This window comes from Psittacula echo, assembly GCF_963264785.1.
Source record: "Psittacula echo genome assembly, chromosome: 5".
In the NCBI taxonomy this organism is placed as follows: domain Eukaryota; kingdom Metazoa; phylum Chordata; class Aves; order Psittaciformes; family Psittacidae; genus Psittacula; species Psittacula echo.
In genome coordinates, this window is record NC_137739.1 from 70,129,484 (window position 1) to 70,417,841 (window position 288,358).

Genomic DNA, 288,358 nt, shown 5'->3' on the forward strand with positions numbered 1-288,358 from the left:
GCCCCACATGCTGGGTGAAGCCACTTAGCCTACCTAAGGCTGACACAGAGACCCTCTCTCCATCAGATCACATCCCTCAAGGTGCCTGGGAGACAGAAGACAGATCACCAGGTCTGCACCCAAATCTCATTCTGATTCTCCCTGTACAACCTCCTCTGGAAAACACAGAAGACTTGGCATAGGTAAATGTTTCCCAGAAAAAAGGCTAAGGAGCTCAGGATGTGTCCCAGGGATGTCAGAAACCTGTGGCACCTACAGATGGGCAGATCCGGTTCTCTGCCTTAAGCCATATCTGCAGTTGTGCAGCTTTAGTAGAATTGTTTCCAGCTCCTTCTTCTCAAGGAATACACTGATACCAAGAGGTGAATTCGCCTCTTGTTAATAATGTCATTCACTGGAGGAATGTCTCAATGTTTCAGATATCTCCCCCAGAAAATTAAGAAGAAAACAGCACACTTGCTCTCCCCATTTTCTTCTTAATTCCAATCAGTCGCATGCTTTTCTGAGGTCACTCAGCTGTGCAGCTGCATGGGTAAGAGAAGCTCTTATAAAGGGACGAAAAGATGCTTGATGAATACTGAGAACTGCAGGCAGCTTCCACATTGCTAAGCGCAGCTGAAAAACTTTGGGGCAGCAGTTATGAGGACCACAGGTTTATGCCTCTAGCAAGCTGTAGCAGTTCTACCCCAGGGGCCTTGGAGATGCTGAGGCTGAGCCAATATAAAATCTGCCCAAGACGAACGTATCTCAGAGCTATGAGCTCCACAGGGGCAAGCAGGGCAGTGATCAAGTCCAAAATTTCCAACAGGATCTCTCCAAATGCTCTGCTGGAACTGCCAGGCAGCGTAATGGCCAGAACCCGAGCACAAGTGATCTCTGGTGAGCTGCTATGTGTCTGTTACTGGTATGACCCCCTGTAGGGAGACCTCACAGTATTTATCTCTGCCCAGAAGGTGCTTGTGTACTGGCAAGATCAAGACTTGAGCTAGCAGGGGCACAGATCATCTAGCAAAATTATGACTGTAGCAAGAAAGATCAAATGTGAGGGTGCTCGACACTGTACGTGTACATATTTAATATAAAATTCTGAATATAGAGGTTGTAAAATTTTACACAAGACTTTAAATATATAGAATACAAAAATCTGCACCACAGTGCCCATTAGATTGCTGAACTGTGTCAGCTCCACTGCGTTTCTGACATACTCAAATGTGAGCTCTGGCAGGAATGTTTCCCTCCTACTCAGCAGCATAGCCTATCCTCCTGGAAGAGTTCAGAGAGAGGTATCCCTCACTGCAGGAAAAACAGTGGCGCATTTTAAACCCTCCTCTAAATAACCCTGACAGTCTCTCTGAAAAAAGGATTTGGTTTCCTCCAGCAGCAGCTTCTGCTGCACACCCAGATTTTTTCTGTGCCAATGCCAGCAGGCTCAGCCCAGCCCAAAACCTGTCAGGGTCTCTGACAGAAGCAAACCCCAAAGAATAGCCTTTTGCTTCTCCCCAGGATGCACAGATAAATCCCTTCCTCTCCACAACGCAAATTCCAGCTCTCTCTACACCTTTCACATGCCCTCCTCTCTGCTACCACCCCTGAGCTTAGCTGCCACAAATTTGACTGATGAAAGGTGACAGCTCTATTATATTAATTCCCCCCAGAAAATGGAAAAAAGTCTCGCATGCTTTTCATATCAAACACATAACACATTTCAGAGTTTCTCTGCATGCTCTGGCGTCTCTTCTGCAGGCAATGTGGCTGTCGAGAGGAGCGCTTCCCAGACGGGAGGATACTCTTGTCAAACAAATGGCAGATTTTCACTTTATTCCTATTTTCATACTATACACACATGCAAGATTAAGTATGCTTGTGCTATCTGACTGACCCAGTATGATATCTGCCTGCAGCTGCCTGCAGTTTAATGGACTCAAACCCTGTCCATATGGCCTGAAAGGTGTGTTTGTAGAAGATAGCACTTAGTCTATAGTGTTCCAGTACATGAAATCACACCAGAGACCCTGTCATATCAGAAAATTAACAAAAGCAAAAGGCCCAAATTTTCCCAAAGTAGGAAACTTTTCTCTCCAAATTATCAAATTAAAACACCTCCTATTCATTTTAATGACAGCCTGTTTCCATCCTAGCAATCCTCTGCCCATCGCACTATCACAGATGATTTTTACAGCTTAAAAACCATCTTGATATCAGCTAATTGCACCAATCTGTGCAAAGTTTCTCCACATGACAGTAATTCCCAACAAACACTGTAATTTGATCTCATGTGTCTCAAGTCTTTTTCTTTAGTTGCCTTTTACAAAGCCTGTGCTATGGTTTGTCCCAGTGCTGCACCCTGTGTGTTGGCAAAACTCCCTCTTCACCACAAGATTAACCACAAAAAAGGGCCTGGACCAAAGAACCCGTCTTGCCTGATAGAAAGGTTGTTTGGTGACAACCTTCACAATTTATTCAAACGGGAGTGCACTGGGGGAGACAGTTGTATCGAGTCCCTTCAAGAGTTAGTGGTTTCCCTGCACTGAATTTGCTTTCTGAGCAAGGCAGCTCCCACATTCCCTGAGTGGGGCTGGGTCTTTCTTGAAGGGCACCCTCAAGCTCACAGCCATCTTTTCAGCATCTTCCCCAAGTTTCCAACCAGGCCCCTCTGTCTCCAGAATAAGCTCAGCCCCAGCAGAAGCAAAGCAAATGTCCCCCAGACACCCAACCCATGTCAGGAAACTGGCCCAGGCAGCCAGCTCTGTAATAACCACACATCAATCAGAAAAACTGAAAACACTTGACCGTTGTCTTCTCTACCCATGTACAAAGGAAGGAGCAAAGCTCCCAGACTCCAGTCGCAGCCCGAGGACTCTGGAACACAGCAGGTCCCAGCTGAGCTCCAACGAACAGAAGGCAGCAGGATACGGAAACTTCCCTTGGCAGCCAGACATGCCTTTTACAAAAGCAGAGGAACAAATTGCATTTTGCCACTCCTCGGTTTTGGGCCAGTTCCCAAAGACTCTTTGTGACACGCTGGATGGAGGAAGTCGACCACCCGGAGGAACAAAGGGCTAGGGACAGCCCAGGCTTGGGGCTGCTGCTGCTCGCCTTGGCGGCAGACTGCTCCATGAAAATCCCTCCACTTTGTCCAAAATCCTCCCCAGTTCAGGACTGCAAACTATTCAGTGGCCTTGGAGCCGGACCCTTCTTTTAGATTGCCCTTCTTACCACAGCAGTGGGGAATTGCTGTATGGCAGTTCCTGGGAAAAATCAAAGGAAAAGCAACAGGCAGTCAGACATGCATCACCTCCTTAACGCAGTTTTCTGCCACACAGTCCAGTCAGTGCTGCTAGTTGTAGGAGCTGGACTCCGACAGATGAGGATTATTTTAAAATCTAACAATGAAAGATTGTTCTTCCCATTACAAAGTGAAAACGAGAGTGAGAGAAGGGAAGTCCTCTCTGCAGTAGTTTGTCGGGCACAAGAGAGTATGTGAACAGATTTTGCAGGAGCAAAAAGGCGAATTGGGGGCAGCCCTTTCCTCTCTTACAATACTTTGCTAGGAAGGCAAGGAGATGTACATTTAAAAAGTGAATAAAGTGATGCACATGCAGACAAGCATATTTACTCAGCACTGCTTCTTGGGATGCTGCAGCCGGAAGTCCCACAGAGGAATGTCTCCCCCCCACAACATGCCCCCTATCCCCACATGGGCTAGTCTAGGGAGCTTCATGGACACCAATCATACAGAAAAACAGGGCTCACCAAAATGAGTGGTCTCTTTCCATGTCAGACCACACTTCCTGCTTCACCTCCCAGTATATTAACACCTCCCCACCCAACCCAAGTAGTCCCTTGAGTATGTCAATAAGACCAAAAACCTAGCAAATGACAAAGGGAACTCATTAAATTGTTTTTACAGCAAGGAGAGACCCTCCCGTGTAACTTCACGTGGCCATCTGTGTCTGCTGACCTCAGGAGTAAGAGAATCTCAAAGCTTTTGTATAACAAACTGGAACATAACTGGAACATCTGCATCTGTCAGAGTTGGGCACAGGAAGCAGTGCAGGGTGAGCAGAGGACACGGAGGCACTTGGGGACAACTGCTTTCTGCCATGGCTCCAGCACTGATATACCAAACAACTCATGTTAAGTCCCTGCTATCTCCAGCCTCCTCCAGCCCATCTTGCTGTAGCAGAGCTGTGTGTGTACATAGAGTGCATTATGGAGGCTGGACTCAACCTCAGTTGGGGCCTTCAGACCTCACTGGAGCAAAAAACAATTGTGCCACCTTCAATGACGGGTGTTCACATGAATTTACTAGTTCAGGTAATTCATCTGCTAGTGGGTTTAGTGAGGAGGAGGAAGGTATCACACAACCATGTCATTCAACCCCACTATGCAGCCCACCTCTCTGCCAAAACACTGTAGTACCTGTCCTCCAAAAGCCAAATCTGAAAACCATGAAAATGAGTTTCTTGACTGCCAAAAAAGAAAGAGGCTCATAAACTCACGCACTATGGCCTGTGCACCTTGCGTCTGGGCTGCTGGGGAGATAAAGCTCAGCTGGGGATGCCCTCTGGTCCCAGGCCACAGAGCCACACCAGGCAGCGCTAATGGAGAGGTGATATTTTCAAGACCTCCCCTTTCAGCCTCCCTCGGAAACCTGGATCTGATATATAGTGTGTCCTCTCTGTTTTCCATGTTAGGTTCATGGCATTAGTCTGTATTAGGAGCAGCGGTTCAGCCACTAACTTGAACAAAGAAGTGGGGAAGACCAGGAGGGTGGTTTCTTCCATAGCTGAGAGATCCCGCATGCCTGAGAAATTTCCCTCTCTTGCTCTATTAGTAGCAGTAGTAGTGAGTGATGGGGGCAAAACTGTTATCGTATTACAGTCTGAAATGTCTGTGCTCCTGGTCCCTGCTTTCCCACTGGATGCAAAGTGTAAACACCTCTCCCTCACACGCCAGCACATGGAGACCAGCAGCTCCATTGGAGGTGGCCAAGGAGAGGGCATGCAGCACGGTTTGGGTTTCTTGCCAAGGGAGCACAGAGACAATCGAGCATGGTGTAAAATCATCAGAAGGGCTGCACTTTGAACTCCCCCTGCTCTGTCTCCATCAGCTCATTCCTCATCCAGCTGCTACAGAAAACCTGCTGGAGCACTCAGAGGTTATGTGCTATGATTTGACTCTTTGCCAATTCGGTGAGATTTCTTTTTTTAAAAAAGGATTAAGGCCTTAAAACTCCTGTTAGAACTGGGTCCTACAACACAAACCTTCATTGCTATGGCTTAGTTGTCAAAACATTGCATCAGCCAGCACAATAGCCAGGGACCAACTACAGAAATACTGCATCTTCTCCTTGCGCTCAGCTCAGATCATAGATGTCAAAGTCATCAATGTCTGGAGCTGCTTGGAGATCCCAGGATGAGACAAAAGTTTTTTTCAAAACATTCAAGTCTCCTGGAACAGGAATTGTTTTATTCAAAGCCTCTCAAGCCTGATAAACATTTATCTCGGTGCAAGGTAGAGATTTCCAGTGGGTCAGCAACAAGAACTGGGACCAGTACAAAGGCAGGTGATGAATGCAGGCAAGACTTCAGGGCCTCAAACAGCTGTTTAATGTCATTGCAATGTTGGCCACCATCCTTATAACAAAGTTGCTTTCACTGAGCAGCTGCATGGTCTAGGGACATCCACTTTGCCAGAAAACTGGAAATATTTTACTTATGTTCATAGTGAGATCAAAAGCAGATATACAGAAACCAAAGTTTCTGGCCAAAGAGACCGCCTGGTTTCCAGACAACTGTCTTCACAATCTCAGATCCAGCTTTCTACCTCCAGCCTCCTTGCATTCCCCACATCTTCACTCAGGCATGTCACCTTTCTGAGGTTTTATTTCCTTTTGGCTTCCATGATACTCTTCTATGCTGTTTCACGTACCTCCCTCACAATCTCTCCGAAGATCCTCCTCGCCTACCTTGTCCCCCAGTGAGAGGGCCCTGAATGGGTTCTGCTTTCAGTGCTGCCTTCTCCCACTGCCTCCAAGACCACTCCCATCTCAAACACAAGCTCAGCCATCCTTTCCATGTGGGTGGCTTTTGGGTCAATCCTGACTCCAGAACTGCTCAAAGACTTGCACTGTCCCTCAATGTGACCATAGACCAAGTCCCTGAGACAAACCAGGATCAGCACCTCCAAGCTAAACCTTCCAGGTTCAGTCCAAATACCACCACTCAGACATGGCCTTTTCTGTCATTCTGCATGAAAAAAGTCTGGCCAAATTCTCAGCTTCTCAGTTACTGCAGCATCATCTTTTCTGCTTCTCACAGATACAATCCTCAGCCCTTCAGAGCCACTCTGAATGCTGCTGCAGAATACCCACCCTTCACAATTCACACCCATATGTCCCCCAGAAGTTCCCCCACAGAGCACTGACTCCAACACAGGCCACTTCCTTTTCTTTTCCACCCCTCTCCGTACCACCTGTTACCCCTGGGCCAAGAGGCCACCTCTAAAAGCTCAGCCTGCAATGCAGTTTTCCACAGCCACACTTTCAGACAGGCACCCTGATGTTTTCCACATCTTGCTCCATGAGCTGAGCTAATCCTTCAGATTCCCCTCTGCTGCAACACCTCCAAAAACGTGGATCCTTCATAAGCTTCTGCTAAGGTGCCACCACATCTTACTCTACCGGCTGGCAGCACAGCACTGCTTCCTTGTGCTGCCCCATCTGTCTGTACCTGCCTGATGCTGCTAATCCTATATTTAGGGTTGGTAAACTTGGTAGGGCAGGGCCTAGGTTTTGTTCTTTGTTAGTAAAGCACCTGGCACCTCTGAGTCCTGACTGTGTTAAGAGAAACAACTGGTAACACTAATAATACATCTATCCAGACTAGTGGACTTAATTCAGTTTTCAAAAAAGCTTTAAGAAGTCTTTTATTTTATCAGGTCCATTCACTCCCTAAAGTAATTCAGCCTGAGCATACCACTGTTCCCCACTGCTCCTGTCCCAGTGCAGCTTCCCCAACTCCACCAGCACCAGCATTGGTACCCACAGCAGAAACTGTGGTCAGACACACATGCATTTAGCTCAAAGTACTGACAGGAAAAGACCCTGTATCCTATTAGCACTTTTTAAGTATCCAAGACAGTTTCTATATGGGAATCCAGCAGCTGCCTTGAGCTGCTTGAGAAAGGTATTATTGCCCTATAGCTAAAGTAACATTTTATGGGCTTTGATGGTGTGCCACAGGTGGGATTTTATGAGTCACTTCACTCACCATGCTTGCAGCATCACCATTCCTGAGCAGGAAGTCATTCAGCAGCTACTTGAGGCTGTGTCCAAAACAGCACTACTAATATTTATGATGCACAGAGTGTTAGTACCATAATGTCAGGCACGTTTCAATACACACAGAATTCTGCAGAGACCAAGCTTTTAACTGATCTTGTTTAGTGCTGGCACTAGATCTGATTTTGACTTTGTTAAGCTGTTCAAGGCCATGGTTGGCCAGTGGCTGTCTCTTATTTTGGACCCAGGAAGATCAGAGGTAGGTGCTCATTCTGTTTTATGTAGTCAGTCAGCCCAGCTGGTTCCTGCTGCATATACTCATCATCAAACATTGTCATTTTGGTCTCTGTAGAACGCGCAACAGTAAGAGGTGGTCTGGAGAATCAGTGAAAGTGGGTGTTAAGACTGCACTGTGCAGTAGAGCAGAGCCCCATGAAGAGCTCCTTGCTCCTCATGGGAACAAACTAGGAGGTGCAGTAGTGCAGAGCTGCACTAGGCAGAACATTTCCTCTGTTGACTGGGTCCAGGCCTTCAGTGTGACCCAGCTATTCTCTTTTCCAGGACCAGGCTAGTGTCATTGTAGAGTCCTGTTTGGAGCAGCCACACCATCCTGCTCAGAGTCACCTGGTGAGCTCCATTCATCTGATGCAGACATGCCCTTGGCCAGCTACACCTACAGTCCTACCTGGAAAGGCTTTAAATGGCATCAGCCAGCCAAGCAGATTTGAATTTGAGTCACCTCAAGGTTTTTTGGGTTTTTTTCTCCCATCTGAAATTCCCTTCTTCCCTCCCTTTCTCAGTCCCAAGGACTGTCCCTCTCCCTCTGCCCATGATGCGTAGCTCACCATGTAGCACACCCTTAGACACTCCAGAGCTCTCCTATGTGTCCCAGCCTGACATGTCCAAGATGTCTGGCTACACTGTAGGTTACTTACTCTCTTGTTAGTCTTTCCCTTGGTATCCTTGCCTAGGACAGAGACTGTTTCAGCTCACATCTGTTTGCACACTGCTGGAACATCAACTTAAACTGCAGCATTTCTAGGTTGGTCAATACTAAACTAGTCCAAGTTTACAGATCTGGGTCCTTTCACATTGTCATTCTTCACAAGGCACATGAAACATGATGGCCACAATCAGCCTGGAGAGACACTAAGTATAGAAATCATTGTTATGTTTGAGCAGGACATAGTGTTGGAGCTGCCAGACTGGATACATACCTTGGCCACATCCTGACCTTTATTTGGAATGAAACTTATTTATCCAACTTCCTACAATACCCATGTTTCCACCAGAAAACCATCCAGGCATGGAAAATAGATTTACAAGTGCAAAATCTAAGTTCGTGTTTCCTGTGCAGGGTTTGCCATAGCCCAACAGAAGATAAAGGAAAAAGAGTTAAGAGAGTTCCAAGCCAAGCAGCCAGCTATAATATAGAGAATCATAGAATCATAGAATAGTTAGGGTTGGAAAGGACCTTAAGATCATCTAGTTCCAACCCCCCTGCCATGGGCAGGGACACCTCACACTAAACCATGTCACCCATGGCTCTGTCCAACCTGGCCTTGAACACCGCCAGGGATGGAGCATTCACATCTTCCTTGGGCAACCCATTCCAGTGCCTCACCACCCTTACAGTAAAGAATTTCTTCCTTAGATCCAATCTAAACTTCCCCTCCTTAATTTTTAACCTGTTACCCCTTGTCCTATTACAACAGTCCCTAATGAAGAGTCCCTCCCCAGCATCCTTATAGGCCCTCTTCAGAGACTAGCTAGAGACTGCTGTGCTTAGATGGATATGTCTGCATCTGTTCATCAAATAATCTGTGAAGAAATAGCGAAAAGTAAAAATATAGCAAAAAAAATAGAAAAAAAAAAAAAAAGCAGCCCAGCTTGCGGTAGGAACCACACAGCACACAAATTAGATACAACTGGGGACAAAATGGAGATAGAGCTGTTAATAACTGCACAGCAGCAGGCAAAGCCCACAAGCATGACAACAAGAGCAGGGCTTAGACCAAGAAAAACCCTCAGCTGCTCCTGACTAGATGTCAGGGCATCAAAGGAGGACCATCAAGAGACAAATTCACTCAGCAGAGGCAGACAGACACCAAGAGCAGATCTACTGCCAATAACAATTACGTAAAGATAAGGTCAAAGGTGCCTGCTAGACCACAACAGAATGACAGTAAAAGCTGCGACCTTTAGGGTGGCCAGCATACTGGCAACCACTGGCTCCAGCAAATCAACAAACACTTGTAACATAAATAAATAAACGTTATCAAAAGGCACAGCCTGCCTGTAACTGGGAGAGGGGTATCCAAGTTGCAGAAGTGAAAAGATATCATGAAAAGTATAAGTAGTAAATTAGGGCAGTATGAATGCCATCTCCAGGTACATTTTTGAAATAATTCTCCTAATAAGGAGCCTCTGTCATTGTACAAGAGGAGAATCTTTGTCATGTTATTCCTAAGCATCTGATGCACAGAACAGCAAAGGGCCTCCTATATAAGCACCAACTCTGCCCAGATCATTTTTAGCTCATGAAGTTGTTGATACTCCTGAGCCTGTACTTCAAAACAGCTAGGACAAACAAAGTGTTCTCAGATGTATGTGAAGAGAAGGTAAACTGCCTGGCAAGCAAAAAAAAAAATTAAGTCCTAGGGAAAGTGGAAATAATTTATGAGTTTTCTTGTAAAAGAAACTTGCATTGATGGAAAAAACAATCTGGTATTGAGTGGAAAGGAAGCACCAGAAAAATTAAAGACTCCCATGACAGCATCACCCGAAGAGAAACTGGACTGCAGAAAACAGATAAATCACTTCAGAGAAGTAAGACAAGGTGCAAATGAATAGCTGGTGTCACTGAAAGGGGACTGGCATTTGAGTGTAAAAGAAAAAGGGTCCTGTGATCCTTGGATTTCCAGCCAGGAGAAGAGTGTGCAGCCAGCTCAGAAGCTGAGGAGACAGCCATGGTCAGACTCTGGGCCACTACCAGCAAGGCAAGCAACAGCATTTAACAGCATACATGCAGCACACACATAGGTATTTCTATATCTGAGGAAAACACACTGCTATATTAGATGGAACCCAAAAATCCAACAATGAGAACTTGGTGAGCATGCAAAGAGAGGGCCCAGAGCATCACTTTGGCTTCACAGTAAACAGGAAACACACAATGGAAACATTGCACAAAAGTCTTCAGAGCCTCCAGCTACTGCTCAGAAACTATCCGCAGCTGGCAACACAGCTTCTCCACCAGAAAGGACTGAGATGACCCTTTTCTAAATGTTATTGACATGCATCAACAACCGCTGAGCTACAGTGAGGCCTTCTGCAAGGTAGAGCCTCATGCAAGATAGAGCTCTAATCTCCCATCTGCACACCAAAACTCCATCCAAACCTCTTCCTTTCTGCCACATCCAGATAATATCCCCCCTCTACCAGGTTTTGCCTCCTTTTCTCCTTTATTCTGGAAGGGAGAAGTCCAGCCTGTTCCCAGTACTCCAAAGTTTCTTTTCAGAAATACAATAGCTCAGTCTTGAATTTCCTCGATGTATTACATCAATTCATCTCCACTGCTGTAAACCATGTGAATAAACCTAGGTATGCAGGGGGACAGAAGGAACAGTTCTCAAGCTATGAAAGGAAAAGGGTTGGAAAGCTCCCAAAAAAGGCCTCACATAGGTCAATACAGGCAGCTCAGCTCCGTACCAATGTGGGAGGAAGCAGCTTCATGTTATTGGTAGGTGAAGTGTTTGAGAGTATAATAAAATGCTTCAGCCATGGGACACTTTAGGTTACACTTGGCCATTTCATGTCGCACCTAAATTAGTACATCAGAAATGACATTCGCGATGGCAGTAATGCCATTGAACTACTGCAACAAAAGCACAGGGTTTTATTACACAGGGGTTTATGACACGCTCACTTACAGAGGCCCCTTTACGCCTGTCTGGCACTGCAGAATAGCCTTACAGAGGGCACAAACAATGCTCATCTTTGTGCCCTTCACTTTGGCAGAGGGCTACAAAGGGGCCCCGTAGCATAAACAAAAACTTGGTTCAATCTATTGTCTTAAGGGACTATATAGCCTACATCACCTCAGTAATTATTTTCCTCCACAAGAGACTAGCTTCAGAGGGCAGTTTCACAAGAAATGCAGTTTTAATATGCATAAGCTACAAGATGCCAGGTAATTTTCTCATAGAGTCATCACGTAAATTTCCATCCCTTTATGCAGCTTTGCTTTATTGGTATTTTTTTAACATTGTTGATGAATCCATACAGCACTTTCTAGGCACACAGCTGGATTTTCAGCTCAGGTGCATTGGCATAGCTGGCCTCTTCCTTTCCGTTGGAATTCGGTTTTCTCCAAAGCCAGGAAAAAGCAAACAAAGAAAACCAACACAGTGCACTGGTCTTCCCTGAGCCTAGGGCATCTCAGATCTAGATTACTGCTGAAAAATTAGTCATATTCATTCACAGCCAATTTCTGCTTTCCCAGAAACTTTAGTGGAGGCCCAGACTTTCACCACCAACACCAAAATGTCATTCCTTCCAGGCAGCACGTTCTGTTCATGGGTAATGAATATTGTCATAAGCAGAGAAAATGTTTTACGTGAAGCCACACCTCCCTCCAAGTACTCGTGCACCCCCGGCAATCCCGCTGCCAGATTCTGCCTCCAGATACATGAGGATACCAGGAACAGGATGGGGCGCCGAGCGTCTGGCTTGCAGACAGTGCCCTAAATGCTGCAGGTTTGCACGAACGCCTGACAGTGTGTGGTCGGGAATTAGGTTAGCATTGATTTGGGCGAGCTGGCGGGAGCATCCTTTGCTTTACCCATAGACAGGCTGGTCACATGAGGAACAGCTGGAGTGCAAACAGAGCCTTCTTTAATTAAAGTGCTACTCGCCATTTCTTCTGGCAGGGCTCCCAGAAAAGCAATAAAATGGCAGCAGCGAAAACAAATACTACATAACACACTTCCACTCTCCTTTCTGTTCCCCAAGTCCTCCTTCTCCTTCAAGCATGATCTTCCTACTTTCTTTTTATATTTTTTTTTCTTTTTTATTTCTGTTAATAATCATTCTTCATTTGTGACAGGCTAGGAAAAGAAAAGGTCAAGATGGAAGAAAAAAGGGTCAGGAGAATTGAAGCAGCCATTCACTGCCGTTCATGATTAAACATGTGGAACAATGTACCTGCTTATTAGGACATCTCCCACTCCAAGAAAACATCTGTGGAGCATGCACACCTTTTTAGGAGATGCGTGTGCCGTGAGCACATGCCGGCACCTCACAGGCACGTTAACAGCGTTCACGTGTCAGTCGTTATGGAAACATTTTCTTTTCCTCTCCTTTCTCCCCCTGGATGTACTGCTTAAACAAGCTTAGGATTGTCAAAACACCAATAGCTGCTGCCATTTCCCAAATTAGCCAAACTCCATTGGGTGTTGCTTTGTATTCCTCCAACCTCTACCTCCCATCGGGGGAGCCCAAGAAGGCAGAAGTGCCCTATCCTGCAGCACATGGCCCATTTCACAGACTGATTGGTTCCCAGCAAGAAACTTGTCTGATGCTAATAATAAACGCGATGCTATTTTTGTTGTTGCTGTTATATTATTAGGCACAGGGCATGGAAGGAAAGACACAGGGACACACAGAACAGAAACGTGAAATAAAAGACAGGTACACATTGCTCCCATTACAGAGGAGATGTGTAATCATCTGAGAGGGGGCAAGGTTATTGGGAACATACCTGCTGAAACAAAAAGGGCGTTTCACTCTGGGAAAGCACCTTGGAGTTGAGAGAAATCACAATCTAATTCAGTACACACAGTATAACAGGAGCTCTGTGGAATAGAGTCCAAGAGCCAACCCTCTCCAAATGTGAAGAAAGAAGCCGAACTTAAATGAGAAACTAGTTCCTGATCCTCAAACCTGAAGCCCTCAATGGAGCTCATCTGAAATAGAGAACATCAGAAAACTGGATTTGAGTTTTTCAGCTTGAGCCCATCTCTGTGTCTGAGATTTACAGTATGACATGTTTATATTGAAACAAGATGTCTATAAATATAGTGTATTTCTCTCCCAGTAGAGTCTAAGGAGAGGAATGTTTAAAAGCACTCAGCAGGGGACTAGCACAGCTCCCAGTGAATTTAACTATAAACTCTCCCTGCTTTTAGTCCAAGTAGTTTAGGCTGGGAGTAGTTAGACTGCTTTTGAAAGTCCCACTTTATTTGTGTATAGCTACAAATCATCTATATTTATATAGCTGGATATGCATCATAAGAACATAGACAAGAACATATTTTTATTAGCATGGCTCAGGAATTTTCCATGCAGGACTTTTTTAATTTAAGAAGAGGATACAAGATGAATTCACCGCATAAGAAAAAGCAAGTGACAAAACAAATTGACAATGTGAATATCCAAATAAATTACTTCACTTTAGCTCAGCTGGGCCTGAAACATCACCTCTCTGAACTGTTGCCATGCCCACAAATGCTGTGGGTGGATAGATGGATCTATTCTCCTCCACAGTCAGGGCGCTTTCACTGGAAAACATGCCCCATTGTGCATAAGTCTCATTACTGCTTTAAAAGCAGGCTGGTGTCATTCTGAATAAAAGCAACAGTGCTATTAACTTACTGGGCAACACTGGCCTACTTAGGAGTTTTATCGTATCTGTCTGATGATCCATGGCAGGGACAAGAACCTGTTGCAAAATTTTAGCTGTGGCCATGTAACCCTACGTGATTATTTTTCCCATTATCTGAGCAGAATTATTTTGTCTCATAAGGCAAATGGCCTTTTGCTCTGCACAGAATGAACCAATTTTTTAAATGAAAAAAGGTTGAAGGCACAAAAGCTATTGTGCCTATACAGGCCTCTTAATTATAACACTTTACCTTTGGAGAAAACTATTTTTCATTAACTGAACGGGTCATAGTACGTGATGGTGATTAAGTCTAATGGGGCTGAGACCAAGGTGGGGAAGATAAAGTTACAACTGAGAATCCACTTTAAGTGCAAAACCAGCTTCTGTTTGGAGAGGCATTTGATGGAAAACAGCACTGCTTCTAACTAAATGAGGCTTAAATAGATGTAATTTTGTATGTATTAAAATTAAGATTCCTTTAGGTATAAGCCATACAAGTTTCCATGCAATTACCACTCTTGAGAAGCAGCAGAGAGCATACACCATAAAGAATATGGCACTTCTAATTTTATAAATGAGACCAAACATATGCTTTTCCAATGAGGGAAGGAAATAGAGCCATCAATGAGCTAAGCTTGGCCAAAATAACTGAACAGAATCCAAAACCATTCACTCCAGTGGATTTTGTCTGTTCCATCCTAATGGAAATGTTTTTCTTCCTCACTCCGGTTTTCCTGATTTGGGCTATATCACATCACTATGCTGCGTCCATCTCTTCAGCCTCTCAGTGTGCCTCCTCTGGACTCTGCACTCCAGCCCCTCATCCTGGGCTCTAGCCTTGAGGCTGTGTATTAACACGTTCTCTTTTGTATCTTTCACCTACCTCTGCTCCCTTCATTTAACCCAGAGGTTTATCCCAGGAAGGAAGTGGCAAATCTTCCCAGCGGGAATTTCTCTACCACACACTAATTTGGAGTCAGCCCCCATGAGCTATGCAATGACCTGTCCCCATCCGTCAATCACCATGAAATACAGAAAAGGCTATAACTTCTTCATTAACCCTTGTCAGCAGACAGAGTAGAATAATAGAGTAAAAAGATGGGAAGATAATAAACAGACACCATCTCACAAAAATGTCTTGATGAGACAAATATCAGGCATCGAACAAAATGCGTCCCCTCTTAAGTGGCATTTCTATATTTAACACCATCTAAAATGTGATAATTTACACTGTCACAACATATCTCTTAGAAACAGTCCCATTTTATTTGCAGTCAGCTAAAGTCTGGAACTCAAATTCCAACCTCTTTTCTAGTAGGAGAAAAAAAAAGGGGGGGTGAGGGGAAGGGAGGAAAGCTAACATCTGGCAGAGCTGGGTATTTATTAGACTTTATAAAACTCCACGCTTCTGTTATACATAAGACAGGCACAAAAGGGGCCCCCAAAGTGTTATTTCCCCATCAGTGTGAAACAAGTGGCTTATTCAGTAAGTTTTCAAAGAACAGAGGCAAATGGATTATCTCAAGGAGAAGTTAAACACAGAGAAACGCACTGTAGCTTACTGTTAGGTTTAGCTGCCTGGTGGATGTGGAGGGGAAAAATCTATAAAATCTATCATCATGGTGTCCAGCTGAGACTTCACACTTCTCAGGGAAATCTGAACTGTGAACCACCAACAGCTGCTTTTCTCCCAACTTGTGAAATCACCCACAGAAGGAAAATGTTTTCTTAAGAAATTCTCAAAACACAGCAAGGAAGAACCTGCTAAATCCTCCGGCTCCTGACGCTGGGTCAAGATGACAAGCTTTTTCCAGCCTAGCTGCAACTGTCGGGTGCTATGAGGTGTGATTTGTGACTAACATAGCTGGGATGGTGAAAGCTCCAGGCTAGGGAGAATTACATGGGCTTTTGCTAGTTTTCCCTCAACATCACCAAAACACAGGTTACCCACTCTACGCCAGGTCCTCCTCAAGGGTGCTTGACTGGTTCCCCACTCCCAGCTTTCCAAACATGGATTTGGACTTAGCCCTGACACACAGGCAGGTCCAAGGTAGGATAGAGAGTCCCCTTCACATTCTACCCTGGCGTAGTGCTCCTGGGATCTGCTTCAGTCACTGTGCCCAACACCTGGATCACACACAAAATAGTGTTTTCTTAGGTGCATGAGGTAAAAAAAGCACCAGTGTTAGGTAGCAAATTTCAGCCAAAGAAAGTCAGGAACAGAGACGGAACTGTAACAGCAGGGATAATTTTTCTACCTAGTTTAAAAGCAGCAAAACTGCTCTAAAGTTGGATTTTGAGGTTGTTACCATTAGTCTTGGTCACAAGACACCCTTTTCTGCTCATTCTGCCTTCAGTAAGGCCTTTCACCAAGTTGAATGCGGAGAGGTTTGCACTCCTGCACCTGGATGCATCCTTTCATCTCATACTTTGCTTCTGTTGCAATGGAGCACAGGCAGCAGTTCATGTGCATAGCAGTGAACTGCAGGGTTCAAACATACCCTCTGGAAAATAGCAGGTGCTTTTAAGGTAGTAAGTTTTGAATCTGAGATGTTCCTGGTCTTTTTGGGATGAAAGATACAAGGAAGGCTGATGATGAAGGATAAAAGTGAAAGATAAAAGTGGGCTGGTGAGCAGCCCCATGGGATGATCAACACAGTATTTGGTCCTGGGTCTGTTTGTAAAACACAGAGTTAAGGGACTAGTACCAGAGCAAGGCAGAGTTGCTGGACAGTGGGGGACAAAGTCCAGGCTGACCTTTGGCTCTGACCACAACAGAAATTCTCCATAGACTCTGGACAGCACAGGGAGCTGAAGGTGAGCCGTTTCCTGGCAGGACCCAGCAGCATGGTACATTGGCTGAGTGCCGGTGAAAAATTAATTACTATAGTATTCCTTCTCCACACCAAAGAAATTATGGCTACACAGAGATACCATCAACCAGTAACTCCAGTTTACAAACAGGCTGCATTTCTGCTTGGCATCACGGTGCAACAGGCTGGAGGAGGCAGCTCTGATACAGGGAAGAGCAATTTTCATAAAGCATACAGTGAAGCTGCTAAAGGATCCTGTTTCAGCCAATCTGAAACAGTTTGGGTTGCACTCACTGAGTACTCTTACATGCATAAATAGTTTCAGGGCATTTGGCAACTTTCACAGATTGAGAGGCACAGCTGATGTCTTCTGTTGCTGCATCTCAGGCATTAATCTCAGTTCAAATCCCATCCCAGTTGAATTCAAGGTCTTTCTCCTCCAAAATAGCCTAACCATCCAGCTATATGGCATATCCGGGGCCAGCACAGCGGAGTATCCCCACGTACTATGATCTGCATTTCCCTCCTGAGCTTGGCCTCACCAGACTGAGAAGAGAGACACTCCACCTCTTCTCCCCTTTGTGAGTTCATGTTCCACATAAACAGCAGGAGAAATGGAAAGCAGCCCGTATCCAATGCACCCTCTTGGAAGGTCAATGATTGAGAACCTGAGCCCTTATCCAAGGAAATGTTCTTATAACAGACAGTAGAGGGTCATGGCAGGTATTTGTACCTGTTCTGTAGGTTCAAACTTTCTCTTTTATTTATAGGACTCATTTTGGTCAAATAACGGGCTCATTTAACCCTTAATCATCTTTTGTCTTTCACTTTGCAAATCAAAACCGGCCAATTCTAGGCCAGTCTAAGTAATTGCAACAATTGCGTTAAGGTGGAGCTATTCATTCAACCTAGGGAATGTATTCATTCAGTCTATCCCTATCACCCCAGAGTCTATGTTTTATACCACCCAGCCTAGGGTGTCTACAGTGTCTCACCACCTCAAAGGATGGTTCCCCCTGGCAGGAACACAGCAGCCTTGCTCTGTGTCAGGTGCTTTCAAAGTATCCAAAGAAAAACTCAAAAGCAGCATCCTCAGATCCTGCTTTATTCTGTCTGCAGCAGAGATGTGCTAGTTACCTAATGGCATCAAATTAACAAATGAACAGGTCTGGCAGACCAATTAACAGAGTGCAAGCAATTTTCAAACAGGCTGCAATTGTCAGCAAATGACTTTGGAAGGAGTTTTTTGGGGTCATTAGACCCCAAAGAGGGTCTAGGGTCATTAGACCCTCAGAAAAGTCCATATTAAAAGAGCTGATAGCAGCTGGGTGTCACTGAGTGTCACTTACTGGGCTTTCATGTCATGGAAGTGCACTGGGGAGGGTGTGGAGAAAAAGAGAAGGCAGCAAAACCGGGAGGCCAAGTTGGTGTAATTCAAGCAGCACCCCACTGCTTTACCAGTCATTTAAGAGCACATCCACTTTGCTCAGCAGACATATCAGCTTCTCTCCAGACCCATCAGCTTCTTAACACCAAGCAGTGCACTACACACGTGCTGTAGCGACCACAGGATGGATGTCCTGCAAGCTCTCACGCATGTCCTTATAAGCCCAGCCCATCTCAGATGCACCATGCTCTTTCCAGGCTTAACTAGGGCTTTTGTTAGCAAAAGACAGCGGGCGCCTTACACTGCTCCAGGAACAGCCCAGGACTGTGAGTCTGCTCAAGAGGCTTTCCCTGCTGCTCCTCCCATTTTAAAACAAAACCAAACCACTGTGTGATCCACAGGCAATTGTCCATCTCCATCCAGGAGTGAATAACCCGCATGTGCCAAGGGTTAGCTGTACTTCAGTGTCTCACAGGAAAGAATGTTGCCGAAAGTAAGGTGGGACAAGAAAGATATTTGCAAACCAGAGCATCTCATTTGGGACCTTGGCTCCTTGTAGTTGAGGTGTGTGTATGTCATGTTTTCTCACTTCACCAGCTGGCCCCTTCACAGGAGCTACAATCAGTCCTGGATGAGCAAATGAATTAACAGCCAGTATCCGAGCTGAAGATGGAGGGCCTCCTCACCCAGAGCAAGCTGGCATGGCTCTATTGAAGCCAGCAAAGTCCAAGTGACTTGCATCATGGAAGAGACATGACATCACTGGGAAGGAAAATCGTGAGTGCCTGGAGCATTCAGTTTTTGATCCTCATCCACATCCCTCAAATGTAGCAAAGGCTCAGTAAGATAGCAAGCAGCTTCAAGCAGATTTCTGAGTTTTTTTCACATTCCCAAACCCCTTCCTCAGACAACTGGATTAAATGATTCCAACGAGGTTTCCAGGAGAGTTTAGAGAGGGAACAAAGTAGTGCAAGAGAGCAGAACTACTGCTGGTTAGTTTTCTCATGTGCCCTGGATTTTGGTATACAATAGAATCATAGAATAGTTAGGGTTGGAAAGGACCTTAAGATCATCTAGTTCCAACCCCCCTGCCATGGGCAGGGACACCCCACACTAAACCATGTCACCCAAGGCTCTGTCCAACCTGGCCTTGAACACCACCAGGGATGGAGTATTCACAGCTTCCCTGGGCAACCCATTCCAGTGCCTTACAGTAAAGAACTTCTTCCTTATATCCAATCTAAACTTCCCCTGTTTAAATTTGAACACGTTACCCCTTGTCCTATCATTACAGTCCCTGATGAATAGTCCCTCCCCAGCATCCTTATCAGCCCCCTTCAGATACTGGAAGGCTGCTATGAGGTCTCCACGCAGTCTTCTCTTCTCCAGGCTGAACAGCCCCAACTTTCTCAGCCTATCTTCATACGGGAGGTGCTCCAGCCCCCTGATCATCCTCGTGGCCCTCCTCTGGACTTGTTCCAACAGTTCCATGTCCTTTTTATGTTGAGGACACCAGAACTGCACACAATACTCCAAGTGAGGTCTCACGAGAGCAGAGTAGAGGGGCAGGATCACCTCCTTCGACCTGCTGGTCACGCTCCTTTTGATGCAGCCCAGGATACGGTTGGCTTTCTGGGCTGCGAGCACACACTGAAGCCGGCTCATGTTCATTTTCTCATCGACCAACACCCCTAAGTCCTTCTCTGCAGGGCTGCTCTGAATCTCTTCTCTGCCCAACCTGTAGCTATGCTTGGGATTGCTCTTACCCAGGTGTAGGACCTTGCACTTGGCATGGTTAAACTTCATCAGGTTGGCATCTGCCCACCTCACAAGCGTGTCGAGGTGTCTCTGGATGGCATCCCTTCCCTCCGGCGTATCAACCGAACCACACAGCTTGGTGTCATCGGCAAACTTGCTGAGGGCGCACTCAATCCCACTGTCCATGTCATTGACAAAGATGTTGAACAAGACCAGTCCCAACACCGATCCCTGAGGGACACCACTCGTTACCGGTCTCCAGCCGGACACCGAGCCATTGACCACAACTCTTTGTGTGCGGCCATCCAGCCAGTTCTTTATCCACTGAGTGGTCCACCCATCAAATGGATGTCTCTCCAATTTAGAGACAAGGATGTCGTGTGGGACAGCATCGAACGCTTTGCAGAAGTCCAGGTAGATGACATCAACTGCTCTACTCCTGTCCATCAGTTCTGTAGCCCCATCATAGAAGGCCACCAAATTGGTCAGGCAGGATTTCCCCTTAGTGAAGCCATGCTGGTTGTCACCAACCACCTCCTTGCTGTTTTTCATGTGCCTTAGCATGCCTTCCAGGAGAATCTGCTCCAAGATTTTGCCAGGCACAGAGGTGAGACTGACTGGTCTGTAATTCCCTGGGTCATCTATTTTTCCCTTCTTGAAAATGGGGGTTATATTTCCCTTTTTCCAGTCGTCAGGAACTTCACCTGACTGCCGTGATTTTTCAAATATGATGAACAGTGGCTTAGCAACTGCATTCGCCAGCTCCTTCCATGACATGAAATGTGGATGGATTTCATCAGGTCCCATGGACTTGTGTACGTTTAGGTTTTTAAGATGGTCTCGAACCAGATCCTCTCCTACAGTGGGCCTAAGGTTTTCATTCTCACAGTCCCTGTGTTCGCCTTCCAAGACTTGAGTGGTGCAGTCAGATCCTTTGCCAGTGAAGACCGAGGCAAAGAAGTCATTAAGAACCTCAGCCTTCTCCAAATCCTGGGTAGCCAGTTCTCCCGATAGCTTCCAGAGGGGGCCTACATTGTCCTTAGTTTGTCTTTTATTCGCTACGTACCTATAGAATCCCTTCCTGCTATCTTTCACATCCCTAGCCAAGTTTAATTCTATCTGGGCCTTAGCTTTCCTCACCTGGTCCCTGGCTTCCCAGACAACATCCCTGTATTCTTCCCAGGCTGCCTGTCCCTGCTGCCACCTTTTATAAGCCTCTCTTTTCTCTTTGAATTTTCCTGAGCAGCTCCTTATCCATCCAAGGAGGTCTCCTGGCCCTCCTGCTGCACTTCCTTCTAGTTGGTATGCAACACTCCTGAGCTTGTAGCAGGTGATCCTTGAGTAACAACCAAGAGTCTTTGGCCCCCCTGCCCTCTAGGGCTGTATCCCATGGAACCTCACTAAGCAGGTTCCTGAAGAGGCCAAAGTCTGCTCTCTTGAAGTCCAGGGCAGTGAGCTTGCTGCACGCTCTTCTCACTGTCCCGAGGATCTCGAATTTGACCATCTCGTGGTCACTGCATCCAAGGCTGCCCTGGAGCGTCACATTTCCAACCAGCCCTTCCCTGTTGGTGAGCACAAGGTCAAGCATGGCACCTCTCCTTGTCGGCTCCTCTGTTACTTGCAGAAGGAAGTTGTCTTCCACACAATCGAGGAACCTTCTGGATTGTTTGTGTCGGGCCGTACCGTCCCTCCAACAGATGTCAGGGTGGTTGAAGTCCCCCATGAGAACGAGGGCCTGTGAGTGTGAGGCTGTTCCTATCTGTCTGTAGAGTGCTTCATCCACAGATTCCTCTTGATCAGGCGATCTGTAACAGATCCCCACAGTAATGTCTCCCATCGCTGCTCTCCCTTTAACCCTGACCCACAAACTCTCTGTTGACTGCTCACCTGTCCCCAGACAGAGTTCCACACTCTCCAGCCTATCCCTAACATAAATAGCAACTCCTCCTCCCTGCCTGCCAGGCCTGTCTTTTCTGAAAAGCCTGTAACCTTCCAACCCTCCAGTCATAGGAGCCATCCCATCGTATACTTCTTTACCCCCTATACCCCATCCACATCCACACCCAGAATACTTCGGGTGCTCCCCTATCTACCAGCCAACTCTTCCCACACCCAGGAAGGTCATGCTGCTGTCTCTGGTGGTGGTCTCCCCAAGGCTTCCTCCTGCTGCCAGTTTTGCAACACTCGAAAGAACAGAGTATCTTTGAGATCTCTCCCTCTGACAACTGCACTTGTAATCAAGCAGGGGGCTCATCCTCATTAAAGGTCAAGGGTGGATAGCTCCTACAATTGTATATGCTTCATTCCTTTAGGAAGGCAGGTTAAAGATGGGGAGAAGGGATTAAATTACCTGAAAATGCTTCAGAACAGCTTTTTAAAGCGATATACTGAACATCCACAACTCCTCATTGGAAAGAACAAGATGAAAAGATTTTAATGGTGATTTGTTTAGGAGGAACAAATTATTAATTACGTCTGGCTTGGATGCTCCCAAGCAAGGGTTCAGGCCAAAATGAACCTGAGAAAGCCTTTGTAATTAATATCTCTTTACTATGAGGTAGTGATAGCATCATCTGTCCTAAAGCACCAGGGTCACAGATAATCATGTAGATCAACGAAGCTGAATAAGCTATTCTGTATGCTGCTTATTTGGTACCACACTGACTCAGAAAACTTAATTCTAATTCTGTTACTGGACCTGACCCAAAACCTCGGCAAGCTCTCGTGCCTCAGTTTCCCCACCACAAAATAGGGATATTAGCGTCAACTTCAGAAAGGGCTTCAAAACAGAAACTGATATTAAAAAGTTACTGTGAGATACATAAATTGTGCTCTCCCACGGTCTTCAGTGTTAGCACTTTCTTGACTTGCTACTGCAATAAAGTAACACTTTAGTACACCTCCTTGTACAGGTGTAGACAAATTGCACTTTAGGCACCCTGGGCTCTACCAGAAGCAAGGAGAGACCAAAATAAAGAGCAAAAATGGATTGCTATCCACTCTTTAACCCTGCTGTCTTGCAGTTGCAGGTACAGAGGTGCTTGCTGCCCTGGGCTTGCTGTTATCCTGCTCCCACCTCAGGCTGGTGGGATGCATCCTGGCTAGCTCTGCTCTTCTCCTCTTGTGGAAATTCCATTACTACCCTGACAACTGCTTCGTAAGTACAACATAGACGTTGACAGTCCTTGTTTATAGCCAGGGAATCAACAATATAACTTTACAAAGACGCTCCCAGGCATGTTTTTTGTGATCTGTCTTATGCCAAGCGTTTTTGTACAAGCTCTATCCCCACATCACATCTGGGAAGCTAAACGGCAGAATCATTCATCTAAATAAGAAGCATAAGCCAAGAAGGTTCAGTAAGAGAGAAGACATTTTCTGCTGAGATGGGAAGTGAGATGATGAGCTGATAAGTAGGAGAGATTTTATGTGGCTATGAATACATTGTGTTTATATGACCTTATACCGTAAGTAGGAGTTAATAAACAAGATGTACTTATATGGCTATCTATCACATACAGCTGGTGATATACATTGAATGACATAACTATACAGCCTATATAGCCAGATATAAATGCAGTGCTTCTTTTGGCAATCCACTATACTGCTTCTAGACAAACATATTTACTTGGTATGTACTGGGCATACACTTTGTGTGTGTGTGACAACGGTTGATTTCATGCACTTTGCTTTGGGTTTATGCCTGTATTTGTACCCCTGATACAGGCTTATTCACGCCCCTTAGGTGCCTGATGCCTAAAATCTCACCTGTATGCTTCTCAAACTGTACTGAGTTCAGAGCACTGCCAGACTGGATTCATGCACAGCATGAGAGCTCACCACACCATAGAAATGAATACCCTGCTTTTAAGCCATCACTTTGAAATCACACTTAACACAAGCCAGGTTTAACTAAGACCTAACACAAAAAAAAAAGCCCAAATCATTCCAAAGTGGACCATAACATTTCAATGGCTTATAAGGACATCCATCACAGAAAGGAAATAAAAGGGCATTTCATATGGTTGCCACAAGGTCAAAACCAACAGGAAACTTCCTCCACCTTGGCAAATCAACAGTCTGGAGATACTTACCTCACCAGGATACTCATAGGATGCCCTTTCTGCATTCTCAGTTTGCATTCACAAGGAGGTGGGAGAGAATTGGGATTCGTATAGCCTATTGCTTCTCCTCCTTAAATTCAAGGCTCCCTTTAGTTTTGCGTCAAGGATACATTGATCTCCCTCCAACAGGAGGCAATTTCCCCTTTTTTCCCTCTGGGCTAGGGAGAGCTCTCCTGCCTTTGGAAATGCAAATACACAGTCGGGCGGCCAGGTGCAATTAGCTCCTGTGCTTGCAAGCCGTTAGCAAATCATTCACCTACTAAACGATAAGCTGATTTTTTCTACCTGGGCAGGTGCTATGCAGCTCTCAGCGTGAAGTGTTTCTGCATACTTTGTCATTTCAACATGCAAACTACCTGCTCAACTCCGTCTCAAAGCTTGCATGTATGCTAATGCCCACAAATGCCTCCCTACTGAGACCAGACCCAGCTGAAACCAGTCACTTTAGAATGCAAATGGCCTTTGTGAGGAGTGACCTGCCCCCATCTGAAAGAAATACTGTGTCATTCTTCTGCTCTGCTGGAGATTAATCACTTGAACACCAGTGAGAAACCTGCTGCAGGTGTGAACACCTGCAAAGGGGCCTCCACCTATAATTTCTTTGGCTAACTACCATAAACAGCATTTGTTGTTCATTTACAGTGAAACAATGGGTTTAAACTTTCAAAACCTGAAACACCACTTGGAGTGTTCAGAAATATGCAGATTATAATGTTTCCATTCCTCCCATCAGATGAAGGGGGTCAGTTTGCAAAAATGTGTTCATTTACAACTTTAATTCCTGGAAATCTCAACATTTCAGGCACATGCTCCTTAGCTCTGATTCTGAAATTAGAGCTTGGGTTTAGATTTCAATAATTAAAGTTTTATTTTGCTTTGCTTTAAGAGTATTATTCATGGGTTAAAATTACAGCCTTCAATTAAGCAAGAGCCTTCAAATTTCTTTTTTTGCAAAGAAGTATACCTAAATCATTTCTGATGATGGAATGTTCTAAGTGATGGAGGGAAACTGTGTAAACTTGGGTATGTGCATGAAAGCAGTGAGTCGCCCCAAGGACACCACTGCCAAAGCCCTTCTTTTATACTGCCTTCGGCAGGAGGAGAAAATGTTTAAACACATTAATGGATTTAAATAGGCAAAAGGAAGTTATTTCCTTTAGAATCTGTAATGATTGCAAATCAAAGAAACTTTCTGGAAAACGTAGTAGATGTGTTAAAAGACAAACAAAGAGAAACTAAACTAATTGCTATAGAAAACAAACAGAAAAAATGTTCAGACTCTGGTGTGTTAGATCCCTGGTCCCTGGGTGCAGGATTTTCCTTCAAAAAGAGAAAATAAAGAAGCAGTTGGAGCTGGTTTCTGTATGCTTCTGTTCATCCAATGTGTGCCTAAAAGATAATCAAGAGAGTCTGATCTATGCTGTCATCTGCCTTTAATATCTCAACTCGATAACGTGATGTTGAAGATGTTAGGCCAAAGAGCAGCCCTATTAGCCCACCTTTGATCTTTCATACGTGAGCTATGAAAATAAAACACTGCACATTAAAATTAGCTTGGTCTTTGAGTTTACTGTGATAAAGAGGCAGTGTTGAAGCACAGAGATGACTGAAGAGGAGAGTGGGTGCTGGGTCAGAGGATGCAGAACTTGCCTGTTGACCTTTCAAAACCATTTTACGAACCAGACCCCAGCTGAGGATCACAGACTAATTTCATTGTAGTGGTGGAGGTATACGTAACTACTTGTGCTGTCCATTCAGCCACAGCTAGCAGGACTCCTGCATGGGGTGTAGGGCTCATCTGCCAATTTACAGTCCATGATAGCCTTGAAAACTGCTGGTTGTCTTTGTTAATGCTTTTAAGTATTAAAATAATCCCTGAGAAGTGTGGCTGCTCAGGGACTACCACCCTGTTCAGCCAGCCCTACACCAGGCAGAGAAGCACTGTGGATGTTTGCTATGGGCAGAACCTGGTTTGTCTCCCTCAGCCCACCCTGCTAGATGGCTTAGTTTTGCCTGTCTTCACCTGGTTTTATCTACGCCATAAGACAAGGATCTGTGATTTAAATGTCTGAAACCATCACATCAAATCACATATTCCTGTTGAGAGCCTGAGACAGATGCCAAGGATGCCATTTGACAGTCAGCAACACCAAGGCTGACTCAGATTATAAGAGAAACCCATCCTCTGCTGAATTCAATGAGATTCCTTCAAAGTACCCTACTGTTTGGTTTGTGAAGCATGATACTCTGGGAAGTCACTTGGTATATGTATTTTTTGTTGGCATGTGTCATTACGTAGCCACTTGACATTTCTTCCACAACAGCACTCCTCACTATAATGAATGTGCATGAGGTGTGAGTCAATGCCAGGCAGCAAAGGAGAGCATTTACTGCCTTATCTGTCTGCAAGATCAGAAAGGTGCATAAAGGCTGGGAAGAGAAGAGGAATCCATTTGTTTTATCTGTGAATCACAGTGTGATCCACCCACTTCCCTCTCCCACCACTTACAACAGTCTCAGCATGGCTCAGTTCTCAGAGGTCTGTTGGTGATGAGAGCTGAACCCTCCTTGGTGCCACAGGACACGTCGGTGCTGTAAGAGGTGAGGTACTCTGACAAATCGGGTACACTGCAAGCAGGCACTCAGCCTTCTTGCAAACCTTTGCTCTTAATATCTCTTCAGCCCTCCAGTTACTTAGCTGTCATCAATGGGCACAAGGGAAACCCAAGAGAGCTTAAAGAGAGAACAATAGCTCATGCCTGGGGCTGTGCATTGAACAATAAGGAGCAAAGTGTCTCCAATAGCTGTTCAGTAAGTGAGGACCATCACTTCACTGCATTAACTGAGACAGGCTTTAGTGGAAAAAATAGACTGTGACAGGGTAAGTGAAGGTAAGATCATGGTGAATTAGGGTTGCATATGCAACCTTGAGCCTGAACTTCTCTAGCGCTGAGACCAGAACAGTGTTCTGTGAGCAGCAGTGGTATTTTTGGGGAAGCAGCATGTAACAGCCCACTGAACAGGACAATAATCACAGTGATGTGGACAAGGCAACTAAAAATACTCCAGAGTTTTCGAGGGTTTTTTGGTTTGGTTTTATTGGGGTTTTTTTTAATCTTATTTTCCTCAAAAACAGACAAAAAATTATATAAGACCTTCATAGCACCATGTTCCTACAGATGCTACACAATCCCTCCACACTAATATTGCATTACAGCAGTTCATACAGTCCTGTGTCATGGAAGATAACAGCTAAGCCATGGGGCAAGCTGGGCATCTCTGCTTCTTGGAACAAAAATTATGCATTCACTGTGATCTCATGGCTTTCTCATCTGCTTGATTTTCCTATTTGTGTTGCTGACCATGGTTTTCCAAAAAGTAAAGTTTTCTGCTTATAGGGTAGTTGGAAGTGTCATGTCCTGGTCTTTATGCCCCCTGGGGAAAAGAATTAAGAGTGAATGAAGGCTATAGAATGATGGGTTTAGACCTCACAGTATGAAACTCTAATGCTCAGGACAGCCGCCACTAATGAGAGCCCTTGGAGAGATGATCCTGATTCCTCAGGATAGACAGACACATCTGCCAGGAACGAGTTAGGCTGAGGTGACACTGCCAAGGGCCAAGAGAGCTGACAGATGAGCTCCTGCAGTTCCTTCTAGTCTGCTCCTACGATTTGTGGCCAGCATTAAGGCCTTGGGGTCAGAGAGGAATCACAGAAGTGGGGACATGTGTAGTTTCAACCTAGCTTAAAACATAACAATAAGATCATAATAATAACCTTTTGGGTTATACTATGAGTCTATCACACCTGATGTCATGTCTCCAGCCAACCAACAGCAGACATCTAGGGAAGAGTAGGAGCATAGGACAAGTGTATAGTAAAACCTTCTCAGAAAGCTTTCTTAGCTCCCAAGGTTTTCAATTTGAAAACTTTCTGAGTCAAAACTGGAGCTTTTGATGTTAAGAAACTCCAATAGACTCTATTCCAAATTTTTATTCATCCCTTTTGGAAATGCCTAGTGATGAGTTACAATGAAGCTATGAGCCCATGTGACATACTACCTCCTGTGTTTTACTTTGAACTTGCACTCATCTAGTAAAGTCCCATAGTGTTTTCTACACAATTAGAGAGAAAAGAGTGGTTGAATGATGAATTATTCTTTATTCATCTGCTCTTGATGTTTTAAGCACTCTGTTCTTGGAGAACAGCTGATGACTCTGTCGTTCAAACCCTCACCCAGGCTGAAGATCCCTTTCTAGTCAGGGGCATGTCATAGAATCATAGAATCATAGAATAGTTAGGGTTGGAAAGGACCTTAAGATCATCTAGTTCCAACCCCCCTGCCATGGGCAGGGACACCTCACACTAAACCATGCCACCCAAGGCCTCATCCAACCTGGCCTTGAACACTGCCAGGGATGGAGCATTCACAACATCCTTGGGCAACCCATTCCAGTGCCTCACCACCCTAACAGCAAAGAATTTCTTCCTTATATCCAATCTAAACTTCCCCTGTTTCAGTTGAACCCGTTACCCCTTGTCCTGTCACTACAGTCCCTGATAGATAGTCCCTCCCCAGCATCCTTGTAGGCCCCCTTCAGATACTGGAAGGCTGCTATGAGGTCTCCACGCAGCCTTCTCTTCTCCAGGCTGAACAGCCCCAACTTTCTCAGCCTATCTTCATACGGGAGGTGCTCCAGTGCCCTGATCATCCTTGTGGCCCTCCTCTGGACTTGTTCCAACAGTTCCATGTCCTTCCCCTTATCTCTGCAGCGTTTCTAGGTCTGTGTATCTTTTCTAGGTGGGTCCTATCATAGCTGCATGTGTTGATATCCCTGTAGAATGATGCTGGTGTTTTTTATTCTCATCCCTATTGGCACCAACATGGCAGGCTACTCCAGGAAACAGTGCAGGTCCATCAAAACATGCAGCCAGATTGTCAGCTTGATTTAAAACTTCTGCCACTGCATCTTTACTGTTGGCATTTCCAGTTGTAGCTAGATTGAATGGTCATAGCGAAAGCACAGAAATGCTCTCTGTGCGTTTACAGCTTCTAATACAATGGGGGTCTAACCCTGGGATGACCACACTGTAATTTAGTTCACAGCCCTTCCCAAGCACATACAGCTCATTCAGCCAGTGGGATTAAGACACACAGATGCCTGCTGGCAACAGGACTTTTTGATTCCAAGTTTTAACTCTGGACAATTATCCAGGAATAGCAAGGTCAGTTGGTCCTCAACTTTAGCTTGCCTCAAGGATTGAAGTCAACTCAGGTTTACTCTCTGAAACCCCCCCAAGAGGGTCTTCCTCTAGCATGATGCACCTGAAAAAAAGAACTTAATGAAATGACTGAGACAAACCTAAATACAATGTTCTTCTCCATATATATATTTTTAATAGCAGTCAAATAGTCTAGTTCTGCAAGTCCAAATTGTTGACCACTTCTCCCTGCTCTCCAGGCTGTTAGAGCAATGACTGTGCTAAGTTGGGTTTTACTTTGTTAACAGTATTTCTTTCTTTTTTTCCAGACCACTGCTCCTCTTCTTCTTGGGGACATTTGCCATCTGTTTTATAATTTCACCATTATCTGATGGTAAGACTCAATGACCTTTCTAGACTTTAATTAAAGTTTCTTTCTTTTTAAATCAACTTCATCAAATTCATGTTTCCAAGCCACCTCTCTTGTGAATATTTTATCATTCTGACTGCAAGGAGATACATGATGGAAATGTATTAGTTACTTTTTATTTTATCAAGCTGATGAATTAATCTATGATTGGGTATGAAAAGGGTAGAAAATGTCTCCTGAAGTCTATATAGGTGTCATGTTAGTCACTTTATGAGTCACTTTTCAATTTTTACACTATTTGAATCTTCAATTGCGAATGCAGGCCTTAGCAGTTCAAACTCAACATGTAACCACCCAGTTAAGCCTAGTTAAGCATTTACAGAATCTGTACTTCAGTACGTCATGCACAGAGCAGTGGGATCACTTTCCTCTGCAGCACGTGCTTAAGATGATAGAAAGAAGGTAATGAGGTCATTATCTATCCCAGATGGAGGAACCAGGATGGGAGCAATGGGGACATGAACTCCAGGCTTGGGCCGGGGGAAACGTCCCTGCCTCAGGAGCATGGGGCTGCCCAGGCATGGAGATGCTCTCCCAGACCCAGTCGGAGCCTCACGGATTCCCAGGTGGCCCTGTTGGCCAATATCACTCAGCTCCTCTACATGGAAGGGAGACATTTGGTGACAGTCTCCTTCCTCTACTGGTTTTGTTTGATGGCTGTGGTAAGACAGTCAGGTTGAGCTTTAGCATCTCTACTCCACTCCTCATCTATAAAACAGAGGGAGAAGAGGGGAACACACTGCTCGGTATCCCAGGGAGCTGAGGATAAACACATCAAGCTCTGTCATGCTGTCAGATGCTGTGTCTGTGCAGGGACATGCAAAATCACAAGCTTAGAAAGTCAGCCTCTGCTTTGGAGTAAACAGCAGGACAAGAGTGATTACATTTCCCCCTTTGCTAGCTTTAGAAATGGACTCCTCCAGGCTGGGGAGGGAGGGAGGAAACACCATAGCTCCATTTTCTCAGCTGAAAGAAACAGAGCCCCAGCGATGAACTACAAGTGCAGACTGGGCTGCATCTGTTTACCTGCAATTGCTGTTAGGACTGCTGCAACGGTGCATCCCAGAGCACAAGCCTGTAAGTGCAAATTTCTACAAGGCCTGAAAGATGTTATTAAAATTAGGAACCACATTTCTCATTTAACCATCTGTGGTACAATGATGTCTTTCTTGAGCTTCCAGAAGAGTATTACACATAAATATCACAAAAGACTGTTCATTTTTTCGTAATACGATGTACAAGGTTTTACAAGAGTACGTCAAGAACAGAATTAGAGAAACAAGCAACCTAACGTTCAGACTGACAAAGAAATATTACCGAAAACAACTCTGGGGAAAGCACAAGTGGGTAAATGTACAACATGGCATAAAAATTATCGTAACGGTGTTCAGAAAGAAAGAAGCGTCTTTAGTTGTCCAGCCTGATCAGGAAAACTGTCTGGCACGGAGTACAGCAGGGAGGTGCATACCTGAACCCCAAGGAGCCCCAAGAAGTTTGTGAAGGCCACTACTCCTAACAACCAAACAAAACACACTACTGTTATACCCATGGTAGACCAAAGCTTAGGTTGTCCTAAGCCCCACCACTGTGCTTCTCTGTCTCTATATTTGGAGATATCTGTCTTCTGTTCAGATGCCTGGTACAACTGTGCAAAGGATACCTCAATTGTGCATGAAATACGAATAAACTGACACTTGAATTGGGAGTTTCAGCACAGAAGGGGGACCCTGGCTTTATGAGAGGGTAAGAAAGGAAAGGGCGCAGACCATGGGTTGCCTCTTTTCAAGGGCAGTGGGCCCATCAAGGGGATTGAGAGCACCAGCAGTGCAGTGAGTACCTGGGTTATGGATGGTGGGAGCATATGTGAATGCTTTCTGTGTCATCTGGAAGCCAGACTGACACTAACTTCCAGTACAACAACCCTCAGAGACACTTCATGTCATGAAAAATGTAGAAATTAAATATACTTTTAAATTGAGGGAGCAATGAGAAACTCTTTTTTAAAGAAGGCCAGGGAGCAAGAATACCTCTGCTCTGTTCTTTGGTTTACTGTAAACTATTTGTGCTAATTGCTGACGTGTTTTGTGCCTCAGTTTCCCAATCTTAGTGATGGGGAGGATGCTGCTCTGCCCTGAGAAGTGTTCTAGGAGTACACAGACCCCTCTTTAGGGATGCAGAGTATTTTTTTAATACTCTGTCATTCTGACTGGACCATGCTGTGCCTGTCCATCTGTCCATTCATCCCTCCATCTTCAGGAAGCATTGCACTCAGCCTGCTCAGGGAGCCTCCCTGCTCTTGCATGCTATAGCTCTCCATAAACCCTGCAGCACAGCTGTGCCTCTGTTTTCCCATTGCTCTGCCTGTACTGCAGAGCAAAGTGATGCATAGGGCCTTAGGACCCTTTGGGACTTTTAGTTGCTCTGAAAACAAACCTTTCCCCTCCCACACTGGAGTCTGTTTCACATACCAGCACCTCGGGGAAATAACTCAGCTCCATTGCCTGCCTTTCAGCTCCCCAACCAATGATCCCACTGATGATTTCCTCCCACCAAGCAACTCTCTGCTGGTTTTCTGACACAATCCAAACAAGCATGTTGCGCTTGGGTTTTTTGCCCCCTCCAGGTGGAGAAGGAGGAGTAATTGCATTTGTCACCTCTGATTGTACACCCACAACCCACTGAAAGTGAGCCATTATTCTCATTTACAAACAGGTAGGTAATCTCTTCTCAAATGCCCTTAAAAATCATTGTGCTGTTGGAGCAGACGGTGCAGATTAACCGATACTGGGAGATTGTCTTCAGCAAAGCAGTAAAAGCTTTAAGTGCACTAGATTGGTTTTTGATTGACTTTTGGAGGAATAGTATATCAGAAGAATCCCAATAAGCTCTCCCTGTGGTATTTTAAGTGGATATAATGGTCAGAACTGACAGATAGTAATGAGCCTTTTAGACAGGGGCAACTGTATGTTATTTAATTTCCACTAAAGAAGATATCTCAGCAAGGAAGCTCAGGTTTAAGACAACACACAAATACTCAAAAGCCAGATTTTGTTTCTATCAGTGCTGAAGCACAGGGTGGTCCAGTTCCTTCTACAGCTTAAAATTTGGAAGCAAACATCTTAAATGTCACCAGTAAAGGAATGCAAATACAAAATGACTTTCTCTTTGGAAAGACTGAGCGAGAACATCTCTCATACACCCTGCTTCCTAGCAACTTATGGCTTCCACACAAATCACTTCAAGCTGAAAATGTGAAACTGCTGATTAGTACCTGGGGAATTTCAGCTTGGTTGTGGGAGAATCACAGAATCATAGAATAGTTGGGGTTGGAAAGGACCTTAAGATCATCTATTTCCAGCCCCCCTGCAATGGGGAAGGATGCCTCACCCTAGACCATGTTGCCCAAGACTCTGTCCAACCTGGTCTTGAACACTGCCAGGGATGGAAATGAATAAATCCCCTTTGTATCAAATGTCAGACAGCAAAACATGGACACCCTGCAGCCAGAGGTACTGTGGGTTATTTTCTTTGAAGTGTTGAGACTTGAAGGAGAGTTTCTTAGAGAGCTTGGAGTAATTACCCAACCAGGCACTCCGCACCAGGTCTTGGGAAGGTCTCCCTGACTTTGCACTCTCCCCTGATGCAGAAGGACAAGAACAGAAATTAAAAATAACCCTTTCATGGAAATTCCTCACGATCTGTAAAATATTTGCTAAAATAAACAGGGTCACTTGGATGTTTTCATCCACTCTACCAAAGATGTAAACAGGCTCTTTTCTGACTAGCGATGTCGCTGTTTTCTCATGGTTTCTGTCTATGAGATGGACATCCAGAGAACAGATTTTGGCTCTCCCAGCTGGGTCAAACAAGGCTGTAGGCAGAGCAGGCAGCTGCCAGGCCAGCAGGGAGGACGCACCACCCCCTCCATACCTTGCTGAAACCTCTCCCAGGAAAGGAGCCAGTGCCAGCTCACACTGCCTTTGCTGCCCCACTGCCCAGTCCATCACAGGCAGCTGGGTGTCCTGCTGCTCCAACTGACAATGGAGTGATCAGCAGTAATGTTTTAATCAGAAGCCAGGCCAGCAAACCTACCTCTCCTGGACTCCCTCCCAGCATCTCATCCTACTGTAAGGCAGAAGCTGTTCACTGTCCAGCTCCTTTCCTCTTACAGGGGTCCGAAGTGGTGTAAAAACATTGAAGTGCCTTTTTGCCCTTGTTTTCATACAGTTGGAAATAGTTTCAGTGGATTAAGACCTTCTCTGCAGGAGAATCATGTCCTTCAGTTTCTAAGAGCTCGCAGAGGAACCTGTGGATCCTAAAATTGGAGCTATTTTTAGTATTGTTTCCTATTTTCATCTTGATTGTCCCAGCAGTCACCCTGTTGATCTCTGCTGCTGCCTATCTGTTTACTCGCTTGCCCTCTCCTGTGGCTTTGTAATTACATGCAGCCCAAGACCTTAAGTCCCTAGAAGATCGGATAAAATGAGCCTAAGACCCGAAGCCTTTAGGGTGAGAAAATGGTTGCTACGACTCAGTCCCTCATTTACTGTTAAAGGCAGCAGTTGGTGGCGCGTGGTTCGCGTGCACCAGCCCAAGCAGCCGGCATTGTGCCCAGTAATCTGCTTTAAGTCTGCCGCTATTTGCCACTCGGATGGGGAGCAGACAGGGTGGGAGGCTCAGCAGATAAGAGGCTAAGGCAAAATCTATAGGAAAGTAGAAGGCAGTAATTCTGCTTGTTTAATGAGAGATTGAGGCACCGTGGCTTTTAAGAAAAAAGGAATTAGTCACCGCTCAATCTGTGTGCTGCTGAAGCAGAAAGACCAATACAGGGAATCGCTGCTTGCGTGCTGCAAGATATGTATCCAAAGGGTCCTGACTAACATTCATGGAGCCTCATGCATGTGAGTACCCTGACAGCCTGTGCCTGGAGCTACACACATGTACATGCTCTCTCATGGCAATCCTTAGCCCCTGCAGTAGCAGGAGTGGATGGGTGCTTTTATGGGTCCCCAAGGGAAGGGAAAATGTCATGTCAAGGAATTCCAATGGAGTTCAGAGCATGCCTCAACACAGCTCTGTAAAACTTCTTTTTAGTGCTTTGTGCTTTCAGCTCATGGGCAAGAGGAAACTAGGCTGTGGCCAGGGCTGGCCACCACTGCAGGGAATGGCTGCTTCTGCAAGGGCTGAAATCTGTGTTCAGCTACAGTTGCTCTGAGGGGCTGATGGTGACATTCCTGTGTTTCAGCTCAGCCCTATGGGTAGGAGGGGACCAGAAGGCACCCCTTTGTGCTGTGTTTCTCAAAGCCCTGTTATCAGCTCACATCCAAGTCTGATGTCTGACAGCACTGGCAGTGAATTAAAGGGTTAAAGGCTGCTTTAAAAGTGTTTCTAATCCCGCAACACCATCACAAACTTTTATTTTTCCTTCTTTAAGTGTCTTGCTTAATTTCTTAGATATTTTCAGCTTTTGCAGCATTCCGTGCCCTTCAGAGATGGTCTAAGACATGCTGCCTGAGTGTGCAGGTGCTGCAAAGGACACCCATGACACCCACTCCCCCATTTTGCCCCTGTCCTCCAACCTTCACGTAACCCCAAATCGCATTCTCTGAACTCAGTCCCAGAGGTGGTAGAGGGGCTTCTCCACTTCCCTTTTAGCAGAGGGCTGTGACAGCTGGGAGACTCGACTCAGTCTCCATGATTTAAATGGGTTTCACCAGGGTTAGACATGAGCTGGGCAGCCAGCAGAGCTCAGGAACTTACTTTGACTATATATATAAGATTAAAATAACAAAAAACACTTATGTAAAGCCCCTGGTTGTCCTGCCTCCTAATTACAGTCCAAATACACTAATACCTGCCACAGCATTCAGAAACAAAAATTCACACAGGAGCAGGAATTCAACACACTGAGCTAGCGACAAAAATCTCCTTTCTAAGCCGATCTCCTGGTGCCTCTCCTTCTCCTTCCAGCATGATAAGAGCTTTCCCCTTCCCAGAGGCATTGCAGAAAAATTCACAGTTTACAGCTTCATTTTCACCAAGATCTCCATCCCTTGGCATTGGCTCAATGGGCCTTGTCCTTAGAGGAATGTTCAGGAAAATTAACCCATACAAGAAACAGCTAAACAGGCTTTGACTTGCTTCTCACGTTGGGAGAGAAATGACAGGGGAGATGTGATAAAGGTCTGTAAACTCAGGGGTGATAAGGAGAGGGTGAGCAGGGGATGATGTCTTACTGCCTTCCACAGCACAAAAACGAGGTGGCATGAAACTAGTGGATGATGTTAAAAACAAACAAAAAAAGAGGGTTTTCCAGAAACAAAAAAACAAACCCTCTGCAAGCTTCTTGCAGCACTGCCTCAGGGATGCTGAGGGTTTATACAGCTTCAAAGGAGGCAAGAACATGTCTACAGGAAAAAAATCTTTCGGGGATGATTAAACACACAAAAACCACATCAGGCTTGTAAAGTCACTGAGCTGGACATTGGTATGGAGTGGGGGTTGTTGTGGGGAAACATTAGCTCACGATTGCTCTGCTCTTACCCTCTTCCCTTCATGGCCAGGATCCAGGTGCACCAGCAGCCTGTGGGGTCCTTGGGCCATTCCCATGCTCAGCCAAACCAAGTGACCCCATGGACTTATCATGGAGAAGACACTCCATCGCCAAGCTCGTCTGGGGATGCCTGCAACACAGACAGAGGCTCAAGGCATGAACTGAATTCATTAAAAGCATTCACATCTAAGCAGTCTAAGTCAGCTATTTCACAAATTCAATCAGATAAACTGTATAGAGCACACCCATGCAGGCACTTTCTGCTGCCCAGCTCAGCCCAGACCATGAGCAGCACAAACATACCCCACAGCACCGTCCCTGACTGGCTTCATTTTCAGCTGCAGATTCAAAGGAAAACCAGTATTGAGCGATTAGATGGTGGTTTTCATTTTCCACTGCTTTCTAATCAGCAACTAATTAATTCTCAATGCCCCAGTGAGGTAAATGTATCTGTTTCATGCATTAATACATATATATGTATTATGTTTGATCTTTCCTTAACAAGTCCCCATAGCCCTGGAAATCTACACTGAAAACAGAGCGGGGGGAGAGGGGGGAGAAACAGCACCAGCTTTGAAATCCAGAAGATCTTCATTTGTATGTCAGATTGAAAGTAAAAAGAAAATAGTTATTTGGCAGGTCTGTTCCCACTGAGGGATTAGTTTGCCTCAATTTGTATTTAATAAGTGTACCACTGAAAAGTATTTAATGCATAATGTATAATATAACTAGCACTACACTAAATAATAACCTGTGACTTTAAACATTAATGACTGTTTGTGACTATTTCTTTTGAATTTCAAACAACACAGAAAATATTTGTCAGCAATAAAAATAAGCTTGCGATAAATAAATAAAATATTGGTGCAATAAACCCAAGTCATGATGTGCCTATTTAAATGCATATATGCCTCTGTTTAATGAAGAACAGTGAACACTGGTTTTGTATAATATTCTACTAATGCGTACACTACAATATAGTAATACTCAACATCTTTTCACTTCAGCTGCAGAAAAATTGGCAATTCAGTACAACACTCGCAGCTGAAGGATATGTTTATACCTTCTCACTTTTTTAGTTTCTTGGTTTTTATGCAAAGATGAAAGAAATCCTTTCACCCACATACAGACGGGAGATTTCACACCAAAGAATATTTAGATGAGATAAATCCAATTATTGCAATTGCATTTAATGATAGTTTTTACATTTCTGGAAACTGCACTAGGCTCATTCTCTCTACCCAAGGAGGCAACAGGTTCCAGGGACCTTTTGGATAGCAATGAATTGAGCTCTGGACAGCATATAAGCATTTTCAAGGGCATGCTTATGTCCACTTTGAGTTTCAGTACATGCTTAAGGCTGGGAACACATTTAAGTGCTGTCCTAGCTAGGGCTGAGTTGAATTAACTTCATAACTGTTTTCTGAGCCAGGGTTTAAGTTCTTTTAGTTATTTATTTTAAATTGGTCTTGATGAAACACTCGGCTGGCACAATGAGATGCCCTGCTACAGCTTGGATGCCATGCAGCACACAGGCTTTCCACTGTGATGGTTATGCAGATCAGAGACTAAAAGTTTGTCTCTCACAACGTTTTTTTAGTCCTTCTATTGCTCAGAAAACTGCTGGTCTCTGGGAAGCTGCCCTGAGTTGTCTCTGGAGACCATCCTGAAGGACAGGCTGCTCTTCAAGCCAAAGTCATGCTTGACAACACATGTCAGTTCACTCAGAGGTTTCACATGGAGCACAGTGCCAGAGACAAGACTTGGGGTCATCAGATTGGGTGCTCCCTGTAGGAAAACCAGCCAGAAGTATTAAGGTGAAACATTTTACTAAAAATGAAATTTTCAAGATGGTCAGATTTTATTAGCTTGGAATGAACTTCTTGGGTATGTGCCAAATTTAAAAAAAAAAAGTGAAAGAAGAGGGAAGTGGAATTCTTGGAAATTCAGGCATGAAATACATGGCTTTGTTTCAAACTTCATAATGAAAAAATAACAAAGTTAAGTATCCAAGCAGTTAGACCTAATGATCTCAGTAAAACAAAACATTTTGCTTAATATTTCACCTTGCAAAAATACTTTTAAAAAAATCTAGTTTGAATTGATCTAACCTGAGCTCTCTTTCCACTTTGGTCAATTAACAAAAAAAGGAATCCAGCATTTGCACAGTTCCCTTGTGTTCAAATGGACATCTTATTTTATTATGACCCAAAAAAGATCTTTCACTCCTCTGATACCTGGTGAAAGGGAACAGTAGTACCTCCTGCCTTGCCCAGCTCCTCTCAGGATCACAGAACGGTTTGGGTTGGAAGTGACCTTAAAAGCTCATCCAGTTCCAATCTCCTGCCATGGGCAGGGACACCTTCCACTAGACCAGGTTGCTCCAAGACCCATCCAACCTGGCCTTGAACATTGCCAGGGATGGGGCAGCCACAGCTTCTCTGGGCAACCTGTGCCAGCGCTTCATCAATCTTAAAGAACGTCTTCCTCATGTCTGATCTAAACCTACTGAGATACAGAAGCTGGGCACAGGGAAGTGTCTCAAATGTTTTAAAAAGCCTTAGAAGTTTTGTTTCCAAATTAAAGCTACGAAGTGTGGAACAAATGCAGCTGATGCAGAGATATTTTCTTGAGTTTGCTGAGAGCCTGGAACAAAGAGCTCTAAGGTGCCTCACTTAGCTGATCAAGAGATGGCTCAAAGGGCAGCTGGACTGTTTTAAAGGACTTCAATGCAACATAGGAAAAATTAATTAAATATATAAGCTGGCAACCTACCTAAATAGCAATAGGTCAAGGACATATTCATTTTGGTACACAGAGACCTTTACAAGCCACTCAAATTACAAACGCTACAAAAGTGCTGAGTTAACATCTATGTTGGTAAATGCAATTTTAATCCATGGCATAGGCATTCTTGAAGCATGCAGTTGTCAGGGTGGGGTCACAGTCAGGAAAAGATGGTTTCTGAGGCATTCAGATCTGCGCCACTGCATTATTACTCAAGAACCACCGACAGCTCTGAAGTATGGGCCACATGCTGCTCTCTGTTATACTGGACTAAATCTGTAACCCATAGGGTGCTAAATCTGGATTTACACTTGCTTTGAAAATGCAGAGTCTGGCTTTTGTCCCTGCAATGTGTCAAAAGGCACAAACACTTGAGAGAGTCTTTGCAGCATCTCTGGATCTCACTGAATGCAGCATCCTGCATGACCCAACACCCATTTGTAACCACCCACCCAGTTTTACAGCCAGTCTATCAGAAAAAAAAACCATGACAGAACAGCGGAAGTATTCCCAAAACATAAACCACACAGTGTTTTAGTATGCTGCTCTATTGATTTTAATGAGATCACTTCAAAGAGGTACAGCGGACACTCTGTGCTTTTACAAAGAGCTGTACAACCTCCATCACCTGAACTTCAATTATCCAATTTCCCCTGTACCTGGAAAGGCAGTGCATGTTAATTACAACGAAAGTTATTTTAGTAACTCAATCATTCAAATTTTCCCAAGCTTCTTATGAATTCAGAGAAGTCAAGGTTATGCTACAGACATGGGTGTGTTCACATCAGCTTTATGTATCTAAAAAATTACAGACTTGACAGCAATTTATAAAATGAGTTGCTGGGGTTTTTTTATACATCAAACAGATCAAAGGGTTGATGCAATTTGGGGATATGCTGTACCTTACTTCAGAAGGGATCTCCTAGACAGGCATTCAGTTTGAGCAATTGTTTGCAAAGGTATAGGATCACTCTGTATCTTCCAGCCTCAGAACTAGCACAGAAAATATGCATGTGATTTACTGCAGCAGGGGAAAAAAGCCCTCCTCATTTGGAGTTGGTCTAATCTCAGAGCAAGACAGCTGAGGCAGGAAAAGCCATTTAAGTAATGTAGTGTTTAAAAGGCCTGGGCTGACCTTCATTTCTATCTGCTTTCTTGCAGCACTGCCTCTGAAGTGCTGTACAACATAAATAGCATCTGTCCTGGGATTTTTTAGCCTGAGCTTAGCAGAAATGGCTCTGGTGGCTGTGATGCACCCTTTCGCAGTGATTAGTCACTGAAGTTTTTCAGTTCTCCTGCAATTTGGGCCCTATGTTACATTTCTGTTTAGCCAGACGTGATTGGGGAGGCAGCTGATTAGGAGTGACTGAGGGCACTCTTGCTCAGCAAACCTGCGTAGAAGGTAAAAATAGAAAGCAGAAAGCACACGAAATAGGAGGACAAGAGCCAGACCAGCAGAGAAGGCAGCTTTAGGACATAAAGTTTTCCTTTAGCCTCCAAGTATGTTGGACTTAAACCTGTCACCAGAGTCAAGTGATCAGACTGGCAGGGACTGCGTGGACTTTCTTGTCCCCTCTGCAGTGTGGGAGCACACGCAGCTTTCCAGTAAAAGTAAGTTACGCAAGAAGCTGTTATTGCAGTGGCTTGGGCATTGCTGATCTTCTCAGCCTCCTCTCCACCTTTCTTGCTGCTTTGGGTCTTGGGTGCTATAGGATGCCAAGAAGCATGGAAGGATAACCTGTGGATTTCATGATTCCTCCTCAACATAAAACCTCTCATTTGTGACTGCAGCAGCTCATCTCCAGAGCTGTGGTGGTCTCCAGCATCCCATGTGCCTTGGTATGGTTTGGTGGTGTCCAAGAGCCAGTCCCAGTCCTGTGAAGTCTCATCGTTCAAGCACAAATTGCGCGCAGCTGGCTCACATGCCCTGCTCCGAGGCTGGCAGCCATCCTCATTGCACAAGTGACCACTGCTCTGGGCTCGCTGGGAACATGCATCCCCGTGCAGCCCAGCACAGGGGCCTTTCCCCCACCCAACAGCACTGTATGAGGTTCTATGAGAGTACCAAGGGCTCTTGAGGTCTGCAGATTTTGGCTTAGGCAGAGATCCTGAGAAGAGACCGCAATGCCCAGGCATGACAAGCATAATCCCAGGCAGAGACAGTGCAGGCCACACTCTGCTCTTTCTCCCCAGAAGAAAGGAAGAGGCATGGTGGGGCTGTGTCTCAGTGGGTCTTTGAACCACCACAGAAGTGGTGGAAGCCTTTTAGGTGGAAGAACTGCCATCACGATTTCACACCACTCTCAGCACAACCATGGGGCAGAAAAAGTCCTTCTGAGCACCAAGAAGGGGACAGCAGGGACGACAAGGACTGTGTACCATCTGCTGTGCATTTGCATGCAAAACACAGGGCAGTTGCCAGTTTCAGGAGGAGGCTAGAAGCAGGGTGGCAGCAAACTCCTATGCACAGCTCAACTTGCAGCTGCTGCAGTTTTCATAATGCTTCTCTTCAGTTCATCGCCTCCTGCCTGATATGGTTTGCACTATCATCCATTCTCTGGCCTCTGAATTATGTGGACACTGACTGGAGCTGGGGAACAACAGGGGTAATGCTCGCTCTTCCCAAGTGCTGCACAAAACACTCCTGCCGCAGCACCAGTGGAGGGGATCACGCTGATACCAGAGAGTGACACAGGGAGGGATGTCCAGCTGGCCAGAGGGATGTCCACATGGAGGATGGGGTCTTGGAGCAGCCACAGGAACAGGGACAACTTTGCAAGCACAACGCGAGGCTGATAAAATGTCAAAACCTAACTGAAGGCAGAGCACAAAACAAACCAAATGCCAGGCAGGCGATTGTACTTACTGGCTGTAACAATGTTATTTGCTCACTTGAAGACAAGCACACACCTATGCACTTTGCAGCTGGGGAGCCCAGAGGAGCTGGCGGGCTGCTGCATTCCTTCCTTGCACAGGACAGTGAAGCCAGAAGAGCAGCCCTTATTCCAGCAACATCTCGGGACAAATATTTTGGGACATTTCCAAGGTCTGTGTGACCCCCTTGGGACCTTACAAAGTTTCTCAGAGCGCTGCCAAGGGCAGACTATATATTAAAGGCCTTTTAAAGGAAGCCCAGCAATTCTTAACACATCCAGCAAGCTGCCAGCACCTGAAGGAGCAGTATCAACAGTCCTGACCAGAGGGTGAAATCATTCAGAAACGTTTAGCCTTAGGCACTAACTTGTAATAGCAACCTGGGCACAAAACAATTTGAGCATTTCTCCTCACCACACCTCAGATGTTACACAGGTAAAAGAAACAAACGACCAAACCACGAGACACCTTCCTAGTGAATATCTACCTTGTTGGGCTCCTAATCCAAAGCTCTGGAAAACAGGAGACGTAATTTCCCCATAGGGTTACCTGACATACCACGAGGTGGAATCCTCCCACAGCTCCACTCCTGGAAAGCTTGGGATCCCTGTTAGTTATCTGCCAGTTTGCACTTGAGGTTTCTCTTGTAGTTCCTGCCTGGACATAGCAGAGTTCCTAGATGCTTAACGCCAAGTCCATAAGCACATTGTGGGATACCACACACTGGAAACATGGATAGATGAAGGATGGGCAAGGAGAACAGCAGCATCCTCAGGTTGCAGACCAAAGTGTGTCCCCCAGACAAGGTGTGTTTTGGGCCTCCTGTGCCTGCTTTGCTGAGGAGGCAGCTCTGCTACAGCTCTGGGGGTAAAGATTCAGGAGCCCCTAGTTTTGGTGGCAAATCTAGTTTCCAAAGTTCCTCTTTCCCAGCTGACCCCAAAGCCCTGGTTGCAAACAGGATCACTGAAATCATCCCAGGATTGGTTCTGTTTTAACCTGTTATTAAAAGGGCATATAACCAAGAAGGGTATTTTTAACCTGGATCACTTCAGGGACTCAAAAAACCCTCAGCCATTGCCAGGGCAGAGAAGGACGTGGCGATCTATCCCTGATACGTCCATGTTTCTGTCACATCTAGATGTGACCCAGCAGAGCTGTTGAGCCCCCAGGGACCCCAGTTAGGCTGTTGGTCCCATGAGGTAAACAGGAAGGGGATGCAGCATAGTAGAGGCACCAAAGAGTGTGCAAGTATTTTGAGTTTCCCTATAATATCAAAGGGTGGCTGTCTGGTGGGAGTGGAGGCCTGGCTCTTCCTCCTGCCAAGGCGGAAGTTCCCATCCCTCTCTGAAAAGACTTGGAGCAGTATGTGCCCCATCCAAAGTAAATTGTCATGAATGGGAGCCTGGTATTGACTTCCAAGGCCGAAACTTCCAGTCCTTAAACAAGTAGAATATGAAAGTAATACAAACAGAAAGCGCTCACCATTTCCAGCACATTTCCAAGGAGTGGTGTTGGCTCCCCAGGATTAAGGAGAAATCCCAAGAAGGCAGGAGGAAGAAGTTAATAAAGTTTTTCCATGTGGTGTCAAGCATCAGCCAGTTTGCCCATCTGGGATATTAATAATGCAAATAGTGCTAAAGGTTGCTTTGCTCAGAATAAGCCACGGGAACTTACAGAGTTCATTAGACTCACATATTTTCTCTCCTCCCACTTAAATAAAGAGAGAGGATGCTGTGCCATTTCCTTTCACACAAAACTGTTGGGCTTTGGCAAGGTTTTTACATTGTTTAATTAGCCTGCTCGAATTTCACTGAATCGGGAGTATTCTAGTGACAATAATGTCCCTCTCCTGCTGAGTATCAGAAGGTGGAAAATAAAAAGCTCTGTCATGCAAATGCAGCCTCAGCAAAACCCCTAAGGTGGTTGGAAAAATCATTTAGTCAAATTATTCCTCCTGCATTTGCTTGTGAATTTTAGAGAATGAAAACGAGACAGATTTTCCCCCTCTCTAAAACCTGCTTCTGCCTCACCCTATGGAAAAGAACCCCACCACTCCATAGTTCAGGCTCACCCACTGTTGGTGCAGTATCCCATAAGCCCCTGCAAAAACATCTTGCAATCACCAGAAAGAAAAACAACCAACACAACACAACCCAAAATATGATAAGCAGCCAAAAGCTTGATTCAGAGCCTAATGTAAAATACCCTTCTACCATTCATTGAAGTTAGCAAGCAGACATATTACTCACTGATTGATACATTATCCTCCCCTGCCAACGCATCTGGGCACATCGCAAAGTGGAAAACAGTACATTAATCTCTGTCAGAGGGAAATCAATGGGAATCAGGCACCTAATTCCCTTAGCTGCTTTGGGAAGTCCCGCCCTTTCTCCACTTATCATAAATCAAATTTAAAAGAAAACCTTTCTGTGTCTGGGAACACGCTGTATCTGCCCAGCTGTGATCTCTTCTCCCTCAAATTCATCCCTTAGCAGCTGGTTCTGAGGTCCAAGGACCATGTGCCATTGTGGTGCTTCCTGAGGTCCACAGATGATACTACAAGAGGCTGTTATGGTTTTGTGTGGTGCTGAATAAGAGTCAGGTCCTTTGTACCCAAGCATCCCTTAGAAGATGAAAGCAAAATGAAGGTGATGCCTCAGAATAAATATGGAATCAAGAATCAAACATTAATTTTGCAGTTGGATACCCGCTGGCTGAGTTATTCTGCTCCTCAAAGCATTGTGGCTTCTGCCTGCGGTAGGAACATTTGTCAAATTCACATTTGTTATTTGGTTGGTACCAGTTCAGCATTTTAGATACATATCTATGAGCAATCACCTTCTCATTCCTGGCTTGAAATGCTCTGAGTAGGTTTTCATAGGAAAAGCTGATAAATTGCAGGCTTCTGAAGGTAACATCAGAAGGGCTGAGCAAGATGGACACCTGGTGGATTTGCCCACTGAACATTATGGAACTGGGTCCATAATGACCCAGTTGTGTTGCAAAAAGTTGTTCCTGCCAAGAAGCCTCCAAAGTTCACTCCCGGATCCATGCCTAGTGGTGAGCTGAGCAGATGCACCTCTCTGTGCATTTTTCTGAGGTGCCACAGAGAAAAGATTTATACATGGGACAAGCACCAAGAAGCTGATTCTTCCTCTTTCCTTTCAGAAAAAGAGGAAGCAGATGACCATCTACCCCCAGTTCCCCCTTACCACGCCTCTGTGGCAGCTAGCGCTCTAGAAGGCATCTCAAACCAAATGACACAAGTACAGGGCAGCCCCTCTGGGTCCAAGTGGGCCTTACACCTACCTCAGCCATGTCTGCCGAAGTCCTGTTAACCTTGTTCCTGCTCAGATACCTCCACCAACAAGGGTGTGAGTTATTTCCAGCCCTGCCATCCTTGCTGGGCTGGAAATAACATCTGGGCAAAGATGAAGCCAGCCTCCAGCATTCACTACCAAGCAGCACAACCACCGCAATGCTAAAAGCAAACACATTTTCTTTTTTGCTCCTCAGGAGGTGTTGCGTTGTTTTGTTGGGTTTTTTTTAAATCTTCAAGAGAAATTGATTCATGTTAAATTGTATAGAAATAATTTTCCTTTCACAGCACTATGAAAGTCCCTTTCTGTCACGAAGTCCCACTTCTATAAAGCTGTTGGCTCCATGCCTATTAATTTTCTCCTTTAGAAATCATCAGGAGGAAAGGCAGAAACTATCCCTGCAGAGATAGGAACACAACCAGGAACATGGAGCTCCGTAAGGCCCTGGCCCTGAAACACCAAGTGCATCAATACAGAACGGCACTTTCTTATTCTGCTCTCTGAAATTGCCACTGGACAATGAGGAGTGATGCAGACACTTTCCAGCCAAGAAAAGAAGCAGGAGAGGAGCAGGGGCAGGTGATTGTGTTGGGGGCAGAGCAAGCAGAGCAGCTTTCTCAAATGCAGTGAGGAGATCTCTTTGTTCAGCGCTAATGCAATTGAAAATGCAGATTCAGATGGACCCAAAGAGTTTACAAATCCATGTCAGGCTGGTCAAAGCAAAAAGAGCCCAAAGGATTGTCGAATGGGGGGAAGCTTGATTACAACATTATTTTATTTTACATTAACTTTTCCTTTTGAAGCAGTATTTTAAAAGTTTACATACAGCCCCTAACTATAAATGTTAGAGCAAATGTACATTAAATGTGACTTACATTTAAGTGTATGTGGAGAATAAATATTACAAAATACAGTTTATCTGAAGTGAAATAAGATATCTGGCTTTAAATCAAGCAAAATGTTTAGAGATGCATTTTTTTTCCCTTCAGTGTTTTAGCTCAGCTGGCAAACCTAAACATCCATCATTGCCCTGCTTATTCTTCCATCCTGTCTGAGCTCACAGATAATGCATCTCCACATGGGGATCAGAGGCGATGGCTTCCCATAAAGCCCACCTTCCAAACAGCACAAGTAAATCAGCCTCAACAAGCCCTACAAGAGCTGCCAAGGAACAGAAAAAAACACATGAAAATGAACTAGATCAAATCAGGGTCTGTGCATGCATTTAACAGGTTCTGTCCTATGTAGTTAAAATAAACCTACTGTACCAGAGATGTTTTCATTGTAGTGCACAAACATCAAGTGCTAAGAGCATTCAGTTTATTGCAAAGAACCTGTTTCCCAGCAGATGCTCTGAATCCAATCTCATTTTTCTCTGATCTTGCTGGTTTTACATCTATCAGAGACTTTAGTCTCCTGCTACTTCTACAGCATTTCAAACCCCAACTCTTGACAGGCTTTGGGAAGCAGCGCAGCCCTGAGAAACCCCTGGCAGAGCAGGGCCTCCCCTCATGAGCTGCTTTCCAGCAAAGCAGCTTATCATGCTATTGCCAAGGGAGGTTTTGTTCACATACCCACACCAGCACAGTTCAGCAAAGACCAGGAGAGTAAGACAGAGACCAAGGTTTCCAACTTTGCCTGTTCTGCTCCTCCCCACAGCACAGGGTCAGCACTCCTCCGTGCACCCCTATGCTCAAAAGCTGATGTGGTATCAATGGTACACCTACTGTACTGCTGTCTAGGGCTTGGGCACTGAGGAACAAGATGCTCTCACCTGCTTCTGTTGAAAACCGCACCAAAAAAAAACCCAGCTCCTTGAGCTCTGTGGGGTCATAGTGTGGGAACCTGGACCTACAGCCCCAGGGAGCACCCCAGCCCTGTTGCATTTTGCTCCTCCCACAAGGTGTTTATTTTGCATTACATACACAGCAGCATTGTCCAGCAGCTCTGTCAGCACCCTGCCTCGCTGTGCTCTCAGGTGTGTTGCAAAGCACCCCACAGCACAGCAGTATCCTGCAGTAACCCCAGCTCATTCACAGCCCTGGAGCTGCAGCTCATCCATACAGTGGAGCTGATCACACTCTCAGCCTCTTGGCCTGCCCTTTGTATGCAGTTAATAAATACAGAAGGGAAATATCAAACCTGCCACTGTTTTGCTTCCTTTAGCTTCTGTGCTGGCCTACCCTGAGACCAGCACGTCCCACTTGCTGGCAGAACAGCATCATAGCAAAATAAGAATAAAAGGCATCCCCTGGCTATCTGAGTTTCTGCTGGCTGCTTTCCTGGGGAGCGAAGGGATGAGCTCCATCAGGATGTCAGCGCTGCCTGCATAATCCTACAGCAACAGTTAACGTTCATGCTTAACAGTTTTGTGAGCACAGACAATTGGCACTGTGGGAAGATGCTACCTCAGCACATCAAGACTGGGGATGGGGGGGCTCATCCCCAAGAACCTGCAGATGTGAGTTCCTAGGAAAGGCAGACAAGCCCACTAAGGGTGGAGGCCCTTAGTGCAAGTTGGGAAACTCCTGCTTTCTTCAGGGTAGCAAACCACCTTTGCCCTCATCCCTCACAGAGCCTGCAGCAGCATGGGGCAGGAGAGCACTGGCTGGGATGTAGCTTCTGGCAGGGTTTGAGCTGAAGCTGGGGACATGTCTACAAAACCAGATGGTGCCTTGGCAAACAGAATTAACTAAATGTTACTACCTTCCCCAGCCTCCAAGTGGCTTTCACAACACATTAGCACTCTTGACTTTTATCCTTGTCCGGCCACAACATCTTATCTTGCCTTTGTTTGCCAGCTCTGCTGCCACCGCATCCGGTATGCACCATGCTAGGAATGCAGACATAGGTAGGGAAGCAAGGGAGATTTTTTTACTTTAAAAATAAACAAATCCAAAACTGGCAAAGTTCTTTTTAAGGAGACTTTTGCCCAGACCCCATCATTGGGTCTATTCACCAAGTGACTGGTGTGACCCTGCAATATGATGTGTGCTCAGAAGTGGTAGCTGGGAACAGAGCTGTCAGGGGAAAAGCCAAGAGCTATAAAGGTGCAGGGGAAAAAAAACTGAGGTGAGATTTCAGCTGTTAACACATAGCTTCATGTGTGCAAGAGGCAGTTGGCACCCATGGAACCAGGGGAGGGAGACATGCTCATTGCATTCACAGGTCACCTTGCCAGCCCTCACCCCTCCATCAGGCTGGCATCCAAGGTAAAGCTAGTGTATAACCTATGGGGTAGTTGTAGCAAGAGATCTGTGTGCTAAAAACCTTCCACTCCCAGAGGGCTGGAGCCATCTAAGGTCCCACTTGCCTGGTGTGGCAGGTCCCATGGTGGCCAGATGCTGCTGCACATGAGGGCAGCTGGCCGAGAAACCCACACCCGCCAGAGATTGAAAACCATTTTATTCAATTAAATGCCAAGAGTGATCATGCAAATCAGCACAATCCCATCCCTGTTCCCATGACATTTTCCTGTTCAGTTTAATTGACTCTTATATTGGCCTACTGCCTCTTGGTTTCTTACCAGGAGAGATTTTTCATCACCAGTCCTTGAACCTACTCAAGGCACTGCCAGGAGCCAGCCACAGACAGTCCCAGAGGAGTGATGGGAAGGAGGATGCTGCCCATTATGGGGCAGGGCAGGGCTCGGGATCATTCATAAGCACATTCATTTTACATTGCTGCCAGAAGCAATCACCAGCAGGACAGTCAGCAGTGTTGGCGTGGACCTGGTTGGTCATTACATTTCACACTCAGTCTCTGGGATGAAGGAAGCAGCCTTTATCTCCCTTTCCCAAATAAACAGAACATAAAACCAGGAGAAACTCCCCAGAATACCGACAAATCTCAGAGTTTTTAGCCTAGATTATGGTTAATGGTTAACCTAAATGGTTAATTTATTCTTGTACAACCTTGTTCTCTTTGCTTTTCCATCCACATTATAGGATTGACCAGGACATGAGATCTAGTAGCCACATGCACCATGCCAGGGACAGCTTCACACAACCAAATCCTTCCCCTTTAGGGCCATACCTCTCATGGTGACCTCTCTTGTGGGGCCAGACATTCCTTCTGTAAATGGGCGCCAAGCACCGGCTCTGCCTGTGAGGACAAGGATGTGATTTCTGTGGTGCAGTGCTTGACTGGAAGCATCCAAACCGGCATCAAGGAAAGGAAAACACACAGATACAGTGGTGCACATAGGAGCACCCAGTCCTTTCTGCCAGCTGCAACGCCTCTATCTGCTGTGTGGAAATTGATGCTGGATACCACAAAATGTCCTGCTGCTGCACAGGATTCCCATCTCTTGGGAAGCCCTGTGGGTTTGCACAAAGCTCCCAGACTCACTGCCTCTCGGTGGCTGCTCTGCTCACACCGCACCAGCACGCAGCCCTGTGGTTTTCCCCCGCACGTTTCTTCTCCTCTCTGTCAGCAGCACTTGGGGGAATTTCACGGTGATGAAGCTACACGGTGATCAGTGGTGTTCGCCTGGGAAACAGAGAGCAGCAGAAATGGTCTAAATACTTTCAGGCTTCTGGCAGTTCACAGAGCAATACCCCGGCAAAGAAAAAGATATCTTGATTAGAATAATTATAATTGTCTTTTCCTTTGCTCTTTCTACAGAAATTCCAGGCTAAATTATCATCTAATTTCAGAGAGCTCCATGACCAAGATTATCTATGAGTCATTTGTAATTACGTGCCAGATTGTATTAAAGCATGAAAATACAAAGGTTTCTCATCAAATACTAAGTGAGGGAAGAGAGAGAATCAAATTACATTGGAGGAAGGTAACTGTTCCAGCCACTTTCTGATTCATAGCATCCAGCAAATCCAAAGGGAGGGGAAGAAAAAGAAAAAAAAAAAAAAAAAAAAAAGGAAATTTCTCATTTTAATTATTGTAGAATTGTGAAAAATGATAAATCACAGGAAATTCCAGTTTAAAGCTGACATACCATCCTTTCCCAGTGCTCTGCAAAACAGTGAAAAAAGCTTTAAGACTCTCCCATTCTGATGCTGCACTAATTCCCATGGGAATTTCTACCACAGCTTCACCCCAGTCCTGAGTTTAGTATTAAGAAGTGTATAAAACCTGCCCATTCAGAAATGCAGCCCATATCTACCCAAGTTTAGCTGGGAGCAGCAGACACGCCAACTGCTATCCTGCACACCCTCATGCCCAGCAGCAGGCAGTGTTCCTGAACTCCTGCATCCCTGTCTGGCCACCTCCCCAGCCCAGCTTTCCTGGCAACCTGGGGCTCTTCTCCCATAGCAGGATATCCACAGCCCTGGATTTGCACCAGTGGTGAGCCCCATGGTCAATCCTGGCATGCTGCATATTGTATTTTAAATAGCCAGAGGGAAGCAAAGGCAAAAACATTCCCCACATGGAGATGTGGAGAGAAAAGGAAGGAGGACATGGGGTGTTGGAAGCAGTCATTGGTTGTATGCACAAAGTGCAGGGCTGCATGTCAAGGGAGACCCACATGACAGTCTTGACAAGGCTGTAACATGTGTTCACTTCATAAACAAGTGCACACATGAACTTTAAATTAAATATTAACACGTTGTACAACTTGAATGGGGCCATTCATCTGTCCTTGGAGAACAGAGTCCTGTTTTTTCCCTACAAAAATGAGCATTATTGAGCAGTCATAGACAACAGGGAAATATCTGAAACCTCAGCAGCCATGTGCAAGCAAAGCACAAGAGATGATGACAGCTCCTGTATGACTCAAAGGTCTGGGATACATCCCCACAGACTTCCATGCCTCTGGTTAACTTGGAAGCGATCACTGCAGCCACAGCCAGGGCTCCTCCAGGTGCACCCACCTACCACATCCCAGGACATCACTCCTACCTCTGCTCTCCACAGACATACAGCAGCTCAAACTACTCACCATCAGACATACAGCTTTTCCAGAGAGCTGTTTCGGGAGAAACTGAACTCCTTTCATTTGGTTTCCTTGGCTTTCCTGATAACCTCTCCCAAGCCTGCAGTGAAAGCTCTGCCCTGACTTGCATAATCTCTCCATTACCCTTGGCCCCAGCATAGAGCACTGGGAAAGCATTGCACTGGGATTTATGCCCCAGTGCCCTGTTCACAGGCTTGCCCAGCTCATGAGAGAAAATAGCAATAGGGTTACACAGGTGCCTTATATCACGCTTGGCTCACACAAGTCAGATGAAGGTAAAATGTCAATAGCACTGATTTACTCAACCCCTGTGAAACAAGCACCATCATCACAGGTGTTTGTAAAAGCCATGAGAAATGAAATAGAAAACATTTGCATCTAGCATCCCTAGGGTGGCATGGGAAACATCTCACTCACTCCCAGCCATACAGCTACCCTGTGCCTTGAGTCACCCCTGCCAGCTGAGCCCATGGCACACCTCACCCTCCACAGCTCACCTTTGAAGCCTTCCACAGGACCTGGAAAATTTTATCTTTTGGCAAGAAACTCAACCCATTCCTGCTGCCCTGGAGAGGCCCTGCTGTTTTGCTTAACTAAAACAAGGAGAGCTTGGGATGCAAGTGTCTCCTACAGCTTCCTGCATCTGCCTAGATCCATAAGGACTCTCTGCCAAAGGAAGGGCACAAATTCACCTTTCCCTTCCCCATCTCACTGGAGTGTCTGGAAACAATGAGATCCTTTAGGTGGAACTTCATTTACACATGACCTTCCCCGTGCAGCATTTCTCCAACACATGTGGTTGGCACAAACATCTAGATGAATGCTTATGTGTATCTATTGAGTGGGGGTTTGAGGGCAGCCAGCCCTGGGCCCTAATGAGCTCCTGCCTTCCCATCTCTACCCTTCAAGTCCTGATCTTCAGTGAAACATTAGGGACCAGTACTGGTGATCCCTGTGGTGGATGACAGTGCTGCAGAGCACAGGCAGATTTCAGGGACAGTAGCGGGCAGGAATTTCATCTCCAGCTCCATATTGACACTGTAACCCATGTGCTTTCCTGGGAAGAGACTTGTACTTTAGAGGGTAGAGAAAGTTCATGGTCACCATGACTCTCGATCAAAAGAGCTCCAGAAGCAGATCGAGCACTCACTTCTGGAGGGATCAGAGCACTCTGGGGTTGTTCTGATGAATCTATGCCACAGCGCATAGACACAGGCACCACAGCAGTGGGCCAAGGACACGAGGACATCCATAGCATTCAAGATGTGGCCCACATGAACTTCAGGTTTCATTGATGGAGTCCAAATTAAACATGCTCATGCACCAGGACATGACACAACTTTAGTAATAGAAGTGCAATGTGGGAAATGAGAGAAAGAAGCTAGCAGCAGCAATTAATGGGCAGGGCAAACAGGCCAGCTGCAGTTTATTCTACATGTGCTTCAGACATTCTGAATTCTCTTCATTCCACAAAGTTTTTGTGATGCCTGCCGCATGAGCATGTTTTAAATGCCAAATTTAGCTGCAATGAGCGCTGCTTAGCAGCCTCATAAATGCTCCTCCTGCCTCTTGCAAAGTGGCAAATAAACAAATTATTAATCTAAGATATTTATGGTGCAACTTAAAAAAAGCTCTTTTGTTTTGCAGCAAGTTGTGGCTGGTTAATAGCAGAAGGGAGGTACTTAAGCATCTTGCTCTTTAGAACAATCAGGACTTCAAGGCTGAAAGGTGAGAATGGGATTTCCCCACCTCACTCCTGGTGACTACAAGGCAGACACTGTCTCAACAACTCACCTTTATGTTCAGCAGAGAGAAACAGGCAGCCCAGGGTGTCACCAAGTGAAGATCATAGAATCATAGACAAAATTACAACAGATGCCCCCTATTTGCTAATTAGTATTAGTATTGCAAAGCTGAGGAGAAAATGAAGAGCTGGTACCTCCCTTGATACAGAGGTACCTTTGTTGGTGGGATCCTGAAGGGCAGCTGATCACAACCTCCTTCCTAAGCTCCTCCTGAGCAGTGTGGCAGGGAAATGCACTGCTGTTAGAAGAAGGAAACTTCTTCATGTCAACTCGTTGGGGCTCACAGAGCTTTTCCAAGCAACTGTTAGGGTTCTCAGGGCTCACAAGTAGAGAAATTCTCCTCTGCTGAGTGCGAATGGCCTAGCAAAATTCCTTATTTTCCTTCTTATACATTGGTGAGGTCATTGTTAACAAGTCCATCACTACAGGTCCCAGGTATCTTACAGCATGTTATTTCTCACTGGTGTTTAGGTGATCCTACATGTTCAATCTGGAGAGAAAGGGGAAGGCTTTTCTTAATGACCTGTATAGCACACATAGCTGCAAGGCTTTTCCAAATCTGAAGAATAGCTTCTGAGATTAGATCAGCTAGATCTAGAAAAACTAGAAGGACAAAGGTCTCCAACAGTGCAAAAACCTGACTCTGAAGTTTGGCCAGGTGTGACAGGGTCAGCAGTCCAGCCACAGGAGGAACAAAAGGTTGGACAGACTAAGAAGGTAGCCAGGCAATTACTCATTTAGTAGGCATCTTTTATTGCTTTTGTGAAGCATGATTCATCTCTTAATATGTGCAGGGACAGTCAATCCTCTGGCTGTGTAAATGAATCACCACGCACTCCCCACTCCCTGCTCCCATGAGGCCAAGACCCTGCACAGCCAAAACAAACCCTCAGAGGAAGCAGGTCTGAAAGTCAGCAACCACTCACATAAAAAAACCCCACAAACAAAAGCTCACATATTTAAAGGGATAGAAACCTTCCCTGTCATGGATTGGGTGTTCCAGATGTGAGTATACTCTTTATCAGACAGCTCACACCTCCAAAGAACGTGGCACTGGTTGCTCAAGAGAGAAATAAAGGCATAGAAGAACCATTGAGACCTGAAAAGGTTTTTTTGACAATCATGTTCGTACCTGCTTTCAACACAAGCATTTTGTACCTCAGGAGATTTAGCAAAGGTGGAAGAAGGAAGCCAAGATTCACAAGGCTGTCCCGCACTAACAAGGTCTCTCCCATCTCCTTTTTCTTATTCTCACATGCTGCTGATGCCGATATCCATAAAGGATGTCCACAAGGAGCTGGCACACTGCTGTCCTGCCTGTGAGGGGATGCCTGTAAGCTTCCCAAAAAATTTTACTACAGCAATGGAATGAGGCAAGTACACGAGAAATGCAATATTTCTCCTGAACTGCAGCAAGTTAATGACATTTCCCTCTCCCTTTGCACCTCTGTAAATCACAGCGTGACGGTGGAACTCAACGATGTTACACTGATGTAAAACCGCCCTCGAGAGGAACCAGTCGGCATAAATCATCCCCTTCTATTTCCTAGTACATAATCTGGTGCCAAGCTCCACCAAAACCAAGGAGAAAACATTCCCAAGATTTTTCCAAAGGCAATAGTCTAAGCACAAGTTTAAATGTCTGCCATTACAGTTTTCTTTATCTCATTAAAATGACTTGAAAAACCATCTGCTAGCTAATAAAGACTTTTTAAAGCTTTAATATTGTATTTTATAATGAAATATACTAAGGGGAAAACAGGACATGTATTTAAAAAGACAGAACAGCAACAATCTGCTGTTCTTTCACAGAAAGCCAGTAATGTTCACTTCCCTGACTAATTAAAGAGACTGAAGATCTCAGCCCTTTGAATGTTTCTCATACAAATACCATAATTCCTAAATGCCTTTACATCTTTCTTCAGACTGCTCTTGGACACTGCATCCTTGCTGTTATCACTGTCAGGTTTAAAAAGGCAGATTTCACTTTCATGTCTGACTCCATTCCATTTTGTTAGCTTTTCACACCTTAAATATTTGTTACAGACTGCAGGGATTCCAGCAGGTAACTCTGCTTCCTCTAGAGACATTTTCTGGGTTTGCTGGCAGATGGGGTGACCACGAGTTTGACTTCCACCCAACCATAAGGGTGACTCTGGCACCGGACTGAGTCTCACCAAGCACTGATGGCTGCACCATCCAAGGATGCAACACAAGGTTTTGATGAGCTGCGATCCAGAAGCAAAACCCACTCCTGTCCCTAAAGCTCTTCTCCAGCGCTGGTTGAGAAATAGTTGTCACTCCTGCCTCCCAGTTAGACCAGACTGTCTGTGCCATGCTCCCAGCTCAGTCCTTTCTCACATGTTGCACCCTCAGACACAAGGACTCTCTTCATTACTTCCTTCTTGCTGTTCCTGGATGCTGCTGTGGCTGGGACATTGTTGCTTTCTACACTGAACTCACAATATCTGCAACAGTGCCTGACACAAGTGAGAGCAGCACTTCCAGAAACTATTTCACAACATCCATCTTTTCCAAAAATACCAATGATTGCATGTTACAGAGAAGGGCAAACAACACAGGCAGTAAGGGTCTACGTGTAAAGGGGACTTGGCAGCCCCATGCCAGTTTGCCAAAAGTCCTTGGTGGTTCTAGATTCCCTCAGCTTCTACATTCATTTCCTTCAGCTACCCATAAGAAATTGTACAAGAGGTGAGGTCATCACAGACAGCAAAGCAGACTCAGCGCAAAGGCATGGGTGAAACCTCCGAGTACTAGAACTGCACTCTTTCCAGGAACAGGAGCTACTGTGTCCCAGTCCTTTTGCCTGCTGAGTCGTTGCTGGGCAGGATCTGGCAGTGAGCGCTCTATAGTCACTAGCTGGAGAGCAAGTCAGGCACCATGCTCATGTGAGCAGTTAAGAGTGAAGAGTAAGGGATGACATGGGGAGCCATCTGATACACTTTCACACACACACAAACACGCTCCTTCCTTTGCAGTATTAGGAAACACAGAGACTTGTCTCACAGTGAAATGAGGAGGAATTTCAGATCACAGCTTACCAGCCTAGGTCTCCTCCACTGTGTTCGCTACTTGCTTCTCTACCTCTGGTGAGGGACATCCCTGTCTCTGACATCTAGAGCAACTGATGCTTGCACGCTCCAAGTTTCACCACAATTCTCTGCCCGTGCTGCTTTCCTCCTCTTTTTGTCTCACTTAACATCTCTGCTCTTCAGTAGTGATTGCTTACTCCTGCTGAGCACTGAGCACTCTGCACTCAGTGAATTCAGGGCTCACTTCCTTGCAGAAGGAAAGCTGCAATCCCCCGCAAGGTCCTTGCAATTTATTGCAGTAGAGGGAGTAACTTAAAAGTAGACACACACATGCCAAGCCCCTCAAAAGCATTTTCTTGGATGGCAAGGTGGCCTGTGCCCCAATCAATCTAAGATCTACCCCAAGAATTTAATGATAGCTAAGCCTGGCTGGGAAAGCAGGCTTGAAATGACACTGGAAGAGCCACAGCCTTCCTTCCAAACCACATCCAAGTCCTGTAATAGCTGTGTCTTCATCCTGCCTACCTCTGACCTTGACTTGAGGTGTCACAGATGGCCTCAATTGCTTATCTCCTTCTGAGCATCATACATGCTGTAGTAGTCAAGATGGATTAATGGATGGGACTGATCCATGGGCTGAACACAGCCCTTGGGACCCCCAAACTACCTCTCTGCACAGTGGTATCAATACAATTGCTTGTCCCCACTGATGTGTGCAACAGACTGGGACAGATGTAATCTCCTAATTGATGGACTATCATCTGTCTTCTGAGATGTAGCCCCTTTCGCACTGGTATTATATCCACAAGCAGTGACAACACTTAGGGTCTAAGCTGGGCAGCTCTACAGGGGTTGATAGAGACCTTTTGCTTGCCAAGTGGCTAGGGGAGTCAACATTTGCATGAGTGCCAAGAACATTGGCCAGAAGTGTTTTAGATGGCATTTTATTAATGTAGTGCAGCCAGCTCCTCTGAAAAAGCATAAAATGTACAGGGAAGATGAGCAAGTGGAAAGATCCTTCATTTTACTGCAGGCAGCAAAATCCTCTCAGCCTCTTCCTTGTAGTGCCTGGTGGTCCAAAGAGAAAACACAATGATTCACATTGCACTGATTTGCTGTTGGAAACTTCAGAGCTTACAGTAGGCCCTACAGATTTAATGCAGCACGCAACAGTATCAAGCAGTATTTCCCAGTAGCCTGGTGCTGGAGTTTGCTTGAAAATCATGGCTAAAGTTCTGAAGCCATCTGCTTTAGCTATATTCTACCCTGTGTCAACCCATGAATCTTACTTGGATTGTACTGGTATGTGTGCGAACTCTGCCCTGGTGAGCTTCCAGTGCATGCACAGGAATCAAAGCAGATACAAAGAGCAAACACCCATGTGCATAAATAGTACATGCAGATTTTGGCCTCCAAACTGTGTTGACCAGATGCTGATAAAATAACATGATTTTAACTCAGCATACACCTTATTTATCAAGATATCACAACTTTCAGAAACAAGCACTGGAACAGTTCCACTAAACACACACACTATATATTGTTCCCACAGTTAGTTAATTATATAGCTCAGTGGAAAAGACTTGTTAATGTTATGCAGTTTACAGAAAGTATCTACATTTATCAGTGAAAAATATCTTGTAAAAAACACTTGCCTGATTAGACATTGTCGTCTTCCCTTTTACAGACGAAAGAAACCTCCGAATTATAAATTTTGGCCACTATAAACCAACCATGCAGCAATCAAAAACAAAGGTTCATAAGAATGAAGATAGAAAAATCAGAAATTAGAAGGAGAGCATTGTAAAAGATGGATTCTGCAAGGGTTTATCTTTTTATTTACAGCAAATATATTACAGTAAAAAAGCTTAACATGGCTCATATTGTGGTTGTGTAAGGACAATACATATGCTTACATCAAACAGGTTTAATTTCCTCGGCACTAACTGAACCAAATGCAAGAACGCAACATAAAATTAAGAAACAGAACATGTATTAGGCAAATTCTACATTAACTGTACACATCTGCGGCTGGAGTTTCAACGCAATCCAAAGAATACAAACAAGCCATCAGGATGGCAAGATCTTTTTCAACAAACATGTTTAATCCTCAAGACGAGGCTGTCTGGCACCATTTAAAAGTTGCTGTACCGAACACAGTGATTTTAAGGGAATGTCATAGATGATTAAGACGCTGAAAATGCACTCACCACACTGAAGAATCCCATTATTTTCCTTATTTTTGTCTTTTTTTTTGACTCCCACCATGCAAGAATGTAAAAAGACTGCATGGCAGACAAGCTGAATGCAACTGCTGGAGGGCTTTGCCTGTCAAAAACAAAGTGACTTGCAGCAAGAGACATGCTTTATGCAACAAACCCAATGATATATAGCTTGTTTGAGTTCAAATACGAAGATCTAGGAACAACAGATGTTGAAGCCTTATAAGCTCTCTTCATTATAACCAGAATCCTGAGAAAAGCAGGGTCCAAATTACTCCAAGTGAATTTAGGCTTACTTGTATGCAACAAAATTGTCCAGATACCTCAACAGTAGTAAACAGAGTTAATGCAGTGTTAATCTTTCTACATTTTAATGACTAGCTATAAAACCAGAAACTAGCGTGTTCTAATCTGTTTACATTTCCTGAGCTTAGTTAAATCAAGAAGGAATGAACATTATAAAAACCCTGGTAAGTCACCAATAAATTAAAAATGTACATAACCACTATCACTTAAGAAGCTTTACAATGCTCGGAGTGAAGTCTGCCTGTCTGATTACCATGGCTTTTCCTTTAGAACTCCTGTACAGAAACCATGCCATTAACTTCACCAGCAATACTGAGACGCTATGGAATTGTAGGTCTTTTTTTTTCTGCTCTCCAAGTGGCTTCTAGCAGACCATACGATAGCCGTTCCTAATCAAATCAGATGAAACCATTCAAAAACTGCAATCCTCTACTTCCAGTGCAAGAAACAATGTTCTCAGAAACGCAGCGTGCTACTGCAATTATAATTTCCTAGCAGCAGCTATCTGGGTGGACTCTGGGCTCCCGCACATAACATCACCACACCAGCAGCAGGGTTAGTATCCTTTAGGGGGAACAAACCAATGAAAATCTACACAGAAGACCGGAGGAAAGACCCTCAGCAATAAAAAATTTATCTTGGTGGTTTCTTTAAGAGCCAACATCTTGTATTTGAGAAAAGCACTGGACCTCCATGAGTCATACACATGTTTACTTATGCATGTTTATTTCCTGCATAGAGAATAATGTGTACCTTGGAATAAAACCCAGCTTTGAGAATATACTGAGACTATGGGTATTTGTCGTAATGCTATTGGCAGAATAATCCAAACCCAAATGCTCAAACTCAACTGTCCCAAAGACTTGCAGAGCACGAACTCTGATAAAACAAACTACTTTTAAAAATCTGCTTACAGCATGATTTTTAATTTGTGGTGTGGATAAAAGAGAGGTAGAAAGGTTTATCCCCTCAATATTATTTTTTGTGCAGTATTTATAAAGTATCAGAAAAAAATCTATAGGCTTTTGGTGAAAATACCAATTTTTCCTCTAAGAGTTATATGGAATCTCTTCTTTCCACTGAAGTGCTGTGAACTAAGCAACTGGAATCTGGTTCAGAAAAGCTCTTCTTCCCATTAGCTTCATTACATCATTTGTGTTACTGAATTCTGCTTTCAAGAAGTTATTCTGGAAATACTCCTATACAGGGCTCAAAAATACCTAGCAGATACAACCTACCTAAAAAACTACATTTAAAAGCCAAATAATATCAAGTCCGCTCCTAAAAAGAGCACTCACTCTTGCTCTACTTACATGATCCCCCTTATGCATGCTACTGAGATGGAGAAGTATGGAAGGCCTTTTGGCTGTTCCCCCCTTGTTGCTGACAACCACAGGTATGAGCAGCATCATCACTCTGGCTGATAATAGCTACAGAGCTTCCTAAGGCAGCTTCTCTTCCTCCCATGATTCACCCTCTGCAGCATTGATGATCGATGGTGCTTTAGTGATGAACACTCCTCAAAAAGGGTAGGAAAGACGAGTTGACCAGGAGAGACAGCTTAAGAGAAACCACATTGGTAAGACAAATATCTATCTTTCCCTGGTGTAAGACCAGCCTGCAGTGCTAAAGTTTTTATGACTGTCACTAGACAAGGGAAAGAGATGAAAACATTCTGGGTACCACAGCTGCAGTCATCAAGAGTGTGGTCCAGAGCGCAGTGCATTCCCCACTGAGCCAAGAGCCTCGAACCAAGCAGTGCCAGGGAAAGGCAAGTCAGAGATAACAGGGTGGGATCTGGCAATAAGGGCTCCATCCCTAATCCCCAGTCTAACTGCACTGGGAGAGCTGATGGATCTGGAAGAGAAGGACCTGCCTGTTGCCATTTTGGGGCACAAGGGCTGGAGCATTACTGCTCCATTACTACATTACTCAAGTAGCAGCGACTGTCCAAGGGTGGGATTTGAGCCATGAAAGTCAGATTGCTGCATGGTGACCTTTAATTTACCCAGAGAAAGTTAAATACATTACATTAAATTAAATTTGGCCAAAGCAGATGCTAGCTTATTTATTAAAAAGATCAGCTTTCTCTTTCCTTCAGCCAGTTTTAGAGACAGGCAGCTCCTGGGAGCAGACCGTCATTCTAACTCAGTTGGACAAGAATAGCAACAGAGAGACAGTCAGAGTGACTCTCCTGCAGCAGTAACAGCCACAAGAAGACCTGGCTGTTCCTAGGAATGCCCAGCAAAGGCATGTGAGCATAGCATTGCTGCCTGCTTGCTCTCTACACTTGCCTCATGCAGGTCTTCTCCCTCCTTCCAAATAAACCACATAGGACAGTGGAAAATGATTCTTCACTGCCAACATTGTCTCCTACTGTCATCCTTTTAAGAAATCTATTGATTGATTAGTACAAAGAAGTATTTATTTAATTTCAAAGAAACCAATAACTGCATTGCAAACATATAACTTGTGATTTTCTGATAGACTTGGGTAAGGAAGCTTGTATACAGTAACAGCGTCATGTTCACAATACACGCTGGAAACGTTTTCTTTCTTTCAGTTGTAGCATTATGAAACAACTAATGCTACTGTACTGAAATACTCAACAGGCACACTTTTCCTTTTTACCCGTTCTATCTGTCCTTCAATTTGCTCCCCTTCAACAGCATGCCTAAAAGCACAGTCACATAGAAATGTGTTGCTTTCAGCCACACATGCTTTATACAGTCTATTTTGTCTCTTTTCTTTTGTTCTCTGGAAACATTATTCCCATTAACTTCATCCTCAAACTATGATCCACCAACATAAAGAAAAATTCAAGTACAAACCAAACACTGTTGCTGGGTTATGGGTCAATGTAAACTGACCAGAGTCAATGGCAACCTAAAATTCACTTACAAAAGTAAGGACTGTTCGATTACATTTGCTGACCATAGAAAGCTTCTTTCATATAAAGAAACCTAATTAAACTCATACAGTTTGAAGACTGAAGATTTGCTGGGAACAAGACACAGTCCATGTCCTTTGGAAGTAAATGGAACTAATAGCCATCATCATCATCCCCGTCACAGCCATAATCTGAAATACACAAAGACAAAGGCATATAAAAAATACAATATTCCAGCTAGATACAACAGAAGTCTTGCTACTTTCAGGTTGTTTTTCCGCTGCGTAACTAGATGGTAAGTTTCGTCTTAAGCAAGCATTTAAAAAAAATCAGGTATTTTCTTAGGGCTAAATAAAAAGTTCGTGCATGTACCTCCCTCAATGAAATAAAGTTATTTGTAAGCATCTTTGTGTAAATATCTCTTCTGACTTGTCACTGGGACCTCATTTAGGAATACCTGACACATGAATAAATGAAATATTTGGTTTAATTTGGAGGTTAAGGTGATCAAGCCTGATTGTCACAAGTAATTTGGAACATGGAGGCTGATAAGCAGCAACATACATTTACAAGTAGGCACGGTCCTCACTAGACATAGCCACTGAGAAAAAAGCTGACTTGTTTACATTATTCATGAATTCATAGGCTGAAACTGCAAGGGTTCAGAGATAGCTCAGAGTTCCCATCAACATCAAAGGAGTCGTGCCACAAATCCTGACCAACACATCTGACTCAGATCTCCACTGTCTACTTACTCCTAGATGAGCAGCTTAAAATTTTGCCTAGACTTTTTTTATCCAGTTTTGTTTTCTTAAACAACGCTGAGTGCAGAGACTGAGTGACGTGTGTGTCAGAAGGCAAGCCTGCGTGTTTCTAATGCACCAATTTGCCTTCCGTGTGCTATGATTCTGAAGGCAGTGAATCAGATACTTTCTGTTGCGCAGTCAAACCTGTGGATAGCCATTACATATGAGCATTCATTAAAGTTAACCTTTATATTAGAAACTCAATACAGTGCAACCAACATTTTATCCAAAGAGGTAAGCAAATGCTCGGAAGCAGAATTAAATGTAATTTGCAATAATTTGAGTAGAATGGGTGAAGTTCACAGCCTGTAAATCCTGCAGTTATTCCAGGCAGACAGGTCTAAAATCTATGATGAAAACAGTTAGAAAGGAGTTATTTGTTTTGCTGATAGCTCTGCACACCTGTGTCTCAATGCTGGGAATACTCCTTTCCTTTTCTTTTCATTTTTACTGTTTTTTAACTCTGACTTTTCAGCTGTTGTCCAGACCAGACAGGGAGCAGTGGAATGTTCTCAGAATGGTTTAAAGATAGTAACATTTACAAAGAAAAAAAAAGCTCAGTGACCTTTATTCTATTTTTGTGGGGGGGGTTATTAATAAACATGGACCCACCCTCCCCCACACAGGTGCCTTTTCTTGGGAACATTATTCTAATAATAAATGCAGAAAACAAACTGTTTTTCCTACAGTTCAGCAATTATTTTCCAGTGGAGAAATCAATCTAAAAGCAACAGACGCTTTTGTGAAATGTATACATATTGTCCCTGAACACTAAATTAATAGCACTGGAAAGATTTTTGCAATAAATAACATTTCAGTAGGAAACTTACTCTCATCTTGTTTTTCACAACCCGTAATTGGCAGCTTTCACTTAAAAAAATATTTTTGTGTATTTTCAAAGCTTAAGTTTCTATAGGGAAGTTTTTAATAAAGTATAAATGTGGATGCACCCGGTTTTTACCTTTTCCTGCCACCAAAGAAACCTAAATTAAATGAGTGGCTTTTTTGGGTAACCCAAAGAAATTAGCACACATCTGTGTACCATACAGCATGTTGTATGCTATCAACGTTACTTCTGTACTTGGTGAAGAACTACTTCCTCCTAACACTTTTCCCAGAAGTGGAGTGGGACCATTCATGCTGTTTTGAGTTGGACAGCCATGTAGCCAGGGCTCAGGGACAACTGGATGTCGCTGCAGCCCTAGCTGAGGAAGGAGGCAGGCGCAGGACAGCTTCGCCTGGGAGGCAACAAGCCCCAAGCACTGCTAATGGAGAGGTCACTGATCCCGCAATTCCTCAGATCCATGCTAATAAACCTACTTCAGAAAAATGTGTATAACATCAGTTTGTTTCTAAGAAATCCTCTTAGACTAAAGCTCAAGAAGCAAAGTTTTCTCAGGAGCAGTCTCTAAGAAGGTCAGGTTTTGGACAAGGGTGACTCTAGGCTTTCTAACAGGAATGGGCAATGCTGGAAATGTGGCCGTAGCTCTGCACAGGACAAGATGCCAGAGAACAGGGACAAGCAGGGAAAACCTGTCTGTCCTCAGCCCTGAAACAACAAACCCCACAGCATCAGTAGATGGTAATTTAGGCAGCAGTTTACCGTTTCCTCCCATTAACTGCAACGCGCTCATGCAGTGATCATCATCATCTTCTATTTCTTCCTCTTCCACCTCTTCATCAGGGTTGTAAGCTACTGGGCCACTCTCCACTAGCACAGCTGCTGCTTTTTCTAAGCCAGGGGCTTCTGCTTGTGCACTTGGAAAAGTCACCTGCAAAAAAGGGAAAGGGACAGTAGAGCAGCCCTTCCTTTTGTTCAATATTTGTATAAAACTTAAGCAGCTTCCAAATGACAGGACAGGAGAGCTGGAAGCCCATGTACAGTGCTAGAGGCTTAGCTGTTCTAGGGGACATGCAACTTGCTCAAAGAAATGTTGCCCGAATGGAAGTCAGGCACAAACATCCAATTTTCACATAATTCATAGCCAGGTAACTGAAATATCCAGAGACGGTAACAGCAGAACTAGGATCCTCTTGCAAGCACAAGGTAAGGAGAAATCTGTGAGTGAAGGCTCCTCAGTAGAGCTTTGGGTAAAAACTTACAACCTTTTCCTCATTGTGCTTGACTCACATCAGGCCTATTACACAATAACAATATTATTGACATTTTAATGATAGCAAAAATGTACCCTTCAAATCACAAAAAAACCCAACATGTATTGGCTTTGACAGCTCTTGGGTTGGTTTTATTTCGAGTCTCAATGAGATATGGAACAAATTGCACTCTTTAGACAGCACCTAACATGATGGCAGAGCACTAGGTTGATAATACACACCAGCACCAGTAACATTACCTATAAAATTCATCAGAATAATGATCTCCAAAGACTAACTTGGGAATTGATCATTAACAGACCCATTCGGTATGTGTACCTCTCCAGTTAGCTGTTCCAAGGTTAGGCAGGACACAGCAGGGAGGGTGAAAAGAGGCAAGACTGCAAGGAATCAGAAGTGAATTAGGAGAAAGTAATATTGGCTCTGGTTCATTAATGACAGATCTGGGAATGGGGCAGGAACCAGCAACACAGTCTGCCCCAGTACAGCCCAGGCTCTGGTCTCTCTGAAGTTCTCACTTCCACAGTGTGCTCAATCTAGGGCTGTATCTCCCTCTCTCATCCAGGGAAGAATTACCACAGGAGCTTTGGTCCCCGCTATACAAAAAAATTGTAGACAGGAGAGGGTCCAGAGAAGGACCATAAAGATGACCAAATGACTGGGAAGCCATGTCAGGAAAGGATGAAGGAGCTGGGCTTGTGTAGCCTTGAGAAAAGAAGGCTCAAGGGAGACCTTATCACCACGTTCCAGTATTTAAAGGGTGGCTACAAAGAAGATGGAGACTCCCTTTTTACAAGGAGTCACATGGAAAAGACAAGGGGTAATGGGCACAAGACTCTCAGGAAGATTCCCGTTGAACACAAGAGGAAAATTTTTCACAATGAGAACAATCAGCCATTGCAATAATCTCCCCAGGGAAGTGGTGGATTCCCCAATGTTGGACACTTTCAAGACTCAACTGGACAGGGTGCTGGGACATTTAGCCTAGGTCATGCTTTTTCAAGAAAAGTTGGACCAGATTATCCTTGAGGTCCCTTCCAAGCTGGTATTGTATGATTCAGTGATTCTTTATCTCCACCAGCTTTGTCACAGTGTACTTTTCACCTCTGTTCTGTACTTGGACTATTTGGGGTTTCCACATTACAGCCTGTGGCCCAAAAGGACACTCCATTAATGGCAACTTGAAGAACACTGAAAATTAACCATTAACACTGTTTCATCATGTAAGTAATTTTGAGAAAAGAATACTTAACAGTACCTGCCACTACTCAGCAGTTACCAGCACTGAGAGTCATCTCCTCTACTAGGAAAGAAGGAGAAGACCAGGACTGCTTCCTTGGGAAGAACAGTGGTGAGACGCTCCTCACAATCAGTGGTCCAAAGGAGACCAGGAAAGCCCAACTCCTCTGGTCTCCACCACAAGAAAAGTCCTACAGCACTTTAGGCTTTAAATTACAGTATGGAACTGTGTACTGCTGCATCTTCTGCAGTTCCATTAGCAGTAAGTTCTGACTTGGTGTTGTTAATGTATTTTTATTTATTTATTTATAAATGTATTTACTTAGGATGCAGTAAATCCCAGAATCCCTGTAACTCCAGGCACTTCAGAGGTACACCATAACAGAAAAGCCCTGTACCAGAAAGTTGATAGTCTAATTATTCAAACATCAAAGCAGTACCTGAATGTATCATATACCATGACAGTCAATCTAAAGAATCTGCCTGAGTTTTTCAAAGTCACCTAAGGGTTTGCTCCAATAGCTCATTAATAGGGCAAAAGACACCCATTAATTTTAATAGAAAATCAAGTATTTAGATATTCAGACCACTCAAAGACAGGTTTTCATGATTTTTTAATGCTCAAATTAATCATATTATTTACAGGCACTTCCTCCAGTTTATTTTATATTTCCTATCACTGCTTTTGCCTCTAGAGTGATCAAATTGAGTCTATCTAGGTTTTCAGTACAAACATAAATAGACGCAACAGTTTCAGACGAATCAGCATCATAATATATATCAATTTATATGCTTAAAAGTATCCATCTGCTCTGAAAAAGTGGGTGAATATAAAGGAGCTACAATTGAGTCATTATTTTTTAAAATTGCACCATGCTAATTAAAATGTGACCTTCTTCTAATTATCATGTCCACTTCCAGACAGCTATACTTCTAAAAATGTGCAGAGTTTTCTAATGAGCATAGCATAAGAAGTGAAAATGTATTTCCCCAGGCAGGATATCAAACTGCTTCTGAAAATCAATGGGTTTTAGTAATTTTAAAAATAAGGCAGTCAAATAATGCCTTTAAATAGAACTTCCTGAATTCACTTCCAGACGTCCTGGACTTGAGTTTTGCACATATATTTATGGATAGATGAACAACTGGCAAAGCACATTAAACTCCTCAAGGTAACTGGTTCACTTTCAAAAGGGTGTCAGTGTCACATGTTCATGGGGAAAAAGTAGGATAAATATCTTTGTTTTATTAGGAGCAGAATTTTACAGAGTAGACAGTTATTTTACCATACACAAAATGCTTATGTCTACTCAGTACAGTGTGAAAATAATAGTGAAAGAAAGCAGTTATCACTATGACTCTGATAATAATCAAGATCTCTTCAGGAGAAAATGCAAGTGCACAAAGCCACCCATAGAGGGTTTCTGGTGGTGGCCAGTTACTAGCTCTAACTTTTCTATGGCACTATTATATTTTCAAACTAAACAAACAAACCAGCCAAGGAGTAAGCCATGCTATAAGCTGTCACTTTGTGTTTCCTCACTGGCCTCCTACAGAAGCCCAACCCTTCCCTTGGGCCGTTGCTGGCTGAACAGAAGCGATGTTTTGCATCATCCCCCTTCTCTGCGGGGACCATCTAAGTGCTGAGAAACAGGCACAAACTCTGCCCTTTCCTACTCGCCAGTTCGATGTATACCTTTTTAGATGCTTGCAGGTAGGTTTTTTGCTGTCTAACCAGGTATTATGAGGCTGTGCTAATGTTACTGACGGGTAAGAAAGGGCATATCTTGGTTAGAAAACAGGCAACCTTAGCTTTGCAGTGTTTGCAGTAACCAGCTCCCAGTCTGATCAGAGAAGCAAGACTCATTTCTTTTGCCCTTATGTAGCACATAACCAGAGCCAGGTTGTGAGAATTTCCAGACTCAAACTGCTATACTAGGAGAAGTGCTGGACTCTACATACCTCTTCAGTGGCAGCCTTTTTAGCGAGCTGTGTTGAAATCAAGGGTCTTAATCTGCAAAAAAGGAAACATACAATGGTGAACATCAGAAAAACTATACCATGCACAAAGTTTGACAGAATATTCACTCTCCAGACAGTGAAAACACTTTCTTAGTTTTATGTTGCGCAATTACTTTTTTAAAGATATAAGATAAAGAGTGGACAGCCACAGATTCCACAATAATTAATACATTCCCTTGTAAGCATCTGCCTCAGTTCCAGATAATAAGATGCCAGTCAACAAGCACGGTAGCAAAATCTCATCTCAAACTGCAGCCTGAGCCCATCCTGAAGGTCTTTGAAATAGATGTCACATGTTACAGAAGTCAAAAGACAACTGATTTTTTTGGAAGAACACAGCCATGGTAAAACCAAGCTACATTCTGAAATGCCCAGCACCACTCTGCAACTGCTTCCCTGTGTTTGATGATATTTACAGGATACCCAATAAGATTATAAATGCAGGGTATCAAAATAATCACAGGCAAAATTATACTTCCAGCTACAGAAATCACCATCAAAACCAAGGGCACTCTGCATACTTTGAATGAGAAATGACAAAACCTGAACATAAACATTTTGAAAAATGCTGCATATGAAAAAGACCTGCATATATGGGGAGGAAAGACAGATCAGTATTACTTTACAGCTAAGTGTTAAATATTGTTCTTTCTGAAAAACATTTCATAACCTGTTGTCTCCTTACTGCCATGAAGGCTGTTCTCAATCCATCATTTAGTGCTGCTTTCTGGTCTTTTCATCTAGATGTATCTAGTCATGAAGAGAACAACTTGCTTTCTACTGAAACACTGCTCAGACAGCTTCTCAAGTATGTCTTTTAACTAAGTCTAGGCAAACAACTTAATGAATACCAATTTACGTCTCCAGAGGCAGAGTCTTTTATGATAAATACTATCTTTCCTCTCATTTTTCCATTAGTCATTCCTCCCTGTTCACACAGAGTTACTGGTTGTCTTCCTTCTTATCTACTTCAAATAATCAGCAGGAGGAAACAAAACCCCAAAGAATAAGCAGGGGAGACTCACATCATTATCTCTGATGGAGAAGACAGTATTAAAACAAAAGATACTGTCTAAGCTCCAAAAAAGTTCAGAATCTGGTCATCTCTGAAATGCTTTGCAAGACCCAAAAGGCATTTCAGCAAACAAAGTAGTCCAAGATGCCTCCTTACAGTAGATCTAAACAAAAAGAATCCACAAGAATGCTTCAGGAGCTGTACCACTGAATGATACAGAGCACATTATTCTGCTACAGATACTTCTTGTCATATTTCCTAATGATAAAAAATTTAAAGAAAGAAATACTCTTAACCCACATAAACTATCTCTTACTTACAAATCCTGGTGGAATTTTGGGCTTAGAGAGAACACATCTGAGGGCATGGACACAGTACTGTGCTCCCTATGTGCTTGGCCTCTCCTTTATTTAACCTGAATTGTAGAGTTTTCACAGAATCACAAAAAGGTTTGGGTGGAAGGAACCTTTAAAGGTCATCTAGTTCCAATCCTCCTGCAATAAGCAGGGAGATATTCAACTCGATCAGGCTGCTCACAGCCCTGTCCAACCTGATCTTGAATGCTTCCAGGAAAAGGGCATCTGCCACCTCTCTGGACAACCTGTTCCAGTGTTTCACCACCCTCATAATGCAAAATACTTCCTTCTAAAAATTTCCTAAAATTTGAGCCATCCTATCTATAGTCAATCACTGTTTCCCAAAAGTCACGCCGTTCAGATGCTTACAAGCATTCAGATGCAGCAATGTCAAAAGGTTATGTAAGCTGAGGGATGCTAATTACCAAACAGGTTGTATTTCATTGACATGACTGAAAAAAAATCCACCCTAACAGGGGTAAGTAATGAAGGACTTTTATTTTAAACCAGTAGTAGTGATTATTGCAATTAACACTGTACCAAAGATAGCACCTATTTCCTCCTACTACCAAAAGACATCAGACCTCCCTGGAGCACCCTGAAATCCTTCCTCCCCCCAATTAAAATCAAGCTGTTGAGTAAGACTCACAAGGTAATCAGAAACTGCTGACATTTCTTTTAGAGCAAATTATACATGTGCTCACAGAATGAAGAAAACAACCACAGCTATAGGAAGCAAAGAGTAAACATTCCAGTTTTGTTTTAATTAAAACGGTCCCCTAATGAAAATAAAGAGATTCATGCTTATGAAAAGCCTATTTGCACACTTTAGTGCTAAATCCAAGAGCTTTTCTATGCCATTTTTCAGCAGCAAGTGACTCTCACAGCCAAACTGAAACTAAACCTGTCACATAACATTCATCTTCACTAATAGAAATATAGTGCTGCCATTCGATTTGGGCAATATAATTTCTTTCTCAGCATAGTATCGAATGCATCCTGAAGCAGTGGGTTGGATTCTCCTCCTGCTCTCGCTGTTCAGCACCTGCTGCATGGTAGATCCAAAGGGGTCACTCGCAACACCTCAGCTCGCTGTGCCTCAGTACTATGTCCTACCTACAAATGGCAGCAATGAAAACTGGAAAAAAAGGTAAAACCATCTTAAAGAGACACAAAACCTTACCTCCCCCTGAAATAATGTCTTTGATTAAAATGTTCTAAAACTTATAAATGTATAAAAAGACAAGTTAATTTCTCACCCTTGGCTCTCCTTACACCTATGGAGAATCCCATTATTATGTACAAAACAGTGGGGTTTTGTTTTGCTTCTTAAATGCCCTGATGCCCTGACCTCCTTAAACCAGAGCAGCTGCTACCACACCAGCCATATGGAGCAATAAATTACTGGCTGCCATGGCTACAGATATGGGCTCCTTCTGCTGTCTGGCTGCACCACAGAGAGTGGAAATAAGTGTCTTCATGGAAGAACATGACTGCTTTTGAGGCTGGGATAGGCCTGAGTATTAATGATCGAGAAAGCACCTGGAAAAAAACAAGTAACTGAAGTATCTTATCCAACTTTCAATGTGCATGAAAACCTCATCTGTAAAAGCCTATGAAGGTACAACTGAGCACACACACACTGTAAGTGAAAAATCCTGTCCATCACAGTCCAGTTTTAACTCGGTTGCCAAGTTCCATAAATAACAATAATATCCTGCATTAAGATATGATCCCTTATATGCTAAAGCACCAACAGTCTCTATTGAAAATGCAATGTTGCAACTGGTCTTCCCAAGTGTTTCAGCAGTTGTTCACGATGATGATTTCTAGTTTGGGGCACTTTCATTTGCAAATTAACTTTGCAAATTAATACAATACCTCATGTGAGGCAGTAACAGAACAAGCAACATTCTGAACAGCAGTATGATCTGTAAAAGGGGAAATAAAAGATTTCACACAGCTCCAAGTGTTATATCCACATTTCAAACTACTTCAAAAATTATGCAGCTCTACAAATGCTCATGTCAGCCAACACACGTAACACTGGGAGCAGATAATCTTGACATGTTCACGACAAAAACTAATGGCATAGTACATGGCATCAGAGGCTGCTCCCTGCTGAATTCGCTCCACTCTCAGCTGAGATGTGCATGATAATGTCTAGGTTTGTCCTCCAGCTTAACAATTTAAAAGAAGATTCAATATAATAGCACCTGACAGGGCAGGAGATCACACAGAGTAAACTTTCAAAGCAAGAAAATTCTCTGAAAAACATGCTTGCTGTGACAAACAACTGTTTTTATTTTGCTTGTTATTTAATAACAGAAGATTACACAGCATAGTACATAAAATAGAAAGAGCACTGTGAGATAACAAAACCATCTAACTTGCATCGGGCTGTTCACCCACCAAAAAGGTTTACAATACCATAACAATCTCTTCAGTGCAATCCTGCAAGTAATTTGGAAACTCACTCAAAGCTCTATTTCTTACTGAATTTTAATTTAATCCATCCAAGTGGGGAACATCTTACTGCTGCTTACTGCCCATACTAATTTTATACAGAGATGATCCCAGAATACGTGATGGAAAGCAGAGATACAACGGAGCCTACAGCCACAAGCCGGCAGTGTAATTATGCAGGTCGTCGAAGACAACTGCCTGTAAAACCTAAACATCCATACCACAGGCCTTTCATATGTATGTCACTTCTGTGACAGAGAAAGCTATTGAGAAATGAGTGAGCAGAGCCTGGTCAGGTTCTCCAGGCTGGCTGAGATCCTCCTCCCACCTGAGGCCAGATGGTTTTGCCTCAGGAGGTCAGTTTACCAGACATCTGCGTAAGAAGGAAATGAATATAAATGTTTATCCAGGCTAAAAGTATCCTTTAATTAGGTACCGTCAATGTTATCCTTACCGGAAAACTGGGAATTACCTCCCTGCAAGGATTTAATGCTCTCGCTGGAAACACAACAACATCAGGAGATACTGACCCACCTTTCTGCCATAAAGTCAGGACAAAGGGGTGATCCTCCTGGACTTGGACCACTGCTCTTTTCCACAGGGCAAAACAGAGATTGCAGTCATGACTGCAAGCCCAGAGCTCTTTGGGGATCCCACTGCCTTCTACATCCGCTTCTGGCTGAGAGCCGGGTGCTCACAAGAGCCATTCCTCCCCCAGGAAACTGAGGCTCATGTCCAAAACCATGGCTGGTTGTGACACCAATGAATGGCTGCATGATGTCTTGTGGACAGGGGCTGGAGTGTAAGAGTGCACTGTAGCACACCAGAAAAAGTCCAGATACAACGACAGACAACTTCATGCTGCAAAGCAAAACAAAGCATCTCTGATGCTCACATCTTGAAACCCCAAATCACACCTTTTTTCCCTGAATCACATTCCCCAGTGACAAGGCCAGAGAGACCCCAACCAATACAAAACAGACCAAATGAAGGGTCCGTCCACATTGCAATGGGCTCAGCTCACACACACAGAGGACACCTGGAGCTGGCTCACCCTAGTGCTGCCAGCTGCACAATTGTGACCGACGGAGCAGCAGGCAGAGTCCAAACCCTCCTAGATACTACCAGACACCTGGCCAGCAAGACTCGGATGCATTGAGCAGTGCTTGAGCCACCTACTTCTAACTCTGCTCCAACACGGCAGTGTAAACTCCACTAACACAGCCAGCGTTTTCTACCTGTTTCTGAGCAAGCAATGCCACAAAAAAGAGCCATTTCAAGCAAAAGAAAAGCAAAGATGAAGTGACAACAAAAACTACAGTGAAATGAGAAATTGTTCCCACTTCTGATTCCCACTCAGTCCTCTTTCATGCTGGATCAGAGGAGTTTTGCTTTCATCAGTGCAGCATCAGACAACACAGCACTGAGTACATCTTCAGAGCTAATGAGATTTGCCTCTTCTAGCAAATGCCCAGGCTTAAGAATCTAGGGACCAAAACTCACAGGAATAAACTGGCAAAAAGTAAGAATCTCCATCATTCATTAAAGGAGATACTTATCAGTGAGGAACTAAGCATCTACGTTAGTCATTGATACGCTTTCGAAAAGCAAGAACTTTGTTATCATAATGTGAACTAAACAGCTATTTCAGAGAGGGGCAGAGGCCATGATATCTGTCTTCAATATCCAGACTGAGAGCAGGCAGTATTTTTCTGCATAGCTGCAGCACTTATTCTTCAATGAGATTCTATGAAATAGCAACTTGCTCTTCTTTCCGCGGCCTAAACCAAAAGATTTTCAACAGCAAAAATTAAAAGAATGAAATCTGAGGCCACCTTATTGGGACCAAATGAAATTATGCTACTGCAGCAGCTCCAAAACAATCTCTGCACATATCTGCTTCTAAAGGAAATTGCTGCAGACCATGGGAAATTACAATTGCTCCAGGACAAGAAAGGCTGACTGATCTAATATTTCTGGTTGACACACCTTCTTCCTGGGTTTGTCAATAAAGATACTGATGAGATCATCTCTCCACAGGTCAGGAAAATATTAGCTGAAAATATGCTATTCCCTTCACTATGGAAACTTTTCCAGATGAAATAACGGCAGCAAGGTAAATCTGCACCTTGCTGGGAAAAGCTACTTAAAATAAGGAAGCTATGAAGCATTTTAATGAAGGTAAATGAGTAATCATGATGGTCTCAGTTAAGCAAGTCTAATGGCAGTGTCACTTTTAAAACACGAGTGTGAGACAACTCATGTGGTGACAATCCAAATATGTCTAACTATCTTGTAGGCAGTCTTTCAAATGGTGACAGCGCAGAATGCATCTGTTATGGCAGAAAGCATCATTATTAGCAGATAAGGCAAATTAAATAATTTCTAAATCGTGCTTGGAACTATAGTAACAGAAATGAAATTTAAAACGTTAAATGAACACACTATCATCTCAACAGAAGGATTCTGCTATTGAAAAGTTCTCAGCAGTAGCACTGCCATCTGTTTCTGGTGCAAATATGTTTTTCTCGACTCAAGCAAGGAGGATTACAGATATTTGCTTTCGGACAGGTGTTTTGATCAATCTCAACCTCATAAAAACAGCTAATGAGGAAAAAGATGAAAAGAAAAACATCTCAGTAACCTGCATTCTCTGAGAACAATCCACTGAGTTTGTTATATCCAAAGGTGATGCCAGATTTATCGTTAGATCTTCCCCGTTGACATTACAAGGACAAAAATCATGCTAGGCAAAACACTAACTCACCTCTTCCACCACCTATGATAGCACATACCACTGTGTGAATTAAGTTTCCCTCATCTGATTATGCAGGCAAACTAATATTCCAAAATTCAGGTAACTACAGATTCATACAAGTAATCCATCAAGGAATAAATACGGATGACATTTTTTTTCCCCCTTGTGTCTGGTCTACAATACATTAAAGAGCAATTTCACTGCCAGCCATCTGGAAGTCAATGTATTCCAAGCTTTATTTTATGATTACCAACATTCCCCTTCGTAACTCATTTCTAATTATAAGCAATAAATCATTCCTTCTTGCTTGTAATTTGTAACAGCCAATTAAGGCAAACCTCTTATTTAAATAGCAAATCTAGCCTTAAAACATCACATATTTTGAGGTATGCACAGAACATCTAATCAAGCGGCTGAATGGTAGAATGATGATTTAACGTGGCTTTTGCAGCCAGCAAGGAGACAATTGTGGTAGAACTGGCTCTCCCCCTGTGCACCATGTACACCAGGACTTTTTAAAACTGAAAGCACAGGTCTCATCTGTCTGATTTCCTGCAGAAGAGATTGACACGTAGCAATATGTAAGCCAGGACAGAGGGAAGCCTGGTGTCAAGGCTCCCCTTTACCCTATCAGGAAATGAATACAGAGGCTGTAACAGGAGAAGGTCTAGTAAGAAGTGGGGCTTTTTCTAATTATGAACTAACACTGTAAGAACACGGCTCTAAATCTAAAACTAAAAAACACCAACTCAAGCAGCTTTTCCTGTGCCTGGATTTGTGTTCAAGAAACAGACTGGCCTCCTCCCAAGCGAAAGGACACCACAATGTACTGCCCAGGCGCTTGCTACCTCAGCATCTCTCTGTCACAGAATCACAGAGTTGTTAGGGTTGGAAGGGACCTCTGGAGATCATCTAGTCTCCAGAGAGGGGGACTCCATGATCCTCCTGGGCAGCCTGTTCCAGTGCTCTGCAACCCTCAACATAAAGCAGTTCTTCCTCATGTTGAGGTGAAATTTCTTATGGTGTCAGCATATAGCATGGCACTTAGCATGAGGATGGCACTCAGATCACTCCTCCCCATCCCTCATGGACAGGAGAGGATCAAGCAGAAGAAAGCAGTGAAACGGTCTGCAAAGAAAAGCACATCACCAAATAAATCCAGATTATTCCTTTGGGGAGAAGTCTTTAATGGTGGTTACTGTTACAGCAACTCTTCCCAAGAAAAAATACCAAAGAAATGCAGTGGAGGGTGTCAGATGACACCAAACAGGGTGGGTCGAAAAGCACTGGTGAGGACACTGGGAAGTTTTTACTTCTATTTGTTCTTCAGTGTAGGTCTGAGTAACAGGCATGTGAGTGCAAATACAAGAGAGAGGCTTCTTAAAAATAGCTCTGCTGGGATTTGTCCGTTAGGAAAAAACCTCACTCTTGTCAGAAAAGTATTTGATATGATTTTGGATACAGAATTTATGACATGAGAAACTGATCTGAGGAACGTGGAAGTGGTCCCCACTGAGATTTATTCGGTCATCACACAGCTCTAGTCTGTTCCAGCTTCACATTGTGTCATCTGGTAAGCGTTTACAGTCGGAATAAAGGGAACGGGATTTGGAAAAAATCCACCACAACTGACCTAAATCTGATCTGACCTGAATAATCCAACTAAATACCAAACTCAAAACCGGCTAGACATAAGCAAAGAGAAGGAATTCATCAGCTGCAGGAGTTATAAGTTCTCTTTCCTCAATCATACATGAGGGTTAGACACCCCATTTTTTTATTCCCAAACAGTAGTGATGGAGGCAATGTGAGTTTCTCCTTGTACCAAAGGTGTCAAAAGCCAAGTGCACAAGCACTGCAGGCTCCACTGCGTTCCCTTTCCTTTTAAGACACCATTCATTCCTGAGAGAGCAGCACTTGGAAGCGGGAAATGGAAGATAACAAGTAAATAAGAAAATCCAAAGAGAACACCTTCAAAAGGCAGTGGCAACCATGTCAGTACTATCTGGTCTTGCCTTTGTCATACAGCTACCCAAAGCCATCCCAGAGAGTGGCCTTGGCTGGCATGGTGCATGGAATGTGGTGCTGCAACAACCAGCTGGGTGCGGGTAATGCCATGTTTGACCTACAGCCACACTTGCCAACTTGCAAAAGTGTGTCACATTCACCAAGCTGTCTCATCACCAAGGCTTGCCCGTATTGCTGCTTCAGGGTGTAAGAGGTTATACTGTTAGTATCACTTTATTCCAAGCTGAAGATGTACAGGTGCAGCACCATCTAAGCAAATACACAGCAAGTCTCCAAACATGGATCACTATTTTTGTAGAACTTGTAGTGATGTGTTCAACAAAAAGCTTCACTACTTTCAAGACTTATCCTCTTCTTATGAGAGATATAAGTATTATTTATCAGTGTTCTCAAAACACAAGGCTCAAAGACATCTTAACATCTGGTTTAGTCTCTCAAAAATGAGAACAAAACACTCAGAAGAAAACTCAAAAATCATTAGCTTGATGTTGGTGAAAACTGGGCATATTTCTGGCAAAAGCTCTGGATGAGGACGCAACAAAAAAGCCTGTGCAAAACTGTAAAGGGAGGAAGAAACAGACACCAAAGCCTATAAATTTAATTTTGAAAATAAGGCGTCATTCTTATTATGCCTGTGGATGTATATCTTCCTCATATAGTTTTAAAAGCTTTACATAAACTATACTTCTAAGCAAGCTTGTAATTAGCTAGTGGCAGGCTTGGTTATAATTATAACTTGTAGAGACACACATTATGGAAATGCTTAGCTAACAACCATAGTGATGCTCTGCTCATGGCTGAAGTCAGGCTGGCATGTGATTGCTGTGTAACCATTCGAGTACTTTCTGTCTTGTGTAAACTGGGCTCCTTAATGAAGCCTGTAGGACCAGTCTGTCACGTCTTCCTCTGCAGCTGTGCCCCACCTTGCTGGTATGCCAAGCTTTGCTTCCATTGATGCTGTGATGCCCTGTGTGCCTGCATCTGGCTTCCCTCCTGCTTACAAGTACGCTGTGGGTACCTGTCCTCACCTCACCAGGAGATGCAGTACCAAAGGGAACAAAGAACATGGTAGAGGGACAAAATTGCACCATTTCAGAAACATGCAAGATCAGACTGGATCCACAGTGCATTAATCAGCCAGATGTCATCACACTGTGAAGATTCATGTGGTACAGCCCTTTTCAAAGTTAAAATGAAGTTGATCCCACATCCCATCCCCAAAATCCAACAGGATCCTCTACTGGAAGAATATCTCTCCAAGTCAAAGTTCCTGTAAAATGGCAAGTTCATAAAGCTCTCTCACACCTTTGAATTTAAACTCTACTGACATAAGAAAGTAAACTGTACTCCTTTATTCCAACCTTGGAAGCTGCTTGCATGGAAATCTCTAGTTGTGTGTAAGTAAGCATGGATAATAAGAGTGAAAAACCAGTACAAATCGCTTGGAAAATGGCCGTTTACCATCAAATACGACACAAGTTTAAAAGATGCACTGCCACACACTATAGGTGTTTGCTTGCACATACTGTTACGTACCAACAAATCACTGAATTGGGTGGCAGAAGCACTTCATGCTATAAAAAGCCTTTGGTACATGTAAGTAGATGAGTGTAAAAATTCAGTCACATTTTTGACAGAAAGAAAATTCTAAGTGGAAATGTTAGGAAGAAAAACAAAATTAATTGCTGGTTTAAAATCTGTGTACAATATGTGCAACTTCTTCCAAAAAAGCAGGACACTACTTTTGATGTGGGGAGCAGACAGCACCATCTTCTCCGATGTCTTGTGTAAGCTCCACATTACACGTCTATAACTAAGGCCAGCTATTGTAGGGGATCCTACATGTAAAACAGACTTATTTAATAGTGGTTTGCTTTAATACAGTTTAATACTAGTGTTAACAGATACAAGTTAGCCAACGGAAACCTCATTCAAACTGCAGAGGAGATGCCTCTCAAGCTGGTTTAACTGGATCTATTTGAAAACCTCTCCAGGTGAAGCCCCTGCTGCCTGCAGTCAGCTGCACAGGGCTGGTGAAAAGGACAGTTCTGCTTTCGCCACCAGCCCTAATTTGGCTCAGTCAAAATAAGGAGCAAAACAAGTTAGCAAAGAAGCCTTTGCTGACTATTACTTTTTGAAATTGCTGGAGTTTCTTAAGTTTGTTAAAGAGCACTTGCGAAAGCAGGTTAGCCGGCAGATCTGAGGGACAGCAAGAAGCAGCTGAGCTGTGAAGATGGCTCCTGATGCCTCCTCTTCACCAAGTCTTCACCTGGATGGATGGAAGGTGGACCCCAATCTTACACATTCAGATGGCCTAAACTTCTATAAATGGGCATTAGTCCTCCCTTGTCAAAGCAAATCACAGCAAAACTGATGTGACAAGATCTGTTTAAAAATCCTTTACTCCACCTCATTTTTTTACCTGTCCCTTCCAAGAATTTGTGGCCCCCAGTGCTTAGGTCTTTGGCCATCAAAAATGCAGCATCTGAGAAAGGTCAGTGTAAAAGCCAGAAAAGTGATTCCTACAGCTGAACAACGTCCTTTCCTCCTCTTTAGTGTAGCTACAGAAGATGCATTAAAAAGAAAACTACTGTAGCTACAAGGCTCCATCTGAAAACTGCTTATCCACAACCTCAACTTTGTGTACACAGCAATATAAAAAACTCTAACAGTTGCAGCTGCCTTTCAGCACTGTGCTGCTCCCTTGGACATGTACAGCTACAGATGAAATAGGCCATCTGACAAGGAGTAATATACATGCTGTGCAAGCTACATTCCTATCACAATTATTAAGATATGGGCTGTGAATAGTAAGAGTTCAACTGACCGTGAAACATGTAAATACTACAATAAATAGATACTTACACACTGCCTTATTTATATAAAGTTCCTCCTTTCCACCCTATTATTAATATTTTGTCACCATCTTCTGTTAAGTTTTGCAAGCAATTTTTGACATACAATAGATTTTAGCACAATTCTAGTAAGAACGAGTAAAACATGAAACAAACACTATCCATCTCAAGAAAATCCCTACTTCTTTCTCTGTATCTAGGAGACCTTGCACTTGAATCCTGTCATGAAATAATAATTGTATCAAACAGAGCAGACAGTATGTTCCCCCTGTAGTTTAAATCCTTCTAAATACTAACCTAAGTTTGAAGATCAATAAAAAGCGCGTAATTTTAGTTTAACATGCTTTTTTTTTTTAATTTTGAACTTTAACTCCTTGTATTAAAAAGTAACAGAAAATAAACCAATATTCCTGCAAGACCTGAGCTACTTAAAGCTAAGTGCTAAGAAGTATTGTGAGATTTGGTATGTACGGACCCTTTCTAGGCTTTGTGCTGCATGCATCCCTCTCCAAAGCAAAGGGGCTCCCTGCTGTACACAAAGAGAAGGCTGTTTGGGCTGAAGTCACAACTTCAAAGACCAGTAGCACAAAATTTGCCAACTCACTTGGCCATTCAAGCAAATGTCAACTGAAACAAAAGCACACCAAGGAAAGTTGTTACCGAATGCCACGATAGGAAAATAATGCAGATTTGTATCGATGATCATCTTAGCTTTCACTAAGTCTAACAAGCAAGTTTGCTTATGTTCTTTTTCATCACCATGCTCATTTTGCTCTGTAAAGGCATTTTCGAAGCATCAGTTAAGGGAAAAAACTCTAATTAAAAAAAACCAGTGACACCCCCTTTTTTAAAAGAAACATTAGTCTTGAATGCATTAAGTTTCGATTTCCTACATTCTGTACTTGGTGAAAATATGCAGCGAATGCCTAAGAAGTGCTTGGCCCCATGAGACAACAGTCGGCACAGACTCACTTGTAATACATGCCTGCCTTTCAGCTGTTTAAATCTCCATACACAGCATTTCCTTTATCAGCACCAGAGCATCATTCCAGTTTGCCTTAGTTTTTTTTTTGTCTACAAAGTGTTGTGAGAACATCAATACTTGGCAACCTAACACTTGGGGTTTTAGCATGACACCACAGATCCCTGTGTTACTTTGCTCAGTTAGTTAGTAAAATGTTACAGCAAATAAATAGATGTAGAAAGTATTTTTTTAATACAATGTGCCATATTGTAATGTAAACACTTTTCACTGTGCATGTTTTTATGTAAAAAGCTTTTCAGAGTCAACTGTCTTAACGGAACTGAATTAAATTTAAACAAATGCATGAGAGACTTACATTTGGAAATTAATTTGGCAGTGATTTATGACCCCTTGATATGAATTTTCAGTCTTTCTTTTAGAACAAGAATGTATTTGTTAAGAAGTCTTATGTTTTGCCTGGCCTCAATGGGAATATTACAGCTGAAGCTCTTCTAAGTTTCTTGTTACCTCTGGGCTTCTGAGTGTTAATACCTTATTTGAAAATCTTAAAAGTTTGTCATGGTTTAAGCCCGTTGAACAAGAAAAACACAGAAACCTCATACACAAAACACATGCTTCTACCACAAACACACGGTGTTAAAAACAGTTGCCAACACTGGCAAAAGTTGATCCATCCAATGCTGAACTTGTTTACTGCCTCTGTATCTTCCCACTGAATTCTGATGTCCACGCAAGCAGTCTGAACATTTGAATTCCCCATCCATCTCACAAGACAAAAGTGAAAAGTACACTTCAGAAACAGCATACGAGCGATGTGGCATTTTTACCAAATGGCAGCACCACGCAGAGAGCCCTGGAGCAGATTTCTCTCATCTCTTGACAAAAGAAATACAGGAAAGTCATTGAGAGAGTGCTGTCCCTCTGGTTGCACTCTGGACTCCTGGCCCACCAGTCCTCCTGGCGGCACAACAAGCGTGTTTAGCAAAATCATGTTGGAACAGCCTTTCCTCATCTGCTATACACTGATCCCTGCGATACCTCCATTGGCCCTATAAACAGCTGACTATTTAATGCAGAGACAAAATCACACCTACAGCGTGTTACAGCTCCCAGGAAGCTCAGGGCACAGGCTCGGCAGGTTGGGATCACCAAACCCTTCCCCGTAGACATCACCTAAACAATTTCTCCAAGACGATACAGGAGATACCAGGCTGATGCTGACACCTGACTCATTGAACTTGTCTCTGTCCTCCTCTCATTTTGCAATATTCAAATGAGACTACATCAGACTCTCCCCAGCTTTATCAACAGCAAGACAGACCCAGCCAAAGGCAATTGCTCCCAAATGCTGGTGTCTACCTTGGCCACTAAGCATGTGCAGGTGTGTACTCTCTCACATGACCAGCATTTTTGCAGACCATCTTTTGCTTTCCTTTCATGTACACATTTCAGCGTCATAGTTTCAGATAAGATGATGTGCAAGACCCCCACCTTTTTTAATGGATAACAACATCATAAGTTCAGTAGGTGTCTTTAGGAGCAAAAGCTAAAAAGTTAGACTCTACATGTCAAACTGCAACACAAAGTTGGATTCAGTTCTGACATAAATAGCATGCAAGCCTCACGTTTATTAAAAACAGATGAAAAAAGTTCCAATTCTTTTTGAATAGCAGAACTACTGAAGAGACCTGGTGGAGTTTAGCACAGCAGGAGTTTCAGTTGCCTATCACCACACGTTTAAACACTTGAGGACTTCGCAATAAGTGCTGAATTAAATTCACCATCAAAAGACAAAATCCATGTTCTATCTGCCAAAACCTTTAGCAGCCTAAACAGAAAATGTCACAATTGATTTTCAGCAGCAGTATAGAAATAAAAAACAACATTTTAAAGTCTTTAGGGGATAGACAGATAAACAGCATGACAGACAGATGGATTTATTGCCATAGGTAATTTTTTACTCCTCCTAAGCAAAAATCAGGCTTCAAATGGATTGAGAGAGCTAAACAGATAAAGAAAAAAACACAAGTAATGAGTAATTTTATTTTTAAATCCTGTGGTCTGTCAGAACCACCAGCCTAGAGGTACACAGTGAACAAGTTTCTTTTTCTAAAGCACTACTGTTTTATTTGCATTAAGGTTAAAGAGCCTCCTCTCTCCTTGACTGGTGTCAGATATAATAAAACAAAAGCATTTGAAAGGAGAAAAAAAATGCTAAACAAAACACAACACCCTGAGCTATTAAAAGTGCTGGTTTGGAGGTTATTTTACTCCCTCTCTTCTTCTCTAACGAAGTCATAAATTAAATCTGGGCTCACTCTGCACTCACAGAACCAGTATTAGAGGTATGTGTGCAGAGCCTCTCAAAATACAGAGCCCCCTCACACCTCAGCTGACTCCAGCTCTTGCTGGCTGGGAGATGCATTTTTTGTGGGAGGAAGCAGGGCTCGTGTATTTGCAGATTCTCTCTTCTCTCTAAATCTAGCAGGGTTTTTAATACTCTTCATTTAAACAGTGCAATGAAACACAGAGAGGAAGAAACACAAGCCAAGGACCGTAAACTCTCAAAGCTGACTTGCAAGCATTTACCAAACGTACGATATTGGCAAGCAGCAGTGGCTGCTGAGCTGATAAGCTGTCTGCTGTGCTTACAGACAGGCTCCCATATTTAAAAGGACTGAGAAATAAGCAACTTTATAATACTGCAATAAGGGAATTAATGCTAATATTAGAAAAAAGAGTGTGAATAATCAGGCTCTGCCGAATGCAGTTGTACTAAGCAGCAAGCTGGACCATTTCCAAAATTACCAAGTAACCTGTTTTCATATAACCTTTTCGACATGAACAACTGACCTGCATCCAGGATCACAGGAAATTAGACTGTAGTTTCCCCTTCTGTTTGCTACACTAAAAAAAGGAGAAAAAAAGTAAAACAAAACACTCACCCCCCAAACCTCAAACTTATTGTTCCTACTTAAAATGGTAAAGTGTCACGAGAAAGGCGACTCGAGTGGGGAAATAATTAAACAAAGATTTTTTTCTTTAGGACTAAACCCACTTTAGCAGGGTCAACAGAAGCAGTGTCACAGAGGTCAAGACAACTCCCCTTCGCACCAGCAGTTCCCCTCAATCACAGGCAGAAGCTTTTGGCTGCCCCCATCCCAAGGACCATGCAATAGCTACACTCCTGCAGGAGAAACAAGCCAGCCCCAATGATTTCCAAACTTCTTTTGAGATATTTCCAAACCCTTCCACACTTCTACTTGTGTTATTAGCTGGGGGAAAAAAAAAGTCAGAGTCCTGACTCCCATGTAGGGAGATGAAATCGGGCCAGCCTGGCATCCTCCTCTGTCACCCATTAGTGACCAGGACACGCAGTACCCTCTGCTTTGACAGAGTTCATGCTCACCTCCATCTACAGAGGACTCACAGAAGTAAGTAAATGCTCCACCATCACCATTTATCGCTTTCTCCATCTGTGAGTGCCTTAAGGAAGAAATTCAGACTTTATCTATCAGACAGAGATCCAAAACCAGACAAAGATGTTCTTATGTCACTTCAGTATTTGGCCCTCAACCTGTATTTGGACTGCTGTCTTCAAACATGGCACTCACCCTTACCGCCACTGAGACTTCCCTCCTGCTGACCCACTGAAATTAGCCTTTTCCTCAGTTCTGCCATGCCATATGCTGCTGTTTCCCTCGTCTGTGCTCCAAATCCTTCAACTCTACTACGTGTAGGCTCCTATCACGCTATGGATAACATTTCAGTGCTTCCCCCCAGATCATCACTATTTTGTTTCTCGCTGAAATCACCCTGATGACTACCATTCTCTCCTCCACAGAAGCAAATGGTTCTCCAAGACAGGCCTAATGCCTCTCTAATCTGTCATGTGCTGCTTCTCCAACACGCAGTCCAAATTGGTTCTTTTGTAGAGCCTCATATCTAATTTGCAGTCCACTATCTCTCTATCTCTTTCAGCCTTATGGCTTTTACAGCTTCTGCTCCCATGTATGTCTGCATTTCAGATTATATTTCTTTGGATGCATTAGCCTGGATTTTTTCCAAGATGCTCTTTTTTATTTCCTGCTCTCAGTTTTATTTTTTTTCTTAGTGGCAGTGCTTTGCACGGCCGTTTTCAGCCATCTTTGCTGTATGACTCACTTTATTGTCTCCTGCAGATTTCATTAGCACAGCTCTCTCCATCTCATTATGAAGTAGAACTGAATTTTACACATTGTTCAAGCTTTCCACAAAACATCTTTTTGCAAGTTAGCACCCTCCTCCCTGTTTGCTTGGGCAGACATGGTACTCAAAAGGAAAACTCTTGGGGTAAGAGAATATACCTGAACAGACAGTTTCTTGAAGTGCTATGAGGAAAATGCTAGTGGCGTTAGAGGAGCAGTGTATGTTAACACCATTAGCTCCTGGAAGATTTTGGTTTTTCCCATGACCTGTTTTGTTAGGTATTTGAAGGTAACTCCTGCCAGGAACAGATGGCACTCAAGCAGACAACTGGCAAGGGATCTGTAAGAGTGCACTGAGATGGTGCTGTGCGTAAGCCTGGCCAGTTACCCAAAACCCGGTACAGGAGCTGCCAAAAGGCATTGTTCCTGACAGAAAACGTAGTAAGTAGGACAAAAAAAAAAAATGGTGAGGAAATTTAAGAAACTTTCTGATACAAGGATGGTGCCCTGCCTATTAGCTTCGTTTTTGAAGCATGTGTATCAAATAGTCTACAGATGGTTGGATGTGAGTTATGCTTTGACACATGCCTGTATAAAAGAGTATGATAATGATCTTTCACAGATGTGATGGCACAATTAAATCAGCGGACAAGAGAAGCACTTTTTGAGCAACACTTAAACCCAAACAAATCTTAATCCTCCACAAAATGCCTTCAAGTGGCTGAATAAATTTCCTCCCATTTTTACTCCAATATTATCTTACTTTAGACCAAAAAAAGGATAACATAGGCGACCTTCAAATCAATTACACTATACATTATGTATGTGTTCCAGATAATCCCTGCTAACTGTCCAAAAAGATTTCATTTTCAGAAATTGCATACTACCCCAGCATAAACATTACTAATGATGCAAAATAAAACCAGAAGGGATTCATCTCCTTTCTAATGCTAAATACTGCACAAGTAACTACCATCTATGTAATCTTAATGCTGCCTCAACACAATTTAGAAATTGAATACAAAATTGAGAATAAATTGTTAGGAGATTACTCTTCAAGAGAACTACTGCCAGTAATCTCCTAGGAAGACCTGTTACTTTGACCTTCATGCATATTTTTTTAACACCTTCACTTACTGCAATGTTTATGTGAGTCTAAGTGCAATGAGGAGCCCATTTAGGAAGAAGTCCCTTGTGCATTACACCTCAACGAGCCACAAGCTTGAAATATCCATGGAACTGTTTAAAGTATTTACAGACACCAAGGTCAAGCTCTGGAGATCCTGGGCAGAAATCTATCACACTCTGAAACATTTCTTTCAAACTTTCCCCCCTCAAAAATATATGTTAAACAAAGACTTAAAAGCATTGTTTTAAGCAAACTCTGCAGATGTGGGGAAATGCATACAGACTATGTTTCCTCTGTCCATAATTCACCTTTCTGCAATACATAGATAACATTAATCTTCACAATGCCCCCTATAAAATCTAGATGAAAGGGGTCCTAACCACAAGATTTCATGCCTTTATTTTGAAATACAGTATTTCTGGGGAGCAGGGGATGCTGCAGGTGGGAAGCCAGAGACAGCACTACAATTCCAAGTGCCAAACACTGCAGCAGAAAAGCCCCATAAAGCTGTTTACCAAAGACAGCCCTGATACACTATTACTCACCAGGGGACAGAAGGGCCAGAGCAGCTGCTGCACTTCAGATTGTGATGTAATGCACTGTACAGTTGCAGAAGCTCCGCTAAATGTCCTGAGGTTTCATCACCCATTGTATGCTAGCTCCACATCTGCCTCATAGCAGTGGATGTATTTACCACTTAATGGACATATAAACAGCTCCACACTTTGGAATATCACAGTTCATTTAGAATTCATTTTTTGCCTCTTAAGCATCTCTCCCTGGTACATTATCTTTAAATTATTTTGATTAGGGCATCTTAAGCATAGTCAAATAATTTTGATCACGACAAGACATTTTAATAGGCAAGTAATTGAGGGAAACTTCTAGTTTTCTGTAGGTACCATTTTTAAAAAAGTCGTTTGCTCTGTTTCTCCCACTTCAACAGCAACAGGCTCCTTCTCATTCTAATCATCAGCTGAATGGTATAGAAGAGCTACAAAGTCCACAAAATGACACTTGCATAGCCATTAACTGCTTGCTGCAATTAAGGCAATAATTAAAAACCATTGAAAGTAAGTCACGTGCTGACCGAGCATCAGACTCAACCCTTTCATGCAACAAGAACTGTCACTGAAAGTGACAACTTTCTGGCTCATCAGGACACTGGCAAAAAGAAAGCCCCAAGAAATCTTGTAATTTTTTTAACAAGGTCCTCGTCTATCTCACAAGTGAGGTTTTCCACTGCCAGATGGTCAATAGGAATGCTAATGGAAAGAGTTGAAGCTGAAATAAATCTGCCACTTCTAATCAATCACAGGCAACTGTGTCATCAATAAGCAACACGTGTTACAAGAAACTCCCTTTAGTTTGCTACATGCAAAGTTGGTAAAATGCATCACACTCTTGTATTCATTGCTGATATTGGGCAACTCCGTAATAGGCATTTTTGAGGGTTAAAGATTTTTCTTTACCTAGCAATTCACCCTGAAAATTGCTCAAAAGAACAACAGTCAATAAATATTAGAAGAATTTAAATAGTGGCTCAGTTGAGAAAAAAACCCCAACAACAAACCAACAACAAACCAAAACCAAAAACCCCATCAAAAAAAGCTCCAAAATTCTTATTAAATCAGCCACTATGTAATAGAAATCTACTCCTTATTTTCAGGTGTTTGCCCACACACACGGTGCACTCTTGAGTACATGGAAAAGACAATTATAAAAGGATAACTATGCAACATGCTGACAGTCCATCTATCTCTCACTCCACTCCAACCCCTCCAAACGTGTGAGGACCACAAAATCCAAATGAGGTGAAAGTCACAAAAATTACCAAGCTCCTATTCCCTTTGTGAAAATTAGAAGTAGGAAGAGGAGACCCAAAAGAATTCCCCCACCAAAGGGGAAAGAGTTGACCACATCCCACGCAGGTATGAACTGCGCTCACACCAGAAAACCCATCTCTGCTTGCAGCAGTCTCACAGAGGACGGCTGGGGCTCTTGCTCCAGGGGAGGAAGGGCATAAGCAAGGGAAAAACTATGGCAACCGGTAGAAAACTAGACTTCACTACTTCCACTGCTCATGGTAAAGGTTGCTTTACAACCATGTTTTCAAGAGGGGCTTCCAAATTTGGCCTCAGTAAGAATTGTGTCTTTTTTGCTTTCACTGACTATTGTCCATCAGTGTTTCAAAATATAATTGCAAAACCAAGACTCTACAACTAGGCTAAGGAAATCTAAAACTTCCCCAATTTAGTGGCAATATGGCCTTCAGTTGCTTGGAAGAAAAAAAAGAATAAACGACAAAAGTTATTCAAGCACAACTGCCAACGAGTCATTTCGAATCCACTTATGGAGACACAGGACATTATAATTAATCCAAACTCCATAACTTGTCTTTCAGTACAGCAATAAATACATAAGTGAAGATGCTTCTCCCTCCTCACCAAATTACAGCCTCCCAGTATCTAAAGATCACAAGTCAATGCAAAAACTTTTAAGCTGTTTTTGCAACTCTCACTGGGCAAAATCATGCTGACACAGACACTCCTTTGCCCTCCCTTTATCACCCAACTGAGAGAGATGACACCTGTGTAACGCTGAGCATCTGATATGAAGCAGTCACATTTTGCCTGTTTTTTTTGCTCTATTCTTGTTTTGGCTTGGGGTTTTTTTGGCATCCATCTAGCATAACCGTGGTGGACAAGGTCACTGGAACAGCATGATAACCCTTCAGTGCCATTTTGAAAGAGTATTGAACTGTGTGTGCACGCAGAGAATGCTGTTGATCCATTTTATGAAATAATGAATGCCAGGATGAGTATCCCAAGATCTTCAAAATTTAAAACCAGCAATTTTTATTCTAGTAATAACACTCTGAAAGTTAATACGTTAGAATTATTATAGACTGCTGCAGCATCATAGATTAGGTTCATAGTATTGATCTTCAGGAGACCAAATGGCAGATATGCGAATGTTCCCTACAATTTAATCAGTGAGCACCTTTCAATGTTTTTGAATTTTTTTTCTTCATTTTCCTATTTTTTTTCCCATAGGGAAAAGAAAAACACAGCTATTTTTCCTTTTCATCCAAAATGAAAGGTTCTTTTTCTAGATTTTGAGAAGTCAAAACAGTACCTAAGAGCCTAAGTGAGACAGAAAGATAATAAATAACACTGAGATACACTTGATAACAGCTGAAGCAAGATCATTAAACACAAGGGTGATGCTCATCCTAAAAAATGTCTCACAAAAGAAAGGAAAATATCTGCAGCGATAGACAGCATGTTTAGTAACTTATCAGGCTATAGTGCAAGTTGGCAAAAATTCAGATGTTCTTGAGTAAATTGTTTCACCATTTCTTTCGAAAAGCATGCACAAAGCCTGAGAACATCCATTCAGTCAATCACCTGCCTCGTTAGGGACAGAGTCTCACAATTCTTTGTGGTGCTGGCATACATACCAAAATACACATTGCCCCACCATCTGACAGCTGAACCTAAGTCCACCGAGGTCAGTGGGACAAAACCCAGTCCTAGGTATGCTACATGTTGTGGTTTAAACCCAGCCACACAGCTCGTTCACTCACTCTCCCCCTTCCTCCTCCCACTCCCGGAGGGATGGGGAGGAGAATCGAAAGAATGTAACTCCCACGGGTTGAGATAAGAACAGTCCAGTAACTAAAGTATAACATAAATCACTACTGCTGCCACCAATAATAATGATACGAAACAACAAGGGAAGAGAATACGATATCACCCGCCAAAACGAGCCTGACCAAGCAGAGAGTGCCCTTCCGGGTAACTCCCAGTTATATCCCGGCATGACGTGCTGTGGTATGGAATACCCCTTTGGCTAGTTTGGGTCAGGTGTCCTGTCCCTGCTTCCTCCTGGCTTCCCCTCCTCCCTGGCAGAGCATGAGACTCACAAAGTCCTTGGTCAGACCAAACATCGGTGTTATCAGCTCTGTTCCCAGGCTGAAAGTCAAAAACTCAGCGCTGCACCAGCTACTAAGAAGGAGAAAAAAATGACTGCTACTGCTGGATCAAGGACACTACAGTACAGAAAATCCTAAGGTGATCCGTTAACAGAAGACATGGGTGACTGAAATCACTTACCTAAAGCATTCCCTATTTCATCTTAATGACATTTTTAAAGCACCTGCATTTAAATTCCTCTTTAAAAACTCTCTTGAATATTAGTGCTTCTACAGCTCCTAGCTTTGATCCTTTGGTTATTGAGTTTGGTCACTGAATTTGGTAAATTGAGAGAGTTTAAATCATTTCAGATTTGCCCTATTAAGTGAATTTAAACTGGAAGCTGGCCAGATATCTCTGGAGCTGTGATGTGGAGCACAGTTCATAGGCAAGAGGAGCTCCGCTGTTGAGAGTGCTTTAGTAAAAGATAAGTCTTCCAATAAAAGCCTGAAAATCTTGATCAACCTTTAACATTACATGAAAGCAGGGCCTAATACAGGTACCCTTAGGTCCTCTATGTTTCCTATAGTATACGCCCAGCAACCTGACCAGCACAGGCAACAGTATCACAAACATCAGCTCTTAAAACTATGGTCTGTAGGGGGGTAGGGTATTAAAGGTCTTAATTACTATGCTAGAAAAAGTCTTAGCTATTTTGTTTGCTTTAAAATGGGTTTTAAAATGCAATCAGCAGATACTGAAATTGAAAAGAGATGGTAAGCAATTCAGACAAAAATGTATCTTTCACTGCGGCCGGCCTCTCACAAGCACTCTGCAAAAAACATCTTAAATCTGGACTTCCCTGAGTTGCAAATCCTATCAGCAAATGCTGAACCATAAACTTGAATTTTCTAGTGTCATCTTCACCAAAAAGTTGTAATGTAATGCAGTGCTTCATACCTGTGGGCTACTGATGTAGTAACAAAATAAAGAATATATACTATTCCCACTCAGTGCCTTGGATCTCAGGATTGCTTACTGTTTCATAATTTAAGACCTCCTTACGTTTTAAGGAGTAATTTTAAATTGCAATCCAAAACTAACAGAAAACAACAGCCTTGTAATCATCGGATTTTGGAAACGGTCTCTTTCAATTCTCCTGTTGAGACAGAAATCAAGGCATAAAACACACACTTTCCTCCAACAGCTATTTAAAGAACTTTTTCTGCAAAACTTGCGTTTATATATATACACACATGTATAAAATATATATATTAAAAAAATCCAGAACCTGAAGATTACAATGTGCTGAAAGACAAACTTTTGATGTGATTTAATTACATTCATGTTTTTTGTCATTGAACAAGATAAGCTACTTATCCACTCCTGTATAAAATACAGGAAGCACTTGAAAAACGTTGATTCAGAAAAAACAGCAAATCTTCCAAACAAGTTTGGGCAAATGAACCCCAGAGTCAGGTTTCCCATCCATCACGTTGAGAGCCCTACATTGTTTTTCCAAGGCAGGGTTTGAGGCTGCCAGCCTGACCCACAGCCATGACTGCATTGTTAGTGTCAGCAGGTGAAGGCTCCCGAGCACGAGCAGGCTGCTGCTTCCTGATAAATCACTCCTAAACACAATGGGACTCTTGGAGACAATGGCGTCTACGGTTCCTTTTGATGTTAAGGGTTTTTCTGATCTCTTCAGGTTAGATTAACAGAGAGACAGCCAGGGTTGGTAAAGGTCAGTGGGATGAGGTTTATTTTTACAGAAACTTTTCCCTTCCAACCAAGACCTCTATAGCAAGTCAGTCACTTGCTAGTAACTTACTTTGCATTATACAGGATTTATGATTTCTTATGGCTTACACACACCACACTTTACACTGGACTCAGCTCACTGGTTGCAAAAAAAAAAACAAACCCACAACCAAACCTCAGTGGCTTTAAATCCTTAATTAGCCCTTTCTTTTGTTTTGCTTTTCCTGGTTCCCCTCCCTCTTTTGGTTTCGCTTGCTTTGGTTTTTTCTAATAGAACAGAATTAAGTATCATCATTTCATGCTTTTAGAGTTGATGAAGCAGTATTCAGGTTTATTTTTTATGAAATGTATGATACAGTCTACCTGAGCCACACAAGATCAATGTATGCAATCCAGTTAAACCAAATTCCTTTATTACCCCAATGCTTTGTGGGTGAAAAGGAACAAGGGTATTTTAAGAAATAACAGGAAAATGAAAATATCGATGCACGGATAAAAAGTACTTCTAGTTCTACAAGGATTTAAAAAAATTTAAGGTATATGTATTTAGAACTTTTCCCATGATGAGACTGAAGCTTCTCGCTTATATTTTTTAAGTATATGTTAAAACTAAAATAAGTTATATAAAATCTGGCAGTAATTTTTTATATTCCAGATTGCCCAAAGGTCAAAATCACATTTGGACTGGACCAGACTGTAGGCAAAGAAAGCTCTTATTTCACCAGTGAGTTTAGAGGATATGAAGAGGTGTGACAGAGGCAGTATCAAGAATGAACACGTCAGCAAAAGGTAGGTTTTTTCCACTGAAAGCCATTGATGACCCTTATCTCCTGGACACTGCCCAGAAGACGAAAAGGGGGAGGAGTAAAGACCGCAGAAGGTACAGCCTGATGTAGGAATATCTAGAGAAAGCCTGCAGTAGGCATCCATCAGCGATATGAGCAACCCAAGCTCCTTTCCTACCCACCTTGTTCCACAAACAACCTACACAACGGAGTTCACCTATCTTCTACTCTGTTCATATCTTTTTTTTTTCTCTGTAATATTTCAAAAGGAATGAAAAAGTGCAAACATGTTTAAAATGTGCTATGTTTGCATATCAATTTTTCAAGCCAATATTGCACAGGTCATCTGGCATAAAAAAGACTAAGTGTCTTAAACCATCATCAATTAAGCAGCACCTTTAGGCACAGAATTAACCCTTAAATTGACTTAATAAAGCCCCAACTGGAAGAGCCTGTCTCTGCCTCCAGGAGCTGGTCAGCAGGAGATGCTGCCTTGTAATAATCAGTTGTATGTTTCAAACCACCCTGACTTGCTCCTCTTCATCTAGTAATTTGATTCACTGTTGACTCTCTGTTATTAATTCATCAGATGACTGATTGATTCAAAAACATCTTAATCTGATGATTGTCTTACTCAACTTCAGCAACAACAGTTTCAGTTAGGATTACAAATTATTTTGTTTCTTTATTGCTGCATGATAAAATCTGTACAGAAGTGTGAAAAGCCATTTTTCCATTAAAATTATCACGTCACCACTTTAGACAGGCAAACATAACTTTACAAAATAAATATGCCAGCCATTCCATTCCACTTTCAAATCTATATGCATGCCCTTCATACTTCAGATCTCAAAAAATTCAGATTGAAAGAACACTATGCTGTAAAGTATATTTCTTTCACATAAATACCACATCTAAACTAGTTTCTGAATAAAGAGACAACCAACTACTAAATACATGTCCAATACTTCTACTCAGTATGGGGCCTGAGAGTGATCTCCATGTCCAAGCATCTGCCAGCGCTCCAGTTCAGCAAGGTTACATTCAACCCTGAGTATCAATAGAGTTTTGAAATCTACCACACCAAGTAATGTTGTGGGCTGTAATAGCCTCACCGTATCCTTTCCCTGCCAGCTATTCACAGCCCTGCTTGCATGGAAAGATTTCAAATTATCTAGTTTTGGACAGCTGCTGAGCCAAGTGATGCCTTGAAGACCCCGATGCACTTGGGGTGAGAGGTTCTCCACTTGCCATCACTTGGGTGATGGACTGCAGGTACTGAGGTCTAGACTCTACTCTGTACCTTCCCATATGACCTCTATAGCAGCACATGTTTCTATTCAAGTGTAAAATGTGGAGGGAAAGGAAAATGTATATAAAAGTTGGTGGTTTCCTCCATTCCTTCTGGGTCACAACAAATGGGTATGTATGAGAGAAGGAGATGGGCTGCTCTAGAGCAGGCGGGTAAGTTTCCCATATCCTAAACAGAGCAATGGGTTTGTTCAGTCTGTCGTTGTGTTGCACTGGAGGAAAGGGAAAACGCAGGGCAGAAATTTCTGTCTCACTATAAATTGGAAACTAATATAAGAGAAAGTTCAATTTGCTGCATGCATCTTCCAAAACCACCTTTAGATGTTATATCAGTTTGTTTCATCCTATATTTTGTAACAACTGCAGTAAGGTAAAAATGAACTCAGTCAGCACACCAGAAGCATCACTGGGTAATGGCAGAGCACTTACATAAATGACTAAGTTACAGCACACTGGCCAACTTAAAACTAATTATGTAGATGCTGTTAAATATTATGTGAACAAACAACACTTCAATTTTTGCAACAAACTGCTATAACTCTCCGATACTTTACCCAGCCATAGTGAAAGAACTGCAGTCATAACCACATAATGACTACCAGCTATCTGGTCTGGCAATGCGTGCAAACGTTCAGAAACAAAAAGCTTCACGTGACTGCTCTCCTAGTTTGGGTATTAGTCTTGGTAAAATAATGTATGCCATATTTCAGTGAGAAAAACGTTTTGCTCGTTTTGTTCCTCTTCCCTCAACATTTAACAAACATTGGCTAAAGACTCAACTTCATTTGCAACTCTAAAACACATCAGACATAAGCTTCCCTTGGTTTATACTAAAAAAATGAGCAGATATATACTGTAAAGATCAACAAGCAGACAGACCCTGCTAGGACTAGGGCCAAAGGAAAATGAATTCAGAAACAAGTAATTTTCCACCCGTAAAAAAAAAACCCAAGGAAATAAATCAGAAAAATAGACAAACTGAGGACGAGCATTTCACAGCGCTGAAGCACTTCAGCTGTGACAGCAGGACACGCACCTCTAGGGTTTGATAACAAGAGCCATAACACTTCCACAATCTCTTTGTTTCTTCCCACTCCTCTCACTCTCCACATCACATATAACTATTCTTGCTATCACGCTATTAAAGTTCAAGAGACCATGCATACATATTTATGTGAAATCTCCCATTAGACCCACTGAGTGTAATTTGGAAGAAAAAAGCTTGCAGAGTATTTCCTTGTAACCAACCTGAAAATGAGAACATAGATAAACAAGGCGCTCACAATCCAACTGTCACACAAAATTATCTTCTGGGCTAAAATTGTTCCTATTTGGTCTTAAAACGCAAGACTGAATTATTTCAGACAGTCACAAAAATCCCCTCTGCATTTTTGCACTGCCCAGCTGACCTCCCCTGGAATCCGACAAGGAGATGATTTTCTTGAGTGGGAGGTAGAAAAGCAATATCCAATTTATATTAAACAAACAAGAAGGCTGCTGTAAAAATAAGGAGACTTGACCTGAGTCTGGGCCATGAGGTCGAGTCAGATCAATGCCTTTTTAGTTTTAAATTGAAGGCATTCTAATCATTTGGGGTAAATGGAACCAAGTACTGGGTTTGGCAGAGGTTTGTTATTGCTGAAACAGTCACACAAGCCTGAATGTGTCCTCACCCAATCTTGAAGGGTTTATATTTACATATATTTTGCAAAGGTTCTCGTAAGTCCAAATAAATGACAGCTCAGGAATACTCCTCTGCAGTCCCAGCAGACCATGTTCTCTTACCCTTACCTTATTCGGTTTATACCAAATTTTGACAACATTAAATGCCTGTACTGTAAAATCTGAAGGCTCTTAATGAATGATGCACACCTAGAGGTGATTTGCAGCATCACTGAACTTACATGAATTGGTACAGTTCACACAGGGAAGGCTTCTTTACAGTATTTCTCCTATAATTAAGATATTCCAGAGGCATTTTTCTCCAATTATATTTTACAGAGTGAAAATACAGGTGGGTTAACTGCCATACTGAAATTTTGTATTTTATTCCAGTACTCAAACCCCAATTCTAGTACTCAAAACCTAACAAATTCAAATCTGATATTCTTAGGAAAAACCTAAAAAATCCAAAACTGGGATTCTCATGAAAAAACCTCCATTTTAATAACATATAAAGCTAGAAAACCTTTAACTTCATTTCTCTTAACTCATTTGCAGAACAGGCATAAAAGGGGAAAATGATTCTTTCACTCACTTCTTGCAGAAGGAAGGACTGAGGGATGAAGGATGAAAAAATGACCTTTTTTGTAACCTTGCCCTAACAAACTGAAGCTGCACAACAGAAAAGCACACAGCTGCTGGAGTAACTGCTGAAATGACCTTGGAGTCAGTGGCAGAAGCAGTTCCTGCAGTAGCAGCAGCACAACTGCATGCAGACCCTGCAGGCTGGGGATGCAAGCTGCGTCGAAAGGAGCTCCTTTCTCAACAGTGCAGAGCAGAGCCTGTTCATCCTGCAGTTTTTCCTGTTCATGCTTCAGTTGCCCTACCTTTAAGCAGGAGATTGTGCTGTCACAGACCGTGCTGGGGGTGCTGCTTGCTGGCCTGCTAGGTCTATGCATCTGCCTCATCCCGGGGGGGGGGGAAGGGGGGGATTAGCTGAGGAGGTGATGCAGGAGAACGAAGTGTTTCCTCCCCTGCTTCCCAAATGCAGTGCTCTGAATGGCAGGGAAGCAGGAGAGAGAACACTTGGTTCTCCTGCATCACCTTCTCAGGGCCATCCTCCAAAAAGTGACTGCTGCTGCTGAACCCAGGACACATGCAAAACAATATTCACACACGTTTCACAGTTTAATGTTTTCAGGGGTATCAAGCCTGTCAGACGTGAAAGAAAAATGCTATTGTTGGAATCAGAGGAACTGATCTTCAAAAAAAAGAGTAATCAGAATAAACATCAAATCCTGACAAACATCTGCCAGCTTCCAGCAGGATGGGTTGGGAACTGCTTTTTCTTTTCTTTTGTCATTTTTAATTTTCTTCCCCCTGCCCCTCCATCCTGTCTTATCTCTGTGTCATGAGAAATGAATTTGAGGCTAAAGGGTAACCTGCTCACCATTCCTGGGCAGTGTGCTGGTTCCTGCCTCCCCAGTTTCTCACCCCAGGTAGCATTTGCTTAACTCTCTCTTCTCAGGAGCATGGTGCTACACACACAAGCAATGCAATTTTCCTCACTTAAAGAAAAAGAAAAGGCTGCTGGTCATCACATTTTAGTATTCGGAAGTTAAAAACACACACTCATTTTAAAAGATGTTGGGTCAGGTATGTTTCTTTCCAGTTCTTGCTTCTGATTTATCTCCTTAATACAAAAGGCTTCTTAGCTCATATGAACAACAGTAACCCGCAGCATTAGCCAGGTTACAGCATTACTACAGGCTTTCCTAGATCAACTCCTCAAATCAACTGTGAACAAGTAAATGCATGTGTCAGCTCCTTTCAAGGTCATTCATAAAGCTCTCCCCCATGCAGCTAACTTTCATAAGGAGATGCATGACTTGAAAAGCAGAACCTTGGAAGTCTTGAATTCATTTTTTCTTGGCTTTGCTTTCTGTAAATAAAATACTAAACATAATTTGTATAAGCTTGTCCCTCTGAAAGTTACAAGACTGGAAAATACTGGTAAGATTTATTTTAAGTGGAGGTACTTATCAAATGTCACCATTTTCCTGTTCAAAATGACTAATCATTTTGATTAACCTTTGATTTAAATGATTATATAACACAGCAAAGCACAAACATACATAAAATTATACTCTAAAAAAATTCTCAAAGAACAGATCACATTAAGAGAACAGTTATTCAAAGTGGTTAGAGAGTTTATTTACCACATACAAACATTCAAACCAAAAGCTGACCCTACACACCCAACAGGAAGGCTTCCACCACATATACACACATTCATACCCAGGAAACACAGTCTAGTTAATCCCATAGCCAAAATGAGACTTCTTCCAGAGGAAACACAAAAAATATCAACTAAATAGTAATAAAGCATAGAAGAAATTCCTAACTACCACCTCAACAAATACTTCCAGTATCTTCCGTAAGGAATTTTATTCCAATTGGAAATTGGTATTAGCACTTTAGTCACATATAAATGAAGGCCTGAAGCAGCACAAGACAAGAAATAAAATTTAGTATTTCACTTTGAGTAAATACACATAAACTCCAGACCATGTTAACAGACTTCAAAGCAAAGAAAGAAAAACAGGGTATCAAAGGTAAATTAGACAAAGAGCTGAAGGCAATTCTGAAAAATAAAAATATATGGTGGAAAATTAAAGGACATTAAAATACTCTTCAGATTCCATCTCAAAGGACCAATTTGTACAGAGAATGCATAACACCAAAGTTAGCACAGAAAAGACTCTCAAAAGCTTTGTATCTGCCAAACATGGAGATCTGTCCCTCTTCAGAAGCTCTGCTTCATTTTGTATTGCTAACACATAGGACTTGCTGTAGACACCAAGCAGCTGGCACTGCATCAGTTACAGTCGATGAACTTTTAAGATACCAGTTCCCAAATTTCTAAACCATTACCAGAATGTCATTTTTCCTAGTGAAAAAAGGTTCTGAAATAACAATGCCCTTCCTGACACAGTGAATTGAGAGTGTTTTAACCTTTATAATCACCTGGCTCTAACTGAATAAAAGCTTTCAGGATACCCAGGAATTCCTTGGGTTATTCAAGCTGAGCTTTGTTTCACACTGTTTTGGACTGATCTAAGTAATCTAGAACACATGAGCTCACACTCCTCCCCTCCACAAGTAGCAGTCTCACAATGTAAAACAAACTAAAAATATTGTACATGAAAAAACCTGTTTGCTTTGGATTTATAAAACTTAATTATAAGCCATGGCCAATGCAGAATAAGCAATCAGGACATTCGGACTTGCAGCTGAGTCAGGAGCACCCAGGCGGGACACGGCATGGCACTCAGCAAACGCTTCCACCTGCCTAAGCCCTGAAACTACAAATAAAGGGCTTATCATAATCATTGATCCTGCATGAGAGGGTAAAGCTAGTTTGGGGCTTCTTCCCTCCTCATTCCCCAGGAGAACAAAATAGAGATTCTGCTGGACATCTGCAGTTTTAACAAGTGTAGAGAAAGTTTTCAGGCTGGGTGTGATAAACGGAACCCCATGCCCCCTTCTTCCCGCAGTGTTACCAAAAATAATCTGGCAAAGCCAATGAGCTCAAAACAAACTTCCACCTTACAGTGTAGTATTTTCATCCAGGACACCAGGAAGGACCAACTGTAGATGAGGGTCGGAGCTGGGGGGCACTGGGGCAGTGCTCCCACTGCCTTGCAGCGGGGAGCCAACTCCATCGTCCCAGGCTCCCTCTGCGGCATGGGATCATCAAGCTCATCCAAAGCACCTAAATTATACTTCCACCCATATTTTACCCCTCAGGGGAACATGATTCCAATTAGAACCAAGAAAGTACCAAGTAATTTCTCATGTTAAATGATACGCTGAATACTTCAGAAAAGTATTACATACATTCTCTGTAATAATAAAGGGGATTTTTCTGGGGTCATGACACCCACTGAAAAGCCAACAAAAATGCAGCCGGAGCAGATGCTAATTGAAAGTGTGCATCTCAGGGCAGGAACTTGAGCAGCAGAACAACTCCCTGGTAGTGCAAACACATTGCTTGCAGATCCCATGGCCCCAAAGCACAGGTGCGGCCATGTGACAATGTGTACTAACAAAATGGGTAGTCGATAAAAATAACTGAGACTCTGGAGAAAATTTGGAGGTGAATTTCCAAATCTAATAAAACCTGAGATCCCTACCAAGGGCTTTTGTCATTTTCATAGCAGGCATGATTTGGGTTTCTATTATAATATTCATATGCTTCCATTCAGAACAACCTTGTTTCAATGGATTCAGCCGTGCTTCGCAGTCCTGCTTCATTTCTTACAAGGCAAATTCTTCAGGAGATTAACCTGACACATTTACTCCCCTGATAATATATCCTGTCTTTTCTGATATCATTACCAATTTCAAGCACATAGCAATAAATAGGCTTAAAATTTTTAAAAAGTAGTGACTTGAAAGCTTTCTTGTTCCCACATTTTCTTGGTTCAACACATTTCACGTCCCAAGTAATGTTGTAAGCTTCAGTTCAAGTAAATATAAAATAAATTATTAAGCTTCTAACCAAAAGCTTCCAGTCCTGAAAACCCCTCTATACTGGACTTGAAGAGCCACAGCACATGCAGAGCTCTAACAGGAGTTCAGGTTTTAAGTAGCTCGAAGTGGTAATCATTCTTTTGTAGAAGTTCAACATACTATTCTTATGCTTCATATGCACAGAAGACATTAGTGAAGATAAACCCTGCAACTGGTAATTGAAATTAAAGTTGCAACATCTATTATGGTAACATCCACTATGCAACATCGTGAATGCACAGAGAATGAAACATCTTTTGCATATGAAGCACCAATCGTGATACCCACTGGAACAAAAATCCATTAAGAATGTAATAAAACACATTTGCACAATATAAAAGTTCCTAAAATGACTTACATTGTCATTACTAGTCTTCTACCGTCTTGACAGATACAATAAGTAAAACCCCAGCACAATTCTGGGAGATGTGTCTGAGAAAAGCATCTTTTGCTAAAACTTAAAAAGTTGCACAGCATTCGTGGTAAAGAAACCTGTTCAAAAATCCAGTTTGCTTCCGAAAATACTGATGTATATAATGTCTGTCTAAGAAGGAGAAATCCGCATGATCTTTCGAATAATTCTTTGAAAGTACCTTCCTTACAAAATTTCAGGAAACACCAAACATTTCCAAGATTACAAAATTAGGATTTTACATGAAATAACATGATAAACTGTATTATCTTGGAATCCAAGTAACCATTAAGAGATTATGGTAGCAATCAAGTGACATTAAAAGGCCCACCAACTGAAAGAATGTCTAGTTTAAGCACACTCCTGGGACCATGCCTAGCATTCCAACTCTTTACAAGTCAACAACTTTTTACAAGACTGTAAAATTTGCTTATTATTATCACACATCAGTAAACAAAAGCTTTTCCAATATTTAACTGATTAACACTGTAACTGCTACTTTATCCCATGTTAAAAAAAAACCCACACAGATTGCACCATGTGTGGCTGAGGATAGCAATTTTTTTAGAGATGATCTGAAGCTCTCTATAAGGAAATAACATCCTAGTGTATTTTATAACAAGGGGCAATTAGAAAGATGAAGATCAACTTCCTATTTCCAGGGTGCTACATCCTGTATATGAAGATGATTTCTAAACAAATAACAAATTTGTCTGCATCATCTGTCCAAACCTGGTGAGGTAGATAAAATCTTGGCTTGCAAAAGGAAGGTAATAAAGATATTTATTTATTTAAAAATAAATAAATTTACTTTCCTAGTTTTATACCTTTACAGGAGTGCTGCTTTAATCACCAAGAATGAGTATTCCTTTCCTAGCCTGTGAAGTTCCTTGTTACTTGGTACTGGTACCTTCTAATTAAGATTAGGACTAAATCAGTAGCTCTTTAAAATCTATTACTCAGATGACCTAAAGGACCAGATCAAAGCATGGTTATTCAAGCAGCTACTGCTGTCAAATGCAGCTTACTAAATGTTTAAGACATAAAAAGATAAACACACAGGACTATAAATCACTGCAAACCAAAATGTTTGTACGATCTCTGCAAATGCCTCCTGGATAAAGATACATTATGTGCTTCATTCATTTTCTAATGAGCAATGTTCAGGGGTTTTATTATTATTAATTGCATATAAATTACCATGATTTTTGTATCACTGGAAAAGTATTTAGCCATTCACCTCTCAGAGGAACAATGCTGAACAAAGGCAATGAATGTGTGGCATATAAGAATAATGCAGAACACAAATTTATGCATGCCATTTAAAAGGCATGGCATTTAGACTACTAGCAAAAAAATCAAAAGCATGTCATAAATCTCTAATTGTAAGAAAAAAACCAAAATAAAACCCAAGTAATGGTTTGCCAAGTCCTTGATATTATTTAAGCAAGCACACTGCCTACTTGGGGAAGGCGAAATCTTAACTCGCATATCTGCATGTATCCCCAATCCTCTCTGAAGTGTTCTGCTGCAAAACTCTTTGTATCTGAGATCTGCTAATCATCATCAGGAAACTCTGTTATGCATCTTAAGGATGTACTTTAGGCTCTCAAGAGGAAAAATAACTATGTTTTATTAGCTGCTTTTGGAAAATACAGATTTCTGTTTATTTAGAAACCTTTTCAAGTTGTACCACTGTTAAATTTAATATTTATGGCATAATTTTCCAAAGAGTTTAACACCTGTTAAGAGTTTAACATGCTGACTTCAACAGGAGTGGCGAGTTCCCAACATTTCTACAAACCTCAGGAGTGACAGGGTTCAGATGTAGCAAAGCAGCTTGAGCGTGGCTCTTACTAAACTGAGCTCTGAAACGCAACTGGGATCCTAACCAGCCCCTGTCTCCCATCGCAGCACTGCATTTCAGACAACTGAAATGTCCATGCTTTCAGTTCATGTCCATGTCCATGGACTGAAATCATCCATGTTTTACTAGAAATACTGAAATATGACTGCTTAAAGCATAGGCTAAATGCTTTTAGTTAATCCTCAATGCATCTTCACTTTCCTTCACCAGTGAAAAACTTACATGGTTGGGTTGTTAGACATCACCTTAAATAGCAACTTACACAGTTCTAAGGAAACTGGAAGGCAAAGCTGTGGGAAGTTGAACAAGGATGAAGCCATCTTGGTAAAATCCAGAATTAAAAAAGGTACAGCAAAGAAAGAAAATATGTTTGGTACTCTGCAAAAACCTGTATCCCAGCAACATTGGGACCAGTGGTGTGGTCTTCAATTTCAGCTGACCATGCTCTGGCCTTGCTGCCAAACAAAGTCAAAGTAAGGGGTCAGGCTTAGTCATCCTCATTATGCTTAGCTTCTCAGAGATAGTCACCTACTGTCCTTCCCAGCTTCACGCTTTCAAGTATTCTAAGCCTCCTGTCCTTGCAGTAGTAGATGATTTCTCGCACCTTGTGGCTGGCTGGCTGCCCTTCCTGGTCTTTTAGCCAGTTGCAACGCATGCCTACATCTGAACTACAGTGGAAAGACATTGTCTTATATTTCAGAATTAAATTACTAAGTTTCCTTGTGGTGTTTGGCCTATACTTCTGGAAGCACAAAGCTATGTCTTCTAGGCAGCATGTAAATAAATAAGTAACGTCTAAGTAAGAAATTACTACATATAGACACAATTCAAATGATCATCCAACATAATTTCATAAACTGAAGACAAATAAAATAGATAAATGTTGCAGATAAGATACATCAATTTCCTTATACACTTTCTAGCATGCTACAAATCTGCCCAGCAAGTCAAGAATTTTACTCATTTTAATAGGAGCTTTCACCACACTATAAAACATTTGCAAATGCAGACCAGAAAACTGACAAGAGTATTTACTGTAAAGCTTTATATTTGTGTCATCAATTAACAAAAAAAGTTTGGAATAAAACTAAAATAAAAGCTAATCAAAACAGCTAGCTGTCAAAACAGATGGAAACTATATTTTTCAAATCAAGCAAAAAGCCAAAGCTTTCGAACATTTAGTACTGTGTCAGTTGATACAGACAACTTAGAAAGGAAGGACAACAAATGTCAGGACTGTACGAAGAAAATGTGTCCTGAGCTGAAAGATTCACGTTTATGAATTTCCATTGATTCCATTTTGTTGGCTTCAGGATGATTAACTTGCACCAAAGCAGACCTTTGATATGTGAACTATAAATAAAGTGCTGCCGCGACACTGCAGGCAAAATAAATAAAAACACAGCCCTGACATTATTTTATCCTCAAACAAATGTTTCAGTCCCTACATTGTCTGTCTCAGAAAGATACATAGACAGTCTCACAGACAGAGATATAAATGAACAATTGCAGTACCTTTTTCCCACACTGTTTACAGGGTTGGCTATATTCCTACTGGCAATAGATTTTCTTCGTGACAGCTTCTTGGTGTTGGTGCTGTCATCAGTGCTGTCATCCTCTTTCTTTGGTGTGTTACTTCCTTTGCTGTTCAGGTCCCTTAGCACGTTATAATTAATTTTACTTGAGATTTTCTTCTGTTCTAACATCTTTTCAATTGCCTCTCCTGCTGTGCTGGCTTGAATTGGCTCCCGCTTCTTTGCAGATTTCTTTGGCTTAATTAAAATATAAAATTAGTGATGTAAATATAAACAAAGTTTCCATGAAGCAGAAGGGCGAGCTGGAGTTCAGCAGCCCTGGTTCAGGTGCTGCTGATGCGGGGACGCAGGCTATGCAGCCGGGCTAAACCAGCGCTCCCTCTCCAGCCACTCAATGGCACCAAGAGGTCTTTTTATTCCAAGAGATAAGCGTTTGCTTTTTGCCAAATGCCCACAGTTTATTACAAATTCTTTACTTAGCATCTGTAACGCTGCCAGAGAAGAAACATGGGCCATTTCTCAGGCACAAAAAAAAAAAAGGAACAGGGACCCAGTAGCATCACCCAGTGTGAAAATAAAGAAATTCCCCTGCTAAAATTGCCGTTACAGTCCAGCTGGGTCATGACTCCCCTAAACACTGACAACTCTGTCCCAAAACTACAAAACTTAGTATTTTACATCAAGTCTGAATATGGCCTGGAAGAGCACCCTCCACATTGAAAAAGGCCAACAATATTAGCAGCAGCTTTCTATGTTTGGACTGGCATTAACACTGATGGGCAGAAAGCAGGAGGCTGCAGACACACACGCAGCAGCAACATAACCAGCAACTGCCCTTCACAGGCAAACGCTGCAAGCCCAAGCCCAGCGTTGGGCTGTGGAGGCTGATGATGTGCAGAGCCAAACAACAGAGAAATGACACAAGAGAACATTTCTACCCATTTCTGCCTGGGTAGTTATGAAAAAAAGCCCAGAACCTCTGTTTCCATTTGGCATTTCCTTTTCAAAGGCAGGTTTTAACATCAAGCTCTGCAGGAGATTTATTTTTTAATGGATAATAGCCCCTCTGTTTACCTACGTGGGTCAAGTGCTACCTTGAAATTGGAAAGCACTATATTAATCAAGCTCTACTCGAGCTGTCAGAAACAATACAGAGTTTGAGAAAAACTCCTGTGTTGTCCGAACAAAAAAGTAGGTGTTTGGGTTACTTGGTGGTGTCAACGAGTTACACGATTTTGAAAATTGCTGGTAGACTGCCATGTCTGTGTAAGCACAGGATGAATGAGAAACTCTGAAGCATTAAACAGTGTTTCATTGTCTGGTTTTGGTTTTATTGTCAAAATACCTAGGGGAAGTAGGAAACTCTGTCTTTCGCATTAGTCAGGAAAAAAAGAAGAGGGTATATGCACTAAGAACTAACATGGATTTTAGTTGCATGTGGAAGATTTGACTTGTCATTTGCTCAATTACACAAAATACTAATGCTGTAAATTGTGAATATACAGCCAATTAGGCTGCTTTAAACTGCTAAACATGGAGACAGGACATGCCATTTGTTAACGTAACTGTCACATTCTTTATGAAAGGTAGAACAAAATACTCCAAGTGACTGTAACAAGGATCTATTCAGTTCTTCATAAAGAAATCATTATTGTAAGAGCAAAGAAAGCTACTGAAGTTATGGCAAGTACAAACAAATTCCCCATGCACATGTTAAAAAAAAATTAGGCAAGTCTTAGAACCTGTATTTAAATAAGCAAGCAATTAGGACAGCAATCATAAATGCTAAGAGCTAGCTCTGACTTCGCCATGCACAGAATTTTCTCATAATAGTAATTTAAAATAAAAGTTTGGGCATTAGTTTTACTCACCACCTGAAAAATTATAGCCTCGTAATTCAATTACAGGTAGATACACAATAGCTTTTGCTCATTTAGTGGTGACCTGTACCAATATGCCCATATATCCTACATGGAGCCGATCAGCAATTGCAATGAATTTCCAGGACATTTTCAAACAGACACAATTAGCACACAGTTTAATACCTTGTGTTCCTTATAAATCCCAAGTTCTTTTTCTTTTGCTATTCTTGCTTCCTTTTCTGAAAGATGACAAAAGGGTAACCAGTATGAAGATTATGTAGACTGCGTATTTCAGTAACACTAGCCAAAAGGAGAATTTCAGTCCTAATACTTACCTTTTTGTTCCTTCAAATAGTCTGCATTTTCTTTCATCCATAGCTCTGCTTTTATCTGAGCTTCTGTTTCGTTAAGTATATACTAAAAGACAAAACAAGTTTATCTACTTTCAGAAATAAACTTGAAAACCGTATAGCAAAACTGAACTGAAAAACCACTGGCAAGGTCAATTCACATTCTGTTTTTAAAAATACCTTAATAAAACATGGCTGAGATGTGACAATCACAGAGCATTTCTAGTAAATTCTAAAACTGGCAAAACCAACATGTGTTCAAAAAACAGTTCTTGGTTTCCAAAGTATGATGGCGTGATCCAAAACCATCCAGGAGTCATTGTACACGATCTGTAATTAACCCAAAATGATCCCAACTTTATGATCTTTTTCAGATGATTTTAGAGGGCACCATGACAATGTGGTCGTCTGCAAGTAATTGTGTGTTGATGGTGGTTTGTAGTTCAAAACAGTAGGGGAACCATTGCCCTGTTCCACCAAAACAGAAACATGTGTCTTCTGGATAGGTTTCTGTGAAGGTTTAGGCACAGTTATTGAGGTTATTAGTGCAATGGGCACATCTGTGTGAATGAAATCAGCTTAGACTGCTGTAGGTTTAGTCCCCTAGATTTTAGAGCATTGGGTTCAGTAACCACACCTAGGCTTTTTACAGTTAACTTCACTCAGTTTCGGTAACCTCATTAGTAGGCATGGAGCTGTAAAACTCATCTAGACTTACTCATATGAATCACAGAAATAAATAAACAGGTAGGTAGCAGGCAGGCTGGCAGGTTGGTAGACAGATCTCCTCCCAGCTGCTTAACTGCAAAATTAAACCTAGCATTTAGCACAACTGTGTGAAACAAAAGTTCTCTACAGCCAATGCTGTCTGGCAGTGAAGAACTTCTGCAGAACAGAGAAGACAAATAGGGTCATCCTTCATGAACCTGACTTTATTTTTAAGCAGCAGACCCAAGACTTGTAAAACAATTTGAGATTTCTCCATCTTATGGGTTTGAACATCGAGATATTCTCCAAAGTAAAATGTACATAAAGGATTTTATGAGAAAAATATCTCCAGTCAAATGAAGCTAATACAGGGAGGAGTCCTTCCTCTGAGGGCAAGTGAGGCAAGCAAACAGCTATGCAAGTTCTGGTTTATCAGACCAATATTTTCACTCTTTCATCTGCTTCTATTAGAAGCCACAATAGTAAAACTCACTTTCTCTTAGCACAGTTACTTCATCCTTCTTAAGCTTTTAGAGTCCATAATCTCACATTTACAATATTACAGTCTACTGCCAAAGAAATGAACATGAGGTCTTAAAATCAGACTTATGGCTCATCACAGAGCCTGGGAGGAGGAAAATACGTGCTTGCTCTTCCCCTATGATTGTTTAAATTAGGGACTGGCTATACTGAAAACCTTCAGCCTCCCTGCTCCCTCCATACCACATCTGCTCAATTCACAAGACCCTTCCTAATGCCCAGCCTAGCAAAACCAGCTTCACAACTGAAGTCAAGCTGAGCATTCATCCACTGCCAACAACATTTTGCAGATCAGTAACCCCTATGCAGCATCATCGCTCTCAATGACTTTGTACGTCAAAAGGAGGTTTTTTTTGCATTATCTGTCCAAATTACACTTTAAAAACAAGGTGGTAGCTGGAGAAGGCATTAGGCTCAGAGTCAGGAGAGCCAGACTTTGTCGCATGTTCAAGCAGTGACCTGTTCTGCGGCCTTCAACAAGTCATTTCCCACACGTCTGTCTGTTACATTCAGGCTATGAGGTAAAGGGTGTCTTTTGCTACCACACACATAATAATAAATCCAGAAAATGTTACAGAAATCTTTAAAAGAACACAGAAGCTGTACATGCTGGTCTTACAGTTCGGTTTCCATGGCACCCTTCTATAGTGAATATATCTTAATTAAATAATGAATTTAGAGCTCCACCAAAGACTTCTAAAAGTTCTTCTTCAGAATAAAGGATATTCTAAAACATAACTTTGGCAAGGAACATGAACACCACAGGCTTGTGTCAGCATTAGTTTTGATCTCAGATCACTGAAATCACTCAAACGTCCCTATAGATCAGAGTGAAGAGACAGTGAGGGCAGAGGATAAACCGGGTAAGAATCATTTTGTCTTTCTAGAATATCCAACTCCAGAGACACCTAGGGTAAGAGGGCACCTTACCCGATCTATTTCATTGTCGTCGATCCCACTCAGATCTAGTTCACCATCTCCTGTATTCTCACCTACAAAAAAGAACACATTTTAATCAGGCAGATGTTTGTTCAAAATCTATCACAATTCAAGTTCTGCGGTGAAGTAACACTTAACAGCTGCCCTTCAGATATTTGCATCCTTCTGCATTAATCCAGGAGTTTTAATTTGCTGCTGAGTATTTTCAGTCTCGGGTACAGGCACACACAAATCCATTTAAAATTCAGGAATCGGCATATTCTTTTTCAGTACTAAAGATCTGTCAGACACTTCAACTTGCCTTTTTACCCCATTTTAATTTACAGGCACAAACGTTCAGCAGGAAGCTGGGGAAACCATCTTTAAAAGATGACTGGTTTTCTTTCATCTGTCTGAGCCTATAAGTCAACAATTTATCTGTAAATTACGACTTAGAAAATATTTTCTGCTTTCAAGGAAGCAGCATGAACCAGCAAATAACATATCATGCCAACAGTCGTACCATGGCTTTCGTCTTAATTCTCATCCACCGTCATTTGAACCACTTAGCTCATACCAGTTCTGCAAAAACATGTGTATTAGTTTTTCTATCTGTAAAATGGGAATTGTTAAAACATTCCCAAATTTTAAAATAACTTCTAAAAACTACAGAAAGGTCTAGATAAATGTGAAACAATAATTACTTTCTGTAATTACATTTTCACTGTCAGTTTTCTAGTTTTGCATTTAAGACATCTTCTGAAAACAATTTTTTAAATATTCTGTGCATTAAAAAGCATTAACAACGCAGAACTTAGGCCTAATTCATGACTGGCACAGTATACAGCAGCAAAACCTGATTTTCCACATCACCTTAATATACAGCAGTAATACAGTGTTAATGTAGTCCACGTAGAGAAGAAAACAAATTATTCACTCAGATTTATGCTTCGGAATGAAGCAATCTTCTTGGTCTTCTCCATTACATCTAATCATGACTAGACAAGAGATGACCTAACCAGTTTACTTGCAGAAAAAATAAATTCCGTTTCAACAATCTGCAATAACAAATTCAAACCAAAATGGTGCAGAACAGCATGGCATCTTCACAGTTCCTGCTCTCCAGTCCTGAGGATGTGGCTCCCCACAAACCAAGACCTTTGAATGGTTTGATTGCCCAGTTTGGTGCTTTCTCAAGGAGCAGAGGTCCTGAGCAGTATAGCTCTGGATCAGTGGCAGAGCAAGAAAGCTGCAACTCTTTTACCCAGCATCAGGTTACGGCAATCAAATGGTGGAAGACAAGCAAAGGTAGGCATTATGAGTATTCGCAGAAAACACAAATGATGCTTTTCTTTGCAAAACTCGGGCATTTAAACCAGTTGCCTAAAGTACATGAAATCACAGGGTCAGGAATCCAACCAAAACACCTGGTTAGGAATACAGGCTGTGCTTCTTGAGATGGTTCTGCTCAACTCAACAAATATTTATCAGTATCAGATGTCTTTTCAAAAACCACTTTAAACCAACAGAAAGTTTTGAACTTTCCATGCCAAGTCATATGTGAAATATCTGAAGGGGGCCTACAAGGATGCTGGGGAGGAACTATTCATCAGGGACTGTAGTGACAGGACAAGGGGTAATGGGTTCAAACTTAAACAGGGGAAGTTCAGATTGGATATAAGGAAGAAATTCTTTACTGTGAGGGTGGTGAGGCACTGGAATGGGTTGCCCAGGGAAGTTGTGAATGCTCCATCCCTGGTGGTGTTCAAGCCCAGGTTGGATGAGGCCTCGGGCGACACAGAATCATAGAATCATGGAATAGTTAGGGTTGGAAAGGACCTTAAGATCATCTAGTTCCAATCCCCCTGCCATGGGCAGGGACACCCCACACTAAACCATGCCACCCAAGGCCTCATCCAACCTGGCCTTGAACACCGCCAAGGACGGAGCATTCACAACCTCCCTGGGTTTAGTGTGGGGTGTCCCTGCCCATGGCAGGGGGGTTGGAACTAGATGATCTTAAGGTCCTTTCCAACCCTAACTATTCTATGATTCTATGATTCTATGAAATGGGTTTCACCCATTCCTGTCAAAAGGAACAGTGTAACACCATGATTTGATTTTTTTCTGATATTGTTTCATAATATCAATTCTATCAGGTCAGATAATGTGATGCTAATATGACTTAATATGCCTTAAGGAACATTTCTTATTGCTGTTACATTTAAAAATTAACTGTGCTTTAGTCCCATGTACCAGATCTATTTTACAACCTTTTTGCCCCAAAAATACTTTAAAAGTATGAAAGATTTTATAACTACTATATATATTCAGTACATATGCTTTAATTCTGGTCTGGTCTCTGTACAGTGCCATAAGAGCAGAACTTTCTGCACCAGGACCACCACCTCCTCTTGCAGGCACCCAGCCAGGCAGGCAGGGATGCGACTCAAAGACATGGCAAAGCACACTGGAGAGGAAAAGCAAGGTGACACAATACGTCCCAGTGGTTCGCTACCTCTAATACAACTCACTGGAATTTTTTAGCAAAGCATAGAGAGGAATCACTGTATGCTGCATCACCCCTGGGAGACCAGCATATTCTGCACTGCAATGTATCTTCTGCTGGAACAGAAACAGAAATTTCCAGTAAGCAAAATGCTTAAATATTCACCAAGAAAAGGAGTAAGTGCTGTCGTCTAATGTCCAAGACACCTTCCCAGGAGACTGTCTACCTGGGTCCAAGAAATGTTTCATTACACAAACTAAGATAGCTCAACAGCAGAGTGCAAGAGTGTGCCCAGGCCAGAATAACCAGTCTCATAGATCGTAAGCCATTTGTGCAGAACTGGGTCTTGCACAGTGTTTCCCATATTCTGGGTAAAGCGCTTTAACCACCAAGTTGTAGGACAGAAGGGAAGATGACCTCCCCCTTCTTTGTGCTATCTACCTTTTGTTTCCTCAAAGTTTTTGGGTAAAAAAACACCCCCAACTTTCAATTTGGTTTATCTGAGCAAATAAACGGTTCTTTTCTTTTTCCATATTCACTGCACCAGACAAATTTAAATGTTGATTATCTACACAGACTTGGAATTAGGGACACAGAAAAAGGGAGCCATCCTCAAAAATCACCAGTAACTTCTGAAAATTCCAGGCTAGAAAATCAAAAATTGGAATTGGCAACAGAAAGACACGTCACTGCTCAACTTTACATGAAATTGCATTCCAAAATTATTTGTTGCAAAAACTGCCACAGCATCTTAAGAACAATAAAAAAAATCCCACTGGAATCAAGCTGCCACTGCTTTTATTCATCATTAAACACCTCACTCATTCTATACCCTGCTATATTTTTGGATCAGAGATTTAAAATTTAGTATGTCATAGTACAGTAGGTGCCTGTTCACTTATACAGCCCTAATATGTCAGACTGAAAACGATTCAATTTCAGGCACCATGGACAATTTCACATGTCATTTTAAATATAAGTTGTTACTGAATTAGGTGCCAGTATTTTTTCATTGGATCAATTAGCAATGGGGATAGAAAGCTCATTCTCCAACTGTTAAATTGCAGCGAAGAATCCAGAAGCAAGTTGAATGTAATAAACATTTCTTAGATCCCGTAACAGCAGTACGGGGAGTAATTGCAGGATATCCCTCTGCCTGCTAGCTGTCCTTTTTCCTGCCAAGGCAATAGGTAATCATTAAATGCAAGGGCTTTTCAGTATCCCTAGTTTAATGCTTTCACTGAGGAAAAAAAAAAAGTGTGTTTTGTTACAGAATGCCAATTCAAAACGGAATACATCCATTTTGATGTGAAAATTTCCATGGCAATCATTTCCAACATGAGTAGACCTCCCAGTCGTAAATACCTGTCTGCTTGATGTTTCACGGCTCACTCCAGCATACAGAAAGTAAACCCCTTGCTTTTTTTGTATACCAGAAAGATCTTCCCAGCTGCTGAACTCTTCAAAACAATTTCTAAATGATCATTTTTTCTTTTAATAAAAGGGCTGGAATAGTGTTTGATGAAATAAAAACACAGATGTGACCAACATCTGGTCCAACCTCTTAAAAGCAGTACTGTCATGTCGCATGGCTCTTAGACATGGATTTCTTCTGCTAAGAAAAACAACTGCTTTACTGCAGGGCACAGGAAAAAGTAAGCTGGATGTTAAAAACAACACCCCCCCGCCCAAGCCAATTCTTAAAGGAAAGTATTATTCGGAAGAGTGCACAGCGAGGCAGCAAGGAGCAACCTACTCCATCCTCACCTAACATCTCCGTGGCAAAGCGGAGCAGGACAGGCACCTCTACAGCTTTCCATCAAGGTCCCAAATCAACTACATTCATGCCACTTGAAACTATCAGTCACCCAGCGAGCTCCCCCAATATTTACAAATAAAAACCCCCAAAAGCCCTTTCTTTACAGCCTTTTAACGTCTTTCCAACCAACTCTGTTAGACACAGGGGCTACAATCAGACACTGGAGATTAGGTTTGTAAACCTGTAGGATTATTTACTGTTGTCATTACTAAATGCATGCTAAACCCTCTTTTAACAGACAATCTCCCCCTCTCTTTACCTTTGTTCAGCTACTTAAACGTATACATCACATGCTATTATGTGAATTTATTATAGAAGAATCATTCCAGCCATAATATTTTAAACCCCACATTTTTAAAAACAGCAACGTGAAGAATGTGTTTTTCTGTTTCTATTACAGGAGGCAGCACTATTTATTGCTCTGCCCAGATAAGAGGATTTCCTTACAGACAGAAATGGAGGCTGAACACTTCCCAGGAAATCCTCTGGAGCAGATATAATAGAAGGCACTTGATGCTCTGGTCCCACAGAGCAAATACACTCTCCTTCACACTGTTGTGTAGCAGTCAAAGAGCCGAAGAGTTTAAACAAAGAACCCTTCCACCTATTCAGCACACCACCAGCTGCTAAGCACTTCCAGCATTTAAGAAATACTTGGGGTCAAGATCATGACAAAACATGAAAATAATTGGGAGAGGTTTTTTCACTAACAAAAATCCCTAACCAACAAACAAAACAACCTGAGCCTGGGGCATCAGATATAGTGGGATTGATTATTGCTCTCCAGGGAGGGATTAAAACTGACAGGAGCCACAGAAAGTTCTCACAGATCATCGAGGAACCTGACAGGGAAGAAACACTTTTGCAGCTAAATCTGTTGAGTGGTGCCAGTGCCACTTTGGGAGCTGCAAGGAGCATGAAGGGAAGGCTGTAGCTTAGCATCAAAAAGGCACTGCACAACCATGCCACGATGTAATTGATTAGCTGATCAGAGGGGACGAGAACCCATCTGGAGGGGAAGATAACCAATTTACTGAGGGGCTTGAAGAGAACAGTCATTACATGCGGGTAACCAGGAGCAGAGCAGCAGCAGCACAAGGCAGACAAAGTGCTGTAGCAATCAGGTACAGAAGAGAAATGGATGTGAAAATGCTCCTGCAGCAGCAGCAGCAGCATGCCATGAAGCGCGGCATACAAGGATCGATGGGCGTGTGAATTAGCCAGCCATGCATCAAGGTGTATGCAAGACTCCACGGGGATGACGACCAGGGTATGCTGCGAGTGTTAATCATAAGGGGCTAGGAGGTTATCTTGGCAGTTTTAAACTGTTACCAATCTCCTGCTCCAGATAAAGCACCTCTAGGTGTAATCCCAGCCTTCCCCACCATACAGTATGCACCCTGTGGCTGCCAAGGGCTCCAGTTACTCACAGTCACCTTCGGCAATGTCATCATGTCCCATAATAACAGAAGCATGCCACAAAACCAAAACTTTAGGACAAGGCAAACTTAATTGCACTTACCGACAAGACAAGGTCACAGAATGCATGATATGTACACTCGTATTTAAGTGAAAACAGTTTTCATTTTATTGTACCTGAAGCCACCCTGAAAATTACAACCTACTTCTTCATAGTGCCAATTCAACACCAAGATTCAGGTCTGACAGCACAAGGAGCGCATGAGGTCATGCATACAGCATAAAGATAAATTAAGATTGTCACTTTATTATTTCCTTCTGCCAAGGTAAGGTTAATGGGTCCTCTCCAGCCAGAGCCAAGTTTCCAGCCTGCTAGCTCCTTCAGAGAAAGCAAATACACTGTGCCACACATACTGAGGCCCCGTCTTCCCAGAAACGTTTGTTCCTGACATGGAGGGATGGCAGGAGGCACCACCACTGGCCCTGGGCTGCCTGGCAGCACCAGGACACACAGTCCAGGCAGTGCAAAGTGCCCACCAGCCAGCTCCTCACACTGGGCTATAAGGAGTGTGGAGGCAAAGCCCCAAAGGGTGCAAATGAAGAGCGAAGAGGGAAAAGACACCATCTAATAAAAGCAAAGGAATTTCACATATCTGCTACATAACCTACTATTGCAAGCTTGAGAGAGCAGCTGTGCAAGGTAAGCCTGTACAAACGCGGGTATGTATGAGCTCATTAGCTCTTTCTTTGCTCCTGCGTGCTGAAAAGAGGACCTTCTAACACAGCAAAGAGACACAAAAGCTAGGACCATCCCCAGCTGGTTTGCACTTACTGATTGGGCTCATCCCCATCCCTCTAGGCAGAAAGAGCTTTTCCTTCAAGACCTGGCCTTAGCCTGTGGCAGAACTACAAACCTATCTTTATTAAGTGCCTACATTTCTGTTTCCTCAAACTGAGATTCAAGCTCCAGGTGCTACATCTGTCCTGTAGCAGCTTGACATCCCACATAAGCCGCCTTTGTACAGCGGTCACAGAACAATTATCCCATCACAGGAACAGAATTTCAAATTTGTGTGCTTAATGATATATGGGAATGAATGATGAAAAAAGCTCTTCCTACAGTCAGTCATTGCTCACAGAACTTTCATTGGATATTGAACACATTTCTTAGAAATTAAATTTCAATTTAAGGGGGGAAAAAAGCAAAACCCAACAACCCTGCTGCTTTTCTGGCAGCACATCCACACTGAAACAAACGCTATTGTTTCACCTCACAGTTCTCGGATGATCTAACCAAACCACACCCACATAGTTTAAATCCAGTTAAAGGTTATGCCACTAGTCTAACAGACATGGAAACTTGTTAACTTGGATGCTAATTTGTCAGAAAAAACAATCACTCCATTCTTTCCAGAAATCCTCCACACAGGTAGTGCAAAAATAGTGCAGCAATAAACAATGCCTTTCTGATTCTGAAGATTTTTCTTTGAAAAGGTAAGTTCATGTTTATTGAACTATATAGCAATATAAAAAGCCCTGAAGAAAAAATCCTTTCAGCCTCCTGAAATAAATACAGCTGGAAGTTAAGGGTTTGGACTAAAGAACATCATGACAGTGTCCTCAAAACCAGCAGCAGATGTTCCTTTTTTGGAATAACGTTCATGTCCCCAGCAACACTTTTGAAAAGAGTGAAAAAGAGCATCCTTTACGCAACCTCCTTAATGCAACTCATCATTCTTTTGTAAGCTCACTACCCTGCTGCCACGACGAAGTGCTCAGAGGATGGCTGCTCCAAACAATATGAGAAAAAATATTTTTTGTGATGAAACCAGTAACCATCAATGATCAACTTGACAAATACTCACCCAGAAACACAACTAATTAGCAACCAGAAGTGATGTTTTCTGGCTCCAAAGCCCAGAAATGGTAAGAGCTCCCATGTACAGACACAAGTCTTCCAGCTTGCTATTTCTGCATCAATAAGGCCAAAACCAATCACAGCACCCCCACCAAATGTGAAACACACTCACATCTCAGTGCTCATCCATATATTTACCCTTTCCTGTTTGTGAAGTTATGGACACAGAAGTTTTTAAAACAGAGACAGTAAGGACAGATTTTCCCTACTTACTGCTCTTTTCCTTATGATCACCAATTCCCTGACACGTTTTCCTCCTTTGTTTTTTATGCTGTGCTTGGCATCTTTTCTCTCATTTCCCTTCCTCCACCTTTCCTTCTTTGTGGTGCCTTCTGGCCTGTATTTTCTGCATTTTTTTTAATCTCTGCAGGGGTATCCAACAGTAACAGTTTATATAAAGGGAGAGGCCAGGGAGAAGAACTGACCAGCATCTTAATCAGTTCTGCTCTCCAAACCCCACAAAGTGCCGCCGTATCTCTTGCAGAGGGCGAGGGCTATACAAAGCCCTGGAGAGCTGACAGCAAAGGTAGCTGGGCTTAGATCCATCTCCAGCTCATCTCTCCCATGCTGCCAGACCACTATGTAAAACAGCAAGAGCACTTTACACCCAAGCCAGCCATAAAGGGAACAGCTGGTTTCATGTTTGAGTGCTGAAGCATCATTTCTGCAACTGCAGCTCACTGGTTAAGCAGCCAGGTCTTGCTGTGGGCGCTAAATGCTCTGCTGTCTGTCCCTGCCAGCCCAGGATCCTTGCCCAGCCAGTGCTCGGTCACCCCAGCAGAAGGACATATGTTTTAATAAGAAGTACATCTACACTGTAATGTGCCTCCCTCCCTGCACCAGATTAAGACTAGATGGTGAGTTCTGCGCTACAGACAATTTAAGAGTAAATCACAGAATTTTGCCTGGATTATTTTTATCTATGTATTTTCAAATCAAAAATCCACTTCTGTCCCACCAGGAAAAAATCTTTAAGTGTATACAGCCATATATACACACACAGTTCTTAAGCTACAGAGTCAGAGGAAAAATTAAAGGAGACTCACAATACAACACTTAAAAGCTAATTTGAGTGACTGGAACTCAAAAGCAAAGCTAACTTATTTTCCTAGGACATCACTGAAAAGTCACAGTTGGTTCAAACTGCCCAAAAGTTAGAGCAATTTTCCTTTAGCAGAAGTGGTTGAACCGCCATAATGAAGTGCAAACTAGAGCCCAGCCTAACTCAACATATCTCTCGCCACATCAGTTACCACACTTCCCTTGCGCTCCCACCCCACAGCTCCCCACCTCTGGGACAGGCACACAGGCCAGCACTGGGCAGCACTGAAGGCCACAGATTCACTTCCACCCTCACCTGGCCTATGTCAGCTCTTCCATTAAAGAAGCTGTCTTCCTCTTGCTCTCAGTACTGTGGTCTGGACCAAAGACCTGCTCCAGTTAAAAATGGCCCAGCAAAGTAACTCACCCAGACGAGTGAGAAAGAGGAACGTGTGGAACTTTCCCATTACAATTTTCTTCCGATAGCCCTTACTGTCTCTCAGCAAAGGTGGGCTAACTTCTGCCTTCTACTTTGAGATCAGAGCTGGTCTACAGTAGATCTGGCAACAAGCTCAGCACCAGCCACCAGAAGCCATTCAGGCTATGGAAAAATTTCAGCAAGGAATTATCAGCATTAAGACAACACCATAATATAGTGTATGAAACTACACAACCTGAGTCTTTATTTGGAGAAAAAAAAAATTAATCAATTTGCATCCTGGCCATTTACCACACTGTCCAGGCGGGCTGAACGGTGAGAAGCTGTTAACTGAGAGAAAATTATCAGGTAAGAAATTTCTCATTTTGTTACCCAGCTTCTTTCTTCCTTCACTGCTAATGAGAAATAGCAAGCAGGGAATTACAGAGATGGGGAGAAAAAAAGGAAGGTTTATTATCATTATTATTTATTATTACTCTAGTAGAGTAACAGGCAAGAGCAAAAGCTCCCCCGCAAAAAGCAAAAGCTTTGTAAACGAAGCAGTTAGGTAGGAACCTAGCCCAAAGGAGAAAGGCTCTGTAATGGATGGGGGCTGGATTCAAAGCAGCTAACAGGCAGTGTTTTATGCCAACAGGGCTATCAGAGGCATGGAGTAGAGAGAGATCACACACATAAGATCCTGACTCTAGTTCAGTGATCTGGACCAGAGGTTTACAGACCTGGAAGTAGGGGACATGGGTTTGAATTCTTAAAACGCAGCAGCTACAGAAACAGATTCGTGTTAAGAGCCCATTACACAACAGATGGCCACAGCCGGCACAGACCATGCTTTTAAATAAAAATCAGAGGTTGCGCTGTTTCTTGTTGGATGAAGTGCTGCCTTTTTGTCTCTGAACATGCATAATGGCTGAGAAACAGGTAAGTGCAAAGTACTTCTCTGTCTTGCTCTGGACACCAACAGAGCTCTCATAGGAGCTCTGCCCCAGCGATCAATGCAGTTTTGTGTCCATTTAGGCAACTGTATGAAGCATCTAAGGATCCCTGCAGTCAAAATACAGGCTTGAGGTTTCAGTGGAGTACGGCAAGCTCACTTGGTCATCTGGCCAAACTGCAGCACAACCCTGCTGCAGACAGCACAATAAACTCTAGGGGACGTACATGTGTTCCCTCCTCCTCTCCCCAGATGTTTTAGGGACTGCAGTGAACCTCTTCCCAGATGCACAGTAGACAGTGGTGAAGGATTTTAACATTTTGCCTGCAGCAGCTCCGAGGCCCCAATGTCTTGGCATTTGGATAAACTGAACTGCAAGCATAGCGTAATTAGCATGTGTACTCCATATGCTTGAGATCCATCATTACAGTGTTGGAATGCCCTCCAACACCACAACTTTCCAAAAGAAGAAAGCTGTGGAGAAGTTCCTGGAGAATAATTTGTCTTATTCTTCAGGAATGGTGGAAAAAGGCACTTCTGTGCACAGGAGGTTTCAGTGGAGCTGGAGAAATAACCTTTTCCTGACAAAGCCCAGCAGCTTGATTCACCTATAAATAATGGAGCCGGTTTCAAAGCCGGCCTTTCAAGCTAATGGCTATCAGAAAGGCCAGCCATATGCTTGTACAACCTGTCAATCTGATTAATCTCAACATCTGACTTGTATATAAAGTTTATACTGTAACAGAACTATATTTAATATGTCATTTTAGATAGGTTACATATTGCTGACTTTACAGTTTCTCACCAACCTGCCAGTTTTCTCCAGGTTACAGGCACACAAAGGACCCTGTTTAAATGCTGATTAGATGCAGAGCAAAGCAAAGACTTTTGAAAGATTTTAGTAAGTCTCAAGAACCAGACAGATAGGTAACACATTTCAAAGAGAGCACTGGAAAAGATAAGGTCCCACATCCAAATGTAATGAATTCTTTATTTAAATATATTAGGCCTCTATTTAACACAGTAACACAGAGGCAAGAATAAAGTCACAAATCATGGCTAAACCTCCACACAGATGAAAAGGATTCAGGGCTCTTTCTGCAATGTACTCATTTTATTTTACAGCATATGGCATAGTATCAAAATTGTTCTTCTCTAATTAACTGAATCATGATGCTTTCCCACGAGGCTTAATCTAAGTTCACCATAACATACTGTATTATGGCACCAGTCCTCAAAAACATGACTACATGTCTGCAGCCCATTTGGAGAGAGGGATGTGCATTTTATGTACCAATTCATTTAAATACATTCAGCATTACATGCAATATTGATTTTTCCGAAATCAGCAAAGTTTATTTTGAAGTAACTAAACCAAAGTTAGCTTCTAAAAATAAGCTCTGTATAATTTTCTCCTATTTCATTACAAAATGAAACCCAATCCACCAGATAATAATTTCAAATTCAGACCTACTGTCCTTTCCTATGGAATAGACATTTATTTATATTTTATTTCTTTATTCCTTTTACTTCTTTAGATAAGACTAGGATAGATTGTTCTTTATGTTAGCTTTAACTAGGTAAACCCTTTCCACAGCAGACTTAAGCATCATTAACTGTGCAGTGAAATAGGCCTGGGATAATACGCTGACAGAAGGGACTGACGAGGGAAGAGCCAGCAAGGTTCACAGACAAAAGCCTTGTCTCCTGAATGAGTAAGAGTTTGAATCTTACTAGCAAGATAAAGTAGAGAATACTAAAGTCCAGACAAAACACTCCCACACAATTCCCTTCAAGCCATCAAACCCAACATAAAAATCTTTAAATGCTAAAATAAAGCCAAGCAAAGGAACATTACTGTCAACGACTGCCAACTGAAATGAATGATCTTAGCTGAAAGTGTTTGCTGACGTAGCTATAATTTGCCACAAAGAACTGAAGGCTGTGGCAGCAAATCGGTCTGTGGAAGAGCTTCTCACCTCCTGCTGAGAGAAGCCAGGCAAATGTACCTCAACTCTACCACTGCTCCAGGGATGAAGGGGTTGAAGGTGGAGCTATGCCATGTGAGAGTCTTTTGGGAGCAGGACTAACGGCATTCCTCACTCTGAACTGGGCACAACAGATCCAAGATAAGGCCAAGTCACTCTGTCAGCAACAGCAGAGAATCCATGACTTTTGGCCTTTGCCAAGAGGAGCTTTGCACATCAATTAAAGCACCTTACAGATGGACATTGCTGACAGGCAGCCAGTGTGGCTGTGCCAAGCTATCAGTACCCACAAACATCACCCTGGGGAAACCCAACAAGGAGTACCAGGAGGCCGTGCAGGGGGCTGCAGAGGCAGGGATTCCAATATCTGCACCCACAAAAGTTTAATCTTCAAGGTGATTTTCAGATGCTACAATATCATCACTATGGTGACACTGCAATCAACCAGCTTGACTGACCAAAATGATTGTGCATCTACTGGCCATAAAAACTTACTGATTAAGTTATTCCACATTTTGCCCAAAAGAAGAGGGCAGATATGAACAACACAAAGTCATCTCAATCACAGCCTTAACTGTACTGGCACTTAAAGAAAAAAAAAAAAAGGAAGGAAACAAGAACAACAATTTCGGGCTTTTGTGTTATTTTTAGACACCACATTTTCCTCCATATTGTAGTAAAATTAAAAGTAGAAATCTTTGGATGAAGCAAGGAAGCTTGCCAAATTTTGGGGAATCAACAATTAATATAACAGCAATTAATTCAGAAGAGTAACTACATGACACTGTAGGGTTCCCTGTGTGTTTTGCCCCAGCGATTGCTTAAAAAATTTAAGCAAAGAAATAAAATTAAAAATGCTCTTTTTTTTCTTTTCTTTCCTAAACCACCAGCATTGCAAATTCACGCTGGTATGTGAAAGTCATCTGGGCTCTCCCGAGTTATATATCCTTATTATCATAAACATTCCACAATTGGAAATTACTTTGCGTGATGCTTACGCCAAAAATAAAATGAGCTGTATTGCATCTGCAGAACCAAAAGTAGTAAAATGCAGTAAACATTCATCTTTGTCAGTGGCTCTGCAAACCAATTGGTTTGGCACGTAGGTGCCATTTTTACACAGTTGTTTTATTACTACATAATTATTGATGGATCAGCCAAGTGCTCTCTCAAGGAAGACTGTTCTTAAAAACAAGCTAGTTAGAAGTTTAAGCATAAACCTTAGGATAAGAAAGAGCAGTTAAATTTCATCTGATATAAACTTCTAAGGAGAAGAAGAATAAATTGGAAGTACAATTTAAAAAAAATGCTATGTTTGAGGCAGGCATGAAATTGAAGCAGACAAGAAACTTTAATGTCATAGAAAGAAAAGAATTGGGGACATCTGTACTGAGAATAAGTTGTAAGGAGCAGGAGGAATTATCAATCTAGTGATGTGCCAGCTCTCCGCATTTCAATTGCTTCACAGGCCTTACCATAAAAATTGTTTGCAATGAAAGCACAATGAAGAATCTCTCAATTTTATTGCTCCCAGTGATATTCTACCCACTTTGTGTGTACACCAACTGTAGTCTTTCAAGTACAATACTGTTTCATATTAGTACCTGTTTAAATTACTTGCCCACAAACATTGTTCCATGTTCAAAATGCCTCACTATTAAATTTTCTGTTTCAGTCAAAGTACTTCAAGAGTTTCTATCAAGCTCTCAGGCAAGAAAGTTTCATGCAAGCTTTCTGAAAATCAAGGTAAAGCAGTAAACTTTAAATTTAAAAGAAGGGTTTTTGAGGAGAGAATTCAGAATGCCTTTTTGAATTCCCTCTCCACCTTGTTAAATCAAACTTCTTCATTGCTCCCAGATTTCTAAGTGTTGCATTTCTGGAGTTTAACTCAAGCATCAACCTTACTCCCTCTACAAAGACCCTGCATATAAAATGATTCTGGGCAACAGCATCTCTGAAATTGCCCACTCCAATTCACTGATGGATCATTAAACCTGTCCAGCACTGATACCTCAGTGCAAGTATAAATGCTGCTCTCCACGTCCAGACACATGTTATTTGCTGCCACAAAGACATGGTGCAAAGTGCTCCTCCAATCCCAGCTGAACTGGGGGAGCTGGTTTCTGCCCCCAGAGACTCAGCCTCATGCCCCTTCCCACCACAGCATGTATTGCCTTCCTCCTGCCTGCTGCTGTACCAGCCAAGGCATCATTGCTTAGCATGCATCTGCCAAAATGACCCTCTTACTAAAAACGGCTGCATGAGCCTGCGACATTTTTGATAGACCCAGGCGAGGGAGGCAACTACGTGTACTAATGCCAGCAGATAGGAGGAGAATGAGACAGTAAGGCAAGACACCTAACCTCAACCAACAGCATCCAACAGTATCACATCACAGCACATCTGCATATTCACATTCACACAGTGCAGTATAAACCCAGGCTTTTACCTTTGCTCTTGAGGAAGAAGAACAGGAGCTTCATGTTAGTTCTACAGCATCTACAAAGCCATGAGACACCGTATCAACATGGAAAGCAATACTCCTACTGAGCGTCCCAACAACTATGGCTTTGAAGTGCAAAAGAGAGACTTTATGGAAAAGCAACTTCTCACTGAAGTATGTTTTATTAAATGAAAAACACTGCCAGCATACAATACCACCACCAGTGACACAATTTCATATTGATACGGATGTTGCTGCATCTCAATACGTGACTTCAATGTAGATTTGCAGGAATTACCTTTAGCAGGAAATTAGTAACGACCATTAAGCATAACTTCCAAAGATCAGTCATTTGCCTTATTCCTATACGAGTGTTAACAATTTGGCCACAGAGAACTGTTTTACTTCCTTCCCATCTGTGAGCACATGGTGGCCTCCCCACCGTAACTAGATCAAATGTGGGATTTAAACTCACAAATTTGCTGAAAAATGGTATCCTTTCACCCACTGTACAACTGTTTACTTCTGGTTTCTGCATTTATACCTATCTCAAGAGCCTTATTTCTTGCTCCAGATTTCTTTGCATGTACTACTTTACAGCATTATTTACTCTCTCTCGTTTCATATTCATTCCCTTATTTCTACTACATAGTTGTAAATGTCCAGGTCTTTTGTCACAAAAAACAACTTCTACAGTCTTACGTGTACACATACATTTCTGTACGAAAGCGGAGCCTGACCTTAAACTGCTGACTTTATTTTTAAAGTATTTTCTGCTTCCTTTCAGCAAAACTTGCCTGCAAAAAATCCCTAGGGTCAACTCATTGCAATTTCCCACTAATTTGCAGGTACCCCCACACACAGCCTGCCTGCATTTCCTCCTCTGACTGCTTAGACACTGACCCAACATAGTCCATGGAATCCTAGATAAAAAAATCACGATTTTTGTTATTAACAACCAACCCAAAGTTGCTCTTATCTGCCAGTTTCTACAGCCTTGCACCACTGTAATTAATGAACACTGAAAACTCTAAACACAGTTTTTTCAGCCCTATTGAATGCATTCTAGTGAGTGCATATGAAAAAAAATTAAATTATAAAACTGAAGACTACAGTAGCCTCATGTTGACAGGTCACTCTGATTCCAGGTCAAAGCAGACTGTATTTGGCTGCTTTGATTGTAATTGCTTACAGGATAAAAATAAACAGCAATTATCCCATTGTTGCACAAGGAAAGAGACTTAATAAATAAACCAATCCTAAAGTAACATTGAAAAACAAATTATTTCAAAAGCAATCAGAAGTAGTAAAATTCAGTTTCCAAAATTGTTTTTAATTGCCAACAGTGTCAACATTATTCCTCTAATCCATTTTAGTTAGAAAAGCATTCAGCAAACCAAAAATGCCACACTACAATTATACAAGGCTAAACTCATGACTGTTTTCATCAACAGTCTGTAGTGCCTTATCTGAAATCCCTAATTACAAGGGCCATCTATCAAGGCACAGTGCAGCCCATGCATCTTGACTACTATGACAGTTCCATGGATTTCAGACCCACAAACAAAACAGATGAAGTGTGTAGGGGTGTGATGATGGTAATCCTTAAGAAGATACAGGAATTAATTTTTCAAACTAAATTCAAACTACTGAATAAAAACAAAACAACAAACTGCTACACAAACATATTAAGACCTTACAGAACTGGCACTCCACTCAAAGGGTGGATTTTTCAGTTTGCAGCATTGCCTGTACAGCTGAACCTGTGCCATAAAAAGAATAAAGTACTAAATGGAGGATTATTTTAGATCTTTCAGAAGATGCAAGACAAATATGAAGTGGTCAGGATCCACTACAGCACTGCACATGGATTTATTATCCATCATATTAAACCCAAAGCCTTGCAAAATCTCTCTGTGCTGTATTTCCTCTTTCCAAGGGCATGTTTTGTGGCTCCTTGACCTAGGTTAATAAGTCTTTATTCTCAATAACAACTGAGACCATGAAGATTCCTTGAACTGAACTCAGGCCTCCACTCCTGACATTTCAGATACTGTGATGAATTGCTCAAATAACATTCTCCTGAGCAGTTAGCTTTCCATGCAAATTGCAAATTTAACATCCTCTCTGTAGCCTCCACGTATTTCATTTTCCACAACTCTCTAATGAACAATTTCAGCTTTCAGTTGAGTTTTTTGGTGAAAGACTTTCTTCCTTTTTGGCAGAAGAGTAGGGCAGGAATGTCCGTTTCTTCTGCAAACTGGCCACCTAACCAAATAACAGTGAGGATTAATGGGCTCAAATTCTGGCAGGTGCAGAAAAGGAAGTATTGTATACTTCTCATACTACAAGAGAGTTATTCAGGTTTTTTAACCAGGTTTCCTGTGTATCTCCCACACAGACGACCAGCATCTTTCTAGATGCTAGAGAGTGTACACAAGAGAAAACCTTGAAAAGAAGCCCAAACAGAAAGAAAACCTTAGACTGGCACCCACAAATGCTGAGGCATCTAAGTCAACCATGAAATACAACCTTCTCTTAGTATTTGAGGAACAACTGTTTTTCATAATTCTGCTATTTAGCTACAGGAAAAGAACCACTTCTAAAGCTCCATCTGAGCTTCTCCTCTTCTCTCTGCTTGCCCACACCATGCTCCCAGACATTTCCACCTCCTTAAGCCTAAGCCTAAGTAAAGCAGGCAGCAGACCTGGATTTCCCCTCAATATAAGGGAAAATAATGCATAAAAACATGCTGGAGTTGATTGCTTTTCTTTGCTCTATCAGAAAGCAGTATCAATGGCACAGCACACATGTTGATTATCAACACGCAGAATGACACACCATAGCCCCTGTTCAGCATGTTCAGCCTCTTCTCCCAGCCACATCTCTGAACCAGAGACCCAGCCCTGTTGCCATCTCCTTCTCCAAAGAGCCAGCAGTCAGCTGAAGCAGCAAGAGAGGAGAAAGCAGCTTTTGTGCCTTTTTTTCTTCAAGCAAAGGAGGATGAGGCCTTAAGTGGTTGATTAGCCTCATCAAAGAGCAATGTGAGGCTTTTACACTATTCAACTTGAAAATAAAGGTGAGTTTCCATACACTCTTATTGGAGGAATTCAAGACAGAAAAGATACGTTGCCCACTGTCTACTCAGCTGTTGGAATCAGGCAGGAGTCAGGCAAAAAAGGAAAATCCAAGCCTGGAAAAGCTTTCAAGATTGCAAAATGTATCCCACTCCAGACCAGAATTTTATGAAACCGAAAGTAAGAAAAGAGGAGAAGGATGAAAAGGAGAAGAAGGATGAGGAGGGGAAGAAGGGCAGAAAGACTTCCTTCTCTGAAACAGTCAGGGTAACAGGACAGCCAGGCTCGTCAGCCAGGGCCTAACGGCATTCATTCACAGGGGACACAGCCAAGAAGGATCTGCTCCATTTGGCTGAGGAACCCAAACCTCACTCTCCAGTACCTTCTCCTGACTACAGCACCGTTACTCTGGGGCAGTTCTTTTTGGCCTAGACTTCTGAAAGAAACAACACACATTTTCCTATAAGCAGTGTTTGTATTGATGAACCAATCCTTTGGAAAGTTCTGAAAAACAAATGTTCTAAAAATGTATTCATGTGATTCAGTTTATGCTTTCACTCAAGTTTTATCTCCCTGATGGCTCTAATAAGCTGAAGGTTTCTCGCCAAAACTCCTCTCTAGATTTGTTTGGAAATCTTTCAGCCAAACTGTATGATTAGTTTTCATCCCTTAACCTTTGTAGTTACTCATGGCATGAATATGGAACGAATTTATATCACTCCTATCTTTTAATGAAATGCAAAGATCCTGCATGAAAAAAATGTGTACACAGATTTTGGAGTAGCACATGCACATGCAATACTCATGAGTGACATACATAGTCAAGGAAGAAAATCATGTCATCTGTAATTCATACCCAAGACTTCAGGTATCAAAAAACTGCATTCAAAGCAGCTGGTGGTCTCCTATTACCATGCTGGCTGCAGCAAGCTCTTCACATCTCATTAACAGCATAATGAAGGCTCAATCAAGGATACAGTCTATCAAGACTGCCAAACATAGAGGCTAGATTGGAAAGATTAGCTTGTACCAAGATTTTTATTGCTCAGATCTCAAAATTGGGAAAGAGCTAGTCCTGCCACAGAAAATATTTCTCAATGAGCAAACAGCACACAGATAAAAAGGTCAAACCCTCACACTGATCGGAAGGCATCATACAAAGGTGGCACCAAGCATGTCATACACACCGCTCATTTCCACAGATGGGGCTTAAAACTACCAAAGCAACAGCAGCATTGAAGTCAGAGCCAAAAGAAGAGCAAGCAGGATGGGGACACGCATGCTTCACTGATGACCAAGTGTACTTCGCATATGTAACACAATTAGCACTAAACTCAGCAGCTTTATTTCTCACATATGCAGTAATTATGATGTAATAGGGCTTCATAATGTTCTAATTACGGATTGTATCTTTTTGTACACTTTTATATGCCCAGATATATTTTTATATTTCCAAGCAGTTGGCACTGATGTACTAAGATAAAATCTGAGGAAGAGAGACGGATGCTAGAAGAAGCGGCCAGTACGCAGAGAGGGTCAACACCCATCTGTTGATGGCAACAGCAGTAAGCCTGCCCTTTGCCATGCAGCAATCTGAGCTAGGATCCCAAATGGGGTGGACAACTCTCCTTGGCATTCTCCAACCATTTTCAGCCTGTGGACCCTCAAACATCCTTCTACAGCAGCTCAAACCCTGCTGGAAATGTCATATTTCTGCAAACTTCCATGCCCCCAGTCTTGCCAGCACTGGTCACCTGCTGCTGCCAAGAAAAAGGGGGTATCATATACATGTAAGTTTTTCCCCTCTGGGTGAGGGAGCTGAGTCACAGAGGGATCAGGGAAGCCTCAAAGCCAGGATGAAGTATGAAGTGGAAGCTGGCAGCTGCGGGGGATGAAATTCAGAGGAAGAGTAAGACCCTGGAGGATGATCCCATCCCTGCTTCATGTAACTTCATCTTCAGCCACTTTTCACATTCTCGTTTAGTAATAAGTTGAAAAGCACAGCTACAAGGGGACGACAACTATTCAATCAATGAACACTGCCTGCCTGGGGTCTTTAACATCCACAGAAATCAATGGCAGCATCTCTCAACCTCAGCCCATGTCAGATTATACTTGCAGCAGTAATGGAGGCACAAATACAAGGAGCAAGAAATGAGCAAACTATTAATTGTGAACAAGCACAAAACCTTTCTTATGTATTCTTTATGAAATTAGCAGTGAATGCAGTTAGCTGGGTGCCTAACCAAGCACAAGATGGTACATGCACAGTGATTTCTCACTGCAAAAAGCTGTTTACTTTCATGAGGACGTGCAGGAGCAAGTTACCAGCCACTTCACATACATTATTTGAAACTACTGCCCTAAATGACTGTAGGTGAATTTTGATTCAAAACAAAAATTAAAAAAAAACCCAAGCAAACCAAACCCTAAAATCGTCTCAAATACTACATAGGTTACAAAGGGGAAGTTATATAAGTCGGTAACTTTCACCCTATATTTTACCTTTACAGAATCATAGAATCAAGACCTTTAAGCTCATCAAGTCCAACCCTTACCCCAGGACTGCCAAGTTCACCACTAAACCATGTCACTGAGGGCCTCATCTACACAGTTTCTGAACACTCCCAGGGACTGTGATTCCACCACTGTCCTGGGCAGCCTGTTCCAATGCCTGAGCACCCCTTTGGTGAAGAAATTGTTCCTAATATCCAAGCTAAACCTACCTGGTGCAGCTTGAGGCCATTACCTCTTGTCCTATCGCTTGTTAATTGGGAAAAGAGACCGACCCCCACCTCACTATGATCTCCTTTTCAGGCAGTTGTAGAAACCAATAAGGTCCCCCCTCAGCCTTCTCTTCTCCAGACTAAAAAACCCAGTTCCCTCAGCCATTCTTCATTAGATGTGGGTTTAGGCCCTTCACCAGCTCTGTTGCCCTTTTCTGCACCCACTCCAGCACCTCAATGTCTCTCATAGTGAGTGGCCCAGAACTGAACACAGTATTCAAGGTGCAGCCTCACAAGATTATCTCTGTTATTATCAGACCTTTTTCACTTTTAGCTCTGTTTAAAATTTACTTCTAAAGTTTCAGTTTATGACTTTTGCTTTATGTTTCAAGAAGAGGTGAACTGGCAGTGTACAGCTTAGCAGCATGACATGGGAAGGATAGGGTGAAAGACAGCAATCATCAGAAGCACAGAAACACCAAGAAAGATGATAAATTATTTGAAGTGGCATAAAAGGAACATAAAAACCCCCTGCAAATGGGAAATTTTACACCAAAGAATGTTATTTCTTGAGGACAAAGTCATGATATTTGACTGTGGCAGACTCCTAAAGGAAACAGTGGCCTGTTTCAAGGAACTGCAGAATCAGAAAGAGCCCATAGATCATGGAGAGGATGATGGGATACTGCATGGCCAGGAAAACGGACACACTGATGTACCTGATCTCCATCTCTAAAACTGAGATTCCGCTATAAAGCACTTTTATCATTAAGAATAAGAAAGAAGCAGTTTGCAAAGACTGAAACAGATTGCAGCTTAAATATCTCTGCAAATCGAGACACCTTGTAGGAAAAACACCAGCCAAATGTAGTGTTTATTCTAAGCACTTTACTGCCTCAGACTCATTAATCTGGTACCTTACAGGCTCTCTTTGTAATGCAAATTTTTGCTAACATACTATGTTTTACATAAAACATTCATATAGACAAGCTCACACTGCTCAAACACCAGTTGTAAGTGGACCAAAAATACACTAAATTTTTCTTAATACTTGGGCTCTGAACCTCAGTCTTATCTGCATAAGCAGTTTGCAAGAAACTTTCTGCTGCTGCTGCAGCCACTGCAGCACAAAGGTTTAAGATTTCCCAAAGCAGCTGATGCAAGCTATTACAAACTGAATCACCACATGCAAAAGCCAAATGAAAAGACTTCATATAAGGTACCTAGAGCAGAGGTTTTCCTGAGGAAGAAAGATCATTACAGAGAGGAGAGGAGATACCTTGCATTTAAGGAAGCTAAACATTGCACATACTGCACCTGCTTGCTGAGGTCCTATTTAATAGCCAGCTGCTCAACACATAGTGTATCACCATGAGGGCTTGCTGGGAATCCTCACCACGTAACACCAGGCATCCTACTTGCAATCGCGGTACTGACTGGACATAATGCATCCACCCAACAATGCTTGGAGCCCAACAGGAGATACAATATCTTCCTGCCTAAAGTCTCCAGCCGAACCTGACTCAGATGGTCCACACAGTGGAGGATGACTCAGGGCTGGAGAGGGCTGAGGGAAGAGAAAGGTTCCTGGTTTATGACTTACACAGCTGTGGAGAAGGACCAAAACATCCCCTCAAGCGTACAGTGTTACGATGACTCTCTCCCATCTCCAGCAGACTTAGGTGCTGGAATAAGAAATACCGTAGCAAACCTATGGCCAGCTGAGATTCACAATATAAATTGCATTAAACCAAATTCAAATACACAGGATAAATGCAGAAAATTTTATGATCTTTTCCTTCTCCCTCCACAAGTACCAACTACTTATGTTTCAAAATGATCTAAAATTGTGCTATTTCAAACTCTGAGCAACCTCCCTCATCCTGTATTTAGTTTTAAAAACTGCCATTTCTTTTTTAGACTTGAAGAAGACTTGGAAGAAACCTGGAGACCGTCTAATTTTCACAACTACACAAGTTGGCCTGATAAAAGAAGATACTATCTCCAGGTACAAGCTTTTCCCAGATTTCCCAGAGCTATGCGGCAGAACTCAAGACATGGTTGCCTGAAGTGACAGAAAGATCTACACTGGTTTTCATCGTGGTTCAGAGCTAAACTGCAAAGGTGACGGAGGCATCTTAACAAGAGGTTTTCTTTACTCTGTGTAATAATATGCCAGCTGCAAGACAGTTGTACTTGCAGCCTGTCTGCTAGACCTGGTTCGCAACCATTCAAAGACATCAAGGCTCCATTACTGCCCCCGAAACCAGATGCCTTCTCAAAGGAAACCAGGTCCTCAGTGGGGACACACTGTGATGCACCCACACCACACAGGCACCATGAGGCAAGGGCTGAGAGACTGGGAACTGCACCCCAGCATGACTACCCCACAGTAGAGACATAACCAAAGTGAATCTGACTTAACATGAAACTTTTATATAATTAAAATAAATCAGCAGAGTCACTGGCAGGGAAAAAGAAAAGAGGGAGGGAAAAGGTTTGGGGCGGGATCTACCATCAAAACAAAACCAAAACATTAACTCAGCATATCAGCTTCACAACATGTTAAGAAAATAAGTACTTGTTCAAACACCTGCACTGATTAAAAGAGAAGGAACATACTGAAACTGATCTGGTTTTGAAATTCAGTTCATTTGGCACACCCTCCACTTCTGAAAGAAAACAAACAGCAAACGGAGACAAGCCATAGCGTGAGCAGCCATGCACTCTCTTGCCCACCTGCTTCAGCCCAGCTCAGAGGAACATACCTGGCTATACCAGCTTAGTTTCATCTTTAAACATGGTCCTCAGCCTGTCCATTAAAATGGTCAATAGCGATGCCAGCTGAGAAACACCCATCACTGGAAACTCATTTTCACAGGTCACTGGTTAGCCAGACAACAACAGCTTCTAGCCATTACTGATCTCACTTTGACATGAACTGCTGATTTCCAGGAGAAAGATGAGCCATGAGCTACCCATCTTCCTAATCATAATTAATCCAAAACCAAAACCACTCATCTGTTTCTATAAGATTTCGTTCACACAAAATATAAACGTGCAATCATCCTGCAAAGTTTCTGGAATGTGAACACTAACTTCATAAGAATCTGAATGCATTCAGTTCATTTACTGAGGCAGGGAGCACCTTATTAGAAGTAGGTGCTGTTGAACAGAAATTCACATCAGAACAGTCTGGATAACAAAACGTTCTGCTGCACTGACCCCCAAATAAGCTGACAAAACAGATTCACACACGTGTGCCTTACGACTGAAACTGTGATAAAGAATAAAATGCCTTTTAGATATATTCCATTCTCAAAGTCATTAAGATGCAAAAGTAATTATAAAAAATGCCATCTCCATACAGCTCAAGCACACAGGAGAAAAAGAAAACAAACCTGCCTGGCTGTTTGCAGTAGTGTCTGCTTTAATGGCCCTGGCAAAATTGTCTTCCTTAGCTGATCAGTCCTGCTCCCACTGTAATACTCAGAGCAATATGATACAGATAGATCTGGGTTTTTTAAGAAAAATGGAGCAAACCCATCATAACACACACCAAAAAAACATACAAACGGTTATCTCCTCTTACAAACATTTTAAATACTTACCATTTGCAAAGTTTCTCAATCAGCGAGACAGACTGCATCATGTTTGACTCCAGTAAAATGTCTCTTGAGAAAGTCTGCCTTGATCTAAAATTCTTATACTTGGGTTTTAATTTCCATTCATATTTACAGGAATCTGCTTCCTTCAATTTCTTAATTGAGACTGCATAGCTTGAAATATGCCCACCAGCTATCATATAACCGCAAATCTACTTGTATAAGAGATACACATTCTCAGGCTTCAGAAAATAACTAAGCATTCCAGATGTTCCTACAGTTTCCTGAAGAGCAGATGCCAATGACTAACATCAACAATCAAGACCATTGGTCACAGCCAGCTTCACAGCTCCTGTAACTTGATGTTACAGTGATTCACAGAATTGCTCCCACAGTAACCCATCAAGATACACAGAAATTACACAGCAAACCCACAACTAGCTGTGTGTGTCCAGTTTCCACTCTGAGCTGATCTCCTACTCACCAGGTTCTCGGTCCTTGGTGGATATGCACTCTTTTATAGACTCCGTTATGCCAAGACTAGCGGCAGTGGGGAGTGGGCCAAGCAAGGATTCCAGGGCAGGTGGTCTTACAAGAATTTCATTTCCATTTGTGCATTTCTCATCTTCATTTTTTCTTACTCTATCATTCTCATGAAGTTCATTATAGAAGTCCTTGTTTAAGTGATTAGCAGCTGCTTCCAGTTCCTCATCTTCTGCCTCCTCCTCTGCAAGAGTACTAGAGGTATTATCTTCTATAGAATCTGTAAGGAAAACAAACAAACAAACCAACAGATCATACCATCTGTTACAGAAAATAAAGGGAGGTGCTCATATAAAGAATAAAAACTTTAGAGAAAATCTATAGAACAAATACGCAATATTTTAGTGCAATGTATGAATACATGGAGTTTTCAGATACTCTTCAAATTCATTACCTTGGCTATTATTTTTGTGAATACAGTCATCATTTAAAATAGAAGTACTGTGTTATCAAATTATGGCAGGTAAAAGGGCTTTGGGAGAGAAGCAGGCCACTTACTGGTATAATTACAACTGAGCAATAGCCAGTTCAACCTGCATAAAGCCCTTCCGTATCACTTAGTCAACTGGGGGGTTTGATGACAGAAAGGTCCCAATACTGGTCCACTACACTCTCAGTGATGAGAAGGAACATTTTCAGATGCCAGTGCCAAGCTTATACTGCACCAAGAAAAAACACGACTGACATCACTAATGAATTGTCATTGTAATGAACAATGCAGTTGCTTTGAAGACCAATAAATGAACCAGCTGACTGGCAGAGAGAACCCTAACGCAATGGAGAACTTGTACTATGCAAGTATATATATGATCACATTTATCACAATGAAGTTCATACACTTAAGACTGCCTGCAGGATCTGAACCCATTACTATTTAGCAGTCACAAGACTTTATGGACTTACCATCTTTAGTGTAATTCGCAAATACACCTTTTGCTTTTGGTCTACTGCTTTCTAACTCAATCTCTATTTCATCTTGATAGCTCGATATTTCACCTGTGGTGTTGAAATAAAAATAAAACTCAGCAATCACTGATGTAATTTTGAACAAATGAGTGATATGTTACACTAAACACAACTTATACCTTCAAAATCCTCCAGCTTTTTTGATAGCGCCTTCTCAAGCTGAAATGAAAATAAAGAAAATAAACATGAAATTGCTATAAGCCCCCACAAGTTTGTACTGTTTGTAAACTCTATATAGAGACAGAGAATGGTAGGGCATTTTAAAAGCAATGAGCAGGTGAACCTCAACTCAGAGTATCACAGTATCACAGTATGTTAGAGATTGGAAGGGACCTCAAAAGATCACAATTACTTTGTGGTGTCAGAGAGGTAAGATAGACAAGTTTCAAAATAACGACCAATTTCAAATGTTATCTCACCCATCTTTATATTTCAAAAGGAACCTTCACTCTGGCAAACTGAAATAAAAGGCCCCATTCTTCAGCAGCCAGATCTATGACTGTGCCTATAGATGTGAGCAAGTGCAAGGATAGCACTGAAATTGCAGTGCCCAGGCCAAACACAGCACACAGGCAACAGCACAGTGAAGACCTACAGCAACTAGCAGGCTCTTGAGAACATCATAAACACACCTACAGACCTTTAAATGATGGCATATATGGAACAATAAAAACAAAAACCCTAAAAAAAAAAAAATAAAAAGTAAGAATGGGCTATGACTGTAGTAAAATCTTCTCCTCTGGTGCCAGCTTTAGTTCATGCTTTGTAAAGAAATTAAGCCACATGAGAACTTATCTCTGTGGAAGCAGGTATTGTACCACAAAAAAAAAAACAACCCAGCAGCTTCATTAAAGTAATTGGGTTATTGTTTTCCTATGTGTTTTAAAAAAGAAGTTATATGTAATGGCACTTCTCCCACAGTTTCTGATCCAATTACAAAGCTTACTCCTTTGCAACCCCAATCCTTGCTAACCAGGGTAGAAGAGTGCATTCAGCATATAAAAGAGAAATGGACATTAGGATATTAGGTGGATATTATAGCGGATATTAAGACAGCTACTCTAGACCTCCACACCACCAGCTCAGCTGAACTTGTCACGAGAGCCTCCTGTTTTGTGAGGATGAAAAGATTTGGTGCTTTGGTAAGAGGTCAAAGCACAAGAAGGGAAACATACATACAGCAGGAAAGCAAGCACAAGGAGGTAACAGTGCTTAGTGTAACTGCATCAGCTTGCAAATGGGGGAGCATCAAGGCAGAGTGTGCTGAGCCCTCACCTACAGTAAGTACAGCAGTCATGGGCTAAGCACCAAACACTGGTAGCTGCACAACACAGAAGCTCAGCTGGTACTCATTTACTCGGCCACCCAGACATCCCGATCTGACTAACAAGAGCAGTGACTCTGTACTTTCCGCAGCAGCTGGCTAAGACAGCAGGCATACTTCGATCCCTCATCAGGGGATACTTAAAGCTACATGTGAAGCGACAAATCTGAAACAGCGTGCCTCCCTGGAGGAGTAAGCAAAAATTATATAGGAGAAAAACTTTCGTTTATATATATATATATATAAACTGGAAGCTGTCTCTTTGTCAGTAAAACAAAAAAATATCCTTTAGTTAATGGGTATCATATGCACTAATGCTCACCCTTCTCTTAAGAACCTCAAAATAAATGTGACTAAGCCTTATCAAAGGCTGGTCAGTTAGGAATTAGAATATACTGATTCAAAAAGGAAGATACAGATGTAGAAGAGAGGAGAGGAGAGGCAGAAGAGAGGAAAGAGCATCCGGTTCAGAATTCACCTGCTGCATCTTGAGTTTTTTTTGACCAGCTGTAAACGAAGGAGGATCACATTCTCCTTCCAAGTCAATCTTCATAAACTCATCTATGGTTAACTGACTTGTTGGTGTATCTTCAAACTCTGTCAACCTACCAAAGCATACAACAAATTACTATGACAACTTTATGAACACTTTTAAAAGCAACAAAATTTGAAAACTGCTAAGTTACAGAATAAACATGTCATCCTGAGAAACTCTGGCTCAAATACAGACTACATTAAAACTGAAGTGATACTAGTTGTTTCATCTGCTGCAACAGAAGTCTCTTTTCATATCACAAATTAGCTTTTGATTTATTAAGAGTATGTTACACACTTTTTTTTTGACTAAGACTGATTAGAAATACTGCAGCCCCTATGGTCAATTAAGTATAGACTGACAAAACCAAGACAAGAAATGCAGCTCATTTCTCCTGTCTTGCTGCTTTTGTTATCAACAGCAACAACAAAACAGATTCCCAAGCTAAAATATCCGGCATCATAGTTTAGGAGTATGCTCAAAAATATTGCTTGTATGTTAGCATGATTAATTTACGCTAAGCAAATGTTAAGGTAACATATCTTCAGCAGGCTAGAAGAGGGACAAGAACTAACCTTCCCAGGACACACAGAAGCAGTAGTAAAATAAAGGGATCATTTGCACACAGCACAAATAGAACAGATGAATGTGTATAGTTTACAATAATACACTTTGCATTTGTTTAATGTTCACGTTAAAAGTTCCTACGTTACGGAGAGAGAGGACTAGCTCCATGGGTAACTGCCACGAAAGCAGTTGAGTTTTTCAAAGGAACTGAATCTTAAATGAGACCACATTGTCATAACTTCATCCACAAATTCCAGCGTTTTATACAGGTGGTTAACAATGAACACATCCATTTTACAGATGGAGAAAGTGAGACAAAAGGTTAAGCACAAAGCCAGATCAGGAAATATCTGGCAGAATGCTGTTCTAACAGAAAGTGCCCTTTTAATAATATCAACGTTTTCCATGGGAAAACAGCAATGATCAGTCTGCAGCTGCTTCACTGGAATATTCCCATCTTCCAGAGGAAGCAAAGCTGACAACAGCTTCCATCTGCAAAGCTAGAAAACTGAAAAGGGTGATTCAGTACTTCCATCACAGGACCTTTCAGCATTTCTCCCACTGCTAAATGCGGTCATGGTTTTCTCCTCTACCTCTAACTGCAAATAAAGTTCCTTCCAAAGAAGAAACTTTCTCTAGGACAGAAATCTAGTCTCCAAACAACTTCAGGGACAAAGTCAAGAGCCCAGGGCCACACTCCCTCCTTGTATCTTCATCAGTACCTTTACTTCCTTTTTTGTAAACTGAGGAGCAAGACAAGACAGCCCCTGTAAAGGGATGCAGGCATGCTGTAACTTCAGGACACTTTGTCTGGAAGCACCCTGCTGCCAGAGCACAGGCTACAGGCCCTCGAAACACACAAGGAGAGATGGGCACCTCTATGTAAAACCAACAAGCAGCACACTGAAACCACTCATGGCTATGCCAACCAGAATTAGCACTGCTGAGAAGAAAGCCTCTGAAACCTAGTCTCACTTTTGGAGTTCAGGCATCTTCACAAAGCCCCGGATTAGCCATGCATTTCAGAGTGACTGATAGCCCAAATCCTTCCCTCAGAGTACCAGGGACCAGCTCCCTCCTTCTCTTTCAGATCAAATTGGAAAGGAGAAGAGGATGCTGTTCACAGCAGCAGCACCCAGCTTTTAATTAACAGACTAGAAATCCTGCCCAGTGTTAACGGGCTTCCAGCGTGCATTACCCACCTTCCAGGAGGAAGCCTCATCTATCAGGCTAGAAGGAAAACCTGGCTAGGGCACTGTTACTGTTATTTTAATTCAGGATTTACTTAATGCCAAACCCATGCATTATTTCAGGAGCATGCATCTTCTCGGTCACCATCATTAAACTACAGTCAACTATCTCTCCCTATATGAATCATGCACTCACAGGTAGTCCCACTTCAGCAAGACTTTTCCTCCCAATCAGCCTCGTTTCGTTACAGTATTATTCTCCTCCCACTGTAAAAAGCCAACATGCACTTTGGCAATGTCACCCAGTTTGTTTATCCCACACTTGCTGAGTCTGGGATGAGCAGACAGACTCTGAACCCAGCCAAAATGGCACCACCCCGGGCACGCGGAACTAGCAGCAAAACCAGTCGCCCATGAAGCAAGGCTGGGGACAAGATGACCATGCTTGGGGTTCAGCACCTAAGCCCATGCACGTCTCCTCAAAGACACCTGAGGCTCTGTCTGCCCCTATCCTTGTCTATCGTGTCGTGTGGCTCACATCACGTACCCTGCACCCGTCAGACATTCGTTATCCTACATGTGAGCCAACGTGCAGGCAGCTGGCATGACCTGCAACTCAAGCACCAGCTTCAGCCCTGAGCTAAACCAGCAGCACAGGTCTCTCCCAAGGCCTTCAGTGCATCCGCACTGGAACAGGGCACAGCTATGTCATGTTTGCTGGTGGTGCTTCCAGGGAGCTCAAACCAACAGCACAGTTGTTCAACCATCCAACCCACCCACAAGCATTCAGTCCTGTGCCCATGCCCATGCCCTCTTTTCTTCCTCAGTCCTCAGCCAAGCCAAACGGGGTGAGGGCTGCATGCCCATGGTGAGGGCTGCCAGCGTTAACGCAGTACCCACAGGCCAGTGGCAAGCTCACATTTAGAGCAGCACGTTATTTATTCACTTCTCATTGGTCTTACCCACAAAACTCAAACCATCCTCCAGAAATGAAGAACCATGCCTGAGTCAAGATCACAGCTCTGTGGGAGAGCGAGCTGTTCACTCCTTTTTCTCCTTTAACTTGATACAAATAAATACCTGTGTTTGCCAACCACTTGCCTGCCTCAACATTTTACGTTGGCTGATATCCTGTCTACATATTTTTAAACATTTCTTTAACTTTACCCAGTGTTTGGACACATGCCACCAAGGCAACAAACTGATGCACGCAGCAGTCTATGCTGCACAAAACAAGGTAGTAGTAGTTCAACAGCTAAGAAAAACTGATGCAAACTCAGTTATAAACACAATAATTTCAGGAGTGAGGGAGTGCCTGCATGAAAAAAATAGCTATGGGCTATTTTTTAAGTCCCTCCCCCCAGAAATGATACTTGCTTTGCACTTTCATTGATCTAAAAAAAATCTAGTAAGAGTTGCCATTTCAAGTTTTGCACAGAAGGAGGAAAATAAACAGATACCCAAATTAAGATATTACTTCCTTGGAACAAATTCAAAAGGGCTCTAAAAGTTGAAATTTGGCAGACAAGTATTTTCTATTTATAGTTGAAGCAGAACAACCGCTATAGCTCAGGCTAAAATTCAACTTCCAGTATAAACCCTCCTCTTACAGTTTCTCACAGCAAACTCTTTCAAGCGAATTCCTCTGGGAGAAAAGTTTTTCCAGAGCTTGATGTCATCTGCCCCTAACCCCAACCCTTTATTTTTTTTACAAAGAAAAATTTCCACAGCTTTTATTTCATCCGTTTATGGACAAAACCACACCTCACCGTCTGATAAAGCACTTTTGTGTACAAAACAGTAAGGCGATTCTGTTCACACTTAATTTAGCTCCCAATAAGGGAAAATGGGTCAGTCATCTTGAAGTTCCGAGCAATGTTTTTTTTACTTGGTTTTGTTTCAGGGTACCATCCAGTGAAGACTTATGAATCCAGTCTTCAGCCAAGGGAATAAAAAAGACTCCTGTGTGCAGCTAGCTGCTCGGGTTTAATGTTTAATTGCAATTCTGCAGCAGTGGGGCATAATAAAGCACACAGAAGAACAAGGTCTTCTGGAGTCCAACTCACAAACGCTTCTGGAGTCCAAGTTCAAAGTCCAAGAGGGACTTCTAAGGAGAGACCATTTAGGAAAAGCCACAGCATCCTCCTACGTACACACAATCAGCATCTAGATCTAGAAAGCAGGCAGCATAAAGCAGAGGTATCTTGTGCTGGACCTCTGTAGAGAGGGGTAAACAAATTATAACTTCAGAGACAACCGCTTTTTTAAAGAGTGAACGTGAAATTTAGACTGAGCAGTCAGCCTTTAAGTTACCTGCTGTGAGAGGTGTTTTTAAAAGTATTAAAAATATTTTATTAATGGATTAAAAACGTACTAAGCTGAATATTGGCACATTGATAGCAGGAATACATTAAAAAACTTAACTGCAAGATAAGCTACTGATGGTAATTAAGTTCCCCTGATTTTTCCCACATTAAAAATATAATCTAAACCCTAAGTATTAAGTTACATGTTATCTATGTGATCTTAACTGCCGTATCAATTACAAATACTCTAGTAATAGATCAGCTGATTTGACAACTCCAACACTTGGAAACTCTGGAAAAGTGCAGGATTTATGGGATTTATATCTTAATGAAGTACCAAAATATTGCAGTACATTCCCACTGTGTCCAATGCTGCCTATCACTCTAAACATGTGCACTCACTCACAGGAGTGAAGTTCAGAATTTGCACTGATGTGGCAGACCATTGCTGTTTCTTAAACTACAAATTTACCAGTCTATTGCATCACCCTCTCTCCCACTTTTTTCCAAGCCATACAATGCTTATTCATGAACTATTTATGGAAGCATGTAAGCACATACCCTGAAAGCGATACTTGGGAGATGTACCAGAAACAATTATTAAATGCTTCCTACATGACATAAAAAATGCTTTCTAGTATCCACCAGTATGTAAATACAGAAGTGTAATCTCCTTATATGTAATAATTGTACATAAATAATTTTACATGTACTTCCAGCAATACAAAGGGTATTTTTCAAGCCTGCATGAATGAGTATCTCATTACCAAAGCTAAGGAAAAAATCAGAGGTGATCCAGTTAGTGTGGTTTTAGAACTTACAACTTATCACCTGAGCTGTGCTAAATTAGTCTGCCTGTGTTCCTGGCCCAATGCAACTGTAAAGAGAAGTATTTTCACTGAAACAACTTCCATGGTGTACTACATTAATGCATTTCACCTCTTTTTGCAATGGACTAAGGGCATACACACAGTCATCTGCTGCAAATTAACTTGGTGACTAATAATCTATGGTGCTCATTTGCTGGCAAATCTCAGTCACTCTTCTACATACTAAAGAATGGGCACATAGAACGATTTATTGTTCTAAGCAAAAGCACTCTTCAGAATTAGTTGCTTTTACTTGCTTCCACCAAAACAGAGATTTCAAATTGCCACAAATTAATTAGCATAAATTTTAAGCCCTTAATCTGCAAGCGATTACACGTGGTTAACTCAGGTTATCACTCGTGCTCATGTTCAGCCCACCAATGATCCCACCAACAGCTCTCCCTGCCATCCCAGAAGTCCACCAGTCTAAATCCCCTGGAATTTTTTGTTCTTGGCTTTTTTTGGTGGTTCCCCCCTGCCCCGATTCAAGTGCTCACACCATGCTAATGCAACAAAATGCTTTAGCATTCCTTAAAATTTTGTTTCATTAGCATGGTTCCTCCACTGTGGTCTGTCAAAAACACTTCATGATCTCCCAGAAAGCAGAAATAGCGTGCTGCTTAATTTCTTAACAGCCGCTCAGATGAAGAAAGTCAAACACAGAGAAAGCTGTTTACAAAATCTAAGCCCAAGTTAGTGCTGATTACTGTTTCAAAAGTAAGACAGTAAATAATTCTAAAATGACATTTTAAGTGTGAAGTATGAAAATATTTTAGGTATCTAATTAATGTCTTAGCTTTCTAGCTGTATAGAAGCCAGATTTATAAAAATGAACATTGCCTGTGAAATTGGATTCCTCAAAAATAAAACCTTTTTCATTAAACCAGATGATCCACCTTACAAAGGTATACAATGCCAACCCGCGTGGATCAAGCTGTATTTTAATCACCATACTAGAAAGATTTCTAGAAGTCACCTAAGCCACTTGAAATTATTTAAACTGGAGACATAAAATATTCCTCTATTTACTTTCTTAGCTTATCACAACAGCAGCCAGCGAGGGAGCTCCAGGGCTGCTGAGCTGAGATCAGAGCAGACACACCACAAGCTCCTCTACATGAAGTAACCTTCCCAGTTCTCTGAAAGCTTCATATCACACTTCAGCCAAGAGTAGTTACAGCTCTGACATACTGAGCATCCTCCACTCTTCTCCATGCTCACATACCTTAGGTAAATAGCTCTCACTTATTCATCATATACCTTTCACAGGATTTTAGCACAGCTTTACTTGGATCACAGCTGAACACAAGAGTTCTTCACACCCTTCCCTTTCTGTTGATATGGCTTCTGTATCTTGGAAAACATAACCTCACAGCCACCTAGCAGTTACACATGCCCCTGTCACCTTCTCTTCTCATCCCGACTCTGGACTCATGTATCATAGGATACCATGTTGGAAGGGACCTCAACGATCATCTGGTCAAACTTTTCTTGACAAAGCATGACTTAAATGTCCCAGCACCCTATCCAGTTGAGTCTTGAAAATGTCCAACACTGGGGAATCCATCGCTCCCTCGGAAGATGATTCCAATGCCTGATTGTTCTCATTGTGAAAAATTTTCCTCTTGTGTCCAATGGGAATCTTCCCGGGAGTAGTTTGTGCTCATTACCCCTGTTGTCTTTTTCATGTGACCCCTTGCAAAAAAAGTCTCCATCCTCTTTATAGCCACCCTTTAAATACTGGAACATGGTGATAAGGTTTCCCAAGCCTTCCTTTTCTCAACGCTGAACAAGTTCAGCTCCTTCAGCCTTTCATCACATGGTTTCCCAGTCCTTTGGTCATCTCTGTGGCCCTTCTCTGGACCCTCTCCAGCCTGTCCACATCTTTTTTGTACAGTAGGGACCAAAACTGAACCCAGTATTTCAGGTGTGGCCTTACAACTGCTGAATAGAGCAGTAAAATTACTTCTTTACCTTTGCTGGTGATGCCTTGTTGATGCAACCCAGCATCCTGTTGACTTTCTCTGCAAAAGCAGACCACTGTTCACTCACACTGTGATCCGCCATGACCCCCAGGTCCCTTTCCACAGAGCTGCTCCCCAGCCTGTGCTGCAGTCTTGGGTTGTGCTTACCCAGGTGCAAGACCTTATGCCTGTCTCTGTTGAACTTCATCAGGTTCTTGTAAGCCCACTCTTCCAGCAAAAGGAGGTCTTCCCACAGGGTGGCTCTCCCTTCCAAAGCATCCACTTCCCCACTCAGTTCGGTATCATGACAAACTTCATCGGGGTACATTTGATCCCGTCATTCAGTATTGATGTGCTCCTTGCTTTGCCTGCACTCACACCCAGCTAGAGACTGCACTGGGAGTTTGGACATGAAGTTTATGTGAGCTATATATTGCAGAAATGAAAATAAGAAAAGCTGCAGGTAATACATTCATCTTTGCATGATTCTTTAATTTTTCCAGAAAAAATACCTAAGCAGTCATTGAAAGAGTCCCCAGGATATGAGCAAAGGACCCCATTTATGAAGGTCTCCACAGCATCTCCAACTGGTAAATAGCATTGCTTCATAAGAAGTCTTGTCTTCCTTCTCCAAAAATGCTATTTGGCTGTGAGAAAAAACATTCACCTCAAAAATGAACCCTTTAAACCCATTCTGGCCTTTCATTCCAATTCCTACTAATTGAAGCTTCACGTCATCTGAAGTTCACCACAAATAGGTTTTTTAACAGACAGTACTTTATGTAACTGAAAAGAAGGGGTTTTTTTTAATGCAAAAAGCAGCTCAATTTAAAGATAAAGAGAGTAGGCCAAAGAACTAAAATGCAAGTGTTAACAAAGATAAGCTGATTTTCTTTTATTTCTATTGAAGAAGCGCCTAAGATCTTCAAACACTCTTAGGTAATGCACAATGGACAAATATCACAAAAATTATTCTTACTGCAGATAAGACAGAATTAGTATGCAGAGAAAGTGTGCAATAGGTGAAGAAACAGAAGAGGGGTAGAGAACGTAAAGGTTAAAAAGGCAGCAGTGAACACAGGGGCACTGAACACAGGCAGAAATGTGAGGATTAAACTAAATAATAGGGTTGGGATTATTAAAAGTTAATTTCTGCTATCTCCACAGATGATGACACATAAAATAACAATTTGACTAATTAGTTAATATTTATACAGTACTTCGAATGTATAAAGTGATATATAAGTTAATCTCATTTCAATTAGACTGAAAAACGAGATAGAACTATCAGTGCACTTATTAATATTTAATACATTCACTTTCAACAACAGCAACAATCTTTACATTTTAATTGCGTGCTTCAAAACATACAGCGAGAGGGCCCAGTGAAGCAAGTACAAAGTTTTCTTACCAAGATCCTACCAAACCCCACAGCATATTAAAAACAAACAAGCACTTTTTTAAAATCAAAAGGATGGTTAAATTAAGAACTCTTGATTCAAAGATGAGTGACAGGATGGGTCCATGGGCCATGCTTTGTTTCTTTTTCCTTCCAAAACAGATTCCTTTTATGATCAGGTCACTCATTTTTATGACCTGAAGGTACGTCACATTTTTGTGAACCTCCTCCTAAGAGCTACTCCTCTGGTACACAGCAGTGGAAGAGGCAATAGACTGCAGCCACGCAGGCCTTGGCACTCTCCAGCTGATGGGAAACAGGGTGAAATAATCCCTTTTTACACAGTCACAACAGCTGCACTGCACAGGATTCAGAAAGTCTCCTTCCTTGGGATGGGCTGCCACCCCTTGCTGAGGATCTTCCCAAAACGGGAAGCCAACCAGAGCTTTCTTAAAAAGCATCGCTCCTGCATCCTCAGGTAAGCCACAGATAAACACAGCCCTGTTCCCCAGTCTGCTGGCCTGTCTCTGAAGGGCAGAAGGAGCACATCATGTCAGTGCTGCCCCTTGCCTTGCAGATTCCTTCTATGGAAGTCCATTAGCACCAGAACCAAATCCAGCTTCCAAAGGTCTGTGCTTCCCCAGGAGCCATGTAGCCAGCTGGGAGCTAAATCAAACCATATTGCAGAACCTGTGGGCTGAAGTTTCAGCATTATCTGGACTCCAATTTGGTTTCACTTCAAGAGCTGCCAGGACAAAGCCATCAGCAGTGAACTCAGCATCCAACGCCATCCATTAACAAGCATTCACCCAACTACACTCAACACCTTCACAACACACAAAGCACAAGTAGCTCTTTCCACACAGGAGTAACTGTAGTAATAATTAAAAGAAAATAAAACTGTACATCAAAGTGAGAAGCAAATAAACCTTTAAGAATGTGACAAAAGATCTTATTAATTTAAACCACTTCTACTCAATGGCATTTTGAGAGGAATTCTTGAAAGAAGAGGAAAAACCTGGAGTGCAGGAAGAGTTATTCAAAGGGTTTTTTTTTTTATTTGCCTTCATTAAATACTATATAACATGCTCTTATTTGAAAAACATCAATCAAATTTATAGATTCGTGATAAATAGTTGTAATTATAGCTGCCTGAAAATAATTCAGCTGTCACGTTTACCCTGTCAAAGTAAATAACACTGTCATTTTGGTTGACATGTGTGACTTGAGTAAACATTTCAAAGCATGAATTTTGAAGTAAGATTTCTTCGCTTGAAACAATTGCTCAAATTAATTTTCCTTCCAACTCTAATTTATTATGCTTATTTTTTTAGTAAGAACAAACTCTAGCTATTTAACCAAAGCATCCTGAAGTAGATTGTGGGTGCATAAATCATTAATCATACAAATTGCACACTGAAACACATGACCTGTAGGCCAGAGAAAAAAAAGTGGCATTTGTACTGCTCCATCCTTATACTTGTAGTACCCTGAAGCACTTCTAACACTTAAAATTTTTCCCTGTAACACCCATGCATGGTAGGAAAATACCACCATTCCTGTTCCACAAATGAAGATCTAGGGCAAAAATGTTTTTCACAATTAAGAAGTGAATATTATTAACAGGTATCTGACTCAGCTGGATATGCTTAAGCTAGTCTCCGTGAGGTGGAAAGAGAGACACAAAGGGAGCTTTCTAAAGACAGGCCTTGGAGGAACAAACTTCAGAATATATTGGTGGTACAGAAAAGTCCAACTGGGGCAACAGAAAGCAGAGTATTTCAGTTAGGCTGGTTTTTACTCACACTACGGGGAAAGAAAATGTTGCAACTTTTCAAAACTAAAATGAGGGAACCTGGGTGACCACTTACTTCATCAGAATATGGAAAATACCACTAGGTCTCTGAAAACAAACAAACAACCCAGCCAAAGATACCTGGGAAATTCCCATTTTCAGGCTCACATTCTGCTGATGATTCCATTTCAGACCCCTTCAGTGAACTTATCATTAAACTCACTGCAATGTCTTCTATTAGCAGTGCAAAACTATCAAAAATTAATACTTCAGCAAAATATTTTTAAAAGCTCTGTTCAGTAACAGCTAAAGGACAAGATTTCCCAGCACTGGACTCTGGATTTATGAATTAAAAAAGACAAGAAATTCCCACAGTACTCCCTCAGCTTTGAGAATCAATCAATTATTTCTTCCGAGGACATGACAATGCTGTTAACATTTCTGACCCAAATTTTTTTGCCTTCAACTCTCCACCTGTTAAATGGACACAGTGCTCCTCCCCATCTCTGCTAAGTATCTGAGGCCCAACATAAGAGACAGATATAAGTACTTAAAAATGACCAGCAAAAACATGTTGTACTTATTTTATTCCTGGTGCTTCTGAAAAGGTAAAGAACCTGGTTTTCTCTGATATATGTTCATTTTAGACTACACACTTTTCAGTACTATAAATGAAAGATAAAAGCAATAAAACCACACTGACCTTTTTCTTAATGTAGACTCACAAACCTTGACCACCCTGATGACCTCTTTAACAGTACGTCGGAAATCATGCATCCTTGCTGCCACTAGCAGAGCTAGAGAATAAGCAGGGAAAGTCAGTATCATAAAGCAGAAAATTTCCCGACGAAAAGCAGAAAACAGGCAGGTAACTATAACTTCTCCTTGTCCCTGCCTCCAGCTAAAAAGCTGTAAATGCTTATGCTCAGCCATGTCCCTGAATTCAGGTGATTGACTTGACTTTACAAACTTTGCTTCCTACGCAGTAATATTAAGCTGATTGCAAATTGCTCCCTGAAAAATTCTGTGCTTTAGCATTTGGGAAACGATGGTCAACTACTTAAAATTACAGCACAAGAAAATTTCATTGATCCAGTATTTTGAAAGTTCTCATCTTTTTAGCAGAATTTACTGTTCCTGAATAGAAAGATCTCCAGCAAAACACTGAGTCTGCTTAACCTGTTATCCTCATCGCTGTCACCACTGTCACTACCTTGCTAATGCCCAAGTGCCCTCCTGCAAGACTCTCTATACAGCTAGTGCTGGCTGCGCTGACGTTAGTGTGTTGATTTAGAGCACTAGTTCTGTTTTGAATCACCACCCTCACTCATCATGCAGTGGGTCAGTGGGCAGAACACTTTCAAGCATGCAAAAGTGCTTCCTTTCAGAAGAAACTAAACTGCAGCTCCGCAACAGGTAGGTGTTTCAAGTGCTGCAGTTCCTAATGGGAACATCAGAGGCTGAAGTAAGGACTGGCCCTTCAAACAATGCGTGGCACAGACATTTAGGCCAGGGAACCAAACTAAACTCATTCAGTCCACAGTACACCATGTGAACTGCATATATGCAGTAGGGGACTTGGCACCACCTGCTTCAATCTATTGATCTATATACTGAATCAAATTACTTGCTTGTGTAGATATAGTCTCTGCAGTCAATCAAAGACCAGGCCTGTCTCCCATGGTCTATACTCAAATTTTAAGCAATGTGCAATAAGCAAGTGCTATTAACAAAAAGAGGCTAGAAATCAAGAAGATTGCCATAGTCCTGGGCTCAATAGGTTTGAGTGCTATTTCTTATTGCAGCATGCACACATAAGATCTTTCAAATAAAATAAAGCCCATATGTGAACTCTGTGAGTATCTCTTCATTATTCTGACCTCACTGGCTGGTACTGACTACCTTTTAACCTAGCCCTCCTAAACTGGTAGGTTTTAAGTAAGCATCATGAGAGCAATGGATCCCGGAAAAAAATGAAGGAGGAGAGGAAAATAATTTCACAGAACAAGTCAAAGAGGGTGTTTCTTGCATAAGACTCTGTGTAAAGACACAAATCAAAGGGCTTGCACTGAAGGTGTCATTTTAGCTGACAAAACCCGCCCACTTTTAGCAGCCAGAGCTTCTAGAGAGTAGGGGTGAGAAGAGCACCAGAAAAGAGGCTAAAATTCCAAAACAAGATACAAAGGATCTGAGCAAGTAATGTAGGAGCAAGGGCAAAAATAAAGTTTGAGTTTCAGAAACTATTTCACTGAAGACATATATAATCTGTAGGTGCCTGACAGCACAAACCCCAGAGAACACAGCATCACCAAGGAAGTGAGAAAGTCCTCATCTGTTTCCAACCCCCAGACTCTCCCATTCAACCCGTGACAGGGAAGCAATACGCTCTGTGTCTGACGTACCTGCTCCGCAGAGCCCGGAGGGCCGGCGGCCGGTGTGCATCCAGTCCCGCTTCATTCTCTGCAACAGCCTGAGAGCTGTCATGGACACCTCATGGTTCTTATCCCCAAACTCAAGCATGTGTGCAAAACGAGGGATATATAAACATGGATCTGCAACAGAAAGTAATATAATTCTTCGCTATGAAGGTGATGGGGCACTGGCACAGGTTGCCCAGAGAAGCCGTGGCTGCCCCATCCCTGGCAGTGTTCAAGGCCAGGTTGGACAGGGCTTGGAGCAACCTGGTCTAGTGGAAGGTGTCCCTGCCCATGGCAGGGGGGTTGGAACTGGATGATCTTCAAGATTCCCTCCAGCCCAAACCATTCTATGATTCTATTTCTAATCCTAACCTTTGCTTTAGGAAACATAGTATTCAAGCAAGGCGGTTGTGGTTGGCTTGCTTCAAGTCTAAGCAACAACACAGACTGTGCTGCTGGGCTAGATCCACCAATCACTAAGCTTTAGAAGCACCATTATAGTTAAGCTAAACCAAAATCCTTTCTTGCCTTATAGACAAGACACCTTTAAAGCACTACATGAGGTTCTTCTTACACCCTTTTCAGGGTTCAAGGCTACACATGCTGACTAACACATGACCAGTGCTACCGGTGTCAGTGAAATTACGCACAAAGATAAGCATTTACAAAAGCTTTTGCACAATAAGGACATGACTTAGACCCCAGACTTTTAACATCTCCTGCAAAGTAATGAATCAGGTAACTTGCACATCCCATCTCATGCCTAACTACAAACTAAGCTTTGAAAAAAATGTTTGCTTAAAATCCCACATCCCTAATAAAAGTCTACTTACATCTTCAAAGTTAATTCCAGCTCCTTCTCAAGATTCATATTCCAACAATACAAAACAGTGTTTATTACAGATACTAAGGCATACTCTCCACCAGCATGAATTGCTGGAACCCAATTAATGTCAACAGTGCTATAACAATTTACATAGGTCATGGATCTGCCTTCAGATGTACAAACTTATTTCAAGTGTTGGTGTTATCAGCTTCAAACTAACTGAAATATGTCAGTAGTGATTGTGCTTTGCCTAAACCAATTTAGAATTTATCAAACAATCTTGTAAAAGCTACACTTAACACATTTACTCTTATTTAAGGTATCAGTTTCTCATTTCCTGACAGCCTTTTATCCCTTGACCAAGAATCCATGATGTATGGTAAATTGTTAACTATTAGTCTCAACTCAATTTCCTTTGCTGATTCCCAATGTGGGCACTTAAACTGATATAGATGAAAATTCAGCTCGCAACACTGGAACAATCTTACAATTTACAATTAATCAAAGCAGTTTCATTTAGCACCAAGTTATAACAATGATGCCCTGTTGCTATCCATAATTACCACGATCACACAGTAGGTGATTATGCCTGTCAGCCCCACAGAAACATTTAAGTGAAAGCACTTATCACGCAAGAACTTCCAAACACATCTCCTTCAAAACTGAAGAAATGCCAGAGTGCAGTCAGCTCCTAAACATGACCCTAAAAATCAGAGGTTTACGCAAGATTAACTGATCCCTGTGACATTAAGGGCAGTTGCTCTGTATTTCCAAGAATGATTTCATAAAACTGTACTCAACAGAAATGACCAATTCCAAAATACAACAACAAAAACCAATTCAGAAATTATAGCCTGGGATTCAACAAACATTTAAACTTTGCTCTTCGCACCACAGAAACACACGCGATGCTACAGACTGGTGCCTACTTTGCTTTTCCATTTCCTTTTATCCCAAGAGATCCAACTTCAGCTCATCCAGAGCAAAGCAATTCACAGCTTTCTCTTCCGAGCTGAGTTTCGGGAGCATTTACACATTTGCTTTGTAGCTGCTCAGATGTTTCTGCTGGCATTCATGCCCACAGGTCATTTGACAAAACATTGCACATCGTTCATTTAAATTCTGAAGCTACCCAACTCAGAAAACGAATATGTGGGTGGGTTTCAAGTGAAGAGCCTTAAAGGGGCCACAAATAACTAGACAGTAATATTACCTATATATGTACTAAATTCAGGGCCAAGGTTAACATAAACATGTCCCATATGGATGCAAACATTAAAAAAACCCAATTATTTAAACGTTGTAAAGCTCTAACACCTTGATTCCTCCCACAGGTACTAAAGGAGCACAACGCTCTCAGAGGCAGGGGAGTCTCCTTTGAATCACAGAATCATAGAATACCAGGTTGGAAGGAACTTCAAGGATCAACCTTTCTAGGCAAAACGTGACCTAAACTACATGTCCCAGCGCCCTTCTCAGCTGAATCTTTAAAGTGTCCAACACTGGGGAATCCACCACTTCCCTGGGGAGATTATTCCAATGGCTGATTGTTCTCACTGTGAAAAATGTTCCTTGTATCCAGTGGGAATGCCCCCAGGAGACCCCTGGGACTGAAACTCTTGTGCAGGAGCCAGCAAGTTCCAAATGGGGCAGAACCGCCTGGCTTTCCTGAACGGGGTTACGAGGGCCACGAAGCAGACAGCAAGAAAAACAGGATTTTATTTTTTAGGACAGGAGCATCCACTTTTCTGAAGACTTTCCCAGCTCTCCCTACTGCACTCATGACTAGAAACAGGCTTTTGGAAAACCCTAGATAAAAGACAGTAGTTAAAACGAGCATAGAAAAAAATATCACGGAAACTATTCAAAAGAATTACTCCCTCCCCCAAACAGGTAGCCGGGACAGCACGGGAGCCGCAGCCGTGCCCAGCAGCAGGTCAACCCACAGTACCGGGCACGGAGACTGCCGATCCCCACTGAAGAACCCAGGAAGGCGAGCGGGAACGCAGCTCGGGAGGCCCCGCACAACCGGGGCACGGCGGCTTCTGGGCTACGAGAGGAGGAGAGGAAAACCCCGCTGCAACTTCCCCGACTCCAACCGTCCGCCCCGGCCGTGCGCCCTGAGCCCCAGCCGCCGACCCCGGCGGGGCAGAACGGCGGAGCGGAGCGGCGCGGGGCGGTGAACGGCGCGGCGGCGCCCCCGCCCGGGCCGGCCAGGAAAGGCTGTGCGCAACCGGGTCCGCCAGCCCCGCTCCGTGCAGGCAGCCCCTGAGCCCGTCCCCGGTGCCCCTGCCCAGTGCTCGCTCCCGCTGCGGTAACAGGATCGGGAGCACCCAGCGCCGGGGCTTCCACCGGGACCGGCGAGGTGGGCTGGCGAGCCGCTGCCCGGCGCGGCACACGTAAACGGAGGAGGGCGGAGAAGAGCGCAGCAGACTGACACAAGACCGGACGGGGGGCGGACACCCCGCCGCGCCCCTGCGCTCCCCATTGGCCCCGGCCGCCGTGACGCGGACCGCGGCGGCTGCCTATTAGGGCGGGAGGCGGAGGCAGGGCCCGGCAGAGCTAAGCCGAGCCCCGTCGAATACTGTCGCTGCCTCCGTGAGGGGAGCGCTGAGGGCAGCGCCGCCCGCCCGCCGCGGAGCAGCCGGGGCGCCCCGCGGGCAGCAGCGCCCCCGACGCGGGCGGGAGAAGCGCGGAGGAGCGGCGCTGTGTGGCGGCGGCTGCCGCCAGCAGAGCAGGAGAAGGAAAGTTGGTGCGAGCGGCACTGGGGCCGCCCGGCAGCGGGACTGCAGAGAGCCGCCGCCTCGGCCCGGCCGCCGCAGATGTGCCCCCGCCGGGCGGGGAAGGACGGAGCGGAGCGCGGTCGCTGGTAGCGGGGATCGGGCGGCTGGTTGCACTTCACCGTCGCCAGGCTGCTGCACTCGGAGGATTTGTGGATTGACTCTCGCTGCTGACCCGCCGCTTCGGCTCTCTCTCGGCTGGATCTGTGGGGCTGGGCTGCTGCTGGATTTGGGATTTTCTGTTGTTGTTTTCTCTCCATTACTATTTTTCTCTCCGCTTTCCTCGGTGGAAGGAAGTGCCTGCCAGCTCCCCCACTGCCAGCGTAGCGGAGCCGCGGAGGTTGGGACTCCTCTGGAAGCCAAGGTGAGCGCTGGCACCGATCCGACACAGCGGCATCCCTTTCCCCCCCGGAAAAGTGCGTCGGGCCTGTAACCGCAGAGCGCGCATACAAAACACCAAAAACACTAAAAGCCACCGCGCATCTAGAAGCATACAAAATATCCAGATAGTGGGACTCGTATTTGGGATTTGTTAGTTCTCTTGCTCATGCCACTGCCCCATGGTTGCCTCAATGGCAGGATCATGAAGTGTTTGACTTTTTTTCTTCTGCTTCCAGAGACCTTAAAGAAGTCCAAAAAAAGTGTGAGGTCAAACAGCAAGGTGCCAGGATGCTATGAGATAGTGCCCCTGTCCCTGAAGAAGAAGATGGCTGCAGAACTTTACCCTGCCAGCACCAACACCAATATCGCAAACAGTAACGCCGCCGCCACCGCTGCCAACAGCAAGAAGAACGCCCTGCAGCTCCAGCAGAGCGCCCAACCGCCCCCGCCGCCCCAGCTCCAAAACCTCAACAACAACAACTTGGAGAGCGCCAACTGGCAGTCCTTCCACCCCACGCTGCGGGAGAGGTAAGGGCCAGGCCCGCCGGAGCTCGCCGGCCGGGCGGGAGCGCGGCCCGGCCCCGTGCACCTGCGCCGAGGCCAGGAGCGAGAGCTGGGATGGGCCCGCGGGAGGCTGGGCGGCTGCGTGCCAGCGGGGCTGGGGCAACTAGGTGAGGGGCTGCCCGCCGCTAACGGGGCTTCTCCCCCCTCCCCTCGCTTGCAGGAACGCGCTTATGTTCAATAACGAACTCATGGCTGACGTTCACTTCATCGTGGGCCCGCCAGGGGCATCCAAGAAAGTTCCTGCCCATAAGGTTTGTGCAGATAATTTTTGGCTTTTTAATACTGCTGTGCATATCGCCTTCTCCCCCGCCTTACAACTAGGTTCCACTATTTTTTCCCCTAATTGCAGTTCTTGTCTAATATCAGAAGTAATTCACTGCAATTAAAAGGCACAGTCTAAGGTAGTCTTCTGCCTCCACTGTACCTTTTAACTTTCTCTCAGTGTAGCTTTTAACCGCAGCCAGCATGCTCAGCTATTGCCGATACATACTACTGAGGCTTCTCTCTGTTTTCCAGTACGTTTTGGCAGTTGGTAGCTCTGTCTTCTACGCTATGTTTTATGGCGATCTCGCAGAGGTCAAATCCGAAATCCATATACCAGATGTGGAACCTGCAGCCTTTCTAATCCTATTAAAGTAAGTGGCCACTACAAGTCTGCTAATTACACGGACAGAATCAAAGTAGCTTATAAAATATGCATCTCCTAATTGGCATTGTGCAATATGCACTTATTACTGTTTACTTAATGTGCTGACAAATACTGTATATCAGATTCACTGCCAGCAAAGATGACAAGAGATCAATCTTTAATGGCCTATATAAATATTTCTTTTTTCCCTAAGTAACTATTTTTTTTTCCTCCCATCTAGATACATGTATAGTGATGAAATAGACCTGGAAGCTGACACAGTTCTGGCTACGTTGTATGCTGCCAAGAAGTACATTGTGCCGGCCCTAGCAAAGGCTTGCGTCAATTTTCTGGAGACCAGTTTAGAAGCAAAGAACGCTTGTGTCCTGCTGTCTCAGAGCAGGCTCTTTGAGGAGCCAGAGCTGACCCAGCGCTGCTGGGAAGTGATTGATGCTCAAGCAGAAATGGCACTAAAGTCAGAGGGCTTCTGTGAGATAGATCAACAAACATTAGAGATCATTGTAACCCGGGAGGCACTCAACACCAAGGAAGTAGTAGTTTTCGAGGCTGTTCTCAACTGGGCAGAGGCTGAATGCAAAAGGCAAGGGCTGCCAGTTACACCACGCAACAAGAGGAATGTATTAGGAAAAGCTTTGTACCTGGTGCGGATTCCGACCATGACTTTGGAAGAGTTTGCTAACGGAGCTGCCCAATCTGACATCCTCACCCTTGAGGAAACTCACAACATATTCCTGTGGTACACAGCTGCAAATAAACCCAAACTAGAGTTTCCACTGACAAAAAGAAAAGGACTCGTGCCTCAGCGATGCCATCGGTTTCAGTCCTCTGCATACCGCAGCAATCAGTGGAGGTACCGAGGGCGATGTGACAGTATTCAGTTTGCTGTAGACAAACGGATATTTATAGCAGGACTGGGATTGTATGGATCGAGCTGTGGCAAAGCTGAATACAGCGTCAAAATTGAACTGAAGCGCTTAGGAGTTGTCCTTGCTCAAAATCTGACAAAGTTTACCTCTGATGGCTCCAGTAACACTTTCTCTGTGTGGTTTGAACACCCTGTGCAGGTTGAGCAAGATACCTTTTATAACGTAAGTGCTATTCTGGATGGTAATGAACTCAGTTACTTTGGGCAAGAGGGAATGACTGAAGTGCAGTGCGGGAAAGTGACGTTCCAGTTCCAGTGCTCCTCTGACAGTACTAATGGTACCGGAGTACAAGGAGGACAAATACCTGAGCTCATTTTCTATGCATGATGCATTTCACCTTGATTGTATTCCAATACTGCAATGATGCACATTAAGGGATTTCTCTGTTTTACTACAAACTCCGCAGCAGTATGGAATGTTATGCTACTTAACTATCTGCTACATCAGCCTATACAAATAAGTGAAGGAATGCTCTTGAATTTAATCTTATTTTATTTATTCATAAGCTATTTGACTTAATTATTAAGACTGCAACAAGCAGAGAAATGTTAAATTTTGCACGTACTGTGCATTTATTTTGTATATAGATAACTAACGTGCAGACTGCAGCTGACTTAAACAGAATGTTCTAAACTAGAGCAGTTTATGAATCTGTGAAATATAAAACATTTTTACTTGCCCTAAATCCTGTGTACTTGATCACTGCTCATCTTACGGCTTGTATCTGTTAATTCCTCTACAGTACAGCTAACGGGTGATGATACTGTCGTGTATCCCCTCTGTGCAGCTATACAGGGCATTAGCTATCACTGCAGATACAAGGGTTTCCTTGCCTGGTAACTGAGACTATCCATCAGTAGCCTTTAATTTCCTTCACGAAAAAGGGAGCTGACATCTGTGGAAGCTCAGGGGTTACTTCGTGTTGCCTAAGCTGAATATAATCAGACTCAATCAAAATCATCCTGTGGTTATATTTAAGATCCCTAATGCCCATTCACATGCACCATCTGCATTAACCTCCAGCCTGTCCAGCAAACAGTAACACTGACACTTGCACGTGTCAAACTGCACCCCACTTGAATGGCCAGAGTCAAGATGTACAGATGAGGCTTAACTCAGTTACAGGCATCATCACTGATTTAGCCCAAAGCTGCAATAATGGCAGCCCTCTAAATAGACATCCCATCCTCACGTTTAGGAGCAGACATTAGAGAAACACTTGAAATACAGTCTTTAAGTTCACTCCAAATTACTAATAAGAACAAAAGCTGCTGATCTTTGCCTCCCTCCTCTATTTTTTTTCTAAAAGCAGTCTTATCTACTATTAGTCATTTTACAGCTAATACCCTTAACTTTTCTTAAAGAATAATAAAAGTAGGTGGGTTTTTTTTCAAGTATCTGGCAATCTTTACTGATGAGCCAGTTAGAAGTACAGGTTTTTTACAAATTTCTTGCATCATGATGACCTTGGAAAGAATATTAAAGCAGCAGTCTAAACCAGCATTTTTCCATGTGTAACAAGTACCTCTACATTTAATTGAGAAGGGTTTTCCATTTGCCTTTTTGTAAGCTGCATTAATTTTGACCTTGAAACTAAGCCACAACACAAATTCTGCCCATTCTGTCTTTAAAAAAAAAGGAATAAACAATAAGGCAAGTGAATTATTGAAAATAACAACTTTTTACCAAATATCAAGCTATGCTAATGAAGTCAGCACACCACTACAGCTGATAGAATGTGGCAGTGCACAGCTATCTGGATGCTGTTATGACAGTGCTCAATATGCGAGCTGCGGGTTCTCTTGCTGCAAAGGCAGGCAGTTAGGTGCCTAGCTCAGTACATCTGAAGGGGGGAGTATGTGTAGTGTATACAAAGGCATCTGATGCTCTCAGTATAGATTAAGGAGTGTGGGAGTAAGAGTGGGTAAAGATACAGAAATAAAATTCCTGCACAGAGGTGGTAGCAGTCACAAGACGTCTCTATAAACAGTGTTTTAACTGGAATTGGCATGAACTCCCTTGGCTTAAAAGCTGTAGCCTAGACAATAGCTTTTTTGCCCTTTTGACAGGTTAGAACCCACCTTCCTATCACTGTTACAATTTCAGTGATGACTTACTAATTAAAAAGTTATTCACATGCTTGGAAAAAGTTGCTTCTTTTCCAGCGACCCAACTGTATTTCAAGCTCTGAACAACTCAGCTACAGGTGATGGACAGATAGTGAATTTGGCAAATATTTATCAAACACTGCATCTCTGTAGAACTGAAGTGTGACAGGCCTGTGTGAGCTTGCAAACGTACACAAGTTTGTTATACATGAGCCCCGTCTTAGCGTAGCTTGGAAAAAGGAACAAAATTGTTTTTAAAAGAAAACAGCATCTAGCTCCCAAAACTCTTACATAAAGGAGAACAGGCTCTCATAGTTAGCAAAGCTCTTCTGCCTCGATTGATTCCAGCTTCACTTTTAAAGGTACCACTTTGCATTTGGCACACAGTACTATGTCTATCTATACACATACATACGCATTCTTGTCACGTAACCATGCAAAACCCACGCCCAAATACTCAAAAGTTAACTCAAAAAAATACCTATAGCTGGAGCATTTATGCAGAGTTCTCTGGCCAACAGAAGGAAAGTTTTTCCCAGCACATAGACATTCACCTATTTAAAAGACAAAAAAACCCCATTATTTAAATATTAAACCACAGATGTTTTAAATAGAACATTTATATGGAAAGGAAAAGAAAAAAAAAACCCCAAACAAACCCTGACTTTTGAATTCTTAAACAACCTGCTTTTAAGAAATTCAATTGAAGTAATACAAGCAATATTCATAGATATAAAATAACACTTGGTACTTGTCAAAAGCGGCACAAATTAGCATTGTAAATCAAAGCAGAAGTTTATACTGAAAAAATGAAGCGAAGCGGTTCTTTATGCTCTTCAGTGAGTTCTGTTGCTCTGTAGTACTTGGACAATTTTTCAGTTGTTACCTAACATTGTGACATTGAGCAAACCTTAATATAACATCAGTATATATGAAGTGTCATTTGTGTTAAAACAAAACCTGAGCACATACTCACAAGTTAGTACAAATTTCAGCTCTGCATGATCATGTGAAATGGGATAATTAAGTATTGCACAAGCACACACCAAACTTTTCTATCAAAGCAAGGAGTGGTGCTAGATGCCCCAGGGGTTATTTGTCATTTCTTACTCTCTGGACATTGCCCCAGATTACCCTACATTAAAAAAAAAAAAAAAAAAGATAAATTCAGAAAAACCCTAAGCCACAGCAAACCTTGCTGAGGAGCCAGGGACAGAGCCCTGAACCCCTCCTTCACTGTGGCACTCAGGAGGACATAAATAGAGGGGAGGAGTTGCTCTTTATACTCTGATGTGCAATTAATAATATAGGCAACTACATTTGTATTTTATAAGTCTGAGGAAGTTTTCTTTCACTAGTTTTGTGGTCAGCAGGAAAGGCAGGATATACTTCAGTCTCTAATCAGCCCCAAACGTTCCCACGAAGCTCCGTGATCACCTTGCTCCCCCCAAGGCGTATGTAAAGGTCAAGGTTAGCATAAAACATTCCATTCTCCTACACTCCAAATGCATATATTTTTATATTTTAATGCTACTATATACTCTATTGCTTTTATGTGACACAACTGTCTCTCTCTTTCCTATGCCAGGATAGTGAAGGTGCTTACTAAGCAGTCAATTACATAGCTGAGTTGCTGATTATGGCAGAAGTCTATGTAAATAAAAATATCCTGTTACGGTGTATATTCTCTTTCAGTTTCACAAGCGCTTTACCAACAACAGTTTAAAACCAAACTTTCCTTCCAAGTTTATAGATGCTTCTACTAAGATAGCAAAAATGCGTATATATATATATATATAAACTAAACAATACTGACACATTTCCCCTAGCACATCAAAATCTGAAACGTTCTTAATGTAAATTTTTCCTCAAATTTAAAAAAAATTAAAAACGAGATCTTCAAAGAAATCCTCAGAATAATTGTGTATCCTGAAAGTGACTGTGCATTCAAGTGTACAGAATGCGATGGTAATTAATTTCATATTTAGTGGAAGGTGTTGGATATCTATCTTTCATGCTGTGTCTGACCAATGATTGGACTGGCCTAGAAGATACAAAAGTATATTCTCAAATTTTACTGTCCTCTTTTTTTCTGAAATACCAGACAACATAGAAATACTATTCTATGAGAAAGAAGTGAACAAAATATACCCTTTGCAGAAGAATAATATTTCTTTGGAAATAAGTCACTGAATTTTTATACAGAAAAATAAGCACCTACTGAATCTGGCAATTCATATAGGAGTTTGAGAGTATGTGACTTTCCATAAGCCACAGAGACAGAACAGACATTACTACAAGAAAGCATCCTGCAGTGTTTCAGTTGGCTGTAGATGCTCTAGATTCATTGCAAGCTTGGAATGGCTTGTTTTGACCTTTCTTCTAAAAAATATTAACATAAAGAGTGGGGGCTTGGCTGTAGCTTCAGCCTTCTAAGTTTGCCAACCAAGTTACTGTAAATCTTAAACCTCATTACTTAGATCTTGTTCTGCAAGAACGATTTCACTGCACAAATCAATAAAGTTACTTCAGTGGAGACAACTACATATGATATTTCCATCAGAGGCTTCAAACTCATCTAGTTCTTTCATTTTAGTCTAGGAAAAAAACCACCCTGAAATTCAGACAAGTATTTCTCCTTACGGCTTTTTTGTCACAACTTCCAAATATTTGATGTGTGTCCCCATCAAACCATCCCAGTCTCTAAGAAACTCCTTCCAAGCAAACTTTCCATAAATGGGATCATCAAAGAACAAATAAATATGAAGAGACATAAAGTAGCAGGTCTTTAAGTTCTAACAATGACAGTGGGTGCCAAATTAAATGTAAAGCAAAGACAAATGCATAATAAAATTGCTCAATCACAGTTTATCCTCCTCTCCTTGGCCTAACTAAAAGTCTCCAGATCCATGGTCTATTTGAGAAGTAATGTACTTAAATCTAACCTGCTTTTCCACTTCACCCACATCATCAGTATTTTATGACCAACTTCAAGGTGCAGGCAGTATGTTTACACGAACTAATAAATTCAAATAGAAATGGTCCATCAGGGAATTTCTTTCTTTTAATCATAAGTGAATTTCTTTGCAGTTTCTGGTTACTACCAATTTAGAAAGAAAGCATAATATACAGTGGATTATAGGCTCTGTATTGTTTTCCTCATGAAACACATGTTTTTGATGCCAAGGTAAAGTCACAAAAAAAGAATCAAGAATATTTAATTGCTTCCAGTTTTCCTGGTAAATCAGTAGGAAAAGAAACTTAACGCCCTCTCGAACAATACACTTCTCATCTTAAAAAGTTACCAGATAGTCACAGGTTCTGGGGCATTTCTCATAAATGTAAAATTAAAGATGGCATAAAGCTCATCCAGAAATCTGTAATGCCACTGAATGGCTGAAATATGATATTTAAGATCTTCTGGGTTTAGTGGAAGAAGGCCCTTTCACTAAAATTTTATGCTACTGTCACTAATTTCAACTATTACTCATGCACACACACATCCTGTGACAGATGAGATACGATATATAATAGGCTCATAGACAGAGTCTTTACTCTCATCATTTGTATGGTTTTTTTGCACTTCATTAAGCTTAGAAAATTGAGAGAATTAATTTAGAGGCCTACTTTAATTTCTAGTTCTTTCTTCATTAAGAACTTCTTATAAAAATTCATATACTACAATCCATCAAAAGCTTAACACTCCAAATTTAGAACCATATGACATTTTGCATTCATAAACCTTAATTTTATATAAGTCCTTAGAATGATAAATAAACAAAAATGCCCTTCTAAAAATATGTGTCTGGCTTAGGCTTGAATTGGTGCAGCTTTAAAGCTTACCACATCGACTTCGGCCTGTTTGCCCTCCTCTTAATTTGAAAGAATCATACTGAAAAACAGTATATCTCTAAACTCTGCCCAGTCAAAACTGTCAAAGTGTTACAATTCTTTTTATAGACATTCATAAGACTTGCACTTTTTGCCTGCAATATTTTCATCAGATATTAAGATTTCCTAAACTTGATGCAATCACTAGGTTCGAGCATCAACACCTAATACAAGAGTGGTGGCAACCTCTGTCAGAGGGGATATTTTAAAGTATCTGCATACCCGGATAGTTTTTACTGCATTATTTTACATTCTGTTCACATTTAACAAAGTTTATAAACATATGGACCTGACATTGAATTGTTTTTTGGTTTTTTTTTTCTTTTTAAAGAAAAACAAAACCCAGAACAAAACAAAAAATCCTAACCCAACAAAAATTGAGATGCTTCAGCAGGAAGACATCTTTCTGACAAAACGTTGCTCACCAAGGCACTGCAAAAAGAAAACAACCGTTTTTACTCTGAAGTTCTTACAGGAGGACTTAAGATTCTCAAAGATGCTATCCTTTACCAATAGTTAGTTTCTGCTCTTATTACAGAAGACTGTATATTAGTTAAAACCTGCATTTGGAGAAGGAATGGTGTCCAATTATTCATTTACATCTTTACAGAAAGATTCTTCTACTTGTTCTACCCTTTGCCCTTCACAGTATTTTTTGGAGACACAGTCTTTTCATTTCACATCTGTCAGTCATCAGATGCTGATTTCAAAGGGACAATTCCATAGGGACTTTTACCCTTCCATAATTTCTTCTTGCTTTCACATCATGCCTGATGTGTTCACAAATTCCAATATACTTCCACTTTTAGAAGCAACAACAAATTCCTTGTTTCCACCAACACAGGATTTCAGCTGTTCATCAGGCTAACACCTTCCACAATTTTAAACTCTCTTTGGGAAACAGGGAATCTCCTATTCATACAGTTATTAGGTCACTTTATCTTGTGGACAGTAGCAGAAAATAAAGCTGCTATCATTGAACAAAAGTTTTTGCTTCACCCTAAATTCCATAAATTTATAAATCAAGACTCTTTTCACTACAACCAATTTCCAAAAAGGCCTTCCAAGACCATATGGTGTGGCATTCTGGGAACATGTTACAAATGGTGATGATGGTTAAGGTATTCTTTCTTTTAGAAAGACAAAGACTGGGCAGTTGGAACACGATGAGAATTCACACTGTGAAACATCCATGGCTGCTTGCCTAAATAATTAAGCAAGCATGAAAAGCAAATGAGTTTTTAAGGAGAGTGTCTGTTGCTGGGGAAAGAGGCACCTGTGGTTATTTGATTCATTATTAACATTTCTAGTATAGTAATGCCTGAAGGTCCCAACCAGGTTGTTTAAATTAACTCAATCAACATAGCAATTTGCATAGGGGCAATAAAGGCAAATGCAGTCAACATGTTAATAACTTTAAATTAACAAAGGGTATTAAAAACTAAAGCAAATGAATGTAGTCTTAAAAAAATACTCTATTTTACTCTCCTGCACACAAACTGAAACTTTTTTTTTGGATCCATATTGCAACCAGAACATTACACTTAACCTCGAAAGACAATACACAAGACTACAAACACGTACCAAACTCAGCTTGTCAGACTGCAGTTCAAAGAGACACAAATCAAAATTAAGCAGCTTCCTCTCATGCTATGCTTTAAAGTGTTGCCTTCAGCCTGAGGACTCTGCAGGGACAATCTACTTTTGCTAATCACATATGGGGTAGTCCTAGAATTCTTCCTCCACCACCACAGCAGTATAATAGACCATTATCATAACACATATGCAAGAAAGTCAGTAATTTGTGACAAGCATAGAAGAATCAGGGAAGCCAATGCTGCCTTCAGAAAAAAAAAAGTGTCCAAAATCTCACAATAAAAATCCTTCTGGACAAGAAACTACTGTTACTTGACTAAACAAATTGAAGATAAAGAAATAAGGAATGAGAATTGTGTGTTGAAGTGGAAGAGAGATCAGCAAAGCACTAGACCAAGCAAGTATTGGTTACTGATTTTCTCTTCCTGTGTAGTCTCTTCCTGTATGTAGAACTGTAGCGCAGTTCAACCTGGAATGTATCTCAGCAAGTCTCCAACCCCAACCTCCTGCTCAAAGCAGGGTCAGCTACAAGAACAGACCAGGCTCCTCAGAATCTTGAAATCTTTGATTGACAGAGACTTCAAAACTGCTCTGAGCAACCTGTTTCAACACTTGGCTGTCCTCATGGTGAAAAACCTTTTCATGATATCAAGTCAAAACATCTCATTTTAATTATTAATATTGCTGCTAATCCTCCTGCTGCAGACTCCTGTAAAAAACCTGGCTCTGCTCAACATCTTCTAAGTATTAGCCTTATTTAACAGTAGGACACACCAAAGGCACACTAAAAATTATATTCTACTAGGCTAATTGGAGATCAGAGCACTGCAAACACTTCTTCCCAAAGTCTTTTATGACCACATTGCAAAGACCATGACCCTGGAGATGACAAGAATCTAAAGAAAGCCTACCATTTCTGAGGATGAGAAGGGCAGCATTTCACCACAGCAAGATCAAAACTTTAGCCAAATACTTCTCCAGGGGCAAGGAATGAGGTGCTCAAACAGATGACCAGCCCTAAACTGTTCAAAAGTTGGGCCAAGGCTAGACAAGCTTCTCAGCTCTCCTAAATAAGCAAGGCCTGTTGCTTAGATTGGATTAATAAAAAAGCAAACAAAAGGCCTGATTACAGACCTCTCTAAAGATTATATTTGCAAGTAAAATGCAGTATCTGAAAATATTAAGCTAGTACTTTTCCTGTCAGAGACTGATGACTGATCACCCTTCCAACTCAATCAACATGCAGCACGGCTGATCTGCACAAGGAAGGAGCCTGATTTGGAGCAGTGATCTGGACATTTTCAGATAATACTTTAAAGTCTAAATGTACCAGAAGCATACTGAACAGGTTTCCAAGACATAGGATATATTTCACCTGAGGATAAAATGGCACAAAAAGTACCAAGGAAACTGCCTTTACAATTAAAAAAAGGCAACGACATTTGGCTTTTTCCAAGATGACAGCAATTTTGAAGCTACAAAAACTATTATGAATTGTAGCAGTTCTCCAGTGGAACAAGACAAACTCCCACATCTCAGTCATCAGCATAAGAGAAAAACTGACATGACTTCATAAACAGGCTGCCATTAAACAGTGAAAATTAGTCTCTATTTTAAGTTTTAGCAGTATACTACTATTCTAAAAGTGTATTAAACTACAGGGGGCAGCCTTTTTTTATTCTTTTATGGGGAATGGGGGACCAAATCCCAAAGCAACTCAGTAAAGACAGGAAGAGAGGTTGGGCAAGTAGTAGAGACCAGAGCTTAAGAGTCCACTCTTACGGTTTTGCCTTGGGATTTGTTTGTTTTTAAAAAGCTAAACAGATCAAGAAGAGAGAAAGAACACAAATATATTAGGTCATTAAACAAACCATGAGTTGCAGGTAACAGCAGATTGAAGTCTTCTTCGCATCACTCTTACTTTTAGCTACCACCTTTCTTATGTTGTGAGTCACAAAGGGCATTAACTCTCCTAGGGCTTGCAAGACACTGGTTGAAGGTCACTGATGTGGAGGGTGTCATTAACTGGGATGCAGAATGGCATTGCTAATATTGCTTCCAGCTGCAAGATGGCAGAAGGAAGCAATGAATGGCCTTTTCCACAGGCTTTCATTTATCTTTTTTGCTGGTAGCTAGAGTTACAAAACTTACTTTTTGTTTTGCTTTTAGATGAAGCAATGCACAAAAGGTTGTTCCACTTGTTTTTCCACCCTCAAATGAACTGAAACCTATTTCAAGGTGTTCTGTAACTCACTCAGTAGCCTCCATAATGACACTTGGTAAGGATGTTTCGTTTGGTAACTCTCTTCAAAAAATCCCTGCAGTCAGATGATTAGCAGCCCTGCAGGTCCCATCACCTCTCACAACTGAGCTGTATCAAGCAGAAAATGCTAAAGAAAAATCTCAAAATCTGCTGTTAGCATCTAAGCAAGAGCTAGTGAGTGAAGCTCAGCCGTAGCTCATTGCTTAGACTTTCAGATGTGACTTTTTCCTGACACAAAATTGACACCTCTCTCACTTTGCCAAGAAAAATAGTTCCCTGGACCACTCTGCCACATTTTGTACAGATGAGTGAACAAGTTAAATGTTTTGGAAAGATAATACCACTGCCATTACTACTACTACTGCTAACAAGCTTTCTTTTCCTCTAATGCCATTCACATCCCAACTTCAGGATAGGAAAGCTGCACTTGAAAAAAGAGGCACTTCAAGGTAATACAGTACAATCTAATGAGGTAATTGCTTTTCTTTATTTAGGCACAAAATCTGTAGGCAAAGGCTGATCTAAAGCAGAATCTACTGATGCTTTTTGCCTGGGCCATAAACATCTTGCCACCGAGTTTTTGTTGTTTTTTTTTTTTTGTTTGGTGTTCTTTTGAGGGGAGGGAAGCAGGGCAGACCATTTTGGTTTGGCTTGGGGGGGGTTGCTTGGGGGTGTTTTGGGGATTGTGGTGCTTCTTGGTTTGTTTTTGTGTTTTGATTTGGGGGATTCTTATTTGAGGGGGTGGGTTTGTTGGGGTTTTTCTGGTCGTTTTTTTGTTGGGATTTTTTTTTTTTTTGGAGAAGAGAGGGGATAAGGAGTGGGGAAGGAGTAAACAAACTCCAGGTGGAAGAGAATTGAAGCTGGGACCTGAAAACTCATTTGTAAGTTCTTCAATGTGACTTTCTGGCTAGCTACAGCTAACAACGACATTTAACATTCCTGTTTGCTCAGATTCACCTTAAAGAAGCTATAAAGCAGAGCACATCTTAAGTCTTCACACAATTAAATACATAAATACAGATAACGATACTGAAATTTTGCATTTTCCCTCTTTCCCTGCTAATAATCTATTCCTGTCTCTCCCATCTCTTCAGTTACCCCTCTTTAACGTTCTGGTCCTCACAATGCCCCATCTCCCCACCTTTGCCAGCTGGCACATACAGAGAGGGAAAGACAAATTGTTCAATCTTTCTTGTCTGTGCTTGCTGACAATACTTTTTTCTTTTACAGATACAATACCGACTCTTCTTCACATTGTGTGACTATTCTTCATATTACTGTCATCACTCTATTTTATAACAATCACCATGAAAAATCACCAGTGTTTAGACGGAAATAAACCTCCCATTCTACACATGCATATTTGGTTATAAGTAATCAAAATAATTCAGTAAGAGTTTAGAAGAGAGAAAAAAAGTTACTCTTTTTTAGGAATTAAAGATTCATTTGATTATTGCAATTCCAGCAGATTGCTTCAAGCAATAAATAGTCTTTACAGGGATGCCATTTACCAAGACAGCTGGGAAGACAAAAATAGATGCAACTAACCTACTCACATTGTATGTAAAACAGTTGTAACATGGAGAATGAGCATAAGAGCATATGTCATTAGAGCTTTCTAATTCCACATACAGAGCAAGTACGCCTTTCTCTCAAAATAAATTTTATAAACCACGTCTCTGTAGTGCACTAATCCATTTAGACAGTATTACCTACCAAAAAAAGCTATTTCTGTCTTCAACAACTGTTGTTTTAAAAATGTGTAGCATCTGACTCTGTGCCATTGCAGTGGCAATGACTCTGAATCCTGATGAAAGGATCATACTAACTCTCAATGCATTATATGTAGCATTCAAGGAAAAAAAAAATAAATTAACATTTAATTTTACTGAACAATTACTCAGATTTATAAACCCAGTGATTTTCCAAGTCAGAATTTTTAGAGAGAAATTAAAACATCTCAAACAGCCCACACTGACAGCTCTTTGCTTGCAAGCGATCTTAAACTTTAACAATTCAAAGTTTCAAATAGCAATTAAAATATATATATATATATATATACCTTACCTGAAGAAGGTCACTGAGGTCAAGTAACATGTCTGTGAGGAAGTCAAGGAATATACACGCTTGTTGAATGTGATACTGTTTCTTAATTTCATTAGCAACCCCAAAAAGGAAGCAATAAACCCAGGCTTAACTGTCAAAAAACCAAATACGGATTAGGTACTTCGATGCACCACTTCTGCTAACAGAGAGCACCCAGCTAACAGCTCAGCCCCCCAAAAAATCCTGCCAGCACCTGCTGCATTTACTACACAAGCTGTCCATGTGAAGTGATGGTCTCAAAGAACAAGCCAACACCTTGTGTGACTTAAAATGCTCACCATACAAGGCAGCCTAAGAAAGACCCAATGATAACAATAAACCAAATAAGTGCATCAAGATAGAATACTCTTATTACACTTCATTTAAGAACATAAAGTATTATAAGTCTCCTATGCCACCTCCCAGAAAAACAGATGGAAGAGCAAAATAAGAAACCTGCAATAAGTTTCTGTTGTCCTCACAGAAGAGGACCTGTCAAAGAACTGGGAAAAGAAAGCAGCTTTGGCTGCTCACTTCTCTGACCAAGAAAATCAGCTGTTACCTATGAGTTTTCACTCTGCCTATCATATCCTACACTACTGCAAAAATATTAGGTCACCATCTACTACGCGTTATAGGCATCCTTGGAACTCGTAATAGCTAAAACCAAGCCAAAACCACTACAGGTTTCCATTAGATTGCTGAAAGCAAGCACACTGATAAAAACATTATCTTGACAATATCTAGAAAGAAAAAAAGCAAGAACCATTAAGCTTAAGGTGCAAAGGTAGTCTTCTCACTACAATCAAGGTAAGGAACATACGCTGGATCTCCTATCAGCTACTCAGGTGTGGTTTACATGTTGTAAATGGTTCCGGTTTTACCAATAAAAGGAGTGTCAAAGTGTGAGAGAAGGAGAGTGAGGCAGGCAAATAAAATATGTACGTGGGTGTGTGTGTGCATTTGTGTATGCAGCAATGTGTTGAGAAATCCAGTAATAAAAAACTACAGGGACGTCAGTATAGTTTGGTACATCATGGTAATGCAAGTATTAGCGTATGATGTTCTTAAAGTATGCCAGAGTAATAAAGCACACTTTCTTCTAAGTATTATTAGCCATGGAAGAATAATTCAGATAATGTAATCAGTTTATACATAAACATTTGCCTTGTTAAGAATTTTTATCCTTGAGCATTCCTATCCTTGGTTTGCATTTGAAATTGTATGAATTTAGAACTCAAAATCTGTTATAATATCCAATAACTTATGTTGTTATTTGGTGAAAGCCAATTTTAGCATTAAGAAAACACAGCATAACTGGATATTTATTTAGCTGAAAACTCAACATGTCTCTGAAAAAATCCAAAATCTATTATAGATAGTATTATGCACGACATTAAAGTAATCTTAAATTTTAAGACAGTAAGGAAATTGTTAACAAAACCAATCTGTAAAATATACAGCTTAAATTTAAACACAGCAATATTGAATTTGATGCAACTTTTTTGTCAAAGTAGTGAGAAAGGAGAAAAATGGAAAGACTTAACAACCCAGTTGCCAAGGAACCATAATAATTGTCAGCTCATCAAACCAAGCTAACAGTTCAGCTCCCCAAAAAATCCTGCCAGCACCTGCTGCATTTACTACACAAGTTGTCCATGTGAAGCCATGGTCTCAAAGAACAGGCCAACATCTTGTGTGACTTACAATGCTCACCATACAAAGCAGCCTAAGAAAGACCCAATGATAACAAAAAAAACCAGTAACTGCATCAAGATAGAATACTCTCATTAAACTTCACTTAAAAACATAAGGTATTATGAGTCTCCTAAGCCAGGAAAAAAATGCTAGTTAAAAAAAAATGTTAGGAAAATGCTAGGGAAAAAAATCACCCACCACACCAGTTTTATGCTTGAGACATCACAGTATGACTTAGGTTTGGAGGTACCTTAAAGATCATCTTGTTCCAACCCCCTGGCCATGGGCAGAGACACCCTCCACTACATCAGGCTGCTCAAAGACCCATACAACCTGGCCTTGAACACTGCCAGGGATGGAGCATCCACAGCTTCTCTGGGCAACCTGTTCCAATGCCTCACCACCCTCACAGTAAAGAACTTCCTAGTATCTGATCTAAATCTCCCCTCTTTCAGCTTAAGCCTTTCTACCTTGTCCTATCACTACATTTGTAAAAAGTCTCCCACCAGCTTTCTTGTCGGCCCCTTCAGGCACTGGAGGCTGCCCGAAGGTCTCCCAAGAGCCTTCTCTTCTCCAGGCTGAACAAGTTCAACTCTCTCAGCCTATCTCCATAACAGAAATGCTCCAGCTCTCTGATCATCTTTGCAGCCAACTCTGGACCTGCTCCAAGAGGTCCACGTCCCTTTTACTGAACGCAGTACTGTGGATGTGGTCTCACAAGAGTGGAATACAGAAATATTCTAGGTCTGAAAATGTTCCTAGCTCTCTACTGACCTGAAGTGTCAGGTTAATCTATGTCTACCCTGGGATACCTTCACCACTTGAGATAAACTAAAATTACCACTCACATCTGATAGATTTCATTACATTTTAAGAGGTGAGAAAAAAAGAAAAAAGAAACACCACCACACACACCAGAAGGAGCTTGGAGGTTGCTGGGGCACCAAACTGAGCAGCTGAGTCGTCCTACAGTCTGCCTGCTGTCACTGGAGACTGAGGATGAGTTAGAAAGAACATCACTGCCAAATGCTAACTCAGATCTTAGGTGAGCCAGAGAACTACTTTTCTAACCTAGGCATTTCAGTTACAGCCACAAAATCTGTATACCAAAGAATTCTCCATCCTCCTCAAACCATTAAAAACACTTCAGTGGAAGACCTAAACTTAACGCATTACAAGTGCTCAGGCTTTATTACTGTAAGAAAAAGCACCTCTTTGTCCAAGCCACAAGAAACAGTATTGTATGCATTTACAATGACATGAGATTAGAGCTAAGAAGCTGGGAAATTCACTTGCAGGGTTCAGGCAACTCTGAAGCAATTTAGAGCTACACTATACATGTTTTAACATACATTTGCTTTGCTTCTTAGAGAAGTTGGTTCAAGTGTCCACTGAAATTGTAAGCAAAGGTCACATTAAAAATGTGACATTTCTGGACTTTATTTAAGGTAGCCTCCAGCAATCTCTCTCCCTGATTAGGCATGTAGCTGCTACAGCAAAGCAAAAGCAAAAGGGAAATTTGAGTCATGCAGTAGCAATGGGTTGGCCTTTACTGTGAATATTGTGAGCACAATTATCAGCAGGAAGTAGTTTTAAAAACAGGCAGTTGTTTTCAAACTCTTTTTCAGAGTTGGAACAGTTCAGAAGAACATACAACAACAGCTGAAACCAGCAGATAATACCTAATATGTATTCAAAAATTATACAATCGTAAGATAAATGTTTTCTTTGAGGCTGAAAGAAAACAGTGATAACTTCACATAGAGAGACTGCTAGCACATGGAAAAGTTCTCTCAAAGGGATAGAAAGCTACTGATATTACAGATATACACATACAAAATAACAGGGCATAAACACAAGGAGACTTAGACTATAAATGTGCCCAATTAAAAAAAAAAAAGGGGGGCAAAAAAAAGAAGCATGAACAGTTTCAACTGCTTTCCCTTTGCTGTTCATTCTTTAACTGATTTCACCAAGGTATGCAATGACTGTCCATCACTAGAAACTTTTAAATCAAAATGAGAAGAGTCTAAAGGCTTTACTTCAAAAGATTTAATTCAAGGGAATCCTTTGACCAACGTGATGCAAAAGGTCAGACTGAGTGGCCAGAACACTCCCTTTCTGCCTTTATAATCTGGTAATCTGTGGATAATGTGAGAGCACTATGAATCACCGCAATAATGGCCTCATTCTCAGCAACAGAAGAAACAAATGTTCATGATGAAATGAATAGTACTGGAAACTTAAATCCCAAAATACCAAAACAAGCATGCATTTGTATTTCACATAGACCTACATTTTACATATTCCAGCAGCCCTAAAGTACTTATACGAAGCCCCTTGGCTTTCAGTATTAACATTTAGCAGGAGGCAAAACTGCCATTTGCAAATATATTTGCCAGTATATTTGCAAATATAGAGATGCAGGAGTAAATTGTGGAAGATGCTTTTAAAATAACAACTGTCATTAACAACAGAGTCATTCCCCATCCTAATAAATAAATATATAAATCCTGATTTAAATGTCTGATAATATTTGAAGGCTTCCTGAGAGTTGTAAATTATTTCATGGTACTATGTCAGAATTCTTCCACCACGTAGCATGTCCTGTCTGGGAGATACAGGCACATGTAAGCAGCACCAAGAAGACAGTCTAGTATTTATGTCAGTTAGTTTTCCTCAGTTACCCTCAAAATGGTTTTGGTATGATTTGTTTTGGGTTTTTGTTTTTTTTTTACAAGCTTACTACAAAATCAGCCATACACCAGAAAGAGGACTAATGCCAAGGAATCTTGACTACAAGCACTCAGCAGAAATTTGACATCTTTAAGAGCCATGCTGTTCACTAATGAAGCGTCACCTTTTTACAGTTGAACAAAAAATGCTTTCTGTTTCTAACGCAAAAAGCAGAGCCATTAAATATATAAAATATTTAAGCATAAAGTCACACTCTGTACTCAACAAGAGCAAACCAGCTGGCTGCAAACAAAAAAGCAAAGCTTAATAGGAAAGCTGACTGAAAAGCAAAACCAATTTCTGCATATTAAAACAATTTTTTTTCAAGTCCTAAATGAAACAAAATATTGCAATTTCAACATTAGGGCTCTGTATAAGCTACATAAGAGATGGAAATTTCCCAGAAGCACTTACAATAACAAACACACAGAGATAAGACAAAAGGGAGGGTGGACATAGAAGTGGAGTGATATCAGGGTGAAAAACTAGTGACAGCATTTGGCTGGCCCTGAACCCAGTTTTCCCCCTTGCAGATCAACACTCAATTCACAAACGTCCCTTTCCATATTTTCATACACCAAGTGACTTCTGATTATGACTTATTATGATTATCTCTCTGCTGCTTTACAAACTTACAAACCATTTTAATTAGCGATTAACTAAAACTGACGGCACTAATTGTTTAAAGTAAACACTTCTCTTCCCAGCAACACTGAACTAAAATGATTAGAAAATAAAAACCAAAACCAACTCTTTTGTAGCAAATTCATTTAACAAAAGCTTTGCCTTGAGGCTGAAATCCTACAGAGCCAAAGTCTCTTAAGTTTGCAATTTTGTCTGTACACAGTCCACACAGCACAAGCCGCACTCGCGTATATAAAAAAGAAACCAGCATTTAACAAACCAAGCTGGTAAGCACAAATGCCAATTTTATAAAAAGCCACCTTCATTTATGTGTACATTAATGCATGATTAAGTAAAAAAAATGGATTTTGGTCCATCCTCTTTTGCACACAGCTGCATGCCTAAAACTTCCTAAAGCTACTTTTTTCCATATTCTGTATTCTAAAATCCCCAGCTAAGGACAAAAGGCAGTGCCACACTTCTTCCCCATGTAAATCGGGATGTTTCTCTAGTAGTTCCCTTTCAGCATGTCCACTGTCACCATCTTCATACTTAAGTTTTCAGCAGTAATTCACAGAGTCATAGAATAGTTTGGGTTGGAAGGGACCTTAAAGATCATCTTGTCCCAACCTCCCTGCCATGGGCAGGGACACCTTCCACTAGATCAGGATGCTCAAAGCCCCATCCAACCTGGCCTTGAACACTGCCAGGAATGGGGCATTCAGCATTGTACAACCACTTAGGCAGATTATTAAAAGTGAGACAGGCATTCTGGGCTGCATTCAGCCTACCTGATTTCATTGCATTAACTGAAAGGGTTAGAAATGCTGTGTTTTGGTTCACTTAAGTTCTGAATTAACCTTTGATCCATGTTCTCCTCTCTTCTATCTCCAGTGACTGTAGACTGCAGTCTAGGGCACCTGGGCTGTTGACTGGCGCCATAGCTGGTTAGACAGGACGGATCCAACCCTGAAAGCTACGTTAGCCTTCAGACTCCCCAGTGCACATACAGTTCAGCCTTTACTAAATTAATGCTGTAGCTTTTCTTCATAATTGCGTTCAGAGGCATTCCCATTTAGAGGTACATTTTCAAAAGCATGCCAGCTGAATATAGCTGAATATGCAGCGAGTGCTCAGCACTTCTGAAAATGCTGCCCTTAGAGAGTACAGTCTTCAAAGGACTGGGGCTAGGCTGTACTCCTAGTGTTACTGACTTCAAGTAAATAATCTGCTTTATGGGATATTGCAAAGTATTTACATACTCGCATGTAAATTTAACACAGCCAAACACAACCAAAAAAAAGTAAAAAAAAAATACATTTTTTTCTTCCCAAAACGCTTGTACAGTTAACTTGCAATTATTTAGTATATCAAGATAGATCAAATATGCAAAGAATATTTGTACTAAGCTACTGAAAGAATAATCTAGTTAGTATATTTGCTTTGGGAAAAGAAAATTTGAGCATAGAATGAAAATGTAAATATTAATTTAAAAGTTTTTGAGACATAAGGTTAATCTTCAACCGGGATGATGTGACCGTGTCTAAATAACAGTTGGCTATGTTCAAACAACAAAAGTCTCCAAACAAGAATGAAAGACCCTGTCCCCTGAACAGTAAATTGAACGAGCACTGGTGAGGGAAAACAAGAGGTTGCTAGGATAAGCAAGGTTTAAGGAAGAACTTAAAAGAAGAGCAGGGCTGGCAGACAAGAATGGGGAGAGAGGCACCAGGAAAGGAGCAAAGCTAAAGCTGAAAAGGAAAAAGAAACCAGAGTAAAATCACTGCAGAAAACATCCTGTCTCTGAAGAGTGCAAACACAGGTATGAAATTGCACAGTCAAAAAATCTGCCCAGAATGACCATTTGATAGCAAACTGGGCATGAAAAAAATGCAGGTGTAAAGGAGGACACCAAGAGCAAAGATTTAACTAAATGTAAAGGAGTTCAGTTCTCTCTTTTCCCTATGTACAAAGTCTGTAAGTGTTATGACTTGTACCAACAGTGAAAGAAAAGTTTCACAAAACTCAGAGGTACAAATCTGCAAGAACTATTCTGAGATGACAACTGGGTGTTCAGCATGGCAGCAGCACACACATTCGGAAATGTGAAGCAGCTGATTAGAGAGAGAAACCAGAAGCAGAGAAAAATCACTGTCGGCTTACAAGTGGCAAAGGAAAACCAGCACTGTCATGAGCCTGGCACTCTGCTTTTCAGAAAACTCCAGATAGGGGGGGGAAAGGGAATACAAAACACACCACCAACCAAAACCACAACAAAACAACAACAAACAACCCATGCAAAACAAACAAATAAACCAGAATAATCTCAGCCCTGAACTGGCTTGATTCCTGCCCATTACTAGCCCCATTCCTGGGCTGCTATTTGTGCAGCAATATAGCAAACCAGCCTAGAGAACTGTCTAAATTCTAAAATAAATATTTTTTTTCTTTTCTTTTTTTATGTCCCTGTTTTCAACTGGATTAACTCCCCACTTCACATGCAACTGTACAAACACCTTGGCTGATAGAAGGCAAGGGACAGGCTGGGGGAGGACTGAGCAGGCAAGGACAAAGCAAGACGACTTTCTGAAGCCATGCCAACTCATACTGGCTTAAAGCATTCATCAAAACTAGAGCCTGAGACAATCTCTCAGTCACTCATCCCACCTTCTCAAATTCCTCTTCAAAGTAACACTGTTTGCAGAGTTCTCCCTAGTTGGTTTCCAAACACAAAGACCTACCTTATCTGAAAGAGAAACCTTAAAATAAATAAATAAGGACCAAAGCCTGCAGAATAACTGCTTTATAGTAAGCCAAAATCTTATAAAACTGGTAACACTTCCCTTGTTTCAAGTACATACATGGTTCCTGTGTGAAAGTTCATCACAGTACAGCTCTGGTTTACCACAGTAAACACCCAGCTATCCTTTCAAAAAGTAGCATTATAATGCTCAATTAAGCCAGAACAAAACCAAATTCTGTAGATACAGAATGTTTTATGTTTTTCCATGATAGAAGGTAAGCTCTACATCTCTGCTTTCATGCTAATGCATTGGTATGAAGTGCTCCTCAGAGAATTGTCTCAACAGACCTTTGCTAGGAGGGAGCACAGCAGCTGCTGTACCCAGCACTGGGACATGGCAAGAATTCACACAGAAACTCAGATGCTGCTGTCCTGCCAGTATCAGTGAACTTGATTTATCCATGCACAGGCATTATCTAATATCTTACATGCAAAACAGTGCCACTCATTAGAAAGTTTGACACTAGAGCCTTTGTTTTGAGAAAAACAAAGAAAATGAATTGCATCCCTGCTATTCTGAGGCCTTTGGTGGGAAGTACAATAACCAGGTGTTAAATTTCACCTTCTCAAAGGCCTTTAAGAGATTCATATCAGCATATGTCACATTACACAATGACAGAATAAAGCTGATACAGAATCAGATGCCTGTAAGGCACATACCTGTAGAAACCTTTTTTTACCTTGAACTGGATACTCACCGCCATGCACAAGAGAACCCTTGCCTTCAGACAGCGGGCACTACAGGAGTATCTGTTCCCTAATGGTGTATTCCTGTCGATGAGAAAACCTCACCTCTGCAGGCGGGAAAGATCTGTACATTCCCACCCACCCTCACACCTACAGCACTCTGTAGGAAAATATTGGGTGTAATGGATTCATGGATGTAGCTGGCTCTCTCCTGGGGCAAGGGCTGAGCAAAACTTCCACAAATGCTACCAAACTGTTAATTGCTAGTCTTGTAGTAAACAAAGCAAGTTTGATTAAAGGCATTACAGTAATTGGCAAGCTTAAACACAACATGGAGCTGAAAACTGGGTGCTTTGGACTAGTTCATCAGCAGTGCTTGGAAGTCAGGACAACACACCACTTTTACACTGGTTGAACTCCTCAAAGTAGCCAAGTTTAGTCATTTTCAATAAATTAATAGGAAAACATGGATCTAAACTGATGTACTGCATTCATTGCATAGAAAAATCCTGCATAGAAAAAAGCCATGCTTTAAGAAATGCCTACTCTAAACATAAAAAAAGAATTTCTGCATGTTCACTGTAGAAGAAACCTACATGCATCATACCAGCAAAAAGGTATACAGAATTTTATTTTCATAAAAGAAAGTTGCATTTTCTAACCTGGGCCTGTTTGATGATACATAAATAGGAACTCATCCCAAATGAGTTATTATTATATTATTATGAGGTAATAAAGCATTTTACCAAATGTAGAACAATTCATCTTGCACAGGCTATGTTTTAGAGTACCACTGCAAGACTGTTCAAGGCAGGTTTATTTAGCAGTATGGACTAGATAACTAGAGACTAGTTATTTAGTAGTATGGGAGGTCCATTACCTCCTTGGACAGCTTTCCAGGTATCTTGGGATATCGTAACAGAAGCAACTGAGTTAGCATGTTTGAATTTACCAACCTGTGGACATGACACAATATGCAGTCATGTCTTCACTTCCACTTCACAGCCACGCTCAAAAGAGGTATTACCCTTAGCTGTCACTGGCAGGGCAAGAAAATACCTTTAATCCCTGAGAGGCCAACTGAACAAGGCTCAAGAAGAATTAAAAAAAAAAAAAAAAAAAAAGAAAAAAAGAAAAAGAAAAAGAAAATAAAAAAGAAGACAATAAAAAGAGAAAAGAACTGCAACAGCTTTTTAAACTTTAGAAATATCAAACACCAATTTTAAAAACCTTTCAGGGCTAGAGACAAGTGATGCATCATACTTTGAAATGGATACAATTCTCAAGATGACACATTCCCTTTCAAGGGCATAATATACTGTATTTTAAAACAAATTTATGTTTTGTAAAGAACTGCCCCCAGAAAAAGATTAAATTTGGTCCTTAAACAAGTATAATACAGCAGGTGGAGGGAGGAGTCTACTGGCATGGAAGAGAGATGACATATCTCAGATTTGAAGGTAACTAACTTTTCAGAGTTCCATTACGAGAATAAATCTTTGAGATGATCTATTGAGCAGGGAAAACACAAAGTGTATCAATGCCTGTGGCTGTATTTTATCTATATGAAAGGGCAGGAAATATATGCTTCCCTTTGGGAATCAGTTTTTCCCAAGAAATTGAAAAGCATAGCCCAGAGGGACTCCAGGCTGTGCCTTACGACACTAGGTTTCTGTTTCCATTTTTGCCAATGCCACACAAAAAAACATTTAATCATTCTTCACTATGTTTTTAAGTTTCTCCATTCTTGGTAAAATGCTGTGAAATCTTCCGATTACCTTATTGTCGTAATACACATCTGACTCTGGGGTTCTCAAGTCTCTCCAAAGGGTCGAGAAACAAGCTTTCAAATGTATTTCAGCCATAATGTCCCAGTAGGTAACTAACTTTACAGTCAACAACTGTTTTTCAGACCATCTCCTTGCCTTTGAAAGACCCAAGCTATACCCCATCCTAATGCAACGTCCTGCTCTAACTAGTGAGTTTATGATATGCAAACCAACATAGAAATTTGTCCCTTCACGCAAAATATGCAAAAGGGCTTAAGAGCTAAGTTACATCCTGAGCTCCTTATAATAAAAAGAAATGCAATGTATCACAGATTGAGTCCACCCTTTCAAGTATGCCAGTCCTAATTTTCATGCCTCTATTATCCAAAACACATAGCTAAGAAGCTGTTAAAACAACTTTAAAATCCTTTATTCAGTTTAATATTTAATTCGATTTTGCATGAATTTGCTCTAAAAGCATGTTGTAAATACACTTATCACTCACTTCTCAGTGTTAAAATTATAAAGCAAGCATCAATTCCTTGTTTACTGGTTACTCATCTTCATGAGGGAATTCTTAAGAAGCAAAATGAAAACCCTTTATTGAGGTGAGGCGCGTGAGGGAAAAAGAGGGTAGGAAGGGGTCAGAATTCACACACTGATATCTTACTGAAAACTCAGGTCTTCAATAAGCAATCTGCTGCAATTCTTCACTTGTCAGGGATTCTGCAATTCTGTTGGCATTACTGTCAATATTTCCTTTACTTAAGTAAGAACTCCCAAAGCATCTGAAGACAATGTTGCACTGCATCAGTTAGTGAACACACTGAAGTTAATTTACTTGAAAATTGCATTTCTCACATTCTTAAAAGTTAACAACCTTCATTAAATGGAATTAATCAAGATGGAGAATGAGGAATATTTTCCTGAAGTGTCATTTTAAACTTTTATCCCTGTATTATCTTCTTTTGAATGCTGTAGCAATGGCAAGCACTTATCTCACGTCTCTCTTACAGCACAGAGACTGCTTCATTATCAGTTTTTAAGAAGCTGTAAACTTATCTCAGCTGCTGGAATTCTTCATGAGAGAAAGAAGGAAAAAAGAAAAAAGTCAGTAACGACGTACATATCATCTACCTCTGGGAAAAGAAAAGCTGCCCGTGATATGCTGGGAAAGATCTCTTTAGACTTATTTCACACAGCCTGCAGTAGTTTTATTGTAACCTAGCAGCGTAATTTCAAGTAACGTTCTGCAATGCGCTGATGGCAAGCTCCTAAAATACAGCTCTGCTCTGAACAACCACTGAGAATGCTACTGTGGGTCTCGTGTTTACAGCTGCTCACTGATGGTGTCGTATTTGCAAAGCTGTCAAGAAAGATGATAACTTTGTTCCCACCACTGAGATTTATAAATTCAGCCTAGGATTCTGATAGCAAGCTCAGTACACTACCAGAGCTAGTCAGCCTGCAGAACATGCTCCTCTTCACAATTATAACTGAGAACTTGAAGAGGTTTAGCCAATATACTTGGAAAAGTATATTCCAGGGCCTTGGCAAAATCAAATAGGAGAGTAGTATGTAGAACAGGACTCCTGCACTGTGGGAGGCAGCACTATAGATGCACATGGGACACAAACATATCTACATCATACTACTGCCTTCATGAGCGAGTCATTTTCCTTCCTTCCTGTGCCTCAGTTTCTGTGACCAGAAGATGGTCATTGTAATGCTGATCCTTGTAATACTGAGCTTCTCTATAAAATGGTGTAACTTCTACACTTCCATCACCAGGACCTTCAGCTAGGAGGAAGCAAACTGGAATTACAGTTCTAGTGCCAGAACTGTACATACTAGGACAATATAACCATATATGATATAAAAAAAATACATTAAGGAAAAAAAAAAGAAACTGAAATAACCTGAGAGAAAAAAGCTGAACTAGGTTTACACCCCCCCTCAAAGCCTGGCCATTCACCTACAAAAGCTTCCACTTGTTTGATCTTCTCCCAGCCCTACAATACTTGCATTTCAGATTGCACAGCTTAAAAAACAGCTTCAAAAAGAGAACAGGCAGGGTTCAGTCCTGATTACCCTCTCTGCTTTTAACTCCCCTTACAGAAGTGAATCTGGGTTTTTCACAAGTCACGAAGAGGCTTTAGTCACCAACCCCAGGGGAAAAATAGAAAAAAACAAAACAAAACAAAAGAAAACCACACAAAAACACCCACCACCCTATATATACAAAAAAAGATAATCAATGAGCACCTGTCACTGTATCACCCATCAGAAGACTCATTGCTCTGGACTCTGAGCAAAGAGAAATTTTTACAGAGCACTGGCTAAATAGTTAAACTGCCAAGTGGACAGACGTTCAGCTGCACCCCTGAGTAAAGTGTCACCTAACCCATCACAGCTTTACATGGCACCTGAACCAACACAGGATAATGGGAAACTGGCGCTGCGGTGGATGCTGCTTATCTTGACTTTAGCAAAGCTGAAGCTATGGTGTGCCATGGTGTTCTTAAAGCCAAATTGTTGAGACATAATGGTTTGGCCTGCTGGCCTAGGAGGTAAGCATAAAATTGGCTAGACTGCCAAGTTTAAAGGGCTGTGATTAACAGTACAAAGTTCAACAAGGAGACAGTTACTGCAGGCATCCCTCAGGGGCAATGCTGTCTCAATTAGAAATGAGACAGCAAGGCAGAAAGCACCCTAGGCAAGTGTGTAGATGACATTAAGCTAGGGGAGCAGTTGATACATCAGAAGGTGAGGCTGCTACTCAGAGGCATCTCAGCAAGCTGGAGAACCGGGCTAACAGGAGCTGCATCTGTCTTTGAACTTCTTCAAGTCTCACACCTGAGAGAGTAACCCCTTGCTACAAGTACAGCTGGGAATGACCAGCTAAGGAAGTCCCATGGACAGGTCTAGCACGGGTCAGCAGCATGCTCTTGCAAACATGTACTGAGCTGTGTTAGCAGAAATGCAGCCAGCAGCAGAAGTGGTTATTTCCCTCTATTCACTACCTACAAGGCTGCATCCGGAAAGCCATGTTTAAGTCTAGGTTTTTAAGTACACTTAAGTGTACACTCTGAGTGGTTGCAGTGGAGGGCCACTGAGATAGTTGAGGGGCTGGAGCATGTGATGTATGAGGAAAAGCTGAGAGAGCTGGGCTTGTTTCTGCCTGGAGAAGAGAGGCTTTAGCGGAAATCTAATGCTGTCTTTATCTAATGAGCAGGTATAGAGAATATGGAGCCAAATCTTTCTCAGACACACAACATAAACAGAACAAAAGGCAACACATGCAAGATGCAGCAAGAGAAAATCTGATATTAGGAAAAAAAAAAAGAAAATTAAAATCTTTGCTTTGAAGGTAATAAAACCTAGAGAGAGTATGACATGCCCACTGCCAAAGGCAACCGACACTCAACCAGAGTAGGGCTTCAGTAACCTACTGAGCAGGTGAGCAGGGAATTGGACAAAGTACTTCCACCCTAATTTATTCTACAATTCTACACAGCACAGGCTTTCTGGATTGTTTCCCAAGCATTTCATCACCTTCAGATACACTGTCTATATAAACATTTCCCTGTATGTACGATATCTTCTTTGACTGCTGGAGAGCTGGTAGAAAATGCTCTGTATTTTCTTCTCTCTGATCCTGAAACCTGTCAGTAGGGATGACTGGCTGCTGGGATGAAACACTTCTGTCAAGATACTTCTCCCCCTCCCACCCCCAGCTTCTTTATTTAATGCCATCCTCATATTTTGGATCCTACCTCTCAGCCACCATTCCTGGCTCCCAATTGTGCTCCCAACTTCTCCAGTTGCAACAGGAAGAAAGTGACCAGTTCACAGCTCTGCTGGGAGGGCTGCCAACATTATCAGCAAAAACCAAGGACTGAAGCGTTCCCTTGTTTCATCATTGAATGACTATGAGAAACAGCTGAGACACTGAAGCCACCAGTTCAAAGACAGAGGAATGAGTACAGAGGCAACCAATACTTGAGTTGCTTTCCTCTGCCACAGTAAGAGCTTAGTGTCTAAGTGGAAGATAACAAATATTAAACTGAACATTGACAAAAGTATTTTCCAACTTAAAAACTAGAATCTGAATATGCTGGAAATAATTATTGGCAATGAACTGGGTCCTCCACATGTGACAAGAATGCAGTGATTTGGGAGTCCCTCAGAGACAGCAGCACAGATGCAGTCCATCTGCTGCATTCTCTAGAAGACTGATCCTTTAAGGACCAGAAATTTTTATATAAATAAGAAAATTCAACTTATATTCTGCAGAAATTAGCAGCACTCATGTGCGAAAACCAAACTTTCAACTCCAGATACAGCATTCTCTCATTTCAGGTACCAAGACACAACAGCTGAAACCTCCAGATGTCTCTTTAAAAGAAGACTTCTTCAGTTACGACTTACACTGTTTTACATTTCTTCCCTTCTTTCCCTGGAGATTGAGGATGGCCCAAAGGTGATTTCAGTGGCAATTTTCAAAATAAGTATTCTTAATTCAGACAGCCCAGCTCTTTCACCCAACAGGAAAAGTGGCAGGAAAGCATCTATAATCTCACAACCTTTGGAGCTGAACAGGCAGAACTTCATTACCTTGAAGCCATGGCTTCATTAGGGTGGTGAAACAAACAAACAAACAAGTGTAGTTTTAAAGCAAGTTAGCTCAAAGAGGACAAAATCCTTGCAAAGCAAGGATGCAGTGGTGCTTTCTCAGGTACTAGCAAGGTCAGGTAAACTGTGAAATTTTCTCCAGTCTAACTTGAAACACCAGCTTTTTGTTTGTTCTAGAATCATGCCAAACATTACAGTATCTGAAAAGATAACAACTTTGCCTCCCCTTGGAAAGTGCAAGGCCAAAAGTCTCTCTACAAGCATAATAAAAAGTTAAAAGGACCAATTATAGGAAAAAAAAAAAAAAAAAAAACCTGTAAAACAGATAAGTTGAGAAATTCTCCTGACAGTAAGACAAAGGCAATATTTGGAGTTCTGGTTTTTATGCAATAAAGACTTTCAGTTAGTACATATCATGTTGCTGAATATGCATTTTTACCGCACAATTTTCTCTTAATATTAAAAAGATTAGAGCATAAGTTAGACAAAATTTTTTGTTCATATTAAAAGGCTTTTTTTTCCAGTCCATATACTTCCCCTTTCACAATTTGCTTTCCATCATGAGTAGTTCATATATGATAACATACACTGTTTGCCATTCCTCCTGGCTCTACTAATACAAAAGGAATCTGAAGAGCACACCAATTTCTATTCTCTGCTAAGACTTTCTTTTTGGCAGACAAGCTGCTCCTTCATTGAAGAAACAGTTACGTATCTCCATTTAAAAATACTGATTAGCAAACCTCATAGCACTTTACCAACACATGTAGTCAAAACATCACTGAGACTACTGTGTTTTTCCTGAACTTGAAGGATGTTGAAAACTTAAATGTTTCACTTACAGCTGATATAAAGATGAGAGCTCCACAATTTATGTTTTATTGTCAAATGTTTAAAGGATTAAATCTAAATAAAATACATAATACAGAAGCTTCAAAGCACACGTTATCTTCAACATCTTATTTCCAATTAGCAAGTCAAAATAAAGAAGGCATGGGGAACATTTGGCTTCAAAAGCAAAGCTCTGGAAGAAATCAAAATTTTGGTTGGTTTGGGTCTTATTTAGGGCTGCTATTTTCCCAGACTTCTGAAACTGAGTAAGATGGAAAGATTATTTTCTGTCTCTCAAAGGGGGGAAAATAGCAGACATACCACCCTGTGACTATTATATCATTTGTACTTACAACAATACTGAGCCAGTCTAGGAGTTAAAAGACATTTTCTTTCGCCTTCAAGGAAGGACATGGACTTGCCATGAAGCCAGGCTAACAGTGAAAAGGTTAGAAGAGGCTCAGCTCACAATTTTACTTGGCACAAGATTATAAAATACTGAAAACCTTTCACTGAGAAGCATTTCCAGTATGAAGATTCCTTACGAAGACTGTATCATGAACCCAAAATCCTAGAGATAAACATCTGAAGAAACAAGACAGCTCTTGAGAAGTACTTTTACCAATTTTTAAAAGGCTTATACTTTATTAGGAAATAAGAAATCATTATCAAGACCACTTTCAAGATATGAGGACATGCCAGGTATGAGAATGAGTCCTGTTTTTCCAAAACAAATTTGAAAGGTAATATCGTTCCTCTGATATACCTTCACTTTGTTCTTATGACATCAAAAACTGCAAGACAAAAAAAGCTGCATAAGAGACTTCAGAATATGATGAAAGTAGACACAGCTTTAGAAGACCTGAAGCTAAAATAACATCTGCAGATAGCAAGCACAAGAAGTGCTTATAGGTCTCAACACAATGGCTTTTATTCACCCTATTTTGCATTACTGATCTTAATTAAACTAATAATGTGAATTTGTCTTCTAAGGCAGTACTCTTACTACATTAAAATGCAAATACACAATCTTCAAAATGATTTTAATGAAGGAGAGCATTTAATTTTCTAATTGACTTCTAAAATATTAAAATGCAGACAACATTAGTGACTGCTACAAGCAGGAATATTTTTCAGTGACTGGGTCAAAAACATCAGTGATAATTGATCATATTTGCTCCCAGGATTTATTTAAACAAACCATCAGGTAACGCTTTTCCCTTTTTTCTTCTTTTTTTTTTTTAATTCTCTTAAGGGAGGGGTGGGCGTGCAGGGAAGGAAGGGGAAGCGTCTCCTCCACATCCCACACCACATCCAGCACATCCTCTGACAAAAGCAAGAATGTGCTACACAATGACCAGCTGTACCACACTGTTTTTCATTTAGCTGGTGTTTGCAACATCTTGGCTCCCATCAGGTCAAAACACCACCCAGTTATAATGCTGGTTTTGCTGACATAAGCACCAAAATTTAGATGCAAAGATAAACTTCTGAATTAAGCAGAGAGCCAAGCTAATTATTTCCTCTTTTAAACAAGCCTTAAGAAGATTGTTAAATATTTATTTTCACAAGCATGCGGGGATCACTGAAGGTCAAAGACATAAGAGGTGTGATCCCCTTCCTTATCGTCCCTCCTTTGTATTTAATTCACTGGAAGCAGGCCTCTCTGCCATCACATTTCCCTCCCCTCATCCATCACCCAGAATTTATTGTGCCTTTGTTCCCTTCATTAGTTCCCATGTCTCTGCCACCATGCTTCAGAGCATCACCTCCTCTCAGTACTGCTGGTAAGCGAGGACCACCCTTCATATTTCCAAACCCAGTATCACCGATGCCATTGTAGCTCTCCTGTTCCTTGCTTCTGTTTCTTTCCTTTTTTCACCTTTACCATTAGAATATCTCATCAGTTCAGAAACCCCAAACTGGAACCTAATTACTAAGAGGACAGACTGTGCAATTAATTTCATTAATTATTTTACTTAATGTATGCAGTAACAGACACTATTACATGCATTAAAAAAATCTGTCTCAGATGCTTCTGCTGTAAGTTTTTCTGCGTTAAACAAGGCCCCGCATGGTGATGGAGCACAGAACTGACAAACAGTAAACACTTCACAGTATCACAGTATGTTAGAGATTGGAAGGGACCTCAAAAGATCATCTAGTCCAATCCCCCTGCCGGAGCAGGAACACCTAGATAAGGTTACACAGGAATGTGTCCAGGCGGGTTTTGAATGTCTCCAGAGAAGGAGACTCCACAACCTCCCTGGGCAGCCTGTTCCAGTGTTCCGTCACCCTCACTGAGAAGAAGTTTCTTCTCAAGTTTAAGTGGAACCTCTTGTGTTCCAGTTTGTACCCATTACCCCTTGTCCTATCATTGATTGCCACAGAGAAGAGCCTGGCCCCATCCTCGTGACACTCCCCCTTTATATATTTATATACACTAATAAGGTCCCCCCTCAGTCTCCTCTTCTCCAAACTATAGAGACCCAGCTCCCTCAGCCTTTCCTCATAAGGGAGATGCTCCACTTCCTTAATCATCTTTGTTGCCCTGCGCTGGACTCTCTCCAGCAGGTCCCTGTCCTTCTTGAACTGAGAGGCCCAGAACTGGACACAATATTCCAGATGCGGTCTCACCAGGGCAGAGTAGAGGGGAAGGAGGACCTCTCTCGACCTACTGACCACCCCCCTTCTAATACACCCCAGGATGCCATTGGCCTTCTTGGCCACAAGGGCACAGTGTTGGCTCATGGTCATCCTGCCATCCACTAGGACCCCCAGGTCCCTCTCCCCTACACTACTCTCTAACAGGACGTTCCCCAAACTATACTGGAACCTGGGGTTGTTCCTGCCCAGATGCAGGACTCTACACTTTCCCTTGTTATATTTCATCAAGTTTCTCCCTGCCCAACTCTCCAGCCTGTCCAGGTCTCGCTGGATGGCAGCACAGCCTTCTGGCGTGTCAGCCACTCCTCCCAGCTTAGTGTCATCAGCAAACTTGCTGACAGTACACTCAATTCCCTCATCTAAATCATTGATGAATATATTAAATAATACTGGTCCCAGCACTGACCCTTGAGGCACTCCACTAGATACCGGCCTCCAACTAGACTCCACCCCATAGACTACAACTCTCTGGCTTCTGTCCTTCAGCCAGTTCACAGTCCACCTCACTACCTGATCATCCAGACCACACTTCCTCAATTTAGCTATCAGGATGCTGTGGGAGACTGTGTCAAATGCTTTGCTGAAGTCAAGGTAGACCACATCCACCGCTCTGCCATCATCCATCCACCGTGTTATTTCCTCATTAAAGGCTATGAGGTTGGTCAAGCATGACTTCCCCTTGGTAAAGCCATGTTGACTGCCCCTCATAACCCTCTTATCCTTGACATGCCTCAAGATGGCATCAAGGATAAGGTGTTCCATCACTTTCCCAGGGATGGAGGTGAGGCTGACCGGTCTATAGTTACCCGGGTCCTCCTTCTTGCCCTTTTTGAAGACTGGAGTGACATTTGCTTTCCTCCAGTCCTCAGGCACCTCTCCCGTTTCCCAAGACTTGGTAAAGATGATGGAGAGTGGTCTAGTAATGACTTCCGCCAGTTCCCTCAGCACCCACGGGTGCATCCCATCTGGACCCATGGATTTATGGATGTCCAGATTGCTCAGCTGGTCCCTAACCCATTCCTCATCGACTAAGGTGTGGGTTTTTTTTTTGTTGTTGTTGTTTGTTGGTTTTTTTGGTTTTTTTTTGGTTTTTTTTTTTTCACAAACCACTACTGCTACCACCAATAGTAATAATGATAAAGGAAATAACAAGGAAGAGAATACAACCGCTCACCAACCGGTACCTCGCCCCCACCCTGCCATGATCCAGCCCTTCCAGGAACTCTCAATTCTACTTAGACCTGCCCATAATGTAATTCAAGCCTGCAGCAACAAAGGCTTCAGTGGACCTAATCCAGAAGCCTATAAAGCCTATCCCTTCCTTTTAAAGCCAGACCATGATGTCCAGTTTTGTTCCAACACAGAAGTATGATGGGCAAGTACTAAGGATCTCCAAAATTAAAAACGATCTAGGTGCAACAGCTCTATTGAGTGCAAACCCCATGGTTTTCAGCAGTCGTAAACATCTATGTGCTTTAAGAACTGCCTGAAGAGAGACTTGAAACAGTGTTCCGTAAAGCAATAAAGGATTTCTGAAGTCGCATTTCAGAAGAGGATTATCTTGACCTTTGCTGCTCAAAATTTCCCTTAAACGAGGAAAACAAGCAGAGCTATCAAAACCAGCCAAAATCCGTAATCTTGATAGGCGACCCTGTGACCCTGTCCCCCTCTATCTCTGCAGATACTTTGTTTAATGCTCCATTACCGAAAAGTTGACAATTTGAGGCACCTGCTGGGTAGCATCTTCCTGGGGGGAAAAAAGCTGGTCACTCCTCTACACAAAAGCTGGTGAGGATTTCATCAGCAAATTCAAGGGAATCTTCTTGCCATCACATCTCTTCTTAACAGCACCAGAGGTCAAATACTATTTTACCCTGAGTTAGTAACAAGTTAACAGAAAAGCAGATTTTCAGAGTGAACAATTCTTCAATAAAATATTAGCCTGAACACACACACACACATATGCACAAAATTACAGTCCTCCTGCTTCTTCTGGATGATATATTTAGAAATCCTATTAGCTGGAGAGATCAACATTCTTATCTGAATTTCCAGGATGCTGTAACACGCAAAATTAGAGCGGCTCTCTTAAGTGGGTCAATTATCACTACTGCACTTGCAGCAGCTTTCCCCCTCCCTCCCTGCAGCATCTATAATGGGCATTTAGCACAAGCATTTAAACAGTAAGATGCTGAGTTGACACACACCATAATGTAAAGTTCCTTTCCCTTTTATATTTTCAGATTCTTAAAGGAACAAAGAAAATCACCCAACTACAGAATATCCACATTAAAATTATGGTCTCCCTGGGGAAAGCTTCGATGACTTTAGCAAGAGGGCACCCTGTGGGATAATGCTAGTCAGCAACCACACTCAGTATTTTCCTGCCACATCTGAGTCATGAACAAGTACGGTTTATGGCTTTCATCCCCAAGGAACAAGAAGAGAACATGAAGGCCATTAACCATCTCTCCCCAGCCCTGTGCCCCAGGTGCTGGGCCATCATACAACCAGTTTGAAAGGCTTCAAGTTATTTTGTTCTCAAGAAGGAATTCTCTGTAAAAGACCCTGCAAACCACCAGACATAAGCGGAAAAATCCAGGTATCCAGCACTATACTTTAGATACTTCAAAGGCATACACAGTGATCTGACAGATACGACACAGGACCTAGAGAAACACAGGGCTCTTCCGCGATACAGCTGGAGTGGAAACACTTCATTTCCTCAGCAACATACTTGCTTTACACGTATCTCTTTCTATGACAAAAAAAGCATGAGGCAGTACTGCAAGTGAAAAAATCATGTGATTCATCTTCACCCCGTGGAAAAGGGGACTGGATATGCAGGCTTCAGGTCATGAGCCCTGCTGCTGAAATTGAGCAGTCCCAACCCTGACTGGAGGAGAGGGTGACAGGGAGAAATTAAGGTGAGAAATTAAATTTCCATTGCTGTGTCTGGCTGCCCTCTTCCCTACATCTCCAACATTATTCCTATTTGGTACTACAGGACAAGAATCACACAAGCTAAGTATTACCAAACATATGAGCTATTTGAAAAGAGATGCAAATAACATGGGGCAACAATAGCCACACCCTATTTAAGACAGCAAGTTTTCATTAATAGGTTGAAACTCTCCCAGCTAAAATACATCCACTCAAAAGCACACCAATGTTAAAACTTCATTTTGCAATGAAGCGGACAGGCTTTTGCAAGACTTCCAGTTCAAGCAAATGCTTTCTTAGGAAGCATTTCTTTACTGAGAGGGCAGTTAAACACTGAACAGGCTTCACAGAGAGGTGGTTGATGCCCCAAGCCTGTCAGTGTTTAAGAGGCATTTGGATAATGCCCTTAATAGCATGCTTTCTTTGACTTTTGGTCAGCCCTGAAGCGTTAAGGTAGTTGGACTAGATGACTGCTATAGGTCTTTTCCGATTCAAGATGTTCTATTGGATTAAACTTACTATGAAGTAACATGTAAGAGCTTGGCATAATTTACTACACACACAAATCCAAAACAAAACAAAGTGAAATGAAGTTATTTTCTTTTGTAGATATACATACTTGAACTGTGCAACTTAAAATCCATTTTTAATCTCTTATGTTCTGGTCACACTCAACACTTGAACAAACCACATTTTGAATGCATATATTTAAGCAAAAGGTCAGTTATTATAAAGAAAGTCCTTAACCAAAGAGAAATAGAAACTGGTTTTCTTAACTTCCCTAACTAGAGCTCTAAAATTTTGTTGATTTAAGCCTAATTTCAGAAGTTAATAATTTAGTCAGGAACACTAGGGCCTGCTGGCTCCAGGAAGTTTTAGTAGAGGTCAGAAGATTGCTGGAGACCTAATTTTTCATTTCGAATAAAAAAGGAAGTCTTGCCCTTTTCCTTGCAAAGACAGACTTTGAAGTGTTAGTAGGGAAACAAAGAATGTATCCATCAAAGGCTCTCATGGCATAGTTATACAAAGCTTCCCAGGACAGTATGGAAGCCGACAGAGCCTGTTACTACGCAAGAGGAAATTAGCTGAACTCTTCTTGCAAAGACCAGCAAGGCAGAAAGGCCAGTAGCTGCTGCCTAATCTAGGATTAAAGAGACCAGTTCCTTACTCCATCACAGATTTTCTGGGCAACTTTGAATGTGTCAAACTTAGCTTCAGTTCTGCACCTGGAAATGAAGATAAATACTCTCAACTTCCCTTACTGTGACATGAAAATAAACACATTAAACCAGAAGGCATTCAAATAGCTTGGCAATAAAGTACAAGTACTGCAGACAAATAGGAAATAACAAAGTACTGCCCCATTCAGTGAGGAGATGCCCTTTTTTTTTTTTTTTCCCCAAATCCTTCTTGCCTGCTGGCATCCTGTAATGCCTTCATGATCTTCCCTCAGACAAAAGGGAGGTTCACAGTGCAGGGGAAGCAGGGGAGGAAAAGCGCCTTATGCTTTCCCACCCAGCTCAAGTTTACATATAAAAGACACTAAAGCATCACTGCTCCCAACACTCAAATTTAAGAGGTTATTTTTCTTAGACATTTAGCAGAAAGGCTCTTCTGCAAACAACTGAGAAGAGAGACGTCACTCAGCTGCCTTGGACTGACCCAAGGAGACCCCATCTCTTTCCTCTCGCTACATACAAAGCCACTGAAGACCACCTGAATAACTTGGGCATCCACAGTCTCAGGAGGCTGCCCCATTCCTGGCCAATGAGAAGGACTCTGTGAGCTCCCTGGCACTGAGACTGATCAGCAGTACTTTGAGGAGAAAAACCTGCCTTGAATTTACCTCCAGAGGCAAACAGTGGGATATTTACACTGAGAGAACTTTGTGAGGACTCTTCTCATGTGGAAAAGGTTTTATTTACTATGCTTTAACAAGACAGGATTTGATTTACAACTAAGGGTGCACTTTCCAGAGAGCTTCAAAGGAAAAGAATAAATAAAATAAAAAAGGTACATGTGTGTGGGAAAAGAGACATCTACCATGGAAAATGTTGCCATAAAAAAAACCCTCCAGGTGGTAGCATTGGAAAATATTACAAACAAAATAGTGGAGAGCTGTACAGGGTTTTTTAACAGTTGTATACAACAAAAAGAATGACAAACAGAATGAAATGTTCTTTAATTAAAACAAACTGATATCCCACCTGGAAAATCCCAGCCAGGCTCAAATTGTTCCTGAGTGACCCCAGGGCAGCCATGGGCTACAGCCAAGCCTGTAAGTCACTCAAACACCCTGCCCACCACTTCCCAAGTTCTCACTCCAGGGAACGGCAGGACCAGCTAAAGAGCCTTTTGTTTCCATTCAAACATATGTAGGGGTGGAAAAGCTGTTCAAAACATTAAAGAGAAACAACTGAGGACTGTTACTATTCCAAGAAACAAATTAAGAGCCAGAGTCTAAAATGCCCGGAGCACTGGCAGTGCCAGCTGAAGTCAGATGTCACTGGCAACATTCAGCATCATTCAGCCCCTAGGAGGGGGACAACTGGTTCCATCAAACCTGAGGATTTAAAAATCACCATCTCCTTCAGATGTATTTTTGGCATTATACCTTTACTTCTGACACTGATAATATAGACACATTTTATAAAGAGAATAATAAATTAAAGTTTTCATAGCTAGCTCATTACAAGGATGAAACACCTCCCAAATTCAACTAATAGCTAGTGAGCCATCTTCCCTTTAAAATATTAACACTGACAAGTAATACAAGCAGGGCAAATTAAAAGTTATGTCAAAGTCAGTGCATTGTAGGGTTTTGTGTCAAATAAGCTAATAAAAACCATAATGTGGTGTAAAATCAATTCAGATCTCAAACAATATATTAAACTTTCTAAAGAACTATAAATAAAAGCTTGTACTTTAGACAAGTAAACTTTTATGTTCTCTTTCAGTTCTAGAACTTTTTTCTTCAGATTAAAAAATGTGTGTTACTGGAATACTTTGCATTTTTGCATTAATTAAACAATGCATAAGGAGAACTTCATATTTTCCTATTTCAGGCTGAGGTTTATTCAGGCATAATTCAGACTGCACCAGGAGACTTGGCTACAGTTTTCCTCACATTTTCACAAAGGCTGGCTGGCGACACATACATTATGAAAAGAAAAGAAGAATAAGCAGATATCCATGTCAGATAAATACATTCTACTCCCTCAGACTGAACTTGCAGACAATTAAATCCTGTCTTCCCTCCAAACGCTTCCCACTCCTTTGGTTCTGCCATTGGAGAGAACACATTTCTTGCGACTTCAGCCCCTGATTACATCCCACTATACCTCCACAAGCCACATACATACTTTGCTCCTTCTACCATATTCTTTAAGAAACAACTTCTACTTCAGAGACTAACCTATTCCTAGATAATGTTTGTGGCCTCTATAGCTCCCAAGGCACTCCACTGTTCAGTTGGGCCACTCAAAACCAAGATTCTGTCTGCCTCTGAGGAGGATGCTGCCCTTCACTACTTCCAAGTCACCTCTTTACTGTAAAATATATTCACCAGTCTTCAGTCTTTAACTTCCCATTCTAAATTTCTCAAAAAATTGCTTCATGAAAGAGTTCTATAAGCAACACAATGGCAATGAACACTTTGAACTCAGTAAATCTACTTAAGCACTGTATATAAATCTTGAAATACTGTATGTCCTTTGTACAGTACATTATATAGTGTATTTATCCTCACTGCATGCCATTCTCTGCTGGCTTCTCCAGAAGATCAAAACCAACTGCAAGCTCATTACCCTGAATGTGCATCTTCATTCTTGCTAAAGCATCTTGTCACATGGGTGTCCTCTACACATGCTCTGGACCAAAGGCCCTGGGAACATCCCTGCCTCCTGTAGCACAATTCCATATTGTCAGCTCTAGGCCAGACACAAACATAACATGCCAGTAATGATGATCATAATCTGTGGAGGCTTGAACATACTTCATTTTCAAAGGTCATCAATATGCACCTCAGGCTCCGAAGTTTTTAATGAAAAGATAAGATTCCAGAAAAGGAACTTGTATTTCAATGTCCATAATCCATAATTTATTTGGGGTTTGTTGTTTAAACTACACTAGACTTTAAATACTAAGAAAACCCAAACCAAACAAAACAAGGAAAAAAAACCAAAGCCACACTACCAAAGCAAAAAACACACCAAACAGCAGAACACACCAAGCAGCTGAACTCAGTCTCCGAAAGGTAACAATTAAATCCTTATCTAATGGATAAAAAAATAAAAAACAACACTAATAAAACTGAGACACAGTCATGCACTTCACTACTACTTCTTGATTCCTAGGCAGCACAGTAACAATGCAAATGAAGCAGGAGCACTTTGTGATACTGATATAGAAAGACGAGAGTACATCTTTGCAATCTGACCCATACTCCACATGAAACAATAGCAGTAAAGTATCACATGTGATATTATCTCCACTTAACAAAAGAAGCTGGGAAATTAATTTAGGTATATATGAAGTGTCAACCAGACCAGTACATCTCGCACATAAGTAAGATATATGCTGAAGTACTTTAAAGAAGGTTGGAGAACAAGCAAAGGACTTTTCATTTGTTTGCTAGAAAAGTTTAGCCCCCTTTGGTTACTGATGGCTGCTACATCACAATGCACCTGATTGCCTCTTACAGCTGATACTGCTTCGAATGTTTTATCATCACTATCAGTGGGTGAAATTGGATATGCATATTATGGCTGAGCTATCATTCAGTAGTATCAAATAATGACTGTAAATAAATCACTTTCAAACTTTGACATGGGTATAAAAAAAGTATTGGTAATGCTTTTAAATCAGCACTGTATTTATGGCAATGATAGAGTTCTACTGTTGACACAGAAACTTTACATTAAAAAAGACCAGTGTAATAGTCAAGCCTTCCTTTTAATTCCATTATTCCTGCAAAACCATTTTTCTAATCAGGCAAATGCAATGACCACAACACTACCAGAAAGCACTAATTTTAGAATACTGAATGTAGTTTCTGGAAATAAAAAAACTAAATTTCAATCTTAAAAGGAAAGCTAAGCTCTTCAACTGCTAAAATAGTGAGAAGAGCAATCAAGAAAAAGCAACAAATCAAACAGAATATTGACGACATGCACACGCTGCTTTAAAGTAGAAAAGAACTAAAATAACACAGAAGTAATTATTTGATAACAAACTCTAAATTCCAGCAACTGAAACACAACATAAAAGAAATATAAATATGTAAAACAAATAAATTTGCATGGTCATTACAACCCATGTAAGCTTTAAATATTTAAAAATATTTTAAATACTTTAAAATAAGTTCTACAAGACAAAACTAGGGATGATGTGGAGCAAGAAGTACTCACTTGCAAATCTGGCTTGTGTGCAATCCCACCTGTAGCCACGAGATTTCCTGAATGATCTCTGAACAAACTTCATAATTTATCAAATACTTTTCCCCCAAAACTAAAATGGGAGTGCCACTGACCTTCCCATAAACATTAAAAGAAGGAAATCCAAGTATCTTGATGGAAAACCTACGGGAGCTTCAATCTGTTCTTTAATGCTGACACTGCAAGAGGCTTGGGGTTAATATTCATTTGTTTTAAAAGAGAAAAACAAAATAAATTTACACCACAAACAAGTAATCCCAAGCAAAGCACAGGAAAAGGACAATTTTATACAACAAAAAAATGTTGAGAAAAAAAGAACTTCAGAGTTACTGATGGGAAGCACAGTGACATTTACAGCTCCTTGCTGTAATCAATATTGTATATTCAGAAAGGGACAAATTTTACTTGAATTCCTATTTAATTCATCATATAAAATCAACAGTGAAAAAGTTCCCTCCTAACCACTTACCTTTTCAAATTCTGAAACCAGGTTTAACTGGGAGGGTCGACTTGCTGAAAGTATGTCTTTATTAAATTTATTTTTATTTTTTAAATGTGAAAGGATACGAGGAGTTCCTTCTGTCCTACACACCAGGTAGAGACATGCAGCAATTACATGGGTCATCTTTCTCCCCCGAGTTAGGTGTTTGCTCACAGCCATCTTGAAAAAATTAAAAGCTGTATCCAGACAATGTTGATTGAGTTGAAGCTGGTTTCCCAAGTGGTGAATTTGACGTTTCCCTAGAAAAATTAACAAGGAAACAAAACAAACAAACAAGAGGCTTAACAACTTCATAGTTAATGTGCTTTGGAGTTGTTTTGCTTGTTTGGGGTTTTTTGTGAGGTGGGTTTTTTTAAAGACAAAATTGAAGGGGCATATTTTGGACTTCATCTCTGTGTGAAATACAATAATCTCTCAGGTTTCAGGAACTACATATCCTCAACTACTGAGGACAAAGAAATGCCTCGTTTTGGACTGCTAGAATTGAAATACATGCAATCAATGAGCCCTGGAAAACAAAGCTACAAACATCAGCCCAGAAAGGATCTAGAATATAGTCCAGACATCACAGACAAAAGATGATGCTCCCTTCCCTTAACATCAATTGACAATTAGCACTTGTTAGCTGTACATCAGTACAGCTGAAAACAGGACTGAACTGAAACCAGGAGGTCACGGCACGCTTGACACTGACATGCAGAGGAGACATTTTGCTGCAGCTCTCCAAGAAGTGATGAAGTCTGCAGTTCCTCTAGCCACAACTGAAGCCCACGAGGAAAGGAGCTCTGCTTGGAGTTTGCCCATGATCACCACTGATGGAAGGTACTCGGTCTGAAGCCTATCGCACTCAGGTCTTCATTTCAGGCTTGGCTGCCAGACTCCAAGATTAGACTGAGGCTTCAGAAAAACAAATGTGCCTTCACCCTTAAATGAAACAATAAAAAGAGTGTGTTTTGGATGATTCATGGCAGGAAGTGGTACAGCTGCTGGGACAGACTCGGGAAATGAGGTCCAGTGCATCCTCACAGCTTCAGCTTCAGAAGAGTGCGCCGAAAAGACAGCTTAAGAAAAAGTTGGGGGAAGTCATGAGGAAAACAGAGTACTGGAGTTCCTCAGCATACAGGGTCAGATGGCACATCAAGAAAAATCCTTTAATTCAATGTGCTGGGCAGATGTTTCCAGTACATGTATTTACAGGAAGTGTTCATCTGTTCCCGTCAGAGATGTCTGGAGTAGCTTTGCTGAAGGAGGCACAATACCTGCCCTGCACCTCAGCCACCACCACTCACAGAAAGTGATGGTGACCACACGATGCTTACCAGATCAACATCGGCACCTGCACAGACATTTTAGTTTACGGAAATCCCTACATCATCATCATCATCATCATCATCACTAACAACACAGTAAAAATGCTTCACCCCTGAACAACTTTCTGCCAAAGATGCTATTTCAATTCAGCTTTAATAAAAAGCGACTTGAGACATTCAGCCAGGGTCAGCAAGACTTCAGCCAAACAGAAGCTGCCACAAAGCAACAGCTTCCTCTTCCTGCCTATCTGGAAATTAGTGTTCTCATCAATGAGATCTCCTTTAAGGCACAGTAGTCAACCAGGTATAGCACATTCGGATGAAGAAGTAACCACAGAGGAAGGACACATCACCTTCCACAGGAGGTGTGCATACAATAAGCTACTTAAGAGTAATCCAAAGCCCATTATGTGAACGGTTTTTCCATTGCTTATCAGCAGGTCCTGGACTGGTACACACCAGCCTCAAATACAAATACCACACCTCCCCAAAACCAAGCTACTAACTAGCACTTGCCCTCCCCTGGTTTTTATTTCACACTCTGCAACCTGTGTGCTGAAGGGAGATCACAATTTTATGTCCCCAAGAAAGAATCGACTTATACTCATCTGTGGGGGAAAAAAAAAAAAAAACCAAACAAAAAACAACGTACTTGGCATTGAGTATTACAACTCATTGCTGCAGTGGCAGCAAAGCAGCTTCCCTGATCAACCCCTCCCAAAGCAAGTCCACTCTAGAGGCCAGCATGGATCAGCAAGGCTGTGGAAAGCTTCCTCTTCCTATCACCTGAGCTTCCTATTTTATCTGGTTGCATTTGCTGTGCGTGGCTGCTGAGATGAAGACACAAGGAACCATCATCTGTAGAGATTTTAGGCACTACATGCAGACATACAACCATTTAAAAATAATTAAAAAAAAGAGAATAGACATGCCCATGGCTGTGAACCTCCCTCAGCTGCAGGGAGATCCAGACTGGAATCACTGCAGCAGCACAGGCACAGCATTCCCTTTAGGTAAGTTGGTCCAGTTCAGTGTCCTCAAAGTCACAAAGGCAGCTGGTAACAAACAATTTCAGTGGTTTTAAGTGTCAGCTGAATTCTGCTTTTAAGTAAAGCTTTTGTAAAAATATGAAGACGACAGGGGCTGCAATGCCAAGGAAGAGCCACATTCACTCCTGAATGCTTCTTGTGCCGATGGTGGAATGGTGGTATGCAGGGCCCACCTGGCTCCACAGGACCAGCATTGTGCAGGACACCAAGAAAGGAGAGGTGATAAGGAAGCCTCCCATGCCATGACAGCAGCTGATGTGGCCTATGGCACATACCAGAGAATAGCCCAAATGAATGGAGATGCTGAGTAAGAACAGGACAAGCAACCATGAGACTTTTCTCCCAGCACTTCCCTGGCCCATTCCCATTACGATATAATCCTTCTCCCAAGAACACCATTCTCATTCAGGACTCCAGACCTCAGAAGGCCATTGAGAAACAAAGAACATACTAGAAGGAGAGGGGAGCTCTCCATCCAGCATCAATATTTTTAAAATGCAATTACTTTAGGGGTGGCCACTCACTGTCTACTGACAAATACCAAACAGATCTAAAAGCACACAAAGGTACTTGTCCACTTAGTAAATCTATTTCTTTGATGGTCTTACTCAACCTCCAGCAGACCAGTGAAAGCTTTAATTCTGTGTGCTAGTACTCCCTCAAGCTGCTTTGTAGCATCATATCAGTCATGCAGTTTGTGGAAAAAATAGACCACTATTACACTGGCATTGATTCCCAAAATGAACAGCTTAACACAGGACAAGAAGTGCCTTAGAAATTATCTGCATCTTGATGACTAACTTGGGTTTGTCCTTATTTGTTACATGAGAGAAAGAAATGTACTGCTTATAGAACCATCTGAGATAAATATTTATATTCTGTAACCAGTCTCCCATTTACCAAAGATAGATCAAAAGCTTTTGTTGCTCCCCAATACCCCTTAAATTTAACACAACAGCAAAATTCTATTTTCTGGTATCTTAGGTAACACAAAAAACGACCTGGAAAAGTTAGTACCAGCAATCGTGCTTCTAGATTTTTCTGCAGGAACACAAAATACCATGTAGTCCCTTCACAGATTCAAGAAGCATCTCCATTCAGAAAAGTAGCTCCAAGAAAAAGCAGGTATCACCTAAATGGCTCTTGCCCCAGTTCTGCAGTATAGTACCAAACTGTTGTACAGTGCCCTTATCCCAGTCAGAAAACAGTCAAACTTAATTTTGGGACTTCCAAACTTTTCTGCCAATCTCACCAATGACATTTATAGAGATGAAAACTACATCTCCATAATATTTTAACTATAAATACAGCAATTTAATCTGTTGATATCTTAAGAGCAGGTGTTCGTACCTAGAGAAACCAGGCATAAGAAAATAACTGATCAAAATAAAATTCTCTATCCAATATTCCAGATACTGTTGACAAAGATAAACATGAGTAGAGACCAAATGCCTATTCATATTGACACTCTTCAACATGAAAAGCTGTCATGACTGTGCAGTGGTAGCCACAAAACTTGCTAAGCATTCAGACATCTTAAATGAGTTACTGCTCCCCCAGTGATGTAGTCAGTGCAGGGAGGAGCTGTAGAGGACCTGCAAGCACAGGGCTAGGAAGATGAGCAATTCCCTCCAGCAAACCTACAGTACTGCATTATGCCTATCAGCCCTTGAACATTCTCCCACTGTTGTTCGCTAGCTGGGTGGCATTTTATAACCTTCCATTTGCTGTTTATCTCCTGACAGTCTCTATCATTTGCTCAAGACTACCAGTGTGGCTTCAATCTGCTCTAATGGCTGGCTAATGCCCTTTCTGCCAGTTTGACCATATGGTCCCAGTGGGCGGTGAGCTGGTCCAGCTATCTGCGAGGACGCAACAAACCTTCTTATCTCAGCCAAAACAGTGGGAATAACCAACATTACAATGCAATTTATTAGCAATCTGCTCAGCTCTGTATTCATCAGATTACACTGCAGTGCTACAAACTCGAACTAACTGAACTGCTCCACTGGATAGAAAAGAACTGCCACACCTTTAAACCCTGCTGCACTCTGCATTATAAAACTCAAGACAACAGCTTCCTGACTTTCTTATCCATTTTATCCTGTAAAATGTTCTAGGTTTTTTTAAAAAGTTTGAGTGGAACACTATTCTAAAAACTTGCAGCTATTATCTCAGTACTGTAAAGGTATATCATCCTACGGAACAGTCAGAAATAAGTATGCATTGTTTTCTAAACTGCTAGGCAAAAGTACAAGATATAAGACAAAATACACAAGGTTAAAAACAAGTCTCTTAGTAGGCACATCTTTTATTAGTAACTTGCAATAAGAGTTGCCTCTTTTGGGCCCTACAGGGTTTTTTGACAGATCCTAGGATTCTTTTTTTAAACCAAAGGCAATAGAGCCTTTAAGGTCAAAGCTTACACTTCATGTTGCCCTTGAAATTTAGCGATGGCATTAAAGCAGTGTCTAGGTATCTTAAGGAAACGAACAAAGAACAGTGTCTTTCTAAAAAAGCAGCACGAACTCATAAACAAGGTTACAAAAATCTTCCCTCACCAGAAAAAGAATAAAATGATTCTTCTTTAAAGAGCAAAATAAGTCCAGAAACTACAGAAATTTTGTGACACAGAGGACACATACCAGACAGTTCCCATTTATTTCCCAAAGGCTTACAATACCATCAGGGTGGAGAAGGCAGGGGGGTGCAGGGGAAGAGAGAAAAAAAAAAGGCTGCATTTTAAGCAAGACAAAAATCAAGTTCCCAGGCTACCAAGTAGTTAAATTTATCACACTCCTGATTCTGCATCTAAAAACAAAAGGCCCTTTTCAGATTTCAGTTCCAAGCCTACTAAAAAGACCAAGTGGTTTTACTCATTTACTCCCAGCATGCAGAAAGAAATAACATCATCTTCTCAACGAACACCAACCTCAGTGCTTTGAACTGGCATATTAGACCTGAACTGGCAAGTTCAGATAGGACCACTGAATGCTACTGCAGAAAATTTCTATTCTTTTGATGGAGGAAACAAAACAAAATGTGTTTTCTAGGGTAAAAATCACCATCATAAAAATAGATTTGCAAGAAATCTTGGAAATATTAAATTCAAGACAAGAGCCAGTTGATAGCAAAACTGCAGCTTAAGTTATACAAGCAGCAAAACAGAGAAAGAGAGAAAAATCAGACCCATTCTTTACAAGCAATTTTCTTTCTTTTATGATCTTGATACTACAGAAACATCTTGTTCTCTTTCTCTGTTCAAGAGGAATTGTACCTTTTTTTGGATCCCTTAAAAGTCAGTAACGTCAAGCAGCTACAGCTATATATTACTCTTCTCTGGCTTTTGCTTGCTCATCTGCATCTCTCCCCTCAGACTGACAGAGACTACTAACACTGCTATTTCAAAGTAGTACTTTTTCCATATGAAGCATCAGTTTCCCGGGAAATAACAGGCAATATACAGCCAGAGCTTAAATTAACTGTTACTTTGATACTAAACCACATCAACAAAATCCAGGCATATAGATTCCCCCTCCCCTTTTCTGCAATTTGCTCTAGGGGCCCTGGAAACTAGCACTACCTGGACCTGGCAGTGGAGTCATGTTAACAGCACTAATCCCTTCTTTTTTTTTTTTTTTTTTTGCAAAAAAGGATTGTTATGGTAACAAACACCAGCTTCTATTAAAGGAAGCATTTTGAATGGGTTTTGCTTGGGTATTCATTTCCAGAATTTGAATTACTTTACCGACTGAATTTCATGTGCAGACTTTATTCTGCATTTGGGTTTTCACTCCTATTCCTTCTTTGAAAAGGTTCCCCAAACGAGCTCCTGAAAAAGGGGAAAAAAGAGCAGTTTTTATGTGTGCGCATCCCCCTGCATGTTTTGTCATATCTTTCGATTTCAGCAAGTCCAACTCAAAGCCTGAATGAACTTCCTGCTCTTTGCTTCATGCCAGGCTTCTATGCTATTTGTATTACAAATAAGTAAAACAAACAAACAAAGCCACAACAGTGAAAGTTCAAGAATATCAGTAGGGTACTCTTAAGAAGGCTGGTCACAGAAGCCTAATCAAGGGTAGAGTCCCATGATCAAAAACAAGAAAACATTTAAAGCCCAAACAATGGCAGAGGCAGCGAGGAAACAGGCGATGGCTGCAGTGATGACACTGAGCATTTCCAGCAACATGCACAATACCATGAGTGAGAAGCAGCTTTATCTCTCTGAGCCTGTAATGAAAAAGGCCAATGAACAGTAAATGTAGCAGCACAGTAGGACATTACAGCAGCGCTGACCCAGCACAACAACTTCAGTTTTATTAAGGATAGCTAAGAGTTATTCCCAGGAACACCTAATTGCCGATGAGCCAAGTGATGAACATGCTAGCCTCACTCCCATGCTCTGCCTGACTTCAGCCTAGCCCCAAATCCCCACTTTGTCACCATGTTACTGTGGTTGCACCCCATGTCCCCAGACCCACACTTATGCCCAGGAGAACCCACCAGTGTCGGTCCCAGGGCTGCGCAATCTGAAGTCTGTGTGAGCTCAGCCACCCTCTGGAGTGATGCATCCCCATGCCTGTGTCACCTGGACTGCCTAAGGGTATGCTCTGTTCCTGTTATCTCAGCAGAGTAAAACAGTTCTTGGCCCTTTCCCTGTGATATTCCACCAGCTGTGCCAGCACAACTGTTGGTAGGGATGCACAGAAAACCAAACCAATACACTGAACCTTGTTAAAAATAACCTCGTGAAATTAAAACAAAGACTTAATCCAAACCTGTTTACTGAAGGATTGATGTCTCCACTTTATCTTCTTAGGGCCAGAACCAGCCTGTCTCAGTGAAGAGACCTGTATTCTATTTCTCTGCCTTCTGACAAGCACCCAAGCCATCCATTTTGCCTCTCCTGAGAGCATCCCAACTACCAGGTGCAGCTCCCCATCCCTCTCAGTAAAGCCCTTCTGTTGCATGTCAAATGTTCATTCAGTCAGCTAAACAGAACTAGCACACATCTTTAGGAGTAATAGCTTAAAAATTTAGATAGTGGACAAGTACTCCAACCACTTCTTAAATATTTGATACTAAGCTATTTTCACCTAGAAAACCTGCTGCTAACTTCTCTTCCCAGCACTTAACTGTACTTCTTTAAGCATTAATTCCCTCAAAATTGGCCCTTGTATTCCATTAATGCTAAAGCAGGCCTGCAGAGCAATCGTGTAACTTCCCTAACTGCCCTCCTCAAGCACTTTTTCCCATTCCTCAATTATACAATATCATTCCCACATGGACAGCCTCTCTGCATATACACCAACTGGCCATTTGAATTAATTTGCCTTACCCATGATGAAAAATCTGTCATCATAAGCAGTTCCTCTGACGTTTTGTGCTTTCAGTTCCTAGAATTCTGCTTTCCTCACAGGTGGCACTTCTACTGCTGCCATTTCATTCCCATTATCCACCTAACTGTTACCTCAACTTCAACAACATTAGCCTAGAAGCGTGAGGCAGGGCTGCACCTAACCTGCTGCTAATCTTATTTTGCCCCACTATCCTTAAGACAGTGGCTTGCTTGTTTCTTACCCCTGCTTAATGTTTTTGTATTTTTTAACAGAGATAAAGAACTTCTTGCTCATAAAGACCTTACTGAACTTCACTTCTGATGTCAAGTTGGAAAATCATAGCCAAAGCTAACATTAAAAAAAAAAAAACAAACAAAAAAACAAACAAACAAAAAAAAAAAAAAAAAAAAAAACAGCCACCAAAAAACACCCATACCAAAACCAAAACACCAGTCTACTGATTCGCCAGCACCTGAAGGTACTGGACCACGACTGGTTTAAGTCAAGTTAAAGCCCAAGCCGTTGCTGCAGACAGCGTTTCCACCTCCAACACGACATTTATGTGGCCACGTGCTGAAACAGATGAGGGAACTTGCTCTGCTGAATATCAGCCCAAATGATAAAAAGTTGAGTTTACATTTGAACCAGTCCACTCATATAACTCAACAAGCACACTCTCAAGCCCTAACAGCAGCAGAATGTGAGGAGAAATGCTGTCAGCAGGAACTTACACATGGATTGACTTAAAGCAAATGTGAGAGTGCAGCCTAAATGGGTCAAAGAGAAAAGTACACACTATCCCTACGCTTCCCCCTGCCTCCCTGGTACTGCTTTCAGCCCTCGCCACTCATCTCATGTAAGTGAGCTTACACCACAGTCTGACTTATCACAAATAAAGTATAAACAAATGCTAACATGTTCATTAGTTGTTTGTATATTAGAATGCTTCATATCATTTAAGATTAATTTTGGAAGCAACAAATATGGACTTTATTATATCCAAAAGTTTTGTCAATTGAATTTTATACTCACATAAGATTTGCAGCCGTTTCAAAGTCAAAACAGCTGGAAGGCTGCACTACTGGCAAGAACTGTGAGCACATGTATGATTAATGTAACATAACCCTTACCTATCTGACATTAGGGTAATTAGAAAGAAAAACTTAAGACACAAGAACTTTTATGTAGCGGTAGCTTTTGAGCATGCAAGACTTCCTTCTGAAAGCACCGTCAGTTAGGCTTTGCTTTAATCTTCCTCTGATTTGTTTGGACAATGATAATTTTTTTTTAAATTACATTTTAAGTGACAGTTATTCTGAGAGGTTTTCTATATCTATATACATGTAAAGCTTCTTCCTCACACTTATCAATTACCAATTGTTACTCCTGTCACACAGCATTACTGCTGATCCAAGCACTACCTTCAACCATCCAAAAACATTTCTACATCACTGCAATATAAAAAAAAAAATAAAAATTTGCTCATGACATAATCTGACAGTTTTGAAAAAAATCACTTTTTTTAGTTTTAAAACCCCATAATTCTACCATTATGAGAGAGATCAGAAGTTGTTTCGTATCTACAAAGCAAAAAGCATTTAACTAATACGCAACTGTCATCAATCTACACAGCTAGAAAAATTCAAGAATATAGCAAAATGTAAGAAAAAATAAATTGCTGCCTATTGGTAAAAGTTATCAAAATCTTTAACATAATACAAAAATGAAGACTAAACACAAAAGGATCCATTGCTGCAATGGAAAACTTTACAGATGTGAACAGCATATAAATCAGTGCAGTGTTATCTGCTCGCTGACAGCAAGTTCTAGTGCCTTCCCTGCAGATCTGCGCTTCTGCAAGGCAAAGAGTGAAAACTGACAGGAGCCATTTTTCAGAGTCTTGCAGACACTACGGAAGCAGACAGGAGCCCTGGGAATCAAGGTGCTTTGCATGGACAAGAAATACTCAGGAGCTGAAGGTATCCAGCCGCTAGAACTGCCACTGAGGTGAAGGGGACAGGGGTAAGAACAGGAGTAACTGAGTCACCACAGCTGAACAATTACCACTTCTCAGCTGCACTGCCTCAACTGTTAGCTAAGGTCACACACACACACAGATTGTTTTAATAATACTACTACTAATAATAGTAATAGTAGTAATAATAATAATAAACAATAAATCTTCACCTTTAATCCACCTTCCCTGCTATAAAAGCCAGTCTAGCCTTTCTCTCTTCCTGCCAAAAGGCTCCTGCATATCTCAATGAACCTTCCCTCCTTTGCTTGTCCACCTTTATACTCTTAATACCTACCTTTTAGAACACGTCTGAGAATTTACTCATTCTCACACACACGCAGAACAATTTTCCTCCCCTAGAGTTCAGCCCTGCTCCTCTGCACACCAGTTGTTCTGTCAAAATACAACTGTTAATACAAGTTATTTCCACTCTCCATCATCCAACTGTGTAGGCAGGAAAGACCTTACTGACAGAGACTAACACGCACTCTGTTCTCAACCTGTTCTTAGGTTGCTGCTGCTTGCTCAGGATTAAAAAAAGCCTGTGAGCCCCAAGCTGTTTATGGCTCTGGCTGGGTTTTTTTTTTTCTGTTGTGTGGTTTGGTTTTGGGTGGGTTTTTTGGGCCTTTTAGGGGGCTTCAGGGTTTTTTGGGTTTTTTTTGTTTGTTTGTTTGGTTTTTGTTTGGTTGGTTTTTTTCTTTTCTTTGTGTGTGGGGTTTCAGGAGGTTTAGGTTTTGGTTTTGCTGGTTGGTTGGTTTGGAGGGGTTTTTGGGGGGTGGTGGGTGTGGCAGTTCTTTTCTTCTCCCCCAATTCTATGTGCAAATCTAACAAAGGGCTCTCTCTGACCATCAAGGCCTTCCCCGACTGGCAGTCAAAGATGATGTATGGCACAGTCATTCCAGAAGTAAAAATTTCATGAATATCAACTAATTGGCAAATTTCTTGAATCTCAAAAAATGGAAATGTGGTGAGAAAGCATCAAGGGAAAAAAGGATGTAGAAAGAAGTAGTTGAGGGGGGTGAAGAAGAAGTATTTATTATAGATATCAAAGGGATAAGAGATAAAACATGATTTAAAAATGGAAGCAGAATGAGAGAAGTGAAATCAAGCTGGGAAAGGCACAGAGCCTTTACAAAAGCAAGAAAGATTGTATTAGGTTAATACTTAAGGTATTTTTACATGAAGCTCACAAGAGCTGTCAAATACTTCTTCCTTTATGCAAAAGGGTTAAGAATCCTGGCAGTTAGGTGAGAAGGCATCAATCTTTATCCAGGCTGCAGCTAAAGAATGAAATTTTGCCCTTAGTTTGTCCCTGACAGCCGAGTCCATCACCTACAAATAACAAGTAGGGAATATTAATCTGAGGGGGCTGCTCTTCTTTACCACTACAAAAGGCCTATTTAGATCAGATCAGATTACAACTGCCCTTCATAATTTTATCTGTGCGCTGCCCATAGATGACGGAAGAGGTTACAGACAGCACTTCAGCCTCACCTTTGCATTCCCTTCCTTTTTAAACGAAACGTAAGTGAAGGTTGCCACAAATCTCAGCTACACAACATAGTGAATCAGTGATGCTATTTATCAAGCCAGTCTCTTGTGCTATCTACTTTGGCTTGGAGTTGAAAGGAAATTTATGTTTAAAGAGAGACTGCACATATTTCAGGAACAGCCTTATATTTCTTTAAACAATAACATTTATGTAAGTCAGACATACAGACTGTTCCAGTAAAGAATTAAAATTACAATGCCATTTATGCATTTCTACAACGTCAATGTGGCTCTCAGATACTATTCAAATATATCAAATATTTTCTATTTGTATGGTTGTGATCCATTTATATAAAGCTACCCTTTACGTATGAGACATCATCAGCCACTGTTCTGGGAAGAGGGAATTCCCACTAGACTTTGAACAGAACCTCAGGAACTATGATCACCCTAGAACTAAGGATGGAAGCACTGTGGAGAGATAGGGGGTGGGTGTTTAAAGACCCTGAGATTTAATTTATAGCCCTCACCAAATTACAAAACATGATCTGTTAGAAGAGCAGAAGATCACAAGATTTCTGGAGGATAATAGAAGTTTAAGCCATAAATAGGTATGTGTGAATCCATGCCTGAGGACTAATAACGTGACATTAAAGGAAAACGTAAGGACCATGTTAATGGGAATTTACAACAAAAGTCAGTAGAGCTTGCAATACGTTCCCAGGGGAACTGGTGGAAACTTCCACTGCTTGGAACATATGAATTGAGGAAGGTCAAAACACAAGAAAAATGCATGACATGGAGTGATCCCATATGAGTAAAATGGGCTAAAATGATTTACTAGTTTAAAGTAAGTTCTTGTCCTTTTGCAAAACCATAAGCTTAAGAGAGATGCCACTTTGCATGACAGAATCATTCTGTATTCTCAATGTACAGAACAGGGGAAAAAAACCCCATCTTTTCCTCTCTAAATAGCCATCCCTGCTGACTCAGTATAACAGCCTTCAGCCTGCTCAGTTTGGCAGCAGAACAATACAGACCCAATGTCAATCAGACAGACCAGCCTGACCTGTACAGCCACGATCTACCTACTCAAGCTCCTGCCTCTCACTAGAGTCACCACTCTCGCATTTTTCCAAATTACACACTGTATTAACAACACACACCACAAAAAACCCTGAACACTTTTTCATGTAACTAAGTCTGAGATTTTTTTTCATAATCAAATCTTTAGATATCAGTTTCCTTTGCTCTTCTAGATCGTCCACTTGCCTCTAGTATGCCAGTGCTTAGCTAAAGAAAATTTTGGGTAAGCACAATTACATTTTTCTGTTCTTTATGCGCTAAACCTAAAAGATCAATTACAACACAGATTTTTCTGTGCAGCTTGACTCCAAGATAGGATGTGAGATCATCCATTAAACATACATATCCAAGGCTAGATGCGTTAATTCATTTTCCCCTAGGTAATATGGCATGGTGAAAAATAGCTACCAGAGAAGATACTGACTAAAGACTTAAACAGAAATCAGTGGATTTATGTGATGATTGCTATGCAGCGACCTAACAGATCTCATTCAAGGAGACATGCATTCTTCTCCCCTGATGCTGTCACTGCTCCTACAGAGTAGACGCTGATGTTCAACACAAGGAAAAGTATTGACTGCAACATACCCAGGAATAGCTCTTACACCAGTTTGAGAATGAGCTATCTGAATTTAACATTGCCCAAGTTTGACTACAGACATGTCTCAACTATATAGCATTTTTCTGAGTAGTGCTAGTGTCTGGAAAAATCTGTTTTTAAATAAATTGGCTATAAAACACTACCTGCCTCAAAGTTTAAATTAGGAATGTGATGTAAACATCAATATGAGTTTTCACTGTTATTCATTTTGTTTTTCGACCTGCAATCAAGTAAGCTGTCCTAAGGAATAGGTTAAATCAGCATGATCTCAAACTTAACTAACAAATCACTTCAGTAGAGTTGATAGAATAAATTCTATTTACTGACTTCTTTTAAGATCCCACAAGAATAAACAAACATTTCAATCAACTGGCTGCCTCAGACCTGTTTATGCTACAAGCAGCTCCTCACTGAAGGCCTCTGAAGTTCTACTGCAACATTAATCAGCTTCAAGGACCACACTTTTTCTCTGCAAAACAATTATAATCTGGCCTTCCCTCCCCCACTTCTTCCTACCTTTTGTACTTTAGAGTGTTAGGAAAAGCAGACAGGCAGGTGAAGTTCTACATAGTTTCGTGCAAGATGACCTTACATCTACATATCCATGACCCCGGCAGCTACAACAGCAACAGGACACATTGAAATTATGATTTCTGTATAGTCAAACATCATTCTACTACATTATCATTAACAAGAACCATAGGTGCCACTTCATTTAATCAAGGTTTAATTACCATAGGCATTTTACTCCTATTGAAAGCCATGCTTCTATAGATAAGAAACTGAACTCGGCAAAACCAAACATTTCTGAGGGCCCCAAATCAAGTGTGGTTTTAGCTTCTGGAAATTGCACCTCTAATCATTTTGAAATCAGAGTACTCAAACTTCAACGACATTTTCCTCCAAGTGGCTGTTATTATGTTGTCTCCCTCTTATGCTTTCTACAGGCTAAATCAGGAATGGATATCTGACATAAGGATCCTTTTTCTTAACAGTGAGTGAGTATGTCTGGAGGAGACTGAAAACCACACACAGTTCTCCATATTGAACCATGGAGACAGATGGCAGTCCTTTACTTCTGCTGCGAGATGCAGAGGACACAAAGCACTCCGAACATACTCTTTGAAGAACTTGATTTTTTTGTTTCCATGTCATCATTTACACTCCTTTATGTTCATCTTTAAGTTTTCTTAGGATTATATTTGGTATTCAACATTCAGTGTCACTGTAATACCACAACTTGACTTTCCTGGCACGACAAATCAATGTTTCTCAGTGATCCAAAGCAACCTCAAAGCTTTTTTTCTCTGTCTCAAAGACCTTGATCAACATCAAGTTTCCTTTCCTTCTTAAAGCTGGTATCAAACACAGCAATCATCTCAGAATGAAATTTTTTGTACATGTCAGATCAAAAAGTAAAGAACAGAGTTAAAGGGAAACAAAACTATCCACACTTACAGTAGGAATATTGTCTAGTTAACGGGAAAAAGAGCATGTGAGCGCCAATGTAATCCTTAAAAAAGGACATTCTTTCTATTCCAGTTCTCCAGGATGTGAAATAAGGTGCAAACTACCTTTGAGACCATCTGCCATCAAAGCATGGTAGACTCATGATGGACCAAGAATGGAAAGAGATAAATACATTTATGATCCACAGGATGTTTAACAACTTTTTTTTGACCAAAGCTACAGATACCCACTTGCTCACAAGAAAGAAGCTGGCAGCAAGCAAGAGTTAATCTTTAGTATAGGGCCAGCTGGAACAACACAGACCACTCAGACAACAAACGTCACCTCACAAGCACCCTGGATTTGTTCCAAAAAATCACTTGAGAAGTGGTATTCTTTCTTGACATGCTCAAGGACCAATTCAGCTTGCACCAGAAGCAGTATTTTTTCCCCCCTTCCAGTGCATGTTAGGAACCACAGTTTCTAAATCTACTTTGAGATGATTTTGAATAATCTCAAGATACACATTTTCCCATAGCATCACTAAGCATTCTTGTAAATTATTTTCCTTGTGTTTTAAGCTTAAAGCTACAAATGTCATGCAGCTAAAAAATGTTAGATTAATTCCCCATCTCCCACCTTCCAAAAGAAAAAACCCTTTCGATACAGAAATATATTTTTTATTAGGTAGAAAGGGACTGTGTGTTTGCAAAGCTATTCACCCACATTAGTACTACTATGAAATCACAAGATTCCAGCTGACATTCAATAATTTTATTTCTAGCTATTTCCCTGAACTCATAGAGCTTTCACAGCCAGGGAAGTAAGCAAACATAACACCCGCTTGGATTTGGCAAGCTGCATGGGGCTCAATAATAAGCCAACCCCCTGATAGTCTCCCTTATTTACAGATGCTGATTTGCTAACAATAAGATAGCTGTGCTCACCTTCAGAAATGAGGATGAATTTGGATTAGCAAATTCTGAAGATTCATCTCACATCTAAAATGGAGGCTGGCAGTTTAACATTCACTCCTCTCTAACTAAGAACTATTATTGATTTTGGGCTTTTTCAGATAAAGTCTGCTTTCCTCTCTTCACAGCAAACCTAGAGTAAGAAGCAGGAGAGAAGACACAAAGCCCTCAGCGTGAAGACTTGGTACAACTGGAGCAGCTGTACAGCAGCAACTGTATTTATTTTTATTTTGTAAGAGTATTTTCATAATCTTCTAGCGATTAACAAATTTACTTCTTCATAACACATCAGGTAAAATATCAGCGGATGGAGTCACCAGAGTTGGAAGGGGAAATCCAAAATATCCTACGCATCCCAGTACCAGCCCCCAGTGCTCTTCAGGTTTTGTGCTGAGACACAAACCCAGGAAAAGAAGAAAAAGCAGACTCTTTTCTACAGCATCAGCCAAAGCAAGGAGAAGTGACACAGGTACTGACAAGAAGTACAGCAGCAAGCCTTAAAAGAAGTTCATCAGGAACATGCAACTCCTCTATTTGTCTAAGATGCTACGAAGAGTTTGGAAGAAGTTTATCACTGTCCATGCAGTCCCTCAAAGCATGCAGTATACATGTCCCATGAGCAAAGACATTAATAACCTAACCCGACTTAAGACAGTTATCTTTTTCCATGTGAAAGAATTTCTATGCATCTAAGTTTCCATGTATACACACAGGCCCAAAGGAACCAGAAATGTCTTTCTGCATCAAGTGGCTTTGCAATACCCTGAAAATAAGTACCAGGATGACTACTAAGGATAACCACACCCATGCTTTAGCACCCATGCCACTACATTAAGGTGTGGCTGGAAACTATCTCCCTTTCAGGCAAGGTAATGTGATGCTTTCTCAAAAGGAAGAACATTAAAGATGGCTGTCTTATACATCGAATTTGAAAGGGCAGGAAACAAGCAACCTTCAGGTTCAGTATGTTCTATACTGCTAGAAAAAAAAACCAACACAACACCCTCAGACCAAACCTAACAACCAGTGTCTGGAGAGCAATCCACTCTTACAAATTCATTCTGAACAGACTACAAAGCAAAGTGCAAACTACCGAGCATTGTAGCAATAGTAAGTTTATGATTCCTACCATAAAAATACATGGAATGCTTTCCCTGAATACTGATTTATAAAAGAAATAGCATATCTAAGGTACAATATAAGTACTATTCATATATATTTTCTAATGAATGACAGTAATACAGGAGAACATGCATGTCTAATTCTTATACATGAACCCAGCTCTGAGTATAACCCCCAGAAACTGGATCCTAAACTGCTTTCTTAATATTATACATTTCATAATACACTACTCAAAAGTACTAGTTCTGGTGTCCTCAACATAAAAAGGACATGGAACTGTTGGAACAAGTCCAGAGGAGGGCCACGAGGATGATCAGGGGACTGGAGCACCTCCCATATGAAGATAGGCTGAGAAAGTTGGGGCTGTTCAGCCTGGAGAAGAGAAGGCTGCGTGGAGACCTCATAGCAGCCTTCCAGTATCTGAAGGGGGGCTATAGGGATGCTGGGGAGGGACTCTTCATCAGGGACTGTAGTGACAGGACAAGGGGTAACGGGTTCAAACTTAAACAGGGGAAGTTTAGATTGGATATAAGGAAGAAGTTCTTTACTGTGAGAGTGGTGAGGCACTGGAATGGGTTGCCCAGGGAGGTTGTGAGTGCTCCATCCTTGGCATTGTTCAAGGCCAGGTTGGATGAGGCCTTGGGTGGCATGGTTTAGTGTGGAGTGTCCCTGCCCATGGCAGGGGGGTTGGAACTAGATGATCTTAAGGTCCTTTCCAACCCTAACTATTCTATGATTCTACTACTATCAACTGTGTCATTTCAGAGCACAAAAAGGAAGAATATACAGCTTTCTTCTGAAAATCCCATTCCTAATTGATTTTATTAAACAATCATTTATATGCTCATTAGCATAATACAACTTCTTAGGAAGTCACACAACTGAATATAATTAGCCACTTGTTTTGTTGCATTCAGTGCTAATGACCTTTCTTTGAAGCAAGATGTATGTTGCTTGATTTTTCTATCGTTAAAACATAAGAGAAGCCTCTGTTGGTTGAAAATGCAGGAATCCTCTGAACTGACTTTAAACACCTAAGCAATAAATTACCTTTTCACTTAATTTAAACTGTGTTTGTTTGGAACAGCTTTGTTGTAACAGCATGAAGGCTTTAAATCTAGGTGATTAAAGCCAGACTTCTAGGTACATATTTGGGATCACAAACGATAATGCCAAGCAAACACAGTTCCCACTGACATCCAGAGTAGGTCTAAACAGCATAGCTCAAAAAAAGGCTTAAGCATGCTGAAAGCAACTCTTTGCCACATTGCTAGTAGTCCTCACCCACACTGCAGACTGGGTTTGCGGAGACCGCACTCTACTTCTGTCTCTACTTATCATTTATTTTTAATTTCTATTAGAAAACAAAGTAGGGAACTATTCAATTAATTTTTTTAAATATTACATTCTCAATGTAGGAAGTAACAATTATGCCTTCAGGAGAGGTACGCATTTCATAAGTCTTCCCTCCTCCAGCTGTTACTTAAACTTCCTACTTTTCTATCTACATGGTTGATGGTACTTAGGTTTGGTTTAAGCAGACTGGTACTTAGATGTCTTCGTTGTCCAACATGATTCAATTATTTTGAGTACACAAGGGAGGATAAGGGGAGGAATATCTTCATCTAAATTGAATAATTCAGAACTTTAAACTCATCATTTGCCATTCCACAATTTATCCATAAATAGCCAGTTTCACAAAGCCTTATTAAAAAGGAGCTTTTCTTTACAACTCCAATTACTCTACAAGTGTTGAGGAAAAAGATGACTTTGTATGCAAGACCTGAAGTTTGTTCTAAGTAAGAGGAAGAGTACTACATTTACTGAAGACATTTAAAGAAAACTGCGTATTAGGAACCCAGATTGTTTTTGTAAAGAGCCTTCTTCCAGAGCAGGCTGGAGTTCTTACCCTTCAAAACTCACAAGGTTAAATTAAATATCATTCATGAAGTAGGTTATGTTCAGCTCATGAAGAAAGATCACTCTTCAACCTTCCACATTTGATAAAACATGCAATACCTGAATGCTATCCTCCTTCATTACTTAATGTAAACCTTTGTAAACTCATCACCCAAGAAAGAATCACACAGGCTATGGCCCAGACATGGTCCCACACACCCACTATCCAACCTCTTAAATTATCCTATACACCATTTTTACAGAGGTGGTCATAAACTATGTGTGGCAGATTTCACTCTGAGCAGCCAGGAGAACAGCAAACCCAAAATCTTCAGAAAAATCTCTACTTTAAAGACATGATTAGAGGAAGAAATTCTCTTTCTCACTGCTCCTCCCATGAAATTACAGTTGAGTAACCATGACAATGGCAGAATTTAAACTTATTTTCAAAGTGTTTTAAGCAGTGTGTAACAGCACCACCTGGTGATCTTAGCGTTAAAATATTGTTAAGACACACACCAAGTTAAGGCACAGTAATCAGCATAGAAGAACAAGAATATATTTTAATTCTGGTTGTGTACAATTTGGCAATTTTTCCCAGTTAAAAATACATGCGATTCTTACCAATAAATAGCAACACTTTGTGATTCTGTTAAAAAAACAAATCAAACTCCTCAGAGCTAGCATCAGCCAACGTCCATCAGTAAGTGGTGAAAGCTCAAGACAGCAAAAGCCAGTTTAGTAAAATTCAGTAACTGGTTCAAATGTTTTAACATCCTAGGTTAATGAACTGTTTGCTTAAAGGTTTGGTTTAAAGCTCGTACAGATAGAAAGGCCACCTCAGAAACAGTCAAGCCTAGGTAATTAAAATCACTTGAAAACTCAAACTGGATGTCATGTACGCTGTATATTCTGAATGGAGTTATATATAAACAGAATAAGCATTTTAGTCCTAATGCATCAAGAATTTTACTACTGTTCCACAAAGAATCACAGAACATCTAACACACATTGCTGGAAAAATCCTTAGGAATCCTGAAATGAAAAAGTACTCCCTAAAGACATCGGGAGCGACATGAATTCTATTAGAGTTGAGCATTTCTTTTTCATCACTCCTTTTTAAGTTGTGACTAAATTAGCACAGCCTGCGCACCCCAGGCTGTGTGCTGGGAGGAGGAAGGGGGAGAAAACGGAAGATGTAACGGCCTGAGGCACTTCAAGCAGAGAGCATCCATCTGCTAGCAGCAGTCAATGAACAGAACATTTCTAAAAAGCTTCCCACTCATATTAACTCAAGCCAAAAGAACAGAAAACACCTTCCTTCTCTCTAACTGTGCAGGACTGAACATAACAGGACAGTGGGCTATAAATATATGTTTAAAAAAAACTAAAAAGTGAGAGAGAAGCTCACAAGGGAGTCCTGTGTTCAGTCTCTTCTGCTGCAAAGCCGGTTTGAGAGGCTCCTGCTCATCTTTACGTCATCCATTCCCTCCTCCACTCGGTGGTGGCATGTGGAGGAGTGAAATGATCAAAGGCAAATAGGAACATTTTAAAAAGGGTTGGTTAATTATTTTTTTTTTTTTTATATTGCTTGTGAAACCCAGATCTTTTCACTGTCCCAGTAAACAAACACATAGCCCAAGCCAAGGAAAAGCCATATTTGAATGAAGGGAATGGAAAAGGGCAGATGAGAGATGGGCAAGGCCAGGATAAAACTGGCTTTGCAGTCAGAGATGCTTACCATGAACTGCACTCCAGAGCTGTGGCTCTACAAGATGAAAGCCTCTGATGGCAGTATCACTGGAAGGAGCTCCCAGCTTTTTACACAACAGCTCATTCCTCCTTGCACACCACAGCACATCAGTTCTCTGGGCAAACACAACTACCTACTGCACTTGCAGCAAGTCCCAGTACAGCAATCATCCAGGTTAAAAATAACTTACACGTGTGCACAGAGTTGTTCTGGTTCAGGCTAGGACTAAGGTTTGGGTTTAAGTTTTTTTGTTGGTTTCCTTCTTTGAGCAGAGAGTTTACATAGGTTAGTCTGCTGATCAAATCGCTGAGGTTCCTGAACTGGGCAAAGGACCCTCCCACTGAACACACATTTCATACCTGGTACAGAACCCTGTAGTTTCTATTAATTTGTATTTAATACCTACATTTACATTTGAGTCTTACACCAGGGTACTGTATTTGCTTGAGAAAGGCTGGTGTTGCAATGGCATTAAGTAGAAGCCAAAGTCTTTGCCTGACTGACTTTTGAATACCATATACAACAGCAGTGCTCGCCCATCTGGGAGGACATATCACACAACTGGGAAGGCAATAAGGACAATCAAAGCTACACATACACTTCACTTCTGCATAAGGAATGAGAGGTAATGTGGTGGAGAAGCATCACCACTTACGCTGTTCTGATACTGCTCCCTCAGCCATCACTAGATGCCTATGACAGATACTGTGCCAGATGTGCCTGAGCAGGTGCTGTTACAGCCCTACAACAGGAATATAACATGCTTGCACATCCTTTCACAGACACACTTGAGCTGATGCCACCTGCATCTCACACCAACACATACATGTCGGCTCCCTCAAGACCATCAGCCACAACTAGATGAAAGCAGCTTGGGATCACAGCTAACTCATATCCAGCTGCAAAGTGCAGGTGAAATGAGTACAAGTGTGTCCGCAAAAACACAAGCAACTAAATCAGTCTTCCTTACAAAAAACAGCATAGACAAGCACTGATTTCTTTCTGTCATTTGTCAGTCCTACAGAGGGTCCATTAGTATAATGCTGTGGCCATTATTTAAGAAAAGCTGCCTTCCAAAAAACTGCAATAACTCCACCAGCAAATCACACTCGCAAACCCTCAGGCTTAGGGAATGCTTCCTTGCACTGTCACATCATCAGCTCTACAATTTATTTCATAGAGCAAAACAAGAAGGCACTTTCAACACATGAAAAAGGAACTAGGCACTATCAGAGAACAGAGCATTAAAAAGCAACAACATTCTCCCTCTCAGGTTTTGAACCACAGTGCCTATGAAATGACACAAACACTTCAAAACTCATGTCTGGATGCTTAAAAATCAGTCTTATGCCATAGAAGTGGCATGATCAAAAAAGACAGCATCAGCTACATGGAACTTAAACCAAAGCTACGTTACCTGGAGTGTATTTTAAGCTTGTCTAACAACGTTCCAAAGCTAAAATGGTTTAATTCAGCAGCTTGTTAGAAGAGGCAGATTATGACCACAGATTTTACAGACATTATTGGGGGGGGGGGGGTGGTGGAAGGAGGAGAAAGGCAGTTACCTATTTTCTGCCACACTGTACAAGAAGGAAGATAGACCTATTAATATCCAACTTCATCTCCTTGTGAATGGTACTATAAAAAGTGAATGTTTTAAAAAAACATTAGCCCACTAGGTAAACTGTTGTTAAGTAAAGGATTGCTCTCAAGAGAAATGACAGGTTCCAATTACCTACACAAGGCTGTAGGGAGATAAATCTCCATCAGTGAATTCTGCAAACGTGAGATAGATATATATACATATATAGATACAGATATATATATAAAATCGTACTCTGTCACACAGAAATTGTCAAAGTTAACGGAGAAATTTCAAGATATCAGAGGGCAAAACTTCAATATCCAAGCAACAAATTTCACAAGCATGCAGAATTTTAGAAGGCATTTCTTCTTGTTTGTCAAAATGAAGCAGTTTCATGCTTTCCTGACACAACAGGTTTCTTGCCTACATTTAACTAATAAACTAAGAGACAGAGCAAAGGCATCATGAAAGACACCCTCAACTCCAGAGTCACAAACAGGCCTGACTGTCAACAAAGCAGCTGAACACACAAATATTTTCTGTTGTTAGTTAAGACAACAGAAGTTCTCTTAACTCATCTGATTAAGACTTTAATTATTATTTTTTTTTATTCAACTTCAAGGACAATCTTCAAAATTAAGAGTAACAACTGAGATCATCCCAAGTCCTCATACAGACTGAACCAACAGCTCTAAGAAAATTTAGAAGTATCTTTTCTAGCTTTTCCCTTTTTTTCTGGCTAAGCTAAAGCAGGAATAGAATAAGGGAGACCAGCAAAGCTTAAGTATTCCAACCAGGAGAGATGCTGTGCTATAAGACAAGAGGAAGGTAAGCTGTGAGTGACCTCAACTGAAGGAAGCTTTAACTTGTTAACATGAAAAAGGACAGAGCAGTTAAGATGCAATTCAGCAGTTAAGTTCTGGCCATGTTAAGTCAACAACTTGTCACTTATCTTCAGAGACAAGCATCTGAGCTTAGTCAATCTAGACTTCCCTTCAGTGAGTGAAGAGAAACACAGACTTTAGAGAATGAGTCATTTCACTTCCTTTTGGATTAAATGAATCACACCCTAAATCTGTCTGCCTCTATGCAGAGACCCTGAAAGGACTTCAGGATGATGAACCACCCAAGCTCAAGCCATGTCATGGGACTAGATGGAAGAGGCATGTCTATGAAGAAAAAGATACACTTGAAACAACAACAAACAACCTCCAACAAAACACACCCACAGATAAAAACCATGTAAGATTATCCTAAATATAAAGTGGAAGATGCCCTTTATCCTCCTTCAAGAAGAGATAAAGTTAACACATGAAATGGGAAGATCAAGGAAACGAATGAGACAGAAGTGGTTAATGATAACAAAGGACTCAAAGGAGAAGACAGTAGGCAGATCAAAGAGAATAAAACTGAAGCAGTGGTCTAGCTAGAAGTCTTTCAAAGCCTCAGTGAGTAAAGAAATTTAGGAGGATACAAGACAAAACCACAAAAAGAGAACTTCAAGCAATGGTTCAAAGACAAGAGAAAATCCCATGGGTCTTCCACTCCACTGAAGGTGAAGACAAGGACTAGCTTCTACCCCAACAGAAATGAAAGCAAAAAGGACAAGAGAGACTAGAAGTTTCATTATTGAAACTGAAGCCAGAGATAGGAGCTGATCCAGAAGGAAGAATCAAAGAAAAGACTACATCCAGCAAAGGAAACTATGTGGAATAATTCAAAGTCTATGCACAGCTGCAAAACTACAAATTCAGGGTGGGATGACAGATATGATGGAACAGCTCACATGACTGAAGTCATGAGATGGATGCTTTACAGGTCCACAAAAAAGACAGACAGGGAAGGTGACAGAGGACTCATTTTACACAAAGGAACAGTTTGAATGTGTGAAGCTCTGCTGAAAAACAAATGATGGGCCAATAAAGAGTTAATGGGTCTGGATGAGATGTGAAGCCAAAGGAACCATTGTCAAGAGAATCTGCTACAGACCACCTGATCTTCAAGATAAAGCCTTCTTTAAACAAATGGAAGATGTCCTGGTACTCATAGTGAGCTGCAAGCACAATGACATATGCTGGAAGGGAATCATAGTGGGGCACAAGCAATAATACAATGGACTGCTAGAGCACATTCAGAACAGGTCAAGTAGGAGCAGCACTGTGATACATCCATCATTCTCTAGAAAGGAAAAGGTGGTGGAGAATTTACAGTTTGATGGCAGGCTTAGTTACAAAACCCCCTGAGATAATAAAGCTTCAGATCTTGAGGACTGCAAGGAAAATGGGTAGCATAATTAAAAGCCTGGATTTCAGAAGGCAGGCTTCAGTTTGCTCAGAAAAGAGGTAAACAGGACCCCTTGAGGTACTGCCATGAAGGCCAAAGGGGCCATGAAGACTGGTTAGTCTTCAAGTACAGTCTCCCCAAAGCAAAAGAGCACTCCATACTGTGCAGGATGTGCAGGAAGTTGAGCAGGCAGGAAGTGTGGCAGCTTGGCTTTATAGCAGCTCATGAATCTTCTTGGTCTTCCATTGCAATGTCTGTTTCCAGGTCTCACAGCTCACTCTATGTGAGTTTTGAGGAAATGAAGCATTATCTATGGTAGAGAAAGACCAAACACTTAAAATCTACATCCACAAGTCAATTGGACTGGCTGGGGTACACCTGAGCATGCTAAGGGAGCTGGGAGTAAGGTAAGAGGCATCTTCGCCACCTTTAGAAAGTGGTAGGAATGACAGATCACAGAATCATTAGGGTTGGAACAGACCTCTGGAGATCATCTAAGTCCAACACTCCCTGGCAAGGCAGGGTCACCTAGAGCAGGTTACACAGGAATGTATCCAGGCAGGTTGTGAATGTTCTCTTTGACTAGAAGACAGGAAGCATCAGGCTTTTCTTTCAGGGGTAAAGTAGGACACTGGAGGTGAGTTGGCCTACCCTGTTGGAAGGCTACAGAACAAATCTACTCAGAAATTGTTTTCCAGACACAAGAAAGAAACAAGATTACTGGGAACTACCAGCATAGATTTAATGAGGGCAGATCATGCCTGACTGCAATAAAAGCCACAATGCAGTCAAGGTAAACAGTAACTTGTGCTCTTCCCCTCATTCCATTTCATCATTCTCCCTGGCAGCTGAATTGCAGAGATACAGACTAGACAGGTGAACTGAGAGTTAAAAACTGGCCAGATTCAAAGGGTAGTGGTCAGCACTTCAACCGGATTTACAAGTGGGACTGAAACTTAAGTTAATAATGTCCAATGTTTCCATTAACAACACGGACAACGGGACAGGAGTCTCCCTTTGCCAGCCTGCAAACAACATTACATCAGGACATTGGTCAACACATTAACAGGCAAAGCCACTATTCAGAGGTATTTTAAGATACTGAAGAAATGAGCTGGCAGAGGCCTCATGAAGTTCAACAAGGCAAATGCAATTTTTTTTGTACCTGAGACAGAAGAACTGCAGCACGGGACTGTTTGACTAGGGAGCAGCTTTGCAGAAAAAGATCTAGATTTCTCATGGAAAGAAAGATGGACATGACACAGCAGCACTCAACTGCAGTGATGAAGGCTAACCACATCCTGGAGTTGCATTGTTAAGGACGTTGCCAGGAGGTCAAGGGAAGCGCTTATTATCCCCTCCTCAGCATTTGTGAGACTACACTTTGTCCAGTTCAGGACTCCTCTGCACAAGTCAAGACACTGACATACTGGAGCAAGTCCAGCAGAGAGCTGCTAAAATGATTAGGAGACTGGAGCACATGGCATGAGGCTGAGAGCTGAATTTGCTCAGTCTTAAGATGAGAAAGCAACAGGGGAGATCTCACTGGTGTCTTCAGCTACTCAGTGGGAGGTTAGAAGGAAGATCAAGCCAGAATCATCAGAGATGCACAGCAAAAGTACAAGAAGCAAGAATCACATTTCATCAGAATAAGTTATGACTAGATACAAGGAAAAAATTCCTCACAATGAGGGTGGTCAAGTATTACAGAACAGGTTGTCCAAGGAGATTGTTTCATATCCTTCCTTAGGGATACCCAAAGCTCAGCTGCACTAGGCCCTGAGCAGCTTAATGCAACTTCAAAGCCACCATTTTGCAGACTTCCAGAGCTCCCTTCCAATCTACATTATTCTAGGATTCTACTGTACTCTCCTCCCTTGTTTTAGTTTTGTAAAGTAGTTTCTCATTGTTTTGTAAAACAGTTCCTCTGTTCCTCTTATTTGTATATTCCTGTTCTTCACATGTATAATATGCTTTCCTAGTCTAACTCACGCTGTGTAGTTCTGGCACTATGATCACCTGTAATAAACCAGCTATGAAATTAGTGATGACCATGAAGGTTAAAGAATTAAGCAAGCAGTTTAAATGTAAGCAGTCAAAAATGCTTTAGAGAACATCTTCTAAAAATGTCTTCCCATTTAGCATTAAAATACTGTTAGCTATGTTTTGGTATTTAGAAGGACTAAGGGAAAACACATTCATTTAAAGAAATTATTTAAAACACAGCACAAGAGTTCAGAAATAGGATTAAGCCAGATGCAGCTGCAATTTTCAAACTTAGTTTAAACCAAATCTGAATATCTGCAACTATAGCTTTCAAGTTATAATCATGCCATTGACCTTCCTTCCCCGCTCCCTTTTGATTTTGGCCACTGAAGACTCTGACGCTTTCAATAGCTCCAAGTCAAGAACAACTCCCTTGTAACGACGACTCTGACATGGATATAGTGAGAGCAGATTGCCTGCAAGGAAACAAGAATAAACCAGCTATTTAGAGAGATTATGTAATGCAGCCCAGAGCTGTAAAATGAGATTTAAAGAGACAGAACTCTGCATTTCAGCCCTGTAAGTAACCATAAAAGTTGGGCAATACTGTAACAATTTGAAGAGTCATTAGAGGAAGAAGTCTTGTCAAAGCATCCCCTCTCTGATGTAGTATTTTATTCATAATTCTCGAAAAACCAGCACCATTTGGCTATTTTGTCAAACCCTTTAAAACAAAGTTGAAACACCTCTTCATATCAGAGGTGTTTCAACCTCCGGTGGCTGCACATCAAGGTGGTGTGCAGGTTTCTGCTACAAAAGTGAGCTCTATGTGAACAGATGCAACGCATCTTGTGGATCTGAGCTTGTTGAACTTCTGAAGTTTAGCACTCTCAATTAGCACACTACTGCATGCTGAAAACCAAACCAATTATGAACAAATACAACAGAATTTGTCTTTCCTGCATGAGTATTTTAGCAAGTGTAAACAAGATTCAAGCTTTTATAAGTAGCCAATTCCCAAATGAACACCCATGAACATCAGCTGGTTAAGCAAAGGAAGACCAAGACTATGAACTGCCATGGACCACCATATTATAAACAGCAAGGAAAAACACAGGAAAGGCGTGTGTGATAAGGGAGACTAGTTCTGTGTATTGGACATTCTTACACAAAGCTGGAAACTATAAAATCTTGAGGGTTTGTCCATGGCTTTGTTTAGAGCATACACGCACACATAAAAACACTGATGCACAAAATAATGATTTTGTAGAAGAATCCAGAACTGTTGAACGGTTGTTGAGAGATTTCATTTCTGCATTTCTTCGCTTTAGAATAGATGAAAAGAAAAGAAAAAAAATATGTACAATTACCTTAGGAATTCTAATGAAAAACTGGTTTTCATCTGACTCTAAACATCCTTTCATTAAAAGCCTCAAAAAACAGCAGCATCATGCATTCAGCCAACCCCAGCTGCTTTGCTAGTGATTAAATAAGACAGTGAGCCCAGATCACCTCCTTTTCACCTCCCCTGAAAAAGGCATTACAGCAAGGAAGAATTTGGCCCAAACTACACGGGGAGGGAAGGGAAAGCAGGGGGAGAGGGGTTTTTTTCTTTAAAATAAACCCAGCAAGTCCCTGCTCCATTGCTGGACTTTTCCTCACATCATGTCAAGCCTGCAGGTTGCTGGCAAGCAGATCAGGCACAGAGCAAAACCTGCCAGCATTTCCAGACCACACACACACTCTCAGCTGCTTTTGAATACACTGGGGATGAAGTCTATCTACCACCCGTTCCTGGCTTTCCAGAGCCTGGTTCTTCCCTGCAGCAATAGCCCATACAGAGCACTACCTGGGGGAAAATCACGTCCTAACAGTACTGAAGGTAGCATGCAGCCTTGACGCAAGAGTCACCAGCAAGCTGCAGGAACAGGTCTCCTGAACGGTTCTAGCAAGCTGTGCTGGCATCCCAAAGGGATGCTAATTTCAGCAGTTCATTTGCAACTCAGTTAACTTTAGAAATGCAGACGTAGTAGTATCAGCAAATAAATAAATAAGCAGCTCAGCATTTTTTCGGATCAGATAGCATGGTGCTCCAAGGATAACTGTTCATTTTTAAAACAATCAACTATCAATGCACCTCAGTTTCACTCAATGAACAACCCATACTTTCTCTTTAAAATATATACTGTAAGTTCATTTACTTTGCCACACTTTCATGTCTAAACACAACAGATATTAACATAATGTCAAGAAAAAAAAAAAAAGGCCATGATCATTGGCCCACAGTGACAGGGTGAGATTTTCTAAGTTCACTGCCATAGCTCAATTCACAATTAAAAACAATGTAAAACTAAAACTGTGATTAAATGCAGCAGACAACTAGTTCATTACACAGCAGCAGAAAGAAAAGACATTCAAACACCAATTGCATTACCTTAAATATCATCTGCTGCTTTCATGCCTGGGACTGAGCAAGAAAATCACTTAGCTTATTGGAAATAATTTTCCCAGAGACAGACTGGCAGCATGACAAATGAGAGTTGGCTACAAAATCAAAGACCAAATACTTTTTTCATATATAAAGGATAGCCACAAAAAAAAACAGGTGGAGAGCCTCAGACAGGTATACGTGAAGGCCAAATTATTTTCCTGTTTCAAAACTGTTTGGGAGATAATTTCATTTAAATTTGATTTTAAGCAACCATCATTTCTTGTATTTGATGCTGACAGACTTTAGCCAACTCAGAATCACTGTGCATGACTGGTGTCCCACGCAGAAAAGCTGTGGGGAAGGAAGATGTTCAGACACATTCGCCAGCAAACACTCACCCAAGAAAGAAGTCATGCTTAGATTCCAGAAAAACACCTGCAATATCTTTATTTGTGATTACCTTTCAGCATAACTGAAAGGGCTTTTGAAGGATTCAATCACTCCAAGAGGCAATGGGATAGCATTTTCTCCCCTCAACATTTTACTTTTCTACAATTAAAGACAAGGAACTGGGCAGTCCATATGCACCTCAGGCCAATTTACTTTTTAAATGCCCACATAAAATTAGTTTTGATTAAAATGCCTTCATCCAAAGACAAACTTAACTAACTGTAAAAGGTATTCTAGTGGGTTTATTCCACTTCTTATAGAGGTTACACTTCATATAAGCATTTTTAAAACTTGTAAGTTAGTAACTTTGGACCTGACACTGAAACAAGCTCACAGAAAGTGCAAGCCTTACTCTGCCAAGCAAGCAGAGCTCAATACTGTTCAGTACAAACAGCTGAATAAAACATTCTGCATATAAATCCAGTGAACAATGCTGAGTAAAGCAGTCTGGATACATTTCAATAACACAGATCGATCTTAACTTTCCTATACCTGTGGAGATACAGGATCAGATCAATCTTATCCTTTGCATACCTATGCAGGCGGTGATTGAGTTCCAAGTATAAGATTTTAATTTAGGAAAATACCTTTACCTAAAATATCCCACCCCCAAAAAGAGTACCATATTAATAAAATCCATCTATGTCCCTTGGTTAACTATGCCAGCTTCCCAGTGTTTGATATGACAGTCCATCAGCCATCATATCCAAGAGTCATGAGATAAGGGTATTAATTAGCCAAAAAAAGACAACTTTTGTCCATTAATATGAGTAACAGCAACTCAAAGAACATTCTCTTTCTGGAGTAAAAGCTGGGTTTATTCACTCACTTTAGAGTGTAGATTCTGTAGATCTCAATTAAAACGTAATGAGAATGTTTAAATATCCTACAGACACTACAATCTTTTTTCCATTTCCAACCCCCCCCCCAATTCAACAGTCACATATTAAGCATAATTACGACCAACTGTGCACATATACATAATATATGCATTATCTCACACTTACAGTGTATATAAACAAAAGCATTTGAACAAGTATACTTAAAGATAAACATGCATAAAGCTTTTCAAGAACTCTGATAAAAGAGAAAGCCACAATCGCTTAACATAAAATAAAAAGGTGCAATGGGCATGCCAACCTTGAAAAAGCCCTTTTAAACTACAATAGTATTATCAGGTGCCATTACCCTTTGTCAGCCAGCTACCTGACCTCATAAATCAGGTATAACAACCAAATGAGAGCACAATGTAAAATCAGCACAAGGCACACTTGTCTAATGAATAACAAGTGACCTGCCAAGGTTTTGAGGTCACATTCAAACTGAAAAAATTATTGTAATCAACCATATTAATAAAAACAAGTCATATCAACACGACTAAGTTTGCACATACCATTCTGTAGAGTTTGTGCTCGTGACTCCTTCCCCAGATTGGCATGGAATCCTCCTCCTAAAGTTGGTGTTTTGCCTGCACCTATTAGGAAAAAAAAACAAACACCAAAACAACCCAGATATGTCAAATGCAATAACTGAATTAAAATATTAAAATAAAACTTACTGTGCCACTACAGTAAGTACCTGTGTAATTCACAACATGCCAAATTACATTAATAAGGGGAACAGAAGTGCTTGAAGGGCTTACAACAATGAATACAATAATCCTGTGCAATTTATTTCTTCCTTGGGATACCTTAAGATTTACATGGTTCCACAAACCCTCCCAATCTCAGCTCCAAAAGAAAGTACAAAAAATGTCACAATCTCTATTGTAGACAGAACATTAAAATCAATATTGTAAAATACTTCTCGAAATAAATAATGAAACAATTGCTTAGTGTATATTTTTTTGTCTGAAGAATGTTCAATACATAATTTTAATAGTTAATTACTGGCACTACGGAACATAAACATTTAGCATTCAATGACGACTGTGTTGGATAATACAGACATAACACTTCAGACTAACGTTAGGCACACCCACAGCAATACTTAGGCTACAAAAACCTTAAGTATGGAACTGCTACTTTTACATCCTGAGAGGCTGGAGACTAAAATAAGTCCAGGTTGTATATCAGCATCAACTAGATGCTGGTTTTTGCATCCATGCCAATGCTGAGGAGCCTGAATGCAGAGTTTGCTAAGAGTCAATGGAACTACTCATGCAAACCAATCCCGCAGAACAGGGAATTAAACTACCAAGGACAGAAATAGTCTCCCACTAAAGCAGAAAGGGTTTTTTAAAAAACAACCAGACTACCTCAAGCAGGATATCTGAATGTATCAGCTTAACAGCAAATGAGACTCAAAAGCTAAATTGCACAGGATTGAAAAAAAGCAATCTGTTCATAGCTGGACTTCTACTTAATTCAAGTAGTCTGCTCTTCAGAATCAGGAGAAAAGTCATATTGTTGCCTATGATGCCTACCTACAGTTTTTCCTTAGTTTCTTGTAGCTATGTTTTCTTATCTTTTACCAGTTCTCTAGAACAAACTAGAATGTCGCTGGGATAGAATCACGCAGGAAAGTGTCCCTTTGGCTAATTTGGGTCAGGTTTCCTGTCTCTGCTCCCTTACGGCTTCCAGTCTCTGCTCCCTTAAGGCTTCCTGTGCCTCTCCTCACTGCAGAGCATGAGAGGACTGAGAAGTACTTGACCAGAGTAAGCATTACTTAGCAACAACTAAAACATCGGTGTGTTATCAGCACTGTTCTCCAATTAAAGCTGAAAACACAGCACTGCACCAGCTACGAGGAAGAAAATTAAGTCCATCCCAGCGCAGACCAGGACACAGGTACAAGTGATGAGAAACTGTGACCTAAACTGTTCACTCTTACTGGACTCTCTTAGTCTCCTCTCAGCTGCATTTAATGTACACCCATGTTGAGGGGAAAAAAAAAAACAAATTAACAAAAAAAAAAAAAAAAAACAACCACAAACAGAAAAGCTAATATTCCTGCAGTATTAGTGTCTACCCGCCTTCAAAGCTTAATTTTCCATACAACTTTTAAACCGGGTTTCTAGTGCTATCCACAACAGCAACCATTTCATTAACATATCCTTCCAATAAACAATCATGAACAGCTCTCCCATAAATGCCCCACAACTTAAGTACTTCAGCTCCACATCCTAGTTAGAAAAGAAAAACATTCAATAGCGACCCCCTCACTGGTTATTTATATACAGCATTTATAGACAGCAATGTCTCCTTGCCATTCTTATAGGTGCATCTCTTATTTCCACAAATGCTCCAAAACAAACCAATGATGCAAAACAGAGAGAGGTTACCAAACTACCCTAGCACACATAACATTTTTGGTATACATTCAATAAGAATGGTTTACCTGGGAGAGGTGAGGAGGGAGGGAATATATATATCAATAGTGGCAATGCTGCTTTTCTTCAGTAGCAAATCTAACTTGCTGAGACTCTGCCTCCTACCCTCATTTTTCCATTGTTTTAAGATCTGCTTTATCACAGGCTACCTCACTTGTCTGATTTGCAGCCGGAGAGCACACACAAACATCAGTACAGTAGAGGAGGCCATAAACTGCAGGACAAGAGCAGAAACACACAGCAGGGTAGGCTGGAGGTAGATGGCTCATCCAGCACTTGTGTCAAAGGCACTGTTGCCCCCTCCTGCGCACAAAGGCTCCACTTTTCAGCCCCATCTATCTTTGAATACACAAAAATATGGAACTCTGTTGGACTATCATTGCCAAAACAGCCACGTTACTCTTTCACAAGCTTCCCTGTTATTACTAAAAAGCTTGCAAAACGAATCTTACAGTGGCGGAAAACAATACTATTAACAAAATGATTTAACTTACTCAGAAGCTAAAATCCAGAAGGAATACAAACAACATAAAATTAAGCTGACATTTCAGTGTTTTCATTAAGATTCTTTTCATTAGACATCAAGATATAATATTGCACATAAAAGTTACATAAAAGTGATTTCTCTCCAAGCTATGGAGTCTGCAGCAGATACTAGTGGAGCTATCGAAAAGGCAAATTTTGCTATCAGAATTGACGTACCCATTTCTCAGTGAGTTAACTGGAAAGACTGTATATCTTTAATTAGCATTTGGCTTTGAAAACTGACAGAAAACTGGTCTGTTGAGCTCTTACACTCAGAACTGCAAACTACTGTTGCCATTGACTATGAAGTCCTACCACCAGCATTAATCTTTACAAGCAGAATGAAAACCAAACTCATTAATGTAAATGTTCAGTTGGATAATAAAAAACCCAAACTATTCCAAAAAAACTGTGAAGTCATCAATTTAATATAAAAACAAAAATCCCTACAAAGCTCATCATATAAAAGTACGAAGGAAAGGAACAGCAATCGCTAGGCACAACCAAATTAACATCCCAGCTTAAGTGAAATTTTTACATTTCTTGACCTTTTCCGTTTTTCCCTCTACAACTTCAAATGTGAAATAAACAGGCTTTGGGTTTTTCACATTCAGCTTTCAAGATATACAAAAATACAGAATCATAGAATAGTCAGGATTGGAAAGGACCTTAAGATCACCTAGTTCCAATCCCCCTGCCATGGGCAAGGACACCCCACACTAAACCATGTCACCCAAGGCCTCATCCAACCTGGCCTTGAACACCACCAAGGATGGAGCATTCACAACTTCCCTGGGCAACCCATTCCAGTGCCTCACCACCCTCACAGTAAAGAATTTCCTCCTTAGATCCAATCTAAACTTCCCCTGTTTAAGTTTGAACCCGTTACCCCTTGTCCTGTCACTACAGTCCCTGATGAAGAGTCCATCCCCAGCATCCCTACAGCCCCCCCTTCAGATACTGGAAGGCTGCTATGAGGTCTCCACGCAGCCTTCTCTTCTCCAGGCTGAACAGCCCCAACTGTCTCAGCCTATCTTCGTACGGGAGGTGCTCCAGTCCCCTGATCATCCTCGTGGCCCTCCTCTGGACTTGTTCCAACAGTTCCATGTCCTTTGTATGTTGAGGACACCAGAACTGTGCACAATACTCCAAGTGAGGTCTCACGAGAGCAGAGTAGAGGGGCAGGATCACCTCCTTCGACCTGCTGGCCACACTCCTCCTTTTGATGCAGCCCAGGATGCGGTTGGCTTTCTGGGCTTGCGAGCACACGCTGCTGGCTCATGTTCATTTTCTCATCGACTAACACCCCCAAGTCCTTCTCTGCAGGGCTGCTCTGAATCTCTTCTCTGCCCAACCTGTAGCCGTGCCTGGGATTCCTCCATCCCAGGTGTGGGACCTTGCACTTGGCATGGTGAAACTTCATCAGGTTGGCATCAGCCCACCTCACAAGCGTGTCGAGGTCCCTTTGGATGGCATCCCTTCCCTCCGGCGTATCAACCGAACCACACAGCTTGGTGTCATCGGCAAACTTGCTGAGGGCGCACTCAATCCCACTGTCCATGTCACCGACAAAGATGTTGAACAAGACCGGTCCCAACACCGATCCCTGAGGGACACTACTCGTTACCAGTCTCCAGCCGGACATCGAGCCATTGACCACAACTCTTTGTGTGCAGCCATCCAGCCAGTTCTTTATCCACTGAGTGGTCCATCTATCAAATTGATGTCTCTCCAATTTAGAGACAAGGATGTTGTGTGGGACAGTGTCAAACGCTTTGCACAAGTCCAGATATATGACATCAACTGCTCTGCCCCTGTCCAACAGTTTCGTAGCCCCATCATAGAAGACCACCAAATTGGTCAGGCAGGATTTCCCCTTAGTGAAGCCATGCTGGTTGTCACCAACCACCTCCTTGTTTTTCATGTGCCTTAGCATGCCTTCCAGGAGAATGTGCTCCAAGAGTTTGCCAGGCACAGAGGTGAGACTGACTGGTCTGTAATTCCCCAGGTCATCCATTTTCCCCTTCTTGAAAATGGGGGTTATATTTCCCCTTTTCCAGTCATCAGGAACTTCACCTGACTGCCATGATTTTTCAAATATGATGAACAGTGGCTTAGCAACTTCATTCGCCAGCTCCTTCAGGACCCACAGATGGATTTCATCAGGTCCCATGGACTTCTGTACGTTTAGGTTTTTAAGATGGTCTCGAACCAGATCCTCTCCTACAGTGGGCCTAGGGTCCTCATTCTCACAGTCCCTGTGTTCGCCTTCCAAGACTTGGGTGGTGCAGTCAGATCCTTTGCCAGTGAAGACCGAGGCAAAGAAGTCATTAAGAACCTCAGCCTTCTCCAAATCCTGGGTAGCCAGTTCTCCCGATAGCTTCCAGAGGGGGCCTACGTTGTCCCTAGTCTGTCTTTTACTCGCTACGTACCTATAATATAATATATAATATATAATATATATATAAAATATAATATATATAATAATATATATATAATATATATAACCCTTCCTGTTATCCTTAATATCCCTAGCCAAGTTCAATTCTAACTGGGCTTTAGCCTTCCTCACCTGGTCCCTGGCTTCCCAGACAACATCCCTGTATTCTTCCCAGGCTGCCTGTCCCTGCTGCCACCTTTTATAAGCCTCTTTTTTCCTTTGAATTTTCCTCAGCAGCTCCTTATCCATCCAAGGAGGTCTCCTGGCCCTCCTGCTGCACTTCCTTCTAGTTGGGATGCAACACTCCTGAGCTTGGAGCAGGTGATCCTTGAATAACAACCAAGAGTCTTGGGCCCCCCTGCCCTCTAGGGCTGTATCCCATGGAACCTTACTAAGCAGGTTCCTGAAGAGGCCAAAGTCTGCTCTCTTGAAGTCCAGGGCAGTGAGCTTGCTGCACACTCTTCTCCCTGTCCCGAGGATCTCGAATTTGACCATCTCGTGGTCACTGCATCCAAGGCTGCCCTGGAGCGTCACATTTCCAACCAGCCCTTCCCTGTTGGTGAGCACGAGGTCAAGCATGGCACCTCTCCTTGTCGGCTCCTCTATTACTTGCAGGAGGAAGTTGTCTTCCACACAATCGAGGAACCTCCTGGATTGCTTGTGTTGGGTTGTACCTTCACTCCAGCAGATGTCAGGGTGGTTGAAGTCTCCCATGAGAACAAGGGCCTGTGAGTGTGAGGCTGTTCCTATCTGCCTATAGAGCACTTCATCCACAGATTCCTCTTGATCAGGCGGTCTGTAACAGATCCCCACAGTAATGTCCCCCATCGCTGCTCTCTCTTTAACCCTAACCCACAAACTCTCTGTCAACTGTCCGAGAAGTGTTTGGTGTCTTCAAGTGCTGCCTGCCAAATCTTCAACACTAACACTAACATTTCCCTAAGCCAACCCAAATATCCTCCTTCATGAGGTGGTACTTCCCAAGGTACATTGTCATTTGCTGACTATTTTTAGAAACTAACTCAAGATTCTCAGCTTTGCCAACCTGAAGTCTCCTCTTCCAAGTTAGCTTTGGATATTTACATGAAATTTTGGACAACAGAAGGTGTGGAGAGATGTGTTAACAGCACAAACACACAGCTACTGAATATTTTGTAGTCCTCCCAGAGTGCCCCAACACACCAAAAGAAGAGATCAGATCACATACCTGGAAACTTGGTGATACTCAGTCAAAGCTTACACAGATCCAGAGCCAGCCCATAACCACACATTACTCAAGTGCTAAACTACTGTGACTGTCCCTTCAAGCATCCCCACATCTGCTCCTTGCAGCACAGTCTGGGTCAGATCCAGGCACCTCGGCTGTTCTTGTGTTGCTCCACTGACTCACTAATGAAGTAAGAAGTCACATCACCTGCTTCTGTACAAAAATGTTCCTCAAGCAGTAAAAGGACCAAGCAAAGCCTGAAGTCTGTGACAGCCTTCAACAGCATCAAGAAGACAACAGATAGCAGGAACAGCACTTATCCCTTTATACTGAGGAGGCAAAGAGCAGCCACTCAGGTGTCTGCAGCTTAAAGGGCACTTTCCTGAGAGCTAGTGACATGCTGAGTTTCAGATTCAACACCTGGAAAAGAAACAGATTAAGTCCCAGCATTATGGATTTTGTTTCCTCTAGATAAATGAGCGAGTGAAGACAGGGAATGAAGCAGCTTGTAACCTGAAATGAAGCGTATCTGCTATTTGATAGGACCAGTTGTAACACAATCCTTCCCTATGAAATTAAAAACCAAAAAACACCAGCTCTTTTTTCAGGAGAAGGCAGGAGAAAACCCTTCAATTTAAAACCCACATATTTACAGATCCAGCATAAAATCTGGGTCTGATACTGCACACTTGCATCACACCAACAGTTTCATAATCAGGGTAGACTAAATAATCTAATATAAAACATGAATGAGCTTCCTACTTAAGTTAGATCATAAAAGTCAAAAGGAGAATAAGTTAATGTGCCATTTCAACTCATGCCTACAATAGCAAAATGATGTAATTAAAGTTTTTTGAACACACAAAACTACAAAGTCTGCAACTGAAATAATTCTCAGCCATTTTTACAGGGACACTAACAGATCAGCACACACTACAGACTGCTGAAATGGTACTGCTGAATAAATTTACATAGGCAAACTTTTAATATACTCCATCATAGCTAGCTACCTATGGGCTTATTTTCATAACTACCAACCAAAGAGATAAATACACTATTGCATCCACCATGCCTGAGTTTAGGACTGCACAAGTTTATGAAAGTTACATCCAACAGTTCACATCTAAGTTACGCGCAGGATTCTGCATTTTCACAACTGACAGCAGCATGCTGCAGCACTTCAAGCAGGAATTTGTTGCCACCACAAGGACAGCATGTAAGACTCAAGGCCAGGAAAAAACGCTATATACTTAACTCTGATGCAAGATTGCCACCTGGAGGATTACAGAAAAGAAGCAAAAATCGATTCAGTTTATTTCATTAACATATTAATTTTTTGCATGAAATAGATGCAAGTTTCCCCTCTTCCTTCCCAACACGACTATAAATTAGTTTTGTAAAGAGAAAAACTAGCACAAAGTAAAACAGGTAAACAGTCCAGGATTTCCCACAAAAGGTCTGCAAATCCAGCATATCCATACTTCCTTCAGTGTTGCAAATTACATCATGACCACTCTACATAACTAAAAATTAACCATGAATTAGTGTCATTCTGTAAGAGGAAATTTTCCAGTATTACCATTATTTTCATTTTTCACTACCCAGTGTTTTCATTTCAAGTTTAGCTTAAGTATTACTGGTGGAACACACTTCAGGATTGTTCAAAGCTGCACTATAAAAAATATCTGATGTCAGGATTTGGTCTATTAATATAGCATACATGGAAACCAATTCATAGAATCATAGAGTAGGTAGGATTCGAACTGACCTTAAAAGATGACCTAGTTCCAACCCCCCCGCCATGGGAAAGGACCCTTTCCACTAGATCAGGTTGCTCAAAGCCCCATCTAACCTGGCCTTGTAAAAAGTCCCTCACAAGCTTTCTTGTAGCCCCCTTTGAAGGTAATGGAAGGCAATTATCTACTACCAATTAAAAACAAAACCCCTACTCCTTCCACTTTAATATTCAAAAAATACAGGAGAATCCTTTATTGTACATAACAACTGGCCATACAAGAACCACAGAACGTAATACAAACACAGAGTTCATCTTCTTCACCAACTGTTTCACTAGCACTGACTGTGACAGGTACATCTCACAAAGTTCTAGAGGAAAACAGGCATAGGAGATGAAAAGCTAGTAATCTTAGCTTAAATTTTACTAAGCTTTTTCCTCCCTGTATCTAGTCCTCCTCTTTCCAGTTTGCTGACCGTAACTTCCCATTTCCACAAACCCCAGTAAGACTGAAATGCTTAGATCAAGGCAAACTCAGTCAAGTTCTGCACTTGAGGTCAATGTAACTCACACTCCTCAATGTAAAAACAAACAAAAAAAAGCTTTCAAGATTTACACAGTATATACAAAATATTCTGGTAAGCTTCCATAAGCATACCTGAAAAACTGAGCATACCACAGCTTCACTAATAAGATACATTAAATCTGTCAAGGGACACTTCAGAGCAGGAGTACACACTCATTGTTTATAGCAGTGCAAATGGGTTACTGTAGCAAGTTGCTTATAATTCACTTGCAACAAAAAAATCGTATTAGCAGGAAAAAACTTCCTTGATATTCTAATACCTGAAACAGCCTACTGACAAATGTTGTGCAGCCTTCTCACTAAAAGTTCTAACAAACACTTGTTGGTGTGTTAAGGGCTACTAGTTCACAACTTTCCGTTCTCCCTATGAACAAAAGTAAGCAGATATCTTTTCACAGGCAACGTTCTTCCCACCAGTCTCAAATCAGTATCTTGCAAACTCATGTACATTTGGAGATGGAGAGTCTTAATGTACTTACGCTGCTCAAGAGCTATACATGATCCTGACTTGGTGCTGAAGTTGCACTAATGCTGTTAAAGTCCATTGCAGCCTCTCATTTCTATTTGTCACCATCCTAAAACCTCCTGGCTTAGACACTAAGTAAGCCTAAGTTAAAAGACTAATTCACACCTGTTCTTTAAATGCCAGCTTAGCATTTAAAGAAAAGATTATACATTTTTAACTTAGTTTGTTACTTTTTCTTTTTATCAAAACGCCTCCAAAAGAAATAGAAATTCCAAGCAATCAACCACAAAACAGTAAACCTATTTCAAGACAGTCATGCTGCTCAGTCTCACACAGGGACACCAACGATGTTCACTGACCTCAGACCCCAAAGGCAGGGTATGTCCTGCAGTGCAAGAATCCCACTTCAGTGACCAGGCTATAACCACTTCATAACACTCCTACTGAGGCTGTGACATGTATTTGAGAATGAAGTGTCCTGTAAGTCTTATTTGGAGCTGATAATGCCCCTAGCTCCAAGAACTCATCTTTTCCATCCCACAGTTCTATTGCCTCAGACAAGGGAGGCCGCATTTCATTATGCTAACCTCCCTTTTATCCTGTTTTCCCTGGGGCAAATGCACACACTGCAGCACTGCCTGCCCCTCTCCTCACTCTGCCCACTTTGAGACAACCCCAAGGAGGATAGAGGTCTCAAAACTACAAGGTTTCTTTCTATTTTGTACAAGTAGGCAGCTTGTTGGGGAAGACATCCAATAAGTAAGAGCTAGCTAAAAACTTCTGAAAAATAATTCGGATTTAAATTCTCATTAGAGATGTGACTCTAAACTCTGTATAAGAGGACAAGGGCAGCCACAATAAAGGGCACCGGGCACCTCTGTGAGTCCAGAGATTGCCTGAGGCCAAGCAGGACATCAGCTTACATGTGGGGATAAGGATCAGGCCCATCAAGGGGAAACAAGACACAGCACTGGGATGGCCAGGCAAGGTCACAGGCATGGGCTGAAGCCAGGCAGGACAACGGCCTGGCTCAGCAGGGCTGTGGGGAGCTGGAGACCAGCCCTGCTGTGGAGTCACTAAGGCAAGGGTGGATGTTCACAGGGGCCTCCTGGGCAGGGTAGCGAGAGCCCCAGGGGGGAGGCAGGTTGTGGACAGCAAGGGCCAGCAGTGGCTGGCAAAGCAGGCAGCTCTCCTGCCACCCAACTGCAGACAAAGATCATCAACGCTTCTAAAGGACAGGTTTCCGGGCTGGTTTATGGTTTGTGCCCAAGAAGCTTATCAGATGCTGGCTTTCTCTACTTACTACCAAGCATTTAAAGGCAATTTCTGGAACAAAAGAAGCCAAGTTTCCCCAGATACTGAATGTTTCAGGATCACAAGCTCAGTCCGCTTTGCGGTGTCCTTTTCTCATTCTGCAGTTTTCTCAGTTTTGTCTTCCAGCTTGCTGCTGCACTACCTGCACATCAGCCTTCTCAGGTGGGACTGTTCTCTTCTCCTTTGATTAGTGACAGAAGCCCTAGACTCCACTTTCAAAGCTTCTTTAATCCCAAAGAGAGATCTGGACTATCAATGTTCAGCTTTCTTCCTCTCATTCTCTTCAGCTTTGTACTTGTTTTTTACTCCTGTCAGCCTTAGGGAAAAAAACCTCTGAAAACATTTTCTTCCACTAACTACCACAAGACAAAGGACTCCCTCCTAGACACATTGGAAGAGTGATCAGAGAACTCACTGCCTTCAAACATGGCAAGCGACTCACAACTTGCCATTCTACAAAAGCACCAGCCATCAAACCAGTGCAGGCCCGTGAAGGGCTCTGCGGAGCTTTGTCTTCCAGGATGTAATTACAGTATAATGGAGAGGGAGAAACCTAGCTCACTCTTAAACTCTGTAGTGCTGTATTTCATTCTGGTATGCATTCATATCTTATGACCGACAGAGGAGTCTGTTCAGGACTTAGGTATAAAGAAAAAAAGAAAGATGCATCCATTCCAATTACAGAAAAAGGAATTTTAATTCAAACTCTCTCCAAATTTGACAAGAAACCACAGAGAACAACCTGTTTTGGCTAGTTTGAGACACTCTGAACAGGCTATCAATTATAAGGTGGATAGTTATTCTTTAAAACTAGACTCAACTAGGAAAAGCACATACCTCAAACACTTTCTGTGCAATTAACGGAGGTCCTTGGAGCCCAAATGTGCACGACAACCCTTTTTCACTAGTACCCGACTTACTCAGTGTCATGGTTTAAGCCCAGGCCATAAATCAGAACCACGCAGTCTACCCCCTCCCCCAGCCCTTTCTTCCCCTCCCCCGGGGAGGGAGGGCAAGGAGAATGGAAAGAATGTAACTCCCACAGGTTGAGATAAGAACAGTCCAGTAACTAAGGTATAACACAAATCACTACTGCTGCCACCAATAATAATAATGATAAAGGAAATAACAAGTGCAGTGAATACAATACCACCCGTCGAAACCCAGGCTGACCAAGCAGCGAACTAGCCCTTCCGGGTAACTCTCAGTTTATATCCTGGGCATGACGTGCTGTGGTATGGAATACCTCTTTGGCTAGTTTGGATCAGGTGTCCTGTCCCTGCTTCCTCCCAGCTTCCCCTTCTCCCTGGCAGAGCATGAGACTCACAAAGTCCTTGGTCAGGCTAAACATTTGAGCAGTAACTAAAAACATCGGTGTTATTAGCGCTGTTCCAAAGCCAAAAGTCAAAACACAGCACTGCACCAGCTACTTAGGAGAAGAAAAAAATGACTGCTACTGCTGAACCCAGGACACCCAGCATCAAATCAGCCAAGCTCAGAAAGAAACTCAATTTCAACATCTGGCCTTCACAAGCTTCAAGAAGACAACACAGCTAGGGTTAAGTCTTGAGACTTGATTCTTACCTGACTGCAACCACTTGCAACAGAATTAACAATTACAACTATTGTAATAAGGCCTATCAAAGCATCTGCTAACTTGTGCTTTGTGAGAACTTCCCTTTCAGAAAATCAACAAAGATAAACAGTAGCCCCCTTTTAGAGCATGAAGAGTATATTCCCTGGCTAGTGAATTTACCAGCTTACGACCCAGCAAAGTGACAGGCACCTCACAAGAGATTCCTTGCCACTCCTGGAGACAGACAGCATTAAAGGGAATTGTGGGATTAGGGTATCCTGCAAATGTACCCCTCCATTTCCATCAAGACCATGGCAATGAAAAGCACTGGTGTTACTACACTGAGACAAACAGATTATGCCCATGTCTAAAGAGGGTCTCATGAGGCCTGGGATGGCTAAGCTCTCGTTTTGTGTACTTATATAAAGTACACCATCTCCTTTTTTATGCCCCAAGTACCACCAAGAAAGATTTCATGGTCCTTATTACAAAGTACTGCATATGCAACTTCATAAACTTTACCCTAAATACATCTTTGCCTTGCAGTCTGGATTTCTGGACAACTTATCACAGACTCTCACAATTGTAAATATCTCTACCATTTACTTCTCACAAGGAGAACAGAAGAATTAACCAACCATTTTCAAGACAGAACATATCTACATAACTGTTAAAGTCACAGGACTGTCCTGGTCACATTTTAAAAAAAAAAAAAAAAAAAAAAAAAAAAAAAAAAAAAAAAAAAACAAACAACAAAAAAAACCAAACAAAAAACCAAACACAAACCCTCAAACAAACAAACAAAAAAACCAAAAAAAGCAGTATTAATAGCTAAGGATACTTACACTTTATGCTGTAAAACCATAGATCCCTGAGTGTTGGACCAGTTTTAAAAGAAGGGTCAAAACCCTCAAAAGCATCTTTGCAGAGCTCAATTAACCTGATCACCCCCCAAGACTCAAGAACAGCTGTGCCAAGTCAGATCAGAGAGCTATCTAGTCCAGTGTGCTACCTCTGAACAGTAAAGTCCATTAACATACACGGCTACAAGTGAACACTACACACAGGAGGAAAGGTTGTTACAACAGTTCTCTCATTATCTCCTACAGCCCAGAGATCTGTGGCTCAAGAATTTCCTGACCCAGAAATACCAGCATTTTTTTTTTAGGGGTCATGACACATTTTTATTCTGCTTGCCCAATCATTTTCTAATTGATACAAACTTTAAACACCTACAACTTAAGATTCACAATTTAACTAAATGTCTTTTATAAAAAAAAAAAAAACAAAACAACAAACAAACACACAAAAACCTAACGCTTTTGAACCTCCTACTTGCTACTTTCAAAATAAGCTATCTGCTAGATTTCTCAGCACTCCCCAGTTTTTGCATTATGTGATACTGAACAATAGCTCATCCTTACCATGTTATTCTACGGTATTTACAGACCTCTACTATGTTCCCATTCAATCATCTGCATCTATTCAGTCATTCTAACAGAAGCTCTTCACAAAGCCCTCCTCTTAATCACCCCATCTTACTTGGTGTGTCTTTTCCAGTTGTGTTAGAGGTTTTCTTGAGGAGATGCAAGACAAAAACACATCAGAGCTGCATACAGTATTTAAGTTGCAGATAGTGCTGTGGATATGTAACAGTGTATGCATATGCTGTCATATTCTTTTCCTGATAACTTCTAATATTCTCCTTCCTGCTCTGCTTTTTTGTACTGTGAACGAACATTGAGCTAAACATTTTTACAGAGCTATCCATTAAGACCTAGTGACCTCCTTCCCTAATTGTACTAGCCAGATCAGATGCTGCCATCCCACATGTGGAAGAACTGAACAATCCTAACTCGCACTGCCACACTCAATCCCATCTGCTACCCTACTACCCAGGTACTAAAAGCAACAGGTCCTTCTACATCTACAGATGATTTTAAGGTCCTTTCCAACCCTAACTATTCTATGATTCTATGGTTCTATGATTCACTACCCCGAATAATACTACCAGCAAACCTCATTAACTCACCATTCACCTGGTTTGAAGATCATCAGCCCTGACTCTGTGGAGCTTCACTGGCTACTCCTAAAGGAGGCTTATTATTTATTTCTATTCTATTTTCTTATAATTTGAGTAAATACTCTGCTCTGTAAGGACCTTCCCTTATCCACAACAGCCCAGATTCCTCAAAAGCTTCTTGTGAAGGATCTTGTTGACCTCCCTTCACAAATCCAACAGTCTGCTTTGTCCACTTACTGACTTCTTTAGAAAGCTCCTACATATCTGCAAGGCACGCCACTTTGCCAAAAAAACACTTCACCCAAATTTACCTCTACAGCCTCCTGTTCTGTCCTTCACTGCTTCTACCCTTTGCCCAACAGACTGAACTAGCCTGCATTTCCTCAGACTTTCATGCATCAGCAAAGCAAAGCCTCTCACTCAATTTCAAGCACAAGCCATGCTTTCTCAGCACACCAATGCTCAGCTGTTAGAACTGTCAAAACAATGGAAAGAAACAGACTCACACACCTGCTTTGGAAAACACTGGCTATACCAAACTTCTGAACGAAGGCATCAGTGGAGAGACTGCGGCTTCCTACGCTAGACACATTCATAGCTAAATGTAAATACTGCCTGGGAATACCTAACTGTGACCTTACACCTTCCTCCAGCCCTGAAGGAACAAAAGAAAGGATTTCCCATGGTTTATAGTGGGGTTGCTGGGCTTACTAGCAAGGACTTGGCATGCACTAGACAGGTAACTTTGTATTAAAATAGAAAAGTGCAGGACTTTCTTCCTCCCTCAGCAAACAAATGCAAGATTCTGTATCCTTAACAGGCTGCTTGGCAAAATATTTTGCTAGATGTACCAAAGAGAAGTCAGTAACAGTTGACTTCAGTGCTTTCCATTCTCTTCTGCTTCTTTATGAAAATTAAATTATGAAGAAAGGCATCTATAACTATTTGACATATATATACACACAAACAGAAGTGTATCCATTATAAACCCTATATAAGCCCTCGTGTATCTTGGGAGGGTTTGGGAATCTTGTTGCACATCCAGGGGCTCTGAACTCCACAGACACCAAGACTCCTATTCAACTCCCAGTTGTGCAACAGAGAATTTGACAGCCCTCATACTTTGCAAAACCTAGACAACAGTCTCCAAGTCACCCAGCCCTACTGACCAACAGCCATGGTCTCAGAAACAGTAGCCTGAGCACCTCTGACACTGCAAATGCTCCACATATTAGGGCTGCCTGCGATCACCAGACTGCAGTCCGAAGAACCTGAGCCCAAGGTATTTCATACACAGGGGATCCCTCAGAGCCATAGATGAAGAGCTAATAGAGGGCAGGAAAAGGTGTTTAAAAGAGTTAATTTTGATGGGAACCTGCTTACACAATCAGAAGTCACTGAAAACTATGGCTTACCAGAAAATGTTGCTTTCAGCAAGTACATGTTTTTTGACAATATAAATTCTGTCGGAAATTCTCTAGCCAGCACAACATTCAGAGATACAAATTCTGCCTTGCTTACATAAGAAAAGATTTTTCTCCCCATTCCCAAGGACTTAAATCAGTGTAATACAAGCATAATGGACAAGCACATATCATGAAGACACTGTTATCGCAGCACAAATACATCTTTTCAAATTGGCTTGCATCACTCAGTTTAAGTCAAGCAAAAAAAATTATTCACACGAACATAGAGAATTACACCAGCACAAACCACCCATATCCAAACTTCCTGAAAATGTTTACTGTGAAACAGTACCCGCACTCATCCTTGTAGTAACTTAGTAAATTTACAAAGTGTTGTTTTGAAAGTCCTGCTCCATTGCTTCCATAAACAACACTTCACCAAAATACATACACTAATGCAAATGAGGACTTGCTAGAAGATCACAGTAGGAAGATCTTCACATATGGTGATGCCCCTGCAACCACACCTTGTGCCGCCAGATAAAGCCACCATAAGCATGCTACAGTGTGCTCCCATTTCCACTTTTACACACCCACCTATCCCCACTGAGCTTATCTGTCTTCATGGGTGCTAGAATTGGTTTTTGTATAGTATATAGCTATACAAAACCGAGGAATTAATAAAATAAAAAAAATATTAGCCAACAGCAGCATCTCAGGACTTGCACAGAAGGGAAAGGGTTCCTTAAAGGAACTTAGGAAAGTACCGTGCAATTCATCTAGAAGAAGAGAAAGACTGAGTATGCTGCAGTTCGCTCTTTTCCTTTGATTTTTTTTTTTTTTTTTGGTAGGGTAAAGGCATCCCAAAATGCACTCTAGCTTGCATGCCATCTGTCCCGCGTAATTTTGGGTGGGAGGGAAAAAGCAGTACAAGCCTTTAAAAAAGTACCCTTCACTTTTCCCTGTGGTGATGCGGAGGCTACAAGAGCTGCCCATAAGCTATAAAAAAACCCAAAAAAAACCAGCACCTTGAGTTGGAAGATACGAATAGCATCAGACAAAGCCTAGTCTACAATAAACTCCTGAACTCCAACATCCAGTGCTGCCCTCCCCACCACAACTCTTCTGTCTTCACCACAGCCATACAATCCATCAGTCCCTCTTGTTTCACTGCTAAGTTCCTTCCCCTATTTCTTCTTTATGCTTCTTTCTCCTTATATACAGTGCCCACATCAGTTTTCCTTCTCTCCCCTTCCAAACCCAATGCCCACTTCACACGGCTGTCTTCCAGGCACAGAGGCCTTATCCTCCAGGGAATTCACACAAACACCCCTACCTACCTATTTACAGAAGAAGCCTCTTGAACCTCTACTTCCAGCCTCCTTCTCCACCACACCACCCCTGTGCCTCCACATACTCCCTCTACCCAGCTCTCTTGGCCTCCACTCCAAATAATTTCATATATCTCCCCCGTCTTTCCATACAGAGCCCCAGCCTTCTCTGATATACCCACACACACCAGTCCCTCATGCACCTCCTCCGATCACCTAACGCATCTCTTCCATCACTCTCCCCATTCATCCCAGCCGCCTTCCAACACAATTTCTGCCTCACCTTGCACAGCACACTGTCCTCCCCTACCATTCACTGACTGTCCCATTTCCACTTCGTGCAGCACTATCCCACATCCACAAAAGGGAAAGGGTCCCTTAAAGGAACTTAGTTCCACCATCCCTGATACTCCTCTGCACCTTTGTCCCCCACACACCTCTGCGCAACACCCTATCCCCCATGCACCAACCCCTTTACACAGCACCTTCTTCCCTACGCACTATCCTTACCCCCCCAGCATCTTACCTCCATGCACCATCCCCATAACCCCACCCTCCGGCTCAGCACCCTCGTGCCCTGTCCCTGCCTCCAATAGCCGACAGCACCCTCACCCCGCTGCACTGTCCCTGTCTTTCATATCCCTCACAGCATCCCTCTCCCTCATGCACTGTCCCCTGTCCCCTACCACTCTCTCCCCTATCCCCAACATCCTCTCTCCATACATCGTCCTTTACCCTGCCCCAGCACCCTCTCCCCAAACACGGCCCGCGGTCCCCTGGCCGCGAAAGCTCCACACTCCCCTGCCTGGTGCACGTGCCCCCCACTCCGCCCCGCCGGCGCTCACCATCCAGCGACACGAACTGTCCCACGGCGGAGGAGCCGCCGCCGCTGTTCTCCACGAACTGCACCTCGGAGACGATGATGTTGTCCTCCAGCACCGAGCCGCAGCCCGTGCACACCGCATCCCCGCGCGCCGCGTCCACCTCGATCTCCGAGCACCCGCAGGCGGCGCACACCCGGCCGCCCGGCATCTTGCCCAGCGCCCCTAGGTCGAGGCCGGGCCCCGGCCACGCTGCCACAACCGCCGCCTCCCCGCCGCTGCCACCGCCCAGCCGGCACGACGCGAGGTATCCCGGCCTCTGCGAAGGCCTCACGCTCCGGGACCGGCAGGGGGAGGAGCGCGGCGGCATCCGTCGCCCGCTCTCGCGAGACTTCGTCTGCCGCTCCCCACCCGTCTGAGCGGCCGCACCTTCACCTCCGGAGGGGGAAGACGCGGTCGGTTGGCTAGCGGGGTGGGAGCGTGGTTTTTGTGTGTGGTAGGTGGCGGCGGCTCCTCCGTGGACTTTGGAGTTCCCTTCTCCATCTCCCACTAAACAACTGCAGACTGTGTCTGCATTCCCGCGGCCCGAACGTAACTGATAGGAGCAGTCCGGTGAACGAGGCGAGACCTGGCGCCGCAGCGGGGTCAAAGGCTCGGAGTGATTAGAGGACTCACGGGGAGCTCCGGCCCGCTAGGACCTTACTTTCCCCTTGGGGCAGGCATGACTGTTACCGAACCGCCTCCTGCGGCCTTGGCACTGGGGCCTGTAAGGCATCTCTGAGCTCTTGTGGGCTGGCTGAGAAGGAGGGAAGGCGCTTTGCGAGTCAGATCTTGGGGAAAGCAGGGATGGCTCTGGAGGTTCTTCCAGAGGTGCCGCTGCGGCCCCACTCTCAGAAGGGTTGCTGTATTTATATTCTTCGTTTTAAACGGCTGTGCTGCCAGTGGTGAGCGTCTACTGGCACCAGGACACACACTTCGGTCTTCACAGCTCTGCAAAACGGAGCCCACGGTGTTTCAGATTAAGTGATGTGTCTTGTGCTTATGGCAGAACATGAGGATACCCTAAATTTTTTACCAGAATTCATTCATTAAACTATAAACTTCTTGCCTAACGTTATGTACTTTGTTAAATCCATGCCATGGTTTCTGTATGATAAACTCTTCCTTTTCTGGTTTGATTTGTGGAGAAAAGTGTATTGCTAAAACACAAAACTTGCACTGTGGCTGAGTGGTGCATTATTTTTGACACCCTGTAAAGCCTATAGGAATTAAAAGTTGTGTAAAAATGCATGGCATACAGTGAAAAATGTGGGCCTTGTGTTCTCATCTTCCATATGCCAATTTCTGCGTTCCCTGAAAGTAAAATTGGGGCTATAGCACTCTCAACTTGCATTTCAAAAGTATAACATTTGTTATGCTTCAAAAAATCATGAATTCATTAATCAACTTTCATCAATCATTCTGTAATACATGGGTGAAAGGTTTTGTGAGGCATTGTCCTGGATTCAGCAGTAGCAGTCAGTTTTTTCAGTTTTTTTTTTCAGTACCTGGTGCAGGGCTGTGTTTTTGACTTTCGGCCTGGGAACAGCGCTAATAACACTGACGTTTTTAGTTACTACTCAAATGTTTAGCCTGACCAAGGACTTTGTGAGTCTCATGCTCTGCCAGGGAGGAGAGGAAGATGGGAGGAAGCAGGGACAGGACACCTGACCCAAACTAGCCAAAGAGGTATTCCATACCACAGCACGTCATGCCCAGGATGGAACTGAGAGTTACCCAGAAGGGCTGGATCACGGCGGGGTGGGGGTGAGGTACCGGTTGGTGAGCGGTTGTATTCTATTCCTTGTTATTTCCTTTATCATCATTATTATTATTGGTGGTAGCAGTAGTGATTTGTGTTATACCTTAGTTACTGGACTGTTCTTATCTCAACCTGTGGGAGTTACATTCTTTCGATTCTCCTCCCCATCCCTCCAGGAGGGGGAAGAAAAGGTGGGGGGGGAAGTAGACTGCGTGGTTCTAATTTACAGCCTGGGCTTAAACCACGACAGGCATAATGAATCTGTTTCAGTAAAGCACTTTTAGCTGTGCGTGACAGTTGTAGTATTAAAGTCTGATGCTTTGTAACCCTTTCAGTTATTAGTTCCTGAATCAGAAACCTCAAGTTTTCATCCAAGAAAGTTACTGCTCACTTTAGCACTTAACACATATGTAATAAATTAGCATGCCATGCTGCAGATGGAAGGAAACTGAGCAGAATAGGTGTTGTAGCTAGATATTTGCATAGACTTTCATCATTGTTGGTGTTCAAAATACACAAATTAGTAAAAGCAGAAACAGAAACTTTCACGTTCATACAAAACATTTTGTGAGTCTATGAAACTCACCACTGTCAGCATCCATCTCCCACCAAATAACTCAGATGCAGCCAAGTAGCACATACAGACCTCTACAACTGACCGGATACATGGTACAAAATCATAGAATCATAGAATAGTTAGGGTTGGAAAGGACCTTAAGATCACCTAGTTCCAATCCCCCTGCCATGGGCAGGGACACCCCACACTAAACCATGTCACCCATGGCTCTGTCCAACCTGGCCTTGAACACTGCCAAGGATGGAGCATTCACAACTTCCTTGGGCAACCCATTCCAGTGCCTCACCACCCTAACAGTAAAGAATTTCTTCCTTAGATCCAATCTAAACTTCCCCTGTTTAAGTTTGAACCCGTTACCCCTTGTCCTATCACTACAGTCGCTAATGAAGGGTCCATCCCCAGCATCCCTATAGCCCCCCTTGAGATACTGGAAGGCTGCTATGAGGTCTCCACGCAGCCTTCTCTTCTCCAGGCTGAACAGCCCCAACTTTCTCAGCCTATCTTCATACGGGAGGTGCTCCAGTCCCCTGATCATCCTCGTGGCCCTCCTCTGGACTTGTTCCAACAGTTCCATGTCCTTTTTATGTTGAGGACACCAGAACTGTGCACAATACTCCAAGTGAGGTCTCACGAGAGGAGAGTAGAGGGGCAGGATCACCTCCTTCGACCTGCTGGTCACACTCCTTTTGATGCAGCCCAGGATACGGTTGGCTTTCTCTGCTGCGAGCGCACACTGAAGCTGGCTCATGTTCATTTTCTCATCGAGCAACACCCCCAAGTCCTTCTCTGCAGGGCTGCTCTGAATCTCTTCTCTGCCCAACCTGTAGCCGTGCCTGGGATTGCTCCGACCCAGATGTAGGACCTTGCACTTGGCATGGTGAAACTTCATCAGGTTGGCATCAGCCCACCTCACAAGCGTGTCGAGGTCCCTCTGGATGGCATCCCTTCCCTCCGGCGTATCAACCGAACCACACAGCTTGGTGTCATCGGCAAACTTGCTGAGGGCGCACTCAATCCCACTGTCCATGTCACCGACAAAGATGTTGAACAAGACCGGTCCCAACACCGATCCCTGAGGGACACCACTCGTTACCGGTCTCCAGCCGGACATCGAGCCATTGACCACAACTCTTTGCGTGCAGCCATCCAGCCAGTTCTTTATCCACTGAGTGGTCCACCCATCAAATTGATGTCTCTCCAATTTAGAGACAAGGATGTCATGTGGGACAGTGTGGAACACTTTGCACAAATCCAGGTAGATGACATCAACTGCTCTACCCCTGTCCATCAGTTCTGTAGCCCCATCATAGAAGGCCACCAAATTGGTCAGGCAGGATTTCCCCTTAGTGAAGCCATGCTGGCTGTCACCAACTACCTCCTTGTTTTTCCTGTGCCTTAGCATGCCTTCCAGGAGAATGTGCTCCAAGAGTTTGCCAGGCACAGAGGTGAGACTGACTGGTCTGTAATTCCCCAGGTCATCCATTTTCCCCTTTTTGAAAATGGAGGTTATATTTCCCCTTTTCCAGTCATCAGGAACTTCACCTGACTGCCATGATTTTTCAAATATGATGAACAGTGGCTTAGCAACTTCATTCGCCAGCTCCTTCAGGTCCCACAGATGGATTTCATCAGGTCCCATGGACTTGTGTACGTTTAGGTTTTTAAGATGGTCTCGAACCAGATCCTCTCCTACAGTGGGCCTAGGGTCCTCATTCTCACAGTCCCTGTGTTCGCCTTCCAAGACTTGGGTGGTGCGGTCAGATCCTTTGCCAGTGAAGACCGAGGCAAAGAAGTCATTAAGAACCTCAGCCTTCTCCAAATCCAAGGTAGCCAGTTCTCCTGATGGCTTCTGGAGGGAGCCTATGTTGTCCCTAGTCTGTCTTTTATTTGCAATGTACCTATAGAATCCCTTCCTGTGGATGATTTTCTGGCAAAGAATGGCCACATACCCAGATCAGCAAGTGCCTACGGGGAGTTCGACATGAACCAAGGGACAACTAAAGGTGAAGGAGGATGGGAGTGAGGCACTGGGAGTGAGAATCCCAGCAAGATAAGGAGCGAGAATTTACTGAGTTTCTAAATTGACGACTGTTGGAAAACTTTGAAGGTCAGGTTCTCACACCTGTGCTTAACCAATTATATATTAGTTGTTAAGGGCCTTAAAGATATGTATCCAATCACAATGGGCCACATTAGTGTAAACAACCTTAAGAAATAGTATATAAAGAGTTAGTTTTTTATAATAAATGGCTTTTGTCTGATCACATTGATCTCCGGCTGAGTCCATTCCGTGACAAATGACGCCCGAACAGGCTTTTTCACATTGAAAACGAAGAACGTGGTGCTGCGGGGAAGTCGATCTGACAGGACCGGGATTCATCCGGCAGGACCGGGATCCGGCAGGACCGGAACGGTAAGGAGCCTTTGAGCCCGGGAGGCAGACGCCTCGGAACGCTACAGAGCCTTTGAGCCCGGGAGGCAGACGCCTGGGAACGCTACGGAGCCTTTGAGCCCTGGAGGTAGACGCCTGGGAATGGAACGGAGCCTGTGAGCCCTGGAGGTAGACGCCTGGGAATGGAACAGAGCCTGTGAGCCTGGGAGACAGATGCCTTGGAGCGGATTGGAGCCTGTGAGCCCAGGAGACACTACAGTGGAATTCAGGTGAGCAGCCAAGTGTTCGGAAAAGGATTAAAATGGGGACTCAATTGAGTAAAGAAGAAGCAGCAATATTTAAGCTCTTCCAGCATATCCTCTTTACGAGAGGGATAGAGTATGATGACTCTATGTTAAAAAAGTTGTTGCTCTGGAGGGAAGAGAAAGACTTAATCTAGGGGGTTAGTGAAGCCCTTGAGCTTGGGACTTGGGAAAAGATTGGGGCACGCTTGTGGGACGAAATTACCCTTGGGTCTAAAGAAGCAAAATCTCTAGCTACCCTGTGGCAGTTACTAAAAGAAACTATATCCACGACGAAGGTTGAGCAACAAGTAGTAAAGTCTGCTTTTGCAGCTTTTTCTGACTCGCCTTCACAAAACCATGGGGGACCGGCTGCTGTGGGTCCAACACCTGACACCGTAGTTAAGGGGGAACTGCCTGCCGCTTCAAGCGCAAAACATCTGGTTCGAAAGCTTGTGCGCCCTAGAGTGCAAATGTTTGAGGATCCAGCGCATCCTCCCTATCCTGTGCCGACAATGCCTTCACCGGCGGCAGCAATAACTAGAGATTGGGATTTTGAAAAGGATGATGGACCGCCGAAATGCCCTGACTCGAATCCTTTTCGTGCCGCTACCGCCCCTGAGCCCAGCCCCCAAATTCCCCCGCCCGCCCCTCACGTCGATGCTGACCCACCCGCCCCTCACATCAACGCCGGCCCGCCCGCCCCTCACGCCACCATCACAGCCCCCCCCCGCCTTATGACCGCTTTTACGCCACCGCCGCCACTCTACCGCCTGATGCAGAAGAATGGGAACCTCCAGAGGAGGACAGTGATACTCCAAATTTATACTCACCCGTACCATGTACACCATCATTAGCGTTGCCCCAACGGGGGCCAAAAATTGAGCAGGATTGGGGGCAGTGGACTAAGCTTTTAGATAAAAAATTACAGGAGCTACGAGACCAGTTGGAGCAAATTGGAGCAAAGAGAGAGGGGCACGAATCAGAAAAGTTAAACAAGGTTAATCCTTTTGTTACACCCTTGCCACTGTTCTCAAAGCCCCCTCTGCAAGCTAACCCTATTGCCTTGAGATGGCGAGGTCTTATTCAAGACGCAATCATAGACGGCACTGTTCTGCCGATTGACATTCTCGCTGCATTTCCAGTTACTACGAATGCTCAGGGACAAACCCAATGGACTCCTATGGAGTGGAAAATCATAAAGGAACTTAAGGGAGCAATTTCTCAATATGGGTTGTCTTATCCATATACACAACAAATGTTAACTGCCTTGTTTTGTAGTATGGTCTTAACTCCCAATGATTGTCTTAAGGTAGCTTCAGTCCTGTTAACTCCTTTGCAGCTATTACATTTTAAAAGTGGGTTTGAGGAGCTTGCTGGAAGAGCCGCTGATGATAATTTAGGGCGCAATCCTAATGATCCCTTACATGGTGTTAACATCTGAAATGTTAATAGGGAAGGGACAATTTCACCCTGATGCAGTACAGACTCATATGAGAACTGAGGTGTTACAGCAAGCTCAGCAATTGGCCTCAGCTGCTTTGAAAGCTGTGTCAGAAGCAGGAAAACCTAATCCCTCCTATATGTTGATAAAACAGGGAATTACTGAGCCATATATGCAATTTATTGATAGGTTGACAGCAGCTATTGAAAAGAATATTGATTTGGCACCTAATGCTAAAGAATCTGTGCTTATGTCCTTGGCTGTGGAAAATGCTAACCCAGCTTGTAAGTGTATTTTACAGGTTTTACCGAAATCTGCTGGCTTGCAGGAAATGATGGACACTTGTTCTAAGGTGGGCACGGCCGAGGAAAAGGCAGAATACATGGCTACTGCCTTTGCCACTGCTGTCAAACCTCTGTTACAGCAAGGTGGAGGTGATTGAGGGGGTATGAAGGGCGTGAGATGTTTTAATTGTGGGAGAATGGGACATCATAGAAAACAATGTACAGTAAAGAAAACTAACCCAGCAGGTGGTGCTTTAGGTTTTACAGGTGGTTGTACTAGATGCGACAAACATGGCCATAGGGCAACTGAATGTCACTCGAAGTATAAGAAAGATGGAACTCCATTGGGAAACTTGAATGTGAGTGCGACGCCACCCCGCACGATGCCACAAAATCAGGGTGTTTGGACTGCGTCCCCTCCGCTACAGCAGGGAGTGCTGGAGTGGACGTGGCAACAGCAATAGATTTTACCATAACTGATACCTCTCCAAACTGGCAAAAGTAGGTTTAGTAATTGCACCTGAAAAGGTACAGCGTAATGGCCCATGGAGATACCTGGGGTGGATTATTTCCAGAACTGAAGTTAGGCCCCAGAAGATGAAGATTACTACAGAGATAAGAACCTTGTCAGACGTGCAGAAATTGATAGGTGACATTCAGTGGATCTGTTCCTTATGTGGAATTACTAATGACGATTTGGCAGAACTAATGCCTCTTTTGAAGAGCAAACCACAGACAGAGGAAAAGAGAACTCTGTCAAAAATCCAGCATGAGGCCCTAGCCCATATTATGGCTAAAATATCTACTTCTCATGCTTCCCAATGGAACCCAGATTTATCTATAGCTTTGTTGTAAACAATCACTATCATCCATTTAGTCTGTTGGCACAATGGAATTTGCAGAAAAAGGATCTCTTGTGTATATTGGAATGGATCTTCTTGCCTTATCGGTTGCGCAAAACTGTTACTACATGATTGGAAGTCTTTGCCCTTTTAATTAAGTGAGGTCATGAACATTGTCAAGAATGGACAATCTGGACATTCATAAATCCATGGGTGCAGATGGGATGCACTCGCGGGTGCTGAGGGAACTGGCGGAAGTCATTGCTAGACCACTCTCCATCATCTTTACCAAGTCTTGGGAAACGGGAGAGGTGCCTGAGGACTGGAGGAAAGCAAATGTCACTCCAGTCTTCAAAAAGGGCAAGAAGGAGGACCCGGGTAACTATAGACCAGTCAGCCTCACCTCCATCTCTGGGAAAGTGATGGAACACCTTATCCTTGGTGCCATCTTAAGGCATGTCAAGGATAAGAGGGTTATGAGGGGCAGTCAACATGGCTTTACCAAGGGGAAGTCATGCTTGACCAACCTCATAGCCTTTAATGAGGAAATAACACGGTGGATGGATGATGGCAGAGCGGTGGATGTGGTCTACCTTGACTTCAGCAAAGCATTTGACACAGTCTCCCACAGCATCCTGATAGCTAAATTGAGGAAGTGTGGTCTGGATGATCAGGTAGTGAGGTGGACTGCAAACTGGCTGAAGGACAGAAGCCAGAGAGTTGTAGTCTATGGGGTGGAGTCTAGTTGGAGGCCGGTATCTAGTGGAGTGCCTCAAGGGTCAGTACTGGGACCAGTATTATTTAATATATTCATCAACGATTTAGATGAGGGAATTGAGTGTACTATCAGCAAGTTTGCTGATGACACTAAGCTGGGAGGAGTGGCTGACACGCCAGAAGGCTGTGCTGCCATCCAGCGAGACCTGGACAGGCTGGAGAGTTGGGCAGGGAGAAACTTGATGAAATATAACAAGGGAAAGTGTAGAGTCCTGCATCTGGGCAGGAACAACCCCAGGTTCCAGTATAGTTTGGGGAACGTCCTGTTAGAGAGTAGTGTAGGGGAGAGGGACCTGGGGGTCCTAGTGGACGGCAGGATGACCATGAGCCAGCAATGTGCCCTTGTGGCCAAGAAGGCCAATGGCATCCTGGGGTGTATTAGAACGGGGGTGGTCAGTAGGTCGAGAGAGGTCCTCCTTCCCCTCTACTCGGCCCTGGTGAGACCGCATCTGGAATATTGTGTCCAGTTCTGGGCCTCTCAGTTCAAGAAGGACAGGGACCTGCTGGAGAGAGTCCAGTGCAGGGCGACAAAGATGATTAAGGGAGTGGAGCATCTCCCTTATGAGGAAAGGCTGAGGGAGCTGGGTCTCTATAGTTTGGAGAAGAGGAGACTGCGGGGGGACCTTATTAGTGTATATAAATATATAAAGGGGGAGTGTCATGAGGATGGAGCCAGGCTCTTCTCAATGGCAAACAATGATAAGACAAGGGGTAATGGGTATAAACTGGAACACGAGAGGTTCCACTTAAACTTGAGAAGAAACTTCTTCTCAGTGAGGGTGACAGAACACTGGAACAGGCTGCCAGGGGGGTTGTGGAGTCTCCTTCTCTGGAGACATTCAAAACCCACCTGGACACATTCCTGTGTAACCTCATCTAGGTATTCCTGCTCCGGCAGGGGGATTGGACTAGATGATCTTTTGAGGTCCCTTCCAATCTCTAACATACTGTGATACTGTGAAGAAATTCTAGGTAGTGATCCATCACAAATTTGTTTACCTCTTACCAAAATATGGTTGGAGTGGGCACAGCAGTCTAGCACTGTTTTTCAAACTGTCTTAGTAGATTTTGTTGGCCAAGTTAGCATACATTTTCCGCCACATAAATTGTTTACCGTGCTAAAAAACAACCAATATGATGATGTTACCTTTTACTCCAACAGACCTGTTTCAGGTATAACTGTTTTTACAGATGCTATCAGAAATAATCACATAGCTGGATACGTTTGGAAAACAGAAGATGGTTGGAAGAAACAGAAAATACCTGGTCACTCTACAGATTCCTTACAAATGTTAGAACTAAGTGCTATTGTTGCAGTGTTTCAGCGATGGCCTGATACTCTGCTTAACATTGTCTGTGATTCTTTGTATGTCATAGGAATTGTTCAATGTCTAGAGAGGGCAATTTTACAGGAAGTTATTAATCGCAGGTTATGGACCTTGTTGAAAACTCTGTTACATCTTATAAATAATTGTAACTAAATATTTTATTATGCATATTCGACAGATAATGCACCTAGCTATACTTCTTTAACGCTGTCTAAAAATTTAAATAATTGGGGCATTGCTCATATCACTGGTATTCCTCATTCTTCTACAGGTCAGGCTATTATTGAACATACGCATCAGACCTTGAAACAATTGTTAGAAAAACAAAAAATGGGGGAAGAACGGCTTACCCCGGCAGCAAGAATACAGAAAGCTGTGTATGTTATGAACTTTTTGCGATTGGTAGGAGACTCTAGTGACCCTCTGTGAATTGCTGAGGTGAGTAGCTCGAGAGAGTATGCCTTCAACACCGGAGCAGGGAGGTGATCAGCGTCCAGGAGCCTCTACTCAGAGCGGCCAGAGCCACTGAGGCAGCCTCAGGTCCTCGGCAGGACTTGCCCAGGAGCCGGCAGCTCAGCTGACGCGAGCAGGGACTCACAGGGGGCGGAGCCAGGAGGAGCGGCACCAGCCCTGACTGGTTAAAAACCTGCCCCTGGGAGCACGAGCGACCAGGAGCGTGGCGAACAGGGCGGGCAAACAGGACAGGTCGAGGCAGTTTGCGGGCAAACAGGACAGGTTGAGGCAGTTTGCGCAGCAGTTCGCGCGGGCAGGCGAGCGGGATGGTGAGTACTCACTGTATGACCAGGGCCCGGTCTGGGAGCTCTGCTCTGGCTGCCCCGGCAGTGGCCAGCTTAGGCACTCAGACATAGCTGATAAGAAGGGAGGCTGCAGTGCAATGCTCAGAGTGCAGAGAGTGTCTGCACTGGTCTCCTGAGGGAACGGTGCCCAATGGGCAGGGCTGTGCTCGGTGCTCCCTGGTGGAGGTCCTCCTGCAGCAGGTGGCTGAGCTGCGGGATGCTGTCAATAGGCTGCAAGATATCAGGGAAGCTGAGAGGAAGCAGGACTGCCTCCTCCAGGCCCAAACTGTGCAGGGGCCTCAGGCATCTCATGGAGGAGTGGAGGAGGCTGTCAACCCAGGAAGCTGGGAAATAGTAACAACAAAAAAAAACAACAAAAAAAAGAGGAAGAGGACAATTAAAAACAAGGGGCTTCCTCCTAAAGCTGTTGTCCCCACCCAGAACCGCTTTGCTGTCCTGCAGGGTGCTAAGGAGGAAGGGCACTTGCACCAGAAACAACCGGCTGGTGCGCCAGTAAAGAAGATCACTACTGGTGCTGCCAGGAAAAAGAGACAGGTCATAGTGGTAGGGGACTCTACTTTGAAAGGGACAGAGGCACTCATCTGTCAGCCTGACCCGGTCTCGAGGGAGGTGTGTTGCCTACCTGGGGCACGGATCAGGGATGTTGCAGAGAGGCTGCCTGCTCTAGTGAGTCCCACAGACTATTACCCACTTCTGGTGATCCATGTGGGTGCTAGTGATGTAGATAGCAGTATGCTGGAGAAGATAAATAAGGACTACAGAGCCCTGGGAGAGGTGGTTAGGGGCTCTGGAGCTCAGATTGTCTTTTCATCAATTCTCCAGGATACAGGGGAGGACCTTAAAAAAGCTAGGAGGATTGGCCAAGTTAATAAATGGTTAAAAGGATGGTGCCATAGTCAGGGGTTTGGGTGTTTTGAATACGGGACCCAAGTTAGTAGGCCAGGTCTACTGGGGGCTGGTAGAGCTGATCTGACGAAGAAGAGGAAGAGAGGTTCTGGTAGGAGGCTTGCCAGGCTGGTCAAGGTTGCTTTAAACTAGATGTGTTGGGGCAGGGGGGCATTGTTTCATCCCAACACACCCAGTCAATTGCCAGCACCTACAATAAATGCCCGGAGCGATGCAGAGATCATAGAATCATAGAATCATAGAATAGTCAGGGTTGAAAAGGATCTTGAGATCATCTAGTTCCAACCCCCCTGCCATGGGCAAGGACACCCCACACTAAACCATGCCACCCAAGGCCTCATCCAACCTGGCCTTGAACACCGCCAAGGATGGAGCATTCACAACCTCCCTGGGCAACCCATTCCAGTGCCTCACCACCCTAACAGTAAAGAATTTCTTCCTTAGATCCAATCTAAACTTCCCCTGTTTAAGTTTGAACCCGTTACCCCTTGTCCTATCACTACAGTCCCTGATGAAGAGTCCCTCCCCAGCATCCTTGTAGGCCCCCTTCAGATACTGGAAGGCTGCTATGAGGTCTCCACACAGCCTTCTCTTCTCCAGGCTGAACAGCCCCAACTTTCTCAGCCTATCTTCATACGGGAGGTGCTCCAGTCCCCTGATCATCCTCGTGGCCCTCCTCTGGACTTGTTCCAACAGTTCCATGTCCTTTTTATGTTGAGGACATCAGAACTGTGCACAATACTCCAAGTGAGGTCTCACGAGAGGAGAGTAGAGGGGCAGGATCACCTCCTTCGACCTGCTGGTCACACTTCTTTTGATGCAGCCCAGGATACGGTTGGCTTTCTCTGCTGCGAGCGCACACTGAAGCTGGCTCATGTTCATTTTCTCATCGACCAACACCCCCAAGTCCTTCTCTGCAGGGCTGCTCTGAATCTCTTCTCTGCCCAACCTGTAGCCGTGCCTGGGATTGCTCCGACCCAGATGTAGGACCTTGCACTTGGCATGGTGAAACTTCATCAGGTTGGCATCAGCCCACCTCACAAGCATGTCGAGGTCCCTCTGGATGGCATCCCTTCCCTCCGGCGTATCAACCGAACCACACAGCTTGGTGTCATCGGCAAACTTGCTGAGGGTGCACTCAATCCCACTGTCCATGTCACCGACAAAGATGTTGAACAAGACCGGTCCCAACACCGATCCCTGAGGGACACCACTCGTTACCGGTCTCCAGCCGGACATCGAGCCATTGACCACAACTCTTTGCGTGCAGCCATCCAGCCAGTTCTTTATCCACTGAGTGGTCCACCCATCAAATTGATGTCTCTCCAATTTAGAGACAAGGATGTCATGTGGGTCAGTGTCAAAGGCTTTGCACAAGTCCAGATATATGACATCAACTGCTCTGCCCCTGTCCATCAGTTTCGTAGCCCCATCATAGAAGACCACCAAATTGGTCAGGCAGGATTTCCCCTTAGTGAAGCCATGCTGGCTGTCACCAACCACTTCCTTGTTTTTCCTGTGCCTTAGCATGCCTTCCAGGAGAATCTGCTCCAAGAGTTTGCCAGGCACAGAGGTGAGACTGACTGGTCTGTAATTCCCCGGGTCATCCATTTTCCCCTTTTTGAAAATGGGGGTTATATTTCCCTTTTTCCAGTCATCAGGAACTTCACCTGACTGCCATGATTTTTCAAATATGATGAACAGTGGCTTAGCAACTTCATTCGCCAGCTCCTTCAGGTCCCACAGATGGATTTCATCAGGTCCCATGGACTTGTGTACATTTACGTTTTTAAGATGGTCTCTAACCAGATCCAGATATTCCAGCCGCTCCAGCCAATGAGCCGGCTTCATTTGGAGCTCGGCTCAGATGCCTCTATACAAACACCTGTAGCATGGGAAACAAACAAGAGGAATTAGAGATGTTTGCACGACTACGGGAGTATGATATAACAGGCATCACAGAAACATGGTGGGATGGCTCCTACGACTGGAGTGTTGGAATGGAAGGTTACAGGCTCTTTAGAAAAGACAGGCCTGGCAGGAGGGGAGGGGGAGTTGCTAGTTATGTTAGGGATAGGCTGGAGAGTATGGAACTCTGTCTGGGGATGGGTGAGCAGTTGACAGAGAGTTTGTGGGTCAAGGTTAAAGGGAGAGCAGCGATGGGAGACATTACTGTGGGAATCTGTTACAGACCGCCTGATCAAGAGGAATCTGTGGATGAAGTGCTCTATAGGCAGATAGGAACAGCCTCACACTCACAGGCCCTTGTTCTCATGGGAGACTTCAACCACCCTGACATCTGCTGGAGTGAAGGTACAACCCAACACAAGCAATCCAGGAGGTTCCTCGATTGTGTGGAAGACAACTTCCTCCTGCAAGTAATAGAGGAGCCGACAAGGAGAGGTGCCATGCTTGACCTCGTGCTCACCAACAGGGAAGGGCTGGTTGGAAATGTGACGCTCCAGGGCAGCCTTGGATGCAGTGACCACGAGATGGTCAAATTCGAGATCCTCGGGACAGTGAGAAGAGTGTGCAGCAAGCTCACTGCCCTGGACTTCAAGAGAGCAGACTTTGGCCTCTTCAGGAACCTGCTTAGTGAGGTTCCATGGGATACAGCCCTAGAGGGCAGGGGGGCCCAAGACTCTTGGTTGTTATTCAAGGATCACCTGCTCCAAGCTCAGGAGTGTTGCATCCCAACTAGAAGGAAGTGCAGCAGGAGGGCCAGGAGACCTCCTTGGATGGATAAGGAGCTGCTGAGGAAAATTCAAAGGAAAAAAGAGGCTTATAAAAGGTGGCAGCAGGGACAGGCGGCCTGGGAAGAATACAGGGATGCTGTCCAGGAAGCTAGGGACCAGGTGAGGAAGGCTAAAGCCCAGTTAGAATTGAACTTGGCTAGGGATATTAAGGATAATAGGAAGGGATTCTATAGGTACGTAACGAGTAAAAGACAGACTAGGGACAACGTAGGCCTCCTCTGGAAGTTATCAGGAGAACTGGCTACCCAGGATTTGGAGAAGGCTGAGGTTCTTAATGACTTCTTTGCCTCGGTCTTCACTGGCAGAGTCTCTGACTGCACCACCCAAGTCTTGGAAGGCGAACACAGGGACTGTGAGAATGAAGACCCTAGGCTCACTGTAGGAGAGGATCTGGTTCGAGACCATCTTAAGAACCTAAACGTACACAAGTCCATGGGACCTGATGAAATCCATCTGTGGGTCCTGAAGGAGCTGGCGAATGAAGTTGCTAAGCCACTGGCCACCATATTTGAAAAATCATTGGTCCATTCAGAAAGCTGAGCATCTCCTAGCCATTAAATTATGTCACATGCCTAAAAATGTTCAGGTTCTGGGATTCTGGAAAAGGAAAATAACATCGTAATGGAGATCTTGTCACTGTGTACACAGTTGGGCTGCTTTCTTACTGTCTTTTTTATTCTGTTCTTAGAGATGTATTTGTGAAAAATAGAAACTTTTGGTTTCTCAGATTCATTCTGCTTCTGGAGTTTGTTTCCTTCCTAAAGTTCCTTTTGCTGCTGGTAAGGTACTGAGTGCCACAGCAGCCAAGTGAACTCACAAAATTAGACACTGTGTGAATAATATCAGAGGAAAATTATATCCCTGATAATAAATATTTTTAGCAATAATAAGAAGAGGAAAAATTCATTAAATAAATGCAAAGTCCCTTGAATATCAGAAGATTTTAATTACCAACTATAAACCCAGATAAGCTGCAGCCTCGCATACCGTGCCCCTGCCAGCAGCCAGCATGAATGCAAGATATCCTGCAGCAAGCAGTTTGAAAATACCTGCTCATTAAAAAGTTTCTTCTTAGCTCACATCGGTAAAGACTAATGTAGTCCTGATCCTTGAGGTCTTAAGTTTTACGTCCCTTGCAAGATTATTGGTGTTTTGCTTGTTTTAAGCATTCTAAGCCTTTTCTGGAAGCCCCAAACAAGTTTGGAGTTTTTCACTCTGTGAGCAGCAGAGGGCCCTAGTGAGAGTTTGACACAGCTGCTGTGCCAAAAAGCTCATTTAATGCCATACTGAAGACGGGAATGTGTTTTAATTTTTATCTTCGTATAAGGTGAGATTAGTGCTGATGAAAAAAAAATGGGTTTCCAGTCCTGAAGACTGAAGTCCTTTTCCTCCCACTCATGCAAGCTTTCTTCTACAATACCCTTTAAATATTTCAAACATTCTGTAGGATCATTTTCTACCAGCCAAAACGTAAGTCATTTTCTGCCTCTGTAAGATCTTTGTCCTTTCTGTTTGCAAGAGGGTTTAAACTTTTTTCACCAATAATATTCAGTGTGCTGAATGAATAACCTGTAACTCAGTTCACTAAGGCTAACAAAATAATAATCTTTCATAAATTGTCTGAAGCCTGAGAGTAAGAGCTGATCAATTAAAAAAATTGTACTTACTAAACCCCATTCCCTGCAGTATTTTGCCTTTTTTTGTTAAAGGGAGGAAAGGATCTGTTTGCCATTTCACCTATTCTCATATTTCATACCTTCTATTCTCACTCCTAAGTGTGACAAAAAGTGATGAATCAGGATGTCTGTTAGCCCACACCAACGAATTTCCTTCCTGCTGTGTCTGCAGAAACCCCAAATATAAGCCACCCATGTGGGTGCATGTGTGACATTCAGTTGTTGAGGTTTCAAAGAGAGGAACTGTTCTCATTTGCTTCAAAATTAGAATTTTATTATGTATCTATTTTTTTTCTACTGCTTATACAACATTCAGAAGAATGCAAATGGGCTGTACAAATCCCGTTCTGGCATGTGAGGGAATCCCACTCTGCTCCCACAAATGCTGAACATCACAGCAGGGAAGGTACTAGAGCAAGCTGATGACACATTACCTTACTTCCACAAGAGATGATCCTCTTCTATAAATATGTTTTGAAGCAGATGCTTAAGTGTCATGTGACAGAAAAGCGAGAGACTCTCTGGCTTTTTGGTCATAGCAAAAGCATCTGGGTACTGAGCCTCTCAATGCTCCCGCCCATGTGGGAAGTATTTTCAGCTAGAGGCATAAAGTTTAATCCCTTGGTTTGATCAACTGCTGAGAGCATCCTCAGCTCTCTGGCATTTTGGCTGGAATTGCTCCTCTTAAAATCAAGTCTAAAAGCATTGATGGAATCTCTCAAGAAGTTTGAAAATGCACATAGCCTGGGACAAAACACAAGCAGAGGAAGCCTTCTTTGGTTTTGGACTGTCCAAGAAAAGGCATAAACTATGCATTCAACCTGAAAATTTGCACACGGATCCTTTGGAGAGGAAGTCGTAGGGTTACTAGATAGAGGAAGAAACGAAGGATTTCGAAATGGATTAGCCTTATAAGGTGATAGCAAGTGGATACTGCTTTTTTCTGTCTGAGCCAGTCCAAATGCATTTGGCTACACTAGTGATGAACACGAGGGGGCACCCAAGGAAAAGGAAATCGTCGAGGAGCTGCAATGCTCCCGCAGATTAGGGTGACTAATTATTTCCTGACCTTACTTTCATGACGTTCATCAATAAATGGTCATTTAAAAAGCTTTGAGAGGAACATTCTTAGAAGAAAAGGCCTCGGCATTTATTAAACCATGTAGTAAACCTGCTTAGCAAACACTTGACCTTATCCCTGCTGTTCAGAGACAGTACTTGGCAGCTGAGCCTCGATACCCGAGTAAGTGGCAGAGACCCCATGGCTTTCCCAGATACCTTGCCAGGTTCTGTGCCTTGTACGATTCTTAATACGTGAGGACAGCAGAAAGCACACACACTGTAAGTTAGAAAATCCGCTAAGAAAGTCCAAGGATATTGAATACAAAGATGCAGGAGCCACCGCCAGTTGAGGAAGTCTCTCATCAGCAAATCCCTGGGACCTCGGAGCAGCTATTCTGTTCCGAACATCTCCCCCAGCCAGCACACCACTTGAAGATGCACGGCTGATCAGTGAGTGCTTTTAGGAAGGATATAAGCAAGGTAAAAATAGATATGCCTTCTTAGTTTCTAGAAATCTACAACTTAAGGATTTCATAAGCTGAAGGCTCATACACACTACCGGACTTTTTGTCTGTCTGTTTAAATAGTTTTTGATCTGTTTATGCTTTCAAGATCCACAACACCCAATGGTTTGGAGTATATCACAATTCAGTTGGGTCGCAAGTGAAAAATATTTAAAACGGCCTGAACATTTCAGTTGGCAATTCTGAGTTCTTGGGCTATAATGAGTGGTGAATAGTTGTTCATTTCACACTTCTTTCATGTCAGTTAGGATTTTTTACGCCTGCTTTGCAGCTTCTCTCAATTGCGATCACTTCACAAGAGCAATTCTTCATCCAGACAAGTCATGCAATGGACACAAAAATAATCTGTTCAGGAAAGTCATTTAAGAGGAAACCCTTTTTAATTAAGCATTGGTTATATTCTGAACCAAATAACTAAAGCCTTCCATCACTTGGGGATGTAAGCACAGGAGAATATTCCTGTGAAAACACAACTCCTTTTGTATGCACCTCTCTGGTTGGTTCAAACATTAATGAACTCATCACCATCAGAAAACCAGTCAGCTAACTGCCTATTTAGGCAGCAGTCTGTGTACCTAGAATTGAACTGAAATGAGAAAATGCTTGGTTACAAGTGCCGTTTCTTATGTGCGCGCTTGATGAGTGGATACTTTGGAGCAAATGCATTTTCTATATAGACTGAAGATGAGGCTTTCACTAAATGTTAATGTTCACATGCAAGGGAAGAAAACAGGGACATTACACTGTATGGATCTGCATGCTTAAATGCAGAACGCACATCTTGCTGACAGTTCCTTTTTTTTTTCCAAATTTGGAACTACAAGTCAGAAATTCAGACCAGTGAGTGGGAAGCTGTAGAAGCCATTCAAAAAAGTAAGTATGAGTCTCCTTTAGTTTGGAATAATAAGTTTTGACAAGCAGTTGCACAATGGTGGATTATCCACTTAGCATCAAGCTAAATTCATTGCAGTTAAAAAATAATGCTGTAAAGTATGTAAAGTACTTAAGATAGTGTTGGCCATTTACAAATTATACCTAACATGTCATAAAGAGGATTAGGAGAAAAGATAGCCTCTTAAACAGGAGTTCCCTAGCTACATTAGAACAAGATATTAAACATCCTGCTGTCACCAGGTGGTATTAATGGTCCATACTCTTTATTGGCATTTCATAGGCAGAAATCTGCCATAATCAGAGTGACTGTGCTAGCATCAAAGAAGAATAAGCAAGTCAAGTGTTATTTAAGACCACAAAACGTCTGTGTCAACATAGACTCAGAAGTGGGTATTTATGTATGATAATGTCACAACTCCTTTGGCCATCAGGGACCCCCTTCAGACTGAAACCTGTCGAGATAAAAGGGAACATTGCTGCAGCCAGACAAAACCCTCTGCCTTTGCCAGAGCAGAAGAAAGGCTGGGAGCAGAGAGAGGAACACAGTGTCCTCCTTACACAACCCGTTAACACCAGGAAAAGGTACAGTAGAGCAAAGCAGCTTGGGTAAGTAAGGGTTGGCCTGTGGGTGAGGCCAGTTCTCTCCTGTTTGGGTCGTAAAAGACATCAAAGAATTGTCCTTTCGGTGAGCTGTGTGTCATTGCCTGCTTTTCTTCTGAGAGAGTCCCAGTACCTCAAGTATGCCAAAGTTAACCCACTGCTAAAGAAACCATCAGTTAGTACTACAAGTTCTTGTTCACTTTTCAAAGCTAAATAGAAACAGGCTAAATAGAAACAACACTAGCAAACTCACAGTATAATCCTTTCCTGTCACTGGAGAATTTTCAAGAATTTGGCAGATTTCCTAGTTTGAATTAGTTGAATAAATTAGATGACTAACATTTTTCTGAGGGCAGCCATAAAAAATGCTTGGAGTAAATCAAGCTGTTTCATACCAGTAATTTGAGTTAGCCTAAATTACAAAGGAAAAGAAGATCACTCAAACAATTTAAATATTTTGTCTAAATGTGAAGTTTTCAAAAGGGTAAATCTGCCACAGTTTTCAACATGAGACATTTATAATCAGTTTAGGTCTCAGTGACTGCATCATTTATTTATTTGTATTAAAAAAAAGTTCAGGAGAAAAATTCTAGTGCTGTGCATGCCACATCTTTCCTTCCCTACTCTCACCCCAAGGTAGAAAGTCTCTTTCACACTTCCAGAAGCAAATTAGGATCCATCCCTAGAGGACTGAAGCTTGCTAACATCTCTTCAGAAAAAAAGGCCACATCATTAGTGCAAAGGGGGAATGCTGTCACCTTGGCCATGTCAATCTCTGCTTTTTCTCTCTTCTGTATTTTACAGTGCACCCTCTTAAATGGAAACCAGGAGCTGCAGCACTGATGGTCTCAGTGAGGGACAGGTCTGGAAATTAGCACCACCCTGAGAGGATCGGTTGGTTCACATCTCTTAGTTCTCTGTTTCAAGGCACTGCAGATTCAGACTGCCACCTGTCACCTGTCACCATTAAAATCACAATTTTCAGTTGTTCTTCCCCATCTCATGACATAAACATGTATTTTTTTCAGTAAATTAAAAGTGGGAGTCTGATATAACAATATGCCAGTAAGATCTGGAGCCTTTGGCTTGCCCTTCCATTGTCTGTGCTTCAATCAGTCAGCTCACACCAAGATTATAAAAAACCTGACCCAGGAGTTTACAGTCTGAAGCCCAAATTGAACAGAACAGTCAGCAGGTTATGTATTCCACCGAACAATGAGGTCTTCAGTCCCTTTTTGAACCAGTTTTCATTACATGAGTTATGTCTGTAGCATATTGCTGAGAATGACACAAAACCATTGTTTTTGAAATGAGTACAGTAAACAACAATATTGTCAACAGTGCAAGTTGTTAGTAGAAGTTGTTATTGATAGCAGCATGAGAAGTATTTCAGAGACATCTAAGCATGTTCAATTCCACACCCATATGCACGCAGCATTTCAGAAAATGTTAAGCTTAACTACCATATGATTTCCTTTGGAAGAAAAAGCTAGAAGAGGGTGTTCATGTTTTGCCTATGATATTTTACATATATAGAGCCCCTACTGAAAGTGGCAATTCCATTGAATAGAAATTATGTCCAAAAGAGAATAAAATTTGGCATTTCTAACAAATATCCTGTCTTTCCTTCACAGTCTGTCCCATGCTAAGCATTAACAGTAGAACTTTTTTCCTAATAAAGCTTTAGAGCTACTACTGTGACTTCTCACCCATGCTACAGAAATACTATCCAGATGACCAAACATTTTGTAATGAAACAAGCTGCAACAAATATCCAGCTGAAACAGCAGTTTAGTGGGCTCAGAGCAAAACCAAACTATTTTTATGGCATATAAAATTATGAAGAGCCTTTCCCAATATATACTGTGACTAATAATCATCAGCCTGTACAACAACGACATTTTAGCCACTCCCTCTGTGGTCACCTTTCATTTGCAACCATCATGTCTGCTGAAAACAGGATGAGAAATTGCAGATAAAAAGTGAGATTTTATCAGCTTTCCCAGGCAGAACCAGATTAGGAAAGACGAGAAAGAGAAAACTTCCTGTCATAGATGAGGAATGAATGAGCAACTAATAATCATTCTAATGTAATAAGTGCATATATCCTGCTAACAAATTTTCTTCTGGATAACAGAACTGAAAGGTTTTTGTTTGGGTTTGGTTTTGTGGGGTTTTTTCAAAGAGTAAATCCCACAGCTACATTATAGGAATAATGAAGAAAAATTGAGCAATGTCCACACAAAGTTTGAGCTGGGAAATCACAAGGCAAATGTTCTTTTTCCAGCCCAGAAATAAAATTCTAACTTGCTGATTTAGGTTCCCTCCAAGCCATTTTTCACTCAGTTGTAACACGAACAGCATTGGCCTGGGTTCCAATTCTCTTAAAAACCATACGAACTTTGAACAGCATTGCTGAAATCCTGTGAGTCTCAGAGACAAAGCCAGGCTAGGGAGGTACCATCCCAATTCCACTAAGTATCTCATAAATAGTTTTCAAGCTGTTATTTGCCACAGGCCCATGATCCATCAGACTCTCCCGCTGTCCACAACACTGTCACTTTGGCCCTTCACTGTCACCTAATCCTACCTGTGCTGGAAAAGGTGCCTGAGAGACCCAAATGACAACTAGCCAACCCTGAAGGAGGTCTGGAACAGCACAGCACAGTGTTCATCAGGATGTTAGCAGGTACAGCACCCTGCAACTGTGGAGTCTTCTGGGATAAACTTCATCAGAATGGGAATCTTAATGTAAAAGAATGATTAGTGCTGGGTTCTTCCAGCCCAGCAGGCCAGAACAGGTAAATACCTACTATCTCAGCATTCCAGTAACTATTAGAAATACCCACAGAGGTTTAAATCATGCTTAATAATTAAAAGTAAGGAAGGGAGTTTCAGGTATTGTGTTAATCAACATACAGGAATATGACCTTCCTCAGAGGCAAAGTCTGGCATGACAGCCAACTTTTTCCATGACACATACTAGAGAGCACAGAAACACAATCAGCAAGATGATTTCCTTGCTTCAAGATTCAGTATTTCACCAAATGAGTCACCAATAGATGCTTCAGATATTCCTATGCTAAAACTAGAATATGTCATACGTATAAAATCTACTCTTGCCCCATAAGCTGCCTGTGATAGCTTTATCCAAATACTGACCTAGAGAATGTCTGGTATGTTCAGACTGATGTAAGAAGCCTGGATTTTATATTCATGATGCCAGTTTATCAGCAGATAAATGTCATGAGAATGGACTTGTTTCAATGCTGATTTCAATAATCAAGGAATTCAGCAGCAGAAAATACTTTACTCATCTACTAGCTAAAGAAGCCAGATGTCATCAGAAGTACATGCTTCCATCGCTTTAGTATAGGGAAAACATGTTTTTGTCAGACTGCATATGAGTACACAATAAAGAGTTCATGACAGAAGTTGTTAAATACAGAAGGAAAAACACTGATTAGTACCTGCAAGGAGAAGTATAGAAAAGAGCTGTTATGAGTGCTCTTATGACTCAGATAGGGGTCTGGGATTCAGGACAACTGGATTTAATTGCAGGCTCTAGCACAAACTTTCTTTATGACCTTGGGCTACCCATGAGATATTGCTGGCCCCAAGTTATCTAGCTATACAACGGAGATACGGTAACCCTTTTTTGGCCACCTCTCACATATTGTTACACACAGACATAGACTGAGAGAAACATTTCTTTGACCATGAAGAAGAGAAGGATGAGGTGGAAGAATCCACTCAAAGATGAATGTGACTGGATTCAAGAAACAAGCAAAGCACGGGTTTGGCAGGCTTGGGGCTGAAAGAGAGGCTTCTTCCATGCAGATGGCATGGTGGTGATCTGGTGGGACAGGCATTGCTGTTGAGCTGTCAGAGACATCAGCGCTGTAGGGAGGAAAGACCTGCCTGGGAGGAAGGCAGAGAGAGAGAAGGGGAAGTTTTCAAGAGACCTCACATCAGGGAGTTACTGATGAACAGAGAAGCCCACAGATCTTTCAGCAAACAGACTGAAAATTACAGTAGGGGGCATTTAAATATTCAGCCAGGTCTTCATGCCTGGCACACACTCAATGGATTTGTCTGACTAGCTTTTTCCATTGTGATTGTGAAAGAATCATGCTCATAGCAATGACAGCTGAAGCCTCGTACCGATACATCAGCCAAGCAGCTTCTGCCACACAGCATCCCTTTGTGCAGGGACCTGGAATCAGACCTATTGCTCAAAGCACTCTCTTTTGGATACAAGCTGTGTTTCTGTTAGGAGGGTTTGCCAAAACAGATACACTGGCAAAGCAGCTGAGGTTGTCAGAGCCAAAGTCATCTCCTTTTACTTCAAGTCAGAGCTACACCGATTTGCACCAGAGAAACAGCTGGCTCTGAAACCAAAATAGCTCATTAGTCAAGGGCATACTCCAAGACTTGAATCATCTTTAGCAAAGGAAAGGGGCTCAGTGTCACTGAGTTTGACAGGGGACATGGGAAAGGCTAACTGACCTTTAGAAAGAATGTCAGCACAGGGAACCAAGGCCTAATCCTCACAAAGTCCTGAAGTATCACTCTTATTGGTGCCAGGGAATTTGTTTCTCTCTGAATAGGCAGGCACAATTACCAACAGAGCGTACAGGTCCAGATGCTATGTGTGCCTTGTTTATTGCATAATATTATCAAATAGGATTTTTAAAAACCTTTAAAATGCCCTGCTCAAACAAACTGACCTTCCTTTTTCAGAGATCAGCCAAAAGACCAGCTCATTTCTTTGATGTAGATATTAACTAATGAGTATGTTGCATCTGCTTTCTCCCTGTATCACCTCTTTCCTGAAAAGAGTAAAATGGCATGTTGTTGGACACAATTAATTTCCCTTTTGCCAAACTAGAATACCATCCAAGGAATTTGCTAAGCACAGGATACCTCAGGAAGCAAATCTAAGAAGTACAGTACTAACAGCTTTGCCTTGTAAGGATGAGAAGCTCTTGACATTCATAGATCTCCATATTTCCTATACACCTACTGGATTCCTTGTAAAATATTTTTAATTGCCTTGACAAAACCACTAAGCCTTTATGGGGATGCCTTTTCAACTTGCCTTTTTGAGCTCCATTTTACTCTTTCTGCTCCTTTTCCAGGTGAGAGCAATGAAGAATCACTGAGTTTTCTGTGATATACTGTTGTTGTCACTGAACAGTCTACCACTGATGGGGGCCAGCTCCTGCTCACCACTACAAATGCCATTGCATTGAGTATTATTGATGTTGTTACAGTGGGTGCTATAGTTGTGTGAGTATAAATAAACACAGTGCTAGTAAAAGACACTCAAGGATAAATAGCAAAGGTACTGCATTTCGTGAGATCAAAATAACTCCATGCTGTGCACTGAAAGTACCTTCCACTGGCTGCTGTCTACCTGCTGTTCCCAGCCAGGGTCCTTGTTTTCCCTTGAAGACTTCAAAGGCTTCCACATGTGTCTTCAAAAGCAATGGGGCTCTTCTCTGTCCCTCCAAGATGGTGACACTAAGAAACTGGGACCTACTTGTAAGCACACTGTGTCTCCAAAATCTGCTGGTGTTCTCAGAGCTATGAAGATCCCAGGCAAAATACCAGCACCCATATGGACTCTTCTCTCTCTCCCCCTCCCTTGCAGCCACAGGGCCTCTGCAACAGCTCCCTCTTGCAGGGCCCAATTTGGGGGTTTCAGCCATGGAGGTTTATGGATGATGTAAATGAACAAAAACATACAGGTGGCTGACCTCATTGAGAAGCAGAAGCATGATGGAAAGATTTAGGTTGAGCCAAGTGGTATATTTTGCCTGAATGTATCTCACTGATTTGGGTGAGAAGGTCTGTGGGTGCTTGGGAAGGTGAGGGGAGAGAAGGATGTGACAGCTCTGTAATGCCCATATTTTGTTGCATTGGGTTGCTTGTGTGAGAGCCAGGTGTCAGTTCTGTAAATTGGACCAATTAAATACTAATTTGATCCTAGATTAATGGATGCTGAAGGAGACACACTCCTGGCATGTGACTCCATTGATATTAATTCATCAGGGATGAGCTTGGCTTGGACAATACCTCAAATGAGAACATGAAACCACAGAAGAATATCCATCAAAATACAATATGCAGACAAGTTTCTGATCTTCAGTGTAACTGACAGACTCATACCCAGGACTCATTGGAAAGGTAGAGCAATGTTTGGGCATTGATAACGGTGTTTGTAAATGTCCTCTTACCACTTTTGAATTCTGTTCTTTTACGCTACAAAGTTACTGTTCCACTGCTTCCTTTTTAAATTGCGTATTCTGTTTTAAATTATGGAGAAGTCCAAAACTCAGAGCCGATTTGTTTTGCCCTGCTGGGTACAGTGATGTTTATTTTGAAAGGAATCTTTCAGTGATCTTTGCTAAAAAAATAAAATAAAGTCCAGAAACCATTCTTGTCTTGCAGCACTTACTGCATTACGTGTAAGCCCATTTAAGCAGTAGATAACTCTTACTATCAAAGGTAGATTCCTGCATTTTTACCTGACTTCTCTGCTTTGCTACCATCCTTCTCCTTCTACATCAGTTTTCTTTGAAGAGAATGTCTCCTCCTCAGTGGTATTCTAGTCACAACAGTCAGGCAGGAAGACTGTGCTGAGAAGGTCTAAAACTAAAAAAGAATACAGTTCTACCCATGCCAAGTGGACAGTAACACAGCAATCAAGCCCTGTTTGGAAATGAACACTCAGAATTGCATATAAACCTATTATTTTAATTCAGATATGCTCCTGGCAAGGTTTGTCACATTTCCGTAGTCACACAACTTCTGCTGATATATCATACATAGGACTAATATTTGGACTTCCATCATCCGGTAGTTCAGACTCAACGTCAAGAAGGACCACTGTTCAAAGAGATTATAAAAATTGTCTAGTTAATTGATAAAAGGCACATCCAACTTTGTCCTGCTTAAAGTGACATCCTTTATGCAAAGTTAAGTTTAGTTCGTGTAGGGTTTTGCACCCACAGAGGCTTCGGAAACATTCTGAGTTTTCCTCCAGGACATTCATGGCTCCATGTAGTCAGTCAGCAAGGAAAAGTGTGGCTTGCTTGTCTGCTGCTACGAGCCTGGAGTATTTGCTCGTGCTTCCAACTGGAAGTCTCCAGAGGATTAAGCAGTCTCTAAGACAACCCTTCTGAAGCAGTGTTGAAATAAAGAATCTCAACATGCCCAAAACACTGATTACACCTCAATTAAATCTGAAGTACCCACGGTAGCCTTTCTGTGGGTGTGAACCTGCTGAATGAGCAGCTGTGCAACATCTGAAGCAGCAGCCATTCAGACACAATGTAAAAGCATAATAAGAACACCAAGGTCTTCTCGGGATATGTTTGCACTGTGCACTGAGGGTATGTATGGTGCAAGCTCCTAGGTTAGGTACCAAGAGCTGTGAAGATACAGTATCATAGGTGCTGGCAACCTGAGTATGTGCACAGAGATCTCACAGGACTTGTCTGCTGGTCACTAATCTGTGAAGGCAAGACTTTCACTGCACTCTACTGCTATTGTAACCTCTGCCACCTGGGTGAAACAAGAACAGATCCACCCCTATCAGCTGCCACAGTTGCTCACATTGATATTAACACAGTCTCAGGTCTCAGCTTACCCAGGACTCTTGGAGAACGATCTGATAGGGACTCATGAAGTCTTCGGAGAGTGTGACGCCAACACCTTGAGCACTAGGAGGTTCAGGACAGGAAGCCCTGGAGCACCTACAACATACCTAAAGGGTGACAGATTAGATTAAAGTAGCAGAGAGCACTGTTTTAACCCAGCTAATCCTCACAACCACAGGTTAGAGACCTTCCGGGCAGCTGCAGTCCCTGTACCACCATTATTACCTTCTTCTCTAGATTTCTGTGTCTCATGGGCCATTTGGGGACTGTATGGCATTTAGGACATGCTACATTCCATGTTGCACAATATAAGTCGCACATCTCCAGGGGATCTTCAGTTTGTATTTAGGTGTTTACTGAGAATTGTAGAGAAATAATTAGGTTGGAAAGGACTTCTGCAGGACTCTCATCCAGTCTTACGCTTAATGGAACAGAAGGTGTATCAAGGCCTCACCTAACTGGGGTTTGAATGCCTCCAAGAATAGAAATTGCACACACTTTGGGAGAAACTTGTTCTAGTGCCTTACAATCCTCACTATGAAGACTTTTATTCTTTTTGCCTAGCTGGACTGCATCGCATCTGGTCCCATGGGTTGTATATGTCCAGTTTACTTAAGTGATCCCAGCATCACCCTCTTCAGCTGTGGGTAGCACGTCTCTCTTCCAAACTCTGCCATTACACATGGATGCCTGAGAACAGATTCTACCAGGAAAGACTGAGGCGAATAAAATGCTGAGAACCTCAGACTTTTGTGTGTCCTTCATCATTAGATCACCTGCCCCATTCAGCAGTGCACCTGTATTTTCGTGGCCTTCCTTTTGTTACTAATGTACCTGTAGAAGCACTTCCTGTTGCTCTTGACATTATCACCAATTATCAGATTAAGCCCAGCTTTAGCTTTCTTAATCACATTCCTGCATGCCTGTGTAATTCTACACTGCTCCCTGATTGACTATCCCTGCTTTCCCCCATTACACGTTTTCTGTTTATGTTTTGAGTTCAGTCAGAAGTTCTCTGTACACCAAAGCTGGCCTCATGCACTGCCTGCTTAGCCTCCTGCAAAACAGTATGGACCATTCTTGGGCTTTGGGGAGATGGTCCTTGAAAATCATCTAACTCTCCATGTCCTTTTAATCTTCACAGCAATATCCCGAGGGAAGCTGCTTCCTAGTTCCCTGAACAAGCCAAAGTCTGCTCTCCTGAATCCAGGGTCACTGTTCTGCTACTCACCCCTTTCTGCTTTCTCATGATCTTAAATTCTACCACCTCTTGGTCTCTCCAAGGCTGCCACTGACCATCACAATCCAAACCACTTCTTCCTTGTTTGCAAGTAGCAAATCAACCAGAGCATCTCCCTACTCAGTCTATACAGCACCTATGTCAAGGAATTGTCCCTGATGCACTCCAGAAGTCTGGGTTGCTTGTGCCTGCCCTACTGTGTTTCCTGCCCAGCAGATTTCAGGTCAGTTGGTATATCCAGTAAATGTGAGGGCTTGAGACACTGGCACTTCTTCTACTTGTCTAGAGAAAGTTTCATCTATTTTGTCCTCTTGACCAGATGACCTGTAGCAGAAGCCTACCACAATGTTACCTGTGTTGGCCTTCCCTCTGACCAGCTCCTCACCGGAACTCCATGCATCTGGGCTGTTTCTGTCTGTGCAGAGCATAACATCTCTTGCATATCTCACCTTCCTCCTTCTAAAAAACATGCATTCATCCATCACAGCACTTCAGCTGTTAGAGCTCTTATAGCTTCGAAGTACAAAGGAGCAATGGGTGGGTCAACCCCCTGCCTAGTCAGGTCTGCAATCAATATAGAGATCTGGGCACTCTCTTGAGATGACTTGTTGTGAAGACCTAAATTAGACGATGCACCTTGTTCTCTTGATTATTACACTGAAAAATGCTAGCAACAGCCTTGGGGCAAGCCTTTAATCCACAATCCCCACACATCCCATCACAGTCAGAAACATGCGCATACTCTTCCAGATTCAGTAGAAATAAAAACTATCCTTTTTTAATATAGTAAAGACAGATGAACAGTGGAATCCCTCTTCAAAGACCTAGCTTCCATGGCAGGACTTCACAAAGTCAGGGACTTCCCTGCTTGCCCAGACATGGTCATGGTTGATGTGCTTGTGCTGCATTGGTACAGGAGAGAGAAAAGCAAGGAGCCACATAAAGCAGGATCCTTTTGAGGTCAGACCTTGTCAGGACCAGCAGACTTGGGAATGTGTGTCCAGAAACTAGTCTGTCTTTGTTTCTACTGCATTGGAGGAAAGAGAAAAAGGCTCATTTTCACTTCCATAAATAAACAAGATCACAGGGAGAAATACACTACATTTATAATACCAGTCTTTTCCAAACAGAAAGGCTGTAACAGGTGGCAGTACACTTACAGCCTGTTCTTTGAACCTTTAAATCCTCTCTCTCACATGGAGGAAGAAGCAGAATAAGAAAATCTTTATTTCTGTGAACTGCAGTTTGGTTTATTTGCTTCAGGCTGTAAAAATCTCACTGCAAACATTTACAACGTAGTCTGAGCCACAGCAGCTATAACTGGTACATGGTGCTTCCAGTGCAGTTTGTTTACAAGATGAAGGCCTTAGTCCCAGCCAGAGCAGGAGCACATATCATCGACATTTGAAGCCTTGCTTAAGGAAATCCAGACTGACAACCTCTTCCTGCTGCAAAGCACTACCTGGTCCCATTTCCAGTTTGACTGCGGCTTTCTTTCCCCCAGCACACCTGCAGGTACAAAAGCATCACAAGCAACACACCCATGGCCAGATGTGGAGCAAGTGAGGAGATGATGCCAGTTGTCTGTGCAAAGAAGCTGCTGTTGGTCCTTCCTGGCTGGTTGGTCATTTAGTTGCAGATTTGGCTTTGAGAAAGCAAAGGAGACAAGCCACAGAACAAACAGGAGCAAATAAGAAGCATCTTCAGAACTCTGTCAAGATTTTGTCTGAGAGGAGAAAGAAAACAGACTAAAAAGTATATCCCCCCAGGCAGAGAGGGGACGTTAGCAGCATCAGGATACATGGCAACATCTTTCACTGCAGCAGCACCCAGTGAGTCCCCACTTGGCTACTAGTACAAAGAGCCACCTTCCTGAATACATACAGGACTGTTAGTCCCCTGGAGCTTAACACTACTAAAATGACTGTGTGAGTCCAAGCAGAAATGGACAAAACCTGGTTTTTGCTGGTCAGATGCTGCTTTTAGCCTGTCTTGCACAGAAAAATGGGCAGGCTCAGACTGCCTTGGTTTTCCATGTATATCAGGCACTGGCCCCTAACAGAACAAGAAGAACAGGCCTGAACTGGAGGCATCAGAGACAAAGAACCTGCAAGACCTCCAGGTCCTGCCATGCTGGCTCACAGAGAACTTGCTGAGTCCTGTTGTCCTGCTACTACATGGGTGCTGCCTTTATAGGTCACTGTTCCAAAGCCATCTGCAACATAAGTAGAATGGGCTTGAGCTTACTTTGCTTCTTTCCATACCTCAAGACACCTAACTACGCCTTATGGTCACCCCACATCTAGATGGCTCCTCTTGTTCCACTGCCATCTCTCTCCCAACTGCAAAGCCTGAAACCTCCAAGGGCAGATTTTCCTTAATTAATCATCAGGCAGATCATTGTTTTCTCTGTTTCTTTTTCCATTTCTGAGTTGCAATGGTTCCTGCCAGCTTTCTGCTTGTCATGGATTTCTATAACAAGAGCAACATAACTTCTGAAAATAGATACTTACACTGGAAAGCCTGACACACCCTATGTGGAGCTTATGAGTGGCAGAAACATAATCAAAAGCCATCCAAGACACTAGGCCATGCTAGCAGCATTCAATTAAGGCTCTGAGCAAAGCAGCCCTAGAAGAAAGCAAATGGGAACTCCATAAAAGCTGCTGCATGGAACACTCCAGGTTCTTTTCGTCAGTGAGAGGCATTATGGTAATCCTAGCCCAGGCGAGCTATTCCAATGTAGCTGGCATGTTCAGAATCCCTTTAAAAATAAAAATTCATGGAAATGGCCACCCTACCGTAATTTCCTGATACAAAACGGTATGCAAAGTCTATGGGTAAAAAGCCAGCAGTGTTATGACACAAGTCTGATCTCTGCCTGTCATTAGCAAGGGCGGGTTTTTCAGGGTAAAATTCTCCTGGGCCAAATAACAGGAGACTGATAAATAAAGCTTGTCAACTGCCCTTTCTGACTCACTCTCTCCTGCTGGAAGGATGACTCACTGTCATGTGTGAAAGGCTGCCAGGTCTTTCTTACATGCTTAAACAAGCATGGGTTCTCTGTGTTGGATACACATTGCCTCAGAAGAAGTAGACACTCAATGCAGAGAAGGCAGCCCAGCAAAGGACTCTGCTGATTAAAAGATCTGAACTTCCAGGTATTTCTCAGTCCTTTCTGGAAAGTTCAAGGTTGTTGTTAGACTACCACAGAAAACTTAGACCCAAAGCCATGGCTGAGGGCTTGGCTGACAATTACAGTATTTTAAACCATGGCTTGCTAGGACCATCAGATTTTACTAGGTAACTGCTGCAGAGTGAGACAGACAGAGTGTTCTGGGTGCAGACAGAAGTAACTGAGACCATGCCTGCTCCAGAGCTGCCTTTTGTCCAAGGAAAACAGCATGCCAAAAGCAGTCACTTATTGCTCACTGTTTCATGGTGAGAAAGTAGCTCCATCAGGCTGCTTCCCTTGAGGAACCTGAGGAACCTGCCTTGAATCTGGAGAGGGGAAAACATCATCTCTCAGTCTGAGTAGCTCATCGACTGCTTCTGAGCAATGCCAGTGGCTGCTCAACGCTTCCTTCCCTCTTCAGTGACACAGACCTTGTAGGCAACTGACAGTGAACAGAAAGCTTCTTTGCACCCAAGAGCTTTGCTGCCTACGTGAGTGCATGCACTACCCTTTGGTCTTTCCTGTCATCCTGAGCCCATCACAGGCCAAGTGTGCAACTTTGTGAAATCTCTGCCCCAGGCAGCAGGGACTGTTCACAAATCCCAGTTATTAGCACATACCACAGCCTACATTTCCCTGCAGGACTGGTGTGGCAAAGGACACATTCCCGCATACTCTTTCTAAAGCCCCATACAATGCCTGCTTGCTTGCCATGATAAAGCAAGGTACTTTTGCAAGGACTAGGGTACTGGGATGTCAATACACAGATCAGAGAGGGCCCAGTGTCACAGCTAGAGAGACAAAGTTGTAACCATCCTTTAGCATATAGAAGTCTCCTCATGTAGGAACTAAAATGTTTCTCCCAAGACCGAGAGAAGGAAGCTGTGCTGTACCCTCCCTCAGCTCCAGGTATTAACCAGCATCTTGCTGCATCATTTGGCAGGGAAACTATGCTGCTGCAGGGCCACGATACCACAACTGCCTCTTGCATGTTTGGCCAAGTATGCACTATCCATACTTGGCCAAACACGCAAGTTTGGCTAAGCTCGTAAAAACAGTTGTGCAGGTTTTGGCCCAGCTCTCAGAAAACCTGCAATGAAAGCACCATGTCTCCCCTTTGGGGGAGAATATGTGTTTTCCATCCCAAAAAATGTCCAAGAGGTTATTTTAAATATTTTTCTCTTTACCAGGACAGATTTCTAGTGAAAACCTTGACAGAGAAACTGTAGGCCACAACAGCCTCATCAAATGGTAAAAGGACTCACCCAACACATGGGAAAACAAGCCTAGGCCACAGTGCTACTGGGCATTAATATAACGTGCCAGTTTAAGTGAAGAGGCTAAATAACAGCTCTGAATCTGCAGTTCAAATGTCTGTCTCAATAAGGCAGTGCAGGGCCCTGCTATATAAGTGATCTAGTCCCTGGACCACTGGTTACTCCAGAAGTAAATTTCTCATCACAATTTTGCTGCAAAATTCCATCCTTTTAAAAACTGAACCATACATTGAAAGGGAAAACTGTATTATTTTTATCCAGCATAGATATATTTGGCTGAAAAACTTCCAAACCATCACTGAAATGTCAAATTTCTCCCCTTAACAATGCTGGAAATATTACTTCTCTGGTTTTCTTTCACTGTTTAATCATCCATTATTTTTTCATTGATTCTTATTAACTATGACAAAAATCAGGATTTCATCCTAAATTTTCCTCCTGATGCTAATGATCAGCATGTACAGATAGTCTTACAGGTAAAATGATACCATTTCTTGCTATGAATTAATTTTGTTTCAAGATACTAACATCCCAAATGTGTATTTTAAGTTTGAACATCTAAAATCTGCTTTCCCAATAACGTGAAATCAATGATAAAAAAAAACCACACTATATAATTTATATAAACTTCAATGAAAATTTGGTAGATACTGTAAGTAACAGAATTTCTTTTTGCTATACTTGTTTCACAATGAGTCATATATCCAAGAACAAAATGAGAGATGATGGAAATAGAATAAGAAGGTAAGATAGATAGAATAATAGAATAGATAAGAATAGTAGAATAAGAATTCTTATTCAAGGAAGTAACTTCCTTCAAAAGCAAAATTTCAGGAACTTTTACACCATAGTAAGTCACATCTCCTGGTTGCTTTGCTAACCCTTTAGAAATAGAGAGTTGACATTAAAATCAATAATCATATCCATTTGCAGGTGTTAAAGTACTTCCCAAAATAAGTCAGTAAAATAATCTCTGAAATGGTGCAATGAAGGCATTAAGATGAAGGCGGAATTGTTAGTGACAGAACCAATTACAGTCCAGGTTTCCAGTCACCCTTGTGTGCTGAACTAGCCCACCTCTGACAAATGAGTTAGGCTTCTTAAGCTGCAATTTCCAAGTGATTTATTTAGCAATGTGAAACCACGCCACTCAACACAAATATCACGTCTGCCGGCTGCTCTGATTACAGTCACCTTCTGCCAATGCTCTTCAGAGCACAGTGCTCTGAGTACTGAGCCTGTTCTGGGGGCTTCCCGGAGGTGGCAAACGGAGGTCACTGCTTTTTCTTCCTTGTGTTTCCTCCTGCTCAACCTCCTCCTTTTTCTCCTCAGATGTGCTTAGGAGAGATTTTAACTCACTACAATGAGCTCCAATGATGCCCACCCTGTGAGGAAACATCGTGTTAATCTGCTTGACACATTGAAGCAAAGAAAAACAGGAGAAAGAGGAACAGATTTGCAATGTTCCTTAGGTAAACCAGCAAGGAACCTTGCTTCCTATCTTCTCTGCCACAGGTTAAAAACAGATCACTATTTTTATACCCTTCCGTACCTTGTGTCATGTTTCTGCCTGGAGTGTACATGTGCACAATATGAATTGCATACGTCCAAGAGAAGCTCAGCACTCTGTGGAAAGTTTGGCCCTGTTGCATACAGATTACATGACTCTGTGCATAAACTATAAAGCCAAGACGCTCAGAATGCACCCAGCTTCCCAAGCATGCATAAAACAATTACATGTGAATTGTAGCAAATTTCACGCTCTCAAGAAATACCAGACTCGCTGGTCATGTGTTGTAGATATGTCCAAGGTTTTGCATGCACAGAGCTGTAGCATTCGTTAGATTGCCAGAACTCTGAAGATCCAGGCAAATTAAGGCAATTCTCAAATTCTAATTTCCAGGCAGAAAAAGAAGACTTACAGGTCTTACAGGAAGCTTTACATACACTACAATGGAGCAAAACTGATTTACAGTGGTCCTGTTTACATTAGTTATTACATTAAAAAGTCCTGTACTGATACTGTTGTTAACCACAGCTGGATGGGTAATGGAATTCCTCTCAGATAGCCTACCCAGGCTTGAAAGATTTAGATTTTATCAGAATAAAAGGTTCTATTTCTATTACAATCCAAATTATATTTGAAAAATACAATGTAGTAAAATTACTTCTTTTTAATAAAGTACATCAGTAATGTCTGATCAGAACACTATTAAAAACTAAAAGTCAAGAAGAAATATGAAATGGGAATGTATCATTAGAAGGAAAAAAATAAACATCCTATTTTGATTTTGTGAGGCTTTGATTAATTTCTGATCAAATTTATGTTAAGGCCTATTTCCTTTCCCTATAAAACTTCTGAGTTTTAACAAAGCACTACAATGGATGGTAGCTGCTTTGCCATCAGCTAACCAAGTGTGCTACCTCTGCAAGTTTCAGGCTTGCTCAGGTCTCTCAGGACTCACACTCCTGTTCCTCTGTAACTCCTGTATAGACCAAGTCCTCAGACCAATGGCCCCTCTCCTGGTGAGGAAGAGCTAGCTGCTTGACATCCTTCCTCATAGCACTACCAAATCTGTTTATGCAGAGAAGTAGCCCCTTACTTGTAAGTGAACAATTCAGAGAAGTCTGGCAGGTCATCACATGTGCAAGATTGAGGGTCCCTAGCCTGACAGTCCTGGTTCTGGAAGAGGTGTTGAGCACTGTCCTTTGGTAAGGGCAGCAGTGTGCTCAGCACTGGTGAGCGCTGCTGTATCATGGTGCTTATAGAAGGATGCTTGTCACGGTCTTTTCTTGAAAAGAAAAAAAACAAATGCAGGTGCTAGTTCAGTGTATTCTGACAGGTCAGGTTCCCTAAGGACTCACCACAGTGTCAGATGTGTACCTTGGATACAGCAATGGCGCAGTATTTGCATCAGCAGTTCCATCTCCTCGTTTCTGCAGCTCAATATTCTTCTTGCCTCTTAAGGCAGGACTGAACACATCAGAGAAAAGAAGCCTGCCGATTTCTTCCCGAATCACTTGGAAGTGCTTACGTCTGAATACAAGCCAAGTCACATAACTGCTGAAGTTGTACAAGCCCTAAGTGGAAAACACAGACCCCTTTTTCACTGGGAAATGGCCCAGAGTCCCACTGCATCCCAGAGTGCAGCTGAGCATGACTGCACTAAAATTTCAGCAACCATTTGACATCAACCTTTACCATGTTTGCATCAGTGAAGATTTGAAAGGACTGGTTTTTTTAAAGGTATGCAGACAGATGAGGCTAGAAACAGAGTTAGCTCAAATGGATTTAGTCTTGCTCAACTCTGACCAATTTGGCTTAGTCTTGCTGCTAGAAGACTAAGGCAATAACTTGAGATCACCACCCAGTTTCCCTCAATAATCAATGGAAAGAGACTGATGCGATGAGTCATTCTGTGGGGGCTCCTATCACACACATCTGTCTCAAGAGGCAATAATACACCCTCTGGCTGAGCTTCTTTTTTCTGCAATGGCTGTCAAGGCAGCCAAAAGGCATGGTCTGACTGGACAGCTCTTGTTTGGGCAGCTGCAGGTAGACAAGATGATCCCCACCCTGAATGACAGCATTGTGATCACAGAAAATATTACTAGCAAATATGAACTCATCGCATCTCACCTCCACATGTCTGCTTACTGATTAAAAAATCCCCAGAATCTATCTTTTCCCTCCTATTTAACATTTGTGATCCCTGGCATAAGCTGGTTCAACTCTCAGTAAACAGAATCTCTATTAAGTCTGTTCTTGAAAAAATGGCATTGCTGGGACTGCTGTGTACCCTTGGAACTGAATCCAGAGTTCCCCTCTTTCAAAGAAAGGCTTCCAAGTTCATGAAGTACAAAGTATAACTTGGGTCCAGCTGTTTTGTATTAATTTGCTGTGAGTCTCATAAGTGGCTGATGGAGCTGTATTTTGTAGGCTAGAATAGCTTACTGGCATCTAGATATGTCACCAAGGGCGATGGAAATAAAAGAAGGCTGTAAAATTTCTTACCTACAGAGATAAAACTATGAGGCCAACAATGAGAAGAAATCCACACACCAGACTTCCCAGAGGGACCTCAGGCTATGGTGGGAACTGCCTGGGGTCCAAAAGCCACAAAGGGAATGAAACTCCCTAGCTGAGGGCTCCAAGGGGAAAAGGCTTGGGCTGAAGGGCAAAGCGATGGTATTTTATAGGGGCATGTAGGCCCTAGAGGTAAAATTTTATTCAAGGGCTTCTGCCCTACAAGTTCCTCTACTGGGGGAACCAAAAAGGAAAGGAGCATTTGGATATGCAAGGGAGGGACATGCTCTGGGCTGACACTCAGTCACACTCTCCGTTCATCTTTGTGTCTTTCTTACCTCAAAGTAGCTCCGATCTTTCTGCAATGATGGTTTTTCCCTAAGGCAGTGAACAAGAGCACAAAATTAATAGCAGCAGTCATCTTTTCAGTTCTCTAAACAGAGCATTGAATATGACTCATGGGGCTATGCCAAGCTAGCATTTCACCAGCGCAATAAAGTTGTTGCTGGTAGATCCTCATTATGAATGTGTGGAGACCACTGTCCAAGAGAAAGGCAAGACTTCTGCATTGCCTCAGAAGAAAATGCAAAATACTGTATGGCTCAGTTAATTAAATCTGACAGAGAACAAAGCTGGAATGAGTGTGCAAGGCTCCCCTGCTATGCTATCTAGACTGAGCTCTTTGCATGGGCCTCTTTAAAGTGGTCAGTGCCGATCTAATCCAGTTCCTACTGAAGTCAATTAAAAAACTCTTACTGACATCACTGGAAGAGCAACAAGCAGAGTTACCGAGGGCACAAAGCCAGGCCAATGCTGGTCATTAAACATGAAAACTAGGAAGGAGATGCCTGATGTATCTCCAAGAAGAAATATAAAACATGCCCAAGAATGACAAAGGGCCTTTGTTATAGAAGCAGCAATTTGCCCAGTGGAAGCCTGAGAGATGCTCTCACCACCCACTTAAGCTCAGGGATTCTCACACAAAGCCAAATGACTGTTCATTATGGTAACAGCCATTAAAGCAGAGGGTGACACACACATCCCAGCAGCCTCTCCATTCTCTTGGAGATGGCACGACCCACCCGCAAGGAAATGAAAGCAAATTTTCCCTGTTAGCCTACAGATTCCCCACAGATCTGGCTTGGTCCTGCTAGATGCACAGGAAAGCCTGTCTCCACGTCAACTCTCATGACCATGACTCCTGTCATGTCCCTTATCTTCCTGGTAAAGTTAAGTGTTCCACACATCCAGGGTACCCGCAGCTGCCATCACACCAGAAACACCAATACAGAGCAGACAATGAAGATAATACCTTTCAGCACCATAGCAATATTATCTTCTCAGCTTTATTTACTGATTTTTTGATAAAGAAGACCGTGTATCTCCCTACTTGGCTCCCACCAGTCATAATCCCACTGACACTTCACATATTGTGCAAGGGAAAAGAAGCTTGACTCTGCAAGCATGGTATGGCTGTTTTCCAAAGCAGAATTCCCACAACTCAGAATGCTTTTGATTCCTTATGAGTTCTGGTAAAGCACATTATTCTGTCTTCGCAGAGAAACCTAAAGTGACTCCAGCTTCTTATACCTAAATGTGAGACCCAACTTCACCTTTCAACATTACACAGTTTGTGCAGTGTCTTACAACCAGTCCTTAGTTTAGTAGAGGGTTAAATGTAGAGGCCAGCAACAGAAAATAATGCTAATAATTAGAGTCAAATAAGGCCAGGGGTCTCCACCCTTCTTTCTCTCAGCGCTTTCTTCCCTGGGGTGTGGTATTAAGCTAAGAGACCTGCTTGAAGCAAAGTTTCCTAAAGTAAGTGTTAAACTAGGAGGCACCTCCCATGTCTAGGACACAGTTGCTAATTACCTGAGAAAATACAGAAAGGGTCCGGAAAACATCAAACTTGCAACAAGCTTCAGGACAGGACTTGTAAGAAACTTGAAGGAATGAGCAAAAAGCATCATATTACTAGTGATACAGTCATATTGATTTCCCAGAGCTGTGAGCGGGGTGGAATGAGCTCATGCATAAAAGAAGAGGGCAGCACAGCCAAGAGCAAACAGTGCAGTAAGAAGGCGTTTGGATGCAAGGTGATAGTGGCTTCAGACATCTACAAGATGTGCAAACGGGCACATGGGGAAGAAATGTTTCATGTGCCTTTGAACAGCTCCCTTCACCACGGCTGTGACTCCAGTTGCCCATGGATCAAGCCAGCTTCAAGGATCAGTAAGGGCTGGCTTGATGTTTGCTCCATTGATGCATGCAGCTTTGGGAACACTGTTTTTTTTCCCATTATAACAAATGCCCATAAGGAAACTGGCACCATGAAAAGGTTGCACAATCCCCATCAACTTGAAAGGAGAAAGCCAGACACACCTATTCCTTCCTCAGCATTGGAGGCACAAAAGAACTAATGCTAACATACACAAATAACAGGTCTGGAGGAACTCTCTCAAATTCCAGTCTGGGATAGTATCAAGATAGGATTTTAATGTTGCATTTTACAAATCACGTAAATGGCTAAGATGAAGATGTTCTCCACCTGAGCCTTCCTTTTTAAAATTCCAGAGAAAATCTTACATGAAAAATTGATAGTTTCATGTGAACACATGGACATTTGGCAGATCTGGAAGGGAAAGCAGTTTAGCAACATAATATAAGATTTCATTAAAATGTTGTCATGGTGAATTAAAGCGAAAAGCAAAACTCGAACTGCACCATGAACCCATAGTTGGGTTATAAAAAAATACAGTAAAACTGGGGATGGCACATTATCAATAATTTCTCAGCTATTTAATCTAAACTTTTTTTCAGGTTAAAAAAACCTTCATCAAAAGTAAACTTTCTGACAGTTTCCATTTTGATGAAGGACCTGTCCCCTCCAAAACCATGTGTGCTCAAAAAATTCCTAACCATCTTTTATAATTAAGAGTGCTAATCAGTTCTGTCCTTTAGGTTTTGTATTTGGCAGTTCATATAATGATCTGGGAGGATCCAGATAACATTTAAGGCTAAACTGAGTCAGCCTGGAAAAGATTGTATTTATATAATTGCAGTATGGTATGGGAAGTGCCCTATAGTATAACACACTCAGCATTAGCCTAACTCTGAAGTCAGCTGTAGTCAGCTACCGCCACCCTGTTATGAGTAACTCAGTGAGGTCTCTCTTTATACAACACCTTACATCATGAAGGCTTTAAGACACAGCTTTTTTATAGCCTTTGTGTTTTCACAGCCTGAACACCAACATCCCAACCCACTGCCAGCCTCTAACCCCCCTGTGATGGAAATATTAAAGAACACTATTGTTTCAGCTCTCTGCTCTCACTCCCATGCTGGTTTTTTTTTTGCCACTGGACGTCTTGCTTGCCTCAATCCTGCACATTCCCGCTCAGCAGGCAGTTAAGAGTGCATGAAGAGGCAACAGAGCTAACTAGCTGGGTATGCAACAGGCTGTTTTATCCAGCTGCTCCCAGTTCCTGGATTCAAGTTACTTTCTGCAGTAAGTTCCACCAACTGCAGACATTAGGGCCACCCAACAGAAACAATGAAATGCTCCCAGTCCAACAAGCAAAAAGGTTGAGAGGATGTTTTTGCTCAACAGGAACCTGGGAACAAGGATCTGGCAAAGAAGGCTGCTCCCAGGAGTGCCTGGTGAAATGCTGATGTGCCAGGATGCAAGGGAACACATCCTTAATTCTCTAGGTCCAGCACTTTGTGGGCTGGGGCACACTAAAATGAAAGCCCTGTTGGGGCAGCAATTTCAGCTCCCCTTTGACTCCATCATTTCACAGGTTACCTTGTCCTCTTGATTAGAAGGAAGCCCAGGTTCCCCCACCCCAGCCAGGAGCAAGGTTACCCAGGGCTGTGTGGCAGGAAGGCAGGTGAAGGTGTCTCTGACTCCTCTGGGGACTGGCAGCAGTTTCACACCAACCAACAGAAAAAGTCTGCCCGAAACTGCTCTAAGAAGGTCCCATGGGACTGGGGTTCTGGGTGGTGACTGCCAGCTCCTTTCGACTGCCAGAGAAAGGAAACATTGTGCAGGAACATAGATGGCTGACAAAGGACTCCACAACACTAGCACAGCGTATGATCGCTCCGTCATTACGTTCTCCTTCCAATAACCATTTTTTGTGGTGCTTAGTTGCGAGCCAGGGCTAAACCATAACACTTTCATGTCCTTTTAAAACTCCCCTTTTCTTGTGCTCATCATTCCATTGTTTTGTCTGCCTTTTTAAACACCCTCCTATCCAATGTGGCCTTCTTCAGTTTCTTGTTTAATTCCCTCTGTGGGTTTCTCTCCCTTATCAGTTCACTGTTGGAACCGTTGCATCTAAAGAGAAGCTGGTCTCCACCATTCTGAAAAAGCCATGCACTGTCTTCCCCACTAAGAAGTAGAAGACCTACACTTCCAATGCCCAAGCACAAGCTCTTCTTGTCTCTAATTCCTTCACTTACTACTCTTCAGGAACATGGTCTCCTTCACTTACTAACCTAGTCTTATGCTATCTCAGACTTGGCGTAAAAGGGAATTCAGGCAGGGATCAGTGGCAGCCAGCAGAAACATAGTCATTTGCTGTCAAGATTTAGTTAAGAGGAAGTGGCAGGGGTAAGATCCAGGGCCGGCACCAATTTTTGCCTTGCTGACTTTCACATTGAACCTATTAAAGTTTCCAGCTCTATATACCTAGCAAGGTTTCTGCCTACCAGGGACAGCTTTCCAGTCTGGTATTCAAAGCTCTGCTGCAACTCATTGTGGCCACTCTTGGAGTTGGTTATAGGATGAGATAGAGCTGCAGGGAGATCAGGACACTCCTCTGCCCCATGGTCCCTTAGTCCTCTGTGACTCCTTGGCTCACAAGACATTTATTACCCTGGGCATTCGCTTGTATCACTCAACAGAGGCCTTGGCCCTGGGCTGCTGTGGCCCTTGACATAGAGAGTCCCCAGAAGGGACTGGCTTACTTTCCGCTAGACTGCTGTGCCATGCGTCGTCCAAGGATAAGATTACAGTACACCTTGGCAAGGTGAATCCTGGACATTGCTAACTTCTCCAACACATTGTCCATTTCTGTCTTCTCAAAATGTATCATAGTCCTGTTGAAAACAAAAAGGGAAAAAAGTGTTCAGGGGAGGTGCTCTGGACAGAAGGGATGCCAGAAAGAGTGACTGTTCTGAGAAGTGAGCCTTCATTTTCATGCACATAGACCAACATGCTGCATGATACCACCATGAAGAGACCCCACTGTGGCAAGCCTGGGTTCAGATGCTTCCAGCACAGCTTGGCAATACTGGTGGGGCCACAAGACAGTCTCTCTTATTCCACACAACTTATAAGCTGTATAACCACAGCCCATCTTTTATCCTGCATAGCTATGAACCCTTTCTGCAGTCTGCATAAAAGCCCTGGAGGTGCATTTAGATATCTCCAGGCACAGGCTCTGCCACCAGGTGGCCTGGAGCAGTTGGTCTGGCTCATTCAGAGACAGCACTCACTCCTCTTCAAAAACACACACGAAGCGCTTTTGGGACCGCCTCTAAACAGGAACGGCTGCCACCGCAAGCCTGTATTTTAAACCAATTCAGATCAAACACTAAGGAATGCTAAACCAAAAAGCTTTCTATTGCCTCTGCTTCCCCTGTAATCCACCTGAGTGTCTGGGAGTACTACTAGCCTAAAACTTACCAGCCTCCTTTCACACTCAGGAGAGTTGGGTTTATCTGTTCTATCACTGATGGCCTCCAGCTGTAAAGCTTCCTACACAATCCATCTTTAATAAATTAGGACAATTACTCTGGGCTTCTGAAGGATAATTGCTAATAAACTTCAGCAGATTTCCCCCAAAACACATGAAAGGGTTGGAAGCAGAAACAGAAAATAAAAGGGAAAGAAAATGCAGGACAGAAATAATAGCTCTTGTTCCATTCATGTCTCATACACCGCTGGCAAGTTTTCATTCTTAGAGTCACTATTTCAGAGGTGAATACTCCAAAGCTGTCTGCAGTGTGGGAATGCCTCATGCCCACTGCTTTGGAAAACTGGTTGGTTATTTTTGAAGTTAGTTACAAGATCTTCCTGAATCTAGAAAAAGCCAGGAAAGTCTCAGGCTTGGACTTACAAAGAATCAACATGGCATCAATGAAAGACAAAGTCACAAGACGTCAAAGATGTCCAGATTCACCCTGATAGGAACCCCTCTCAATACTTTCTCTTCCGAAGAAAGTTCAACACACAGAAGCAATGACTTCTGAAGCTAGGATGGTCTTAGATGTTCTCTTGAGGCAATGTGGGCTAGGTTCAAGACAGTTGAGGAGCTCAGGCTAACTCAGGCTAACAGGCCTGGCTCCCTGTGGACAAAAGTAGACCCAACAGCTGAGTTAGGCAGCCCAAATGGCAGGAATCCCAAAACACACCAGCTAGGAGCAGGAATAACCAGTACTGTTTTCTGTGTTGCACAGGGTCTACAAGAAGAGCAGCTCGAGAACTGCAAAGCCATTGGATGTGTCTGTCATACAGGAACATGAGGCTGATAAAGGACTAGGTGGGTCACCAAGCCTGTCTCCAAGTAATGTCTGTCAGTTAACTAGGAGCAAATTATAGGTACCACTAATGAGAAACATGAAATGGTACCAGCAGGTCTTCCCTGCAGTCTGTCTCTACTTGTGGCACATAGGCAGTTCTATATAGGAAAGCAAGAAAGCTTCTATAAAATTTATAAATTATATCTTGAAGGAAGGGGAAGGGAGTTTTCCTCCAGAGCAGGCCACTCACAACAGCCCTGAACATGGGACTTATGTGGGATAGATATAGGAAACCAAATGGCTATGCAAGTTTTTTCACATTCTCTCAAGTACATCAGCATATCACAAACCCAAGGATTCTTATCACCAGTGTAATTTTATGTCATTATGATTCTATTATGTAGTTATAAAATCCCTTTCACAAGCTCACGGAGCTCCACCTTCAGAAACAAAGTAGTTTTCTTGTCTGTCCCCACTGCTTCTAGTGGGAGACCATTTCAGATGTTTACTCCACAGGAGGTAAAAGAAAGTCCTTGCTACATTTGATTTGAAGTATATCACATACCAAGTGCAGAATTAGACTGGGTGGATTACAGAGGAAATGGGAAGTTATTGCATCTCTTTTCCTACTTGAACAGGAAAAGAGATGCAGTATCAGAAAGCTTTTCACACCATGATTAGTATCTCCCTGCTCCTCCAAGTCAGTGAAAATGCTGAAACAATTAAGGATGAACTTCAACATTAAATAGGACCTGAAAAGTGCCTTCTGTCATTTTATTTTCCTTCCTTGTATTTATACTTCAGTATATCAATATCCTGAATTCCTGCTTCTGCATGGTATTTTTCTTTAAGCTTTTCTGATGTCAGCATAGTACAGTGTGCAGGTAATCCCAACAAGAAAGCCACTTCCCTCCAGGGGAGGTAATGAATTTAAATGAAACAGTATTGTAGAAGTGGAGAATAAGCACATGTTTCCCACCAAAAGGCAGACTCACTCTGGGAGCACTGCACAGCAGAACACACTGAAAAGGCTCTCCTGGTACTGCTTATAGCTGATACCTACTAACCAGAGCCCTCTTGATCCAAGAAACATTGCAATAGGTCCAAACTTCTCTTTGTTTCAGTCTGGTTTTGTATTTGCCACACCAGTAGATGATACAATCCATATTGAGGAGTCATGACCCATGGAGTGGCCTCCTTGTCCTCTACCAGCCAAGAGCAAGGGTATCATTTTGTAAATTGCACCCCAGAGCACTTCAACTGAATCTATGATGTTTGTGTATGAAACTATGCTGATGGTTTTATTTATGAATTACTCCTTCTACAATGAAAGAAACACCTGTCTACATCTATGCATGTAGAGCAAATCAATTCCTTAAGGCCAGCAATCCTCCAACAGTGTTTTCTTCAATCCAGATAAATCAGCTGCTCTTTATATCAAAGCTTCATGAATTGTGAAGTAAGCAATCATTAAGTGTTTTAAGAAAATCAATTCTCAGAGACTGTTACAGACTCCAGAAAGTCACTGAAGTTTCTTACAGTCATGGTTTGTAATTCTGTAATGCTTTCTCCCATGGCATATAACCCGCTAACACAGCAGCTCCCAAACTATTCCCCTTCCATTCTGCAAGGTAGCAAGTGTGGTCACACCCCCTTACTTGGGAACTGCTTTCCTAGCATGTATTCCTCATGTTATAACATGTTTCTAGCACCTAAGAGTCATCTGAACCTGCATTGCAAAGTATTTAGAAATGAAGTATTAAAGTGATGTGACCTAAAGCACAAATTAACACCCAGCAGACTCAGGTGTGACTATTTGCTGCTTTGTATTGCAAGCAGAAATGACTGGATGCTAATGTTAATACTGGGAACTGTCATTAAGGGATGGTAATTCGATCCAGGGCACTCACACAGATTTAACGTTGGTGGTAGCAGTAATGATTTATTCAAATTGCAGCATTACCTTGAGAAGCCACATTATTTGGTGACCCTGCTGCAACAGGCACTGGATCCTACCACCATCTTGAAAGGAGATTACGGTGATGCCATGCCATGTGAACAACAGTGCATGCTGCTCAGGGGAAGGCTGGTGCAAAGTGGGGTTCCAACCCTTCCAGAAAATGTATCTCTACATAGTCAGAGGAGCCTATGTCTTGGAGGGTACGGGAGACATAAACGGTGAGACCAAGGGGTTTTTCTCTGTACTATTTGATATACTAGGCCAGTACAGCAAGCAGTCCTCATTCACAGATTCCCACTGATTCTGACATGAAAGACTGCCCTGTGATCCCAAATTTGCTGGGGCAAGCTCTGTGTGCTTACACCCCTAGTATTGTACTCACAAAGTCAAGGATCTGTATTTCTTTTCCAGGACAATTTTTTCCAGGTAAAAAGATATATAGAAGAGCAGGGCCATGAGGAAGTCATCTAGTTTCTCATTCCTAAATGAGAGGTAGAAAGGTCACTGTGAAGTCTTCAGATTTACAGATATAGACACTACCAGACCATTATGAAAAAGAACCAAGTCTCTGCTCAAGGGCCTGCATAATACCAAATATTAGCTATGTGGCTGAGACGTATTCATAGCCAGCACTACACCTCAAACTAAGACTTTGAAGGCTTTTAGGGAATTACTAATAGCGTCCAATAAACATAATAAAGAATGGATCCAATTGGATATTACCAGACATACTTCCAAGACGAATGTTTTCTGCACTGAACTTACTGAAAGAGTGGCATTCGTTTTCAAAGGAAGAGGGATACAACTCAGACACCTCTGCCCTTCTGAAAGGACAGTATGACTAAGGCTCAATAAGGTCTAGAGATGTATTCCTAAGTCAATGACAATGTAGCCACTGTATGGCCCTGGTGATGTCAGGGATATGCCTTTGAGAAATAATGCTCCACCTGCTGCCTCCTTGCTTATAGCCTATAGAGAAGTGATGCTGATAAGTGACAGCAGCAAATAATGAGCCCTGAAGCTCTTACATGAACAGTGGCAGGACAGGAAGGAAGTCCAAATTGCCAGTCATGTTAGCACTCCTGGTGCACACAATGTTGCGGATGTGCTGGCTAACATGGAATTTAACTTAGAGTAAAATGGATAATAGTCTTGGGATATTTAGGCCCAAGTTCTTGGCTTCTCTTAGGTAATAGAGTGGAAGGCTTTCAAACAGGTGATAGGATTATTTCTCTGCACGTGTCGAGGACAACATGCATTTGGTATTGTTTTCCACTGAACCTTCCAGATGAGATTTTAAACCTCAGACATTTCACATTCTACTTCTCATACACTCTGGTCCCTCCCCTACCAGCTACACACAAACAATTCTCAAAACAAACTCTAAATGACATACCCCATAACTACTTCAAGTGACAACATGTGATGTGACTCATGTGTGTCTTTCAAAAGCAAAGCAGCATCTGAAAACATACAGAGGAGAAAAGCAATACTTCCTCAAAAAAACTGCTAGTGTTAGTAGAAATAGCACCCTAACTTGTATGAGCAATGCCTTGCTGATACGAAATACCAGCAATTACTCACATTTGACGTCATCTAACATCACATATTCATGTTGTACCCACTGGGATATCATATGCAATTTTCCTTCTTTGTCATCCAGCTTTCTTTCAGGGAGCTTTGAACTGCAATCGTCTTGGAAGACGCTGGTGGTTGACCAATACATAACATTTAAGGACACAGTGTTAATTCCAGTCTGAGAATATTAAGATTATCTCCTTGGTACGTACTGTCTTCATTGCACTTAGTTTCAAAGGGACAGGCAGTGAAATGTGTTTGGCAGGTATTCTGAACTAACTTTCAGCTATTATTACCACAAAACAGGCTGGGGATGTGGAGGGAAATAGGACATTTCACCTCTAAGGTTGCGTCTGAAGTTGCTCTTTTAGTTGCTAATATAATAAATTGCATCTATATTATTTAGATCAAAGAGGTTTTAAGCAATGGATGAAAGTCAGCTATACTGTGTTGTGAATTTATAAAATTAATATTAATAATAATAATAATCTTTGAAGTGCCTTACACAGATGAATTAATTACCTCACAACACTCTTTAGAGTAGATGAGAATTATTACCTCATTCTAAGTGATCTGGAAACAGCAACAAAGATGCTGAATGACTTTAGCAAAGTCATACCAGGCTAGTGCCTGAGCTAGCATTCAACATCAGGCATGTCTGGCTCTGTCTTTATGTTCAGACCACTCATCCACCCTGTTGAAATGACAGCTGGCTTCCTGTTTCATGTGCTTTGTTCAGGCATGATCCTAAGACAATGAATAAAAATATTCCCACCCAAATGATCTTGTTTCATTTTGAGCTAGGCTAGTCAAATTGAAATACCTCTTTAACGTCCTTACACATATTTCCTGAAAGAGAGTATTTTTTCCTTCTTTAAGGTCTTTCTCAGCTGCTGGACTGGAGCTGAAATATAGAGTACGAGCATGCATTAGTATGAGTTTAAATTACTAGCAGCAGTACAAAGAGGTTAACATCCTATGATACAAAGCTATATCTACTTTGGCCTCTGACACTAAGAAAATATCTGGGTTGTGGTGAGGTCAGCATGAGACATTGCCTTCAAAAATACAGAAGCAAGAGTAACGGGGTTTCCCTGGGTCTTCCTGCTCTATCTCCTGCTACCATATGCACTCTGTCATGTAAACTCAACCAATGCCCCGAGTGGCTTTAGGAAGATTTTACACGTAAACTGCTCCATTCCAGAGCTTTTATCTGGGATCTTTGAGGGCGGAGATAGGCAGAGGTCACCAGGGAGCTCACATCTCTCCCTGGAGAGCTACTGGGCAGAGTCAGCAGCATTCCCAAGCCCAACAGAGAAGCTGGCCAGAGCTGCTGAGACACAGACCATGAGAGGCGCCTGCAGTAGTGTGTGGCCAACAGGGAGGTGAGCAGCTTGGTTCCACCATGACAAAGGTCTGGAAAATGCCCAGCAGGGGAGGCGGCAGCAGCGGGCAGTGCATGACTGACCCACCATAGGCGTGCTACACCATGCTCCCTGCCCTGCACTTGAGGAGAGAGCAGGAGGGAGACAGTTGAGTGTTGGGGTCTTTCTGCCCCAGTGGTCTAAATGGCCTGAAAAAGTCTTAATCCACAATTGCCACAGACATTCAAAG

At 42.2% G+C, this 288,358-nt stretch overlaps 3 protein-coding genes across 10 annotated transcripts in view; 1 reads left to right on the forward strand and 2 right to left on the reverse strand.

The window, feature by feature from the left end:
• Positions 1 to 61,544: 61,544 nt before the first annotated feature.
• BRF1 (BRF1 general transcription factor IIIB subunit) lies at positions 61,545 to 240,621 on the reverse strand (the record flags this gene model as incomplete). The annotated part of the gene is made up of 18 exons (XM_080617127.1): positions 240,355 to 240,621; positions 222,963 to 223,043; positions 192,810 to 192,983; positions 165,397 to 165,428; positions 156,061 to 156,133; positions 147,331 to 147,480; positions 145,632 to 145,725; positions 134,782 to 134,908; positions 133,099 to 133,138; positions 132,917 to 133,009; positions 131,955 to 132,233; positions 107,568 to 107,629; positions 105,375 to 105,456; positions 105,223 to 105,278; positions 103,158 to 103,414; positions 67,514 to 67,565; positions 63,801 to 63,969; positions 61,545 to 61,582 (listed from the first exon to the last, which is right to left on the reverse strand). Exons 1-18 carry the CDS (start codon positions 240,539 to 240,541, stop codon positions 61,545 to 61,547), a joined length of 2,046 nt encoding a protein of 681 aa, XP_080473253.1. The 5' UTR covers positions 240,542 to 240,621.
• Positions 150,744 to 165,339, forward strand: BTBD6 (BTB domain containing 6). 8 transcript variants are annotated; one of them, XM_080617132.1, is made up of 8 exons: positions 150,744 to 151,315; positions 151,569 to 151,860; positions 152,057 to 152,147; positions 152,413 to 152,531; positions 152,766 to 153,633; positions 163,741 to 163,778; positions 164,133 to 164,210; positions 164,560 to 164,687. In XM_080617132.1, exons 2-7 carry the CDS (start codon positions 151,658 to 151,660, stop codon positions 164,185 to 164,187), a joined length of 1,374 nt encoding a protein of 457 aa, XP_080473258.1. In that variant the 5' UTR covers positions 150,744 to 151,315; positions 151,569 to 151,657; the 3' UTR covers positions 164,188 to 164,210; positions 164,560 to 164,687. The 8 variants fall into 8 exon arrangements, with proteins under 8 accessions (XP_080473258.1, XP_080473256.1, XP_080473259.1 ...); XM_080617130.1 differs by lacking the exon at positions 164,133 to 164,210 and having other exon boundaries at positions 164,560 to 165,339; XM_080617133.1 differs by lacking the exon at positions 164,133 to 164,210 and having other exon boundaries at positions 163,741 to 163,801; positions 164,560 to 164,607.
• Positions 240,622 to 273,861: 33,240 nt separating the features above from the next.
• The window catches only part of PPP1R36 (protein phosphatase 1 regulatory subunit 36), a gene marked incomplete at both ends in the record, with an annotated part of 17,389 nt that continues 2,892 nt past the window's right edge, over positions 273,862 to 288,358 (reverse strand). The window contains 10 exons of the mRNA XM_080618230.1: positions 273,862 to 274,036; positions 275,255 to 275,443; positions 275,536 to 275,732; positions 277,017 to 277,056; positions 280,651 to 280,701; positions 281,650 to 281,781; positions 285,549 to 285,647; positions 286,195 to 286,294; positions 286,751 to 286,872; positions 287,568 to 287,648. Of these exons, the coding sequence (XP_080474356.1) occupies positions 273,862 to 274,036; positions 275,255 to 275,443; positions 275,536 to 275,732; positions 277,017 to 277,056; positions 280,651 to 280,701; positions 281,650 to 281,781; positions 285,549 to 285,647; positions 286,195 to 286,294; positions 286,751 to 286,872; positions 287,568 to 287,648 (1,186 nt within the window). The remainder of the gene's footprint in view (positions 274,037 to 275,254; positions 275,444 to 275,535; positions 275,733 to 277,016; positions 277,057 to 280,650; positions 280,702 to 281,649; positions 281,782 to 285,548; positions 285,648 to 286,194; positions 286,295 to 286,750; positions 286,873 to 287,567; positions 287,649 to 288,358) is intronic.

Coding starts and splice junctions, on each gene's coding strand:
- BTBD6 (XM_080617128.1), top strand. CDS start 151,499: ATGCCACTGCCCCATGGTTGCCTCAATGGCAGGATCATGAAGTGTTTG. Junction 151,861..152,056: donor CACCCCACGCTGCGGGAGAG/GTAAGGGCCAGG, acceptor CCTCGCTTGCAG/GAACGCGCTTATGTTCAATA. Junction 152,532..152,765: donor GCCTTTCTAATCCTATTAAA/GTAAGTGGCCAC, acceptor CCTCCCATCTAG/ATACATGTATAGTGATGAAA.